The 288,358-nt window shown below is 38.8% G+C and overlaps 2 protein-coding genes across 2 annotated transcripts; one reads left to right on the top strand and one right to left on the bottom strand.

Moving 5' to 3' along the window:
- Positions 1-36,880: 36,880 nt before the first annotated feature.
- Positions 36,881-64,683, bottom strand: ATP6V1G3 (ATPase H+ transporting V1 subunit G3; the record flags this gene model as incomplete). The annotated part of the gene is made up of 3 exons (XM_082834807.1): positions 36,881-37,054; positions 44,680-44,780; positions 64,602-64,683. The coding sequence occupies 3 exons, from the start codon at positions 64,681-64,683 to the stop codon at positions 36,881-36,883; spliced, it is 357 nt and encodes a 118-aa protein (XP_082690933.1).
- Positions 64,684-142,585: 77,902 nt separating this feature from the next.
- Positions 142,586-265,679, top strand: PTPRC (protein tyrosine phosphatase receptor type C). The gene is made up of 32 exons (XM_082857633.1): positions 142,586-142,665; positions 142,747-142,862; positions 197,542-197,568; positions 200,913-201,110; positions 206,857-207,000; positions 207,783-207,830; positions 209,032-209,061; positions 210,742-210,945; positions 212,166-212,294; positions 213,415-213,558; positions 220,637-220,756; positions 225,304-225,462; positions 226,631-226,845; positions 231,699-231,759; positions 239,272-239,380; positions 239,989-240,023; positions 242,620-242,729; positions 243,286-243,376; positions 243,468-243,544; positions 248,061-248,097; positions 248,195-248,292; positions 249,016-249,141; positions 250,834-250,991; positions 251,205-251,340; positions 253,223-253,372; positions 256,431-256,521; positions 257,753-257,886; positions 258,924-259,058; positions 260,666-260,788; positions 261,012-261,187; positions 262,701-262,836; positions 264,590-265,679. The coding sequence occupies exons 2-32, from the start codon at positions 142,790-142,792 to the stop codon at positions 264,863-264,865; spliced, it is 3,750 nt and encodes a 1,249-aa protein (XP_082713759.1). The 5' UTR covers positions 142,586-142,665; positions 142,747-142,789; the 3' UTR covers positions 264,866-265,679.
- Positions 265,680-288,358: the final 22,679 nt, after the last annotated feature.

Here is a 288,358-nt window from a genome sequence, read left to right as displayed (position 1 = left end):
CATATATCCTTGATTTTAACCTACAGTCCTCTTCGTGCTCCAAGATCCCATCTGGGATGTCATGTAACACTTAGCTGTCACGTTTCCTTAGTGTCCTCTTGGCTGTGACAGTGCCCTTGTTTTGATGACCATGAAAATTTTAAGGACTCCTGGTCAGATCTTTTGAACAATGTTCTTCAATTTGGATTTATCTAATGTCACAGTTAGACTGGAATTTTGGGTTCTGGGGAGGAAGGTCATAGAGATGAAGTACCATCAACATGACTTAGACTGTTAACCTTGGTCACCCGGCTGGGGTGTGTTTGCAGGTTTTTCCGCGGTGCAATAAGTCTTCTTCCCCTCTTCCTATTCTGTGGTTTTTCTTTTTTTTGTGTGGTACGCGGGCCTCTCACTACAGGCTCGGGACGCGCAGGCTCAGCGGCCTTGGCTCACGGGCGCAGCCGCTCCGCGGCATGTGGGATCTTCCTGGACCGGGGCACGAACCCGTGTCCCCTGCATTGGCAGGCGGACTCTCAACCGCTGCGCCACCAGGGAAGCCCTATTCTGTGCTTTTTGGAAGAGGTCATGCCCAGCCCTCATTGAAGGGGTGGGGTGTTTTGTTCCACCTCCTTAAGGTGGGGAGTTTCTGTATAAATTACTTGGACAGGAGATTTATTTAATCTCCCTCACTTACCTATTTATTCAATTGTTTATTCCTACTGATGAGGACTCATGAATACTTTGAGTGTCACAGATTTTTTAGATTATGCGAAACTCGTCTGGACCCCGTCTTACCAGCTCAGCTACTATGATCCCTCACCCAAGACCCCAGATTCTAGGCACAGGAAACTCCTGTGTGTTCTCAAACATGTATCTCTCCCAAGCACCCTGCTTCTTCACCTGGATGCTCTTATCCACATTTTATAGTTGAATGCAGGTCAATCTTTAAGATGTAGCTCATATGATTGCCTGGAAGTTAGCTTCTCCCTTTGCTTCCTTGGTAGTTTATGTGTCCATTAGTGTGTTTGTCATATCGTCTAATAAATTTTTGCCTGTTTATGTCCCTAACGAGCTTGTAAAATCACGTTAGGCCGTTTCTTAGCCACTTCTCCATCCTTGGGCATCTGGCGTCCCACCTGTCACAGAGGAGGTTCTTAACAAGGTATTTGATTGGCTGAACAAGGAATGCCACTTGGCTAGTTGATTTTGGAGCTGATTTTGGAATCAACCTCTGAGTCCTTTCCAGAGAAAAATGGCATCGTAGATCTGCTGTTATTAGGATACACATTTTCTGTTGTTTTCACCTTCTTGTAATGATGTGTTTATTTTGACCATCTAGGTTTCTGAAAGTGGTCATTTTTAAGCTCAGTCATTGGTGAGATGGCTGGTCAGAGTAAGGGTCACAATTCCTGGCCAAGGAACAGCCCTAAACCCTGTAAAGAGGATACACCCTCCCCCAGGCAAGGATGGAAACGGGGTGACCTTTGTCTCATTAGCAGGTGGCCCTAACCATCCGAGCTAACCAGCCGGACTACAAAGGAAGCAGGCACGGAATCGAACAAACACAGAAGCTCACTTTGCAACCTAAAAACTGGGGCCCATCTTGACACACACAAACTGGCTTGACTGTTTTGACTGTCAAGTAGTCAAGAAAATATTTAAGTCAGTGAAAAAGCAGTCGAGTTAGTCAAAAAGCATGTCTGACTTTTTTTCCTCTGACTAGACTTTGAGTGCAGATTTGACTGATCTCTGTAGAAACAGTCACATTTTCCTTGCCAAAAGAGGAGGCTTTTCTTTTTTTTCACTGAAACTTAATGAAATAACTGTTACATCATATAAATTCATTTCCTCAAGAATATGTGTCAGACTATCAAATCAGTTAAGGAAAATTCTCATCTTTTTTTCTTTTTGAAATTATGGGTGGGACAGTTTGGTTCCAAATTAAGTGAGTTCATAGCGCCATCTAGTGCTTCAAAGCAGAATGTCAGCACAAAGGTGGAGAAATTTTAAATCCAGCGTTCGTTGGCTGCAAACGCAACATCCTCAAAATCACTTGTCTGATTCAGGCTAGCATTTTCTGGTTTTAAGATTATTACTCACAGTTGACTAGGTATTGACACTTTATCACACTTTATAGTGTGAGTGATCATTGATTAAAGTTCAGCTTGAAAAGAATCCCCCAAACAGAACCAGGAACATAGGTCCCTTTTCTTCTAAGAGTATTAAGGATGAGATGAACCCACACGTAAAACCCAACAGGACCGCGCAAGACAAATGATGAAAATCACAACCTTAAGTCTCCTCCCACCCAAGTAGGTGAATTAAAGTGGACGAATCTGGGGACAGATGTCATCTTATTCCATACACTTCTGAAAATATGTATTCTCTGAGTGTGTTTGGCACTAAAACACAGAAAGGAAGATGTTCACTGGAGAGAAAAAGCAACTTACTTTGCTCGACTTCAAGGAAACAGGCAAACCTCTATTTACCAAACAATTTCTGCCTCGATCGCCTTCCCCTCCTGTAGAAAATTGTATGAGTTTTGAAGCCACTCTTGATTTGGAACCATTTCTTTTTTTTTTCAATTAGTTTTTATTGGAGTATAGTTGTTTTACAAGGTTGTGTTAGTTTCTGCTGTACAGCATAGTGAATCTGCTATATGTACATATAATCCCCTCTTTTTTTGATTTCCTTCTCATTTAGGTCACCACAGAGCAATGAGTAGAGTTCCCTGTGCTATACAGTATGTTCTCATTAGTTATCTCTTTTATACATAGTATCAATAGTGTATATAGGTCAACCCCAATCTCCCAATTCATCCCACCACCACCCCGTCCTTGGTATCTATACTTTTGTTCTCTACATCTGTGTCTCTATTTCTCCTTTGCAAGTAAGATCATCTACACCATTTTTCTAGATTCCACATATATGCATTAATATACGATATTTGTTTTTCTCTTTCTGACTTACTTCACTCTGTATGACAGTCTCCAGGTCCATCCACGTCTCTGCAAATGACAAAATTTCTGGAACCATTTCTGATCAAGGTGGAAGTGTGACAAATTTACATTTTTTTCTTTGTCTTTGAAATCTAATACTATTTTATGTTTCTCTGCACATTAGAATTTTGGAAGCAACTGGATGTGTAACTCTGTCTCAAGCAGCCCTGGAAGCATGATCAGCCCCACTCTCCAGTGAACTGCCAAGCTGGTGTGCAAAGCCCGTCTCCTCCACTCCAGGGCACTCTCATAGCTGCACATGCTTTAGTCCCCTTCTCTTAGTGGGATTTTGAAAGCTTGGATGAAACAGTAAGAAAAGGGAGGAAGAATCAACAGCGTGGGACAAGGAGAGAGGGAGGCTTAGACTGGGGCAAGAGAAGCAGGCTGGGCAAGGTTTATGCACCACTGTATACAAGGCATTGTAACTCATAAAGTTATACTTTTTAAAGAATGGGAAAATAATTATGAATATTGTAAGCCATCCCATCGTAATGACATGTCCCCACGTAAAAGTTTAATAATGATCAAACACTGAATGAATATTGCTGATGTAAAGAATGGACAAAAATTCACTCGGGAGCTTGTTCAACATTGTGACTACCATCCTATCCATCCTAGTTACTCGCACACAACCAAAACAAATTTTTTGGGGTGGGGGGCTTTTTCTTATCCATTCCGATTCATTTCAGTTCATTCACTTTTGGGTTTTAATCTGGCTAGAGCAGCAAAGTCGTATTTTGTAAATAATTTGCAGTTAAAAAATACTTAAACAGTGTTAATTTTTTAAACGTGATAATAAAGCTTCGTTTTCAGTACTGCTTCGGGTTCATCATAGCAGATCAGCCATTGAAGGTACTCAATAAAAGGAGTTTTCTCAGTCTCAGGAATGTTCTAATCATTGCCCTTACCTCTCCTTAATTGCCCATCCTAGGAGAAAATCCTTCACCCCTGCAGGATTATGTCACTGTGGATGAAAAAGATGCTTACCTGTTAAAATATTTATGACTTCGTCTACCTGCATTATCAACTCATCAAGATTTATTGGTAAGCAATCGCTGTGCCTCTCGGCTAAAAGAGCAACGCCAGAAGCGGTAAGGATCACGCTGACAGCTGGACCTGGTCCACCGCTAGCGACTTCAGTGCTCCTCGCCCTTGGCAAAGAACTTAGCGAGAGAACAAGAAACATATTATTATAAACCACTCAAATGTACCCAGTTTGCCAGTTTGCATATTTCTCTGCAGGACCCATGATCCAGGTAGCTGTGGGCAGAGCTGCAAGCTCTGCTAGCCTCCCTGGCTTTGAACGAAAGTGTTTTTTTTTTTTTTTTTTGCGGTATGCGGGCCTCTCACTGTCGTGGCCTCTCCCTTTGCGGAGCACAGGCTCCAGACGGGCAGGTTCAGTGGCCACGGCTCACGGGCCTAGCCGCTCCATGGCATATGGGATCTTTCCAGACCGGGGCACGAACCCATGTCCCCTGCATCAGCAGGCGGACTCTCAACCACTGCGCCACCAGGGAAGCCCTGAACGAAAGTGTTTTGTTTCGTCCGTTCTCTCAAGTGGTTTCCTGTGGGTATGTTGAGGAAGAGTGTGAGGAAAGAGGTATTTTTTGTTTTGCCTTGTTTTTTTTTCTTTTCAACCACAAACAACAAACCATGAATTCATTTACTCCCCACAAAATGGAAACAAAGGGAAAAAGCCTTTGGGAATCACCTTTGAAAGGAGCTGGCAGCAAGGAGGAAGAAAACGTTCGCCACAGCCATTAGAAGCACACGTTTGTGGGGCTGGGTTGATTTTTGTCATCCTCCAAAAGCCTTCAGTTGACTTAGCTGCCGTGTCTGCTAAGTGGATGAAAAAGACGCTTACCTGCTAAAATATTTACGACGTCGTCTACCCGTCTTGAGGTCTGTCCGCGCCGGCCCTCCTGCCTGGAGGGTGGCCATGGCTGTCGCCTTGGCCCTGGTATAGACTCACCTCCACCATCTGTGTCTGCGGTGCCTTGGTTGTGCCAGCAGAAAAAGTGAGCTATCTCCAAGCAGTTCCAACCACACAAAATTAGGCAGAAAGAACCTGTCATTCAGAAACAGCTAATAAAGGAATAATTTCTGTATGCCTCTGGAGTTATTATTAAATTGTATATTCCTGCTTTCCTGAAAACATCAGCCTTCTGCCTTGTCTATGTTCTCACAGTGCTTTACCCGAAACCACCGTTGGCACTGAACACTTTAAATTGTATTATATTTCTGTCCTTCTGGCCTCTGTGGGTAGTTTCTGAAAATCATTCTTCTCTGCATCACCTGGAGGGTAGCACAGAGCCTTGCATGCTGTACCTACTGAAGAGTTATTTGTTGAATGAATGAATTTACAAAATACCCTAGCAATATAATGAAGAAACTTCTTGAAATGAAATGAAGGTGAAGGATCATGTTATACACCGATCAAATATATTTTTGAAGTGTCACAGTGTAGGTAAATATGTGATTTGTGTAAGTATTAACATGAGCACCCAACCAAGCTTTATTTCCTATACCTGTCAGGCAATCTGTTCTTCCTTAATCGTATTTTAGTTTTTCTATAAACCATCCAAAATGGCCAACCCTCTATGTTTTAAAAAGATAGTTTTGTATTGTTTCCTTTCTGTAGAATGAAAATCTATTTCTAAAAATAGAGAAAAGAATTTTTTTTCAGAGGAAATTGAAAATTAACATTGGTTCAGGTCTAACTATGTTCAAGAAATGTAATTTTGTGTGAGCTTGTGTTGCCTGTAAGTAAATTGTCATGCCGTGATTAAACAGCAAATTCAAGCAAATTAATACAGCCTTCTTTAATTATAGCTGCTGCAGGTATAAGAAACATTAAATGGTACAAAACAGGAAGTAATCTATTTTTCCCCTTCCTTACCTCCCACCCTCCCTCCTTCCTAATTTCTCTCTCTCTCTCTTTCTCGGTTTTGTACTAAGAGATTTATAGAGAGAGCATTAACCCAGAAGTTATTCTTTTCCTATCAAAATTCCTGGTTAAAATAGTAGTGTGTGAAGAAATAATTCCAAATGTTTGTTTGGAAGACTGGGCTGTATTTTCAGTTTTCCACAAATGCACAGATCTATACAGTAGTACATAGGAAAACAAAAATGAAAAGCTCAAGTTACGGAAATACCATAGTTGAAGAACATCATTGATTGCAGACTGAAAGATTGATAGCATTTTGTAATGAACACATCCAAGCGGACAAGGTGAAACAAGTCGTTTAGCATAAAACACGGAAGAACGGAACGCATGCATCATTGCACCCACATGGACACGCACACACACGGGAGATAAAAGAGGAACTGTGCAGAACAAAGACCAAAACATTTTGTTTAAATACGTCTGGCTAAAAAGTGCTTCACCTCGTTGAGGCAGGATTCGCATCTAAGACAAATACTACAATGTAGTTGAATCTGAACAGTTCATTAAAAAGTAATTACTTTTTAGTTGGCATATGAACATATACTTAAGCTACTGCTTAGTAAACATTTCATGGTGTGAATTAAGTTGTTCTAGACAAAACTGTTATACAATTTTCAAATTTAAGAGACAACCGAAACTAAATCCTAGATATATTGTTCAGAAAGGGTCCCCCATCCCAGTAACACCCAACTGATAACTTACCACAAAACTCTCGCCCTTGGAGCGGGAAAGCCAGTTAACCAGCGCCTGTTGGTGGCTCCACACGGGCACTTGCAATGTTGTGTTTGCCTTGATGCCCATCATTGGCATTTCTTGAATATTTCCCCTTCTCTCTGTTTCCAACCCTTCCACTGCTGTGGCTCTGGTCTTTCTCATCTTTCATTTGTTCTAATATGATGCAAATTACTATACGTTTGAAGAGCCGTGTTCTCTGGCATCCACTTTATACTTACTTTCCTTTATCTCATTCCCTCATAGCATCCTGTATTTAAAAAAAAATTTATCGAAGTATAGTTGATTTACAATGTTGTGTTAATTTCTTCTGTATAGCAAAGTGACTCTGTTATACATATATATATATATTCTTTTTCATATTCTTTACCATTATGTTTTATCACAGGATACTGAGTACAGTTCCCTGTGCTAGACTGTAGGACCTTGCTGTTTATCCATCCTGTATGTAATTGTTTGCCTCTGCTGACCCCAAACTCCCACTCCATCTCTCCCCAATCCTCCCCACTCCTGTCAACTACCAGTCTGTTCTCTATGTCTGTGATTCTGTTTCGTAGATAGGTTCATTTGTGTCATATTTTATTTTATTATTATTATTCTTTTGTGGTACACGGGCCTCTCACTGTTGCATCCTCTCCCGTTGCGGAGCACAGGCTCCGGAAGCGCAGGCTCAGCGGCCATGGCTCACGGGCCCAGCCACTCCGCGGCATGTGGAATCTTCCCGGACCGGGGCACGAACCTGTGTCCCCTGCATCGGCAGGCGGACTCTCAACCACTGCGCCACCAAGGAAGCCCATTTGTGTCATATTTTAGATTCCACAGATAAGTGATACTTTTGTGGAGTATCTCTTCTCTTTTATCACGCAGGGACCACTCTTAGTCATCTTATTATTTCTTCCACAGACTTTCAGTCCTCCCAGAAGAGGAAGGGACACCAGCTCTGATGGTAGAAAGACATGAGTTCGGAGGATAACTTATTCCTCACTAACTGTGAAGCTGTGATAAGTTTCCTCAGCTTTCTTATCTGTAATAAATCTGTAAAAAATAATACCTACCCTACAATCTATTGTCAAAATTCAATTAGGAAGTGGCTGATGTAGTGGTCAGGGACTGGTATCTGATAGAAAGTTCCAGGTAAAAACTAAGTTCCCATCTTGCAAAATCACCCCACGCCCAAGATATTGTGTTGGCTCTTTGAGCCAAAATAGTTGCATGAATCATATTCATTATTCCTTGTTGAAACCCAATAACTTGTAAGAGAGGAAAAAACCAGGAGTGTGGTTTGTCAACTTTGTGGGTGGTCATTCTCTGTTAGAAAAATACTCACTTTATGCTGTAGATCAACTGGGATGGGAGCATTTAGGGAATATTGCAGTTAGGGAAGGACTGGAGAATCCTTGTATATGGTGAATTTACCCTGGCTGTGAGAAGAATTGTAACCCAGCAAATAGAAGCAAGAAAGCATTAGTGAATATATATACATGTAATTGGTCTTCATCATGTTTCCAGCCCAGAGCTCCTAAAACCCTTAGAATTTCCTCAAGGATGAGGGTGATAGGGCTCTTCTTGCTGTGTTAATGAGGTTATTTTTGGAATGGCCCTAGATCACTAAGGATGGGGGCTGATCATCAAGGGAAGCAACCCATGTGATGAGAGGGCTGGAAACTTGAGTTCTCACCCCTTCACCCCTACCTCTGGGGAGGGGGAAGGAAGCTGGAGATTGAATCAATCACCAATGGTCAATGATTTAATCAATCATGCCTATAATGACGCCTCCATAACAGAACCCAAAGGACGGGTTCTGAGAGCTTCCTGGTTGATGACACATGGAGGTGTTGGAGGGTGGAGCATGGGGGATAGCACGGAAGCCCTGCACCCTGTCCCCACACCTTGCCCTGGGCATCTCTTCCTTCCAGCTCTTCCTGAGTTATATCCTTTTATAACAAACTGGGAGTCTAGTAAAGAAAACGCTTCTCTGAGTTCTATGAACTGCTCTAGCAAATTAATCAAACCCAAGGAGAGGGTCGTGGGACTCTCTAGTCTACAGTCTGTAGCTCAGAAGCACAGGTGACACCCTGGACTGGGGACTGGAGTCTGAAGTGGAGGGTGGGGGAGGGGGAGAGGGGGGAGAGTGAGGAGAAACACCTTCATTTGGTTGCAGAGGTCGATGTCATGCTCTTAGACGATACAGTCATCTCTAATTGATTTTGATTAAACAGATATTCTCAGTAGGAATTTGGAGACGTAAGAAATGTAATGCCTCTTATATCTGTGTGGCATTCAGTAGAACAGGATGACTAATGTGATTAGAAAATTTTTCCCTTTAAATATTAAAATGTATGTTGCTACCTTGTGAAATATTCAAAGGACCTAAATATTTCCAGTGAATGATTTGACCTATAGAAAAATCCTCCCAGAAATAAAACCCAAACCTACAGTGTAATTTGAGAATTACTTATAGCTCTCTCTGTCCCATATAGATCTTTCCCATATTTGCCAAGGAGCAGACTATTTCTACCATTAGTCTGAGTTTAACACAGGACTTTAATTGTACATAAGAGTTTGGATCAATTATTCATTAATTCATTCAACAAATATTTATTGAGGACATACTATGTGCCTGGCACTGTCCTGTACTCTAGGAGAAGCAGTAATAGCAGAGGGAACTGCAGGCAATGCCTGTGAACAGAGAAATAATTGACATGGCTTTAAATAATGAGATGACAAGGGTGATGGAGATAGGGACTCCTTTAGATGGATGGTCCAGAAAGATCTCCTTGACGTGGGGACTTAGGAAAGGGATAGTCTGTGCCGTTGAATAATGAGAAAAATAGGAGGAAAAATCCACATGTGTGTGGTAGAAGAATGGGCCACACATGGCAGTATGTTTCCCATAAGAAAAGGTCAGCATAGATTTCATGATTGAGTCTTAGTACATCTTTAACAAGAAAGAATAGCATTCCCCCAGATATAACAAACTGAGAAGTAGGCATGAATTTCCACATGAGATCACGTCCTATAAATGCTACACTTATTGTTAACAATATTCCAATGTCATATTTACTAAAAATTTGCAATAATGATGTTGGATCATGTATTCACGGCCAGTGGTACCATTCCTTAGGAATTTCCTGTGGTTTAAATTGTCTTTTACTATTGTAAGGTGAAGGGCAATAAAAGATAGAAAGCCAAAGCCACTGTGATACTAGCTGTAAATGATACAACCAGCGTACTGGATACAAGGCAGTCACCTTACTTTGTGTAAGTAGGAATCACTGAACTGGTACTGTAATATATAGAAATCCAAAGTCCACTACACAGCGGTCTGAGCAGGTAGATAACAAACTCACAATTTAGGAAACTGGAGGTGAATTTCACACACAAGGTGTAAAAATACTAAAACAGATTAATCTTATCAGGTTCATCAACATCCCCTATAAATCTGACCATTATAATTTAAAAATTGGATTGAACTCTTAACACTTTTTTTCTAGCAATTGTATCAAATTTAGTTCTGACACACTATAAAATTTCTTAATTAAATTAAGTAAGAACACTGGAAACTTCTATAGCTGTTTGTTTGTGTCCAGCATTTGGAACGTTGTACTCAGAAGGATACGGATCTGTTTTTCTTTTTATATAGCTCACTTTTTACCGAAGTATAGTTGATTTACACTGTGTCAGGTGTACAGCAAAGTGATTCAAATATATATGTGTGTGTGTGTGTATATATATATATATATATATGTTCTTCTTCAGATTCTTTTCCATTATAGGTTATTCCATGATATCGAATATAGGGAATACAGATTTTGAGAAAGACCAAAGAAAAGCCAACCACATTATAAGCTTTAGATGGACAGGGACCCTGTCTTCTATTTTATTTGAAATCCATACGCCTCATGATAAGCATGTCAAAGATACTTGCTAATATGTCAGGGAATTAGAAGATGTTTATTGGTCCTATTTACAGGCAAGGCACTATCCTACGACCTGGGGGTAGAAGTCTGACTTCAAAGACCTCACTATCTAGGGGGATTCCCTGGTGGTCCAGGGGTTAGAACACAGTGCTTTCACTGCCAAGAGTGCTGGTTCAATCCCTGGTTGGGGAACTAAAATTCCACAAGCCGCATGGCATGGCCAAAAAAAAAAAAAAGAGAGAGAGAGAGAGATCTCACAATCTAAGTGGGGGATTGAACACACGTGTTTGGACACACGCGCATATCTCGCAATTTAACAGTATATAATTTAATAAGGTACCAGCAATAACTCTAGAACATGTACAGATATGACACTTGATTTATACAGACATGGATTCATATTGACATGGATTCCTATGGTCAAAGCACCATTCTGATGGAGCATCCCTTTCCTGGTTTCCCTGTGGACTAAACTCTTGACTAAAATTGTAATGAGTGAGGCCCATCTATTTCAGCAATCAATCTTTAAATGGAGGATTTAATGTAAAGATAATCCAAGAGATTAGTTCAGAGTCCCATATTGTGATATCAAATTTATACAGTTTACCAAATAACTAACTTGGACAACAAATAAATGTATGAAATGGGATCTCCATGTTGACTGACACTATCTCCACGGTCAAAGACTGGTGCAGTCCATGGTCTAGGGCTACTTCCTCTGTCCCGATATGGGTGGAAACGCTTCCTTTTAGATTTCTGATTTGGATTCTCCTTCCACACTATTTCACCTCCTACGCCCTGTGGATCACAGTACAGTGTCGTGGTTTGGACCAGGGACGCTGGAACTAGGCAACCCGGCTTTGAATACGGCTCATCTTCACTTCAGAGCTGTGAGTCTGTGGGCAAGTTGCTAGCTGTCTTCAGGCTTCAGGATTGTTTTGCAGAGTGAAGATGCTTGTGTTACTGCTGTGGGGTAAATGGGGGTCTCCTAAAAGATAACTCCACATCCTACTCTCTGGAACCTGTGAATGTTCACTTATTTGGAAAACAGATCCTCGTGGACGTAATTCAATTAAGGATTGTGAGATGGGATGGTGGTGGATTGGGCCCTAAATCCAATGGCAAGTACTTTTAAGAAACAGAAGAGGGAAAAGTGACGTGAAGAACAAGACAGAAGGATAAGGAGGCCAGGGAGTGCTGGTAGCCCCAGAAGCCGCAAGAGGCCAGGAGGATTCTCTCCTAGTGCCTCCAGGCCGGCTGAAACCTTGACTTCAGACATCCGGGCTCTGGAACTGTGAGAGAATACATTTCCATTCGTGGAAGCCACCCAGTTTGTGGCCATTTTTTCACGCAGTCTCAGGAAACTAGTACAAGTGCCTGCATCTGAAATTTATGTTCAGGATGCAAATTCGTTGGTCCCACGTCTGACACGGAGTAAGTGCTCAGTCTAGTTGAGCTGTCATTGTTCTTTCAACGATGGCCTTCTTTGTGCTGTCTTTGTGCCCGACATTCACGCTTGTAACTTTTTAACATCACCTTGACCTTCCCTGAGGGAACGTCTGATTTTTAATCTTGAATGAATGATACATGGGCACAAAATGATTGATACCAATTCCTCTGGGTGTCCTAAAGGGACCGTTCCTTTTCTCCTGACATCAGGCCTTGAGATGCCCCATTTCTTGGCCTTTTATTCCAGTTGGTGGGCTGCATGGGAGCCTGTTTTCCTCTTAAGTTATACCTGTGTGCAGTATATAGGTAATCTCTGGAAAGTACTTAACCAGTTATCAGCACATGCTAACAGCTAAATAAAATAAGATCTATTAGTATTACTTCCAATCTTGCTCTCCAATTTTGAGTCTCGTTTTTGAATTTCTTGTTGGATATTTCGACTTGGTTGTTTTGAGATGATTCCACTCCCAGTATGTGTAAAATAAAACCCTTTATCTTCCTCAAAAGCTCTATTTTTAGATTCCCCTTTCTCTGAGAATTACATTATTTTCTTATTCAGGCTTCATTTGACTCATCTTTAACTTACTTCTTTTGTTTGTTTTCAGTGTTATTTGAGTACACTACTTCTCTTGTTATTAAGCCTTCCTTATATATTTCCTTGGCTTTCTCAGCATTAATACCTGTTGATGCCCATATGGTAATCTGCATATCTTTTTTTTAAATTGTTTTTTTAATTGAGGTATAGTTTTTGTTGTTGTTTTGTTTCCTTTTTTGTTTTTTGGCTGGGCCATGCGGCTTGCAGGATCTTAGTTCCCCGACCGGGGATTGAACCTGGGCTCTGGCAGTGAAAGCCCAGAGTCCTAACCACTGGATCACTAGGGAATTCCCCAAAGTTGAGGTATAATAGACTTACAATATTATATTGATTGCAGGTGATCTTTAACTTATTTCTATCTATCATGACTAATAACCTACTAAAGCTATGTAATATTATTCAGAACTCCTCAACAGTTTTTCTTTTTTTTCCCAATACTCAGCCTAGTTCCAACTCACAATTGTTCATACTGAGATTATTGACAAATATTAGCTGAATCTAAGATGTTTCTCCACCTCATATTTAGAATTCAGACTCCTGAAGATAAGTCTTTCTTAAATACAGTTTTTATTCATAATATTTTTCCACTAAAAATTATAATTCCACTTATCTAACAATAGAAAAACCCACAAAAGCACATGTAAAATAATTTGTCAAAATTATGGTACAAATTAGAAATAGTTTAAATTTTATGCAAGTCTTCAAAGTCCTTCTCCAGTGTTTTATTTAAGCCTTCATACTTCCTGCCAAATTCAAAGAAACTATTATTAAATGATAAATACTAGAAAGCTTTTCATGTTCAATTTCTGTTTTTTAATAGATAATCTTTTGAAAAGATTAACATATCAAAAATTACTATATTATCACCTATAATTGTCATAGAATAATATTGGTTTTGGGGCGTCACATTTACATCTGTGCAATTCACCACAATATCAAGAAACATTTGGGATGAGATAGAAAACCCAGGAATTTGTACTCTAAAATGAGCATATTGGAAAAGAAATTCTCTCTCAGAAATAATAAAGATTGCTTTTAACTGGACAAAGTTCAATTTCCATATTTTAACTTCTATGCTGTTGTCTTTCCTCTTTTTTTCTTTCAGTGTTAGGATGATACTAGAGACTCCATATTGATGAGTCATGATTCTTGGTTCAGATCTTTTTTATTTTCTGTGACAGCCAAGTCCTGAGGGATACAGGGTAACTGACAAAAAAAAAAAAAAAAAAGAAGGGATGCTGGAAGGTGTAGCATCCCTGCCAGGCAGAGTGTGGTTGAGACCAGAGGCCCCAGCAGGAAAGCAGGGTCTCCAAAGCAGGATGAAGCAATTCTCAGCGGATCTTATTCTGGACTGCAGAGACCATTTGGCCAGCAAGTTCCTCTTTTAGACTTAAAAAAACCCCAAGATTGATTAAATCCATTAACATATAGCTATTATCAGCTGTAACATAGGACTATGGATGGACATTTTGCAGCAGGAGTGCAAGTCTGAGAATATAGAAAATTTTATCACCACCTGGGGTACTTGGTGTGTTGGGAACCTGGGAGTGAAAGCATCCAGAGGAAGGAGGTCTTGAAAAAGAGGGGAAGGGGCAGGAATTCCCTGGCGGTCCAGTGGTTAGGACTCTGCGCTTTCACTGCTGAGGGCATGGGTTCAGTCCCTGGTCGGGGAACTAAGATCCTGCAAGATGCACAAAAAAAAAAAAAAGAAAGAAAAAGAAAAGAAAAGAAAAGAAAAAGAGAAAGTAGGGAAGGAGCAACAGCCCAGGGGAGGAATTGGGGCAGCCCCTAGTAGCTGATTATAGGTAACTTTCCAGGTAAGAAAAGGATGAGCTCTGCCTTGTATAGGGTGAGTGAGGGAGGTGATCATCCTTGGTTTGCTGTGCTGTCAGGGGTTCTTGGGTATAAGGGGAACAGGACATCATAGAGTCCCGGGTCAAAGTGACACTGCTTTTAACCTTTATGGTGAAGAAGGATGTATTTCCCCATAGCTTGTTATCCTAAAAGGGATTCAGAAACAGCTGTGCCTTCTTCAGGGTCTGGGATGAAAGGATAGAAAATACTGGAGCAAGTCCTATCCACCCACCTGAATGCACGGAGCTCCCGGGGCTGTGACGGGGGAAGAAAGCACAGGAAGAAGAAGCTTTGTGCGGTGAAGGAGGAAACTGGTATAGAATCTGGCTGGAGTGGGAAAGCAAAGAGAAGCAGACACAATAGCGGAGGGTAAATAAGAGGTTGCTCCCCGAGAGCAGCGAGGAAAAGAGGGATGGAGAGCCCTTCAGGAGATGGAGCTTTTTGTCTGAGGGCAGGACGCAAGCACAGGGGAGGCATCATTGTTGTAGGACTGAACTGAGAAGAGCCAAGCAAGTGGGAATAATAGGTCTGTAGATGGGACCTAGGCACGGGCAGAGAGCGAGGGAGTGGGTGCACCTCCCCTCAACCCGGGGAGAGCTTCATGCCTAAGAAGTGGAAAGGAAATGAGCCTTCAAAGAATTGGACCCAACATTTTATCAATATGGAGCTAGGAGAGCATAAAGTAGAAATATAATCTAATACTTCAGAAGATGGCAACCAGTGATACAGCCTCTGAAATTCTGGAAGCAGAAAATGTCATATCTTAATGTAATATCAATCCAAAGGCTGGATACGAGGAGTAAGATTTATTTTAAACTGAGGTCTTGATTTAGGATTTCTAAGTGGCCAAAATATAGGAGGTCCCTTCTGGTCAGGATTACCGGCTGAAGAAGGATTTTTCAGGCTCTGCGTGCAGAAGACATTTAAGGGCTGGCAGAGTGGACATCCTGGTGTCCAACACTGAATCCTCCCAGCTGTGGTAGCAGGAGGGAAGAGCCTCTAGTAGTTCCAGTTTCTTCTAAAGGAGAAAAGTGAAATTGCAAGGTCATGGAGCCGTGTTGGTGATGTTTTGCAGAATTACACACATTCAGGCTTGCATCCCAGTTACTGGCTCTGTGACTTTGAACAAACTGCTCAACCTCTCTGAGGTTTAGTTTTGTCACCTCTAAAATGGGGAGACTGGCACTTTCGAGCTATGTTTGTGACAAAGACTGAAAATACTGATGTGTAGAAAGAACCCGCTTCTGTGGCTGCAAATGCTCAGTGCTGCGTGGGAGGGTGACATTTCTGTTGCTGCTGCTTCATGTGTTGTTGAGAATGTGAGGTCAGTCCAGGACCGGAACCCGACTCCACTCCAGAGGGCTTCCTTCCACACCGGGCAGTTAAATATGAGAGTGGGACTGAAAATGCATTTATGAGTGTGACTTAGATGAGCGGACACAGGACTCTGGGATGTGGGACGTAGTGTTTGGAAAAGTGTGAGAAGGTTTTTCAACTGGACACAGGAGACAGTGATAGGAAGAGTCCAGAAGTAGTCAAAGGTGATCCGTGGATTTAAATATTTCCAAGGGTATGAAGCAGGGTTGGTCACTACTTATTTACACACAATCTGTTGCTGTAATTGTTCCAAATCATTCAGCCTATTTCATGTTTGTGTTTACTAAAACAAGCCAAGGTTTTGTGTGTGTGTGTGTGTGTCTGTATGTGTTGTGTGTCTCTGTGTGTGTTGGTGGGGACATTTGCAAAGTGCAACCTAATTGTTATAAATAGGCAATGCCGTTTTGCCCAAATTGTCAAAATTTTAAGAACAAAGTAAAACCCAACCACTATTTAAGATGTGAGCAGTTATGACAGGGTCGATGTAGATTTTTAACCTCTAAGCACCTCCGCATGTCAGGAAGTTAATAATTTTAATTTTGTTTTAACACTCGGAGTATTTGGAACCTCCAGCATTTTTCCAATTCATCTCAACCTTCTTCTGGACAAGCTTCACATTTTCAAAATGCGCCTTTTAATCCTGAATCTAAACATCCCTAATTCATCTTTTTAGTTATGTTTGTAGGAAGACCTAAAAGACAAGACAACCTCTGACATCTCTGTGTCCCAGATCATAGAAATCACAGTTGAACACTCAAAGCCAAACTTGTGATGCATCATGGGACTTCTCTGGTGGCCCAGTGGTAAAGAATTCACTTTCCAATTCAGGGGATGTGGGTTTTACCCCTGGTCGGGGAACTAAGATCCCACATACGGTGGGGCAAATAAGCCCGTGCGCCTCAACTAGAGAAGAGAAAATCCGCATGCCACAACAAGAGAGAAGCCCTCGCGCCCCAATGAAAAGCCCACACATCGGACCAAAAGATCCCGCATGTTTCAGCGAAGATCCCGTGTGTGGCAACTAAGACCCGAGTCAGCAAACAAAATACAAAAATAAATACTAAATATTAAAAAGAAAACAAACTTGTGATGCATCAGATGTACACAGCACCACCCATGTTATTAGTTTCATTGTGATTTACGAGAGACTTTAAGGGAATGTTTAGGTTAAACCATTGCACAAAAATGAAACCATATTTCAGGACATTTTGAATAAAATATTATTTTATTTTATTTTTTAACATCTTTATTGGAGTATAATTACTTTACAATGTGTGTTAGTTTCTGCTGTATAACAAAGTGAATCAGCTATACATATACATATATCCCCATATCTCTTCCCTCTTGTGTCTCCCTCCCACCCTCCCCATCCCACCCCTCTAGGGGGTCACAAAGCACCCAGCTGATCTCCCTGTGCTATGCAGCTGCTTCCCACTAGCTATCTATTTTACATTTGGTAGTGTATATATGTCCATGCCACTCTCTCACTTCATCCCAACTTACCCTTCCCCCTGCCCGGGTCCTCAAGTCCATTCTCTATTAAACCATTATTTTAAAGTGAAATGTTCAGATTAAAGGAAAACTTGACATGATGGCGTCCTGAAGAAATACTGACCATGAGTTTTACAAGGCCAGGCTATGACCGATTCTTCTTACCAAAGAGAAAAGGGGGCCGTTGAATGGGTAGACATGGTGACAATAGTGGAAGAGTCTTTCTCCCCTAAAATTAATGTTTCAAAAGCTTGAAACCCTGGCAGACGCCTATGGAAGATGAGCAAATCCTTGTTAAAAGGGGAAGACATCAAGAATAATCCAGAGATGAGAAGTCTTCCTAAGACACCAGAGAAGATTGGGGGGCGGGGCAGGGGGAGCGGGAAATACTATTCTGTAAAATAGGAAGCTAGAGAACATTCTAGAAAGGAGAGAGGTTGGAACATCACTGGTGGTCCGGTGGTTAAGATTCCACACTTCCAATGCAGGAAGCATGGGTTCAATCCCTGGTCAGGGAACTAATATCTCACATGCCAAGCGGCAAAAAAAAAAAAAAAAAAAAAGAGAGAGGAGGGAAGTTAATGATTAAAGAGCAAAATAAACACGAATAGCTGCTGAAGGGATTATAGGAGGCAGTCCATGTGTAACTTGAATCAAAGATAGCAAAATGCAATAAATGCTTGTAGGATAGAGTTAAGGTCACATATGGAGTTATAGAGTTCAAGCAGAGATTCAGACACAGCCTCCAGGCACCCGGGAGGATTTGTGGTGGTCAGTTTATGGGATTAAGACTGATAGACTAAGAAAGAGAAATTGTGGATAATGGAAAAGTTCTCTAGAGCCTTGTTCAGGAGCAAGAAAAAGGGGCTCAGACAGGAAAGAACGTGGCTTAACGCCTCATCGAAGCATTGAGAAGCAAACGAATGGACAAAAGGTCAGGACAGGGGGCTATGATGGAGATGGGGTGTTTGCTGGTCCCAAGTTCTCACTTTCAATTCTACACACTTTCGAGCACCAACAGGGGCAGCTTTTTTGGTTGAACTTTTCATGGAAGATAAACGGGGAAAGGTGAAGTTGATTGGCAGAAGTAATAGATCATGATATCTCTAAAAGGCAGGGTAGAGAACATAAAAATTGAATGTTCAAATGTCAATGAAATGACAAACTATTCTGTTGGATCTTGCTTATAAAAAAACAAAGAAGCGCTAACATGATAAAGAGACCTACCCTTTTTCGACATACCTTCCCTGCTCATAGCAGCAAATCCCTCCTTAATCTTTGAGGGCTGCTCCAACTTTCTCTGAGATGCCTTTCTTTCCTTGCTGGGGCCTCTCCCCACTGCACCACCGCAGCATTGTGCCCATGGTGCTGAAAACTCAGCCTCTGTGCACCGGTGCCGCATCAAATCTCAGAGACGGAGTTTTGGGTGAAGTAGAAAAGAGTAGCTTTATTGCTTTGCCAGGCAAAGGGGGACACAGCGGACTCACGCATCTCAAAACTGTGTGTCCAGACCCGCGAGGATTTGGTGAGGAGTTTTATAGCAATGGTTCAAGGGCGGGGTTGCTAATAAGATTGGGGTGTGTGCCTACAACGCTGAAGTTACATGACTTCACTCTTCTACTCAAATCTGGCAATGACTCAGCAGTTAATTCAGCATAAAGAGCTGGATTTCCTACAGTAGACTGTAGGGTCCTACATGATGTGCCCCCTTCTTGAACACTTCTACTAATCTCTCATTTGCTCACTGTGCTCCTACTTTTCTGCCCTCTTACTTCCTCAGAGGGACCAGGCATGCTCCAGGCTCAGGGTCTTTGCTTACGTTTTTTCTTCTTCCTGAAAGCCCTTTATTATGTATCAGTCAGCTCAAGAGAACACCAAAAATCAGTGGCATATAAAAACAAAGATTTATACTTTCTAATGTTCGATGTCCAGTGCTTACTCTGAGTTGTGTTATTCTCAGATCCAGTTGGAAAGATCACCCCTTATCTGAACGTTACTGATACTGTGACAAAGGAAAAGGAAATATGGGAAAAACATTCAAGAACATGGCTCCCAAGCCTTCTTCTTAGAAATGGGGACATAATTGCACTCACATTTCTTTAGTTCAAGAGAATCATGGCCACTCCTGATGTCAATTGGTCAGAGACGTATAATCTCAAAAAGAGAGGCAAGATGTATTCGGACAAGGATGCAATCTTATCTATCACTCTCCACATATCACCTTGACCGATTCCCTCACCTTCCTCAGGTTTTGCTTAAATCTTATCTTCACAATTAGGCTCATCATTTTAATAATACAGTCTGCTCTATCTTATTCTACTTGTTTATAGTCCTTACACCTTCTAGTTAAACCCATTCCAGCCACTTCTCAAAAGTATCAACAAGAAAAGTATCCTGATAATTTATAGGTCCATCCATGTTGAAAGAATGGCATTATTTCATTCTTTTTTATGGCTGAGTAATATTCTACTATATATATATATATATATATATATATATATATATATATATATATATATACCACACCTTCTTTATCCATTCATCTGTCAATGGACATTTAGGTTGTTTTCTTGTCTTGGCTATTGTGAATAGTGTTGCTATGAACATAGGGGTGCATGTATATTTTCAAATTATGGTTTTCTCAGGAGATATGCCCAGGAGTGGAATTGTAGGATCATATGGTAGATCTATTTTTAGTTTTCAAGGAACCTCCATACTGTTTTCCATAGTGGCTGTATCAATTTACATTCCCACCAACACGGCAGGAGGGTTCCCTTTTCTCCACACCCTGTGAAGTAAGACAGACAGAGAAAGACAAATATCATATGATATTGCTTATATGTGGAATATAAAAAAAAAAGGTACAAATGAACCTATTTCCAAAACAGAAAGAGACTCACAGACATAGAAAACAAACTTATGGTTACTAAAGAGGACAGGGGAGGAAGAGGGATAAATTAGGAGTTTGGAATTAACATATACACACTACTATATGTAAAACAGATAATCAACATGAACCTACTGTATAGCACAGGGAACTATACTTGATATTTTGTAATAACCTATAAAGGAAAAGAATCTGAAAAGAATCTGTATATATATATTTGTATATAACTGAATCACTGTGCTGTACACCTGAAACTAACATGGTATTGTAAATCAACTATACTTCAATTTAAAAAAATATATTGCTTTAAAAAAAAAAAGAAAAAGAAAAGTATCCTGGCTCTCAGACTGAACTCAGTAAATGAATGACCTCTAAGATAAGGTGAAGGGCACTCTTCCCTGTGCCACAGACCTTAGGAACTCTCCTGGGAGCAGCTTCCTCTTTCTTGCACCCCAGGCTTGCTGCAGGTGGAGCTCCATGTCTGAAGCTGTCTGCATCACGGGCACTGGGTTATGAAATCAATAGGTGTGCATTTAAATTCTTGCTCTGCAAATCGAACAGTTATGTAACCTTGTGGGCAATATTTAATCTTTTGGAGCCTCAATTTTTTCATCTGTAAAATAGAGAGACTAATAACTTCCTGAATAAAAGATGGCGCTTCTTCAGCAAAAATAGGGGATGAGGAACAAACATGTAAAGTTGTCAAGGGGAATACAAATTCAGGAAAAGTATAAAAAAGTGAAATGAATGATGACAAATGAAATATTATTAAAGTTATGCTTGGTTATTAAGGTTATCTATTACATTATTACAGCCATAAAAATGAGAAGAAATAGAAGTGTGATGCTATTAGATAAATCAGTAGAGGCTTTTAGTGAGACTGTTCAAATTAAGGAGGAATAAGATGCAAAAGGAAATTAGGACATTAACATAAGAGAAGAATATATTACTTTTGTAACAGAGATTTAAGAACAATATTGGATGAATACAGTAAAAAAAAGAAATAAAAAGGAAACAAGATGAACCAAGAACAGAGACTTTCATTTATCATAAGAAACTAAAATGAGTGTTCTTTATTTAAGAAACAAATTTCCCTGCACATTTCTTTGTAGCTGGCTTCTGCTGTTATTCCGTATTGTGTACTGACGGGGACATTTTGGTGGTCCAACAGGCACACGTGTGGCAGGGATGCTGAGAGTGACTAATATACAACTGCTTTATAGTGTAATGGGATTCATCTCTAAGAAAAGAGAGACTCCCAACAAACCAAGGTCAAGTTTTGCATTCCATTTCCTACGTAATCAGACGTTGGAAATAGAATAGTCTGCTCAGAAGAAAAGAAAGTTTTGAAAAGAAAAGGGCACTTGGCGACCCAAGAAAAGGACATGGCAAAGAAGATGGCAGAGTGGAGGATAGAAGTCAACAACTTGAAAAAGAAGACCTGGATTGCTACAGAGAATGATCAAGGAACTTGATACTGTAAAAATAAAATGTATGTAAGACTTGAAGATAAGGACATTTAGAAGAGATTTGAAAGGTTTGCAGAAATAGAACTCAGAGAATGCAGAGCTGTCATGTGGGACATTCTACATAAACTGCTGGTTAAAACCAGCAGAGCCCTGAGGTAGGAGAGGGGCTGCCCCCTTCTCCCACAACAGAAGGTGAGATCCAGGGGAGTCATCTCTCCTTGGAGCTTCTACTGTGAACCAGGTTCTGGAGGAGGATCTTTATTGCCTTTTCACTTTAATGTTTACAGCAAATTTGTGAGTTGGGCATCATGCGTTCTTAAGATGAGCACACTGAGTCTTGGAGAACTTGCAGAGGGTTAATCTGGTGGGACAAAGCTGGGTTTCAACTAAGAAGTGTCCAACTTAGTGTCTACTTTGCTGCCTGGTCCTTGGCCACGCCCTGTCAGAGACCACAGCAAAGGCTACTGGAGCCACTGGGAATGGAAAGAAAAACTATTGGCAAATATATCCCAAGGAAAGATGTAAAGGATCTGTGAAGGGGGAGAAAATGAGAAAGACTGAGAATATTAACAATAAAGTCATGGCAAAAAAAAAAAAATACACATACATCCTCACATACAAATGAATAACAGACCAAAGAATAAAAACTTACTGTGGAAGAAGAAGAGAAATCAAAAAGTAGGCAAGTCCTGTGAAAATTTTATTGGTTTTGTTTGGTGAGGAAAGAAACACATATTAATATATTTTATAATAAATCTTGGCAGGACATTTTTTAATAATAGAAAGAGTTCAAGCCCTAAAAAATCAACATGTGCTAGGTATTTTATAATTAATAATTCAGTACATTAATAAAGAATATACAACCAAGCATCATCTCAATTTCTTCCTTATTCAATTTTCCCTTCTCAATGTCCCACATTTAACACACTCACACCTGGACTGAATCGCATGTACTTTTTTTCTCTCTCTAAATCTACCGAAAGTATCATCCTTCACAAAAGTGTCTTAGGTTGTTGTTTTTTTATTGTGGTAAAAATACACATAACATGCAATCTATCCTCAGCAAAAATTTAAGTGTATAGTATTGTTACCTACATGCACATTGGTGTACAGCAAAGCTCTAGAACATTTTCAGCTTAATGACTGACACTCTACCCATTAAACAATAACACCCATTTACTTCCACCCCAGCTGCTGGCAGCCATGTTTCTACTTCCTGCTTTCAAGTTTGACTACTTCAGATGCCTCACATAAGCAAAATCACACAGTGTCTGTCCTTCTGTGACTGGCTTATTTCATTTAACATAGTTTTCTCAAGGTTCATCCATGTTGCAGCATATGACAGGATTTTCTTCTTTTTTAAGACTGAATAATATTTCGTTGTATGTATATATCACACTTTCTTTAACCATTTATCTATCTTTGGACATTTGGTTGTTTCTATGTCTTGGATATTGTGAATAATCCTGCAATGAACATGAGAGTGCAGATATCTCTTTGAGATACTGTTGAATACCTTAAGATAAATACCCAGAAGTTGTGTTGTGGGATCATGTGGTAGTTCATATTTTATTTTTTTGAGGAACCTCTATACTATTTTTCATATCAACTGCACCATTTTACATTCCTACTAACAATGTATAAAGCTTCCAATTTCTCCACATCCTTGCCGACACTGTTTTTCTTTCTTTTTTTTTCTTTCTTTTTTTTTTTTATTAATGGCCATCCTAGTAAGTGTGAGATAAAAACTCATTGTGGATTTGATTTTTATTTCCCTAATGATTGGTGATGTTGAACATCTTTTTCATATATTTGTTGACCATTTGTATATCTTCTTGGGAGAAGTATCTATTCAAGTTTTTTGCCCATTTTTGAATTGGGTTGTTTGTGTTTCTGTTGTTGAGTTTTAGAAATTTTCTATATATTTTGGATATTAATCCTTATCACATATATGATTTACAAATATTTTCTCCCATTCTGTGGATTGACTTTTTACTTCTTTGATAGTGTCTTTTGATGCACTAATTTTTCTAATTTTCATGAAGACCAATTAGTCTAATTTTTCTTTTGTTAATAGAGAAAGCCCATGTATTAGAGTCCATATATTCTATTGATCTAAAATGATACAGAATCTAAATATTCCATTGGTCTATATATCTGTCTTTATGCCAGTACCACACTGTTTTGATAACTGTAATTTGGTATTTAGTTTTGAGAGCAGAAATTGGGAGTCCTCTGATTTTATTCTTTTTCAGCATTGTTTTGGCTATTTGAGGTCCCTTGAGATCTCATATACATTTTAATATGGGTTTTTCTATTTCTGCAAAAACCATCATTGGGATTTTAATAAGAATTGAATTAAATTTGTAGATCTTTGGGTAGAATTGACATCTTAACAATAGTAAGTCTTCCTATTCATGCACATGAGATGTCTTTCCACTTATTTATATCTTTAATTTTTTTCATAAATGTTTGTTTCCATTGCACAAGCCTCTTTCACCTCATTGGTTAAGGCAATTCCTGAGTATTTTATTCTTTTTGATGTTATTGTAAATGAGACTGTTTCCTTAACTTCCTTTTTGGACTGTTCATTTTTAGCGTATAGAAAGACAATTTATTTTTGTATGTTGATTTCATGTCTTGCAACTTTACTGAATTTGCTTATTAGTTCCAAGTTTTTTTTCTGTGGGGTCTTTAGGGTTTGCTTACATATGAGACCATCTACAAACAGAGATAATTTTACTTCTTTCTTTCAGATTTGGATGACTTATATTCATTTTTCTTGCCTAATTTCTGTATCTAGGACTTCCAGTACTATGTTGAATAGAAGTGGTAAGGGTGGATATCTTTGCCTTGTTCCTGATCATAGAGAAAAGGCTTTCAGTTTTCAACATTAAGTATGGTTTAGCTGTTGGCTTGTTACATATGGCCTTTATTAAACTGAGGTAATTTCCTTCTATTCCTAGTTTATTGAGTGTTTTTATCATAAAAGGAAACTGAATTTGGTTGAATGATTTTTCTGTACAGTATCTGTTGAGATGATTATATGATTTCTGTTCTTCATTTTGTTAATGTGGTGTGTCACTTTTATTGATTTGCATATGTTGAACAATCCTTGCATTCCAGAGAAATCCCACTTGATCATGTTGTATGATCCTTTTTGTGTGCTATTGAATTCAGTTTGAAACTATATGGTGGAGAATTTTTGCATCTATATTCATCAGGGATATTAGCCTATATTTTTCTTGCAGTATCCTTGTCTGACTTCGGTATCAGGGTGATGCTGGCTTCATAAAATGAGTTTGGGAATGTTCCCTTCCTCTAATTTTTTGGAAACATTTGAGAAGGATTGGTATTAATTCTTCTTTAAATATTTGGTGGAATTCATGTGTGAAGCCATCTGGTCCTGGGATTTTTGCTGTTGTTGGCAGGATTTTGATTACTGGTTCAATCTCCTTATTAGCTATAGGTTAATTAATATTTTCTGTTTCTTCATGATTCAGTTGAGTAGGTTGTATGTTTCTAGGAATTTATCCATTTCTTCTATGTTGTCCAATTTGTTGGTATATAATTGTTTATAGTAGTCTCTTAGGATCCTTTGTATTTCTGTGGTATCAGTTGTAATGATTCCTCTTTCATTTATAATTTTATGTATTTGAGTCCTTTCTCTTTTTGTCTTGGTAAGTCTAGCTAAAGATTTGTCAATTTATTTGTCTTTTCAAAAAAAAGCTTTTAGTTCAATATCAAAAAATCAAACAACCCAATCTAAAAATGGGCAGAAGACCTAAATATACATTTCTCCAAAGAAGATATACAGATTGCCAACAAACACATGAAAGGATGCTCAACATCATTAATCATTATAGAAATGCAAATCAAAACTACAATGAGGTATCACCTCACACCAGTCAGAATGGCCATCATCAAAAAATCTACAAACAATAAATACTGGAGAGGGTGTGGAGAAAAGGGAACCCTCTTGTACTGTTGGTGGGAATGTAAATTGATAAAGCTACTATGGAGAACAGTAAGGATGTTCCTTAAAAAACCAAAAATAGAACTACCATACGACCCAGCAATCCCACTACTGGGCATAAACACAGAGAAAACCATAATTCAAAAAGAGTCATGTACCACAATGTTCATTGCAGCTCTATTTACAATAGCCAGGACATGGAAGCAACCTAAGTGTCCATTGACAGATGAAAGGGTAAAGAAGATGTGGCACATATATACAATGGAATATTACTCAGTCATAAAAAGAAACTAAATTGAGTTATTTTTAGTGAGGTGGATGGACCTAGAGTCTGTCATACAGAGTGAAGTAAGTCAGAAAGACGAAAACAAATACTGTATGCTAACACAAATATATGGAATCTAAAAAAAAAAGAAAAAAGGTTCTGCAGAACCTAGGGGCAGGACAGGAATAAAGATGCAGATGTAGAGAATGGACTTGAGGACATGGGGAAGGGGAAGTGTAAGCTGGGACGAAGTGAGAGAGTGGCATGGACATATATACACTACCAAATATAAAATCGATAGCTAGTGGGAAGCAGCCACATAGCACAGGGTGATCAGCTCAGTGCTTTGTGACCACCTAGAGCAGTGGGATAGGGAAGGTGGGAGGGAGACGTAGAGGGAGGAGATATAGGGAGATATACATATATATATATATATATATATGATTCAGTTTGTTATAAAGCAGAAACTAACACACCATTGTAAAGCAATTATACTTCAATAAAGATGTTAAAAAAGTAAACAAAATATAAAAAATTAATAAAGTTTGAAATAAAAATAAAGCAGATCTAATTTTAAAAAAAACAGCTTTTAGTTTTGTTGGTCTTTTCTGTTGTTTTTTATTCTCTATTTCATTTATTTCTGCTTTGATCTTTGTTATTTCCTTCCTTCTGCTAATTTTGGGCTTAGTTTGTTCTTTTTATAGTTCCTTGAGATGTAAAGTTAGGTTGTTTATTTGAAATCTTTCTCTTTTTTAAAAAATGTAAGCATTTATTTCTGTAAACTTCCCTCTTAAGACTCTTTTGCTGCATCTTATAAGTTTTGGTATCTTGTGTTTCCATTTTCATTTATTTCAAGGTATTTTTAAATTTCCCTTTTGATTTCTTCTTTGAACCATTGGATGTTCAGGAGTGTGTTGTTTAATTTCCACATATTTGTGAATTTTCCAGATTTTCTTCTGCTCTTGATTTCTAGTTTCATTCTGTTGCGGTCAGAAAGGATAGTTGGTATGATTTCAGTCTTACATAGTTTAGGGCTTGTTTTGTGACCTAACATGTGATCTATCCTAGAGAATGTTTTATGTGCACTTGAGAAGAATGAGCATTCTACTGCTATTGGGTGGAATGTTCTGTATATGTTAGGTCCATTTGATCTATAGTGTTGCTCAAGTTCTCTGTTTCCTTATTGATCTTCTTTTTGGATGTTCTGTGCATTATTGAAAATGGGGTATTGAAATTTCCTGTTAATTTTTGTTGCTGTCCATTTCCCCCTTCAATTCCATTAATGTTTGCTTCATATATTTGGGTGCTTTGATCATGGGTGCATATGTATTTATATTTGTTACATATTCCTGATGAATTTACTCTTTTATCATTATATAATGTTTTTCTTTGTTTCTTGTGATCATTTTTGACCTAAAGTCTATTTTGTCTGATATAAGTATGGCCACCTCTGCTCTCTTTTGGTTACTATTTGCATGGAATATGTTTTTTTCCTTACTTTTATTCTCAGCCTGTGTGTGTCCTTTTGTCTAAAGTGAATCTCTTGCAGACAGTGCAGCATCAGAATCACCAAGTGTGCCTGTTAAACAAGCAGATTCTTGGATTTCGTCCCAGACCTACTGAATTAAACTCTCTATGATGGTATTGTCATATTCACATTTTTAAGAAGATAAATTTAAAACCCAGTATTCCCATTTCTTCCTGGAATTTAAGATTAGCTGTGTCCACCAGAAGGAGTTTTGTGGATTATCTGGGAAATTGTGTACTGTAACTAATTTAAGATTGGAGTTTGTTATTTAAACTTTCCCATTGCCTTATTAGAGGTTGGATTCCGGTAGCTGGATGATTCTTTGTTTGCCAAGCAAAGTGACGGATGTGGGAATATCCATTTTGGAGATAGAAGCTGATGCTGGATTTAGTTATTCTTTTTTTCCCCCCAGGGGTTATATAAGGGAGTGTGCAGGGAAAGAGAGAAAGGAAGACAATGTAAGAAAGAAAACTTCACGAGGAAAGAGACTAGGTGGCTGGTTTCCATGTTTTTGAGGTTGGCGAAGCATGACTGCTTGAAAGAATGGCTGGAGAGACCTTGGGGGAGAGACAGGAGCAAAAGAAAATTTTCAAGTGAAATGCTACATGCTAGGGCATGAACAATCCCTTTGACCCCATCAATGTTCAGGAAAAGTATAAAACCCGTAATATGCTTGGAGAGATGAGCTTGGAGAGATGAGCTCTCTTGAGAAAGCCTATGATGGCATGAGATTGACTCCAGGTCCTCGCGACTCAGAATAGAGTGCACTTGCCTGCATGAACAGCTGTACATCCTGCACAATGATGAGTGTAGAGTAGCTCCTAGGATATTTCACACACCCACCAATCCTCCCAGATCTCCAGGCCATCTATATTGTTTTGTGTTGTTATTGGATGGGAGGAGAAGGAGGCAATGGTGGGGGATGGATGATATAAGGGGATTGAGATGGAGAGAGCTGGACAAAATCTGAGAGTCAAGATTCTGGTGGGGAGAATGGGTGTCAGGAGTGGCAGGTAGATGTAGAGAAATGTAGAACTCAACAGGATTTCAGGTATGTTATTTTGATTTAACCTTGGTTTCTGCATAGGATGACAACTGTGAGAATGAAAGAGGGAGCTCTCAGTAGTCTACCAGGAAAACAGGTATAAACTGAGTCTGTGTGTCTGGCAGGAACTAGCCAGGATATATGCTCAGTCTCCTTCTGCAGGACTGTTAACATCTGGGTCTCCCCTTTGTCCTCAGAGGACTGTTTCTTCTCAGTGTCCGCAGTCTTTTTTTCCCTTGAATTCTCCTTAAGTTTCTTTCTTTTCTTTTTTTTTTAAGAACTCTATCATGTTTTCTTTTCATATCCATTGAGTTCTCAGGTCAGTTCTACCTCTTTATTGTCTCTCTTTCTATCCTCTTGTCTCTTTTCCTGCTATAGATAAGGACCTACTTATCACCCACTTGGATTCCAACAATAGCCTCCAACAGATGCCTTGGTGTCCAGTCTGGTCCCCCTTTCTAATCCACTGGAGGAACTCTGATCAATATATGTGCAGTTCTCATTATTTCACTTTACTGCTTACAGCTGCTCAATGGCTCCTGATCCATTTCAGGTAAAGAACAAACTTCTTAGCATGGCCTCAAAGGCCCTTCCTAAGCCACCCTTCTAGCCTCTCCAACAGCAATTTAAGCCTTCTCCTAAATGCAATTCTCTAGCTTTCTACATCTCCTTGTCTTTGTGGGTACTCTTTTTCTAGCAGAAAAATAGATTCTAAGAAATAGTCTAAGTTCTAATTCTGTGAAATTCCTGTTGAAGTGTTCATGAGGATCTTTTATCATATCATAATAAGAACAATTGATTACTATGAACTTTAAATTTATTGATTAATCATTAACCAATCCAGGGCCAAACACTGAGTTAGGCCTTAGGAGATGAAGATTAGTAAGACATAGCTTTTGACCTGGAGGAATCACAGTTAGGGGATGGGGAGAGACCAATAGACTACGTCCTACAACATGGGAAGTGTTATGATAGAGCTTTAAAATCACCAATGTGGTAATGGCCACCTTTCCTAGGGGAGTTGAGTAAGACTTCACAAATGAAACAAACCTTTAAGCCTAGTGAAACCGAGCTGGACCCTGTGGAGCTCCTGGGCATGGAAGCCTTTCTGTACCCCATTTTCTTGTTTGTAGGGAACGGACTCCAGATTCCATGACCTTCCCTGAGTTCCAAAGGGCATATTCGAAGAGTTGCTAATCAGGGAAGGGAGGGGATGCAAAGACAAGGGAGTAGCAGCCAAGAAACCACCTGAGGCTACATTAAAGGAACCAGAGAAGACCATCAAGAAGATTACCTGAGACCAGATTAAAGGAATGCAGGCCCTGCATACACCTTAATCTTATCAGCAACCCCACCCTTGAATTATTGCTATAAAACTCCTCATCAAGTCCTCCCAGTTGGGACACATAGTTTTTCAGGGCAGGAGCCCACTGAGTCCCCCTTCACCTGGCAAAGCAATAAAGCTATTCTTTCTTACTTCACCCAAAACTCTGTCTCTGAGATTCTATTCGGCACAGGTGCACAGAGGCCAAGTTTTCAGCATCACTGCCTTGAAACACCAGTAGAATTTGCCAGATAGAGAAAGAAACTCTAGGCAAAGAGAATGGCAAGTTATTATAATAACTGGCCTTAATATTTTTCATTTGTTAATATTGCTGCTAAGACTGTTGTTTTGACTGTCTCACCATTGGCAAGGCCTTAACTTGAATGAAAGAGAGAGGTGTAGGTTACTATCGATGCAATTACTCATTTCACAGCTGGGGCGGTGAGTGGTATTGTGTTGGTGTATATATATTGCCTGAGGGTTTATCTTTCCCTTCTGTGTGATCACAGATGATTTTGAAACTTCTTTCACGAATGGTGGGCTAGCCAATGTTCAATCAGCAAAATCACAGCTCTTTCAAACTTTGCTGACTCTGAGAGGGTCAGTGTGGGAAACTTCTTGCCTCTTGTGTAGACTGAATGTACATCACATTCGGTGCTGGTGGTTTTATTTGGGGTGTTTGGGCATATTTACACGTTTGCTTAGGAAAGCATCTTTCTGAACTGTGACTACAAACTGTGAATTCACTAGGAAACAGGTCTGTAGAATATTGGCAAGGTTCTCATATTCACTGTAAGCTCTATTTAAATATCTCTGGGGTTGGTCTGTGGAACACATATGTTCTTATTAATTGATTACACATTAATAAAAATGATAACAAGTTAACACTTGTGGATGCTTTTTCAGTGGAAGTGCTAGCATGATAAAACAGGCTCCATTAAACTTCTGTTCTACTGGATTCTACAGTCACCGAAGATAAACAGCTTACTCTAAAAATGAGATAATTTCATAATAGTCTATTTAAGCTGGCTGCAGAAGTAAATTACAATGGTTTTCTGCCATTCCCCACCTCACCACCCCATACCACAATCATTCTGTCCTTAAATCAGTTGATTTGGCTTAGTTCTTTTTCTACTATAATAATAATAATAATGATTATTGTTATAAACTCTTATATATCACACATAATGTGTCAGGTAACGTGCGGAACATTTTCTGGGTATCTAGTTATTTAATATTTACAAGAACTCTCTGTGGTAACACCATTGCTCTTTTGTTCGAGGAATGAGGGAGCTAAAACACAGAGAGGTTAGTAACATGCTCAAGGTCACAGAGTCAGTAACTGATGGTGTTGGGATATGAGTCCACACAGTCTAGCTGCAGGCATGCTGCCCTTTAATACTGTGCTACACAATCTCTCTAGCCACAGTCATAGTCAATATGCTTCTCTTCACAGTGTCATAGCAGGAGTTTAATTGACTTGAGGATATAGGGAACCCCATGCCATCCAAGTACCCCCTCCTACACTGGAAGTGATCACTTGGGTGACTGGAGGTGGGAGGAGTAAGAACATGGACTTGTCAATTACCGTAATGGCCCTGGATATATTTCCCATCTCCAATGTGTGATTTAATGGATCAGTAACCTTGGTTGAATAAATGAATGAGGGGATGAATGATAACTATTGCACAGGATGTAAGATCTCCATTATGTCATTGGCAAGAACCTCCTTCAGGCACTCTGTGAAGTGAGTGAAGAAATTCCCTACACCAGTAACTCCCTGCAATGCCAGGATCCCACCGTCCTGGGAGGATGGAGATGGGAGAACGGGAAACAGGACAACCAGCTAGAAACAGCAGCAATTGTGTTCCCTCTCGCTGATAAAATAGAGACATAACATTTTCCATGACCTCTAGATTCCTGCCTTTAGGGAATTCCCAGGCCGTCCAGTGGTTAGGACTCGTCACTTTCACTGCCATGCCTCGGGTTCAATCCCTGGTGGGGGAACTAAGATCCCACAAGCCACATGGCGTGGCAGAAAAAAAAAAAGAATATATTCTTATCTTTATTTTTAGTGCTTTTCTTTCAGTGGTCTTGTTTTCTTTAGGTCTAGGGCTACAATAACCATTTTGAGAAGAATTTTCCCAGTGCAACTTTTGAGCTGAAGGAAGCAGGACAAGAGAGCTGATCTCAGGTCTTTGTTGATGAATCTAGAGGTGGAACGAGACCATCTGCCCACCCTCTGCCCACTCCTGAATCCCGCTATCACCAGAGAAAAGCACATGACTGACGTCATCTCATTCTAAAAGGATGGCAACGTACTATATCTCATTTTGACACTCAACGCTGTTGGCAATCCTATTACACTTCCCTAGCATAGCCATCTTCATACTTTCTAAAATGATCATTTCCCCCCTTGTTTTGTCTTGCTAAGTCTCCTAAAATTTCTCATTCAGCCAATCATTTTCCTCCTATTTATTAAAACAAACAACAGCAGCGGCAGTAAACCAGACAGGAACTTTCTCATCTTCCTAGCACTAAATCTACCCACCCATTTGTATGTCAGTCCCACTGCCATATTCCTGTTCATGCAAGAGTCCCTACTTTTATCTAAGACCAACTCTTCTGCTTTAATCAGAATCCTATGCTTCTTGCCCTCTCAGGGACTTGGCTTCTGCAATAGTTTTCTTCTATTCTGCATCACAATCTTTTCCTCTTCAGTGGAATTTCAGTCAGTGTATGAATATGCTCTAACGTGTCCTGTCCCAAACAAAGAACACATGTTTGATACACACTGAAACCAAGCAGGACCCTGTGGGGCTCCTGGGCATGGAAGCCTGTCTGTGTCCCCTGTTTCTTGTTTGTAGGAAATAGGCTTCAACCTCCATGACCTGCCCCAAACTCCAAAGGGCAGGTTCAAACAGTTGCTAATCAGGGAAGGGAGGGGATGCACAGACAGGTGTAGCAGCCGAAAAACATTAGTGCAGCCTTGGGGCAGGGTCCTGGTTCCACCTCAAGGGATATGCATAACAATATCTTTGAGCTCTTCTGCAAAACTAAAACCCCCAACAAATGGAAGATATTAACTACTTGATGAAGCATTCTTCATTCCAGAGAGAAGATCACAGTTTGATAACTTTGAGAACCACAGAAGCTCATCAAGAGACAGCCTGGGGCCAGATTAAAGAAATGTAGGCCCTACACACACCCTGAGCCTTATCAGCAGCCCCAACTTTGGACCATTGTTATAAAACCCCTCACCAAATCCCCCCAGGTTGGGACACACAGTTTTTGAGGGCACAAGCCTTCTGTGTGCCCCTTTTCCTGACAAAGCAATAAAGCTATTCTTTCCTGCTTTACCCAAAACTCTGTCTCCGAGATTTGATTAGGCACCAGTGCATAGATGTGAGTTTTCCGCATCAACATCTCCCTCAAGCTGCATTTCCATGTCTCTGGTGGTGTTTGCAGTCTTAGGGTTATCTGGAGCTGGTATCTCTCCCTTGCTCACCACACATTCTCCCCTTAAACTCCTCCTCCTCATGCCTGAATCTAACAGTCCCACCTCTGTATTATTTCACTGGAACTCCCAGCAGTGTTCAAGACAGGTGATTACCCTCTCCTTTTTAAAAGCAATACCGAACGGGTCTATCTGTTAGCTAGTGCTTCCCAAAGCATCACACCAAAACTCCATGGCTTAAAATAACAATTTACTGTTGCTCGTGAGTCTATGGGTCTTCTGGGCAGTTTATATGGTCTCTTCTTTTCTCACTCAAGTGTGATGGTCAGGTGCAGGTAATGTGGTTCTGCTGATCTAGGCTAGGTTCTTACATGCCTTGGGTTGGCTGGTTCTAGGATGGCCTCAGCTGCAAATTTCAACATTGGCAGCTTTGCATACTCTGGCCAGCTCTATTCTAGCTCAGTCCCTCTGTAAGGTGATAAGGCTGATTTACTGGTGGCAATTTTTGATTCTGTGTGTGTCTGTGTGCTAATATAGAGGAAAAGAACCTGAAATATTTTTATCCCTCTACATTTCTGTGAATGGCATGGTTTTGTTTTCAGATACAACGGAAATGAGTAAGAACTTAATGGAGTCATTTTTCATGCTGCAAAGGAGCAAAACAAAAATAAAGGAGGATTCAAAGCACCCTTAGGTTATTCCATTTCTGTGTGAAGACCTGTGGGAACAGAAAAAGCAGTTTAGGATAAGGGCATGTGCAAAAAGGTCAACTTTTTTTGTGACTGAGAAAGCTATCAGAGATAATCGAGTTATCTCTGAAATATGTAAAACCTTCTTCATATGTAAATAAAATAAACCCTGGTGGCTCCACCTTCTGTGAGAGTGTAAGAGTTCTTGAACAATGACTCATTCAGTTAGGCAAAGACATGAAACCATATTTGAATGTAAAACTATGTGAGTTACAGAGAATCTAGGAAGCTGGGTATCAGTACACACTACTGCCAATATAGCATGTAGGGTAGATATGGGGTCAAGGAAAAGTTAACAAATACTACAGAGGCAGATGAGAAAATGCCAAGTAGTGGGTACTGCTCTTTGAAATTGGTTTGATTTGATTGGTGGAATTAAATGGTGAAGGCCTATAGGGATCATTTAGTTCAACACCATTTTGTCTATTAAGCCATTAGAAAAGAATCTGAAGCCCAACAGGACATAGAGAGGACATAGACAGGACATAGAGAGCTTGGGGCACAGCCAGGACCAGACTCACCCAATCTTCATCCTTGTCTTCTGGCTGTGGGCGCTACTTAACTGCTGAGAAAACTCTTGTACTGATTTTAGTGTGTTTCCGTCGTGCTTAAGGCTTAAAAAATTATCCTATCTCCTCTGCAGGAATTTATTAACTTGGGTGTTCTGGACACTATATGAGCTTTTTACATCCAGAAAATTGACATCTTGATGGTTTTCATGGGACAGGGTATTTAAGATATTTTTCATGAGATTAGATATTCAAGGCAAATCACAAGTCTGTGTTTTTCAAAGTGATCTTTTCACATGAATGACTTTTCAAATACGCTGTTTTACTCATTGTTTTACATGTCTTGATCTGTAGGATAGAGTAATTGAATTCTCCAAATCTGTGTTGAGCTGGAACTCCTCCATGGCTACCCTCATTTTATGGAGGTAACTTTACTTGATGCCTTCACCTCCTCCTCCAATCTTCTCCTCCCCCTGAAAAAATGAGGGGCAGTGTCCTAGGAAAGGTTGATACCTTTCCTAAATAATTGGGGAATCAGTTGTCTTTCCGGTAAATGGAGAAATCTACCACATGAAACCAGTAAGCTAAACTGTTTGGTTTTCTTGGCCCCCCAATTTGGGAAAACAAATGGAATTCAAATTTTCTTCTATTAACCTAATGTGAATGTACGATTGAGTATTTCTGAGATCTAAAACTATGGTAAAATTTTAACTTTGTCTGTTAAAAGGAAACAGTGATGCTAGTAATCTAAAACAATGATCAGTTAGAATCATTACAGTTTGTAATTGGAATTGAGTATACAAATAATTTGGTAACAATGAAAATTTCCTAATTAAATTTTGTTTGCAGTGGAATTAAAATTTGTCTGTATATATTATTGGAAGATCAGAGTACCTAGGATTCTTAATGATATAAATGTAGAAACTTTTCAGAGAGGCAGCAGGGTCAGTACTGAAGCCTGGGGACATTGGAGTCATATTTCCAGATTGAAGCCCCAAATTGTCAGAGTTTCTCAAGCAACTCTAGGCAAGTTTCCTAATCTCTGTTTCCCATTTTGTAAAATGGGGATGCTAATACTACCCACCACAATGGGATCAAGATAATTTATACATTGCACTTGAAGTACCTGGTACTTAACAAGAAATTAGCTGTGACTCTCTAGGCAATTGGGCTAATGGCACACTGTTTTAGTCCATTCGAGTTGGTGGGGGGGCTCCTGTAACAAAGTAGCACAGACTGGGTGGCTTATAAATGACAGAAACTTGTTTTTCATAGTCCTGGAGGCTAGAAGTCTGAGATGAAGGTGCCAATGTGGTCAGGTTTTGATGCAGGTCCTCTTCCAAGCACGGGCAGAGGGCTTATTGGATCCTAACCTGGCAGAAAGAGGGTGAGCGCCCTCTGGCCTCCTTCAATAGGGCACTAATGAATCCCATTCACAAGGGTGCCACCCTCATGACTTAATTATCTCCCAAAGGCCCTACCTCCAAATGCCATGACATTGGGGATTAGATTTCAGCCTATGGATTTGGGGGCAATACAAACATTCAGGTTATAACACATACTAACCTACTATTTCTCCTGGGAGGTTTTGTTGTTGTTATTTTGGGTTTTTTTGTTTGTTTGTTTTTGGTTTTTTTAGCCTAAACATGTATGCTAGCAACTCATTTAATTGTCATTTAATTTTTTTTTAACATTTCTGCTAGAAAGAGAAGAATATTTGTTTTGTTCAGGTTAGGCAGAGAGGATGGTTATATAACCCAATACTCTTTAAGTACCTATGTATCTATCTGTCTATCTATCATCTCTCTTTCTATCTATGAAGTTCTTATTCTTCTTTGAACTAGTGATAACATCTTACTGGTTTCCTCATTGATTATTGAATTAAATAAAATCCTTAACATATATTCATTTTATATCTGGATCAGAGTCATGATTATATCTCCCTTAAAAATGATCTTTTAACAACTGCAACTAAGAACACATTTTCTATACTGATAAAAAGGAGAGGAAGTTAAAAAAAAAACACCTACACCCACTAAAAAATGGTCAAGTCCATTTTTTTCTTCAAGTGTCAAAAAATATGTTGCCCTGCATTCCTGACTTACTCCGAGTTAAAAGACAAGGTCATAGCTATTACCAGGAAAGCTGTAACAACTTTTTTGTTGGTTTGCTTTTAAATTCAGTATTCATGTATGAATTATGTCACATTATAATCTGTAGATGTCTAGTAAATTTAAGATGTACAATTCAAATCTCTTAATATAAACATGAAACCATAAGCAACCAGGGGGCATGCAGACACTGTTTATTGAACAATGGGGTGCACATTTAGTTGGCAATTCTGTAGTTTGCGTGGATTTCTGGTTTCACATCACAGATGATGCTCAAAAGCTGGTTGATCACACTTTCCATGGACTTGTTGTAGCTTCCGTTCAGTTCTTTTATCTTCTCTAGCGTTTGCGCTTCTATTTCTTCCGAGATATTACTCTGAGAGCCCATTATCTGACAAAATAAAACAGACAATTCACTACATTATACATCATATTAAAATTTAGTTGTTTTGTAAGAGTAGCATCGACATATATACACTACGGAATGTAAAATAGTTGGCTGGTGGGAAGGAGAAGCATAGCACAGGGAGATCAGCTTGGTGCTTTGTGACCACCTAGAGGGGTGGGATAGGGAGGGTGGGAGGGAGGATCAAGAGGGAGGGGATATGGGGACATATGTATGCATATGGCTGATTCACTATGGTGTACAACAGAAACTAACACAGTAGTGTGAAGCAATTATACTCCAATAAAGATCTATTAAAAAAATTTAATTGTTTTGTAAGTTAAATTCATTTTGGCTTGTTTGTCATTTACACTATGCATTATTTTTCCAGAATTTTTTCAGAGAATGGGTAAGATTACCAGTATTATGAGTGGGATGGATACACTTTTCTAAAAGAATATTATCTGCAAAAAAAAAGTCAAACCTGAATCACTATGCTGTGTACCTGAAACTATATTGTAAATCAACTATTAAAAAAAAAAGGAAGCTGGCCACAACAGGTGACTTCTACTTCTAAACTGACCTTCACACAGTACAAATTGAATGCAAGTTCACAGTCATTATACCATGCTCAGAAATTTTTTCATGTATTGATATTTATAATAGTTTCCATTGAATTTCTGTATCTTACCTATTGCTTGCCTTCTGTATTAAAAGTCTGGAAAATAAAGTTGAAAGACATCATTAAACCCATTTTGCTGGTCTTTAAAGAGCAAATACCTGGTTTGTCAATTTTTAAAATACATTATCTGAACTCATTAAATCTTTTTTTTTTTTTTTTTTTTTTTTGCGGTACACGGGCCTCTCACTGTTGTGGCCTCTCCCGCTGTGGAGCACAGGCTCCAGATGCACAGGCTCAGCGGCCATGGCTCACGGGCCCATCTGCTCCGCGGCATGTGGGATCTTCCCGGACCAGGGCACGAACCTGTGTCCCCTGCATCGGCAGGCGGGCTCTCAACCACTGCGCCACCAGGGAAGCCCTTTTTTTTTTTTTTTAGAAAGATACAGCCACAGTATGCTCAATAAGATACTTTCACATGCACAGGTTTACCTTTTTTTAGGTATTAGATATAATCTTGAAAATTTTGGTATAAATTGGGATATACAGACGTTTGGTCCCTAATTTTTATGGCTCGAGTTACAATTTTTTGATGGTGTGAAAGTGATACAAATTCAGTAGAAACTGTACTTTGAATTTTGATCTTTTCCTGGGCTAGTGATATTCTATACGATACTCTCTTGTGTTGCGGAGCAGTGAAGGCCACAGCTCCCAGTGGGCCCAGTGATCTCAACGGTCAACAACCCTTATACTCACACTCATTCTGTACCCAAACAACCATTTGGTTTTTCACTTTTGGTACTGTATTCAATCAATTACATGAGATATTCAACACTTTATTACAAGATCAGCTGTGTTAGATGACTTTGCCTAACTGTAGGCTAATGACAGTGTTCCAATCACGTTTAAGCTCACGTTTGGGCTAAGCTATGATATGGGTAGATTAGGTGTATTCAATGCATTTTCGACTTCAATAGTTTCAACCTACCATGGGTTTATCAGGAGGTAACCCCACCATAAGCTGAGGAAGATATGTACTTGTCCATCTAGTTCCATTGTAATTTTAGACTTCTGTTTAACTTATCTTTCTGATTGGTCTTTCATGGGCAGTGATTCCCAGTATTTCCCAGTACCTCCTCTATCTCTTAGCCTCTCTGTCAAGTAATGATATGACTGAAATATAATTTTACCAGAGGAGTTACCAGTTTAAAGGGATTCTGCAGAGAAACCCTTTGTAAGGTTATCCTTTGCTAAAGCAAACAGACAACTCCTAATTTTATCTCCTTTGTAAACTCAGCCTTTCTTGAACAGGACATTGTGAAGGCAACACAGCTGGTTTTTCTCTTCCATGAGTGTTTATGGAAAGTATGCATTTAATTTAGTCCAAGAGACCTCACTAATGGTTGATTTTTTTACTTCAAGGTAAAGAAGGCTATTCTAAATTCTAGAATCCACATGATCTTTCTGGGTCCCAAACTTGAAATCAAATGCAATTGAGGTGATCAGGTTCAAGTTCTTTTCTGTTTATAGTCCAGGCAATTGGGGCCTCCTAGTTCAAAGAAAGTCATTTTGGGGTGATATAGCTTCTAAGACATCAAATAACTTTTATAAAATAACATTTTGATAAGTGAGTATACAAGAAGCACAGACATGTGGACGAAATTTCCCTTGCTATGAAGATATTGAAAAATAGAAGAGAACTACTTACCAAAATTAGTTCTACCAGAATAAAATTTTTCCTCTAAATCCAATATTGGATTTTTTTTTGAGTTTGATAGAGTCCACCAAACTCAAAAAAAAAAAATTATTGTTTCTAAATTCAATGTCTTAAGTGGTGAAAAATTTAACAGACACACAGTTATGAAACTATTATCTACTTTTCTTTGGAGTAGTGTTAAAAATAGTTATTATTAGGCTAAGTTATTGCAACTGTCCTAAAGGACTTTGGAAAAGTTCACCTCAACCTTAGGCTCTTTATTTTTATTGGAGTGTATTTGCTTAACAATGATGTGTTAGTTTCCGCTGTACCACAAAATGAATCAGCTATAGGTATACATATATCCCCTCCCTCTTAAACCTCCCTCCCACCACCCCCATCCCAGCTATCTAGGTCATCACAGAGCCCCGAGTTGAGCTCCCTGTGCTATACAAGAGCTTCCCACTACCTATTTATTTTACACATGGTAGTGTATATATGTCAATGCTACTCTCTCAACCTTAGGCTCTTTATCTTTTAAATGGGGATAACATCACCCATTTGATGGGATCATTTTAAAAAGTCAGCCGGATTCATGAATGCAAAGTGGTGCTGTCCAACAGAAATGCAATAGCCCCAAAGTGAGCCATGTAAGTAATTTTAAATTTTCTAGAGTTGTATTTTAAAAATTGGTAAAATTAACTTGAATAATATTTTTATTTAACCCAATATAATCATACTACTCTTTTAATATACTGTGTAATATTATTGCATTATTGTTTGTCATACTAAGTCTTTGTAATCTGGTATGTATTTTACCTTTATAGAATGTTTTAATTTGGACTAGCTACATTTCAAGTGCTTGGTAGCTACATGAGAATTACCATCATTTTTGACAGTGCAGGTCTAGGGCGGCAGATGACAGCCACTAGTATTAGTTATATTCTTAAGGTGCTTTGTTAAGGTAACATGATAATTTTCTGAAGATATTTATTATGAAGACAGTGTTTAGCACAGAAGCTTAACACTGAGCAAGTAATCAGTAAATGTTAGTAATGATTATTATGATTTCTCACTGTGTTGCTTGTACTTTAAAATTTGTATAATCCATCTTAAACTTTCAGAAACATTGGAATACCCTTGTCAGCAACCCATACTCCTATGTCTCATCCTACATAATTATATGACATTATTTCTGAGTTTATTTGACCTGCAATAATTTGAGTTTCTGCACTGTTTCCTAGATGGTACGATAGCGTGACTCACCATACACCACTTTAAATTGTCTTCCTTGGGAAGAATTGCATTTGTATCTGAAGACAGTGCTACTTTAAGCCATGTAGGAGTTTAAATGAATGAATGTAAGCTCCACAAAGGGAGGGATAAGTGTCATCTCGTCCACTGATGAGTTATAACTGCCTCAAACATTGCCAGGCACATAGTAGATGCTCAATACATATTTGTTGAACAGAATAGAATGAGCAGATCACCAGGTGTTACAGAGAACTTATTACCTGTTCTACTGTTCTTCTTGGCCAAAGCCTGCTGCTTGAATATTTGGGACACTGTATAAATTAGAAGTTGATAATTAAGTGACAACTAGTGGTACATTTGGTCGAAGGGTACAATTTAAAGACTTCTCTATGTGTATTTTCAAACCTTCAGTGTTGAGACTGATGTGTATAGCTTTACAGCTTAATGACCGATGGTGTTCGTGAAATCTTTCAGCATTCAATAAGTTTCTTTTTAAGTTGTTTACATGTTCCAGTTTAAGGGCAATCAGAGGTTCAGGTCCCACACACAGTTTTGCGTTCTCAATTTGTGGTTGCTTCAAGGAAACAAAAATGTTTTCATGATATGAGTTTAGGAAGAAAGATTAAAGACAAAAATCTTCAATATGCCCAGGGCAACCATTTTCAGGTCTTTGGTTTACATGAATGGTGCATCTAACTTCTACTTGCATTAACAGTAGATTTCATTTTTCCACTGTAGTAGTCCAGATTTCTTTTTATCTTCTTCGGTAGAAGATGTTATTTTGTAGGACTTTTCCAAAGTTCTACAGGATGGTTGCAGTAACTCCATCACTATAGTTTTGTCTTTTTGAGAATATTGTATAAATGGAATCATACAGTATATACTTCGTATCCAATATAAATGAAATCAAACAGTATAAATGACGGCCTTCTCTCACTCAGCATAGCATCTTTTTTAGAGTCAACCAAGCTATTGCATATATTTTTAGTTTGGTCTTTTTCATTGCGGAGTGGTATGAAATTCTAGCAAGGGATAAAGTGAAACAAGGAATAAGTAAATAAGCAAGGGATCAGTAAATCTTTGTTCTAAAAATATTCGTCGATATACAGCCCACATTGGGATACTTGCTTCTATTGACAAGTCAGGGGAGTTGGAAAAACCCAGACATGAACAAGAGCTAAAAAGCAACCAAAAAAGTAGCATCAAGGAGCAACCCTCACAGCAGGCAGAAAACTGGTTTCTTGGGTCTCCTCCCAGACCTCCCACATGCCCTGGGTTAACGATGATGAGCTTTAACTGGAATAGCTCTGTGTCTGACATATGGAGGTCACGCCAGGAAAGAAGATCTGTGCTCATGGTTGACAATATGCTTGAGGTAGCAGAGGCTTAAACACGCTGAACTTTTTATGTAAGCTTTTGATCAACTAGCTGTAAGATTGGCTTAGAGCTCTAATTATGAGAGTAATGAGGAATTTTAATTATTCTCTGACACAGAGAACAAATATCCTGAACCAGTTTTACATTTTAGGAGATTCTTCTGGAGAAATAATATTTCAAGAGATTAAACCCAGCCACTTTCTAAAATGATGGTCAGTTTTGTAATTACTTAAAAATGCATATATTAGAAATATCCAACACAGGATCAAAAGAGCTGATTGGTGTGAAGAATGATTATTTTTTCAGGTCCTAATATGGCATGGTTATGACAGAACTCAGTAGGAAAGATAAAGGCATGGAAGAGATGTTTAGTTATTCATTCTTACTGGATACTTATTGGATACTTACTGTGGAGCAGACTCCATACCAATGTCAAGGAAAGCAACAGAGAACAAAACAAAGAAGGTGCATTTTGGTGCTTATAGTCCAGCAGGAAAGATAAACAATAAGCAAAATATGTAAATATATAATATATCCAGTAGTGATAAATGCTATGAGTACAATGGGTACTTACTTTCTTTTTTTATGAGAGACACAATTTTAGATAAGGTGATCAGGAAGAAGAGCTAACAACTAAACAGAGATCAAGGAGAGATGAATGTGTATAATAGAAGAAGATCCTTGGAATGGATAGAGCATAGGCAAAGGCCCTGTGGCAGCAGCCTGTTTAGTTCTTCTGGGGTAAAACAGGGAGACATATGGCGAGAACAGAACAAGTAGGGACAAAAGTAGTAAAAAAATGTTACAAATGACCAAAGTAGATATTGTTGTCTATTGCTGAAAAGTCTTCTGGTATTTCCTGATGATTTCCTTTTCAATTAGCTGGCTTCATTCCGTAAATCTTTCATGAAAATATAAAGCAATGCTGTTTCCTACCCTAACATTTCAAAAATATCTGCGGTTCAGAGTAAAAGGTAAGTGCATGACATTTTCAGAGCTGACAGTTTAGAGAGATAGCCAAGGGCCAATCATAGAGGGCATATATGCATGTGTGGACTTGGGACTTCATGATTCCTTTTTCCAAGTATCGATAAGAAGAATTTATTTTCGCTGAGTGGTCCACTTTGTTCTAGAAGTGGCTTTTTATTTTAAGAAACAGCCCATTGGAAAAGTTTTTCCTACCGTGTAATCCAATTTACCCGATCCCACCTGGGCTCCGCACCTACTGCCACTAAAATCAAAGCCGTAAACAGAAAGATTTACAAACTGCTTGTAGTTCATCTTGCAATGTCAGGCTTCTGCACAGAGCTTTATTTGTATTTTTGCTGAGGCAAAAAGAAAATGTATAGACTTTAATTATGGCACATGGAATTTAAGCCATATTGTAATCAGCTCTGAAAAATTCATGCGCTTTTATATATATATATATATACACACACATCTTTATTGGAGTATAATTGCTTTACAATGGTGTGTTAGTTTCTGCTTTATAACAAAGTGAATCAGTTATACATATACATATGTTCCCATATCTCTTCCCTCTTGCGTCTCTCTCCCTCCCACCCTCCCTATCCCACCCCTCCAGGCAATCACAAAGCACGGAGCTGATCTCCCTGTGCTCTGCGGCTGCTTCCCACTAGCTATCTACCTTACGTTTGGTAGTGTATATATGTCCATGCCTCTCTCTCACTGCTTATATATCTTTTTTACTGTAAACTGTAGATATTTTTTTAAGTGCTAGTGTAGGAAATAGCATTTCTTTATATTTTCCTAAAAGATTTGTTGAATGAAGCCAGCCTGTTGAAAAGGAAATCATAAGGAAATACCAGAAGACTTTTCAGCAATAGATAACAACATGTACTTGGGTCATTCCTAAATCTTGAATCCACCAAAGGAAATTTGGCCTAACAAGTTCATTGTAGAACATTGTACAACACTTTTTATTGATTCTATTAGTAAACGTTAACAGACAACAGCAACCAAAATGTTCTCTGATGTTTCTTTCTTTCTAAAATGTGTTAGTCAATAATCTGTTGTAGTTGTGGCTCGGGGGCTCTAGAGTGCAGGCTCAGTAGTTGTGGAGCACGGGCTTAGTTGCTCCGCAGCATGTGGGATCTTCCCAGAGCAGGACTCCAACCGGTGCCCCCTGCATTGGCAGACCACAACTACTGAAGCCCGCGTGCCTAGAGCCCATGCTCCGCAACAAGAGAAGCCACCACAATGTGAAACCTGCGCACCACAGTGAAGAGTAGCTCCTGCTCGCTGCAACTAGAGAAAGCCCACGTGCAGCAATGAAGACCCAATGCAGCCAAAAATAAATGAATAAATACATTAATTAATTAAAAGAAAGAATCTGTCGTAGGAATAGTACTTTAACCAATTCCATCCACTTGTATATTTGAGAATACGATTTTTAATCTACAATGTGTTAGACAATAACTATAGATTGACACTTTCTATGACAAATCAAAACGCCTTGGAAGTGAAAATGTAAAATCAGTAATTCTGTAACGTTTAAGATTTTGCTTGATATTCAACCTTGGTTGAACTATATTCGCTCCATCCAGGGTATTTTTCTCTCCTGGTAGTGTGTATGACACCTTATGAGGATTAATATCATTATTAATGAATATTCATACCTTATAGCCTATGGTGCAAAAAATCAGTGCTGACTTTCTTACTTACCTTAGCGTGTTTCTGTCGAAATTCCTGATCTCTCTGCATTCTGTACTGGTCAATTTCTGCCATTGCTTCCTCCTTGGCTTGACGCAAACGCTTGGCTTTTCCTGAAAATTAACAGTGGCATAGAAGGAGCACTATGTCTTTTCAACCCATCTGGAATTTACAACTTGATTTTTAAAAATATGGGTGAGGTCTTACATTATTACTATTATTATTATTTTTGCGGTACGCGGGCCTCTCACTGTTGTGGCCTCTCCCGTTGCGGAGCACAGGCTCCGGACGCGCAGGCCCAGCGGCCGTGGCTCACGGGCCCAGCTGCTCCGCGGCATGTGGGATCTTCCCCGACCGGGGCACGAACCCATGTCCCCTGCATCGGCAGGCGGACTCTCAACCACTGCGCCACCAGGGAAGCCCTCTTACATTATTTTTTGACGCTTTTTTTTTTTCTAGAATGACATCCTGCATTAAAACATGAGAGATATTGAAAAATTCCTGGTTTTTTCAGTTGGATTCTTTAGAACATGGAAATGACAACATTCTTTCACACCTCCATGTTTCAATAAAATATCTGCCCATTTACTCACAGCAGTACCAGCCAGAGAACAGATTTTAGCTGTCACTGAGTCAAAAAGACATTATTTGGTCAGACTTTCTGTCCTGATTTGCTGCCAGGAATCCTTCAGTCCATACCAACTGGATTCTATTGAATACTGGCAGATCTCCAAATGCACAAACATGCAGCTCAGACTCTATCAAACCAACTAACAATTTTTTCAAGCATTTTATTGGGTTTTTTCCTTGCCATTTGTTGACTCTAGAAAGTCTGATTAAGCCCCAGCAGCACATCAAAGTAGATACTTTTTGTGGTAGCTTTCTCTGAGGGGGACTTGAAAGTGATTGTAAAACCAACCGTTTTTAATGGTTATGAGATTTAGTTAAGTAGCTCTCTTTTCTTTTATTAAGAGCAAAGGTGTAAGCCTTAAGCCAGCAGACAGCAATGCACATGAAAGTTTCAGACAAACACAAAGCTGTGGAGATCATTAGGTGAGCACATGACTTTTTTTGACAACCAGAGTAAGTTTGGGGGGTTATAGAGTAATAGTCATCGCTGCTAGGCACTCACCACCCACCACCTTCAGATACTAATGCTTTGTGATCATTAAAACTTTAAAGAAATTCTCAACTGTATTGAAATTAATTTGTCTCAGAATCTATCGTCTCTTTATTTTAGTTAAATGCCTTTATTCTTTTGCCCATTTAACATAGTTTCTTCTCTCTGATAAGGTCTCAAGCTTTTGTTTTTAATCGTTGTCAAGGGTTTGTTATATGGTGTAGACTTTGAACTAAATAAGTGTATTTTCAGACATAGGAAACAAACTTATGGTTACCAAAGGGGAAAGGGGGGAAGAGGGATAAATTAGGAGTTTGAGATTAACATATACACAGTACTATATATAAATGTAAATTAGATAAAATAGATAACCAGCAAGGACTATATAGCATGGGAAACTATATTGAATATTTTGTAATAACCTGTAAGGGAAAATAATCTGAAAAAGAATATATATATATATATATATATATATATATATATATATATATATATACACACACACACAGATATATATATACACACAGATATATATATATATATACACAGATATATATATATATACACAGATATATATATATAAATAACAGAATCACTTTGCTGTACACCTGAAACTAACACAACATTGTAAATCAACTATACTTCAATAAAAATAATGAATGAATAAATAAATAAATAAATGTGTTCTCTTTAAGTAGCATTAAAAAAAATCTTAAACTTTTATCTATGTGTCAATCTAGATACAGGCTTTTACATGGTTTCATCTTTCTGTACCTTTGTTGTATTTGAGTGTAGATGGTGTCTAAATTTCTCTCCCTGCTGTGTATGAGTTGCTTTGCTAGTCACTGTATATAGATGGGATAAAGAGAGTCGCTGAGTTATAAACTGAGATGTGTCTCTTTGAATATGTATTACCCTTGAATGGGACTGAGCTGAGCTCATTCAGAACAGAATCTGTCTACACTCTCTGTAAAATCCAAGATCTCATATAAATTAATGGTCTTCTGATGCTTGAGGCTTAATGGAACATTCACAGCAATGCTTACCTTTTTCCTACTTAATTAATGCTCCTTACCATTTTGCATATACAGATTTCTTTATTCTCGATAGTTCTAACCATTTTGTGGCAACCAAACACATGCTATCCGCAGAACAATTAGATATGTTGGCAAGGAAAACTGTTGCTGGATCCCCAGCCTGCTTTCTTATCACGGCTTATCATTCACATTAGGACAAAAATATGTTTAAGATTTTTAACATTTTCTTAGTTATAATGGGTTCTAGGATACACAATGATGGGTTGTAGGATACGATTTTATCCAATCAACCACATAAAACATCTTGACTTTCCACCTTAATTGCAAATTATGTTAAATATACTGGTTTCAAAGTCTCGACTCTAGCACATAAAAATAATAATAGAAAGAAGAAAATCTCCATGTGCCCTGCCGCCGGGAAGAATCCAGTACTCCACTTAAGAGGCTGCATATTAGCTCCATCGTGCAGTGACAAGCTCAGAGTGTGTCTGAGCCCCTCCTCGTGGCACCAGTCACCCGCTGGTTCTCATTCAGTTAAAGAGGAGAGCCACAGGGAAGTCGCTGCTAGCACAGCAATTTTCTGGAAGGACTGGGCAGCTGCCGCCTGTGAGAGCTTGCATATCTTCCACCTGATTTCATCCAGGGCAAGAAACTAGAGCCTCACGCTGACTGTCTCGCTGGAGGTGAAGCAAAATGCATGCAACAAATCCACTTGTATTAACCTCTAGCTGGCTTCTCTGTCTCTGCGGGAGATTTCCAAAGTTTTAAATTACATCTCTTTCGGAAAGACAGATACCATTTGATATTGCTTATATGCGGAATCTAAAAAAAAAGGATGCAAATGAACTTATTTACAAAACAGAAACACAGTCTTAGAGAATGAACTTATGGTTACCAGGGGCAACATGTCGGGGTGTCGAGGGATAGATTGGGAGTTTGAGATTGGCATGTACACACTGCTATATTTTAAATAGATAACCAACAAGGACCTACTGTATAGCACAGGGCACTCTGCTCAATACTCTGTAATAACCTAAATGGGAAAAGAATTTGAAAAAGAATGGATATATGTATATGCATAACTCAATCACTCTGCTGTACACGTGTAACTAACACATCACTGTTAATCAACTATCCTCCAATATAAAATAAAAATTAAAAAAAACAGCATAAAAATTACACCTCTTTCTTCTTAAGCATTAAAAACATGGCTGCTGTGAACCAAAAGGGGTTCATTTTCTTATTTCTCAATACTTTCTCTATCAAACACAAGGGCGACCCTATGACAGATTTTAAATACAACAGTCAAATTTTTGTCCCAAATTTCCTCCAAGATCACACAGGCTCATTAGGCTGAATGCTCTAACTTTTGTTTTAGAGAATGTGGTAATCTCACATGTCACGATTTTAAATACTGCTAAATCAGGTGCTTCAGGGTGGTGCAGGAAAGGATGGTTTTCATTTATTCATCCATTATTCATTCAATATTTATTGAACACTTATTGCTACTTATTACTTATTACACTTATTACTACACTTAATACTACTTATTATGCACAGGGCTAGAGCCAGAAAAATATATGATATGGTCCTTGCCTCTAGCTAAGGTACGTATGGTGTATTTTTGTTTTTTTGGCTGCGATGCGAGGCATGCAGGGTCTTAGTTCCCTAACCAATCAGGGATCCAACCCTCACCCCTTGCATTGGGAGCACAGTCTTAACCATTGGATGGCCAGAGAAGTCCCAATATGGTGTATTTTGGAAACATGTACATGCTGCTTCAACGTCCAAGAGGAAAATTAGAAAATGCATAAAATTGTGAAGGATACACAAAATCAACTGTGAAAGCAATGAAACAGAAATCTTGGTTCTATTTGTTTTGTGACAGTTAAAGATGACAACATTTATGGAAACTTCTACTATGAAAATTCTAGAGCTTGTGCTTCCCCTTCATCCCAAGAGTCATGTTGCATCTTCTGGTAACAGAGGAAGTGAAAAATACAAACAGACCCACACATGTAGAGTAAGGGACTCAGAAAAGGCTGCTAGGGGAGGTCAGGGAAGCCTTCTGAGGAGGAAACGTTAAGCTGAATAGACTTAGCCAGGACAGAAATGGGAATGAATTGTCTACTTTTGAGATTAGAAAAAATACAAGACCATCTTTTCTGAGATATTTTTGGGCAAATTGGACTACCAGGGAATTCCCTTATTTTATTAAATTTATTTTATTGACGTATAGCTGATTTACAATGTTGTGTTAATTTCGGCTGTAGAACAAAATGATTCAGTTATACATATAGATACATTCCTTTTTTCATATTCTTTTTCATTATGGTTTATCACAGGATACTGAATACAGTTCCCCTTGCTATACAGTAGGACCTTGTGGTTTATCCGTCCTCTATATGATAGTTTGCATCTGCTAATCCCAAACTCCAAATCTATCCTTCCCCCAACCCTCCTCCCCCTTGGCAACCACAAGTCTGTTCTCCATCTCTGAAGTCACTCATTTTTAGACATTTGGTTTGTTACACAGAAATGTCCTACATTCAACAAGCCATTATTGGGATCTATCCTATAGGATGTTTTATGGGAGGAAAAGTAGGAGAGAAAGATGTTTGGATTGATTTTTAGGTGATTTGTGGGGAAAGGACTAAGAAATTGGGCAGGTTACACTTGAACTCTATGTGGGGACAGAGGGCAAGGCTCACAGCTGCATCCTGCCTGGTTTCTTGGCTAGAAGAGGCCAAGGGACTGTCCCAAGATGCTGATGGGTCCTTGAGACACTCTGTTGGTTGTATGGCTAAACTGGTTCTGGAACGTGTTCTGGTGGGAAGACAAGATGACATTGATCATTTCCGAAGGAAATCAGAATGATACAGTAGGCACTGATACAATAAGATGTTAGAAGCTTTGTAACCTTAAGCCAGTTATTTAGTTTCTGAACCTGAGTATTCTCATCTATAAAACAGATTTAGGAATCTACTGCAAAGAGTCATTGGAAGGATTTTTAAAATTGTATATGAAGTGATTGTAAGAATATGCAACAATTTCTAATCATTGTTAGGAAAACAGATTCCAATTCCTGGGACCCTTTTGCTAAGAAGGAAGGCAGCGAGTAAAGCATGAGCTGGAGGAAAGGTCCCTAGGATGTCACCAAAAAAGAAGCCTCTGTAGGCTTCCCTGAGGACACCTACGTGGGTATATCCAGAGGGTGGCTGGACAGACATCTTTGGAATTCAGGAGAAAGGTCTAAAATGGAGACAGAGATTTGCTTGTTAGTCATCTGAGTTTGTGCGTGTACTAGTCCTAGCAGCGGGTTTGCACTGAAATCAACGCCAGGGGACGGGGTGGGGGGGGGGTGTGGAATGAGAAGAAAAGAGGGCTAAGGTCTCAACCTAGGGATCACCAACATTGGGGGATGAGGAAAGGAAGAGGAACCTCAGGAGGATCTGAGAGTAGTCATCAGAGAAGGAGGGGAAACCAAGAGAGAGGACAGAACTGTGCAAGGAGGAGGTGGCCAACACACATTCCATGGAGTGGAAATAAGAGACATCTAACCAACCAATACTCCTGTCTATCTACTATGTCCCCCACTCTTCTAGGTCTGTTGATACAGCAGTGAAAACCACAACAGACAAAATTTCTGCTCTCGTGGAGCTCTGAATGTAAGAGGGGGAAGCAGAGATAGGAAACAGGTAGTAAGGATATAATACGGCAGGGATGATGAACACTGTGCAGGGGAATCAAGGCACCTAAGGGACAGAGAGACAGCAGTGGGTGCTGACACAGATAGGGCAAGCCTTTCAGAGGACGGGGTATATGAGCAGAGACTTCAAGGAATGAAACAACTAGCCATGCAAATGCCTGAAAGGGAAGAGCCTTCCAGGCAGAGGGAACAGCAGAGGCAAAGACCCTGAGGGGGAAGGGTATTTGACCAGTTCAAGGAACAGTAAAAGCATCCGCCTGGCTGGGTCACAGGTCAAAGAGAGCAGAATGGTTGAATGTTAGGAAATGATATCAGAGAGGCAGCAGTGGGACCAGATCACGGAGACCTCTTGGGGTTGATAAAAGACTGGGATCCCTGAGGTGCTAAAGCCATGAAAGGTTTTTAGCCACAATGTGGCATTATACTACTTCTGGTTTAAAAGGATTTCTTGGGACTTCCCTGGTGGTCCAATGGTTAAGACTCTAAGCTTCCAATGCAGGGGGCACAGATTCGATCCCTGGTCAGGGAACTAAGATCTCACATGCTGCGCATAGTGACCAGAAAAGAAAAAAGAAAAAAAATAATACAAGAAAGGATTTCTTTGGCTAGTGTGGTGAAAATAAATTGTAAGGGCTAGGGAGAAGCAGGAAGATCGATTTGAAATCTATTGCAATAGGTCAGACAAGTGTTAATGATGATTAGAAATAGTAAAGCAGCAGTGGAATTGACAAGAAGTTCTATATACTTTGAAGACAGAGTTGATGGAGACACAGAGATAGATGAGTCAATGCTGGCTCCATCATTTTATTTTGGGGCAGAGTCAAGAGAGCAGTTTAATTGAGATGGCCATTAAACATCTAGTGGTGTGGGGAGAAGGCTGATGTTTATACAAATTTGGAGATTAGGGAAGTAATTTGGGCTGGAAATATTAAGTTTGGGAATCATCAACCTAGAGCCAGGATTTAAAGTCATGGAATTAGATGTAATCACTTAGGAAGTATCTGTGGATACAGAAGAGAGCAAGTCCCACCTGGGCCCCCAACCGTAGAGATTGGGAAGATGAGAGAAAGCCAAGCATGAGAGCAGGGCTGCATAGTCCAGGGAGGGAAGAGTTTCAGAGATGAAAGAGGAATTCAGTTGGGACTGAGATAGTTAATTAATTGGATTTAGCAACTTTGATGGTCTTGACAAGGGGGGCTTTGGTGGAGTTGGAGGGACAAACGTCTGATTAGAATGGGTTCAGGAGAAAATGGAGTTTAAAACAATGTAGACACAGGCAATACAGGCAACTTCTTTGAGACGTTTTCACTAACAAAAACAGACTAAGAAGGTAAGGACTCAGGATAGCCAAGTGAATCTGACAATTAGAGGATGTTGGCTTGTGTCCTTCAAAATATGTTTACAATCTGGTACCTGTGAATGTGACCTTACTTGGAAAGAAGGTCTTCGCAGATGTAATCAAGTTAAAATGAGGTCATGCTAGGGCTTCCCTGGTGGCGCAGTGGTTGAGAGTCCGCCTGCCGATGCAGGGGACGCGGGTTTGTGCCCCGGTCCGGGAAGATCCCACATCCACGGAGCGGCTGGGCCCGTGAGCCATGGCCGCTGAGCCTGCGCGTCCGGAGCCTGTGCTCCACAACGGGAGAGGCCACAACAGTGAGAGGCCCGTGTACTGCAAAAAAACAAAACAAAACAAAACAAAAAAAATATGAGGTCATGCTGGATTGAGATGGGCCCTACGTCTGATGACTGGTGCCCTTCTAAGGAGAGGCAGATCTGGAGACAGAAGCGTAGGGGCACAGAGTAGACACACAGGGAAGAAGACCTTGTGATTACAGAGGCAGAGATTAGAAGGATGAAGCTCCAAGCCAAGGAAAGCCAAGGATTGCCGGTGGTCAGCAGAGGTCAGGAGAGAGGCACGGGACAGATTCTCCCCGAGGGTCTCCAGGAGGAAGCAACCCCGCCAGTGCCTTGTGTCTGGACTTCTGGCCACCAGAGCTGGAGGTTAATACATTTCTGATGTCGTAAGCCACCCTGTGTGTGGTGATTGGTTACAGTGGCCTTAGGAAGATAATATAGTGGCTTAGAGAATCAGAGCAACAATGTTAGTTGAGCTTTGGAAACCAAGTCAGATACTCGAGTGTGGTACAAAGAGTAGGTATACAAGTGAAAAAAAAAAGCATAAACGGAGCAGAGGTCACCTTGATTTGGTATAAACACAAAGTGCACTTGAGGAATGCTTGGAGATTTCTATCTGTTGCTGATAACATTTTTATTCTGCTCTACCACATAGAAAGAAAAAAAAGGAAAAAGCTTTCTTGGCTTTGGGGGGTTGTTAATATAATGATATAACCAACCTGGTTTAAAGAATGCTTTTATTTGGTTCACCTACTACAAACATTGGAAAAAGTGAATTTGCCAAGGAAGCAAAGAAGCTCCTCTCTTTTGGTGCCTATCCTCATCTCTCCTTTCATTACTCTACCTCCTTGTAATTACTTTGCTTTTTCTTTTACTTGTTCTTTCCTTGTTAAAATATATATATATATATATATATATATATATATATATCATAAGTAGTTTTGTGTAGATCCTGGATTGAATATAACCAAATGTTATTAAGAGATGAAAATGTCGTGTGGTTATTATTTTAACATGACCCACTCAAAGAAATGAAAGTCCAATATACCTACAAATACCCCATTAGTCTGTGGGCTATAAAGAAAAAGGAAGCATTTACAAGCCTACAAAACATACAAAACAGGGCCATGAATTTTTACTGTAACAATTTTTATTTTATTCGTTCAGTAGAAGGCGTATCTTCATGAATCAGAACACACACTTGCATAGTGAAAATTGATGAAATCAAGGTGCTTGTTTAAATAAACTTGGAATATCTGTACACTGGGAAACAAACAATTACAAATGCTGATTTACAAAACTATTGTTGGTAGACCTCCTAGAGAGCCAGACAGATCTGCACTATTGTATTCCCTGATGTGTTATCTAAGTGAGAAGTAGAAATATTTCAATAATTTATTTTGCACTAAAGTATAATTCAATGGGGACTTCATCAAAGACGCTGAGGAGGTCAGGGGAACTCAGCTGAACTCAGAATCCTCGTTAGTAAGTAGCGGAAGAATACTCAGAGCTAATTCTCGTGCAACCCCTTCTGGGTACCAACGGGTGTTTTAAGTCCTTTATAAGCATTCGCTCAGTTGATTATGACATCGACTCCACGAGGTAGATACTGTTCCTCCAATTTGAGGCTAAGGAGGTCAAGGCATCAGGATCCTAAGAGACGACCTGCCCAGTGCCACCCAGCCAGTTGGAGGCTCAGCCCACACTGTCTGGCTGCAACCCCTGCGGGTGTGTCCCTTTCCCAGATTGCAGTGGTATAAGTGAAATAAATACTGCTCTCATAAAAGGTCATAACTTAAAGTAAAAAATCATATTCCAAAGAAACACAAGTCCTTATTCCTCCTGTTGATAATGGTACCTTGAATTTCTATTCTAATTCTGATCAAAGATGCAGTTCAATTCCCCAAACCTGGGCTCCAGGATAGGTCCCAGTTCTGTTGCAAAAATGTATTTAGTTTGTCTTCGGCCAACACACCCACTTTGATGCTTTGATTGATGAACAACTTTTAGGCAAAAGGTATTAACTTCAAGTAAAATTATTTAAAATAGTGTCAACCTACTGTGATTCCAACTGAATTCAACCAAACAGTGTCTCAAATAAAAATTTAGGTGGAGGTCTTAACTAATAAATACAAAGGAATGCATAATCGGTGAATAGAGGCAAATATCTGAGTTCTTCAAATAAAAATGTAGGTAAGGATCTTAACTAAAAAATACAATGGAATCCATAATCAGTGAATAGAGGCAAACATCTAGAAGCAGACCCAGTCTCCCCCATTACAAGAAAAAATGACCCAGAAGCTGCAGCAGTTGTAAAAAAGAATGAAATTAGACTGTGTATTCTATTCTTCTATTTCATTCTTCTATTGTTATTACTTATAGTAATATACAATATATATAGTATAAGTTAAAAACAACAATAACTAGTTAGTTTGTACCCTGCTGCCTTAGGCATCATTTTCTGATCCTTAAAAATATTTGGGAGCAAGCAAGGGAACATGTTGTTCTCGCTTCCCCTGCTGCAGCAGGAGTCCCAATAAAGACTTGCCTGAATTTCTCACCTGGCCTCTGATCAATTTCTATTGGTTTAGGAGGTCAAGAACACTGATTGGTGACATACTCTGTGGCAACACCACGAAGGGACTATCACCCCCTTCCCAGGAGAGGATCTGGGCACCTCCAGGACCACTGAATGCTGCTTCCCAGTGTGTGACAAGTGGCCACCTGAACCTCTTGTTTCAGAGTCAGCAAGTTTGCCGTGTGGATGAAAAGCTTTTGGTGCTCCAGCCAGGAGGCAGGGCTCTGCCTCTGAGGTAGGAGAGCCAACTTCAGGACACTGATCAACAAGAGACCTCCCAGCTCCACATAATATCAAACGGCGAAAATCTCCCAGAGACCTCCATCTTAACACCAGCACCCAGCTTCACTCAACGACCAGCAAGCCACAGTGCTGGAAAACCTATGCCAAACAACTAGCAAAACAGGAACACAACCTCACCCATTAGCAGAGAGGCTGCCTAAAATCATAATAAGGCCACAGACACCCCCAAACACACCACCAGACATGGACCTGCCCACTAGAGAGACAAGATCCAGCCTCATCCACCACAACACAGGCATTAGTCCCCTCCACTAGGAAGCCTACACAACCCACTGAACCAACCTTAGCCACTGGAGACAGACATCAAAAACAGGAGGAACTACAAACCTGCAGCCTGCAAAAAGGAGACCCCAAACACAGTAAGATAAGCAAAATGAGAAGACAGAAAAACACACAGCAGATAAAGGAGCAAGATAAAAATGCACCAGACCTAACAAATGAAGAGGAAATAGGCAGTCTACCTGAAAGAGAATTCAGAATAATGATAGTAAGGTTGATCCGAAATCTTGGAGATAGAATGGACAATAGATTGGACAAAATGCAAGAATCAGTTAACAAGGACCTAGAAGAACTAAAGATGAAACAAGCAACGATGAACAACACAATAAATGAAATTAAAAGTACTCTAGATGGGATCAATAGCAGAATAACTGAGGCAGAAGAACGGATAAGTGACCTGGAAGATAAAATAGTGGAAATAACTACTGCAGAGCAGAATAAAGAAAAAAGAATGAACAGAACTGAGGACAGTCTCAGAGACCTCTGGGACAACATTAAACGCACCAACATTCGAATTATAGGGGTTCCAGAAGAAGAAGAGAAAAAGAAAGGGACTGAGAAAATATTTGAAGAGATTATAGTTGAAAACTTCCCTAACATGGGAAAGGAAATAGTTAATCAAGTCCAGGAAGCACAGAGATTCCCATACAAGATAAATACAAGGAGAAATACGCCAAGACACATATTAATCAAACTGTCAAAAATTAAATACAAAGAAAGCATATTAAAAGCAGCAAGGGAAAAACAACAAATAACACATAAGGGAATCCCCATAAGGTTAACAGCTGATCTCTCAGCAGAAACCCTACAAGCCAGAAGGGAGTGGCAGGACATACTGAAAGTGATGAAGGAGAAAAACATGCAGCCAAGACTACTCTACCCAGCAAGGATCTCATTCAGATTTGATGGAGAAATTAAAACCTTTACAGACAAGCAAAAGCTGAGAGAGTTCAGCACCACCAAACCAGCTTTACAACAAATGCTAAAGGATCTTTTCTAGGCAAGAAACACAAGAGAAGGAAAAGACCTATAATAACGAACCCAAAACAATTTAGAAAATGGGAATAGGAACATGCATATCGATAATTACCTTAAATGTAAATGGACTAAATGCTCCCACCAAAAGACACAGATTAGGTGAATGGATACAAAAACAAGACCCTTATATATGCTGTCTACAAGAGACCCACTTCAGACCTAGAGACACATACAGACTGAAAGTAAGGGGATGGAAAAAGATATTCCATGCAAATGGAAGCCAAAAGAAAGCTGGAGTAGCAATTCTCATATCAGACAAAATAGACTTTAAAATAAGGACTATTAAAAGAGACAAAGAAGGACACTACATAATGATCAAGGGATCGATCCAAGAAGAAGATATAACAATTGTAAATATTTATGCACCCAACATAGGAGCACCTCAATACATAAGGCAAATACTAACAGCCATAAAAGGGGAAATCGACAGTAACACATTCATAGTAGGGGACTTAAACACCCCACTTTCACCCATGGACAGATCATCCAAAATGAAAATAAATAAGGAAACACAAGCTTTAAATGATACATTAAACAAGATGGACTTAATTGATATTTATAGGACACTCCATCCAAAAACAACAGAATACACATTTTTCTCAAGTGCTCATGGAACATTCTCCAGGATAGATCATATCTTAGGTCACAAATCAAGCCTTGGTAAATTTAAGAAAATTGAAATTGTATCAAGTATCTTTTCTGACCACAACGCCATGAGACTAGATATCAATTACAGGAAAAGATCTGTAAAAAATACAAACACATGGAGGCTAAACAATACACTACTTAATAATGAAGATATCACTGAAGAAATCAAAGAGGAAATCAAAAAATACCTAGAAACAAATGACAATGGAGACACAACGACCCAAAACCTGTGGGATGCAGCAAAAGCAGTTCTAAGGGGGAAGTTTATAGCAATACAAGCCCACCTTAAGAAGCAGGAAACATCTCAAATAAACAACCTAACCTTGCACCTCAAGCAATTAGAGAAAGAAGAACAAAAAAACCCCAAAGCTAGCAGAAGGAAAGAAATCATAAAAATCAGATCAGAAATAAATGAAAAAGAAATGAAGGAAACAATAGCAAAGATCAATAAAACTAAAAGCTGGTTCTTTGAGAAGATAAACAAAATAGATAAACCACTAGCCAGACTCATCAAGAAAAAAAGGGAGAAGACTCAAATCAATAGAATTAGAAATGAAAAAGGAGAGGTAACAACTGACACTGCAGAGATAAAAGAGATCATGAGAGATTACTACAAGCAACTCTATGCCAATAAAATGGACAATCTGGAAGAAATGGACAAATTCTTAGAAATGCACAACCTGCCAAGACTGAATCAGGAAGAAATAGAAAATATGAACAGACCAATCACAAGCACTGAAATTGAAACTGTGATTAAAAACCTTCCAACAAAGAAAAGCCCAGGACCAGATGGCTTTACAGGCGAATTCTATCAAACATTTAGAGAAGAGCTAACACCTATCCTTCTCAAACTCTTCCAAAATATAGCAGAGGGAGGACCACTCCCAAACTCCTTCTACGAGGCCACCATCACCTTGATACCAAAACCAGACAAGGATGTCACAAAGAAAGAAAACTACAGGCCAATATCACTGATGAACATAGATGCAAAAATCCTCAACAAAATACTAGCAAACAGAATCCAACAGCACATTAAAAGGATCATACACCATGATCAAGTGGGGTTTATTCCAGGAATGCAAGGATTCTTCAATATACGCAAATCTATCAATGTGATAAACCATATTAACAAATTGAAGGAGAAAAACCATATGATCATCTCAATAGATGCAGAGAAAGCTTTTGACAAAATTCAACACCCATTTATGATAAAAACCCTGCAGAAAGTAGGCATAGAGGGAACTTTCCTCAACATAATAAAGGCCATATATGACAAGCCCACAGCAAACATCATCCTCAATGGTGAAAAACTGAAAGCATTTCCACTAAGATCAGGAACAAGACAAGGTTGCCCACTCTCACCACTATTATTCAACATTGTTTTGGAAGTTTTAGCCACAGCAATCAGAGAAGAAAAGGAAATAAAAGGAATCCAAATCGGAAAAGAAGAAGTAAAGCTGTCACTGTTTGCAGATGACATGATCCTATACATAGAGAACCCTAAAGATGCTACCAGAAAACTACTAGAGCTAATCAATGAATTTGGTAAAGTGGCAGGATACAAAATTAATACACAGAAATCTCTGGCATTCCTATATACTAATGATGAAAAATCTGAAAGTGAAATCAAGAAAACACTCCCATTTACCATTGCAACAAAAAGAATAAAATATCTAGGAATAAACCTACCTAAGGAGACAAAAGACCTGTATGCAGAAAATTATAAGACACTGATGAAAGAAATTAAAGATGATACAAATAGATGGAGAGATATACCATGTTCTTGGATTGGAAGAATCAACATTGTGAAAATGACTCTACTACCCAAAGCAATCTATAGATTCAATGCAATCCCTATCAAACTACCACTGGCATTTTTCACAGAACTAGAACAAAAAATTTCACAATTTGTATGGAAACACAAAAGACCCCGAATAGCCAAAGCAATCTTGAGAACGAAAGAAGGAACTGGAGGAATCAGGCTCCCTGACTTCAGACTATACTACAAAGCTACAGTTATCAAGACGGTATGGTACTGGCACAAAAACAGAAAGATAGATCAATGGAACAGGATAGAAAGCCCAGAGATAAACCCATGCACATATGGACACCTTATCTTTGATAAAGGTGGCAGTAATGTACAATGGAGAAAGGACAGCCTCTTCAATAAGTGGTGCTGGGAAAACTGGACAGGTACATGTAAAAGTATGAGATTAGATCACTCCCTAACACCATACACAAAAATAAGCTCAAAATGGATTAAAGACCTAAATGTCAGGCCAGAAACTATCAAACTCTTAGAGGAAAACATAGGCAGAACACTCTATGACATAAATCACAGCAAGATCCTTTCTGACCCACCTCCTAGAGTAATGGAAATAAAAACAAAAATAAACAAATGGGACCTAATGAAACTTCAAAGCTTTTGCACAGCAAAGGACACCATAAACAGGACCAAAAGACAACCCTCAGAATGGGAGAAAATATTTGCAAATGAAGCAACCGACAAAGGATTAATCTCCAAAATTTACAAGCAGCTCAGTAACAAGAAAACAAACAACCCAATCCAAAAATGGGCAGAAGACCTAAATAGACATTTCTCCAAAGAAGATATACAGACTGCCAACAAACACATGAAAGAATGCTCAACATCATTAATCATTAGAGCAATGCAAATCAAAACTACAATGAGATATCATCTCACACCAGTCAGAATGGCCATCATCAAAAAATCTAAAAACAATAAATGTTGGAGAGGGTGTGGAGAAAAGGGAACACTCTTGCACTGCTGGTGGGAATGTGAATTGGTTCAGCCACTATGGAGAACAGTATGGAGGTTCCTTAAAAAACTACAAATAGAACTACCATATGACCCAGCAATCCCACTACTGGGCATATACCCTGAGAAAACCAAAATTCAAAAAGAGTCATGTACCAAAATGTTCATTGCAGCTCTATTTACAATAGCCCGGAGATGGAAACAACCTAAGTGCCCATCATCGGATGAATGGATAAAGAAGATGTGGCACATATATACAATGGAATATTACTCAGCCATAAAAAGAAACGAAATTGAGCTATTTGTAATGAGGTGGATAGACCTAGAGTCTGTCATACAGAGTGAAGTAAGTCAGAAAGAAAAAGACAAATACCGTATGCTAACACATATATATGGAATTTAAGAAAACAAAATGTCATGAAGAACCTAGGGGTAAAGCAGGAATAAAGACGCAGACCTCCTAGAGAACGGACTTGAGGTTATGGGGAGGGGGAAGGGTGAGCTGTGACAGGGCGAGAGAGAGTCATGGGCATATACACACTAACAAACGTAGTAAGGTGGATAGCTAGTGGGAAGCAGCCGCATGGCACAGGGATATTGGCTTGGTGCTTTGTGACAGCCTGGAGGGGTGGGATAGGGAGGGTGGGAGGGAGGGAGACGCAACAGGGAAGACATATGGGAACATATGTTTATGTATGACTGATTCACTTTGTTATAAAGCAGAAACTAACACACCATTGTAAAGCAATTATACCCCAATAAAGATGTTAAAAAAAAAATATTTGGCCATATACGTATTAAATATTTATATAAAATATAATATTTATATTTAATATTATAAACATAATATATAATGTGAATATTATATATATAATTCTTATATATTTTTATATTTTAAAAAATATAAAAGATATTTATATATTTTAGAAAAGAAAAAATTGAAACTCAGAAATCCTCAATAACTTGCAAAAGAAACATAAGAAAAAGCCAATGTTTTTTCTATTTTGTTGCCTCACTTTTTAAGTCTGTTCACTCACCCCCAACTCCGCACTCCCGCTCCTTCAAAACAAAACAAAAAACAAACTCATCTGTCTCAGCAGCTGGTAAGTGGGGGCCTGTGATCCTTATACAACGGGGCCTCCAACCCCTAATCTGTACCCCTTTAGGCAAAACCTTTATTTTTTTAACATTTATTTATGCCATCTACTGGATTATGTAACAGCTTCACCGGGATCTGAGGCAGCCTTCTTAATGGAATAAATCAATATTTTTGCAACATAATATTAAACATGTCCACCTTATTAAGCTTATATTTTTCTAAAAGGATTAACATGTAAATTGCTGTGTTTTCTCTCTCTCTCCCTCCCTCTCTTTCTCCCGTTTAAAATGAATATTCCCAAGTCTCTTTCTAGCAGAGACTGTATGTGTAAGTTTCTGAGGGACTTTCCAATAAATGGATTTAAGAAAGAGATGGTGATTCTAGACCTTCTACAATGGTGTTCACTATTGTGATCTGTTGGTTCTCATTCTGAATCTCTACTCTGCCTTCGTTATGTCAGATTTTCAAATAAATCTCTTTATGGAAAAAGATAAAGTGAAACATATGGGTTTATAAAAATGATGGCTATCTGTACCTCTCATGTCATTTACATATTTACGTCACTGGGGACTTCTTTAAGGAAAGGTCTAGGTCTACTCATCAGCATATGTATTAGAGTGGCTTGGAAATGGTGGGTGCCCTATAAGTACTTATTGAGTTAAATAAATGAATGAAATAAAACATAGTGAAATATGAGAGAAGCTACAAAATACCAGGTAGCAAAGGTATTATTTTATTTTGCCTTAGCGTGCTTAAGAAGTGAGTATGATGCCCAGTTACAGCTGGGCAAGAAAACACCTTCTATCCAGTGAAAATGCTTCTCAAAGCTGTTTGAGGCAGAGGAGAGACATTCTCTGTAAAATTGAGTGCAGAGGTTATTGGTTGAAATAACATTTGGAAACATATTTTCCAAAATGTTTTTAAGGTCTGGGTATGTACTATTACTGATTGATATTTGCTTGAATATTTAAGAACAAAGACGAAGAAAAAGAAAAGTACACAAGTACTTCCAGTGACCGGCAAACAAAATGAACGTTTTGTATACGAATAATACAGTATGGATTTTCTAGTACTGACTTCTGAGGAAAGATTGCCCAAGGACAGCACACGTACTTGAGGAAAGGAAAAGAAGTTTGGCTTTTATCTTTATTATGAAATCGGAGCTTAGACTGTTCTGACTGGTTCCCACTTTCAAACAACTCGTATGATTTACAGTACTTCTCTAATGATGTTGAAAAAGGAGAAGTAGTTGGTAAAAATCATTTGGATCCTATAATAATAGTGATTCTTGTTTTTTCTTTTTTTGGTTTCTCATTTGTTGTTTACTTATTTTTTTTATTGAAGTATAGTTGATTTACAATGCTGTGTTAATTTCTGCTGTATAAGCAAAGTGATTCAGATATATATATATATACACACACACACATTCTTTTTTTAAATATTCTTTTCCATTATGGTTTATTATAGGATACTGAATAAAGTTCTCTGTGCTGTAGAGTAGGACCTTGCTGTTTATTGATAACATCGATCCTGTATGTGCTTTATCATTGTTTCACTTCTTCCATAATGGAAAATAAAGGTAACATAATGATCACATCTTAAAATAAGTTGGTTTTCTGTTCTGGATATTTTAAATGTGGTAAAGAAATATGAATAAAAAATAAGAGAATTTTCTACACTGTTTCAGCTGGCAGGTACTGGACTGCTTTGTTTCCTGTACAATTACGCTGCATTCATACCATTTTGCCATCCTTGGCATGGTTTCTTGTAGAAAAAGAAATGGAGAAATAAGTGAAGTTTTCTTTTTCATTATCTTTCGCCATCCTGTTCTCTTCTAGCTCCTCCACATGGGGTCTTTTTCTTTTTTGTTGTTGGTGCCCACCTTGCTGAGTGTTCAGGAAATCAATTTATCTTAAGAAAGGAAAATGATTTTGCCTGCGGTAGAAAACCCCAGGGGACAGAGCAGTGCCTCAGCCGGACTTCCTCTCTCACATTGTAATGTCCTGTGCCTTCATTTCATGCGATACACTGAAACTAGCTTCTGCCAGTATCACCCGATTCCTATCACTCCATGCATCTAACTACTTACATAAGCAACGATTTTAAGACATGATCCCTATCTCGCAGGGCTTTGAATCTAATTGCAGAGACAGGGCATGTGATTAGGGAGAAGGTAAATGACATACCTTCCTACGGATTAAGTCATCATGTGATAGGAAATGGGACAGTGGGAAGAACAGAGGTCTTGGCCCAGGGAACATGAATTTGGGTTGCAGATCTGCGATCTCAGTTTATTCATTATAAAAATCATGTACGTTTTGTACCATGCAGTTGTTAAGATCGTGGCGGGGTAATCAGACCCCATCCAAATCCAGTCTCTACCATTTACCCTCTGTGCGACCTTGGGAAAGGGGCAGAATTTCTCTAAGCATCACTTTCCCCTTTTTGCAAAATAGATTTGTGTGAGGGGTAAATAAGATAAGCTTTGAACATGGTGCTTGGATGATATTTTCTATTTTTAAAAAAATATTATGGCAAATTATGGACTCAGTTTCTAGATACGTGAAATGGAAATAATAGTAATACCTAATTCATGTGGTTGTTGTAAGTATCAAGGAGAACAGGAAGGGACTTGAGGTTTATTGAGAACATCTTACCTGTTAAGTCAGTAGATGCAGGGCTAAATAGCAAGAGTATTAGAAAATGAGAATAAAATGGAAATATTTTTAAAAATTAGAAATTAAAAGCTATCCAGAGAGGGAGGAGAATGAGCCATTAACTGTTATGATCACAATTTTATGGAAACAGAAACCGATGCTTACAGAGCTTAAGTCACTTGCTTATGGTCACTCCTTAGTAAGCAGATTCAATCTGGAAGTTGTCTATCTCTCTCTTTTTTTTTTTTTCTTGGCCACACTGCATGGCTTGTGGGATCTTAGTTCCCCAACCAGGGATTGAACCCAGCCCTGACAGTGAAAGCACCAAGTCCTAACCACTGGACAGCCAGGGAATTCCCAGTGGTCTGTCTCTGAACCATGTCACAATATTGAGACACTGCGGCTGGGCAATGTGAAGGAACTTGCAGAGGCAAAGCTTAAGCCTGTGTCTCCCTAACTTCAATGTCCATTATCATTTCACTTAGCAGGTAGCCTGTCCAAAAGATCTAAGCTGGCAAAATCCATCCCCACTACAGTGATGGGGGACAGACAACTGGGTAGTTTCTATGAACTGGCCAAGGTCTACCAGGGAGTGTGGTGGAACCAGGATTTTTTTTTTTTTAAAGAAGATGTTGGGGGTAGGAGTTTTATTAATTAATTAATTTATTTTTGCTGTGTTGGGTCTTCGTTTCTGTGCGCGGGCTTTCTCTAGTTGTGGCAAGCGGGGGCCGCTCTTCATCGCGGTGCGCGGGTCTCTCACTATCGTGGCCTCACTTGTTGTGGAGCACAGGCTCCAGACGCGCAGGCTCAGTAGTTGTGGCTCACGGGTCTAGTTGCTCCACGGCATGTGGGATCCTCCCAGAACCAGGGCTTGAACCCGTGCCCCTGCATTAGCAGGTAGATTCTCAACCACTGCGCCACCAGGGAAGCCCCACGGAACCAGGATTTAACCAGAGTCTGCCTGCCCCTGAGATCCGTGCTCATCCTACTGCACCCCCCCTCGTCCCTTTTTGTGACAAAACTCTCACAAATCAGACAGAATGGAGACTTACTCTTCTTAGCCTCCTCGAGCTTGTCCTTGGCCCTTTTCTCTGCCTGTAGGAGCTGGTGGATCCCTTGAGACTGGCTGGTCATGGCGGCGGCTCCAGCCAGGCGGCTTCTGTGACTCTGGGAAGTGATGGATCTATTTATCCTTAGAGAAATCACCACATAGCTCGAATTGTTGTGTCAACAGTGAGTTCTAAGCACAGCTGTTGGTTCCAAAATGGCCTGAGTGAGTAGGATAGCTGGACTCCAAGGAGAGCCCAAGGGTGGAATCCAGAAAAACAAGTTAAGTCAAGCAAGTTGAGAACTTATTTCTGCCAACTTTAGCTCTTTTCTGTGAAATGGGTGTTGGATCTACTTACAAAGAGTGAGTAAGAGGTCTTTAGGGAGATCAGTGAACCTACCCCTCCTAGGAATACTGACTTATTTACTGAATTTTTCTTTCAAGTTACAAGATCTTTCTTTGTTCTTTGTCCTGGTGGTTCTAGTTTTAGGTCTTTATTTGTTTCTAGTGATTCAATTATATCCTCAGGACAAATGTATTAACATTTTGGGAGGAAAGGGGATTTCCTGGGTTTATGATAGACGTCTATTCTGTTCTCTCCCTAGGCCTCAGGTGATAGGAAAGAAAAGGATTCTTCGGGGCTTTGTGTTGTTCCGTAGCAGCGCTGTTTGCTAGAGTTCGATCTTAGTACAGTGACTAAATCAGCATTAAGGGAAATATTACTGAAGCTTTTGAGTTTAAATTAAAATCGTCTAAACATGCATTTTATGTTAATTGCTTTGTGCTTGCATTGGGGGTTGTCCTAAGACAGTCCAATGAAATCCATCATATTTGATTTGATTCAATCCACTAGTGATTGGACAGATCGGAACGTTCATCACAGTAGAGGATCATAAAATATCATTCACACGTATCTAAGAGTTTTATCTGAAATGAAAAGTTAATCTTTTGACATATGGCCAAGGCTTTGTAATCAGCAGAGTGGAGTGTCATGTACTATTGCTTTCATAAACTACACCTCTGTTGCCTCACCTGTAAATATCAGGTCCCATTTCTTTCAATAGATGAATGAATTTAAAGACAAGTAGAATACATTCTGAGAGCTAAATCTTTTAAGATTTTAGTTTCCTCCTAACAGTTTAAAAATATCTCATCGTCCATACCTGTATCAAAGCACCAGGTGTACATCATGTGTACAAATCTTTCCAAAAAAAAAAAAGCTCTTTTTCACAAGGGCACTTTCTTTCTTTTTGCATTCATATTTAATCATTTTATAAAATTTAATTTTTATTGCATAATTACAATCCAACTGGGATAAACAGATATGTGAACAAACACAGCTCTTGCTAAACACAGATTTCAATTGTAAGAGCAGAAGACTGAAGGCGAACTACAAACTCGTTCATTGGCTTCATGTTTGGCCTGTCTTAGGCATCAGTTAGTACTTTTTTACTAACTGAGAGAATGGAGATCATCAGTGATTTCAGTGAATGGTTAGGTGGAGGTCATTGTAAGAAACTTGCTTTAATTTTATACCAACAGTGTTTATTGACTATCTCCTGAATGCATTGCACCAAATGAGGCCAGTTCAGGAGAATCAGATCTTGAATTACAGAGAAAGGGTGATTCCGGAGGGAGATTACAGGAGCGGAATTAGGTAAGAAAGATGATTTTTTTACACTAGCATAGAAAAATACTAAAAGCTTGAAGGGACAGGTATGACTTTGTCACCATTTGAACAAGGTACTTAGCTAGATTCTCACCAGCAAAGGCATCTCTGGTCCACAATAAACACCTTCCTGGCCTGATTCTAAGACGCCTTTCCTGGGTGTTTCATTTTTTTTTTCATTCAGATCAGTTTGCCTAAATAATATAATATTAATGTGTGTGTGTTTTAAATCAACTTGGAGAACATTTTACTTTCAGACACTTAATACAGAAAATATGTATTATGTGAAATACAAAAGGTGTTCAACACCACTTCCTGCCACTAACACAAAGTGATGCCCAACAGTGATTTACACTGGGACTAATTGTACAAACTCAAGCACTCAGAACTCAGCAATGCCCTGATTGAATATTGGTCTACAAAGTTCTCAAACACTTATCAGAATTCTGTATGTAAACTCTGATAGCAATAATGATAACTTCTTTTTAAAATTTTTATTGAAGTATAGTTGATTTACAATGTTGTGTTATTTTCTGCTGTACAGCAAAGTGATTCGGTTATACATATATATATATATATATATATATATATATATATATATATTCTTTTTCATATTCTTTTCCATTATGGTTTATCACGGGATATTGAATATAGTTCCCTGTGCTATACAGTAGGACTTTGCCTTTTATCCATCCCTTATATAATAGTTTGCATCTGCTAATCCCAACTCCAAACCCATCCCCCCATTCTTTGGCAACCACAAGTCTGTCCTCTATGTCTGTGATTCTGCTTCATAGAGAAGTTCATTTGTGTCATATTTTAGATTCCACGTATAGGTGAAATCATATGGTATTTGTCTTTTTCTTTCTGACTTACTTCACTTAGTGTGATCGTCTCCAAGTCCATCTACATTGCTGCAAATGGCATTACTTCATTCTTTATTATGGCTGAGTAATATTCCATTGTATATATGTACCACATCTTCTTTATCCATTCCTCTGTCTATAGACATTTATGTAGCTTCCATGTCTTGGCTATTATAAATAGTGCTGCTATAAACATAGGGATGGATGTATCTTTTGAATTATAGTTTTGTCTGGGTATGTGCCCAGGAGTGGGATTGCTGGATCATACGGCAACTCTATTTTGTAGTAATGACAAGTTTTGAATAACCTAGATGTTCAGTCAGAACAGAGGAATCACCCATTGTTAGATGCTACTAACACAATAATACTGTCAGGTACTTTCGAAATACCTGTAACTTACAGTGAACATATCCTTGGCAGAAAATTGTAATTATATTTCCTTTAAGATCTCACTCATAATTTTAAATTTTATGACAGAAGTTTTCCTTCTCTTCATTTAATTAATAGAGGAGTCTTTCTCGGGACCAGAAATACCAACAGAACATTGCACGATCCTTCTTGACAAAAAGATGCAAAGTGGAATATTGGAAGAGGTGTCCACTTACACAGGAGAAAAGGGCTTTGAGTGTAACTCAAAGTAGGGAGTTAGAATGATTCCATCTTGTCTTCCCCTGACTCTCAAAGGATCACAGTCCCACTTAGAAGGAGGGATAGAAAAATCTACCCATAAGCAGAGAAAGATCTCGTCTCAGCCTGGGCTCTGGGTAAAAAAAAAGTAACTACAGGCCTACACTTGTGTAGATTTGATGGTATATTAACAGGATCTTCTGTAGAAATAAAACCATGCTGGACAGGAGCTTACAATCTAAACTGCAGAACAACTGGGAAGGTAAAGTGCAGGGGAAGTGGGCAGAGTGGGGGTGGGTAGTGCCGGAAGCCTGGGAGGGGCATTTGAACTTCATCATAAAGGGAGGGGATTCGTTTTTATCATGCTGATGGGTTACTGTAACTGTGTTAGTCCCTTTTAAAATCAAAGCGAATTCCAGAGGTGACTTTTCATTTATAAAATTTAACATTTTGAGGATAATCATACTTTAAAAATTTTATCTGTTAATAACCCAGATTTGAGTTGTTCTTTAAATATTTTGTGTTGTTGAGGCATTAATGGACAAGCATTTCTTTTTCTGTTCACCCGCAAAATACCAACACAACTGCGTCTGAGACTTCACTATTCCAATGCATATTTCCTTACATTCACCTGTTTGATTCTCCCGGTTGTCCTGGAAATGGGTATTGTTGTCACATATCACATCGATTTAATCAGTAAAGAGACTGGGGCACCTATAAAATAAGCAAGACTAGTGTCAGGAAACTGTGGCTCAGAAAACCTGAAAAGCAGCCCCAAGGTCAGGGGCGCCTAAGTGGAAGGACTGAACTCATCTCAAGGTCAACTATCTCCCTCCCACCCCACCCCCCAATCCTCTCTCTTCCCAGGAACAATTTCCTTCCATATTTCTTTTTTCTTCATGAAAAAGATGAACAGAAAACAAGCCTATCAATTGGCATTTCCCTCTGTATAAAAACATGATCAAAATATGGATCAAACAAAATGCTAGGTGATCAAACATTTGAAAACAAAAATATCAAAACAAAGTGAGATTTGACTTAATTTAGATTTCCTTAATTAGTGAAAATTCCTCCTCAGAAATACTCGTTTTAGGCAACTAGAGTTCTTCCTATCCTATTTATTTGGGACCACTTGTTCTGGTCTTACTGTTTATTCTGTTCTATTTTATATTTCCTTTTATACCTAAAAATTAAACCAAATAATACAGTTTTCTTTAATTTGAGTGGTACGAATCATTTTTGGTTTCTGTGTTAATGTTGATTTCTATGTGTAACCATATAAGAAACACAATTTACTGATACTATTACTTATTATTATATATATTATTTATTATATATGATGTTATTTTATGCTTATTTATTATTATTTTCAATAATAAATTGAACATTTAAGTTATATATTTTTATACAAATTCCAAAAAGTAGAAGTGATTTGGTTTCTCAGATGAGGTAGAGAAATAAGGCATAGCCCTCCTAGTAACTTTGTAAAAAGGAAGTGTAAGAATTAGTATAGTGTAGATTTAGGTCTTTGTTCTTTGATTCTCTTTTCTAAATACTTTCATATTTCTTTTTTATTAGTGCAGAATGCAAAAAAAGAAGTTACAATAAATGACAAACTCTTAGAAACAAAACCTGTGCCCTTTGAAAATGTTTCACAGTTGAATGTTGGATTCCAGTGAAATACCTCTTAGTTTTGCTTGTACTTAGCTTGAAAAAAATGTAGCATTGAAAGTTTTGAATAGCTAACTTATACATTTAGTGAGCGTTCAGTCTATATTTTTTGGTTTCTCTCGTTTGAAGTTTCATTTCTGCTCAGACTTCCTCTCACCATCCATCCATCCCCTGCATATTTCAGCTAATCATATGATCCTTCCTCCTTTTGCCCACGTTGGTTTAGTCCCTGAGTCTGAATAATAGTGAAAAGTAGCTTAATTCCTGGTTTCCTGAAGGCCTGGAGCCTCTAGGTATTTCAAAACTGTAAGCTGCAAGTTTTTAGGCAAAGCACCAAGTCTTGGTCTGGAGGCTTCTAGAATCATATTCAGAATCATTATTCACATCACGTATTCATTATAGCTGAGCAGGGATACATAAAACAAATACCAATCCAATATGATCCTCTTCTCTTTATCTGTCACTCGATAGGGAGGCAGCCCTCCTGACTCCTGTCTCCCCTCCTCTGACCGTCTTCTTCCTCTAGCTCGTTCACCCTACTACTCATCCTCTCTCCCACCCCCAGAAACCTTCCTCCACGCCTTTATGCAGACTCTTCCTTCGCCTGGAATAGCCTTCTTGTATTGCCTGGAAAACAAAGCCTTCAAGGCCGATTTCCAATGTCAACTTGAAAGAACGAAACTTTCTGGATCCTCTCAGACGTCACCGATCCCTTCTCCACCTTGCAGGGCCTTGTGATGACCTGTCAGAGGGCATTTCTCAAGCTTCACTTGCCCTCACATATATACTTTCACTCCACATATATATATATTTTTATTACATTGACACTTTCCTTCATATGCAGTACAACAAATAACCCTATTTCCTGTGAGAAACTTACAATGCTGTCACTCAGGTCTTTCTATGTCTTTTGCGGTATTTAATGGCTTCCCCATCTCCTGTGAAGCTGATGTTGCTTCTTGGGATGGATTCTGTGAAAAATCTTGATGGTTCTAGTCTAAGGAAGTTATCCTGAGACAGTTGTGTAACTGTCTACCACCGCCTCTACCCCCTGTTCTGCCAACTGTTGTTACTGAAGTATCTGTTTATTCAAAAGGATGGAGGATACAGTCTTCAGTACACCATGTTGCTTTGAAGGGTAGGCATGGGCATCTCTGGCCATGACTCCTGGTTGAATCACTTGAAAGCCTCCTTCTACATACCTTGAAGGACACCAACAATCTTGCTCTTCCTTCCACCTCTCTGGCTGCTCCCTTTCTATTTCTCTGATTCCTTCCCATTTTCTTGTAAATTTTGGAGCTGCCCAGGATTTGATCTTTGGACCACTTCCCTTTTTATTTATATTCCCTCCCTGTGTGATCTCATCCTGTCTCACGGGTTTAAATGCCATCTACATGCTGGTGACTCATAAATGAAATCTCCACTTTGCACCTCTGCCCTGAATACCATCCTCATATTCACTCGGGTGTTTAAAAGTCATCTTGGATTTAACAAGTCCTAATCAGAGTTCCTGAAACCCAGCGAACTTGCTCCTCCTACATTTTCCCCCATTTAAGAAAATGGTCTTTCCCTTCACCATTTGATCAAAGCAGAGTCATTCTTTCTTTCCTTACCCATATCTAGTTCTTCAGCAAATCTGTTGACTCGCCTTTCAAAATAAATTCAGAATCTGACTGCTCACCTGCTTCTCATCATCATCTTGGGCAAAGCCGCCATCATCTCAGATAGATGATAGGCCTTAGTCTAGGAATCGTTCTTCTATTTCTGTCCTTGCTCCACTTAAATCTGTTTTCAGTACAGCAGTGAGAGTGATCCTATTAAAACAGCCAGAACAATGTCACTCCTCTGCTCAAGGCCTTATAGCGATTGCCCTTAGGGGAGAAATCAGATCCTTGGGACTTCCCTGGTGGTGCAGTGGGTAAGAGTCCGCCTGCCAACACGGGGGACAGGGGTTCGATCCTTGGTCCGGGAAGATCCCACATGCCGTGGAGCAACTAAACCTGTACTCCAGAGTCTGAGAGTCACAACTACTGAGCCCACACGTGCTGCAACTACTGAAGCCTGCGCACCTAGAGCATGTGCTCGGCAACAAGAGAAGCCACCACAATGAGAAGCCCGCGCAGCGCAACGAAGAGTAGCCCCTGATCGCCACAACCAGAGAAAGCCCGCGTGCAGCAACGAAGACCCAAAGCAGCCAAAAAATAAATAAATAATTGTTTTATAAAAGGACATACTTTGAAAAATAAAATATCAGATCCTTAACCAAGGTATCTGAAGGCTCCCACTCCGGGCACGCTGCTGCCTCAGAACCCGTGCCCTTGCCCTTTCCTCTGTCTGCAGTGCTTCCGCTAGTATCTGCTAGCTTGGGTCCTCCCACTTCCTGTCCTGGCTCACAGAGGGCTTCTCTGACCTCCCATCTGAATTTGCAGGCCCTGCTTCCTCCCTTTCCCATACACTCACTACTTTACTTCTCTGTTTATTTTACGCCATAGCTATTAGCACCATCTCACCTTTTGTTTTTCTATTTCTCTTATTATCCATCTCCTCCCTCTAGAATAATACATTCCATGAAGGCACAGATCTTACCTGTTTAATTCATTCCTTTACACTTAGCTTCTATAACAGTGCAGTAAGTCCCCTATATACGCACCTTCAAGTTGTGGACTTTCAAAGATGCGAATGTGCGTTTGCATGTCCAATCACGTAAGTTAGTTCATGGGTCTGGCGTATGTTGTCACGTGTGTGCATCCTCTACAAGTGGTTGTGCGTTTGTGTTCTTTACTGTACAGTACTGTATAGAGTGCAGTAGTACAGTATCTTTATTTCAAGCCCAGGATGTCCAGAAGCAAGTGTACAAGCAGCAGTGAAGTAGCTGATACTACTGTACTTTTCAAGGTACTGTACTGTAAGATTAAAAATGTTTACTTTTTGTGTTTGTCTTTTATGTATTATTTTTTTGAAAGTATTATAAACCTATTACAGCACAGTACTATATAGCTGATTGTGTTAGTTGGGTACCTAGGCTAACTTTGCTGGACTTATGAACAAATTGGACTTATGAATGCACTCTCGGAACAGAACTTATTTGTATGTAGAAGAATTACTGTACCTGCTAAACAGTATGTCCTCAAATATGGCTACAGGAGCAAAGGTATATGGGGCTTCCAGGGAGAGTATGTTGACTGCAACTGGTCTATCCCATAGTAAGTGTGAATGTTTCTATGTAAGAGGTCTGTTCATAAAGTACATTTACCACCACGTTACCTCTTTGCTCCCTGTCCTGTACATATTAATCAACCACAGACCTAAAGCATAATGAGGCAGAAAAGAGTGAGGGAAAGAGAGAAGGAAGAGAGAGAAAAGGAAAGAGAGAAGAGACATTCCTTTTAATAAACTAGGTAGATCAAGGTTTCTATTACCAGGAGAAAAAGTAATGTTTTAAAATTTTTCTGTACAATCTCTTCTTTGAGAGGACATTCAGCTAGATTTAACCTGTACTATAATATATTCCAAAATTGTTGATCAAGGCATTAAGTGACTATATCTTAGTTTCCACACCCTCACTGTCTAGTTAGGAATATGCATCACCACTAATAAAATAGCGTAAAGCTGGTTAAGAACAGGGACTTGGGAGCAGAGAGCTTAGTCTGGGTCCCAGCTCAGCTCTTCCTCTCGCTGTGCCTCAGTTTCTTCAACTGGAAAATGAGAGATAAAGCCAGTACCTACCTTACAGCGCTGTTGTGAAGATTAAACTAATCAATATTTATAAAGCACTTAGAATAGTATCTAGCACAAGTTACTGCTACATTTTAAAAAATTGAATAATTAAATAAAAAGTGTTCAAAACCTTATATTTAGTCCCTTTATCTCATCACCCTCACGGCTCACATCCTTATGATTTTTCTATCTGCCCACCAAGAGAACTCACTTCCCTACTCTGTCAGAACCTACTTTATTTATTTTTTAATCAAATTTATTATTTCAAGTAGAATCTTTGTTCTCAAGACAAACTTCTGTGGCTAAAAGGAATTGTCTATGGAATAATGATCTAGAAACAGTGCTTCATTTTGTGACTTATAACAGTAAAAACTCCTATCTTTTGGCCTAATTTTGCTGTGAGAACCTCTATCGATTTCTAATTATGAAAAACTATCCAAACTTAGCTTTGGATTAGCTAAAATACATTGCTAAACTCTGTTTTCAAGCAAGAATTCTCACTATCAGATAGACAATTCAGAGATAAGAGAAAAGGATTTAAATGGGAATCCAGGGAAGGGCTGAAAGAAAAGCAAGACACTTTTACTAAAGATATTTTCTAGTCCTCAACGTTTGAAATGTATCCCCACTAAAAGGGCAGATTTCAGTGGAGTTCTTCTTCAAAGATACGCTACACGCTTTTTGCTGCAGAATCCCTTGCTCCAAAGGCTGAACCCCCGGCAGCTGGCTTCTTAGGGTGTAAAGTGGCTCAGAAATGGCACCCAAAGCTCAAGATACTAGGGCCACACCCCTGTCACTGATAAGGGTGGTGATCTTGGGCAAGTTATTTAGCCTGATCCATGAAACGTTAGATAAATCAGTACCTGTGCCTTGAGTATATCTTGAAGATTAAATTGGATCAAGTGTGAGAAATGCCTGTCATGGAGAAAGCACTCCGTAAGTGTTGCTATTATCCGCAGCCATTGGATAAAGCAGAAATAATGTGTAACCTCCCTGACTTTTACACGGCATGGGTTATCACAGTGACTGTCTAGCAGACTTCTGAACTGTGCAGTCCTGTTCAGGTCATCATTTTTTTTTTTTTTTTTTTTTGCAGTACGGGGGCCTCTCACTCTTGTGGCCTCTCCCGTTGCGGAGCACCGGCTCCGGACGCGCAGGCTCAGCGGCCATGGCTCACGGGCCCAGCCGCTCCGCGGCATGTGGGATCTTCCCGGACCGGGGCACGAACCCATGTCCCCTGCATCGGCAGGCTGACTCTCAACCACTGCGCCACCAGGGAAGCCTGCTGCCTTACTCTTAAGAGGTTTAGGAATAAAGTATGCCTGGGTTTGCATGGAAGAAACTGGGTATTCTGCAGATAAACTGGATTGTTTTTATGTGGCATGAGGTGGTTGGAGGTGGGCATGGGGTCCAAAATTTTGTGGACGTCCATCATCGACAACCACTGGAGTTATCTTCTCCCTGTGCCTTTTGCCACCGTCAGCAAAGTGAAGAAAGCAGCAAGGAACAGGCTTCCCTGGTGGCGCAGTGGTTAAGAATCTACCTGCCAATGCGGAGGGCATGGGTTCGAGCCCTGGTCCGGGACGATCCCACATGACGTGGAGCATCTAAGCCTGTGCAGCACAGCTACTGAGCCTGCACTCTAGAGCCCGCGAGCCACAACTACTGAGCCTGTGTGCAACAACTACTGAAGCCCATGCGCCTAGAGCCCATGCTCTGCAACAAGATAAGCCACTGCAAGGAAGAATAGCCCCCTACTCACTGCAACTAGAGAAAGCCCACGTGCAGCACCAAAGACCCAACTCAGCCAAAAAAAAAAAAAAAAAACAGGAAAAGAAAACAGCAAGGAAGCTTGAGGTGGAATCTGAAGATGCAGAACCTTGAGGTAAAATGGGGTTGAGCCACCCCTGGGCTGGAACCATGGTAAAGAAATTGATGAGGCAGCCCTTGGGGACCCCATGGTCTTGGTCAAGGTAAAAATTGCCCCTGGGTGACTTAGGACATCACACGACTGGGGAGAAGAGGGTGTTTCCCAGCTTGTTTTATAGAGAACTGAGACTACACAGCATCATCTTCACATGACCTCCCCACCAGAAATTCCACAGGGAGGCAAAGAAGGGTGCGACCTCCCTCTTGCCTTTCACTCTCGCCCCAGGCTGCCCTTTTAAGGAGCTTTTTATCTTCTAGGACTGCCTAAATGCTCCTTTAACCTAGTTCCTGCTTTATGAGTATATGGGAGAGGGAAACAAGGAGCAACCACTGAGCTACACTTTGGTGACCCTGAAGAATGTTCAGGAAACCTCAGCAAAAGGGAGTAAGGTGTCAGAGAGAAAGTACCCAGGAGTAACCCTATTATAAATGGAATTATTACTAGAAGAATTATTACTGACAAAACCAAACTGGTATTTGATGTGAGCCCATAGGAGTTTAAGTAATCACATTAAAATAAAGGTTCCATATTGCTTGGTGGTCAATAATAATAATAATAATAATAATAATAATAATAATAATGCCTAGGAGCAGACCTAGAGAAAGGACTGCCTGGTGCAGCCTTTCCCCTGGAATAGGTGCTGTCCCCATGCACACAGTCTGGGTCCTGGGACACTCCCAGTTCTGCAACGTTGGCTCCCAGGACACCATGTTCCCTTGGCCAGCGAAGCACCCGACCATAGAGGATGGAAGAGAGCATCAGGAAGGAGAGTTCAAGATTAGGGAGCTCGAGAAGTTCTTCTGCATTGGGAACTCACACAAAGAAAGAAGGGTCGGTTGGAAGAAGAGCCCCAGGCAGAAGGAGCTGCACACCCATCACAAGGAAATGGGTAGCTGTGGGGGAAGGAGGGGGAGGGGGGTGCTGATGCGCAGGGGAACTGAAGCTTGTGGGGTGGATGGGAGCAGTGAGGGGAAGCCTGGGCTCATCTGCATGAAATAGGTTCCTATTCTTGTAAAAGGTAGGTGGTCCTTAACACTCAGCTATGCGCATCAGGCACCCTCTGAAGTCAAGACAGACATAAAGTACTTGGATTATTGTCTAGAACTGATGTTATGTACATGTAAGTTAAATCCACTAACCCAGTGGAAAGGTTCATCATTTTCAAAGGTTCATCATTTGACATTGATCAATGTCAAACATCAAAAGAAGAAAAAAAAAAAGCAAAAAAAGCCCAGACTCTACTCTAGAGCTGCTTTGTGCAAAATGGTAGCCATCTGCTGTACCCACCCATTGAGATCACATATGTGGCTGGCTAGTCCACAGGGAGATGCGCTATAAACGCAAATACCTACTGGACTTTGAGAATGTAGTATGCATAAGAGAATGTAAAAACACCTCTTTGTAAAATTAATTGCATGCTGAAATAATATTTTGGACGTCCTGGGTGAAATAAACTGCATGAGAATTAATTTAATCCATCTCTTTACTGTTTTTGATGTGACTACTAGAAAGTATAAAATTACATATGTGGCTCATATTATATTTGTATTGGACTGTGTTGCTCTTGAACCCAGTTCTGACATTCATTTGCTGTGTATCCTTGGGGAAGTAGGTTAACTTCTCTGTACCTGCAATTCCTCAACTATAAAGTAATTGAGTTGTGAAGATGAAATGATTTGATATACGAAAAACACTTAGAAAAATATTTGCAGTGTAGAAAATTTAGCTATTATCACAGTTTTCTTTCTTTCTTCCTTTCTTTCTTTCTTTCACTCTTTCCTGCTTCCTCCTTTCCTTCCTTGCTCCCTCCCTCCCTTCGTTCCTTGCTTCCTTTCTTTCATAAAAGAGTTTCAGTGAGCTACAGTTACAAATCAGAGATGAACCGTTAGAAAGGGGTTGAATTGGAATGCATTTCTGTATTTCCAGCCAACTGCTGTAGCTATGGAAAGCATCTAAAGTATATTGCTGATAATGGAATAATAATAATTCAATTAGCTCTCAAAAGAGTTTCACAATCTTTTAAAAATGTGAACTCCCATAGAGCCTTCTTGTTTTGTGACTGCAATGACAATAAACACACAAGGCAGGTCCAGCAGGTCCAGCATGCATTGTAGTATAAACAGACAAATGTTTCTGGTTGTTTACTGTAAATAAGAAAAAATTACACTGGAATTTGTGAGTTGTTTAATTAGAATCTGCAACTTATTTGTGTGTTTCCTTTTGCTAGTTTCTTCTCCTAAAGTACTTTTAATTTGCTTAGAAGTGAGCCTAAAACCTATAACATGTGGACACTTCTAAGGACAGAAAATCCGAAAGCTCTGGTTGGATTGGAGGAGGGTGATTAAAAGAAAAAGGGGAAATAGAAAAATCGCAGTTGCTGTAATTTAAGGGATGTGATAGGATACCAAGAATATGATATGTCGTTCAAGAATTGCTTGCACACGTAGGAATCTATCCACACACCCTGGGATATATAAACAGGAGTAGAATCATAGGAGAGTTTCTCTTTTATGTGATATGTATCATTGCTCCAATGCTTTTTAGGGGGGACTGATTTTAATTTTTGACTCCACAATTTGCAACGAATGTGATGGATTTAGAGAAAAACAGCAAAAATGATGAAAGGATTAGCCAATAAAATACCTGAAAACAAAGCATTTTAACACGAGTTTTTTAACCCTTAAAATGAAAACCCACAGAGTTTTTAAACTGGGAAAGGGCTGAGTGACAATTTACCAAAATTGGAAATGACAAATGAGACTGAGGCCATGAGTCTAACAAGTGAACATGGGCATTGTTACATGATTGTCTCAGGTGCATCCCTGCCACCACCTACGTGCTTTCAAGCTCATGCTTCTTATTTCTTCTCATGCATTTGACATTTTTGGAGGAAGGGGGGCACAGATCTCCTTCTTCCATGTGCCCTAATACCCTGTACCTCTCTCTAACATGATGCTCAACCCTCTGTATTGTGATTTTCCACTTTTGTGTGAGTCCCTCTAGATCTCCAAGGACAGGAACTCAAGCCTTCTTTTTCCATTTTCCCAGAACCTGGCAGTGTCCTCGTATGTTGCCTGAATGCATGAATAAGCAGAGGGACGTTAAATTTTCTGGAAAGGGTATTTTAGAATAATTTGAGATAATTAGTTTGCTGCCGTTAGGACCATTACAAATAGTTCCTTAATAATCCTTGATTTTAAGACTGAGGATGAGATGAGTTGATGGTGCAATGTTACAGGAGTTTTAGAATCAAACAGCTCTTTTTCTAGGTTGGACAAGTTGCTTAACCTTTCTGAGGCTTTTCTTCTTATCTGTAAAATTGGAACAGTCATACCTAATGCCCTGTAGGGTGAGTGTGAGCTTGTAATTAAAATGCAATTATGCACAAAAAGTAGTTAAGCTAAGTGTCTGTCATCATAATAAGCACTACATCATTCATTCATTCAGCAAGTATCTATTACTATGTGACAAGCACTAAGAATATAGCAGGTGTTAAGAATATAACAAGGTGATTATCATTACTATAAGATATGAAAGCTTCAGGTAAAATTACCTGTCCATGATGCTCTGTCTCCCATTGCCAAGAGGCCAATGCCAGGGTTGCTGTTACGGACCAGTAAACCCCATCTAAAGCAGAATATTGGGAATGCAGGTAACCCTGTCCACCGGTAATCTGCAATCTGAAGGATTCATGAGAACAGGCTGGTCTCGAGACTGACTCTCCCTGTTGGCCCAAAGCTTCCAGTGTTGAAAAGCCCATCAGACTCCAAAGACCTTCCAGACTACTCAGCCTGAGATTACTAGCATTAGATCTGGCAAAGAAACACTCAGAAAGATTTACCTTAGCCCTTCCTGGAATCTACTGTGGCTTTCTAGAATTTAGATTTATTAAGGAAAGTTAAATATTCACTGAAAGGAAAGCAGACTTCTTGACTGTGGCACATGCATTGAAGGTTTCGCTTTCACAGCCCTAGTTCCTTCGCAACCACTTGCTGGGTCTGTTGCCAGAATGGACCTCAATTTCTTTTTCCTCTTCCGTGTGTTTCCTGTGATCTCAGTAGGAACAAGGAGATAAACACATGATACCCCTCATCGCTCAATCTGGAAAATTCAGCGTGCTCCAATTCAAAAGCCAAGACCTAAAAGAAACTGGGACATCCTCTAAACCAGCAAGTTAGAAAATGCAGCAGATCCAAAGACAAGATGATTATACTCTTAGTTAATTTTGATATCCCTCCTTGATTTCTTATTCAGAAGAGTCTATCTGGAGGGCTATTTCCGAGAGTATCTCCTCTGGCAGAGGCTTTCTTTTCTTAATTTAGGGCAAAGAAGAGTTGAAGAGAGAAATGGGCACTGGTGGAGAAGAGAGAGAGGTTACACTAAAAAAAATATGATCAAAGGCAGATTCTGATTTTTTAGGTCAACTAGAAAAGTTGATCACTTTGGAAGACTATTGAAGTCTAAATGAAGTCGTAGAAATGATTTATTTTGTCGGAGAGACCTGTGTCTCTACAGGTTAATGGTTTCATTGGATGTGTAAGACAGGATTACAGGGGTCCAGGAGGTGAACAGTAACAGAGTGATTGTTTTTCTCTCTCCTCTAAGGAATCCAACTAATTCTGCTCTCTCTTTTCTCTTCTTCATTTCTCTGTCTCCCACCCCCTCTTCCCCTTAGAACCAATTGGATGTTTGAATCTGCCCTTGATTGTTCCCAAGAAGTTGTGGTTCTGCTGGAATGCTGGCCATTCTCGTTTGAATTCTTAGGCACGACAATATTTCTCTCTCAGAAACGTTTGGTCCTGGGGCATGTTCTTTTGAACTTAAGTTAAAGATGTGCTAATATTATGGCTGACGTCCGGCGGATGAAAAGACGATCAGTCCCCGATGGAAGGCAAGTAAATGTCTGTGCATCGTTGCCAGTCTCTGTGCTGGGAGCTGTGTGACCCATCATAAGCCCCTTAAAACTTCAGAATGACTGCATTAGATGATTAGAACCCCATTTTTAGTTGAGGAAACGAGTGTTCAAATACTTGATTTTCTAAAGGTTGTACAGCTAAAAGTGACTAGAAGAATTTGGACACAGTCTGAGTCAGTGCAGATCATTCCTGTTTATGCAGACACCTCCTCAGCTACCAGGACTCCCTGTACGCACTCCCTGTACACACCTTGGCTTCCTTTAAGGTCACAAGTGCTTCTTGAATTCATGTATCCTGCGTTTTCCAGAATGAATAATGCAGGTCAGCACAGAATGACAGCTGAAGGGTTTGAGAAAGAAAACCAACATTGTGTCAGGAAACTTCTGTGCCACAAACCCAAGATCCCATCTGGTTGAGGATAAGATACACCCTGCTCACATGAAATGGAAAATGGGACCTGCTCCTTCAACCAAGGAATTCTCCTTTCCAAGGACCAACGTGGGACTAAAGCAAAATCGTAGCCCTTGGATGAGGAGAAATAAACCAGCCCAAAAGGAATGGAATTCAAAGTGGAAGATTCGAAGAGGCAAAGGAGATACCAAAAAAGAGTTCATAAAGAAGATTGAGTTGATGTACACGTGGTTTGCATCTATTACTACTTGTGTGAGTTGAATTGAACGTAAAAATGTTTAAGTAGCCAATCTCACGTGCTGTACTGCAGTGGACATGGCCCTAGAATCACGGGTAGCAGGGATTGCCAGAGTGTAAGGGAAAAGTCCATGGATTTCACCAGGATGATCTTTTGGAAAGAAACCTCCAGTTGCCCAGATCGTGGCGCTGACAAATTACTCAGGGAAACAGGGAAGATGGGTGTGGAAAGATGGAGACAGGAGAGGGAAACAGCTTTACTTAATTTTCTTTACTTCAGTTTTCCCGACTTACATCAACCTTCCCCCTACATGAACCTGTCCCAAAGCCTACCATGTGACACCAGAGGGCACAGTCGAAACCATCCAGAGCTGCGCAGAGAAGTGCAGAGATGCTCTGGGCGTGGTCGCCTGAGTGAATGGTATTTCCGGCTTCCTGTCATCTTAAGAAAAAGGAAGTGCAGGAGTGAGTCTGTGTGTATGTGTGTGTGTGTGTGTGTGTGTGTGTGTGTGTGCGCGTGTGTGTGTGTGTGTGTGCGCGTGAGCGTAGGCTTGTGAGTTTCTCACTGTGCGTGTGAGATTTCGTGTGTGTTTCCGGGTGAGTGAGGTGAGGCTGGCTGCAGGGCAGAGACAGTCAATGTGGCACATCTGTCCGCCTTGGAGTCAGCCTGAGCGCCCAGTGACACTCTCCATTTCCTCTGGTCTGGGAATGATTTTTTTTTGATTACCTGTTTGGTTTTACTCCCATATTTCTGTGCTACTACATCTGCTTTTTATTTTCTCTCAATTACAAAAGCAATATAGACTCGATGAAGACAATTTGGAAAATAAAAAAGACAGGGAAAATCACACTGGCCCCGAATTCTGTCACCCTGCAGTAGCTATTCACATTTGGTCGTGCATCCTACCGAGCATTTAGTTTTACAAAAATGGGTTGATACCCTACACACAGTTAAGTCCCCTACACATCAACAAGTTCCATTCCCAGAGTGCATTCGTAAGTCCAATTTGTTCGTTAAGTTCAACAAAGTTAGCCTACGTACCCAACTAACACAATCGGCTAAGTAGTACTGTATTGTAATAGGTTTATAATACTTTTCACAAAAATAATACATAAAAAACAAACACAAAAAAATAAACATTTTTAATCTTACAGTATAGTACCTTGAAAAGTACAGCAGTACCAGCTACATCACGGCTGCTTTTACGCTTGCTTCCGGACATCCTGGGCTTGAAATAAAGATACTGTACTACTGCACTCTATACGGTTCTGTACAGTAAAGTACACAGAAGCACAACCACTTGTAGAGGATGCACACACGTGACAACATACGCCAGACCTGTGAGCTAACTTATGTGACTGGACATGTGAATGCATGTTCGCATCTTTGAAAGTTCGCGACCTGAAGGTTCATAGGTAGGGGACTTACCACGTTGCTTTGTAACCTGTGTTTCCCTCTTGACTTTGAGCTTTTTTTTTTTTTTTTTTTTTTTTTTGCGGTACGAGGGCCTCTCACTGTTGTGGCCTCTCCCGTTGCGGAGCACAGGCTCCGGACGCGCAGGCTCAGCGGCCATGGCTCACGGGCCCAGCCGCTCCGCGGCATGTGGGATCTTCCCGGACCGGGGCACGAACCCGTGTCCCCTGCATCGGCAGGCGGACTCTCAACCATTGCGCCACCAGGGAAGCCCTTAATTATCTTTTGTTTCCTTGGATTTTGATATCTGAAAACCGGATTCCTCTCTGGAGGAAGCACTGTACACACCGCCAAGTTGAAAGAGCATACAGAACTCCAAAAGTGTAGAATATAAAAAATCAAATCAGCAAGCCAAATATTTAAAATTTAATAAATCGATCTTTGGGTCTCTAACCCTTTATGCTTAGGATGGACACATGGGGTGATTCAAGATTTCAAGCAAGAGTTTCATATCAGAATTGTCCTCTCTAGACTCAAACAATATTCCAAGAGTTCTGACTTGGGGGAATCTTAAACGTATAGCTTTCTTTTAAAATGCTGATTGTTAGTTAGCAAGGTATACAAATACACAGACCCTGGGGAGGCAAAAAGCATTCACTCCCTCCCTCCCTGGCGTATCAGCTGTTTCCATCACTCCGCTCCGGTGGCTGCAAGCCAATCCCTGTGGTAAGGCATTTAAAAACAACCGTGTGGCTCCATGAAGTCTGGAGAATGATGCTGTTACCTGCCCGGCTTCAATGTATCTTTGTTTGCTTCCCACAGAAAAAACAATTTAATCACGGGCGGTTTACAGCCTTGATTAGAGTGGGAGGTTCAGTACTTGAAGCGCTGGCAAAACTCAGCCAACAGATTCATGGTTTTATTTATTTATATTTTATAAAGTCAGCTTTTAATGGCTCACGGGTGATTGAATCCAGAATTTCATAGTCTATACTACTGACCTCTGTTAGAGCTGGGGGCCCTTGATTTTGCCAAGAATCTCTGGCTGTGTATATAAGATACCAACAGAACCAAGATGGAAAAGGCAATAGACTAGCTATTTTGTCTGTATGACAATTCTGTTGCTAATTTTTTAAGCGATCCAACCAATATAACACAACTAGGGAGGGGACAGACATGCAGCATGCAAGTGGAATTTTGCCCCAGGAAACATGCCCTTGTAAGTCTTTTTATACAGATTTTACTGGGAAAAATTAGTTGTTTGTGTTAACTTGTAAGCTGTATAACAGAGTAGAGTATTCATCTCACTTACTTGAAATCCACGTATTAAATTTAGTTGGAATAAGCAGGTTTATTAATAATTAATGATTATTGTAATATAGGTCATGATGATTGAAAATAGTTTAAGACTGTCCTTGAGTATTAGGCTTTTCCTGCTGCCTTGGGTTCTTGTTATTTATGTTCGTATATTTCTATTACATTCAGGCTGTGGCTGACTGTCATTTTGTGAGGGTGATAATATGGAGAAGTGTTGGCTTAATTTTGGGGGGACTTCGCAAGAAATCAGTATCATCCATTTACTTTAATCCATTTTATTTCTTTAGTTTGATCATTTTTCATCCTAGTCAAAAGAGATAACTGCTACTTCTGACTCAGTGAAAAGCAAATAGTCTAATTTGTAGCAGGATTTGGGAGCATTTATGACACCATAATAGAAAATAAAATAGAAGCAAAACGTCAAACATAGGGACATTCAAAACCCGAATCCTCGGTCTGCAAGTGTTTCATTTCCCAGCCCTGCCCGCCTTTCTGCCTGCACCTCTGTGAATCACCCGGCTTGTCTTGCTTTCTGCCATGTTCTCGTTCTTTCTTTCACACGAGTAGCACCCACATGTTAACACGAGTCTCTGGTACTACTTACAGTTTTCTGTCTTTTAAATGCCTTTTCATATTAAAAAAAAAAAAAAAGGAAAAATAAAAGAAAAAAGGTTGAGAGAGATCGAATTATCTTCTGCCTTTTTCTCCCTTTCTCCCTCCTCCCCCTCCCAGGAAAAGACAGCTTCAGATGCTAGGGATCAATATGCTTTTTTAAAAATTAATTTCTTTTTTTAATGAATAAGTTGAATTTAAGGTGGGTTATTTTTAACTTCTATTTTTTAAATTAATTTTTATTGGAGTAGAGTTGATTTACAATGTTGTGTTAGTTACAGGTGTACTGCAAAGTGAATCAGTTATACATATATGTATAGCTGCACTTTTTTAGATTCTTCTCCCATATAGGTTATTACAGAGTACTGAGTAGTGTTCCCTGTGCTATATAATAAGTTCTTATTAGTTATCTATTTTATATATAGTAGTGTGTATATGTCAATCCCAATTTCCCAATTTATCCGCCCCCCCATAACCATAAGTTTGTTTTCTACATTTGTGACTTTATTTCTCTTTTGTAAATAGGTTCATTTGTACCATAATTTTAGATTCCACATATAAGCAATATCATATGGTATTTGTCTTTCTCTGTCTGACTTACTTCACTTAGTATGATAATCTCTAGGTCCATTCATGTTGCTACAAATGGCATGATTTTGTTCTTTTTATGGCTGAGTAATATTCCATTATATGTATGTACCACATCTTCTTTATCCATTCCTCTGTTGATGAACATTTAGGTTGCTTCCATGTACTGTCTATTGTAAATAGTTCTGCAATGAATATTGGGGTGCATGTATCTTTTTGAATTATGGTTTTCTCTGGATATATGCCCAGGAGTGGGATTGCTGGATCATATGGTAGCTCTATTTTTAGTTTTTTAAGGAACCTCCATACTGTTCTCCATAGTGGCTTTATCAGTGTACATTCCCACCAACAGTGTAGGAGGGTTCCCTTTCTCCACACACTCTCCAGCATTTATTGTTTGTAGATTTTTTGATGATGGCCATTCTGACTGGTGTGAGGTGATACCTCGTTATAGTTTTGTTTGTTTTTTTAAACATCTTTATTGGGGCTCGTTGTAGTTTTGATTGGCATTTCTCTATTAATTACTGATGTTGAGTATCTTTTCATGTGCTTTTTAACCATCTGTATGTATTCTTTGGAGAAATGTCTATTTAGATCTTCCACCCATTTTTTGATTGAGTTGTTTGTTCTTTTGATATTGAGCTGCATGTGCTGTTTGTACATTTGGGAGAAAAATCACTTGTCAGTTACTTCACTTGCAAATATTTTCTCCCATTCTGAGGGTTGTCTTTTCGTTTTGTTTATGGTTTCCTTTGCTGTGCAAAAGCTTTTAAATTGAATTTATTTTTTTAATGAAGTATAGTTGACTTACAATGTTGTTTTAGTTTCAGGTGTACAGCATAGTGATTCAGTTATATATATATATATATATATATTATATATAATATATATATATAATATATATATATATTCTTTTTCAGATTATTTCCCCTTATAGCTTATTTAAAAAATATTGAGTACTGTTCTCTGTTGTATACATTAGGTTCTTGTTGTTTATCTATTTTATGTATAGTAGTGTGTATATGTTAATCCCAAACTCCTAATTTATACCTCCCTCCTCCCTACTCTGTCTAAGTTAAACCCTTTACAATGTGTCCAGCTTTTCTACTTGGTCCCTGTGGGAGTTTTGCTCTATAACCACCTCTGTCTTATTATAGAAGCAAAATCATCATTGCATTTTCTTGATTACTAGGGCAGCTTTTCATTTTGGGGGACATTTGTCTTCTGTTCAGAAATTTTAAATTTTGACCTGGTCTGATTTAACAACTTTTTCTTTATAATTTGCATATTTCATGTGTCAGAAAACTATTTCCAATTTTGATATGCTAAAGATATTCTAACACAATTTATTTTTTAAAGCTTCTTTGCTAGTGAAAGAGCATACTAACCAAATAAGATACCAACACAACATACATAAATGAGGTTTGGTCTAAGCAACTGATAAACACTGTCACCCTACCCAAGACCAATATATATGTATTTATCTCTTACCTTACCTTATCTGTCCAAATTGAATCAGGGCCTCCTAAAAACAATAGCTAACATTTATTACTGATTACATGTTGGAACTATGTTAATTGCCTTACAGACATGTTTTATTTGATTCTCACACAAACCCTGCAAGATAACTATTATTATCATCCCTGGTTTACAAATGAGGGAAGTGTCTGGAGTCTGGTAAGCAACAGAACCAATACATGAATTCAGGAAGCCTCTGTCCTTAGTTACTGTGGAATGCTAAGGACATTTACTAGCACATACAGAATGCTAGTAATTGCTCCCTTTGCCTTTGGGATTTCTCTTGGTTCTGCTTCTTTTCTTCTTGTATCTAGCATTCGTTTCTTCCACTCCTTTGCTTTTGACTTAGATTCCTACTTTTTGCTTAGGCTCTTTGAATTGGAAGCTCTGTTTTAATGATCTGCCCAGCTTTGATTTAATACTAAATTTTATTGCTACCTACTACCTTTGGCTCCACTTCCAAACCTTTGAGCTTTCTTTCCATCCAGTGCTCAGGGCTGAGTCTGCTGATTGCCTAACAGGGAATATGTGCTATTCTCTTCCTGTAACTCTAATAGCAATTTATGATGCATCCAATACCTCCTTTACATACCATTTGTTCACTTATTTATCCATTCATTTAATCAATGGTTCCCTTCTTCCCTCCCTCCCTCCTTCCCTTTTCCTTTTTCTTTCTCTTTCTTTCTTTCTCTTTCTTTCTTTCTCTCTCTCTTTCTTTCTTTCTCTCTCCCTTTCTTTCTTTCTCTCTCTCTTTCTTTCTTCCTTTCTTTCTTTCTTTCTTTCTTCCTTCTTTTCTTTCTTCCTTCCTTCCTTCCTTCCTTCCTTCCTTCCTTCCTTCCTTTCTTTCTTTCTTTCTTTCTTTCTTTCTTTCTTTCTTTCTTTCTTTCTCTCTCTCTCTCTCTCTCTTCCTTCCTTCCTTTCTTTCTTTCTTTCTTTCTTTCTTTCTTTCTTTCTTTCTTTCTTTCTTTCTTTCTTTCTTTCTTTCTTTCTTTCTTTCTTTCTTTCTTTCTTTCTTTCTTTCTTTCTTTCTTTCTTTCTTTCTTTCTTCTTGAATTTGTCAGACATTTATCCACATCAATTTGGTCTATTCTAAGCATTGGGCATATGGAGCTGAATAAGCTGTGTGTAGAGCTCATATTCTAGGGGCTTAAATTAGAATGCTACATTGCCATATATTCCTTTAAAATTGAATGGAATTAGCCTAAAGGAAAGAGCTTTGATGATCCTGGAAGAGGGGTTTATGATCTCAGAAAGAGGACGCACATAGTATGTTTATTATGTTAAACTCTCCTTTGGGCCTTTACTTTCTTTATTCATTCCCTCCTTTATTTTTCATATCTCTCAGGGTGGTATTGGTAGCCACAAAGCTGGTGACGATACATTAGTAACTTGTATTTCAGATACTGTGTAGCGCACTGGAGAAGTTTGTGGTTTAGTGAAACCCTAAGTAGCCACAGGGACCCCCTCAATATCTGAGAGCATTCAGGTCCAGGGTGCATTTTACTTGCATAAAATGCTGTCAGGGTAGAATAACCCAAAGAGCCATTTAAAATGTTTCTTTATTCACTTTTTAGGAAATTTTCTTGATAAACTATCAAAGTAGTAGCAAGAATAGTTATTTTAGAAAACTCATTTGCTTCAGTCAGGTTGAAATAGTCAGTCCTTATGTTGTTTTTATATGTGGACATTATTTCTACTGTATATCTCTTACACAGAAAAACGGCATCCAACAATAAATTTAGACTCCTAAAATATTTTCCTTAATTATACTTAGTTTGCCTATAAAATATGGCCCAGCCAAAATATTGAGAATAGGTTTCATTTGTCATAAAGTTGTTAACCTACATCTTTCCTAAGTTAGAGAAGAATTTTAACTTTATATTATGGAGACTGAGCTGCCACTACTAAAAAGTTCACAATTATGCATATTACTAACCTCTCTCTAACTTCATGTGGTTTCTAGTCCAATTATTTCTGTTCAGCCCTCTAAAAATGATAGCAGTTTTGAGAAACCCTGTGTTATCCATTTTTTGCTCCATCTAATATTTTCTGATTTTGTTAGTTAACTCTTTATTCCCAAACACAAAATAAAATGATTGCTTTTTAAATTTAATTACTTTATAAATGCACTAATTTTTTTTAAGTAGGCACATTAACAAAAAAGAGAAAGACAAAAAGAATGGATAGCACTCTCTTTTACCAAATTAAAAGTGACAAAACTATTTTTTTAAAGAAAAGGACCTAGTAACCATTTTCAAGTTCAGAGTTGTAAGTAATTTTGGGGGGTGGTTATAATAAGAGGAAATAGGTTTAATCTGTAATAGAAATGATTAAATTAGATATTAAACAGCACTGCTGAACTATGTACTATAAGAAAAAATGCAGAATTACCCATGTTCCACTAAATTTTGAAGCACAATGCAATTTAAGAGTAGTTCTGGCCTGGGTCTCTAAATTAAACTTTTTTTGTTTCGCAAAACCAGAAGATTGCCTACCTCTCCAAAAGAAAGGGCAGCTTTACCAGGGATAAGAAAGAATTTTTAAAAATAATAAATTCAGAGCAGAAGAAAAAAACAACAAAACTTAGAGCTCATTTATAATAAATCCACAATCCAATTTTGGAATGTCTCCTAAATATCTCTGTTAGATAATTATGCAGGCTACTAATATATATATTTTAGTACACAACTTCAATAGAAATTTTTAAGCATTCACTTCTGATTTCTGAATATAATTTATTTATAAATTATACAAATTTTCAAATGTAGTCAAATATAATAAAATATTTATAACATTTAAAAAATAAAAGGATGAGATAAAGATAAAATGAATAATAATTTATAATACATTTTATTTTATTTATGAATGATTCAAAACATTTTAATTTCCCTGAAATCTTATTAATGTGTAAAGTGAAATATCAAAAAGCTGTTTTGATTTCACAAAGACGATGTATAAGAATATGTTCATAAATGATAAATATGGAAATGCTCCACAATTGTCAAAAAAAAATTTTTTTTTTTTTGGCCACGCTGCGCGGCTTGTGGAATCTTAGGTTCCCAACCAGGGATTGAATCCGTGGCCCTTGCAGTGCAAGCACAGAGTCCTAATCACTGGACCATCAGGGAATTCTCCCAAAATCTTATGATAAAGCAATTCTGATACTTGGTTATAATGGTTGTCATGACTGAAAAATATATACCATGTTGATGCCTAGATCCAAAAAATTATGTATGTAATCACTAAAATTGGCTAAGATGAAATTTTTATCTTTATTTGTTCTTTGTTATGAAATGTCAATTATCGAATATCCTGGCAAGCTAAGTCCTCAGGAGCTTTGTGGAATGAGAACAAAGGTAATAGAAAAAGTGAATTATGGACCTTGAAGATCCAAACCTCCTGTGTCACCAGAGGCAGAAGTACTAAGTGACGTTAAGTGAATTGATTAAGAGCACAAAACAACAGTGGTGAGCTGGACAGACAGGACGTGGTTCCGGACTCCTGGTCAGAGAAAGTCTTCTCCACTGCCCACACAATATTCTCCAAGCTTCCTAGTGGGTTAGTGGTCTAAGACAACCACAGTCCCCTTAAGGAAACAGCAGCCCTAGAACACAGCTTGCTGTCCGGGGCTTTGGCACTTGCATTCACTTTCAAAGCAGCTCCCCAAGTGCACTTGTCAACTTGACGCACTGGGAGAAACTCACCTTTAAAGGGCTTTCTCAGTCAGTCGTGGAAAATGCCCCCTGCCATTCTGCTATGTCTTAGCTGTGAGTTGGAGAGAAAAAAAAAAAAAAAAAGCTCTTATCAAGTGAAATCATCATTGAAGTACAGCTCTTTTTTCTATGTGACAGATTGGGAGACTGACAAAAGTGGGCTGTAGAGGCAATGTTAAAAAGTTAAGATGCTAATAAAGAAAGTTTCCTAGTTATCGGCATCAGCATGGCAAAGCGTTCTTGAAACCCACTGGTCAAAAGAAACAAAAAAGGCTCCGTTTTGTAAACGGAGCATGCTTCTGGAAGTCCAGCAGCTAACCTAGCCCTGCCAGCTGCCAGACTGGAGTCAGATTTAAGGCTCTCTGTCTTGAGGTGTCACTCGTCGTCCGGCACTTAGAACAGCTCCTTGGTTTAATGCTCTGGCGTATTGTTTGAGAAGCTTAACAGTTTTGAACAAGAAGTCCCACAGGTTCACTTAGTTTGCAGCGAGTCCCGGAAATTATGTAGCTGGTTATGGATGGAGGTGAGAGTTTTGGGCTGTGGTTTGTGGCCAGGGCGCAGAGGTGTCCTAAGCACTGTATTCTCTGCGGCGGTGGTTCTGTGCTCACAGGGTTCCCCCGCAGTCAGTGGTAGTAGCTGTCCCCCAAGCCAGATCCAAGCTTTGGACCTTCATCATCATGTCCTCACACATCCATTTGGTTACTAAGATCTGTGGTTTCCATCTCCTGCATCTATTTAGAATCGATTCCCTCCTCTCTGTTGCCTCTGCTAAGGGCTTCCTTTAAGTCTCAGCATCTCTTGCCGGCTCAGTTAGTCTAACCATCTCCCTGCAACATCTGATTCTGGTTTGGGTCTTATCTTCTCCAATTCCTCCTCTCTAGCAGGATCAAATTCCGCCGGCTACCACTGCCTGCCTCTGTGAATAAACTCTTTTTAGAACACAGTCACGCCCAACAGTGCACCTGCAGCGTATGGCCGCTTTTGTCCTATAGCAGCAGCGTGGGAAATACTCTCTTTGTCCTAATAACACCTACGGCTATAGCCTTCTTCTGTTTTTTTATTCATTTCTAAATTTCTTGAAAAGTTGTCTGAATTAATTGCCTACACTTCCTAAGCATTCATTCACAGCCCCCTACCATCTGCCTGCTTCCCCACTTCTCTGGTGGAATTACTCTATCAAAAGTCAACGTTAAGTAGACTTACTGTGATGATCATTTCACAGTACAGCAAATATCAAATCATTATGCTGTACACCTGAAACTAATATAACGTTCTGTGTCAATTATATCTCAAAAAAAAAAGTCAGCACAAACTCATTGTCAAAATCCAATGGATCTGTCTTATGTTTGAGCTTCTTTCACAAGGCTGCAGTATTTGATAACATTTTTTTCTCTTGAAAATATTTCCTCTTTTAGCTTCTGTGACCCTGCCTGTTCCTGCCTTCCTCTCACCTCTGTATTATTTCTCAATTATCTTGTCTGGTTCTTCCTCTTCCTCTTGTCTGTTGAGCTCAGATGTCCCTGCAAGGTTCTGTACTGTCTTTGAGGCTTTTCGTCCCCTTCCACAGTTTCAGTTATCAGAGGACTTGCTGCTGTTCTCAGTCATGGGCTCTTTCAGCATCTGACCAAAGCTATGAACCACCCTCCCAACCACTCACATTTTAACATAAAAATGTAACAGCTAACATTTATTGAGCACTTACTACGCGATCTAGTAAATCCTCCCAACAATTTCATGAGATTGGAGAAGGAAACTTGCCAAAGATCCACCCCAACTCAATTAACTCGGTTGGGATTCAAACCCCAGCAATTTGACTATAAATACACAGTAGCACTCAACTTCTGCACACATAGCTAGCAGAATCACTGAATTCCTTTTGAGAGAGTCCTGAACTACCACCATCAAGTTGATGGCTGTAACACCACTCTCTAGCTACGACCTGAATTCCCACTTTTCTTTCAAAAACAGATTTTATTGAGGTACAATTGCCATACAATAAACTGCACATATTCAAAGTGTATAATTTAATGTTTTGACTTATGTATAGACCTGTGAAACCATCACCATATTCAAGGTAATAAACAGATACATCACCTCCAAAAGTTTCCTGAGTGCCCTTTGTATCCCTCCATCCTGTCCCTCCCTCATCACTCTGCCCAGAGGCAACCACTGATCTGCCTTCTGTTACTCTAAAACAGTTTGCATCTTCTAGTTTTGCATTAATAGAATCATACAGTAGGTACTCCTTTTGGCCTGACTTTGTTCACCCAGTTTATTTATTCTGGGATTCATCTTGTTGTATGTAACAGAGTTTTTTTCCTATTTATTTCCAAGTAGTATTCCATCATATGGATACACTGATATTTTATTTATTTATTTATTTATTTATTTATTTATTTATTATCTATTTGGTTGCACTAGGTCTTAGTTGTGCTTCTGGGATTCAACTCCACTTGGATTCAATTTGCTAAAATTTTTTTTTTTTTTTGCGGTACGCGGGCCTCTCACTGTTGTGGCCTCTCCCGTTGCAGAGCACAGGCTCCGGACGCGCAGGCTCAGCAGCCACGGCTCACGGGCCCAGCCGCTCCGCGGCATGTGGGATCTTCCCGGACCAGGGCACGAACCCGTGTCCCCTGCATCGGCAGGTGGACTCTCAACCACTGCACCACCAGGGAAGCCCCAGTTTGCTAAAATTTTGTTTATTATTTTTGCATCTATGTTCATGAGGAACATTGGTCTGTAGTTCTTTTTGTGTAAAGTCTTTGCCTGGGTTTAGTATTAGGGTTTTGCTAACCTACTATAAAATGTTGAGAAGTAGTCCATCTTCAATTGTCTGGAATGGTTTTTGTAGAATTGGTATAATTTCTTCCTTAAATATTTGGTAGAATTCATCAGAAAAGGCATATGGACCTGGAATTTTGCTTTCTAGGAATTTTTTTTAACTTCAGATTTGATTTCTTTAATAAATATTGGGCTATTCTGATTATTTTTTCTTGAGTAAGTTGGTTACTTGTGTCTTTCAAGGAATTTGTCGATCTCCTCTAAGTTTCCAAATTTATTGGCATAAAACTCTTTGAACTATTTCCTTACTATACTCCTAACATCTATAAATTCTGTAGGAATGTCAACTCTTTCATTCCTGATACTGAAATTTTGTACTTTATTAATTTTATAGATTGTTTTCAAAGAATGAGTTCCTTGGTTTCACTGATTTTCTCTACTATTTTGTCTGTTTTCTATTTCAGTAATTTATATTCTGATCTTCATTAATTGCTTCTGCCTACTTTGAGTTTATGTTGTTGCTCTTTTTCAGTTTTCTTAAAATTTGGGCATTAAGACTTTAAAAATATATATAACTGTTTAGTGTTACAAATTCCCCTACATATTGCTTTTGAGGAATCCCCAAATTTTCAACTGTTATTCAAATGCATCATAATCCATTTTCATTTCAAAACACTTTCTAATTTTCTCCTGATTTCTTTTTTGAACTATAAATTATTCATAAGTGTATTACTTAGTTCCATATATATGGGGATTTCCCAAAGATATTTCTCTTATAGATTCCAATTTAATTTTATTATTGTCAGAAAACATATTTTATAAGTCTTGACTCTTTTAGGTTTGTTGAGAATTGTTTTATGGCTTGAAATATGGTTTATTTTGATAAGTGTCTCATGTGCACTTGAAAAATTTGTGTAATCTATTGTATGATTAGGATTGAGTATGAATTAGGTCAATTTAGTTGATTGTTTCATTGTCTAAGTATTTTATATACTTAACAATTTCTCTACTTGTTCTATCAGTTATTTACAGAGAAGTGTTGAAATCTTGAACTACAGTTGTAGATTTGTCTCTTTCTCATTGTAATTCTATCAGTTTTTGCTGTATGAATTTTGAAGCTCTGTAATCAAATGCATATTTAGGACTGTAATGTTCTCTTGAATAATTCACCCCTTCAGCATTGTAAAATGATCATCTTCATCTCCACTATTTCTTATTCTAAAATCAAGTTTGATCTTAACATAGCCAATCCAACTTTATTCAATTTGTATCATCATGACATATCTTTTTCCATTCCCTTATCTTAAAACTGTGTCCACTTAAACATCATTTCTTATAGGTGGTGCATAGTTAGGTCTTGTTTTTATATCCAGTATGACTGTCTGCCTTTTAAGTGGTTTGTTTAGACTATTTACATTTAATGTGGCTGTTAATATAGTTAGATTACAACCTATCATTTTGCTATTTGGTTTTGATTTGTCTCATTTGTTCTTTGTTCTCTTTTCTTCTTTTGTCTTTTTTTCTTTTGGATTGAGTTTTTCTGTTTTTGTTTTTGTGATGTTTCTGTAGACTTATTAGCTATCACACTTTTGTTAGTAATTGCTTAGGGTTATCAGTATACCTATTTAAATTATTAGTTTGCTTTCAAATGAGATGATATCACCTTATGTGTAGTATAAGAGCCTTTCAATAGTATATTTTCATTTACCCTCGCCTGCCCTTTGTGGTTTTGTTATATACATTTTACCTTTACATATGTCAAAAATCCCACATTACCTCATTATTTTTTGTTCAAATAGTCAATTATCTTCCAGAAAATTTTAAATAAATAATAGGGAAAATTTTATACATTCACTCATCTAGTTACTATTGTTGGTGATCTTCATTCTTTTGTGTAGATTAATATTTTCATTAGGTATGATTTTCTTTCTGCTCAAGTACCTTTTTAAACTTTTTTTTTGGTAATACAGATCTGCTGGTGATGAATTCATCAACTTTTGTATTTCTGAAAAGGTTTTTGCCTTTACTCTTGAAATATATGTTTCCTTTCTATAGAATTCTAGACAGTTTTCTTTTTTAAATTTCAGCATTTTTAAAATTTCAGGTGCTTTTTCTCACCTTGATTGGTTTCAGTGAGAAATCTGTTGTCATTCTTATCTTTGGTCTTCTCTATGTAAACATGCTTTTTTCTCTTGATGGTTTCAATATTTTCCTGTTATTATTGGTTTTGCGAGATTTGATTATGGTGTTTGCTATAGTTTTCTTCATGTTGTGTGCTTAGGTGTTTTATTTTTATATTTTTTGAAATTCTTATATGCATGTGGGCTTACAGTTTTCATCAAGCTTGAAAAGTTTTCATCCATTGTTTTCTTAAATTCTTTTTCTGTTCACCCCATTCTGTGGACTTCAATTAAATGCATATTAAAGAGTGATGTCACCAAAACGACAGAATAGAAGACCTCAGCCTCTGTTCCCCAACAAAAATCAACAATTAGACAGCTACTCATGAACAGAAATAGCTCTGGGAGATCTTAGAAGTCCACTTAAGAAACTTGGCAACACGGTGAAACAAAATGCCTGAGAATACACAAAAAGAGAAAGAAGAGCATCTTCATTTTGCTTGCATTGTCCCATCTCCCAGGCTGAAACTGCTCATTGCTAAGAGAGAACTCCCAGGCTCAAAAGAGTTCCCCTTGCCAGGAGAGAAGGGTGGCTGCTCAGCCTCCCCAGCCTTTTGTGGGTCACTGCACAAAGAAGGACCCACTTTGGATTCACCCCACCCAGAGGCCAGAAAAGTTGAGATGAATAGAAGACAACTTAGAACAGGAAAAGGGCAGTGGCAACCAGTACGAGCCACATGGTGGGAGTGACCACAGTTCCCAGGGGCATACTCTGCAGGGGATCCCAACAGCTTTTGCAGCTGAAGGAACCAAAGGTCAGCACAGCCATCATGGAGGCCCTGCAGATTTCACCACTGATGTTTTCTTCCTATAAGTCTCAGCTTTGCAGATGCCAACAGCTTGAATACCTCTCTCCTCCCTCCTCCCTACCCTCTAGCCTTCACTGGAGCCCAGGATCCACTGACCAGCCAGCCCTGACCTCTTTAGCTGCACAGGTACAAGACACCATCCTAGACCACTGCAGCTCACCGCCACTGCTCTGTGCACACTGTGAGCTAGAACCTCCAGCTGTGCACCTGCATGCCACTCGCCTGACTCCCATCACAGGCCTCCATGCCATATGTTTACCTGTGATGAGACCCTGTAGCCACAGTAGGGCACTCTGACAGCCAGGTCCCCCTCCCCCCAGGCTGCTTGTGGGCCCAGATCCAGCCCTCTCTCTCTTGACACTGGTATGCACTGTTGGGCTCACCTGCAGCTAACCCAACCATCTGTGCGTTTGCATGCCCCTGATCCTGCTTCTGTTACTGGTCTGCACTGTGTGTGCCAGTGGTAATGCCCAGCAGCCATGGGAGTGCATGTTGACAACAAGTGCCCCCACAACTGTTGTGCCTGTGCAGTTGACCACAGCCATTGCTGCTGGCCCTGGCCCTCAACACTGTATGTGTGTCTGCAACCAGCCCTTGTCACTACACAGGCACCTGCAGCCAGCCCTGCAGCTGAGTGTGTGTACATCATCATACAGGCCATGCCTGCTGCCTTTCCTGGTCCCTAACTGGTGGACTTGGAGGTGCTCCAAAACACCCCAACAGCCCTTGAAGCCTCTGCAGACCCCTTCTACAGTGCTCTCTAAGAACTAGGCAGTGTCGATGTCATGAATCCCAGCAGCCTGAGCAATCAAGACATCACAACCCCCAGACCCAGAGCCACCACATACTCTGGTGCTTAGTGCCCTGCAGTATTAGACCCAAGGTCACAGCACACTCTTCTGGACCCCACTCCACAGATGAAGGTCTTCCTAACTGAAGTCAGTCTATGGAGACTGGAAGAGGTGACTGCTTCTTTAAACGTGCAGACACCTACGCAAGGCTACAGGGATAACAAAGCATCAAGGGAAACACGACACCAACAAAGAAACACAGTAAACCTTCATAATCTGATCCCCCCTCAAATGGAGATACATTAATTGCCTGACAAAAAATTCAAAATAATTGTTCTAAAGATGCTCAGAGAGCAGCAAGCAAACACACGTAAACAATTCAAGAGAATCAGGAAAACAGCACAAGAACAAAATGAGAAATTAGCAAAGGGATAGGAACATGCAAATGAACTAAACAGAAATTTTGGTGCTGAAGGATACAGTGGCTGAACCAAAGAATTCAATAGATAGCTTCAACATCAGACTAGACCAAGCAGGAGAAAGACATGGTGAAACTGGAAGACAAATACTTGGAAATCCAGTCTGAGGAGCAAAAGGAGAAAAGGAAAGAAAAGGAAGAAAACTTATGGGATTTGTGGGGTATCATTAAAAGAAATAATCTATGCATGCTTGGAGTCTCAAAAGGAAAAGAGAGGGAGAAAGGAGCAGAGAGCTTATTAAAAGGAACAATGGCGGGACTTCCCTAGTTGCGCAGTGGTTAAGAATCTGCCTGCCAATGCAGGGGACACAGGTTTGACCCCTGGTCCGAGAAGATTCCATATGCTGCAGAGCAACTAAGCCCATGCGCCGCAACTATGGAGCCTGTGCTCTAGAGCCTGTGAGCCACAACTACTGAGCCCGTGCACCACAACTACTGAAGCCCTTGCATCTAGAGCCCATGCTCTGCCACAAGAGAAGCCCCCTCAATGAGAAGCCCGCGCACCACAACAAAGAGTAGCCCCCGCTCACCACAACTAGAGACAAGCCTGCGCACGGCAATGAAGACCCAACACAGCCAAAAATAAATAAATAAATAAGTATATTTTTTAAAAAAAGAAAAAAGAAACAATGGCTAAGAACGTTCAAAAGCAGGGAGAGATTTGGAACTCATATGTCCACAAATTCAACTCGAAGAGATCTTCTCCAAGACACATTATAATAAAACTGTCAGAAATCAAAGACTCTTGAAAGCAACAAAAGAAAAGAAGCTTGTCATTTAGAAGAAAAGCTCGTAAGTCTGTCGGTGAGTTTCTCGGCAGAAACCTTAAAGGACAGGAGAATGGAATGACATATTAAAAGTGCTGAAACAAAAAAAAGAAAACGGTCAACCAAGAGTACCTTATCTGGCAAACTTGACCATCAGAAATGAAGGAGAAATAAAGACTTGTCCAGAAAAATAAAAGCTGAGTCATCACCACTAGACCTGCCTTACAAGAAATACTGAAAGGAATTCTTAAAGCTAAAGTTAACAAATGCTAATTAGTAACATGAAAACATATAGAAATTAAAACACATTGGTAAGGTAGGTATATAGTCAAATTCAGAATACTTCAATACTGTAATATATTAGTGTGCTAATCACTTAACTCTAGTATAAAGGTTAAAGGACAGAAATATTAAAAATAGCTATAGCAACAATAATGTGTTAATGGGTACACAGTATAAAAAGATGTAAACCATGATATAGAAAACATAAAATACATGTAGGGGAGTAAAAGAACATATTTTTTATATGCAATTGAAGTTAAGATGTAATCAGTTTTAAATAGCCTGTTATGTCTATATAATGATTCATGTACAGGGCAACAGCAAAGCAAAAACCCACAGTAAATATATGAAAGAAAGCAAAGGGAATCAAAGTATAATATTATGGAAAATCATCAATTTATAAAGGAAAACAGCAAGAGAAGAAGAAAGGAACCTCAAAACTTCCAGAAAACAATTAACAAGATGTCCGTAGTAAGTACTTACCTACTAATTACATTACATATAAATAGATTAAATTCAACAACAAAAGAAGACACAGAGTGGCTGAATTGCTAACAAAACAAGACCCAACTATATGTTGCCTACAAAAGACTCACTTCAGCTTTAAGGACACACATAGGCTCAAAGTGAAGCAATAGAAAAAAATAGTCCATGCAAATGGAAAACAAAAGAGAGCAAGGTAAACTGTATTTATGTCAGGCAAAATAGACTTCAGGTAAAAAAAAAACTGTAATAAGAGACAAGAAAAATCATTACACAATGATAAAGGGTCAATTCATCAAGAGGATATAACAATTATAAAGATATATGTACCCAACATCAAAGCACCTAAATATATTATGCAAATACTAACAGCTTTGAAGAGAGAAATAGACAAAATGCAATAATAGTAGAGGACTTCAATACCCTGCTTTCAACAATGGATAGATCATCCAGACAGAAAATCAGTAAGGAAACATGTATACTTTAGACCAAATGGACATATACAGATATATACAGAACATTCCATCAAACAGCAGTAGGATAAACACTCTTCTCAAATGCATTCCTAGTTGTGTTCATCTCCCCAAACTCTTGGTTTCATCTCCTCAACACAGGGAATGTTCTGATCTTTCTTTCTGATCTATGAACTGGAGTCTCATTTAAGTCAGTAGGCTCAGGCAATTGTAGAGCTGACTTTGTTTGTCTTTTTCAGGAATTATTCTTCTTTGTTGCGTGATATCCAGTGTCTTGAAGATCATTGCTTCATGTATTTTTTTTTCCTGGTTTTTGGTGACTATGAAGAAAAAATAGAGCAAGGTAGGGGATGGAGATCAACATGGAATAGAGTATGGATTTGGATAGGCTGCTCAGGACCCTCTATGAGGGATTAATTTGAAGAAACCATGAAGTAACAGAAGGAGTGAGCTACGAGGCTATCTTGGGGAAGAATGTTTGAGGTGGAAAGGTAAGCAAATTTAAGAACAGGGGTGGGAAAATGACTGGCTCAGCAGAGAACACGTGGAGGTCAATGTAGCTTGAGTCAGTTAACGGGGCTGAGAAGATGAGAATGGAGAGAGCTAGGTGCTCAAATAATAGGAGACACATAGGAAGGAAGGACTTTGGGTTTCACTCTCAGTGCGATGGGAAGCAATTGTAAGATTTTTAGCAAGGGTGTATGTTTAGAAGCAAGAGATTTAACACTTTAAAAGATAACACTAGTTGCTATATAGAAAACTGATTGTAAGTGAATGCTTACTACCCTTGTCTATATTGGATTCCAAAGGGATCAAGAATAGAATCCAATTTACACAAGGGTAGTAGCATTGGAGGTGGTAATAAATGATTCAATTTTAGATTTGATAGATTGAATGTGAGGTATGAGACGAAGAAAGGAGTAAAGATGTATTCCCAAGCTTCCAGCCTAAATGGTGGTCTCTTTTCCCAACATGGATAGCAACAGAGAGAAGAGTGATGTTGGGGAGAATTAAATTATGTTAAGTTTGAGATGCAAGTGGCAATGTCAAGTTGGTAGTTGGATATTCAAGCCTGGAGTTCACAGAAGATGTTAAAGGGGCATCACTAGGAAGTGTGAGGCTTAAAGAATCCCAGGGACTGAATTGTGTTGCTTTCTAAACTTTAGAGGATGGAGAACTGAGGCTGAATCAGCAAGAGACCAAAAAGGAGCAGCCAGTGAAATGGGACAAAACACAGGAAAGCATGGAATCGTGAAAGCCTGGCATAGAAAGCATTTCAAGTGATAGGAAGGGATCAACCTCATCGAGTGTTACTGAGAGATCGAGAAAGATGAAAACTAAGAATTGATATTGGATTATTCAACATGCAGGTCTTCAGGGATAGTTCCTTTCTTATTATCTCACAAGCCTCAAATATTGGAGGCATTGCATTTATTAAATTAAATTCAGATGAGCATTACAATTCAAGGTGTGCCCACATTCTCCACTCCCGAGTTTGGAAGAAAATTTTGCTATTTGTCTGTGTTTAAATTGAGAAATATCCTGTGTTTTCCATTGTTCACTCACTAGGTTGTTGAAGGTCACTGTGGGATCGGTGCCCTACCATCTGAGGGATGATAGGACACCGTCCTAGAAGGGCTGCCTTGTGGAGCTCCTTCAAGCAACATGAGCAGTGACCTCGTGGTGGATGGGCTCGCCTTGTTCCCAGGGGAGAGGGATCGTCTCTTGACCAGGATCTAAAGGAAGAAGTCAGTATTCCATTAAGAGTTTATTTCTTTGTTTAATTTTGAATATTATCATATTCTATATGTACCCCCAAAGATACTAGGAATCCACGAGAACCCAAAGGTACGGCTTGATAAAGAAAACTCTCCTTTTCACTCCATTAAAAATATTACACTCCACCTGTGATTAAAAACAGTAAGACAGAAAGAGAAAAACAAATACTGTATGCTAACACATATATATGGAATCTAAAAAAAATAAAAAGGTTATGAAGAACCTAGGCGCAGGACAGGAATAAAGATGCAGACGTAGAGAATGGACTTGAGGACATAGGGAGGGGGAAAGGTAAGCTGGGATGAAGTGAGAGAGTGACATGGACATATATACACTACCGAATATAAAATAGATAGCTAGTGGGAAGCAGCTGCATAGCACAGGGAGATCAGCTCAGTGCTTTGTGACCTGAGGGGTGGGATAGGGAGGGTGGGAGGGAGATGCAAGAGGGAGGAGATATGGGGATATGCATATGTATAGCTGATTCACTTTGTTGTACAGCAGAAACTAACACACCATTGTAAAGCAATTATACTCCAATAAAGATGTTAAAACAAAACAAAACAGTAAGAAAAATAAATTCAAATAATTAACTATCAAACTTATTGTCCTGTTTGTGTTTTTAACGTTTGATTAATTTTAACTTAAACACTAAAAAGAAATTTCAAAAGAAATGTCTACTGAGAAGATCACGGATTTACACAATGTTTTATGTGCATGGTTCAACACATTGGTTTTAATTTTAGCCTTCCAAATGTAGTTGCCTCATTTAAGCTACTATATTCTTTGTATCTGAGTTGACTTTGCACAGCACATCTTTTTCTTGCATCATTATCTAGATGCCATTTAGGATGATTTAAATAATCCATAAGTGATATAGTTTCTAAATGAAGCAAACTTTATTTTTCAGATATGGTAGCTCTGGAGAAAAAGTACTGTGAAAGTTTTGAAGGGTTAGAGCAGAAGCGGGTGCGTGGTATAAATGTGCACTCCGCCTCCAGTGACATAGGCCCTGCCCGTGAAGTTCTTCTACGATGAGAGCAGCTCTTTACCCATCAGAGCTGCAAGGAGCTAGCAGGCCCACTTGAATGTCCTTCCTCCCAAACTTACAAAGGGAATACTCCAATTATCTGACTGGAAAGTAAATAAAAGAATAAAATGGGAAAAAAATCTGCTGCTTTTCCATCATAGGACTTCCTACGTTTGAAATCAATCATACTGAAGAGTGTGGTAGGAACCAGTGTTTTCAAGGACAGCTCTTAGCCCTTCTCGGATAAGATAAGTGAGTAAAGTCCAGTAAGAACTTCTCCTCTTCTTTGTTAGCACTCTGATTCTTAGCCTTGCTTTATGTTCCCCTCTGTGATGGTCAATTTTATGTGTCAACTTGACTGGTCTTGGGGCGGCCAGAGGGAACATGATTTCTGGGTGTGTCTGGGAGGGTGTTTCCAGCTGAGATTAGCATTTGAGCAGGTGGACTCAGCAAAGTAGATGCCTTTCCCCATTGTGGGTGGCAGGGCTCATCCAATCCTGAGGGCTGAATATGGACAGAGGAAGGGGGAATGCTCCCCTGTTGAACTGGGGTTGAATATGGACAGAGGAAGGGGGAATGCTCCCCTGTTGAACTGGGGCATCTCACCTCATCTTCTGTCCCCAGACTAGGATATACATCAGGGGCTTCCCTGGTTCCCAGGCCTTCAGATGCAGACTGAATTACACCATCCCTCTCCTGGGCCTCCAGCTTGCAGATGGCATGTCGTGGGACTTCTCAGACTCTATAATTGTGTGAACAAACTCCTTCCTCTCTCTCTCTCTCTCTCACTCTCTCTCTTGCTCCCACTCGCTCTGGTTTTCTCTCTCTCTCTCTTTCTCTCTGTTGGTTGTCTTTCTCTGGAGAATCCTAACTAATATACCCTCCCTTTGGTCCTTGAGTATAATAAATCAAATAAAGATTCTAAATCAGACCTCCAATCAGACCTTCAAAAACATCCTTTTTTAAAAAAAATTAATTTAATTTTTTTTAAAGGGGCTTCAAATGCTTGGCTATTTATTTATTTATTTATTTATGCCTGTGTTGGGTCTTCATTTCTGTGCGAGGGCTTCCTCTAGTTGTGGCAAGCGGGGGCCACTCTTCATCGTGGTGCGCGGGCCTCTCACTATGGCGGCCTCTCTTGTTACGGAGCACAGGCTCCAGACGCGCAGGCTCAGTAGTTGTGGCTCACGGGCCCAGGTGCTCCGCGGCCTGTGGGATCTTCCCAGACCGGGGCTCGAACCCGTGTCCCCTGCATCGGCAGGCGGACTCTCAACCACTGCGCCACCAGGGAAGCCCTTTAATTTAATTTAATTTATTTTTTTGTACAGCAGGTTCTTATTAGTTACCTGTTTTATATGTATTAGTGTATATCATTTTGAGTCAAGCAGGGGATCGTTAGTGAGCGCTCCCACGATGGACAGTCCTGATCTGGAGATCTGAATTCTTTAACTGAGGGGGGAGAGCCTTCTTTCATGAGGTTTCTGCATGGATAGCATAGGTTAGGCAGTGGGTACTAACAGCCTCAACCCCTCAGAGACTTAGAACCAAGTTTGTGTCTTGCTCATCCTATGTGGGTTGGCAGGGGGCCTTTCTCTCTCTACCCACTGCAGTCACTCAGAGATCAGCTATGGTCCTGCTTTCAGGATCACGTAGCAGGGAAAAGGAAACTGAGTGAATCCTACCCTAGATCTTCACGCCGCCACCCAGAAGTTGCGTGTTACTAGAACTCACATTTTATTGGGCCAAGCAAGCATGAGGGTGGAACGATTCAGGCTTCAGTAGAGAACAACTAAAACCACATAGTTAAACCAGATGGCGGTTCTCGAGGTTCATGGCTGGGTTACCCCACCGTGGTTAGAAACATAGCTGCCGATATCTGGGGCTATAACAGCTCCAGGTTTAATGATCCAAGGCCAGGAACACAAGTCAGGAAAGCATTCCCAAGAGGGAGAACCCAAGGTGAGACTTAGCTGGGTAAGTGCAAACTTCTGAGCCGTAATGAAACATTAAATAGGCAGACAGCCAAGCCTCTCCAAGTATCTAGAATGGATATCTAGAAGCTTTACTCTTCCATCTGACATTTATTCAAATGTTAATTCCAATGGACACAGAATGTCTAGTTCTTTATGGCCCCCTCATATTTAGATTCAATTCCTGACCTCAAAGAACTTCAAACTAGAGGCTTCCCTGGTGGCGCAGTGGTTGAGAGTCCACCTGCCGATGCATGGGACACGGGTTCGTGCCCCGGTCCGGGAGGATCCCACATGCCGCGGAGCGGCTGGGCCCGTGAGCCATGGCCGCTGAACCTGCGCGTCCGGAGCCTGTGCTCCGCAACGGGAGAGGCCGCGACAGTGAGAGGCCCGCGTACCGCAAAAAAAAAAAAAAAAAAAAAGAACTTCAAACTAAGAGATTCCAACACCTTCAAATTATTTCACCGTATTATAAAAATGGACACGTTTACTCTATACTTTATTTCCACCAGACATTTTGTATGAAAATGGTAATACCTAAGCATCTATTAATATTCCCATAATAAATTAGCCATGGTTATTGATCTAGAGGTGAAGTGCTAGATATTCATTGAGAACTTTCTCTCTGCTAGACATTTAACATGCTTTATACAATTTGATGCTCCTATCAAGCCTGTGAATTTGTTGTGAGATATTTGATGCCCAGAGCCTGTTTACCAACTGCTCACCACATTCCAGACCCTGACATTACATGTTTCACACGGATTATCTCAGTTAGTTCTCACAACAACCTTAGGTAACCACAAAAAGTTTAGGTAAATTGGCCAAGTCACAAAGCTAAAATACAGAGGAGTGGATTTTTGGATTAAGTTTGTCTGTTTGGCAGACTCTATTCCATTACAACAAGCTGTTGTTTATTGAAAAAAAATTCTAAACTAAGAATAACTAAAAAAAAAAAAATCTGCTTTATCCCATCACATGCTATCAATTAAGATTTCAGTTCAGTTGGACTCATACAATTATATCCGTGGCTTACCTGCCCTCCACTTATTTATTTATTTTTTTACCTAAATTGCCACTTGGATGTACTGCCCTCTGTCAGCAAGGATTCATTTATTACAGAAAACCCTTCCACCGTCGTTTCAAGAGTGAAGGTATTTATCGCTTTCTTAACAGGAAGTCTGGAGTTGCTTTATCAAAATCCTGGGTTGGTATTTTGTAACTCTGCGGGACTTCTTAATGCTGCCACCTCAAAAGGATGCCTCACATCCATCACATTTTATCATTCCAAGCAACAATAATGGCAGCTTGAGTAGAGACACCTTAACACATCACTAAACCAGATGGTGCCTGACTCTCACAACAGAGGGCATGGGTAGAAAGCAAAGGATCATTTAAGGAGGAATGAAGGAAAGAAGAGGGAAGGAGAGAAATCTCACCTGACTCTCTTCTATCAGGTAAGAACCATCTTTTCTAGAAGCCCATGCAGCAGGAGGATTGCTTCCACTCACCTCTCACGGGTGACAGCAAGTCCACATTGCAATCCCTATCTAGGAGGGAGGTTGAAAAAAGGAAGTATCTGTTTGTTTCAAAATATGTTGTGGGTGGTAATTTTCCAAAACTTGTTGTGGGTGTTGAACGAGGTAGAGAAGTTAGCTTAACCAACTATGACTACCACAGGCCTCCTAGCCACTGTCCAGCTATTCAGAAGCAGTTTATTTCTGTTCAGCCCTGGAATTCACCCTATTATCTGTTTTGATATCACAACTATCCTTTAAGTCAAAATTCAAAAAATTTTGTCATCCCATTTACCAACAAGTTCTTCCGGTTTTAATGTTTTCTTCTGGTTCCTGTATTAAAGTACCAAGAAGTGGACTTTTAATTTTCTGTACAAAGAGCCCTCCAGGTTTGAACATTTCTACCTTCACATCTCACCCCCATACCACCCCCATCACCAAATTTAAAGTGGTGACATCAAGTCCCGTCAACCCTACCTCAAAACTACATTTGCAGCCTGTCCATTTTCCTCAACCTCACTCTGACTCTCCTTATTTCCAGGCACCATCATTTCTCATGTTGCCCATGGCAACAGCAGCCAACTTGATATCTTCACTTCCATCCTAGATTCCCTATAAAACATGGTCTGCAGAGTAGTTCAAGGAGATTAAAAAAATGTAAATCAGATTATGTCGCTGTTTGCTTAAAACTCTTAATGACCTTCCCGTTGTGCGGCTCTCAGATCCCTTCTCATGGACCACACCCCTAAACTGAGAACTTCTTGAGGAAAGTGACGAACTTTGGTTCACATCCTACATTTAGCAAACAGGACAGTGCCTGTTATATATGCATGTGTTTGCGTGCAGATGTGTGTAGTAGATGAATGAATGAATGACAGAACTGTAGGTTATTGTTACCAGAATATATAAAAGATTCGTAGTAGAAACTCTTTGAACAAGTTCTTCGCTTTCATGGAAAAGATATTCCAAGGTCCCCTTTGCAATACCATGTGGATAATAGGATCATAGAGCAATGATCATATAGTCAATACAAAATAGTATTGACTGACTTAATTCACATTAATACTGAGATAATATTTGTGAACACATAACATATCTAACTAATAGTCTATTTTCAATTCTGTTGTTTTACATGATCTTCTACTTTAAGCATCAAAATTTTGTCTAAAAGTATCAGTTGGATCTACCAGTTTACCATCTTAAAATGATGCCTCCAAGCTATTCATTTAATATTCAGCTACATAAAGCTAATAAAATAGTTGGGCAGAAAGAAACCTCTACTATGAAATAACATGTCTAGTTTACTAAACAGTTTAACCTAACCATAAAGATATCTACTATCTACAAGTAATATAAAAGTTTAACAACAATGTTTTTCTGCATTAGTTTCCATTTAGTCTCACCTGATTATTATTGAGAATTGTAGTCAGAAGCAATTAATGCAGTTTTCTTGTTCCTGTCCCTTTTGGTGATTTTCTTCTTTTGACATTTCTCTGTCCACCTTTTGTGTCTTACTCTGATCTATATCCCATGCGAAGCTGAAACAATTCAGGTGGGTGGTAATTTACCTCGGAATTGACACACTAATTAGAGATGGTCCCTTGTCTCTCCACACTCACTCCAAAGTCAGTCTTTTAAAGTACAGAGTATTAGTTAACCTTGAACTCCACTGTTAGAGTTCTGCTGTTTGTGTTTGGCACGTCACAGATACAGGCAATAAAATTCCTCCAATTGCTGTTGCCAGTTACATAATGCCTGCAAGCAAGCATGTTTTCCTTTCTAAATCTGCACAGCAACACAGGTTTTGCAGAGACAAACATTCATTTCTGATGCCACCCTGAAGAATCTCTCCAACATTACACAGTATTGAGAAATTCATCTTACTTTATTTCACCTACTGCATGACAACGAAATTCACACTCTACACCCCACCCCAGCTCCTGGTAACAATAGCAATAATTAAAAACTATCTGCTTTTTGTCCACTGGGATCTTACCATTTAATTTTTTATACTCTATTGTGTAATAACAAAAGTGTCCTCTAAAATGCAAAACTATTAATGTAAAAATATCATTGTGCTTTTAAGAGTAACTCTTTTGATTCTTTAGTTGTCCATTTTTGTGATTATTCTACTTATTACACATAACCCCTCTCAGAGTTCTCCTTGTGGATTATAGCAAATGGCTCTTATTTAAAGTTTATGAGTCAAGGATAATGCTAAAGTGTGAAGTGCAATGGGCAAGCTCTATTTTAATTCCTCACTTGAATTAAATCAGAAAGTACTCAGTTGCATTGATATCTATAGTTTTTATAACATTAAAATGCACTTAGTTAAAAACATTTTTTTAAATGTGCCTTGTGTACTAGTGGTATAAAAACCACATGAATTGATTTAATTTTGAAGAGTTCTATGTGGTATCATTTGTCAGTTGTTGACTTGGCAATATTTCCTTACTAAAATCCTAAGTCACTTGGTTCCCTGTTATTCAATGATAACTGAATGATTGACAACGGGTTTACTTTATCTCCCAGCCCAGCTTCGCCCGAACACGTGGCAACACAGAGGTCGGGACCTGGTTGGGGAAGACTGGGAGGGTGTCATGCAGGGGGCATGTAACTGCCATAGAGAATCCTCACACTACTCTTGACTACGGAAAAATCCACGTATCCCTTAAACCACTCACAAAAAATGAAACACCCCAGCCTCCTACTGAACAGGTTTCTCTCCATTTCATCTCTATCAAGATATGCGGCAAAATTAGAAAAATTAAGTGTGTAAGAGTTTTCCTTTCCTAAGGAAAATGGAAAGTTGGCAAAATCTATGACACTTGTTCTTGAAATATTGATAATCAGTAAAATCTGAATCTATCAAAAAGAGGGAAGGTTTTCTTTTGGGAAAAAGCAAAACCATCTGATTTTGTGACCATTGTTTCTAGTAGTAAATGTATAGCAATCCTAAAATTCCAGTAAAATGGCAAATAGTTACTCTGTGTGACATTAAATCAGTGGTTCTAATCAGGGGTAATACTACACCCAGGGAACACTTGGCAACCGCAGGAGACGTTTTTTGGTTGTCACACTGGGCGTGAGGTTGCTACTGGCATCTAGTGGGTAAAGGTCAGGGGTCATGCAGAACAACCCTGCAGGGAAAACCCCACAGCAAAGAGTTAGCTCACCGAAATGTAAATAACGACGAGATCTGAGTCGGCTTGAGCACAGTCTACCCTGTTAAGTCATCCCCAACGTGAAATGTCCTGGGAAAAGTTTAATTCACAGAGTAAGTCTCTTCGTTTTCAGAGCTATCTAAAATTCCTGTAGTCAAAATCCAGATTAAAAGCTACTCAGAGCGACTCAGTCTGATAAATAGGAAATAATGTGGTAGAGGTGACAGGGTAGGGGGTATCTGGGGAGACTTTGCTAAGTACACAAACACAAAGCAGCCCTCTGAGCTGCCTTTTGAAGAAGGAAAAAACTTGTCTCTCAAGCCCTATGTTGGCCGCTCATTAGTTTCCCAACTGGACTCTGCTCTTTGCAAGAGAAACTTCCTCTGGGGTTGGGGGATGGGAGAGCAGGGGCTCCAGGGAGGGGAGGGGGCGGGCAGTTTGCAAGTCTGAGGAATACAAATCTTTGAGGTGACTAAATTAAAACCATGCTCTGAAGCTATAAACTCACTAGCGGATCTGTGGCCTCGGGTCAGAAGCCCTGCAGGGGAGCTCTTTCCTCAATGCCCGAGCTTGTTAACATCTTCTATAAGGAGCAGCCCAGGGCGAAGTCAGCTCTGAGCAGGGCCCCCAAGCCCACATCAAAAATGACCACAGGCGGGCCAGGGCGACAGGCCTGGCGGGCGGGTCACCCTGCGCGAGGTTCTGTCCCGCACACCCCGGGAGAGCAGCAAGGACGGATATAAATGTGCTGTTTCATTGAAAATCACTTTGGATTAGACAAAGACCATTCTTTTCCACTTGAAAAGCTACCAATTTTTGCATTCATACGCGTAAGAGATGCAGATTTTCCACGGGCGCCAGAACAGCCCGGTAACAATTTCTGTGCGTGTTTTATCCACACAGCGCGGACGGTGTGATGTAGCGGCCCTCCAGCCCCTCTGCCCTGGTCACACAGCACCCTCCTCAGGGCTCTTCGGGCCAGGCTTTCTAGCTGCGGAAACAGAAGAGAAAGCCCGCCATCATTAGCCTAGGTGAATTGAAGGTGGTTGGAAGCCAATGCGAGGTAAAAGAGAGTGCTCTGTTTCTACTGTATTTGATTTACTTTTTAAAATTCCTAATGCCCCATCCAAGGGTTTCAACTGGGGGCAAATTTACCTCCTCGCTTCTTCCACCCAGGACATTTTTGGTTGTTGCAACTGGGAAGTGTTACTGGCATCTAGTGGGAAGAGGCCAGGAATGGAGGCAGACATGGCACCGTGCTCAGGACAGCCCTTCACAGCAAAGAATTATCCAAGCACAGGGCCGATACTGACAAGGCTAAGAAATGCTGGCCTGATCCAATGTCAAGAACATAAGTGGAACCGAACGCTGGCCCTTTATTGAACTATGAATATGTCAAGTAAATAGTCCATCTACCTAAGGAAATTCGATGGTAATACTGAGAGTCAAAAAATTTTGCTTCAAACTTTCTGGGCCTTTCAAAGATAATTATGTTGTAGATCTTGAATAGGAAATTAGTCCAACTCACACCTACCCAGACACACCCCTTCAAGAATACCTTTTTGTACAAAATGGAAAATTAGTTTAATTATAATAAAGTTGAATAATAAAACCCTAGAATATCAATCTCAATATATAGAAAGAGTAATCACAGGAGCTTATAAATGAATGTTATCTTGTGTAAACCAGATATGGCAGTTTTAACTATAATGTCACATTTAGCAATGTCACATTTAAATCCCTTTACGTCATAAATATTGTGTTAGACTTAAAAGTCTCAAAGGCTTCAAATAAACCTAGACTATGATAACTTCAGGACACCTAGTTCAAACCTCAAAACCTCATTTATTAATTAATGCTTACTTATAAATATAAGTGAATATCACATGAGTTTGTTTTTGTTGTTTTCTAATTTTTTTTTTAATTATCTGCCTGCATTTTCATATTGCAAGATTGAGCGTAAAAAAGTGAAAGTCTTGAAATAAAAATTGCCTAGGAAACGACATATTCTAAATCATTTTGTGTTAAGTTTTGTGAAGTGTTTTCTTGGGCTAAATTGAGGGTCTTGATCCTATGAAATATAAAACTCAGGCTCCATGGCTGGATTCATTATGAATTATTATGTAAGTGCCCTATTTTGCTATCGTTTAGGCGGTCAGCATTAGCTATATGACACAGTGTTCAAAATATGTACTTTATGTAATTCATCATGCTTTTGGCATTTTCTTACTTTTAAGTGTTTATATTTTCTATTTGGAAGTGCGAAAATAAACGAGGTGCAATTTTTTGCCTAATTTAACAAGTTCCCAAATCACAGCTTCTTTTTCGCTCTGTAAGTAAAGTCTTTGTGCTAATGGGAGATGTATTTAGCAGGTTTCAGATTTCCACAAGTAGAAGTACATCACTTAACGCAATATTTGAAATCCTTTAGTCTGTCAGATCAATGCTGACCATGTCGTGTAAAATAGATGACAACACCTGTGTGAAAATTAAAGAGCTTTTTTTTTTTGCATTGTTTTTACTAATCAACTTTGTTATCAAAGCCTTTTAAGATGCATTGCTTTATTAAATGGATTCAGGAGCAGTCTATGAGCTGTGATAATCTGCTGTCTGCATTTATCTACCGGGTCAACCCTGTAAACACCTCCACACCAAGTGCTCTCATCCATGAAGAGACAAGGGCCATTCTAATTAAGTCAGATTAAATGAAAAAGAGAATTCTAAAATTTTTGTTTCAGGTAGTGCCTAGAAATGGCACTCCAGAAATGTGATTCAACTTCCAGATCTGACAATAATTAGCCATCAGCCATGAGTTTATTGGGGAGACCATGATTGGGCTCCAGTGGCCTCCTGTATAAAATGCAAAGAGCTAACTGTGAACTCATCTCCTCACACATATTCCTTAGGGAGTTTTATCCTTCAATAAAAACTTGCTCAAAGAAAATGAGTTGAGCATTTGCAAGAGTTATTTCAAATTTGATGGAGTTATTGCCATTCTTACTGTCATTATATATCCACGCACAGTTGATATCTAGCAGATAATCTCAACTTAAGACTCTTATAATTGTTAACTTAAAAAAATGTTACTATTTGAAGTTTTAGAGCCTCTGTTGTATTTTTAAGAGCTCCAGAAAACATATACACCGTGTAAACATTGCTTGTGCTCATTTCTAAAAGGGAAAATTGTATCTGTTACTCACAAAATGAAGAACAGACAACATTAAAGTTCCAGTCACCTTCAAATGTAAATTGGTGCAGCTACTATGGAGAACAGTATGGAAGTACCTCAAAAAACAAAAAATAGAGTTGCCATATGATTCAGCAATCCCACTCCTGGGCATATCTCCAGACAAAACCATAATTCAGAAAGATACATGCACCCCTATGTTCATAGCAGCACTATTCACAATAGCCAAGACATGGAAACAAGCTACATGTCCATCAACAGATGAATGAGTAAAGCAGATGTGGCACATATAATTTATTTCACACATTTAAATAGTGAATGGAATATTACTCAGCCATAAGAAAGAATGAAATAATGCCATTTGCAGCAACATAAATGCAACTAGAGATTATCATACTAAGTGAAGTAAGTCAGAAAGAGGGAGACCAATACCATATGATATCACCTATCTGTGGAATCTAAAATACGACACAAATGAACTTATCTTCGAAACAGAAACAGACTCACAGACATGGAGAACAGACTTGTGGTCGCCAAGAGGGAGGGGGGACAGGGGAGTGATGGACTGGGAGTTTGGGGTTAGCAGATGCAAACTGTTATATATTATATATAGAATAGAGAAACGACAAGGTCCTACTGTATAGTACAGGGAATTATATTCAATATCCTTAATAAACCATCTTGGAAAAGAAAAGAAAACAGTTCTAGCCACCTTCAACAACCCCAAGGGTCTCTAACAGTAAGTCTGAAGAGCTTGAGGCCTGCAGAGGGGGAGGGGGGGCCCAGGTCACCACTCCCCCGTTCATATCTGTGCACTGCCAAATCCATCCCTTTCTAGTCTCTTGAGTCCGAATTCTGCTCACTCTTCCACCTGCAGTAAAACCCCACCCAGCACAAAGGAGGAGACCACACGCTCGGGACCCTTTTTGATTCTAGAGGGTGGAGGATGTTCCTTTTCATGCTGGAGGTTTGTGTTTTACTGGCTGCTCTTTCTGTCTCTCCCCCAGCCCCTGACCCAGCTGGGGCTGTGCTCGATGAATGTTGCTCTTATTTTAATTCAGGGTCTTTTAGACATAAGGCTGTTTGGGGAAGGGTTGTCATGACCTCTGCCACACAGACTAACACATTTATAATAATATGAACAAATTGCCCCAAAATAGTGATTTGTGCATTTTAGATGAACTATTTTTAGTATATGAGAGCAAAAATATATATATATATATTCACCTGCACTTTCAAATTTAAAGTTCTAAATTCCTAAAATTTGCCATCTTCAGAAACATTCTGTTTTCGAAAGATTGTACTATTGTAATGACTGCGCTATTTTCCTTTTAGCTGGCACTATTTAAATGTGTGAAATAAATTATAGGTAAGAAAAGCAGATATATTGGGGAACTATTTTCTGACAGGATTTTCAGTTGGATGTCAAGAATTCAGGTCATTTGGCTCGCTGAATTTCCTATTACTTGGCAGGAATTAAAAAAATATTTTTTCCTAAGAAAATGTAGTTGCTATTTTTGGAAAGTGCCTACTTTCTTTTGAAAACCCTGTCTTGGGAACATACATAAATTCACTGTTACCCTTCCTCCTTTTCTTGCTCCTGTGCTATTTCTCTTTTTCTTCTCACAGCAGGAGCTTAAAGATTTCATGATTTGGTGGGTCCTCTTTATCAAAAGGAATACAGAAAGATCTTGCTTTTGCAAACTTTATAAACACATACGACCATGTAAACACCTTTTAGGTCCTTGAAAGGGGACTGTATAAGCCGGGGGCCTTGAAACTTCCACTTAGTAGCTTCAAGGTACTTTTACTTCTGCTTTATTTCTGAACTCTGCATCAGGGGACTTTAATACTTTCCTTTATTTCTTCCATGTGAGAGCGTGATCACATGTAGAACACTTACTCAGCTCCACAAAGTTACTGAGAGATAAAAGGATTCCAATGTAAGGAACTTGCTTCCTGGGGTCCAGGCTGTAGATTTGATTCTCTCCATCTGCTTTTCCCTCCTAGCACAATCCACATCTAGGCAGTGATCCACTCAGTTTCCTGGAAACAAACTGTGTGGGGAGTTTCTTTATCTTTGAATATGATAAAGATATCAATATCTTTGAATATTCCAAGATATCTTTATCTTGGAATATGCTTTCAAATCTCAGGTGGTTCAGTGCTAGGTTCAACCCTAATATGCATTTGGCAATTATAAATGAAAACAAAATCATCTTTGAACCCAGGAACTCTCGGCACAAAATTAGTAGAGAAAGAAAACACTTTGGGCTTCCCTGGTGGTGTAGTGGTTGAGAGTCCGCCTGCCGATGCAGGGGACGCGGGTTCGTGCCCCCGTCCGGGAAGATCCCACATGCTGCGGAGCGGCTGGGCCCGACGGGAGCCTGTGCTCCGCAACGGGAGAGGCCACAACAGTGAGAGGCCCGCGTACCGCAAAAAAAAAAAAGAAAACACTTTTATTCTTGAATAAGCAGTAATCCAGAATGTGGCATATATCACAGGCAATCTGCTAAGAGACTGCAAAAACAAAAAAAACTCATCTCCTGCTATAGCCAGGTAGATACAATCCATTACATACATGTTTTTCAGATTCTAAGTAAAGAATACCTAGTCCTTAATGAAGAGAACTTGACAGTCACACATAGTTCATCCTAACTTTACCATGGTAATTGGCGTCACCATTGATGTTAGCTGATTGGCTTTATCCAGAGGAGAAACAAATGCCTAATATCTTTATGACAGGCGGTAATTTTGAACTTGGAGCAAGGTAACCGCTGCTGTTGGGATTCTAGCTTCCCATGGAAACTGGGAGACAGGGGTGCTAGCTCCCTTGAAGTTACATTTCAAAGAGAAGGCTCACAGGTGCTTGGGAGAGAGAGCCCTGGTCATAAAGCTGACAAAACGTCTATCTTGTTTTCAAAATGATGTGAACACACATTGGAAGGAGAGGAGAAAGTACTTAAAATTACAAATTTTCTAAGGTAAATGCTTTAAGAAAAAGGAGCGGAGGGAAATCTTTCCCTTACTTTGAACAGGCAGAATTAAACCTCTTATTTTTAATTTGTGTTTTCCCTTATAATGTCATAGATGAAAACCCCAGGTCACTGAGGGGACTTTATCACAATTGTCTTATGAATCGTCTTTGTGTGAGGACTTCTCCTATTTTTTTTTGTTTTTAAACTACCTGCCAGGTAAATTTTTAAAATTTTTCTTTCTTTCTTTCTTCCTTCCTTCCTTCCTTCCTTCCTTCCTTCCTTCCACTACATTGGGTCTTCGTTGCTGCCCGTGGGCTTTCTCTAGTTGCAGCGAGCAGGGGCTACTCTTCCTTGCGGTGCGCAGGCTCTAGGTGTGCAGGCTTCGGTAGTTGTGGTGTGTGGGCTCAGTAGTTGTCACACACAGGCTTAGTTGCTCTGTGGCATGTGGGATCTTCCCAGACCAGGACTCGAGCTCACGTCCCCTGCGTTGGCAGGCAGATTCTTAACCACTGCACCACCAGGGAAAGGAGTTGTCCTATTGAACTTTGTCTTGTCTGGATAAAATGTTGTTTATCTCAGACTTTTTTTTAATATAAACTCTTTCCAGGTACTCTTTTGATGTTGCAAACCAAATTAATTAATTTACTTTTTTTGTTATTTGTGATGATCTGTCTTGATTGATCCCATCTTGTGTCTGTAGCTCTCTAGCTATGAAAAAGAGGACCCAGGAAACCAAGTGTCACTCTCAGGCTGACAAGGTCTGTAGTTCCTACCCCTGCTATGACTTTTCCCAGCTCTGCCAGGCTGTGCAAGATGTGTTTCTGCACAGAGAACCCCATCCACTTCAGAAATGCATAAAACCCATTGAATTTTAAAACTGTTGTCACTTGGCCCCCACCTTCAGTAATACAATGATTACTTGACTAAAAGTGCATTGCCTATTTCTTAAACTCTATATTTTTAACCTCTCTATAATATTTGATAGCACTGATCATCATTTCCTCTTTGAAACTCTGCTGTTAGAGTGGAAAGGAACCTTGGGAATGATTAGTCCATGCCTTTGTGTTACAGAGGAGAAACAGTAGCCACGAAAGTGGAAAGACTCGTACTTAGGAGGTAACTAGACACAACTCGTCTGGTTCTCGTCTCACTTCTCTGTCTCCTCCAGAAGCTGCTCTGTACTTAGCAAGACGTATGCATCAGTCAAGGTTCCTTTGTTTTACTTTTGCCTTTCTACGTTCTCTTTCTTCCACCTGATGGCTTATATAATCAACCCTATGTGAGAAGGAAGACCGTGGATTTAAGAGTAAAACAACCTGGATTTGAATCTTTGCTCATTTACCCCCTATCAACTTATAAACGTGTCAAACGAATCTTAGACAAGTTAAGGACCCTTTAAAGGAGTTGTAAGCACAAATGCTGTTAGAGAGGAAAGACGCGATATAAATGAGTAAAGCTTGTGGTATAAGATAATATTCTATGTTTAAAATCAAAGATCTAAGCCTCCATCTCAAGAAACTAGAAATGGAATGGCAAACCAAACCAAAGTATTGATAACATACAAGAAAGGAGCAAATATGTATAAAAGCAAAAATCAGATCAGTTAAATAGAAAATAAATATAGGTGAGAAAATTAACTAAACTTCCGAAATTGGCTCTCGGAAAAGATTAGTATACATCTAGCAAAACTCATCAAGAAAAAAGAGAAAAAAGATAAAATATTTACATCAGTAATTTCAAAAAAGATATCACTACAAATCTTATGAACATTAAATTTTTTTCCAGTTTTATTGACATATAGTTGACATATAACATTGTATTAGTTTAAGGTGTACAACATAAATATTTGAGATATACATATATACATATATAGTGAGATATATATGTGTGTGCATATATATATATATAGTGAAATGATTACTACAATGAATTTTGTTAACATACATCACCTCACATAGTTACACATTTTTTTCTTGTGATGAAATTTTTAAGATCTACCCTAGTACGTTTCAAATACACAATACAGTATTGTTAACTGCAGTCACCATGCTTTACGCTACATCGCAGGACTTATTTACTTTATGACTGGAAGTTTGTACCTTTTGACTACTTTAACCCATTCTCCCACCCTCCACTTCCCCACCTCTGGCATCCTCCAATCTGTTGTCTGTTTCTATGAATTCAGGATTTTTTTTCGATTCTGCATAGAAATGAGATCATCTTTATCTTTTTCTATCTGGCTTATTTCACTTAGCATAATACCTTCAAGTTTCATCCATGTTGTTGCAAATGGCAGGATTTCCTTCCTATTTATGGCTATATAGTATTCAATGTGATATGTATATATAGTATAATACATATCATATTATCTTATCCGTTTATCTACTGATGGATGCTTAGGTTTCCATGTCTTTGCTATTGTAAATAATGCTGCTTTGAACATGAAGGTACAGATATCTCTTAGGCATGGTGATTTTGTTTCCTTCAGATATAAAACCAGAAGTGGAATTGCTGGATCATATGATGGTTCTATTTTTAATTTTCTGAGGAACCTCCATGTTGTTTTTCATAGTGGCTGCACCAGTTAGATCTTATGAACTATAAAACGATAACAAAAGAATAGCAAGAGCAACTTTGTATCAAGAAAGTTGTCAATTTAGGCTAAATACACACATTTCTTGAAAACACACTTATCAAAACTTCCTCAACAAGAATTAGAAAAACTAAGTTTAGTTTACCTAAAAAACTGCTTCTATTATTAAAATCATTGCTCTCTTCTCCTCTAAACCCAGATAGTTTTTGTAAGAATTAACACCTGTCTTATATAAACTTTTCAAAAGAACAGAGAAAAGAAAATAGCTTCCATTTTATTCTTAAGATGGTAGCACAATCTTTTTATCAAAAGTTTATACTGGCATTACAAGAAAGAAAAAGTACAAAAGAAAGCAAAAATGCTAAATAAAATATTAGCACATAGGCACTGAAGAAATATATAAAGAATAATATACATCATGGCATTACTCCAAGAATGCAAGGAAGGTTAAGCATTCAAAGAACAATTCATGTATCTTACCATGTAATCGAGAGAGAAAGAGAGAGAGACAGAGACAGAGGCAGAGAGAAACAGAGCGACAGAGACAGAGAGACACAGAGAGAGAGAGACAGACAGAGAGAAATCCCATAATCAGCTGCTCAGATCCAGGAAGAAAAGAAATAAACTATGTCACAAAAAACTCAGTGAACTGGGAAGAGAGAGGTACTTCCTTAATCTAAGTAAAGAGCTTCTATTAAAGAAAAAAAAAATCCTACAGCAGATACCATAGGTAATTGTATAATATTGAAAGCTTTCCCCCTGAGTTTGGGGTTGAGAGATTGTTGCCTAGTATCATCACTGCTTTTCAACAGGGTACTGGAGGTACATCCTAGTACAGTAATGCCAGAAAAGAAATAAAAGGCATAAGGCTAAGAATGAAAGAAATATGGTCAAATGTATGGAAAATCCAAATGAATCTACAAATTACTAAAATTCACAAGTGAATTTAACAACACTGAAGCTACAGTTGCTGGATATGAAGTCATTATACAAAAACCAATTACATTTCTATGTATCAAGAGCAAACAAATAGAAAATGAAAGTAAAAACTGCAATTTACAGTAGTGTCAAATAACATCAAATTTTTAGAAATACATCTAATAAAATTGTGCAAGACACCTACGGTTAAGATAACAGAACATCCCTGAGGAAAACTAAGATTATCTAAATAAATGGAGATATATACCATATTCATGGTTTAGAAAACAAATAATGTGTATAGCACAGGGAACTCCACTTCACTGTACAGTAGAAACTAACACAACAGTGTAAAACAACTATACCCCAATAAAAAAAAATTTTTTAAGAAAACAAATAATGTAAAGGTATAGATTATCTCAAAATTGATCTATCGAATGTAATCTCAACCAAAATCTCAGAAGATATTTTCAGAATACTGCCACACCCTTTTGAAGATTTATGTGGAAATGCAAAGTACCAAGACTAGTCAAGGCAATCTTGTAGAACAAAGCTGAAGTGCTTACATTTTTATATATCACTTTTTGGTAAAAGTATGGTAATTAAGACAGTATAGTATTGATATAAGAATAAACTGCCCAGAGAACTCAGTAGAGTCCAGAAAAACTCCCAACCATTAATTGTATAACAATTTATGACAAAGGTGCCACTGTAGTTTACTACAGAAAGGGATTTTTTTTTCAATAAACGGTGCTGGGTCAGTTGTATACCTGTGTAGAAAAAAAATATTAAGACCCATACCTCAACACCATGGAGAAAGAACAATTTCAGATGGATTATAGAGCCGAATGTCAAAAGGTAATAATAAATATTCAAGAAGAAAACAGCAGAATATCTTCATGAACTTCAGATAGGCAGCAATTGTGTAAACAGGACACAAAAATTCATAGAAGGAAACATACAAAATAAATGACATGGATGAATGAATGAATGAATAAATGAATGAAATGAAAATTGAAAAAATGACAAATTGGATTACATTAAAAAGAAAAATTTTTGTTCACTAAAAAACACCATTAAGGGATAAAAAGTTAAACCACTTAGTGGAAGAAAAGGATTTGTAATACATATGTCTCACAAAGTCTCATATCTAGAACACATAAAGAATTTCTACAAATTAACTAGGAAGGGAAGGACAACTAAAAAAAAATGGGTAAAAGACTGGCATGCACTTTACAAAAGAGAATAGTAAATAGTCAACAGACTTATGAAAAGTACTTAATTTCATTCATCATGAGGGAAATGCAGATTAAAAGCATGACGTGATACTATTATACCCCCATCAGAATAACTAAAATAGGAGGAAAAAGAAGGAAGAGGGAAGATGAGAACTGGGTATAGTTAGAATACTCTTCCGATGGGGTTGTAAACTGGTACAGTCACTCTGGAAATATTTTTGACATTATATAACTAAGCTGAATATATATGTACCATATAACCCAGCAATTTTACTCCTCAGCTAATTCTCATAAGAAAATGCATGTATGTTCACCAAAAGATATACACCAGAATATTATAGCAGCATTATTTGAAATAGCCAAACACTAGAAAAAAACTGATGTCTCTCAGCAGTTGAATAGGTAAACAAAATTGATATATTTGTGAGTAGAATTCTGTACCACAACCAGAATGAACAGGCTACAAATAGACAGTACAATGTGAATGAATCTCAAAAATACGATGATGGGCGATAGAAGCCACACACACAAAATAAATTGTATATTATTTATGTAAAATTCAGAAACAAGCAAAAATAATCTACACGCTCGAGTCAAGATAGCAATGACCTTGCGGGGGGGTGGGGGACATTACTGGGAAAGGGCACGCGGGCTTTGGAAGTGTTGCCAGTGATCTGTTTCTTCATGTGAATGCATATTTGTGCAAATTAATTTCTTATTTGTGAAAATTCATCAAGCTGAACTTGAATTGTTTGCCTTTTTCTAAAAATTACATAAGTGGACAGTTGATGGCTCGTTTAGAGCTGGCATCCATCATGCAGCTTTATCATGTTATTGTTTGGTAAAAAGGTAGGCCCTGGTGTAGCACACAATCTCTTAGTTTTTCAAGAGAAATTAAAAATGTGAACTTGTAAGTAAATCCTTCTTATTTTTAAATGGTAGCAAAGAATGCAGATGAAAACAACCACAAAAGCAATAGGGGCCAAAAAAAAAAAAAAAGTCACAATCTTTTAAGCTGGCTTTGAAATCCACGTCCCAGCTGTGTAACAGAGATGATACCTCACTACTCAATATTGGTTTCAACACTTAAATGAAGAAATGTACACAGAAGTTTTCAAAAAATAAAAGCCTGGTGTACAGCAAGTGATTAATAAATGGTGGCTATTGATCTGTTCCTATTGTTTTTATTGTTGCTGTTTGGAATCATAACCTGTCTCTTAAAATTTATCTTATTCTTTATGTTGATGGACATTTCTACTGAATCTCACACCATTACTGTAATAGCATCACATCTAAACTAATATAGGGTGGATGTTCAATACGATTTTGTGGCTTAAATATATTTAATTTGGTGGGTTAATAACGACCTATATTTATGTACGCTAAAATTTCAGAATAGTTGACATTATTCAGTGGCATGGCCTATATCATGGAATATTGTATTAATGTTAAGATTCTGGAAAGCATGGAAAATGTAGGGCTTAATTATAGATGATTTAGGCTAGTTATAGAGGATTTGTAGGCAGCTGGAGTCAAGTAAGTGAATCATTAAAATACATGTAAAATGTGTTTCCTAGGCAGATGCTAAGAATAGGTTCTCAATATCCCTTCTGCCGTTTGTGAACTCTGTCTGGCCTTCTCCACATTCCTTTCCAATAGTCCTGAGCAACATCTATAGGTCAGGAGGGGGTAGTCTCACATGTGCTACCACTGGCTCATCCTCTTGTGCCACCCCTCAGCACCTTTAGTCTTTATTCTTTTCAGCTCTGGTGACATCTCTCCTTCTCTAGTCCTGGCTGAAAGGTGCTACTGGTCCCTGCTGCAGCTGAAATCCATAGTCATACCCACAAATACGCTGACGTGCACTGATGAAGATGTTAATGTCTGTGTCAAGGGCATCTTATCACAGCAGAAACAATCACCATTGTATCCTGCTGCTGGAGAAGAAGCGATGCCCTGACACCTTGTACCAAGGCACTTTCAGATTTCAGTTGCACATTTACTTGTAACCCTTTTACCATTTACAGGAATCCCAGGGAGTTGCACTGGAGCTAGGTCTAAGCACCAACACATGATACTATGCAGGGAATAGGGAAATGGCTGGAGAGAGATACGGAGGGAAAAACACAGGAGCCCCAGAGACAAAGAAAGAGGGGTTGACAAACCTCATTAGTTACAGGGAGAAAAAGTGGCTTCAAAAGGGAATTGATGTCGTTAATGTGCTGATTTCCACCAGGCTACATACCGCATCTGATGTAAACAAGCACAGACAAGAGATCATTGAGTTAGGTGCTCAGAACTCTTGTTTTGACCCTGATATGAGAGATCTGACAGTATCAGAGAAAACTGATGTAGCCACCGGGGCCATTGCAGCTCTAGAACCTGGTTGTGCTGACACTGTACTTCTGTTTCATGTTCGTCCCTCCAGGGGAGATTGGTTCTTCCATGGAGACAATGTTTTCCCGATTTTAACTTCAGCACATTAGATCCTTAGAGACCCCCCCAATCCAAATCATTTGTTCTCCCAGTTACAAAACTGACAGATCAGTTAAATAATTTGTAGAAATCACTCAGCTAATTAAGAGCAGAAATAAGTCTAGATTCTAGATCTTTGATGTTTAGTTGAATACTCCATCACTATATCACTATTAAGGATTTTTTCTGATCCTTACTTGAGAATGGATTTGTTCAGAAGGACGAATGAAATAAACCAGAAAGAAAAGCACTAGTAATTGTGTCACTTCACTATTTTTTTTTTCTGCATGAGCTACCCTGAGTACATTGGCATGAACAGCATTGAGCATGTTCTAATCCACTAAGGGAGAGGGTAAGAAAGTTAGCTCTGTTCTGTCCAAGCAAGAGCTCTTATCTTGTTCTGCTTGTTGCATGTTGCAAGTTTTTAAAATATTTAAATGAACCACTTTGTAAGTGGGGTCCAAGTCTAGCCATGGAGAACATCTAATAAATATGGCAGAAGATGTTAAAAATTAAGGATAAATGTCATCCTTGTAATAAACATGATGAGGAAAAGTATACACGATACAAATGTGACTTTGAGCTTATTCCACTTCATAATTATGTACACCAATATGAAAATGATGCATATGAGATTCATTTATAAGATATACCATGAGGTGAGAAATGTACAGACCTGCTTTGATGATGATTCTTTCAATGAGTAGAAAGAGACTCGTTGAAAATGTAACAGTCAGTTTGACTTATTTCTCTCATGGTTTAGCCTGCCTCGGTGTATGAATAATTCTTTCCTTAGGTACAGAGGAAAATACAGTGTTGGAGAACGTTACTTATTTAGCATTTCAAATTCTTTGAAATAAAAACCACATACTCAAATGCTATCCTAAGTGGAAAAGAAGAAGAAATATGAGTCTAAGTACAACATAAAAATAGCTCCATGCCTTTGCATTGTTCTTGAGAAAGTCAACTTCATACCTGTGTACTGTGTACATAGACTATGTTTCTGGTGAACATGTTCATGTATTTCTTAAATAGGACAGGATTAAAGCCAATGTGTTTTTCTGCTTTTTGATACTTTTGTGTTTTAAGATGATAGAACACTCATTTTAAAAAACCAAGCAAGACTAACACGTACAAAGAAGAGAATATCACCTGACCATGCAACACTCAGAGATAAGCCCTGTTTGTCTCCTGCCAAATAGTCATCTCTATGTATATATTCGTGTACACACACACACACACACACACACACACACACACACACTTTGATGTCAATAGAATCTTACAGAATGTGCTCTACAGCACCTCCCTTTATATCTGTCATTAAACACACACATTTTATAGGAAGATGGATAAGTTTGTCCAGGAATGTGTATTTGGAATCATCTTTTTAAACTGAGCTTCAGCTGTACATGCTTTTAACAGACTAGCAAAGTGAATACTACTTAGTAATGTGATACTGAATGGGAGTATTTTAGAGCGTGACTACCAAATAGCTATGATTAGATACTGTTAACTGGAAGGTAAATCTGCATGTGTGTTACATATATTCTTTTTCAAAATTTGTATTATGAAAATTTAAACAAAAATAAAGATAACTGTACAGTGATCACCCACATACCACGCCTAGACTCATCAGTTCTCAGCATTTTGCTGTATTTTTTTTGTCTGTCTGCCTATCTATCAATCTCTCAATTTAATCTCTTTGATGTTTTTTTTCCGCAGCATTACAAAAACAACAGGACACTTTGCTCCTAAAGACTTCAACCAGAGTGTACAAAAATTATGAACATTCTCCTACATTCACATTTGTATCATCATAATGCCATTACCACATACCTAATAAAATTACCATACAATCCCGAATATCATTTAATATTGAGAATTGACTTTTTCTAAAAGCCAACTTTCAAAAGCTAGAAAAAAATTTCTTGTTAATTACAGTTGGACACACAGCTGTGTACAGTTTTGCACACAATCTCCTTTGCACGTGATTTGTTGTGGACATCTAGTATCTACAGTGTGTTGACATTTGTGAGTTTCAAACCAAAACAGCTGTGTCTACCATTGTCATGGAAACACTGCCTATTTGTGGGATTCACCCCTTTATCCAGAAACCCAAAGTACATTTACATTCTCAGGCAGAGCATCGCTGTTTTCAAACACAGTACAACATGGACCTGGTTCTTGTCTTTCAAAGAAACAAAAATTAAAGTAAACAGCAAAAAAAAAGAAACAAAAAAGCTGGCTTGCAGGGATCTTTTTCCTTTGGATCTGTTGGGACCAGGAGGGTAAATCCTATAGAATGAATTGAGTTCCTTCATCAGTCTTTAATCAGGTGACTAGGGTCAGAATATACATTTTCCTTCACCATATACTTGAGACTATAAGTCATTTCGTCACTGGCATGGTCCTGTTCGATGTCCCCCCCCCCTTTTCTTTGCAATCATCACTTTTCCATTGAATGGACACTCAGTGCCATGGTAACAGGGGGGGCTCTCTCCCTCACTCGTTTATTTCTAGGCGTAGTAGGCATTTCAACCCACTCTAGATGTCCTCAAATCATACCTTCTTATTTAAATGAGGAAGGATCCTGTCCAGAGGTAGGATGTATGTGCCAGCTGGGGGCAGGGATGGGTGTGAGCCCTGGCTGTGTGTCAGGGAAGCTGCAGTCCCCACCGTGCATGAAACACACACGTGAGGGAGATCTATTGCCACGTGAAGGGCTGAGCATTTCTGCTTCCCGCCTCTGCCACGGCCTCAGGGTCTCTACCTGGCGCCGAACTCAGCTGCCCGGCTGTGATCTTGGTGCCGGGCCTCACCTGGGAAGCAGCCTGTGCTTCCTGCTCCAGCTCCGCCTCCACCGGCCCTGGAAAGCAGCCCACAGGTGGGCAGGGCAGGCCCAGCATGCAACCGGCCCCCGGTCCCACTCAGAGGCTTCACCAGGCAGCTAGAGAGGCCTGGCTGCGAGCCCGCAGGTATTGTGAACAAGCGAACCTGTGAGTATCTCACCTCTGATCTCAGCAGAGGGGCTGCCCCTTCTTCACAGAGGAAGTGCTCTCAGCGCCCTGGAGGTACTGCTCCAAGGAGCTCTGAGCTGTGGGTGAGGAAGGCATCCTGCAGGAAGACAAAGGGCCATATTCCCACTGGTCAGGTCCCCCGGGGCCTCTGTTCTCTCTGTTCCTAACTTAGAGCCAAAGTCATGGCTCTGTGGCTCCCAAGGTTCACAGCACACACTTTGCAGCTGCACCGCCCGGGGGTGGGGAAGCAGCAGAGCATTGCGGGCTGCGCTCACTTCCGCCCACATCAGAAGCAGCGAGGTTTGTGGGGAATTACACTTGAGCCCTCCATTAGCTGTTTTGCATCTTCTAAACCGAGATGCAACTTCCTACATCATGTGCTGGTGGGGGCCACGTGTCCACGATGTGGAGGGTCGGCTTCTGAAAGTGCTGAGGTTTTGAGGCGTCTTCCTTCCTCACCCTGGCTTCCCAGGGACCTTCTGCAGCGGAAAGGAATGCTGCTCCCCAATCCCTCCCGGAATCTTACGTCCCTAGACGCGTTCTGAGTGCTTGGAGGAAGAAACAAAAAAACAAAAACAAAAACGCACACAAAGAAAGACAAAGAAAGGAAGAGAGAAAGAGCACATATAAACCAAAGGTTTATTAGAAGATAAAAGAAGATAATTTTTTTTTTAAAAAGGGAAGTTACCAAATTGTACATTCTTGAGGGAAAATGGAAATGAGATGGTAGCAGAGAGGAAGAAAGCACGAAGCATTTATAAGATACAGAACAGGAGCAGCTGGAATGAAGAATAGGGAGATCTTTACTTTTGTCACCTTTTAAGTTTGAATAGTCTGAGAGTTTTTCATTTCTCCCACTCCTGGGGACAGTCTCAAATGTATTGATGAGGCGTCTTTAGCAGTTTTGGCTTCTGGTTTCTACCCTCAGCCTCCAGGCCTTTCCTTAGCCCGGGCTCTTATCATGGTGTCATGAGGAGTGTCCCTTTACCTAAGCTATTGGCAGATCGATTTACCTCTTCTGCCCCTACTTAGAATGCTTTGATGATCCTTCACTGCCCACAGGCTGAAATCCAAACCACTGGTGTCACATCCAAGGCCTCTCTTGACCTGAGAAGGGCCCATCTCTCCAAATTCCTCCTCTGCACGTGGCGATTCTGTGACTTGGAAATGCTTGCAGCTCTCCAGACAAAGAGCTTTGCTGAGAACCTGGGTGCAGAGCGTTTGTACCTGCCACCCCTCCCCCACCCAGCTTGCTGTCTCCTTTGGGCACCTTCTACTGTCAACTCAGCCATGGTGGATCACTTCCTCCTTCAGGCCACAGTCTTGTTCAACTGTTATCACACTGCATCTGAATTACTTGTTTATACGTCTGTTTTCACTACTAGATGGTGAGCTGCTGGTGGCAGTGGACTTTGTGCCTACTTGTCTTTGTGTTCTTATGTCCTATCACCACGCCTGGCATAGCCCTGATATAATTCCAAAAGTATTAGATAAAGAGTAAAGAAATGAATATTCCACTGCAAGGAAGGCTTTTTCCATGTGATGACTCAGGGCAATTTCTGTTGCAACTTTCACAAAATTGGACTTCATCTAATTGAAGCAAAGAGGTAATTTGGGGGCTAAGGTAAGATAAAACATTTGGGAATATTACTAGATTAGCTATAACTCAATGGAGCATACCAAAATGTGTGTTTCCACATCTCTTACTTCCCATCCCTACGGTTGCATTTAAGCTGTTTTTCTTTTTTTTTAAATTTTTACTGGAGTATGGTTGATGTACAATGTTGTGTTAGTTTCAGGTGTACAGCAAAGTAAATCTGTTATACATATACATATATCCCCTCTTTTTTGGATGCTTTTCCCATATAGGTCATTGCAGAGTATTGAGTAGAGTTCCCTGTGCTATATAGTAGGTTCTTATTAGTTATCTATTTTATGTATAGTAGTGTGTATATGTCAATCCCAATCTCCCAATTTCCCCTCCCCCCTCCCGCCCTGGTAACCATAAGTTTGTTTTCTACATCTGTGAGTCTATTTCTGTTTAGTAAATAAGTTCATTTGTACCATTTTTTTTAGATTCCACGTATAAGTGATATTGTTATACTTGTCTTTCTCCGTCTGACTTGCTTCACTTAGTGTGACAATCTCTAGGTCCATCCATGTTGCTGTAAATGACATTATTTCATTCTTTTTTATGGGTGAGTAATATTCCATTGTATATATGTACCACATCTTCTTTATCCACTCCTCTGTGTTTAGACTTGTAGGTTGCTTCCATGTCCTGTCTACTGTAAATAGTGCTGCAATGAACATTGGAGGTGAATGTATCTTTTCGAATGATGGCTTTCACCAGATATATGCCGAGGAACTTTAGGTTTAGAATGGGTATGTTAGCAAAAGAGGGTCCAAACTCCAGCCTCTTTTATTTTTATAATTTTCAGTCTAGAAGAAAAAAAAGAGTGAGAGTTCTTTCTCAGAAATACCAAAGTCGCTTGAACCAAATTGTCTCTGACTGGTATGTGTGGCAGTTGTGGAACCAATTTCTCTGGCCAGGAGGATGCTCTACTCAGATGGCCTCAGGCATGAGTTCTGTGCTATACCTGTCTGTCAGCTTCCCCAGAGCCCCGGGGGGCTGAGAGTGGAGAGATGGATACACTCAAAGCGTTACCAGAAGATGAAAGAATTAAAGCTGGGTGACAAAAACAATAGGTCCGTGACGATAGGGTAATAAAGGAAACACTTTGCTCTCTTAAACCTAGGTTTGAGAAGTTGAGAACTTCATCTGTTGCGTCACTGCTAATGGCAAAATCAGAAAACACACCTTCTATTGGATTTTCACATATTGCATACCTTTCAATGTGATTTTTAAATGGAAACTCCGCTCATTTTATTAATGGAGTTTTGTCTACGGCCCCAAGAAAATTATTTAGTTTGATCAGTACAGTCAAAATTGTTGATTCATGTGGCCCAAGGGAAAAGGGCATTTGTAAGGGATAAGACCAGTGAGATGGTCACCAAGTTTTCAAAAACATTAAATGTAGCTCTTCATTGTCGTCTTTGTTGTAAGGGCTATCCCAGTTAGATTATCTACCACTGCTTAACAAACTACGGCCAAGATTAGGGCTTAAAGCAAATTTTTATTATCATATCTCATGCTCTGGGAACCAAGAACTTGGATAGGGCACAGTGCAGATGACTCATCTTGCCCTGATAGCTGGGGTCTCAGCTGGGAAAGCAAATGTCAGAGGGCTGGAGCAATTGAGGGCTCATGAACATCTTTTTCTCTCTCTGTCAAAAGCATTCTGCAGCCTGTTGTACAGCCTGGGAGCTAAGAAAGGTTTTTTTTTTTCTTCTTTGCTTTTCAGAATGTCCCACAAAACAGCTGAATATACCTCTGTGGAGACAGAAGGCAACAATGCTAGCTCTGTGAATTGTCTCTTCTTCTCGTGCGAATCCTAAACTGTCACCGATCGACAGAAAGGAGCTCAATGAGAAGACAAGAAAGGTTTTAAAATTTATTAGTGTTTTTTTAAAAAAAAATGAAGAATAAAGCTCCATGAAGTCTGAAAGTTATATGAGATTCAAATTTGTATCCATACATAAAACTTTATTGGCACACAGTCACACACACTTGTTTAAATGTTGTCTACTTTCTGTCTACTCTCTTTAAATGTTGTCTATATCCTTCCAAACACTTACTATCTGACCCTTTACAGAAAATTTGCTGCCCTCTACTGTAAATGACCTCCACATGTGGCTGTCATAGTAGGCTCAAGGCTTCAAGGGTGAGTATTCAAGAGACAGGACGTGGAAGCCGCCATTTTCTTAAGGCCTCTCCTATTGTTCAAATCTTGTCAAAGAGAGTGTGACCATCTTTCATCTCTCTCACTTGACCCACAGCCTTTTTCCAAAAGTGGCGATTTTTGGAGGGCAGAGGGCCTTTGTTGAATTATTTTTCCCTAAGTCACTGAACATGTTCATGATTACAGTTCAGTTATTAAAGCGATAACATCTCTTTGCCTCGATGTCTAACTTGGGGAGAAAAAAAGCTAGTTCCATCTTACTTTCATCTTTAGTTTGGAAATGAGGATCCAGTGGAGAACTGGAGATTTTAGAATTCTAATTGCTCTCCGTGTTCTGACCTCCTTCTAATAAACTTGAAAACTTTGGTAAGTTTTCTATGGTAAGTTTCTGATCTTACCATAGGGCGTATTCATAATTCATCCAGATGTTTCCAAATGAGGGTAACTGATTCCTTTTTAATGAAGTTACTGATTATTAAATAGGTCCCCTTGACTTTCTACTTCATGCCAAATCACGATGAGATGGGGTTTCATTAGCTGGTCACCCTTTCATGTGTTCAGAGTGGAGGATGGAGTCTCAGTGTGATTCTAGAAAGTGGGAGGGTAGCTTCCTTTGACAGTCTTCCCAAAGCACAGTTCCTCTCCCAAAAGAAACAAAGGTCAAACCCCCTAGCAGTCCTTCTGAGCCAACTGATTACATATGACAGCAAACTCCATTAACCCAAACACAGGTGCTGCCCGTAGGCCTGGGGCAGATTCCTTCAGGTCTGTGATTCTCAAACACTTGTATGCAGTTATTAAATAGTTAACTAAGAGGTTGGAAAAGATGGGCTTGCAGACTTTTGAAAGCCATGTTTAAAAGTGGTTACAAATTACAGATTGACATATTTTGGAAATTGGACTAGAATATCATTTGGAAAAAGTTAGCATTTTAATTTTTGTTTTTCTTGCCACTATTAAGGTTCATTAAGAAACTACCTTAAACTTTTCCCAGATGAGACAATGATGGATTTAAGCCCCCAAATTAGGGCTTAAAGCAATTTATTATTATCCTATAACACTAGCTATAGAAGCTAATATGTGAGAGAGAATTTTATACGTAGAAAAAGTGGAGTATTTCCCTTAAGTAAGGAAATAAGAAAAAGACTGGCTAAGGGGTCAGAGAGCAAGTAAGTGGGAAACCCAAGTATAGAAATAAGTCCTTCTGGCTCCTGGATCAATGTCTAGATCACAGGCTGTGTTCTCTAAGAAACTAACATTTCATGTATAAGACATGGTACTAGATGCTTGACATTCACTTCATTTAGTTCAGGTTCATATTCAGTAAAGTAGTAGCTACCATTTTATATTGAGAAACTGTGCTAAGAAAAAGTGCCACTACATGTAGATAGCACAGTAACTTTTTTTTTTTTTTTTTTTTCGGTACGCGGGCCTCTCACTGTTGTGGCGTCTCCAGTTGCGGAGCACAGGCTCTGGACGTGCCACGGCTCACGGGCCCAGCCGCTCCGCAGCATGTGGGATCTTCCCAGATCGGGGCACGAACCCGTGTCCCCTGCATCCGCAGGCGGACTCTCAACCACTGCGCCACCAGGGAAGCCCCACAGTAGCTTTTTATAAGATCTCAAAACTTAGTGGCAGCAGTTAAATTTTCAGGAAGGAAAGCTGACTCAAAAGAGTAAGCTATCGGGTTTCCCTGGTGGCACAGTGGTTGAGAGTCCGCTTGCCGATGCAGCGGACACGGGTTCATGCCTCGGTCCGGGAAGATCCCATATGCCGCGGAGCGGCTGGGCCCGTGAGCCATGGCCGCTGAGCCTGCGCATCCGGAGCCTGTGCTCCGCAACTGGAGAGGCCACAACAGTGAGAGGCCCGCGTACGGCAAAAAAATAAAAAAAAAGAGTAAGCTGTCTATATATTATGCTATATCTCTATCTAGCAAATTTATTTATGTTAAAGTTTCTTCACATGAAAGAGAAATGCACCTCTTTCATTTATTCATTTATTCATCTTCTTGTTCTTGTGTACCATCATTCCTTCACTAACAGACATGTACTGGGCACCTTCCAGAAGACAGACACGGTTCCTGGCACCGGTGATTCAGTGATGGACAAAGCAAGCAGATCCCCTGCCCTTATGGAGCTTACATCCAAGTGGGGAAGATGGATGAAAGGTTAGTAGATAAATGGACAAATAAAAATATCATAATTATTGGAAGGTGTTACAAAGGGAAAGAGTAAGGGGGTGAAATAAAGGAACAAATCAGAGTTGGGGATCTTTCTTAGGAAGGATGGTCAGGGAAGGCCTTTCTGATAGTCAAGCCATGATGTGAAAAAGAGAAGGATTTGGTGATGGGAAGTAGGAGAGAAGGAACATAGTAAACAACACACGTCATGGCCAATGTCGGGCGAGGACAAACATGGGAGAAACATGGAGCGAAAAGTCCACAGGGGCAAACGTGAGATCCAGGCTGGAACTTACAGGGCTCTATGGGGTTTGGATTTTATTTGAATTGCAAACAGAACCTTTAAGCAGGTTTAAGGCAAGGACCTATCACGGGCTTATTTACATTTTAAGAAACTCTCTTGCTGCCTTGTGGAGGCTGGCTTTGAGCACAGCAGGAGTGGAAGCCAAGAGTCAGGTCAGGAGGCTGTGCCCGTCCTCCAGGAGAGAAGGGGTGTTGTAGAGACATGGCGGTGGTGCGGGTGGGAAGAAGTACATGAAATGGATACGCGTTTTAGACGCAGGACTGAGAAAACTTGCTTCTGGATTGGGCTCGGTGGCTTGCGATGATGCTGGAAAATGAGGATGACTTTCGGGTACCTGGCCTGAGTAGCTGGGTAGGTGGTGGTGCCCTGCACCAAGGCAAGAGCGTACTGGGGCAGGAGGGCGGGTTTAGGGGGGGTGAATCGAGAATTCAGGGTCCACGTGGTTGTCGGTGGAACACAACCTTGTCACTTTAGGCAAAAGGAAACAGGGGCACAGAGGTAAGGTTCAGCCCTCAGGTAGAAAATATGGATGAAGGTTTGAATCAATGGAAATCAACAGCGTTTTAATTCAAGGGAGTCCATGAGATTGTCTTGGGAGAGAGTGTGGAGAGAGAACAGGACCACTGACTGCAATGTTGAGAAGTTGGATAGAAGAGATTGGATATTAAACCCCTGAACAATTGCTTTTTATATTATAAGTGTTTGCACTGTTTATTACTTCTGAGAGACAGGAAGATAGGTTTGATTGAAAATGTTTCATGATTCTGTGTCATTTCTGTTTCCCTTTGAGTTGCATAGAGTTGCATGGATTTGCAAGTGAAAACTCCTTAGGGTAGAATTTTGGGGAGTTGGGTTGGGTTCAAGTTCTGAAACTCAGGACTTGGGTTCAAATTTAAGTTCTGTCTCTTACAGTATAAATGAGCTAGGGGAAGTTTCTTTACTAATCTGGGCCTGAAAACATGACGACATAATACTACCCAGCCTCATATTGGTGCTCTGATCCCACGAGAAAATTCAAATTAATGTGAGAACAGTGCTTGATGAATATATTACAACTGCTACTACTACTATTACTACTCTTATCAGTGTTTGAGAAAACATGACTAATTAAAGCCAACTCTTTCCTCTTGGTACTTTAAACATAATCTCATTCTATAGAATTGTTCAGGTACATGATATTTTTCCATTTTCATGCCGGATCATCCACTATTGTGGTGCCTTTGTGATCTTGCTTAGTTTACAAAGATTTTTTTTTTTACCATGAAAATTTACTACCTTACATATTAAATATACCCTCAATTCACAGAAAACTAAAGTGTCAAGGTTATTTGACAGGTAATAAGCGGTCTCAAATGCCATGCTTCTCCTGTAAAACAAGTTACATTTGCAGGGTAATATTCCTTTGGTACCCAGAAAACCCAGTGCTTGACAATCATCTCAAGAAAATGAAGATAATTCTTCAGATCTGAGCATATCCTAAAGGTTTGAAAATTCTTACATTCATCAAAAAATTGAACACATACATACGCCTATGTACATATCTTATGTTATAGTTAACTGTGCATTTGTCCTTTTCCTCCCTGGCCTGAACTCCTAGAGGGTGTGGATAATATCCCACTCGTTTTCCTTTGCACTGTACTCTGCACGTAGCAGTTTTTAACACTCTCTTTTTTCTACGTCCAAGTTCTCCTGGTTTTTTCTTATCCAAACCCAGGGTATTTTGGGCAAAAATGTCTAGCTGTCCTCCCAAACTTATACTTATTCTCCTTTTCCATAGTATAGAGTTGCTGCAGGCAGGTAGATTCCCACCTGGAGACGTTGTCCCAGTCTACATTTTCCCATTACCCCTCCCCCATTGTATCTGGATCTGATCATTGTCATTAGAATGGGTGGCGAAGTGCTATGTGCGCTTCCAGGCCAAGGCCTTAAGGACTGTGTGGGCCTTATGCATGCTTTCTTAGCCCTTCTCCCGCTAAGTGCGGACAACGCCGAGGCCAGGGGATTGTGAAGCCTCAAGATAGAAAGGACCTGGTGCCTGAATCACTGTGTGGAGAAGATCAGCTTCCAACCCTGGAACGCCACCTTGGACTGTCTTTTGAGGCAGAAATATGCTTTCACTGCGTTTGAGCCTTTATACATTTGAGAGTCTCTTTGATCCAGCAGGAAGTGTTAACCCTAACTAACGGAGTGCTTATTAGGAGGAAAGGGACTTCCATCAAAACAGAGCTACATCTTTGGAAGATGGTTTTGGTGTTACATGCTCTTTTGTTTCTTCCTGCATACGGTGCAGAAAATGAACTTGTCTTTGAAAACAGGAAGAATAAGGGTGTCCTCCTCAGCAAGTACGGATCTTCCTTCACTTATGATGGGGTTATGTCCCGATAAACTCATCGTAAGTTGAAAATATCATAAGTTAAAATGCATTTAATACATCAAACCTCTTGAACATGATAGCTTAGCCTAGCCTGCCTTTACTGTGCTCAGAACACTTACATTCTAGACTACAGTTGGACAAGATCATTTAACACAAAGCCCAGTTGAATATCTCATGTAATTGATTGAATGCTGTACTGAAAGTGAAAAACAGAAAGGTTGTCTGGATACAGAATGGTTGTGAGTGTATTGGTCGTTTCCCCTCCTGATCTCATGGCTGGAGCTGTGGCTACCCCCGGCCAGCATCAGGAGAGAGTGTCGTATAGCATATCACTAGCCAGGGAAAAGATCAAAATTCAAAATTTGAAGTATGATTTCTAATGAATGTGTATCATTTTTGCGCCATAGTAAAGTCAAAAAAAATCATTAAGTCAAACCATCGTAAGTTGGGGACTGTCTGTCTATATAGCAGATATGATTCTGTGACCTTAATTCAAGTGTCCCAAAATTGTCACAGTTCTTTATTTTCTGTAACTCAAACTAAATCTAACCTTCTACCCATTTTATACCAGGAAGGGTGGAAAATTTAATCGTCATCTCAGGGCTGCAAAAAAGTCCTGAGAGTCTTAGGCAGCCCAGGAGCATCAGGAAGGATGCAGCGGTTATTCATTCATTTAACAACTAATGAGAGTATACCTCTGCCTGCGGGCTGAGGTAGCAGACCTCATGGGACATATGGTTTGGTGGTAGAGAAAGAAATGAATCAAATAATCACCCAAACAATGTGACTGGCTCCATGAAGTAGATGAAATAAATACTGGGAGAGCAATGGGAGGTTATTTGGTCTAATCAGAGAAGTAAAGGAATACTTCCCAAGACAGGGATGATTGGTCCTACCTGTATGATTAAAAGAATGTTGCCAGATGGGGGAGAGTGTTTAAAGCAGAGAGGACACTATATATAAAATCTTTTACCTGGATAAAGCTACGGTAAACAGGAAGGTCTGAGCCAATGTCTGTATGACTAGGGTGAAAAATTGGGTTTGTAGAGGAGTAGAAATCTGGGCCATGCAAAGCCATTGAGGTTCTCTTAAGCATTTTTCTTTCAATCCTAAATTCTGTGGAAAAATATTGACAGAATCGGGGGCGGGTGCCCAAGGTACAATTTCATTTAGAAAAGACCTCTTGAATACAGAGTGGAGAATGAATTGGCAAGTGAGAAATAATGTTAGAGCAGATATAGGCAGAGCTGTTAGGAGGTCATTTTTATAAAATTAATTAATTAACTAATTAATTAATTTTTGGCTGTTTTGGGTCGTCTCTGCTGTGAGCGGGCCCTCTATAGTTGCAGCAAGCAGGGGCCACTCTTCGCTGTGGTGTGCAGGCCTCTCATTGCGGTGGCCTGTCCTGTTGCGGAGCATGGGCTCTAGGTGCAGAGGCTTCAGCAGTTGCAGCACACAGGCTCAGTAGTTGTGGCACGCGGGCTCCAGAGCGCAGGCCCAGCAGCCGTGGCACGTGGGCCTAGCCACTCCACGGCATGTGGGATCCTCCAGGACCAGGGATCGAAACCGCTTCCCCAGCACTGGCAGGCGAATTCCCAACCACTGCGCCACCAGGAAAGTCCCGGTATTTTAAATGTTTATTCAAGAGGTGGTAGTCCCTTGGCTGGTGGTGTAAATGGAGAAAAATTGAGAAATTTAAGATCTACTTAGGAAGTCATATGGAGAGAAGTTAGTGATGGACTGGAGGAAGTGAGTTTCGAGAATGACACCGAGGTTTCTATTTTCGCAACAGAATGGCTGGTGGTGCCACAAACTGAGGTAGGAAACTCTAGAACAAAATTGTATTTGGGGGAGAAAGATTATGAGTTGAACTTGCATCTTCTGTTTCCCACGGGTTATCGTGGATGTGTCCACTGGATCTATTTTCTAAGCCTGTCAGGTCCCTTGAATTCTAGCTATACTCCCAGAGTTCTAATTTTGCTAGGCTCCCTCAATGAGATCTTGTGACACAGCCTATTATAATGTCATGGGAGAGAGAAAAGGATACAAAAGTCAGGGTAAGAGAGAAACCAAAGGCCAGCCTGTAGGGAAAGCTGAGTGTGGGTCTCTTACACACGTGGCTCACAAAGTCACAGACCCCCGTATCTCTCCTTACTCCCCTGAGAAAGCTGGCTTCTCAGAAATCACATGTGCACTAGGAAGTACTTTGCACAACCCAGTGCCCCAAATGGCAGATCTTCTCACCCTTCTTATCTCGGAAGCAGCATCTCTGACGCTTCAAGGTAGGCGGTCTTGCAGCTAGCATAGCTTTTTGTTCTTCAGTTGGCAAGAAAGATGTGGAACTTGGATATCTATGGTATCGACTTAGTTCCTCCTGGGCAACGTACCCCAGAGGACATTTGGCGTGAAGCACTCCATGGACACAGGTGTTCCATGACTGTCCTACTGCAACAGGGGCTATAGGGGGAGGGGCTGGAAGACAAGATTCCTTGGAGGAGGTGGCCTCAGGTGTCTCCACCAGTGGGCCTTATTCAAGCAAACAAAATGCTTTATGAAAAGCATTTCTGTTTACCAAATTTTTCAAAATCATACTGGAGTCCACTGCCCTCACAGTAGCAGGTTGGGTCTTCCCTGGCCATCCAGTGGTTAAGACTCCACACATCCACTGCAGAGGGCATGGGTTTGATCCCTGGTCAGGGAACTAAGATCCCCTATGCCGTGTGGCCAAAAAAAAGAACAAAAATAGCATGTTATGTCTCACATTATCCGCCTAAAGACGTCTTCAAGATCATGTCCAAGTGAAACCCCCATAATCAGAGCTCACATGTTAAATTTAACCCAGTCAGAGTAGAGAATGAGTCTTTTTTAATGAATCAGTTTTAATTGAACTGTAGTTGACTTACATTGTTGTGTTAATTTCAGGTGTACAGTAAAGTAATTCAGTTATACACATGTATATCTATTCTTTTTCATATTCTTTTCCATTATAGGTATTACAAGATATTGAATACAGTTTCCTGTGCTCTACAGTAGGACCTTGTTGTCGTCTTCTTTAATGTGTTTTACTAACTGGCCAAAGTGACGTGCAATGACTTTAAGATGCCAAGAGGCTGACTGTTGAGATTTGCAACAGATTGAATTTCTAGGAGGACATTACATCAAATCTACACATTTTCTCACGTGCTTGGCCCTTGTTTTATTTAATTTAGTTTTGTGGGGTTCAGTCCATATCTCCTCTGACACTATTTCCTTTATGACTTCATGGGACAAACTTGAAATATCTGCATGTCCATATTCTTTGACATTTTGAAATTGGCTGTGAGCTTTTTGAAAGAACTTTCTTTTTCATTGTTTATCATCCATTATTTATTTGGATTAATTTCAAGCTGGATTCAGAAATTTTAACTTCGACTCAGGTGAACAGCAAAGTGATTCAGTTATACCCATACAGGTATCCATGCTTTTTCAAATTCTTTTCCCATTTAGGTTATTACTGAATATTGAGTTGAGTTCCTTGTGCTATATAGTGGGTCCTTGTTGGTTCTCTATTTTAAATATAGTACAGACTTTTAGAAATTTTTTTATGGAAATATAAGTGAAACGCAGACTACTATTTAACAATATTTTCAAATAATAAGAGCTAGCAAGAAAGAAACCATTGCTTTTATACTAAGTTGATGTTGAAGAGTTTGAGCCTTGTAGGACATGGGATGGGAAACAGCACACAAAAGTAAACACGTGCATGCAGGTGGGCAGGATACCAGCTGCATGGACATGATATGAAGGAAGCATCAGTGACAGCTCAGATAGAGCCAGCATCTGATAGTGTGCAGCATCTTCTGTTTTTTATTTTCTCTCTTGTTGAAAAAGCCATAACACTTGGTGTTGTGAAAACTAAATGAATCAATTGAGCACTCGCCCAGTGCATGGCTTGGAGTGAACATGTTAGGTTATAGTTAAGGCATATACAATGGACCATATGTAGAGTCCCTATTTTACACTATCATAGTTTCCAAAATTATATCTCGTCATAGCATTTGGAGGCTGATTCATCTCCTGTGCTCTACTTGCTACGTGTTATATTGTGCATCCAGGTAGGTGATTGGAATAGCCCACAAAGGGAAGTCATCCATTGCTGGGAGTCAGTGCAGTAAGAGAGAGAGAGAGAGAGAGAGAGAGAGAGAGAGAGAGAGAGAGAGAGAGAAGGATCCTGCAGGCTTCAAAGGAACCAACCAATGTTAAACGTAGCTTGTCATCAGTCATGTTACTGAAGTAAAGCACACACACCTCGGTTCACACCTTATGGAACAAAAATAAAGTGGAATCCACAGACGACCCGGACAGAGTGGAATATTCTTTTAGTTTACGAAAAGCTACAAGACTTTCTTATTGAGGCAGATTTGGAAACTGGTATCAGAACTCACTGCCCGTCTTGTAGTTTTTTACATACATGACTGGTTTATTAAACAGTCTGAGCTCATTAAAATAATTGTATATTTCCCCTGCCACAGGTCAGCTATTTCAATGTATTTCATTGATTCTGAGGCACATATTTTATAAAACATTTCGACATTGCTGAAATCAGCATGAGTCTTGCCATCCACAGTGTCTTTAAGCCAATTAAAGAAAACAGCATATTGAATTTGCCTTTTCCATCTCTTAACAGTATATAGGGAAGGTCCCCCAACTTCCTAATTACACTGGGGTAAAAAAAGAGGTTCATTCAGCTGAGTTGAGCACAGTCGGTGTCACTCTTTCACCTCCTCTCCTGCTGTGTCCACAGGACGTTGCCTGGGTGAGGTGCAGAATGTTCTGGTGAGGTCAGGTCCTCGGGGTCCTCCCCCCTCCCTCCTTTGGGTCTCTCCTCCTCTGTTTGTTGGGGCTGGAAGGAAGGGCGGGATGTATGTTCCACTGTGTACGCTTTTAATTGTAACCTAGTGTATTGACACCATTAACTGAAAGCTTGTTGAATTAATTTACTTCTCACAGCCACACTAAGGTAGTGTTACTAGCTCCACCTTAGAGAGATTCAGTCATTGCCAGGATTAGGATTTAACCCTGTTTCTTGGCCACTAGGCAGAATCTTTTTTTTCCTTTTGCACATCAGTATGGAATTTTTTACATCAGTTGACAGTGATGTGTGGGGATCCATGGACGAGGGTTACAGAGAATCGCCAGGAGAGTTAAGGTTCCCATGCTCAGGAAGAGTGAAGCAGGGCCAAACCTGAGCTGGTCATGTGTCACAGAACTTAGCAGTCAGGTAGAAGAAGGGCCCACATGGCAGCCGCTGAGGATAAGCCAGTGAGGGTCAGGGAAAATCAGTAGATAATGGTGTTTTGGAAGTTGACCAAAGGCAAGGGTTGGAGGAGGGGCTGACAGTACTTAGTGCTGCTGTGTCACATAAGATGAGCACAGAGAAGTGAGTGAAGGTATCAGATCTGGTGATGCAGGTGTCATTGGCAAGGAGACTTGGGAACAATGCTTCACATGCCTCAATACCTCCTGTATCTTTCAGGATAAAGGATAAAGAGATCAGTGTCCTAGAACCTACAAGGCCTGGCAGGGTTTGACTATCACCTCCCTCTGAGGCCAGATCTTTTTTTTTTGTTTTTCATGTCTGACTTTTTTTTTTTTTTTTGGCGGTACGCGGGCCTCTCACTGCTGTGGCCTCTCCCGTTGCAGAGCACAGGCTCCGGATGCGCAGGCTCAGCGGCCATGGCTCACGGGCCCAGCCTCTCTGCGGCACGTGGGATCTTCCCGGACCGGGGCATGAACCCGTGTCCTCTGCATCAGCAGGTGGACTCTCAACCACTGCGCCACCAGGGAAGCCCCTGACTTTGTTTTTTATTCAGGTAGAATTGATATATAACATTGTATAAGTTTAAGGTGTACCACGTGATGACTGTATATATTCATGTATTGTGATATAATATATATAATATATGTAAATATAAGGCTCTGCTTCTCTCTGTGGCAGGCTCGTATGCCTCTTTCTGTTCCTTGAACACACTCTCCTCCTTTAAATATAAAATTATTTCTGCCTGGAATACTCTTTCTTTCTCCCCATGTTCATTTAACTTTTTTTTTTTTTTTCAGGCCTAGCTTCATTGCTTTTTATTTCACGCAAACTTCCTTGACCTCACGACCAGACCAAATACCTTATTATGTACTTAAATCATAACATCAAGTATTTCCTGTGTGCTAATTAATTATTGTCTCTTCCACTAAAGTATATTCCATCAGGGCAGGGAGCACGTCTTTTTTTGCTCACCATTTTTTCTTCATCATGGTAAAAATGACTGTCTTATATTGGGAGGTGACTATATATTTGTGGATGAATAAATGGATACTATCTGCTTCTGCAGTTCATCTCATGTAACCACTTTCTATCTTTTTTTTTAACATCTTTATTGGAGTATAATTCTTTTACATCAGTTTCTATCTTGATGTAACTTTTACTTTATATAACAAAAAGTCTGGGAAATGATGATTAATTTAAAGAAAATATTTAAAATTAAAAAATACTATATCTTTAAAAAATCTAGTATAAGTCAATCAACTATGATTTTTTTGGCATTTATTGATCAAACTTTGAGATTGTTTTGGAGTGTTTCAACCACTCAGGAAGGACCCAGCTATTTACTCTTTTACATATAAATTCTGACATCACTTCCTGGTCCTTTCCCAGTGTCAGTGGTTCTTAAAAATGCCATTCATCAGCCTTCTGCCCAGTCCCTGTTTCTCAGAATCAGTGGATCATACCAGTGTCACAAATGCTCCTTCTGTTTCTATGAGAGTCTGTGGCTGCTACTGCTTGCCTAGGGCTGTGCTGGGCCTACATGTGATAAAGCAGAGATTTCCTCGGGTGCCCTGTGGAGAGGCCAGCTGCTTACCAGGCTCCCACCTCTATGTCCAGTTGTCCACCACCAAAGGGGAGCTGTGCTCTGTCCCCCAACAAGCTGTGAGGGCCTTCCTTCTTGCTTTAGCTCCTGGGTGCCTTTGCCTCCATTCTGAGAGCACTTGAATTGTGTACCTATTCACCCAGTGCTGTCTCTACATCAGGCCCTATTTCTTTGTACATTTGGAGTATCCCGTAAGCATTCTGCTACCTCAAGGTCTAATATTTCTGGTTGACACTAAACTCAATTTTAACACCTTAAAGCGCATAATCCAACTCATTTGTTGTTAGTTAATCTCAGTATTCCTTGGGTAGAATCTCTCTACCCGCCTGCCTGAAATGAAGTTGAATCTCCTAATTTCTTATTATTTCTTCAAAGCTGTGATATGCAAGCCCTTTTGAAAATGTCTCTTTCAGGTGTCTGACCCCCTCTCCTCAGCTTGTTCAAAAGTATGTTTTCTTAACTTCACTTCCTTTTAAAAGATGGTGTGTCACGCAGTTTTTTCCTGGCCTCCAGTTTTACCAAATACCCTGCCACAGTAGCAAGCTAACAGAACACAAGTATTCACTTAAACATACTCTAAGCTAACCCCCAAATAGATTTCCATTGCAAATGCATTTTAAGAAATAGGCTGGGGAGCCAAGAAGTAAAATCTGTGGCCTCTGATGCATACGTTTCCTTAGACCTACCTCCTAAACAGTAGTGCAGACATGCCCAGCTGTTTTATTTGTTCTCTATTGCAAAAAGAGAACAAGATCATTTTTATGACATCAAGTTCTATCTTTCTGAGATTAAGAATCATAAAAGTACAAAGTAAAAAAGATTGGAGAAAGAGGTGAGAAAAATGAAAGAAGGTAGGAAGGTAAATAAGGTAAATAAGGAAAGCAAGATGAAACTTGGGGATGGTTTCAAAACATAGCTTGTTAACTTCGTAGCTGTGAGACCTTGGACAAATCACCTAACCTCTCTGAACTTCATAGATAACATGAGGAATTATCTGTCTCATTATCTACCCCAAGGGTTGTTGTACAAATTGGATTAGGCAATTAAAGGGTTAAGCATATTCCTGGACATGGTAAGAGCCCAATAAGTTAGCTACTATAATAATAATCGTATAAAATCAGAATCCTAATAAGAATCTCATTATAGTGTTACTATGCAGAAATTAAGATGTGGGCTTACTTTCATTTGCACCAAGGGTGGTTGCAAATGTGGCTCTGTACTTCCTAGCAGCCTAAGTAAGTATAAAACAAGTCAGGTTGCAAACATCAAAAGATGTATATACTTAAACGCAAAAGTCCTGCAACACCACTTCCTAACCAGCTTGCTGCAAGGGCTCTGTCTCTCTCAAAGTCCCCTCAACATTATCTGTAGTTCAAATAATAATGCCTGGTATGTCTGTGCACGAGGATTTTTAAATGCATTCAGAGATTGTGACCATGATACCAATTCACTTAACTGTATTGCTGATTCACTGAGGCTTTCTGCCAGCATGAGTTTTCCTAATTAATGGACTTACTAAGAACACCATCAAGAATCAAGAAGAACACCATCAAGAATCAAGAAGAACACTGTGTATTTGTTGTCTTTTAATCAGAAAGGTCGAGAGAGTATTACTGAGGGAGAAAAAATGGTTAACTTTTGTAAAAGACAGCTCTCGATTTAATGGCTCATCTTTTCTTCATCAACAGCACCAAGAATATCACAGAAGTATTACTTTTTTGAAGCAGGACTTGCTGCAGTAGAAGTGAGTGTCCAATTCCATGGCTGGCTCCACAAGGATATCTATGAAAGATTTGGGGCAAACCTGTGAAGCTCCCTGAGAGTGCTTTGCATAGGAAATGGCTAGATGCTAAAACGGTCGTATTGCTGGGTTTTGAATGCCCTGATGGTAAATGATGCTGGTTGTCGAAAATAACCAGATAGGTAGTAGTTTTTTCATTCATTTGGTCCTTTTAAAACCCATACAGGTATTTTTTACTAATTCAATTAGTGTATCATCTTGCCAACCCCCATTTTGCTGTAGCCATGCTGACTATGTTTCCTCATCTTTTAGGTAAAAATGTTACGGATTTTTCAGGGGGGGTTATATTCGTTTTTGGTTGTAATGGATACTGTTTGGGAGCGTTATTTGGATACTAAAAACACATCTTCCTTGCAGGGAACATCTTTTGAAAGGCCTGCTAACTCAGTCTAATCACTTGGGTTAAGGAAGTAAGACGCCTTTGCAGTGACTTGGAACAACTTTCTTGACTTCCTGCAATGAGGACGCTTTACAGCATTTTTGGAGAAGTTAGTAAAACCGAATCTGACATCACTACCTAGCAGCAAGTGGTTTGTTCTCAGCAAAGGAGGAAATTGCTCCCTGTCCGATAAGACACCAGTGAAGAGTATGCATTCATTTCTTTTCTTTTTGATTCAGTTTTACAGAGAAACATTTTTGCGGAAATAACCATTATTTTGCCTTTCAGAAGGACGCATGCTATTTCACAGGAATACGACTGATTTCCAGATATGACCATGTATTTGTGGCTTAAACTCTTGGCATTTGGCTTTGCCTTTCTGGACACTGTAGTGTTGGTTACAGGTAAGTACGAGGAAATTCATATTTCCTTAGTTAGTGTGTGTGTGTGTGTGTGTGTGTGTGTGTGTGTGTGTGTAAGGTCATTGGTTTGAAATAGACATAAAAATAAATTAAGCATTGGTGACTGGAGGTGAGGAAGCCAACTGTAAAACAGTCAAGGTTATTGTACCTCAGAGGGACATGGCTTGCTATGTGACAGAATACATTGTTTCTGTTTAAAAAGGCATACATGTTTGGCCAAAAAAAAAATCACGATTTAAAAGGCAAACATTGTCTCTCTGTATCTTGGTTTACAAACATTGTCTCTCTGTATCTTGGTTTACAAACTGTTCAAACTTGGATATTACAAAAGCTATTACTTAACCCTCAAAATATACAAACACAAGTTTATGAATGTCTAAGGAAATTTTAATGACAAAAGAAGTAAATTTTTATCTTTGCAACAAAAAATGCATTTTTAAAAATCATAATATGTCTTTGCTTGCATGCAAGCCACTCCCTTTTTTCAGACCAGTAGTTTGCTTCCTCAAATTTTGATTATGACTGAAATATTTTATTGAATACTTAGTTGTATGGTAGTTTAAAGTAATACAATTGGGTATTTAATTAAATATTAACTTTCTGCAAATTCTTATCACAGAATGTATTTTAAATCAAGGGTTTGGTCCCTTACAGTCGTTTTAATGCTTATTTGCTTTGAAAATTCTTATGGGGCCGCCGCCCTTCCTGGGTGATGGGTAAATAGTAGCGCCTTGACGAGATAAAAATACTTGAACTCTTAAGAATCATGCAAATGCTGTATTCTATAGGAAACTATAACTAATAGGACCTCTGGTACCTATTCACGTTTGAGATCTTTGTACACTTATGGTCCATTTAATGTACATTTCTTGAACGGTTTCAGTTTGGGTCATGAGTACATTTTTGGTTGATATGCAATATTACTCCTTATGGTGTAGAATCTAAAAGCAATGTTTTATTATTGAAAAGATATTTAAATGGTATTTTTGTAGATTTCCAAATAAGTAAAAAAAAAAAAGAAAAGAAAACAGGAAAAAGTATTTTTAAAAATCTTGCTGATTGTAATTCACTTTGAAATCTTTTTTTGACTTTCTACTGCTCTCCTTTTCTCTAAAGGGCAGGGCAGTAGCTACCTTCTGAGCACGCTACATTGTTAATTTACATTTTGTGTAACCAAGGACAGTAGAAAGCAGCGTGGGTAGTGGTTTTTTTGTCTGTTTTCTTTAACTGCAAAAACGGATTAAACATTTTTTATATAGGTACAGCATTTTGTCTTAGTACAGAAAATGTTTACCAAGTTACCATTCCTATAAAGTTGGTTATAATAATAAAAGCCAAATTATAAAGAATAATAATTTTAATAAGGTAATAATATGTGTATTATCATAAGTCAGAGTAAATTTCCATTAAAAATTCCCACTCAGGAACTGTTGGAAAACATTTCTGAATGAGCATCAAGAAATTCTCAAATATTTTATAGGCCACAGAGCAAACCACCATAAAAATTTCAACACAGTCTATTAAGGATTTTTACCATAAGAAACTTCTTTAAATTTATCATCAAAATAAGAGTATAAAATGATCTAGCAACCTTTAAACCAATTGGGCTGAATAGTTTATACTATAAATAAATGTATCGATATACATAGATTTATTTTGAAAACCAAGTTTCACTTCAACTGCTCACATAAATATGGAGAGCAAACATACTCATTTTTAGAAAAAATATATAGATATAATTATCTAGGTGTGCAAATCTTGTTTATCATACTTTGAAGTCCCCAGAGAGATTTTGGGATTCACTGTATAATTTTGGAAATTATTAATTCTTTAAATGATATATTTTTCTATATTAGCAACCTATGAGTTGCATTATATGTTTTACTTTAATGTGTTCAGTTGAGTTTCGTGTTTATAGGAAATATTAGACCTCAAATTTATACTGTGAACTCTAAAGGCATAAAGAAATAGAGCCAAATGGAGAGTGACTTCAGTGGATAAATTGTTGCACAACTCAGATGTGTTATTTAATCTCTAAAATATGGGCAAAGTTACACTTTGCCAGCGCAGAGTAACATCGCTGGCTGAGTTTTACATAAATGTCTGATCTATTTGCTCTGTGCCTCTTTGCCGTGTTAACCGGAAACCAACACTTTGTTTAAAATTTCTAAATAATTCTGGGGGACAGTGATGGTTTCAAGCATGCAGGTAGGAGTGAGTGATCTCTGGCTCTAACAAAGTAGTGCCAGAAGCTACGGCTTCACACCATAACAGCCGTGAATACATGAGTTATGTGAGTTATGAGTCATAACAGTTAAGAGTCATTTCCTGGACATAAGTTTTCATTTTTCCATCTAAGTAAAAAAGAAAGAGCTCTTAGTTCCAAGCATGTACCTTGCCTTGCCCATTGAAGGTATTCAAAACTAGTTATGAATTGAATTTGATCAGCAATCCTCTTAAGTTCTAAATACAATGTAGAGTTTGGGGGTGGTGAGTATGATTATATATTGATCTTTTGGAAAACATTTTCCTAATACAAATCTGCCTGGGTTTGTTACCATCGCTAGACTCTGAAATGCCTTTGGTTAGAGGGAAGGTGAGGTGAGGTTAGGGGTCTGGTTTCCTTTTCCTCCCTTTCTCTACGTGACTGAGCACAGGGTCAGAGCCCTCAGCTTTGAGCTGGGTCTTTGCTCTGTTCTGGGCTACTTGGTATCCTTCTACCAGTGACAATTAAGTACTGTAAGAACATAGATATTTCTACACTGTTTGTATGCATATACAGACACACACACATAAATAGATGAGTTTTATATACATATATATATATATGTGTGTGTGTGAGTTATATAATACACAAACATTATATATTTATGTATGTATATTGGTCTGTTTGTCTATCATCTCTCTACTGGTTCTCTACATTTGTCTACTTTTAAATATTGGAGTTCTATGGGCCTCAATCTTCGGCCTGTTTTTTTGTTTTTTTTTTTTTTGCGATACGCGGGCCTCTCACTGTTGTGGCCCCTCCCGTTGCGGAGCACAGGCTCCGGACGTGCAGGCTCAGCGGCCATGGCTCACGGGCCCAGCCGCTCTGTGGCATGTGGGATCTTCCCGGACCGGGGCACAAACCCGCGTCCCCTGCATCGGCAGGCGGACTCTCAACCACTGAGCCACCAGGGAAGCCCCTTCGGCCTGTTTTATTCTTATTTCCTAAACTCAGAGTTCCTTATCATCACCTACTATGTACTGATGATCCTGATTCTCCATGTCCAGACTCACCCCTCAGAAGGTGGAACCTACCTCCTTTCCTTTGTTTTTGTTAGATTTTTGTGCTTAATATTTATTTAACACAACATTTTCCAACTAAATCATGAAACCCAGATATATTGTTTCATTCCTAACTTTCTCAGTCAAACAGACGGTGATGTAGAGCTATTCTAGAACTCTAACAGTATTGAGGCAAAGTCTCTAAGCAAAATTATTTTAGCCTGTGTGCTGAGGGCTTATGGCTTTTTACTTTTTCTAATTTTACTTTATTTATTTATTTGTATACAGCACGATCTTAGTAGTTCTCTATTTTATATATATTAGTGTATATATGTCGATCCCAATCTCCCAATTCATCCCACCACCACCACCCCACCACCACCACCCCACCACCTCCTTTCCTAAATTTAATCTTGTTTTACTGTGTTGTGTTTTTGCAAAAGAGAAAAAAAGAGAGGGAGAGAGGGAGAAAGAAAATCTGAAATATATATTTAAATGCTCCCCAAGTCCTATCATTTTACTTTGTAATGATCTCTAAAATCTTCGCCCCCCCCCACCTCTATTGACATCCCTTTAATTCACAACTTTATCCCTTTTCACCTGCAGTGTTGTAGTAGTATCCTAATCTGTCCATTTCTTTTCACACCCTACAGCTTAAAAATATAAAATCAAAGAGGAAAAAACCCTCCGACATCTTTTCGTTGCCTTGGTTTCTATTCTAAACTTTTGCCAGAAGAACTGAGTCCACCGATGAGCTAGGAGCATGGCAGGAGCTGGGCAGGGATCTTTTTTTCTTTTTCTTTTATGATTGACTAAAATAGAACAAGCAGCAGGTAGTTTCAACACCCTGCCGCTCTACACTTCCTCAAGACCTCCAAGGCACTGCGCCAATCCTACTTCCCCTCTAAAATTCTCTTTCATCACTCTTGCCACAAAACATCTCCACTGAATTTGGATACTTTTTAACACCTTTCCTTGTCATTTTTCACATACTATTTCAGTTTGCTGTTGCTGGCATTACTGTTTACCAATCAGAGCATTACGGCCATTGTAACCTGCATGATAGCAGAAACCGTCTTATGCCTTTTTTGTATCATTTGTGCTTGATTTCTTCCCAGACACTGAAAAAGCAATGGGCATTTTTTGATGAAACTGCAGATTATAATAATAGAGGAGAAGGAGGAGGGTAAGACAATTTTCAGAAAGAAAGGACAGAGAGGGGAAAAACATGAAATGAAAAAACTAGTCAGAGGCGAAGTGGAAGGTGGAGGCCATTGGACAATTTTATCAAGATTAAGTAGAATCATTTTAGATCTAGATCTTTACAGGCTTTGCCCTTCCCCCCAACCCCACCCCATTTCCTTCTTTCATCTCCTTATTTTACCTTTTCTCTGGAAAGAGCCTCCTGATTTCTTAAAAATCCATAGTTCATGCATATGTTGTTTCTAAATTTTCCTCGACCTACTCTTTGGACATTCTCGCTAGTGGCATTTCATTTGATGAGTCTGTTTTGTTCTTCAGATCCAGACGTCCACAGGAGGAAAAGTAAGGAATAGGGAGGGAGGGACTCATGTAGCAGGGGAATGAGACACCAGAGTCAGGTCCAGCCCTGGCACATACTGGTGTGGGTAGCACTTGACCTGGGACTGTTGCGAAAGGCAGATGGAAAACGGCTCACCCTGCCAGTTGCATTTTGTGTGCACAGAAAGCCTGTAGGAGTCTGAGCATAATTTCTTACTAGATAATGTGATAAAGAATTTCAATCTGAGCAGGTGAAGGGCAGAGATCTGTAGTCAGGTTGATTGACTTTGTTGATGAAGGTGCATGCAGCATTCATGTTGCAGGGTTTTGTTTACAGACCATGTGTATATGAGAGTTACTGGTGCAGAGAAAGAAATTCGTCATCACTGCAGATCTTTGATCTTTTTCAGTCATCTTATAAGTCTATAGGAATTGTTAGACAGGAGAAAAGAATGGAAATTTCACTTAACCTCAGTTTAAACTTAATTTCAATCTTGTGTAAGTAGTTTTGTCAGTACGAGACACCCAACCACATACTAGTTGCTGATCACCAAAGAGTTATTGCTATGACTTTTGCATGCATAAAAATAGTAGCCTTATAAACAACAAGGTCCTACTATACAGCACAGGGAACTACATTCAATATCTTGTAATAACTTACAATGGAAAAGAATCTAAAAAATATATATATGTGTACAACTGAGTCACTTTGCTGTACACCTGAAACTAACACAATAATGAAGTCAACTATACTTCAATTAAAAAAAAGGATAGTCTTATGGAAGGATAAAGAAAAAAATACAATATCGCAGGCTATTCATTTAACAATACCATGTGATATCTATTTCTACACAATTCTGCAATATACAGAAGTAAAATTTACAGTAATTCATAGATTTTGTGTACATGGCTGTAATCAATATTTAGATAAGAAAATATTTAATTATTGCCTAAAATCTTTAATGTGCATTCCTTTTATATGTCAATATGTTATTCCAATTTCAGTCTCTCAAGAGTCTAGGGAATGGCTATTGTAAGCAGAGTATTATGTGTTCAGGAAAACAACAGAAACAAGCAAAAATAAAGAAAGAAATGAAAACCTTCCTTCTCTTTCAGCTGGGGCAAGCATAAATATATATAAAATGAGTGTTAGGGAAATAGTCAAGAATCTTTCACGTTCGTTCACTTTATCTTCAATTGATTCCCTTCTGAAAAGATACTCAACAAGATTATCAATGCTTTTTCTTAGGTTCTGTACTGAAGACCCAAACTCGAACACACTTTAACATCTTTTACGGTGCACACTTACACAGTGTTGAAAGATTAAACATTCATTTCCTGTTAAAAATGAGACACAGGTATCTGAAGTGAAAAAAGTGGCTTTACTAAAACTTCAATTTCTCCTATAAATATATCGCAAGTGTGATAAAGTTGTAACCCCATGTGATGATATCTAAATGAAAATGATTGCCATTCATATATTCAAAAATTTGCTTCCAACAACCAAAATGTGAGCAACTGGAGGAAATTCATCAACCATCTGAAAAAGTGATCTGCTGGAGAGCAGAACTTGAGTCGAGGACAACTCAGCATCATACTCAGAGGTAGTGTTAGGAAATTAAAGTGAACTTAACAAAAATCACTGGTAGATAAGAAGAAACTCTTTGCTTTGTAAATTAAAACAAAATGTCCTGATAGTCATGAAAATAGATTAGAGACACCTATACAAATAACAATGATGTATCGATAAAAGAGGTTATCAAAGGGACAAAATCAAGAAATAAAGTGTGGTCACCATATTTTAAATATTTCCACTTAAAGAAAAAGACCATAATTTGTTTACTGATAAAAGAAATACTAAGCATCATAGGAAATGAGTCAGGAGCCATCCAGGTTGGAGAAAACCATGGCAGGTGGAACGAGAAATATTTTGGAAAGCAAATTCTATGAATAGTGTGATCTGGGTCCAAATCATTTTCCTTCTCTGATACACCATTTCCTCATCTACAAAGTGTTGTCAGCATTAAACGTGATAATATTTGTGACACGGCTTTGAAAACGGTGAGGTACTCTGCAAAGTTGTAAATTTCATTTACGTAATCCCTCGAAATCACAGCACACAGCTCTTTCCCGTTGAAACGTGATCCCAAATCACATCTCTTCCTTTGAGAGATTCTGAGAAGATAAGGTTTAAGGCTGTGTGGAAGAGGAATAAACTCTTACAGATCTTTGAATGTTTTTAACTTTGTATCGCCTAGTTTAGGGATTTTCAGACTCCTCTGGATTCTACCTCTTAAATAGTTTATAGATACATTCCATATCACAGCTCTGCTACAGCGTCTTAACATTAATAGCCTGGAACCTTGTCTCCCTTCAGCTGTTACCAAGATAATCTTTGTAGAAGGCAAAACTCACCTTTGTACATTCCTCCTTCAATGGCTCCCAGTTGGGATAGAGAATATACTGATCCCATGATTTTGGTCTCAAGGTGTTTTGACTCAACATTTATGAATATAAACATTTAATTAGAATATACTAACATTTATAAATTTTTCATGAAAATATATTTCACAGAAAAATTCCCCTCCATTAAGCTAGTTTAATTCCTTGAGTATTTTTTATATAACCTGATTAAATCATTACCAATTTTTCCATTTTTATTTTACTGAACTAACGTTCAACAGCATCTATTTTCATTTAATTTTTACAATCGCTATTAAATTCATGAATTGATTTTTATCCACGGCACATTTTACTGATTATAGTTTATGCCTGTGGGAATTTTCCTTTATGGTTATTATTTTTCTTTTCTTTTCTTTTCTTTTTTTGCGGTGCGCGGGCCTCTCACTGTTGTGGCCTCTCCCGCTGCGGAGCACAGGCTCCGGACGTGCAGGCTCGGCGGCCATGTCTCACGGGCCCAGCCGCTCCGCGGCATGTGGGATCTTCCTGGACCGGGGCACGAACCCATGTCCCCTGCATCGGCAGGCGGACTCTCAACCACTGCACCACCATGGAAGCCTGGTTATTAATTTTCTAAGTGCAATTTTTCTTGTCAAACCACACAGATCTAAATTGCCCAAAAAGGCTTTAATTTTTCTATTTAGCCAGAAATAACACTTCATGTGTGCAGTTTTAGCCACTGTTGGTTTCTTTCTTTTTTTTTTTTTTGCATTTCAATGTCACATAAAATACGTCATGTAATATAATTTTTCACTTTTGTCAAAGTTTAGATTGGGCAGCACTGGCTATACTCAAATCTATTTTGTGTTGATATTTCTATTAGTAACATCCATTTTGTGATTGAGAGCTCCTTCAGCAAGATTCCTTTTTGAGATTTTGAGAGTTTTGGGTTATTTCTCAGGTAGCCAATGGAAACATTAGTATCACTTATTAGACTGCTGTATAGTCTAGCATTGGTGTATTTTAATTCTCATTCATTTGTACCAACTTCTTACTAACTGGTGGAAAAAAAGCAAATAGAAGAATCAACACAAGTTTAAAATGTTCTCAAGGCACAATGGTGGATGAGGTCAAAATAAGGTGTCAAATCATCCTCCTTTGGTCTCTGTGCACTTAGGAAAAATGAAAGCAAACAGCATGGCACACACGGTTCTAATTTAATCCCTCCAGATTTCTCCAGCTTTATCTGGGGCCACTTTGTGACATGTACTATGTACTCCTGTAACTTGCATTTTCCTAAAAATATAATGTTTTCCTGTCTCCAAATTGTTGCTCACCCCTCCATGTTTTCTTCCCTCCATAATTTTTTTAAACTGGGCAAATTATAATTGCCCTTCAAAATTTAGTTCAGAGGTCACTTCCTCTGGGCAGCCCTCCACATCCTCTGCTCTTTCACCCCTTTCGCACCTGCACAGGTCCTCTTCTGACCTTCTGGGGATCTCTTTACCTGGCTGTTTCTCACAGTAGCTGGTGAGCTCGTGTAGGTTTTCACTGGGTCTCTTTTTTTTTTTTTTTTTTTGCGGTACGCGGGCCTCTCACTGTTGTGGCCTCTCCCGTTGCGGAGCACAGGCTCCGGACGCGCAGGCTCAGTGGCCATGGCTCACGGGCCCAGCCGCTCCGCGGCATGTGGGATTCTCCCGGACCGAGGCACGACCCCGCGTCCCCTGCATTGGCAGGCGGATTCTCAACCACTGCGCCACCAGGGAAGCCTGGGTCTCTTCTTATTTACCAGTGAGTTGAATGAATGGATGGTGTGTCAGTGCAGCCCACCCCTGTACGTAGAAAATACTTAACAACTCAGGCAAACAATTTTAATTGTCCTTTTGTTGTTTCTTAAGTGAACTATTCATGGCAAAATTTCTACATGATAGAAAATTTCAGGAAGTAGAAGAAAGAAAAAAATTGCTTTAAAATCTTTGCCAACATTTTTTCTTTCTCTTTCCCGATCTTCCCCTCTTTCGATCACATGCTGTGTATAAAATTGCATATCCTATTTTTTCCCTAAGTAAACCATGATTATTCTAGGCAACTTGAGAAATACAGAGATGAATACATAGGAAAATAAAAATCAGATTACCAATACCATCACCTAAACACTTCATGAGTATTTCATTTTACCAGGCTAGCTAAACCTATTTATTTATTCATTTATTCATTTCATGAACAAATATTTTATAAGTGTTTTCATTGTTCCATGAATTGGGCATACCATATCCCATTCCTCTCCTTGTGAAGTCTGTAATCTCAGTGAGGCAGTGGCTGCTTAGAGATGGGGTTTTAAATCTCCCAAATTCTTCAAAATCTTTCTCCTCAAAGGAATAGTCTACCTCACAACAGATAATTATTTGTGTTCTCAATGTTCTATAAATTATAACTTATTCCTTTAAAATCTGCATATAGTACACTATTTAAGTAAAAACTCTATTCTTGCCAGACTACATTTAGGCCTCCATTCCAACCAGATTCCTTTGGAAGGCTTTTGGTGATAGAAGTTTGGGAGCTGCAGAACTAGGCAATAGCCTCAATTTGTTTTTGGTTTGTTTTATGATTTAAACTGAAAATCAAAGATTTATTTGGAGAGAAATTTTAAACATACACATATACACGCCACACAAACAAAACCTCAACTGTTTTTGGTGATCTTCCACAGTAATTTTCCAAGGTTACCAGTTCATAAGGAGTAAGACTTGGGGAGGTGAGGGTTGAGATTTCATGCTGAGTCTATCTGATTCTAGGTCTATTTTTTTCAGCCTTCTGAAAGGTCAGCTTAATAACCAGGTAATTGAGGACATGATGATGGTGGGCAAATCACAGCAAGACTGAAGGGTAGTTGGTAGTTGCTTAGAGGTCATTTGTGTGAAACATGCATTAATCCCCATGCACCTGATTTAGCTGCATGAGTGAACCATTGTATACTGAGCCACTTCTATATCCCTAGCGAGATCTAAAACTATAAAAAGCAAAGAGGCATCTTTACTTAATTTGTCTGTACTATGAATGCTGATGCCATGTTAATAATGCAAAAGTGATGTTATCATCATTGTCTTGAAAGGTGGTTAACAAGGCATAGCACCCAGTCTGTCTCAAGGTGAGTGATAGGATGGAAGTAATGGATCTTCCCCGTCCCTAAATTGTTTTTGATATTACATAGAATGAAAGCCATTGAATAATGTACCAAAGTATCTAGATTTTTTTGTTGCTGTTTTTGAAGTGCAAGGGAAGTAACTTGACATTTGTCAAATACTTTGATCATGGAAAACACATGAGGTTTTCATATTATTCCAGGAAGTGTAGGCACTAGACAATCTTTTCATACTCATCCAAGAGGCATATTAGATGAATCAGGTAGAGCTCTCTTACAGTTTGCTACTCCAGGAATAAGTTGGCTATAACTTAAGGGAAAGTGAAGAAAAAAGTATGTGTATTATTTGGTTACTCTGATGAATGTGGGCTGCCAACCGGATAATTCAGGCCAAATATTGTACTTTGACTTCTTAAACTTGAGTTTCCAAATCCCCATTTTGGTTTCTAAACTAAGATTTTAACTTATGCCTAATAAACCCTGTCTTTTTACTTTTCGGTTGTTTTATTTTCTTAATTTACTTACTGATGCTTCAGGTATGATCAAGATATATAATATCTAAGAAAACATAAATGAAGTGGAAGACATCAGTTCAGAGTTTTGACTGTAAGAGGAAGTGATGACATGAAGGGGACAGATGATGGAAAGAAGAGAGTCAGGGAGCTGATGGAAGTAATTTAAAGAGATAATTATAGAAATGTTGGATTGAGGCATGCTCTATTTTTTTTTAAAGGTGTTGTTTCTTTTTTTTTTAATTAATTATTTTATTTATTTATTTATTTTTGGCTGCGTTGGGTCTTTGTTGCTGTGCGCGGGCTTTCTCTAGTTGCGGCGAGCGGGGGCCACTCTTCATCACGGTGCGGGGGCCTCTCACTATCGCGGCCTCTCCCGTTGTGGAGTACAGGCTCTAGATACGCAGGCTCAGTAGTTGTGGCTCACGGGCCCAGTCACTCCGCGGCATGTGGGATCTTCCCAGACCAGGGCTCTGAACCCATGTCCCCTGCATCGGCAGGTGGACTCTCAACCACTGCGCCACCAGGGAAGCCCCAGACATGCTCTACTTTTAAAGTGCTTAAGAAATTAGTCTTTGACATCTTGTCTGGAGTCCGTTCTGAGCTTTCTAATTATGAAATGTAAGAAAATTACCTTTTAAATTCTCAGCTTCATTATCTGTACAATGGGAATAATGGCAGTAGCTCTTACATGAGACGATTTACTCCTTGAGTCAGTTGATTTTAGAGCCCCCTACTATGTGCCAAAGTGCTGACACAGTGGTACCTACAACAGAAATAAAAATCGTAGTAAATAAAAATAGTGGTAAATAAAACTTTCATGAAGCTTATATCTTAGCAAGAGAGATAACAAAAAGCCAAAAAAGTATAAGAGAAATTTCAGATATTGATGAGTGTTGGGAAATGAAACAGTGTGATATGACAGAGACTGGCCAGACTTGGGGATGAATGGCCCTTTAGACAGAGTGATCAAGGAAGGCTTCTTTGAGGAAGTGTCGTGAAGCTACTTGTTGGCTGATGAGAATGTAAAGATTCAGGTGAGAGGAACTGGCAGGTGCGAGGCCCTTTGGAAAAAGCAAACAATTGGTGGGTCCAAGCCACAGAAAGGAGGCCGGGTGCTTGCAGGGTGGCGAGTAAAGGCTGAGTGGTGTGTGGTGAAGAGGGAGAGAGAAACAGAAGGAAAGAATTTATATTCACCCTAAGTGTAATGAGAAGAAGCCATTTGGAATTTTTAAGCAGGGAATGGTCAAATCTCTTTTCCATATTAAGAAACCACCCTGGTTGCCATGTGGAGAGCAGGCTGGAGGTGAGACAAAGCCTGGGGATTAGTTAGAGCCCGCTGAGTTGGTGGAAGGGAGAAGGGTTGGGGACCTGGACCAAGTGTTGACAGTAAAAGAAAAGGACAGATCCACATGGGATCTGGAGAAGTTGCTGTGCAGAAGGGGAGTAGGAAGTTGTTCAGAATGACTTTTTTTTCTTTTTTCCATGAGCAACTAAGATGGGAAACATCCCAGTTGGGGGTAGACAATCCAGTGTCTGCTTTGTCCATGTGAATGCTTGAATTCTCATCAGGCATCCAACTACAGATGCCAAGAAGTCAGCTGGAGTTAAGAGTGAGGGGCTGATCAGGTCTTGATCGGAGCCATAGCTTTGGGAGTCGTAGTGCAGATGGGATTTAGAGCTGAGGGATCCACTATGAGAGAGTCAGAAGAATGTTCAGACGGAGACGTGCCGACGCTCCGACTCTGAGCCCTGGGACACTGCATGTCTGAAGGGGTTGGAAGGAGGGGTTAGGAGAGGAGAGTCAGAGGGGGCAGTCAGTGAGGAAAGGAGAAGAATGTTTTGCTTGGGATGTTGAAAGAAAGGAGTGATGATTGTGAAAGGCTTATCATGTTTGCTGGCATATAATAAGAATCCAGTAAATTCCACTGAAAATCCAAATTCATGTCTCCTCTTGAAAGGTTACGGAACAGTGATTGTGAACATACTAACTATTGTCAAATATCCCCTTTTAACTTTAATATTATCACAAAAGTAAGTATGAAGGAAGTTATAACAATATTTGGAAGAATCGAATATCTTCAATGTATGTATTATACATGTCTCTATATATGTTTACATGTATCCTTTGTTAGCTTAGCTATTAAAAAAAGGTACAGCTTAAAATAATCTGTTTTAATAAAAACTATATAAAATGTATTGAGAGACTAATGAATTAGGAATTTAACTGAGAATGTCTCGAAAAGACAATGCTCTGTTGAGTCCATTTTGGGGACCTTGTTTTGATGCATATTGATAAAAATATCTTTAAATATTATTTAAGCCAATATTAGGACAGGTTGGGGGTTTGTTGAGAGTTAATTTGTTACATAAAAGGCTTATTTCTTTTTTTATTGAAATATAGTTGATTTACAATATTGTGCTAGTTTCAGATGTACAGCAAAGTGATTCAGTTTATCTATCTAGCTATATTAGATTATTTTCCATTATAAGTTATTACAAGATATTGAATATTGTTTCCTGTGTTATATAGTAAACCCTTGTTGCTTCTCTATTTTATGTATAGTAATGTGTATCTGTTAATCCTATACTCCTAATTTATCCTTCCCCCCTCCCTTTCCCCTTTGGTAACCATAAGTTTGTTTTCTATGTCTGCGAGTCTGTTTCTGTTTTGTATATAGATTCATTTGTATTACTTTTTAGATTCCACATATAGGTACTATCATATAATATTTGTCTTTTGCTGTAAGAGGATTATTTCTAAATCAAATTTTAAATCTTTCATTTCTTTGAGAAAATTGAAAACAATTGGTTATCACATAGGCTTATACTAGGTAGAACCTAATAGCCTTGATAATTGTACAGGATACAAATAAGGATTTGTCTTTATGAGATCATACATAAATAAGATTTTAATATCAGACTTGGCAGGTTTGCTTAGAGAAGATCTTTAGGGCAATGTATTTTTTGTAGTCACTGGTAGCTAGCTAGCAAGAAAAGTAGTGCTTACCAGGTACTCCTCTGAACGTTTTATAAATGTGATCTCGTTTAACTTAAGTACACAAACCATTATCAAGTCTAGCTTATACTTGTCTTTGTTAATTTGTTTCCCAATATAGATCATAAAATGTACTGATTTTCGTGTCCTAAGAGGAAAGAGCTAAATTTCATTTTCCTTGTTCTAATTGTAAGTACTAAGATTGACCAAGAAGGAAAGGGAAGCAGCCCAGGGCCCCTCCTGTGTGCCTGGCCCTCTGAACGATGCTTTGCGGGCACCATGCTGGTCTCACCTCTTTCTACATTTTCTGTATTCAGAATTCTTCAGAGTATCAAATAAATGTTCCAACAATTCTTGTTCTCTAGTCTTAATAGCAGAGAGCAGAATTAAGGTTAAACCAAAAAAGTAAGTAATCTAAATATTACTGATACTTATTTTTGTATGATGGTGTTTTGCTTACGTTGAAAAATGGGCACATTGAATGTTTTAGCAGTTTACTGTGATCTCTATTATGAAATCGTATTGAAAAGGCTCAGCACAGGAGAAAGTTGTACAGCTTTCTCTTCCGGCCCTGCTGCATTTTCATACGGATGTAAAGCTTCATTTAGGCACATCTGCTTCATCACACGTGCACACAAGGTGGAAGAAGGCGGAAGAGGGGATGAGAGAAATAGGACCAATTTACTGCAGGCAGTATCTTAGTGCAGGGGAGATAGATAATCATGCATGTGACTGTAGCATCACTGAATCAGAAAGCCTAGCGGCTGTAATGCAGAAAATCTGCCTGTGTGTAAGTAGTAGGGAGATAAAAGCCTGGTAAACCTAAGTAATCCATTTTCAGATGTGTGAGCTCAATTATGGAGCAAATATGAATTTAGTTGCCCATTGCTTCAAGGATAAAAGTTTGAATGAAGGAAATGACTTTCCATCTAAATAATAGAGGACTCAGCGTCCTTTCGATGTGAACCCCTATGATGCTGCCTTGCTACCTGGTAACTTTAGAACAATGGAGCCCATGAGTCCATCTACAGGTTCAAGAAAGAGAGGTTCTTACAGGGAGGAAGAACATTTGCAGGATGACCTACAACAGAAACTCACCAAAGCCTTTGAAACCCAAGATTATCCCTCTTCTAAGAATAGAAGGTGGTGCTGTGTTGAGGGCAGCTAGAAGGCATGGATGAAAGAACCATTGGGATGACCAGTGAGAGACCAAAGGCAAGTAGAACCTCAAAAATCTGGACGTGGAACAAGTTAGATACAATATAAGGAGAACTTCAAAGATGGGGAAATAAGAATAATAAAAATACCTTTAGTTGTCAGATGTAAAATTCGTCCAGTTTTGTCACTATTTTTCAGGAGCATTGTAAAACTAAAGATATTTTCTATTAACATCAATTTAGCTGTACGTGTTTTTCTCATCTATCTTCATTGGTCAATTTTCAAAACAACAAAAAAAGTATATTATGTTCAAAGAATCCAAAATGACTTTTTTTGTTATTCTTAATAAAATGCCTTCTTTTAAACTAAATTTTAAAATTTACATTTCTAACTAGGGGGTGGTTACAGAAAATCGATGAGAAAGCACTTCATAAGTATAATGAAATGAAATCATAAGCGATTCTTACTTTATCTAAGCATTTGGAAAACTATGGAGTACCAATTTCTGTTATTACTGTTTTTATTTTTATAAATTTATTTACTTATCTGTTTGGTGGGTTTTTTTTTGGCTGTGTTGGGTCTTCGTCACTGCATGTGGGCTCTCTCTCTATTTGTGGCGAGCGGGAGCCACTCCCCGCTGCGGTGTGCAGGCCTCTCATTGCGGTGGCCTTGCAGAGCACGGGCTCCAGGCACATGGGCCTCAGTAGTTGTGGCATGCGGGCTCAGTAGATGTGACTCGCAGGCTCTAGAATGCAGGCTCAGTAGTTGTGGCTCACGGGCCCAGCCGCTCCAGGGTATGTGGGATCCTCCTGGACCAGGGCTTGAACCTGTGTCCCCTGCATTGGCAGGTGGACTCCCAACCGCTGCGCCACCAGGGAAGTCCCTGTTATTACTATTATCACTAGCTTCTCTTTTGTTTTTTCACTTTAAGAATTGAAATAAAAGTTGAAATCTTTATTTAAAAAACAAGAAATGTTTGCATATTAATCTATAAATCAAAACACAGAAACATGGAATGTTCAGCCACTATCAATGCGGACTCCTATTTTGTAATTAAACTATTTTACAAACATCTGTATTTGCTAAAGAGCAATGGACTAACAAAAGAAAAAATCAATGCAACCCACAAAACCATGGTTCTGTGGAATCTTTGCTCTGGTATCTGTTTTGTCAATTTATGAAAGAAAATGCTTATCGTGGTTCTATTTTTTGCTAAAAGAGTAACGTTTATATTTTAAATCGAATGTTAATCAAGTATTTACATAATGTTCTTTCTGAAAAAAAATTCATGTGCCTTTTATTTTAATTCACTCTTTATTCCATTCCATATTGAATGTAGAAAATATTACTACAATTCTTTTAAAACAAAAGTAAAACATAATTCATTTAAAGATCTATTTTGGGGCTTTCCTGGTGGCGCAGTGGTTGAGAGTCCGCCTGCCGATGCAGGGGACACGGGTTCATGCCCTGGACTGGGAAGATCCCACATGCTGCGGAGTGGCTGGGTCCTTGAGCCATGGCCGCTGAGCCTGTGCATCCGGAGCCTGTGCTCCACAATGGGAGAGGCCACAACAGTGAAAGGCCCGCGTACCGCAAAAAAAAAAAAAAAAAAAAAAAAAATCTATTTTGGCTTTCCTTGACCATGAATCTTCTCAGAAGTAACACTTCTTAAGGATATCAGATACCATAACCTGCCTTTCTTTCTAAGTCTCCATTTTATGGGCTGAACATCTGGATTTGATGGGCAGGAAAATATTTCCTTCTGCTGACTTTTCTAATAATCCTTTCTTATACATACACATGCTTCATGTTTGTTAATAAAATTGACATGATTTTCATATCTACTGTTTTTAACACACAGTGAATTATGGAAGTTTCAGTGGCTTTTTAAAAATTAAATACATTCTAAATTCCTTATAAAAACAATATTAAGAACCTCTCTAAAAAGTATTAGGGCCACAGATGTTTTCCTTTATAGTGTTAATTGATTTAAGATCCATCAGAATGTTGTTAAAACATCCAGAGGTTAATGTGCTATAATGATGGCACATGGGTCAGATTAAAATTCTTTTCATGGAAAAAAAAAAAGAAAAAAAGAAAAGAAATGATAGCTTATTTTCTTCTGATTAAAAAAAAATTAGCTAGTGAAATGAAACAGCAATCTGACATGTAAAATGTCTTTTGCTTTTTTTTATAATGAAAAGGGGTTTAAAATTAGGACTTAGGGGTTACGTGGTACCCCCCAAATTTATACATACAGGTTACAGGTACTAGTTTTGTTTTTAGTGAAGAGATGAGAACTATACATATTTTCATTTTTTTTTCCCATGTCCTCTTTTACAATTTTAGCGATTAATCTACTGAACTTTTTAGTCTTCAAAATATAGTACATAACAAGTGACTTTGGTCCCTCTTTTGCACTAAACGTATGAGTATGAAAATTAAAATTTAAAGCACTGATTAATTTTTCTTGTCTACAATATTAAAATTACTGAGAACGAATTACAGATCCGTGAAGACTTTGGGGAACTTTTTTTTTTTTTTTTTGCGGTACGCGGGCCTCTCACTGTTGTGGCCTCTCCCGTTGCGGAGCACAGGCTCCGGATGCGAAGGCGCAGCCGCCATGGCTCACGGGCCCAGCCGCTCCATGGCATGTGGGATCTTCCCTGACCGGGGCACGAATCCGTGTCCCCTGTATCGGCAGGCGGACTCTCAACCACTGCGCCACCAGGGAAGCCCTGGGGAACTTTTATCTCAGGAAATATATCAATGGATTATATTTGTCAAACAAATTCCATTAATTCAGTAACAACATCTTGCTGCTTACATGGCTGCTTTTCTTTTCTTTTTATAAAAGTTTTTATGTGGCATGTATACAGTCAAAGTAAGTTAATATGTACACAGGATATAAAAGGACCAGAAAAACTTGTCTTCCTATTAAAATCATAGACAATGTGGATACGTTTTATTCCTGAATTTTATTGTACACTTCACTATTTACTGAGAGCCGAATATTGGTCAAGGCACTGTTTTGTTCTGTTTAAATCAGCAGCAATATTTCCTGCTTCTTTCTGGGTTAGGATTCCTAGAGAAGTTTAAAAAGAAAGAGAAAGGGAATCTGGAGACTATTATAATGTAAGGTGTTATTATTTATACAATAATAGAATTTTAGAGGAATAAAAAGACTTTAGAAATCATCTATTTTAACTCATCTATTTTTTAAAATAATTTTATTTATTTATTTGTTTTTATTTTTGGCTGTGCTGGGTCTTCGTTGCTGCATGCGGGCTTTCTCTAGTTGCAGCAAGCCGGGGCTACTCTTTGTTGTGGTGCGCGGGCTTCTCATTGCAGTGGCTTCTCTTGTTGTGGAGCGTGGGCTCTAGGTGTGCGGGCTTCAGTAGTTGTGGCACGTGGGCTCAGTAGTTATGGCTCATGGGCTCTAGGTGTGTGGGGTTCAGTAGTTGTGGCGTATGGGCTTAGCTGCTCCACAACATGTGGGCTCTTCCTGGACCAGGGCTCAAACCCGTGTCCCATGCATTGGCAGAAGGGTTCTTAACCACTGCACCACCAGGAAAGCCCATTAACTCATCTATTTTACGAGACAAAAAGCTGAAAGTCAAGAGTGTTCAGTGGCTTATCCTGTGTCACACCCAAAATGAGGGACCTTGGTCCAGAATTTGTCCTGTACACCACCAGGTACTTAGCCATTTGCCTGACAGAATGAAATGAGTATCAGATTAGATGTTTAGGGACAAGTTTTGAATCTTGACTCTGTCACCAATTCCTGTTGCCTAGACTCAGACTCTGATGTGTGGTGTTGGGTCAGTCACTTGATGTCCTCAGACCTCAGTTCCTTTTTTGGTGAAATGCACTTCTCCAGTCCCTCAGCCTGAGTATGATTGACATTCTGGGCTAGATAACTGGGCTGTCTTGTGCATTGTACCATGTTTAGCAGCATCCCTCGTCTTTACAAATCAGATGCAGTAGCACCCCTGACCCCCTTCTTCCCTTCCCCACAGTCATGACAACCAAAATGTCTTTAGGCATTGCCAAATGTCCCTCAAGGGCAAAATGGCCAGCCCTCACCACTTTCCTTGGGAACTAGTGGTTTAGTTGCAATCATTTCTTTAGGACTCCCCCAGCAGTACCACTGTACAATTCTGGACTACAGGGTTGACCCTTAGATGCTTCCAGGAAGGACCCACGAAGCAGGAAGTTTGTTGGATACTGTTTACAGTGACCAAAAGGGACATAGATTTTTTAGAAACTTAGAAGATCAGAAATATTCACAGGTGAGAATTTTCTCACACCCATGAGACAGTAAATATTAGAAAGGTTTAAGAAGGCTTAACAAAACAATATAAAAATGTATTCACTGTAAGTGGCATCTTTTTTTTTTTTTCCATGTAAGAATGATCTCTGTATTTACCAGTTGTCCCAAAGGTACAGCAACAATTCAGTCTTTATTTCATAGATTAATAGGGACCCGCTGCAAATCTTTGGTGTCCACAATGCATGTTCCTCTCTAAGACCATTTCAACTGTGTCGGACAATTGTTTCTGATAAGATGTGCTAGAACAAACATTAAGTGTTTCATAGTGAAAAGGGTCACAGACATATTTGCATCCTTTGCACGTGGAAGAAATAGATAGCCATTATCCTCAGTTTTTAAACTAAAAGATATTGTTGCTTTCCTTTCTCTCTCTCTCCTCCATCCTCAATTCTTTTTCCCACTGAATCCAGATACCTGCCAGTAGAATAGGAGAGCCTCATTCAGAGCAGAGCTACAGAAGGACCTCGGAAACTTGTTTAGCAATTGATGCAGCTCTGCTGCATGCCACAGAGTTACTGTGTTTGTCATGTGTTGCTACTAGTTCCCTGAGGAAGTTTACTGACGTAAGATTTTACAAGAAATGCACATCATGGAGGTGTGGAGGGCGGAGGTCAAGCTTGCAGGGAAAGTTTAGTTGCTATAGAGTGGGAGCTGAGAGCTCAAATACGTTGGTTATGCTCTACCAGATGGAGACAAAAACGGAGGCATGTGAGATGAATTGGGAGATTGAGATTGACATGTATACACTGATGTGTATAAAATGGATGACTAATAAGAACCTGCTGTATAAAAAAAATTAAATTAAATTAAAAAATTAAAAAAAAAATGGAGGCATGCATCCTGTGAGTAAATTATTAAAGTATGCAGACTTCTACCAGGGAGTAATAGCAGAGTGCACTAAACAAGGGGATTCAATTAGAGAGGGAAAGCAAATTTTGTTTCAATTAGATCCATTTCTTGTGTTTATAGAACATTTAAAATGCAGCATAGAATGGAATTAAGATCATCTTACACCAATAGGTGTAAATAGTATACAATTGTATATACAGTAATCTATATGTATATGAATATCTGGAATAAAGATTTTGATTTATCTTTTTCCAGTCAAGTAAAGTTTGGGCTGATATCCAAAACTTTTGGTTATTAGAGCAGAGAAAATTACCTGGGTCTTTTCCCTAATCATAGTGTTGATAACTCTTGGAGAAAAGAAGCTTTTCTGATACTGAATACTCTCACCAGATTACTGGTGCTGTAGTATTTTTTTTTTTCATTAAAGAAATTCAACTTTTATAAGTCATTCTGTTTCCTGTTTTTACTGGAGTCAAACAAGGAAGACTCTTTCTCCCCAAGCTAAGATAAAGAATGTCAAGAATAAACTACTTTTCATTTTAAATAAAAATAGATTTATTATAGATAGTCACGTAAAATCCCAAACGTACCTGAATGAGGTAGACTCAGTTTTATGGGTAAAAATCAATTGTCATTTACAAAAGAATAAACAGTGTTTTCATTTTTAACTCTCTTGCTGTCTCTGCGTTCTGACCGCTGAGTCCAGAAGCAGAAGTTGCAAAACATTGTGAGAAAAATTTTGCTCTATTTTTTTTCAATCTCCACCCAGATGGAAATACCAGAAGTCCATTTGGTACTTCTGGAGGAAAGTCCATTCTTACTAAATGCTCATTTCTGGGCTGCACCTTCACAGCAGGGCTTGGTCACCCCCTACCCATTCAAAATTGCTGCTCATGTATTAACATCCCACTCTCATCCTGAATGAATTCTTGCAGGTTTCTTGTTGCCACTGGCTTCTTCCATGCCCCCTAAAAATACACATTGGTTAGCATCTCTTCCATAGTTATATAGAAGTAGTCTAATTATGTTTAGAAATACTCAGTGAATGTGTTAAAGTAAACTGTATCCAAGTAACAAGCTCTGTGGCATAGCCCGTTTTTTTTTTCACTTTTGTAGGGAAGAGGTTGGGTACATGTAGATTGCAGCCCTCTCACATCCCCACAGGGACATCCTCTGATCCCTGTGTCATGGGAATGCCCTTCCTTATTTACTTTTAGTTTCTCCCTACAATACTATAAACCCCTCTCAGGAGGGACTTTTCCTTGTTTGCTTTGCATCCTCAGACGCAAATGCTTTTGCATTAGAGAGCAGCCTTTCAACACATCCTTGTTGAATTCACAGGAAACAAATGAATGAATGAACCCTTAGAACTCTTTGAGCTACCTTGTTATCATGGGAATATTTTAGACTGTTTTGTATAGAGACACTGATACTGATCGCTGATATTCTGAGAGAAAAATGGCAAACCACTGAATTTGAGTCATACCTTATTGTGTTACTTCCTTATATCAGGAGGGGATGAAACAAGCCAGCATGCACTGTGAATAACTGTACTCATGAAAGAAACATGATACATAAATGCTTTACGTCCTCGAGACAGAATGACAGGGATAGCCTAGAATGTTCACCATGACTTACCAGTCTCTAGTATATGAGAAAAGTGTTTATTCCACGTGAAGTGGTATGTGTTGTAGAGCCTTTTGCTTGGTCTTTTACAGATGAAGGTAATGAGTTTTCTGTGCCTCTCACCCCCCAAAAGGTGGTTAACACTTTGGTATTTATGACCCGGGACTACTAAATGAAACACATCTGTCACACACACACACACACACACACACACACACGACAAGATGATGAAATGGCTCTTCTGTTCTGATGCTAGTTCCTGAAAAAATCATGATAATTCAGGTCCCCCACAAAGACTTCAGAGAAAGTGACACTGCTGTCTGGAAGCTTTTCATGATAATCAGAGAAGAAACCCAGTTCTCCCTTCCCTCTGGAGTAAAAGTCTCCAGAAGAAAAGGCATTTTTTAATGAGACTTGGGAATGTCAAGTTGAATAATTGACATGGTCCTACCTTACAGAACCTTACAGGATGTGGCAAACACCTGCTCCAGCAAGCAACGTTCTGCCTTTGCAGTGGTAAATGAGAAACACCATTTTCCTCTCAGACAAGATTTTACAAAATAACATTTCTTAAAAGTCTTAATGGTGAACTTAAAATTAAAGACCAAGTTATTTCTGGTGAACTTAAAAATTAAGGACCAAGTGATTTCAAGTAAAATAAACACTTTTGGAGAATTGAGATTATATTTCCTTATGGTTGGAAACTGCAGATGGACCCGTGGAAGCACCTGGTCCTAAGGTGGTGTCCACACAAGTCCTGGGTCTCTGAGGAACAGGTACCAGCAACCTCACACTTTGATGTCTGCCTCGTTCTCTTGCCTGTGTTCACTAGACACATACTATGTCACAGAAATCATTTGCTTATTTCCTACAAAGACTCAACAAAGGTACTTATCACTCAGTGCCAGGGGACAGAGGACACAGCAGTGGTGGGAGGTGGCCTCTTCCCCACGTGGAACTTCTGTGTGTCCCCCCTGGAGATGCGGAAGTGACCGATGCTTACTCTGAGGCCACAGCACGTGCGGTCTGTCTCAGGAAAGGGACAGTGTGCGTTTAATGACCAAACCAATTTGGTCCTCAAGGATATTTGACTTACTTTTTCTGTGGAACTAGTTTATTAGTTTGCAGTCAAAGAAGAATGTTTTGGCAGTTTTTCTTTAAAATGCATATCATTATGCAGAAACCCTTGTCCTTAGATGTATGACCATTTCTTTAAGACAGAGTCCTTGACCTGGAATTTCTCTTTCAAAAACCAGGAATGGTTTAAGTCTCTCCATGTATATGAACACATGGCTTTTCAGAAAGATTTTCTTGTGGAGGCTCTTCCTGGCAACGTATGTGAGTTTCCTGTCTTATATATTTGCCAGGGTTTACTTGCATCATTTTCAAACGTTTAATTGTAAAGGTGCAACTGGTGCTCCTTAAGATTTCTATTTTGCATTTAATTTGATTTTTACTGCGGTTTTCTTTTTGCATTTGCTTATCATCATTTGCATTTCCTCTGTGAACTGCATTCTCCTGTTTTGCACACTTATCTTTGGTGCAGCTGTGTTTACATTTTGATATCGAGTTGTACGGAGGAGGAGAGAACTATATATACATTCCCAGTTGATACAAATGTTAGAACCAGGACAGTGAGTTGAGATTGCCAGGTTATCAGCTGTGACATATCCTAGAAGAGGAATCATACGTGCTTCGATCAATTTTCATCTTTGAAGGACTCTTGACGATTAGTTTCTGGAATGTTCAGGGGAGACTTGTGAGGCCATCAGGGAAACCAGCCTTTATCCTCCCAGGAGGAGGTCCCCTAGGAAATGTCGGTGACTTGGGTGGTGAGCCCAGAGCCTCATGACCCTCCTCTCAGAGAACCTATCAGGGGCACAGCAATTCAAAGTGCACTGTTCCTTGCCCGGAGGGACTCTTCACTTTTTGCTTCACCCCAAACTTCCACCCATAACCACATGCCTATCTGCCCACTCTCCCAGCAGCTTCATGAGAACAATATCTGAGTAAACTCCCTTTTGTTTCCTTTTGCAAGGGAATTGCACAATCTGAGTTGAAAGAAATCTTAGAGGCCATTAATGTCAATGCCTGTATCTCTTTTAGCACATACCCTCCATGTGTGAATAGTTTCTAAAGACTGTTACTGTGAAAGAAAAGCTTAGTTTAGTGGTGAAATTGGTGGTTTCAGAGCCTCTCCATGATGACTGAAGCTCATGGACCTCAAACATTTTAGTCCCAATATGCCTTCTTCAACGTTCTTTAAAACAAACTCCTTTCTTCAGCACCATTATGGATCCTGAAAAGAGTTTTTCTTTATGTGGGTCATATCTCTATTTACCATAGTGAAAATTAAAACTGAGACTTTAAAATGTTTATTTATTATTAATTTAATAATAAGAATAAACCCAATATGTGTTAATATAAATAGCATTTTTTTCATGAAAAAATAGCCACATATTACAAAACAAAGATTGAGTAAGAACAGTGCACTGTTTTACATTTTTACAAATTTCTTGAATGTCTGTCTTAGTAGAAATACTTGGATTTTCATATCTGCTTTTACGTTTTAATAGCTGCAGTATCATATGCTATGTAGCCTCTGGAAATATCTATTTTCTACTAATGATAGAGAAAAAAAGGCAAAAAATAGCTTAGTATCATTGTGACAATAGTTTTGACCTTGAAGACACTTGGAAAGATTCTTGGTGACCCCTTGAGGTTCTAGAATACACTTGGAGAACCACTGACTAAACCAACAGGATACAATTCTTTTTCTTATATCAGCATAGAATAGGACGATACCTTCTTCCAGATAATAGTATTTCAAGTATTTGAATGTATTTCTTGTAGCCTCACCGACACTATTTAACCTTAGAAAAAAATATCCTACATTTTCTTAAGTTTTCTATATTTGGCATGCTATATTTCACCCCCCCATCACCACACCATCGGGTTAATCTCTTCTGAATATTTCAGGATTTCAATTCCATTCTCTATGTGTGGTATCCTGGGCTGGACCCAGCTCTTCAGGGACCTAGTACCTTGACTCAGCAAACATATGTCTTAAAAAGGATGGGTATTGAGAAGCGACCACGTCCAGCGGATAGACCAATTTTTCATATTAAACACCGGTAATCTCAGAGCCCACCTAACTGGGTTCAGGTGATACATTTCTTCCACGCTGTATTGGTTATTTGAATAATCCTGTCAATAGGAATAATCCTTAAAATTACTGACAGTATTCAGCACTTGAAATGTGCTGGGTGCTATGTTTAATGCATATATTCATTCACTCACCTAATTCTTAGGACAATCCTATGGTGTACATACACTTCTTATCCTCATTTTATAGATAAAGAATGTGAGGCACAGAGAAACCGGGTAAGTTGTTTGAGGTTACATGGCTAATAGGAAGCAGAGCTAAGATGTGATCCCAAATCGTTTGATTCCAGGCTCATTTTGACTTGGAATTTTCTGGGAGCTGTGTGTTTCAATAAATATATAAAAATGTAAACATAAGCCTGTATTTGTATAAGCGTACATATCAATATATATTTTAGACTGAAATGTCACAGGTAGGAGTGGCTTATTTGGTAGCAATGAGTGAAATGCAAAAGGACGGAGAGAGAGAGAGAGAGAGAGAGAAGAAAGAAAAAAGTAATTATGAAGATTAAAGAATCTAAAGAATCGTCCTCTCCTTGTTCTGGAAACTCCTGCTTTAAATCCACTCAGTGACTTTCCACCACACTGACAAATGTCACTCTTTCCTTTTCTAGGACAGCCTTACAGAGGCTACAGATATTCAGCGCCTTGACAGTTACATTTCTTTTAACATGCCTGCCTGTGTTTTCATAGGAATTATGAAAATTACTGTTTCTCCTTTAGCTCAGAGGACTTCATTTCAAGCCCTTGTTCGGGACTAAGCGTCCCCTTTATGCAGTTGCTGTAACAATGCCATATGCATTCCCTGCCCAGATGTGGGAGGGAGGGGCTGAACTGCCAGGGTCCCCAGCCAGGGCGTGAACCACCTGCGACGGGAGAAAGCGAGCAGCTGTGTCCTACTTCCCAGGTCTCTGCGCGGGGAAGGCCCCAGCCTCCTGAGTCTGTGACCACACTGCTGGGGAACAGAGACACTCTCCCAGCACAACTGCCCCACAGGCAGGATGCCCCGATCATGACTCCTTCCATGTAATTCTGCGTTCCTCAGACCTGAGCCCTGCTGGGTACTCCTACTCCCCTCGACACCTTGCTGAATTTCATTCTTTTCAGTCCATTTACGGAGCCAAACCAAGCTGGTAGTGTTCACAATTTGAATAATAATGGTCTTGAACTTTTTATCTTTCTTTAAAAAAAAAAAAAAAAAAAAAAGCATTCCGAAGAGTGCCTAAAGCTATATGGTTCCTTTATCTAATTAAATAAGCTGAAACCCCTGGTAAAGTGTAAAAGGGCCCAGGTGGGTTTGTAGAAGTAGAAGGAAAAAATCCTGAGTCTTAATAAGTGGAGACAGTGGCGAGCTTCTGGAAGCAGTTAAAAGAGGCTTCAGTTAGAAGTTGGTCCAACGGATGATGCCCTGACCAGGCCACTGCAGACCTGCAACCTCCCTCTGCATCCAGCGCTGACCTGGTGGCCTTGAAAAATACTGTCAGTTACAAGGTAGCTTTGAGGTTGGTTAAGATTGAGGACTTGAATAACATAGACTTCTTGGATTTAAATCGCAGCCCTTTCATGTACTGAATTTTCTTTGGGAAAGTTGCTTAACTTCTCTGTGCCTCGGTTTCCTCATCTGTAAATGGTGAGATTTTGAGCATCTACCTCCCAGATACTAAAGAGTAAATGACTGGCACAGAGAAATCATTGAATATATGTTAGTATTCATTATTATCATTGCTATGCTATTATTTGTATTATTATTCCTTTATGCCTGACATCACGTTACCTGCCTATGAGCAGAGTAGAACACAAACAGAAAAGCTTTTCTCTATTAATAATAGCAACAAACACTTTCAATGCTTCAGAACTATACATTTTTCTCCCATATGCCTTTAGGTCATCTAAGGAGTAGTACATCAAATAGCAAGAATATACGGGGGTGAATAGGAAGGGAAATAATATTATTTAAGGCGGTGTTACTCTAATTACTATATATCCATATAAGCTTATGTGTTCTAAGAAAATTGGTCTGTGGATAATTGAGGTGAGAGTGGATTTTCATTGTTTCCTTCAGTGTCTGTGGCTGGCTGTGAGAAATAAGGAACAGACCATCTTCCCACATCTGAAAGGGAACTGTACAAAAATGGGAAAATATTTGCTCAGAATGGTTTTTGCTGTGAATTCTGCTGTAAGTGTGAAGGGCTTTAGTGACAAATTAAACTATTTGGTTGGCAAGAAGAAATCTAAAGATGCTCTGTGCATAGGAAAACCAAGTCCTGACCTATCTTTCTGAGAACAGGTTTCAAAGGACAGGATATTTTCCATACCCTTCGGACTATCTCCTTGGGGCCCAATGTAGAAACTGTTTCCCTGTAGAAAACTAGAAGACAGGGGTTTTTTTTTTGGTCAACTCGTAATTTTTAATAGTCATGTTACTTGATGACAAGGTCAAGTAGAGGGACCCTTAATCATATTTAGTGAATGCTTTTTGGAAATTTGGAAAATTCCAATTTAAATATGCTAAGCGCTGCTCTGATGTTTATTTCCACTCATGTGTATGAAGCTGGCTGGAAAAGAAGACAAAATCTCCCTGAGGCTACTTAGGACCCTGGGAAGCACCAGGTTGCAAGTTGAGGACTTGGTTTTCCACTGCCCTGGGCCGCCTCCTTTTAATCTCTATAGATTCTAACACCGGAAGAAGTGCTTGGACAGCTATTTTCTTTCGACTTTGTGATACTCAGTATCAACAGTGGTCAAAGGTTAGAAGAGAAAGAAAAATGCTATTTTTATCCTTTGAAGGCTGATGTTCTGGGGGTCTCTGAAGAAAAATTCAGGTCTTCCAATTTGGAGATTGTCTTGAATCTGAATGGGTTTGGAGCCAGTACAAGGGGAGCAATTTTGGAAGCTTCCTGCAGCCTTTTCTAACAGTTTAATGGATCATTTCAATATCAGAGTTTGTAAGGGAGTACATTTTATTATTTTTTACAATTTTGATGGGCGTGTTTTGACATCAAAATGGGCCCAAGAAATCAAGTTAGGCACAAGGGCAGTGGAGTAAGCTGGAAGCAAAGCCAGTGAAGCAGCAGATGGGTCAGCCCCCAGGGCATGTGATGCTCTCATCCCGCTCTCTCGACACACTTATGTGTTCCTCTTTCTTGGTTCTTTACCATCTGACTGGTAAACACAACAGAAACATTCAAGTATGTTCCATATGGTGCACGGCAAGAAATACCGCAGGGCAGACCAAGGAGCCTCTTTGGTAGAGTGTTGAAGTGTTGGCAAAAATATTCTGATTGGCGCATTCAGAATAAAGAGAGAATATGGAGAAATATGAGCGAATCTCTTCCTGGTCCTGGAAAGACAGCCCAGTGCATGCGTGATTCATACTGTCATTAGTGTATCTTGACCTACAAAGGCAGCTCACTGTCTTTTAATTCATTCAGATATTCACATTTACAGATGTAGGGAGAGTTGTGGACATCTACTCACAGAGTTTGAACGGTAGAAGTGGGCAAACGTGTGTCTCGAATAGTGTGTTTTTTTCACACTATTTTCACTTCGCTCATGGAAGAGGGAGAGATGGGAACGAGGGTGAGATTCCTTTGGTGATCATAGTGGCCCCTAAACAGATTCTTTGGATTTAATAGATTTTTTTTTTTCTGGGCCAAAAAGTTTTAGAAACCATTGGTGAGACTGATCTGTCTTAGAAAGAAAAAGGAATAATTAAAGCATTTACTAACCATGACTAGATGCTGAAGTAAATGTAAAACTGAAAGTTCTGATACGTATCGGTCAGCTTTGTATTCATCTAGGAAACAAAATAATTCCTGATGGTTCAAATACAGAAGAGCTATACAACTAGAGACCTAGAGTCATTTAATCCATGACCAGCACAGAGGCATCGGGATGGCTTAAGCAACTAACCTCTTGTGTCTAGTCTACCATTCTATTTTGTAGGCTTTTGTCCTCATGCTTTGCCATCTCACATCTCCTGACGGCTGCGCTGTATCCACACTTTTCATCTGCATTCCAGACAGTAAGAAAGGGAAGGACAAAGTGGCAGGAGGTTTTGGGTAGTGAGCTTTGGCCTTTTGTTTCAGAGATGGAAACCTTTCCCAGAGACTTTGTCTGCGCTTCTTGGCCAGAAAAACATCTCATGGCATCCATTGCAATATGGGATGGGGAGAGGGCACCCAGAAATAAGATATTTTTGCTTTCCAGCCTCTATTGTAGCCTTACACCAGGAAGAATGGGGGTAGGAAGAGCTTCTGAGGACGTATTGTGTCTGCTTGTTGCCAGAGCTGGTCCTCATTTCCTATGACTGAATCTATCAAATAAGGCCATTTTATCTGACAAGCTTCCCCATGTGCAAAGATCAAAGAAAAATAGTGAGCTGGTCCTCGGATGGGAATAATAATTCCCAGATGAATCTGGGAAGCCAAGATTTTAGCTTAGTTGCTTTACTGATGGGCACCGAAGGGCGCTCATCCAGGTGTGGGTCACTTGGGTCATTCTAGGTGTGGTATCGAGTCCTTATTATTGACAGAGCAATGGGCTCAACACTGGGCAGAACCCAGAAGAGAAAAAGGCGTGATCTTTGCCTCCAAAACATGTTTCCTCTATTGGTGGGACAGGACGCACACCGGCAGTTCACAAGGTGCCACAGAAATATGCAAACCAGATATGGCTACAAGCTAGGATGTCCGCAGAAATACTCGAGTAGTTGATAGAATTTAAATCCTAAGATATGGACAAGTAGTCGCTGTGTCACAGGCATTCTGGGCAGTACACAGCGTGGGAAAATAAGGTCATAAAAGTAAACACAGGCAGAGTGAGGGAGTGTTAGAAAATTACTCAGGGATTTAACAGGTAGCTAACCCCAAATGCAGAAGTCAAAATTAAAATGTGCAGTCGTACAGTGGAACAGTGGCTGTAGGAGGGGTCAGTGTGGCCTCACAGAAAGAGACGTAACATGGAGAGCAGAAATGGTGAGAATTAGCCATAGGTCTGGGTGGGGGAAGCACATTCCACATACTCAAATCAAAGGTGAGGATACGGTGTGACACGTTTTACGTAAACAGAGGCACAGGGTGACATGGTAGCAACAAGTAATGTTAGCTAAGGTAGGGTTTTAAAGACCGGATGGGAGTCAGGGGAGGGCACGGCACACAAAGAAATGGGCACATTCAGACATCAGAGGTACGAACCTGCATACAAACGGAGGGCTTTAATTTTGCCAAGCACCTTCCATACAGCTACTAAGAATGGACAGTGTTAGGAGAAGGAAGCAAGACTCTTCCTTGCATTTGGCAAGTAAATGCCAAATGAGCATAATTATTCCAATTGCATGGTTTGGAGGAAAGACCACTGATCAAGGTTAAGGTTAAGGTGAGAATGGGTGATAAGTCATTAGTAGGTTCTGTATCAGGAAAGATGATTTAAAAGAGAAGAGGGAAATATGGCAGTAGCTAAAATGTGTCCCAGGAAAAATCAAAGATCTTTTCAGATTAGGTGAAAAACGCACATGAGAGCAAAGATAAAGGAGCAGAGAAGACTGAGTGTACATTCTAGAGATAAACATGGGGTCACAGAGATTTCAGACTCCGAAACGTGTAGGGAGATGTTTTAGCCTTTCAGAATTGAGGAATCCACTTCTCCCTATGGAAGAATTAGAGCCTTTGGTGAACAGATATATATTTAAGGGAGATTAAGAGAGTGTAACAAAGCCCTGCCATCCATCCCTGTAGCAAGACCACTGAGGGCTATGATACTTTTAGCTAGAAGGTATTTTCATATGCACAGTAGGTGACATGGGACATATAGACTGAAACACGGAATTGAGGCTCTTTGGTCCCTGTTGGCCTACAGAAGAAACCATTTTATGTGATTCAGCCTCATGGCAATCTCTTCAAAGGTGTGACTTTTGTACAAATAACATGGTTGAAATGGTACCCACAGCTAACACATTGGGTCAGAATTACAAAGAAGTAGCTACGTTGTTGCGTAGTAACCACAACAAATGAACACATTTTCAGAATTCAAATCGTGGTCAATGTGAGAGTGTGTTTGGAAATGACTAATTCTTAGCGTTCTTTTCTCCTGCACACGCTTTTCCGGGACTCGCAGCCCCCTACCCAGTCACCCAACATTCTCCTTGGATGCCCTCTGGCCTCCCTGCTCACGCTGTGCAGGCCTCCCTCCTGCTTCATCCACAAAACAAGATCTATTTATTTTATTATTTTTTTTTTTGCCAAACCACTCGGCTTGTGGGGTCTTAGTTCCCTGACCAAGGATTGAACCCTGGCCCCTGGCAGTTAAAGCCCCAAGTCCTGCCCACTGGACCGCCAGGGAATTCCCACAGGATTTTTTTTAAACCTTGAGAATCCTCATTCTTTACCTCCACTGGTCTTTAATATTACATTTAGCCACTTGTTAATGAATGGCTGTGTGTAGCAGATGAGGATTATGTTTGCTTGTGGGTTTGTGTGTGTTTATGGAGAAAAGGATAGCATATTTGTGTCTGACACTAACTAGAAGCTATTCTATGCTTAGAAAAAATATTAACTCGTTTGTTTCACTAAGAAAGCATCTGATGGCTTAGAAAGTCTACCAATAAGCTTCATTTGTGCAGGGAGTTGAAAGATAATTGATTTATTTGATCAAGAGTTTTTCAAATTATAAAGCCTGAGATGTAAGTTGACTTGTTTCTTTGGAAAGAGATGATAGAATTAGATTTAAAAGTTAAATATTTCTTTTAAAATATTTTCCCTTATTTTTCAAGTTTTCACATTATTTCCGTGCCATGTTTTAACCTTTGCTAAGCATCCCATTGCTGAATCCTTCAGATACGGATTACTTGGCTTGTGTATTCTGTTAGAAGCAGAGCCAGGGTGTAATCCAGAACCTGTGCCACTCACACTAGCATCCCTCCCCTTCCCCCCAAGAAAATGTAAAACCTGTTTCTCCTACAAAGAAACAACTGGGAAAGTTTTACAAATCAGGTTTTATTTTAACTGAATTAATAGGCTGGTCTTTGAGCTGTTAAGTCTAGTGAATGATAGAGTCATTTTTTCCAAACTACACACTCTTCTTCTCCACTTTTCTTCACACCCTCATCCTCCTGAAAATTGCATTTGTAAAGGAATGGATTTGATGGGCTATTTCTTTGGCATCGCTCAAAGGACCTAAGTGAAGAAAAGCTAATATATGATCCCCTTTTATTTTTTCTATTGTGAGCATCTTAATTCAGAACTGTAAGGACACATGCTATTTTTTTTTCATGTTAAATGAAACCTAAAAGTATTATTAGCTTCTGCTTTGAATTCATTTTTATACTTATCTCAGGAGTTTTGTTAGTGATCTAGACATTTTGTAAATTAGGTCACAAGTGAAATACATCCCTGGCATAGCTTGGCGAGGGTCCATATGACAGATTTAGCCTTAAATACTGAATATAAATGTTACTATTGTTGATTTGCCTTAGCATTTTTAAGGAAAGACACTGAAAGCCAAAATTCATGATAACTTTGTTATAATAACTGATTAATGTTATACAACCCTATTAAGTATAAAAATTATATTCAGGGCTTCCCTGATGGCGCAGTGGTTGAGAGTCCGCCTGCCGATGCAGGGGACACGGGTTCGTGCCCCGGTCTGGGAAGATCCCACATGCCGCGGAGTGGCTGGGCCCGTGAGCCATGGCCGCTGAACCTGCGCGTCCGGAGCCTGTGCTCTGCAATGGGAGAGGCCACAACAGTGAGAGGCCCGCGTACCACACACACACACACACACACACACACACACACACAAATATATATATATATATATTCAACTTCCTAAATATGAAAACTGCTCAGTTTGGGGTTTAAAGACTGGTAATAAAAGGAAACACCATTGAAGAAATACACAGAAAAAAGAACACGAGATAGCTTTGGACACATTCACTACTTAAATTTATAAACAAAAGTTTAAAAGCTTAAAAAACTTCCTAATGGATTTAGTGCATAATATAATCCCAGAAATATTTACATTTTAAAAATCTTTCTTTGATAGGCTGCAAAACAATTTGCAACTGTGCTCATCAAAACACAATTTTGGGAGAAGCGCTGTAATTGTGATGTCAGTGCAATTAACAAATAAATACCCTCTCTCCACTCTGCATCGCTAAGTCATTCTTCTTCAGCTCTGTCTTCTCTTTCACAGACTTTGTAAAGATTTTTTCCAGCCTCACAGTTTACACCCTCACTTCCCATTCACCGACCCGCCTACGACTTTTTGGTTGCTTCTCCACCGATGCCCCTGAAACTACTCGTATTCACACACCAGCATCACCGCCCATGTCCCAGTTTCTAAGAAATTAAATCCCATGGACCAAGCTTGAGGATTTATTTTACTCCACCTCTCCCAGACGTTTGACTTTACTGACAACCTTCTTTTTGAAACTCTTTCCTCTCCTAGTTTCCATGGACCATGAAACCACCTTCTCTAGGCTTTCCTATCTGTCTCAGTCCTCTGGCTTCTCTTTCTCTGCTGGCTCCTTAGATGCTGGTGTTGGTATCTTTCTGGGAGCGACCACTCACTCCCATGGCTTAGTTTGTGCTCTGTAAGGTGGCGGGTTCTACGTCTGTATCTGCAGCTTTGCTGTCGTCTCTGCTTTAAAGACCCGCTTGTCCAACTCTGCACCAGATGCTTCCAACCCGTATCCCAGGCGTCTCAGACACAGCCTTACTGAAACTCAACTCAAAATCTTCCATTAACCTACTCTGCTCTTGTATTCCCTATACCAGTGAATTCTATCAGCTTTCACACAGTTTGTGTCTAGGGCAGAAACTTAGAACCTATTCTGAATTTCTCCATTTCCCTTACTCGGCATTCAGTTATAAAATATTCCTAAGTCTACAGTCTTTATATCTCTTGGAATATTCACTCCTGTCCACTTCCGTTGCCACAGCTTTGATGCAGCCTACAGTAGAACCACCCGAGACTGTAATCGCCTATACCTCTGTGTTTTTCTTGCAAATGAGAGCTTCCTTTTTGAAAAGAAATTGATTTTGTATTTATTTAATTATTCAGCTATTTATGCCTTTCCACGAGACTTAAAGTTCAGTTAGACCTTGCTGATTCCACGTGACCTAAACTTAGGGCCTGATTGGTCAGGGTGAATGATGGTGACCATTTTCCCTTTGACAGGGGTGCAATTTAGACCAATGAAACATAAAAAGGGTTTGGGAATACTTTGTCCTCAGTCTTAAAAAGAAACAAAGGGAAGACAAGGCCCCTTTCCTGTCTCTGGTTGATATTTTATGAGAAGGTGACACAGTCATTTTGAGAACTTGAGGGCAGTGAGGCCCAGACCCTGTGAATGTCAGAGAAAAAATATGGAAGGAACCTGGGCTCTGATACCATTGCTAAACCACTGAATTAACCCTTTTCTGGAAAAAAATAAATTCCTTAGTGTTTATTCTGTTTGAGGGTTTTTGTTGTTGTTAGTTGCAGCTGAAAGTATTTTCACAGCATTTTAAAGCATTTCGCAGGCTCCTAACCTGTGTCCTCATTTTTCATCCCTAAACTCTACTCTGAATGCCACACGGGGATCACTCACCAGCTGAAAGCTTGACAGTGGTTATTGTTGCCTGGAGATAAGAGTATATAATAGGAGGTCCTTCCACCAGCAGAGCAGTTTCCCTTCCAGAAACATTTCTAGCCCTTTCTACCTTACCTCTTGTTTTCACTTTCTGAAATGTACTAGGTTCTCCACTCGGGGCCACACTGTTCTGTTCTCTGAAAGACTTGTCTTCCCTTCCTGCACAACTCCAACGTGTCCTTCTCAACTCAGACATTGCTTTCTCCTGGGCATCTTCCATGATTACCCCAAGATTGGCTTAAGCACTCTCTGTTTTCATGGTCACTGTGCTTGGTTCCACTAAGGTACTCAGCACGTTGCCATGTGGTTATAGCCCAATGTTTAAAAGAATTGACTTTGAGCCCTGACGTCTGCATCCAAATCCTGTAGTCCTGGTCAAGTTATTTAATGTACCTTATTGTGGTTTCTTTATCTCTAAAATCAGGATAATAATTATACACACCCCATATGATTACAATGATCGAGGAAGCTAATGTATATGGTACATTTTACACAGATATTGGAGATAGTCTATTATAGTGCTGGATACATGATAAGGGCTGTGCACATGTTAGTGTTATCAGGACTGTATTATTATGACTGCATCTCTGTCAGGCTGGAAGTTGCTTGAGGTCAAGGACCGTATATCCTTAGCATCAGACATGGCCTCTTATACACCATAGGGATTTGAAAATATTTATTGAGTGAATAAAGAGTGAAGTGTTTGTTTTTAATAAACAAAAAGACACCATTTGGGCTGTTTCCTTTACAGAGGCAAAGTCCCACTCTGTCACCCTCAGTTTGTTATTTTGAAAAATGAAAGAGTTAACTTTTATCATTACTCCAGTGATATTAAGGAATACAGTCTCTTGTGGAAAATTAACAAAGTATGATGAAAGACTACAGAAGAATATACTCTAAGAGTGAAATAGAATTTCTCCAGGAATAAGCCTTTTGTTTGTTATATATATATATGTATATATATATATATACACACACACACACACACACACACACACACACACACACATACACATATATGTATGTATTTATATGTTACTTTGCTTGTAGTTTTTAAAAAGGAAAGCCAAATTTAAGAATTTTACAGTCAGGAGATGTTCATAATGTATTTTTCTCCAAATTTTGCTTTAATTAAATGATTAAAATCATTTAACTAAATTTCATACTATGGATGAATTATATAAACATATGGGGGCTAAAAACCCTAAAAAATAATCTTCTTTCATTGATTAGTAGACTTTTGTCTATTCATTTGGTATACTGTAAAGTAGCAATCAAAAACTTTTATGAAAAAAATTATATTTACACATTTTCAAATAAATTCCGATTTATCTCCTTAAACCAAAGACATGTATTTCCCTGCATTTGCTTATTCCTTACATGCAGTAGAAATGACACTAACTCTTCGGCCTAAAGACCATATCCTCTTTTTATGGGCGTCTGAAGCAGTAGCTAAAACTCAGCATCACTTCCATTAGGTGATGGATGCTGTGTCTACATCTATAAAAAGTTATGTTTTCAGTAAAGACGTTTAAGAATAAACTCACAAGTAGTGAGTAGGGGTTTTATATATCAGTTTCTTGTGGGCTTCCCTGGTGGTGCAGTGGCTGAGAGTCTGCCTGCCGATGCGGGGGACACGGGTTCGTGCCCCGGTCCGGGAGGATCCCACATACCGCGGAGTGGCTGGGCACGTGAGCCGTGGCCACTGAGCCTGCGCGTCTGGAGCCTGTGCTTCGCAACGGGAGAGACCACAACAGTGAGAGGCCCGCGTACCGGGAAAAAAAAAAAAAAAAAAAAGTTTCATGTATTAAGTAGATGATTAGGTAAGCTTTACTGTATCTTTCAATCCTGAAATTTTATGATTCTTTAAACAGAGCACAGTGTCCAACGTGGTCTTTTTACTAGTGGCTGTTTACAGCATCTGTATTATAACTGCATGAAGACTGGGGCCATGACGGCAAACATTTACCAGGTGTGCTAGGAAAGCGCCTCCAATTTCAAAATAATTCTATTCCAGAGTGAAAAAAAAGCTGCTTCATCTTTCTCAGAAGTATAAAAATAAAACTTAAAAAAAATAACCTTTAATTGGGGAATAGTTTTAGATTCACAGAAAAGTTGCAAAGAGAGTTCCCATTTACTTTTCACTCAGCTTCCTCTAATTTTAGCATGTTACATAACCACGGTCCATTTGTCAAAACTGAGAAATAGTCATTTGGATTTCACCGATTTTTCCACCAATGTCCTTTTTCTGCTGCAGTGTCTAATCCAGAATACCACACTGATTACGCGTTATGCCTCTTTAGTCTCCTTGGATCTGGGACAGTTCTTAAATCTTTCCTTGTGTTTCATGATCTGGAAATTTTTGAAGAGTTACTGGTCAGATGTTTTGTAGAACGGCTTTGAATCGGGGTTTGTCTGATGGACCAGTTGAGTTGGGATGCTCTTTCTTGAACAGAGATGCTAATCATAAGTAATTTTCAAGAGAATTTTACTATTAAAACTAACTTCATTTAGGACTAATTTACAATAGTATCACTCAGCGTATGCGATTTCATTCTCACAGTGGTGCTGAAGCCTGGGGTTCTGTGACTCCCAATGACATATTTTCCACTCTGCAGCTAGACTGTTAACACAGGGCTCTGTCCTCATCTATGTGGCATTGGCCTCTCCTCTGCAGAATTCATGCCGTACCTACATCACAGATCCACGTACACAAATATTAATGAATACAGATTTCCTTATAGAAACTTCCAACCAGTATTCGCTGTAGCCTTTCTGTAGCTGGTTGTTTCCTGCCTCAAATTTGCATCCCTGGCAATGAAAACAGCTACCTATTATTTGGAATGTTTACTATGAATCTGAGGCTTTACACAACCCTCATCTTCACCACACCACTGCCAGATAAGTCTTACCCACCCAGTTTTTAGATAAGAAGGCAAAGCTTACTCCCAGGACCTAAATCAAGGGGTGCGAGGCAGAGCCTCTGAGTCCCCTGCCCTGTTACCCTGGACCGCAGGAGGCCGCATTTTGTCTACGTGGCCATCCGGTCCACGATAATTCTATTATGCCTCCTGCCTAGCCCCCCACAGGACATATATTAAAGAAATAGTGATCTTGAAGAGATACTGCTTGGGAGAGAACTAGTGGAGCAGCGAGAGAAGGAAATGATCCATGTCAGCTAGAGACTGAGTAGAGAGTGTCAGGATGCTACATAAAGGGAGGACTAGGTAACTAAGCACCTCAGGGCCAGACTAGCAGGGTGAGGGCTTAATTGACATTAACTACTGTCGTCATCATCACTATTATTATCCCTGCTGCCTTTTCTACCCTTGGAGGGAAGCTCCAAGTGATTTCCAGTATTTTCTCATTTTCCTAATGCTTCATTTTATATTCTTCATTTTTAAAAGATGTGGCTGTGTGTTCTAAGATACTCAATGGGTCCACTGTACTGATTTATTATAAATATATCAGCACATTATTTAAGCATCCACAAGTTTAGGGTGTTGTATAATGTGATCCTTACCTTCTGAAAACATAGCTGCTGTGTTCCTTTTTATATTTTTTTCAACCTTTGTCTCAAAACCAATTAGCAGAAAATATAGAGATTAAATGTAGTTTTAAATAAATTTCTCTCAGACACACACGATTAATATTACTTTTCTAATTACAAATAGAATGGATTCATGATAACAATATAGACACAGAAATGTGTGAGTTAGATGGATAATAATGTAAATAGTTGATAATACTTAATAGTTGACATAACGAGGCATACGCTTCTAGACTCCTTTCCCCATGCATATACCAAAGTGATTGTATTTAATTTACCCCAAATTTTAATTGTACCATGTGCTGCAAAACCACACTATCAGAATTCCCACTCCATTTCTGGAGACTCTGCAGTGCCCCATTAGTTTGCATAATTCTATAAAATAATGTATTAACAGTCATATAGCATGTGAATTTCACCTAACTGTTTCTCTAATCTGAATGCCTGATTTCAGTTATAACAATTTTTTTCCAGTCATCCTTGGAAAACTTTAAATATTTCTCAATTCTACTCACTTTAAGGACAGTCGTTTTTGACATGGAATTAACTTTTGTGAGAAACAGATGTCTAAGTTTTAAAGAAAATGTAATTTTGTTGAGGTAGGCGAGAGGCTGTGAAAGATTTATTATAGGGGAAAAAAAAGCCCAGCACTTTCTCACTAAATGTGCCTCAAATTTACCTTTATCTCATTCACATTTAACTTGCATTCTTTAAAAAGGTATATGACATTGATAATAACTCATTAACCATAAGAATCTACCTAATTTTGGCTTCACCTTCCTTCTCACTAGGATCAACTGGAATAGATTCTCATAAAGAGACAAAATGATGTAAAAAAAAAATGGCAATAACTCTATGAGCTTCTCATGAGATTTCCCATAAGAATGATCTCAGCCCAAGTATGCTGTTGGTTCTATGATATTAACTGATATATTGGGCCAAGATCTGGATTTCCTTTGTCATAGATCAGGCATAAAAATTATTTTTCTATCTCTATAAATTAGGTATGTCATGAAAATATGTTAATGAATTGATAATTCAAAACTCACGTGGTCTGTTTTCCCTGGACAGATTTATCACTACAAAAGGAAGGCAGGCATCCCTATCCTATTTTATTTTATTTTATTTTATATATATATATATATATATATATACATATACATATATGTATTTATACATGTATTTTTTTGGCCGTGCAGCTTGCGGGATCTTAGTTCCCTGACCAGGGATCGAACCCGTGCCCCGTGCAGTGGAAGTGTGGAGTGTTAACCACTGGACCACCAGGGAAGTCCCCAGGCATCCCGACCCTTAATGCCCCCCCAGTGGCTACATTCCTGGTTCTAAAATGGGTGGGTTAATTTCTGTTGTTACTGCTGAATTCACTTAAAAGCGTCACTAAAGCATATGAGAAGCATGATTCCAGAACTTTGCCACTGACGAGAATATCATTCCTGCTTCAAAACTGAGGACTACACCTCAAACTTGAGGTTATGGATGCTCTGTGAGATTAAAATTGCACCTCAGTGTGAAAAGTAAGTAAGACATGGTTACAACGAGAAACAGACCAGTAACAAGTCATTTTATTTAGGCCACTGCACATCCACCCTCCAATGTTGTAATCGTTGTTGCTGTGTTTTCTAACAACTTGATTCAGTCCAACCGGTTTCAGTTCAATACATGGAGAGTTGACGTGCTGTCTGGGCACCCAGGCTGGCACTGCACATGTCAAAGACTCAGGCCTAAGGAAGCCATGCCCTGAGGTTTTAAAAGGGTGACAATTTTAGCATAGCTTGAACCTAAGCCTACGGTGTTCTTTTGACTTTGGGGAATGCCTCAGCCCATCGGTAAGGAGAAACAGTGAGCTGAATGTGAGTCTGGAAAGAGGCCATGCCTGTCCATTCTTTTGTACAATTGTCAAACTTAAGATCTGTGTCAGTGAGTGAGGGGTTCTGGAGTCGTGTTCTGGGTGATGGCCAGGAAGCTGGGTCCCAGATAGCATGGCACTGGTGTCTGAGCGCCTTTGGGAAGGGGCACCTGGGATTCAGAACCCATGGGACCCAGCCGTTTCCACTGCTTGCCCCGAGATGGAAATCGCAGATGATCGGTCATTGGGAAACCACGTGTTTTTGAGGTCTGGTATCTTCATGGTCACTCATAAGCCTTGCTTTGATAAAAATTTTTTCAAAGCCCTCCAAGGGATGGGGGGCATGCAAAAGGAATATAGAAAATGCAGCGCTGGATATGAAAAGCACAGCCAAGCTAAGGGAACACGGAATGCTAATATTCTGGGTGTGGAACTCAGATTCTTTCCTTTCTTGCCCAGTACAAGTTGCATTAACCATAGAAAAAGTCTGCAAACATTCATAATTCAAGACAGTAGGCACATATAGATTCTTACCCGACCCATGATGAAAACTAAAATGAGATTTTGTGTGCCAATTAAATAAACAGATGGTTCAGCCCTGAGAGCCTCTTAAAATGGTAGTTTTAACTACCACTGGATTCCTGACTCTCATCTGAAAATGATGACCACTGATGGCCACTGAGTGTAAAAGGCAGAGGGGTGGATGGGTGTTGCTGTGCTGAACATTTATTCAACATCACCTGTGTGCTTGCTGTCCATTTTGGGAAGCCCTCTGCAAGTATTACTCCATCTAATCTCCTATGTACCTGTACATACATTAGGTGTGGTGGTTCTGTCTCTACATACAAGGAGAGCAAAGCTCACAAATACTATTTAGCCTGTACAAGGTCCTAACTGGCTGAGCTAGGATTCAAAACCAGGTCAGTGTGAATACAATGCAAAGCCCAGTTCGTTATGGGTATAGTTTTACATCCTGTTCTTCAATGCATGACATAAATAGAGATGTACGTGAAAATTCAAAAGCACATGAAAATGACAAGAGGAACCACAGTACCATTTCATCTTATGAAATGAGAAATGACACATACCATATATTACAATGAGTTTCAAAATTATATTGCTCAAGGTTGTCTTACCAAGTACAAAATATACTAAGACTAAAACCCAAGATATTTATTATTTACCTTCCATAAATTATCCACTGTGTAAAATGCAAGGGATGACGATTCACCAGCACCTTTAAGAAACAAATAGAGTTAACAAGTCAAATGCCCAAAGGTGATAATCATGGTGATGATGACAAAAACAGTGATTAGTATCATTTTTTGAGTTCCTAAGTGAGGAAGGGCTCAATGACTACTTAAGGGTCCAGTGCACTTAAGGGCTTCACAGACATTGTCTTACCTAATAGCCATACAGCCCTATGAGCAGATATTATAGATTAATGGGAGAAGAACTGAGGTTCAGAGAGGGTATGTCACTTTTCCAAGGTCACACAGCTAGAGAGTGGCAATGGAGAGATTCAAACCCTCCTGTGCTGGTTCCAAACATCTATGATCTTAACTGGAACATTCCATGTAAAGAGATAACTAACTAGATAAGTCGATTTATGATATGCATCCCCAAGAGTGCTACACATTATTATTATTCTAAATGTTAGAAGACTTTGGTGGCCTGAGGGGACCAGGAAAATTGTCATGAAGTTGGATTTTGAATCAAGTCTTGGGGAAGGCTATGAATCAGGGTCATTAAAAGAAGGAAAGATATCCCAGGCTAGGGTAAAATTAAACTGAAAGGGAGAGAGGCGGCGTGTGCTGAAATCCTACTGGGTGACAATAAATTGCGTTTGAACTGAATTTGAAATGAAACAAGTGATTTCATTAAAGAATATTGATAATGTTATTGAAAAGGCAACTTGGAGATAGAGTGGGAAGGACTTTCAATAATAATAGTAAAGATTCTGGAATCTTCTACTAAAATATTTTAGCAAGAATGAAGCATATCACTACATGGTAAAAGTGGACTCGAGGCACTACCTAAGATGCACGGGGGGTGGGGGGGACTTCCCTGGTGGTCCGGTGGTTAAGACTCCACGCTCCCAGTGCAGGGGGCACAGTTTTGATCCTTGGTCCGGGAACTAAGATCCCACGTGCCACATGGTGTGGCCAAAAAAATAAAATACATGGGGAAAGGGGGAGTCACGGTTTAGAGCTGAGTATAAAGGTTGGTGAAATAGGATAGGATAAGTAGTCAGACTAGGGGAAAGCACAGGGAAAAGGAAAGAAGCCCAGACCCCAGATACTAGATATTCACGCACTATGTACCAAAGTTCGAGAATAAAGTGAAATGGTTACCCTGTATCCTGCAGTCCCAGGAGGTGGCCTTATGTGGTTAATAAAAACATGCAAGAGCTTTGGTGTCTGGTAGGCCTGGGCTTGAGTTTCTGCACTGTTACTTATCACTCTATGTATTCATTGAACTCAATTTATACAAACTGTCAGCCGCCTTATTTCTAAAACAAGCGTAATAACACCACCCAGAGATATTCTGAGGAGAGTAGGTATTCCAAAAACATTCCTCTTTTTACTCAAGAGAGAGAAGGTTCCTGACATAAAAAGCCACGAGAAACCGACCCAATATGAATCTTTCTGAAAATGTTCAATACAAATGATCTCATGACCTTTTCCAGGGTAGTTAATTTATGGATGTTCATATATTATTTTAATATTTTCTATATCATAAGCTGATTATCTTTAGCTAAGACCTAAGACCGTTGGTACAAATACTCAGCATGGAAAATGGTTACCGAACAGGGCTGAAGTGTGTCGGTTAACATGGCAAAGGTAGCAAAGCTCACCTGTACGTTTCTGTGTTCTCAGGCGTGAACTTTCAGGAGACTTCAAGTGTGATATTAAGGAAGTTACTTAACTTATTTAGCTCAGAACATTTGCTTGCAAAGGGTGGTATGTGGTATGTCATAGTGGGAGAGTAACATCTGTAAGTGATGATAAAGAGCTGTGTGCTTTGTGAAATATCCTCACCTCCACTCTGGTCATTTCATAATCTTGAGGTTAAAGGAGTGTGAATTCTATTTACAAATAAGCACGTTTGTCTTACTTTTCTCTTTGGAACCTGTTTTTTCCAAGTTGCATTATGTAATGAATGAATCCAGTTTCACTGCGAGCCCAAGAGAGGGTGACTTTTTATGTTACTGAAGAGACGATTGGATTTAACTTTTTTTTTTCTCACTAAAATATGATTTGCGGGCTTCCCTGGTGGCGCAGTGGTTGAGAGTCCACCTGCCGATGCAGGGGACACGGGTTCGTGCCCCGGTCCGGGAAGATCCCACATGCCGCGGAGCGGCTGGGCCCGTGAGCCATGGCCGCTGAGCCTGCGCGTCGGGAGCCTGTGCTCCACAACGGGAGAGGCCACAACAGTGAGAGGTCCGCGTACCGCAAAACAAACAAACAAACAACAACAAAAAAAGAAAAAAACATATGATTTGCAAATGCCTTTCAAAACGAAGTGCTTCCAAGCGAAACACATCATCGTCCTAATCCTCAATCTTCTCTTTGAAACACCTTTTCATTGAAACAAAAACAAATCACCCTGAACTTCAGTTTTGCTGCAGGAGCTCATTGTCTTATCAGCCGGCTTCACCATAAACTATAAACTAGAGAAGTTGTGGTTTAACTCCGAGATGGGGCTGCTGCGGCCGTTGCCATGGCAACCCGCTGCACCATTTGCAAAGGCTTGTGCGCTTAACCGCACCAGCTACACCTCTTCCTTTCCTATAAAGACTCAGAAAAAGAAAAACAGAAGTACCCCGAGGAGGAGAAACCACAAGAGCAGAAAAGCCACCGGTGTGCTCTTCACTGTGCAAACAGCCGTCTGGCGAGGAGAGCGTGTTGAAAACCTATTCTATCTGAAAGGGGAGCTTTTCCCGTTAGGCGCGGTTCCTTTAATGATTTTGAAAGTCAGTCGAGTGTTTCTCTTCGGAGTTTTCAGCAAGGGGAAATGAGAAGAAGTTAGTAGCGCGTGTATCAGACTTTGCTTTTATTTCCCTTCCCTTCTGGGCAGCCTCGGCCGACCCTGGATTGCTGTTTGCAACTCTACTCCAATAAAAATTCATTTAAAATAAATAAATAAATAAACCAACGGAAGACCAGTTGGTTAGGCGGAGTCCCTACAGTCTAGCGTGGATCTTCTGTTTAGCTCTTGTTATCTTGTACTTAGTTCACCAAAAAAAAGAGTATGATTTAGATTTCACTCCTGATTCGTCTAAAACAATCTGCGATGGTGTTGCCAGTCGCTGGCCTTGACGCAGAACTGAGTCAACGCGCAGCCCCGCCCCCAGCTTTCAATGACCCGCCAACCGGGAACCTGCCCACCGTGTCTCTCCCTCTCCCCACTTGTTTTAGGAAACGTAGGTTTGATCAGCACAGTCTTTTTTGTTTGTTTGTTTAGTTTTAAAGCATGCCCGTAATAACAGTAAACCATTTTCAGGCGTGTTCTATTTTTCCTTCCTTGAGGATTTGGGTAAAAATACTGAAGGATAAGGTCCCAGCTTGGTTTTAGTTTGTCTGAGGTCTGTTCACATCCCCTCCCCGCCTTCCCAGCTTCTCCACCCTCCAACTTTTCTCTAAATAAGAATCTACCTCTTTTAATTTGCACTTTTTAAAAACACATTTCAATGTGGGACTTAACTCTGAATCCCATTTTGATGGTCCACACGTGATATTTTACTCATTTGGGGTCTGTTTAGAGTAACTGCTGGATTTAGCGTTAAATATCTTTCCCTTATGGCAGTGTGTAGTTGAACAAGTGTGACGCTCTTTAAAGTCAGATCTGCATTTAAAACCAAACTCCTCTTGCAATGAGCTCTTTAGCCTTGCATAGATTTATTTATTGAGCCTTCCTCTGTAAAAAGAGGACAATGCTATCTACTTTGTGGGGTGTCTGATTAAATGAAGTAATACATACATTTATTTATCATAGTGCCATTCACACAGGAGCCGGTTATTAAATAGTAAAAACTATTAATAGTACTAAAAACACTAGTAAAATAATTTCACGACTTGTGCAAACATCCTTCGATGACTCTTTGAATTTCTTTGACTACGATCTTACCCTATCCTAGAGAAAGCAAAGAGCTACAAAAGCATGCTTACTAAGAGATTAATACAATTAAAAAGTTTTTGCTATCTGGAGTATATTTTATAAATGTGGTGTTTATCCCTGGATTTCAATAAAGGAAAACAGACTTTTTCATAAGAAATAAAAAGACATTTAATACATAAATAAACCTATTCTGAGAAATGTTTTTATAGAGTCAATGTGTGAGGAAGTATTTTCACCAATGATTCTTAACCCTGGTTCCCCACCATCATCAGAGCTTTAAGAAAATACCAGCCCACAGATCCCTGCACACGTGGAAAAAAATGGGTTTTTGTCAAATGCTTTTGAGAGATTCTGGGTTAAACAGCTGCATAAATTTTCTCTTTGCCTTTACTATATTAACACACTTTATATATCTCTCCAGGGGACATGTAGCATGAAGTACTTCTGAAAAAAAAATTGACTCTGGGCCATTTTAAGACATTCAAGTCTGAATCAAAGACTCCAGGTTGGCCATCAATACCCAAGAAGTGATAATCTCGTTTTCTTTTCCCCCATGACTTATAGATACATATTTTAAGATAGAAAGTAAGGCAAAATAACCAATCTTTTATAGATGGTCATCTTGCATTTATTATTATTTTTTCTTATTTGTTAGTTAATTACAATGGTTAAAATTGATAGCATGTTTTAAGCCAAATATAAAAGACATGTAAATGCACGCCTAGTTTTAGAGGTGGATGTGTGTGTACTCACACGTGCTCACGTGTGAACAAGAATATTTGTGATGTGGCACATGACAGTTGTTTGGGAGACAGCCAGATATGATTGGTTTATTTATTTATTTATTTTAAATTAATTTTTATTGGAGTAGAGTTGATGTACAATGTTGTGTTAGTTTCTGCTGTACAGCAAAGTGGATCAGTTATGCATACAAATATATCCACTCTTTTTAAGATTCTTTTCCCATATAGGTCATTACAGAGTATTGAGCAAAGTTCCCTGTGCTATACAGTAGGTCCTTATTAGTTATCTATTTTATATATAGTAGCATGTATGTGTCAATCCCCATCTCCCAATTTATCCCTCCCCCACCCCGTTTCCCCCTTGGTAACCGTAAGTTTGTTTTCTACATCTGTGACTCTATTTCTGTTTTGTAAATAAGTTCATTTGTACCACTTTTTAGGATTCCACGTATAAGCGATATCATATGATATTTGTCTTTCTCTGTCTGACTTACTTCACTAAGTATGACAACCTCTAGATAGCTAGATATGATTGCTGTATTTAAAAAATTAAGAATTTTAAAATTTTATTCCACTCAAAGGCCAAGTGCATTTGCCTTATTTATCCTTAACTGAATTTTACAAATTGATACCTTTCTTTCTTATTTGTGTTTTTTTTCAAGTGTGTGTGTGTGTGTGTGTGTGTGTGTGTGTGTGTGTGTGGAGAGTTTACACAGGACTGTAAGTTCTATAGTAAAAGACAATCCTTTGCCCCCATCCCACCCCTCATCCTCCATCTTTCCAGAAGCAAACGCAAAGATATTTCACCATTTCTAAATGGTGTTGTCTGTTGTTCTGCAGTTTCTTTTTCTTTTTTCCAAAGATTTTAGCCAGTATCCATTGACTTCCTTTCTTCTTCTTGGAATGTTGCTTTTTAATACCCCTTGTTTTGTTCACGCATGCAACGTTGTCTCATTTCTGAGAAGATGAATTATAGTTGGTTTTAGCGGTTTGTGTTCTCCTTGAACTGTCTTGTTCCTCCCAGGTCTGTCTTCTGTTTATCTTGATCTCAGTCCTTCTTCTTAGAGGCTTCACTCTAAGTTTCTTGGAAGTCCACTGTATTTCAGAGTGAGGTTCCCCAATAGGTATGTTGAAATTCTGTCATAATTGATGGCGCTTATAAGTCATGGGTCTTACTAAATTGCATGAAATCAGAAAGGCATTTAAACTCAATGAGACTTAGTTTCCTTATCTATCAAAGGAGCTACATGTCAATAGATATTAAAATCCTATGTTTCTATACCAGTTGAAATGTCTAAAATTATTTTCTGGTGGTCAGCAGCAACTATTTTATCTGCAGGACTCCAGGCACTTATAACAATATAAGCAATGTTTTAACACAAATCCTGCATGAAGCATAAGAAAACTAGTATTGGATAGACTCCTTCACACCTACCACTTCCTAGGTGTGTGACTGATGAAGCTCCTTGAAGTATCAGTTTTGTTCCCTATAAAATAGGAAAACTAATTGCTAACTCATTGACTTGCTGGGATGATTAAGGGCAAAAACATGTAAAGAGGTTTGCATAGTGTCTGATACATAACATTTCAGAAAACTCTTGCTATAATTATTGTATTTACTGGTGGAGGGAAGGAAAGGCTACTTCCTATGATTCTCTGAAATCCAGCTAACGCTTTGTTTGTCATTTGCACAAAGGACTTACTCCACAGGTACTTAGTAATTTCATGCATTTATTGGATTTGCTGTTTGTGGACCATATATCACATTTACAGAATAAGTAAAGGTAGAATCCTTTTTTTTTCTTTATCTGCTTTATTATTATCCTGCCTTAGTAAGCAAGGAAAACCATACATATCTGTTTTAGTTGACCTGTGTTTTTTGTCTTGATTTGTTTTTTCCATTTTTGTATTGCCTTTATGTTTATGGAGGTCAGGTGTGCATTCTCAACCTTCAAAACATGCGACCATTCATTTTAGGCTGGATGCTGAAAATCAACATTTATTTCATCTCTTCTGTTTCACCCTTCTGTCCTTGTACTTTTCTCAGATTTGCTGAACTAGACAGATTTAATTCTCTTTGGAAATGGTGTTCCATTCCTTCTGAGGAAGTGGGGGGTCAGGGTGGTGGGCGGTGATGGGAACAGTTGGTATTCAAAGCCCAAGCATGTCTTTTGAAATGTCATTTTCACTCAATTGATTCCTAGTTTTTGCTGAAATCTCTGATGGGGGACTTAGGGGTGCAACTTCAAGGTAGCTTTGATTTGCAATCACTTGAACATTTTGAGTTGTAAAAGAAACATATTGGGAAAGGTAAATTCAATAACAAGACACGTGTTAGAATAACACAGCTCTGAAGATCAAGTGGTCTGTTAACTACATTTTCATTTGTTTAATGTACCTAGTCAATTCCATGGGTGATTCACAACAGCAGGATTATAACGCTGGGAAATGGTTTGCAGATTTTTGGTGCTATGGTGCCACCTACTGGAAGATTTATAAATAGTCCTTTGTCTAAACAATGAAAACAGGCACTTAACGTATGTTAAAAAATGGTGTAGAAAATATTATCCCCAGAGGAGTAAAAGTCAAAGGATAATATATAGAAACACAAGGTATATAACAGTGCTCTCTTTTATTATATTTATTGGATGTGATGTGTGTGTAGAATCTAAGAGACCATTCAATGCAGTTCACACTTTGAGAAATCCTGACACCTTCTCTTTACTGTCACACCCTAAGCCTGTGACCTCCTATTTCCTGCCGCTATTTCACATATTTTTCTTTACCTGTTTTCCACACCCTCACAGCATTGTTCGCATATAATGTCTACACATATTGTAATGCTATTTATATTAATACAATCTCCTAATTTTAAATAGGTATTTATTGTACATAGTTATTAAGTGCTTTAGGTAGATGTTTTATTTGCTTTTCCAGGTCTATTTGACTCCACTATCAGTAGATGATTGCTTTCTAGTCATACATAAACTTGGGTATAAAGACAGCAGGGCTGTCCACCTACATCAGGCAACAGACGTAACCACATTAACTCTGCTGGCCGAGCAGATCCCTCTGTGACCAAACCCAGCAGCCAAGTGGGTAGATCGTGATATAGTTAAATACCTCATACAACCCGTCTCATCAGGTCTTCCTGTTTGGTGATGAGAATTCAGCACAGTCCCCTCTGTCTATGATTTTGCTAATGTTCTGATAATGTCTGAAATGCAACGGACACTTGAAGAATTACAAAACGTGATGAGACATTGACAAATTATGCAGACATATGGTAATATTGTCTCCTCTAAATATTTAAGTAACTTCACCCATCCTCTACTTTATCATGTTTTTGTTTGTTTGTTTTTGTTTATTTTTCGCCAGACCTCGGGGCTTGTGGGATCTTAGTTCCCTGATCAGGGATTGAACCTGGGTCCTCGGCAGTGAGGCGGGGAGTCCTAACCGTTGGACCACCAGGGAATTCCCATCTGCTACTTTATCTTGTGTGGAGAGACAGTCTCTGCAGAAGTATTTGTCAGTGCACATTAATATAAAAGTCAGCACATTATTTGGGGGTTGGATATGTCCTTTAGATATTACTTAGATTTATAACTAGTCTATTTCATGTAGATTGTCTTTATATGTGTTCCTACTTTCCGAATTGTAGTTAATTTTTTGATGTTTTAGAAACTAATTGAAATATTTTTTAAAAATGTATGTAGTCTAGTGGATATAGCTTATTGAAATGAAAGTGTCATTTCCAGTTACATTGCTGTAGTGCCTGAATATTTTCTTAAAAATGTTGGCTTAAATTTGGGAATGGCTTACATTTGTAAAATTTTATTTTCAAGTGCTTCTATCCTATATTTTGAGTGCTTAAATAATTTTCACATGATTTATCATGTTGACTAAAATTGTTATATTTTGAGTGCTTAAATAATTTTCACATGATTTATCATGTTGACTAAAATTGTTATATTTTGAGTGCTTAAATAATTTTCACATGATTTATCATGTTGACTAAAATTGTTACAGGGACTGCAAATATGCTTATAGGGATTTTATGACCATGAGAACAAGCGGTTTTAGTCTTACACTGAGTATAAACTGTGTTGCCGAGGGCTTGGAATTTTCTTTCAAAAAGATAGAAGGCTCTGTGTGTGTGTGTGTGTGTAATACTCTATAAAAAAATGAAATAAAACATAAGCATCTGTGTTTTAATACACTAAAAATCACTGAGTGGACAAATTTAGAATCAGCTTCTGAGATAAATGGATAGAAAAGAAAATGCATATTCAATTTGAGAAGCTTTTATGGGAAGTAAACAGGAACAGAGAAGAAAGGAAGTGTGATCAATGTTTAGATATTATGTTGTGTTCCATGGACGCTGAATTTTGTTGCATTGAAGGTTAAAGGATTTGGGGAAATGTTAGATATGAGACCATGATTAGACCAGAAATATGTAGATATAGGTACAGATAGATAACTTATAGATATATAGATATACAGATATGTTATTATTCTCTTCCCAAGCTCCAGAAGCCTCTTCACAGCTAAACAAGAGATGTGTGAGTTGTAATTCTTTTGATGTTACTGTTGTTTGGTTGCCTTTCCTGTCAAAATAATATCCTGTAGTAAGTTAAATTGACACACCACTGAATTTTCTGTTATTGGTCTGTACCATACAGAGAGCATTCACTTAGCAAACTATAATTTAGTCTGAACGTCTATATTTAGGGTCAAGTTTATTTTAGCCTTCGTAACACTATGAGTCATTTACTCTGAGGTCCGATCCTGATTAAGATGCTTTTTTACTCAGCCTCTGAGCTTTTCATAAACACTGACCTCTATGGAACCTAAAACACTGGCTAAAAGAATTTCCTGGCTGAAAGGTCAAATGGAGAGAAAGGCTAGAGGGCCAAGTTGATGGGGAAAGCAGGATGCCGGAGGGTGGAGAGATGGCCTGCGGAGTCAGACGGGCTCAGGGTCAAGCCCTGGCTAGCCTGGACCAGCCCTGAGAGCTTGGTCAAGGCATCCATCTTCACTGAGCTCCTGAGGGTTGCTTTGATGCTTCAGAAAGAAAATACAAGCAAAAGCCTTAGCGTACTGCCTGGTACCCAGTAAACAATACACATTAGTAATTAGTAATAAAATATTATTTCTGAAATGTTCTTTAAAAAAGACAAATCTCTAGTAACTGTCTTCTTCATTTTGGTGACTTAGCTTGCTCTCATTTTCCAAACTTAGACTAAAATACTGATCATCATCTATTTCCTTTAAAGAAATGCATTGCTTTCAAACCAGTTGGAATTAAATGAGTATCTCTGGGGCATTTGACACAAATGTGGTCTGATAAGTGGTCTACTGGTTGGAAACATTTCTAGCAGATTTATTCTAGTCTTCATAGTTCTTAGGTGAAAAAGAAATAGCTTCCTTGTTGTGCCATCATTTCTTTTCTCATGTCCACAATAAATATGTGATAAATTATAATTCCTTGTTATAAAATGCTCTATGTCATTTGTGTTACGTATTTTAGTGGCAAAAAATTAATAGATCAGAACAATAGATTAGAGTGGTCTGTGGAATTAGTGATGGAGCTAGTATGGGTACCATTAAGATTTCTCTTTTCTCTGTCATCAAATCTACTATTTGATTTTTCCTCTATGTTAATTGATTCCATCACTCAGGACAACATTCAGTCTCCTCACCTAGTCTCTAATGCTCACTCTTGGCTTTTGTCCCAAAGCTGCTGTTTTCAGGTCTGATTTCTCCCTTGCATTTACTCATGCTCAGAATCATTCAGTAATGACTTGTGGACCACATACTATGCGCAAGACTCTTTGCTATGTAGCCAAAGCTTCTTCTCTTCTTCAGTATCCTCATCTTGTGGGATTCTTGCTGACCTCAGGTGGACAGGATTTTATTTATTAGTCATAATAAAGTACATCTATGACTGAAATGTCTGTGCAGACCACTGAAGATTAAATCTCTATCTCTATCTCTATGTCTTATGGGTTACGAGCTTTTCCAGGGAAAAGGACCATAGCTTCATCATGTTCAAAAGCAGCCACTAATAGCATGCCAGCAAAACGATACATCTTTCTGGGACCTGACTGAATCAAGTGAACTTGTCTGAAGTTCCAAGGATTTGAGTGTTTATACCGAGATGCGGCACATCAGAATAGCTTTAGATACTTAAAACCTTATAGATTTCTCAGATGAAGAAGAGGGGTGTCTTCTATGAAATGTGTTCATACACTTAAACTAACTTGAATATTTTGAATGTGGCAATATGCTAAATTCTTTATGAACAATTACCACGAGGGCTATTTTTTCTTCACTTAAAACAAGACGTTAGTTACTGATAGGCTGATATTTTATTTCTCTTATTACTTTTTCTTTTTTTTATAAATCAACACAATTCTAAGAACTTTATTTAGAAGGAAATAAGAATAAACGAGAGGAAAGGGAAGACTATTAACAGGAAGATAAAAACTTTAAAAAAAATTTTTTTAAGTCATTTTATATTATGGGATAGAAAGATAAAAGCTGACTAAAGAGGAGGGACAAAAATGCAAATAATATAAATTTAAAGCAATATTAAGTATGAATGGTTAAGAAAAAGTAGAATCAACTATACTTAAAATAAATTTAAAGAAAAGGAAGAAAACATAGAGAACTATAATAAGAAAATAAGAAAGTATTTTATATAAGAAAGTATTTTATATATTTTAAATATATATTTTTAAAAATATATTTATATATATTTATATATAAATATATTTTAATTACACATATTTATATAATATATATTTTACATATACATATATATAAAATACAAAATACATTTTATTTTGAGGAATAAGCCAGGAAATGTGATTGACGAATACTGGGTCATATACCTCTGATGGTGCTTCTGAGGGGAGAGAGTTTTTTCAGATCAGTTTATTCTCAGAAAATAAAATCTCAAGGCAGGAAGTACCTTAAATACTCACGCACCCATACTTCCATCTGCTGCTTGCCGCCCTTTCACAAGGTGAGTTGACTGTCATTTGGGGGAGAACTTTATGATCTCTTTATTTAATTGTCTCTTACTAAGATGGTGGATGGATCCACGTCTTACTCGATGTGGATGGAATCCAGTTCCCATCACGCCAATAAAGCCGGTTTTCCCAACATTCCCACAGACCCTAGTGATCAATCCAGTGACCCATGTTAGTACTCGTCTTAGTTCAATCATTTCCTTCTTGAAACAACCCTCGCTCTGAAGTCTTGTTGACTTCGGTCTCTCCACTGCATGGAATGTTAGGTCGCCTTTGCTGGGCTCTCCTTCAACATTAACCTTTAGGGTTCTATCCTGGATGCTCCTCTTTTATATGACTTGGAATCGTCACCTCCACAGCTGTAATATCTGTCCATATGCTGATCTGCAGCCTCAGCCCAGATGTATAGCCTGAGCTGCTCACCTCCACAGATAGCGCTGCTAAGCGTTTTCACGCAGAAGTCTCAGGCGTATCAGATGCTCCCCTCCCACCTGCTTTCCTTTCTTCTTTCACTCAATGAAAGCATCCACAGTCTCCCTACTGCAGTTCACTAAGGTGTTCAGTTACCAACTTGAGTGTCTTTCCAATTATTCCTCCTCCTCCTTGCATTCAAAGCTTTACAAAACCTTGATGACTACTTCCTAAGTGTTTCATGAATCCCATTTTTTTTTTTGAGTTGTGGGTACCATTTTCCTCACGTAGGACATCATCCTTCTCATATGCTTTTCTTTAAGTCTCCTCATTTTCCTGTTCTCAGCTTTGCCTTCTGATAATCTATCTTCCATTTCATAACAGACGGATCGAAAATTGAAATGCTTCTCCATTAGACCTCCCCTTAACACCTCTTGCCGATGGCTAAAGCCTACAAGATAAATCCCAACTTCTTCTTATTCTAGGACTAAGGTAGCTGTCCATAATCCTTTAGGTCACAGACTAAATGTACCCATGAAACCCTCTCTAACACCTCCTCCACCAGCCAGCCACCAACCCTGGGAGTCTGAATTAGGTGATCCTCATACTTGTTTCTGTATCACATTTCTTCTCATCTGTCATCACACTGTATGGCTTTCTTTCTTTTCTTTTCTTTCTTTCTTTCTTTCCTTCCTTCTTTCTCTTTTTGTCTCTCTTCCTTCCTTCCTCCTTCCTTCCTTCTTTCTTTCTTTCTTTTTTCTTTCTTTCTTTCTTTCTTCTTTCTCTTCCTTCCTTCCTTCCTCCTTCCTTCCTTCTTTCTCTCTTTTCTTTGTTTTGTTCTATATCTCACATTGAACTAAGCTCACTGGGGGCAGAGAATTTCTATAACTCGATCATATTTTATCCTAGAATGTGGTATAATGTCTAGAATATAGTAAGTACCCAATCAATAATCATCATCTCAGTAGAGGAATGCATTTGGGAAAATTTTTCCAGAAGTCTTTTCAAAGTCTTTTGCAGACTAGAAATTAATTCCAAAGCTCTCCTTTTTTTCTATTATTTTTATTTTACCTGAGAAGTCAAAAACTAATAGCATAGTTTTGACATACTTGGGCTTTGTAAGCATGATATTAAGAGAAGGACTATGGTTTCACCGGGGTAAAATGTACTGAAAATTGTCACTTTGTGAATGTGAATTAACATAGGGATGCTGTTTGTATATACATATATATATATATATATATATATATATACACATAAATCTAACTTATATTTACATATGTATGTATGAAGTTTGAAACTTTCTAAGAGATGTTTGTTTTCCTTTTTGCAGAACAACAAGCCTTTTCTTCCACTCGAGGTATTTACATTTTACTTATTCTTGCCAAGTTTATATATTTAACATTGATAGAATTTTCTATTATTTTCTTGGGAAATCGTTTTGTAAGGACAACTTTATAATCATGAATAGTCCTTGACATTCTCTTGTTCTTAACATTCCTGCTTGTAAGATATAAAGTTTGATAACTACCTGAACATATTTTTATTTGTAGACATATTATTGTGTATAAATTATAGCTTTTCTTACACCTGACAGTAAATCACATAGCAGGTTTCCAATCTCTTTTTAAATTTTGCCACTATAAATAAATCAATTTATTTTAGTTAGATTGCAAAACTTCATAGTTAAGGAACTATATGAGAAATTAGAATTCTAAACGTAACTTTATATATCTATATAAATTCCTGCAAGAGAAAAGTTTTGACAATATTGAGATATTTTGTAATAATCATTTCTAAATTCGATTGTACAACTGAATTGTCTTAACAAGTGTCCTAATCCTGAGATAAATTTAAGCAATGAAGATGCTGACAATAAATTCATATATATGAAGTGTCAAAGAAGAAAGAAAAATTAGATCTGGTTAAAAATAAATTACACCACTTAAATGATATTGTTATTGAAATTATATTATTGATGTCCTGATTAATCATATGGTTGACATTATGCACTAAGAAGATAAGTAAAGCCCTTAAGATAACCCTGATTTAACAATTATAATGCACAGTTCTAATGAGGCACATTTAAAATATTCTGAGAAGTGGATTATTAAAGAAACTCTACCATGGCAGAGAGGTTTTATAAATATGTTAAAGTCATTGATGCATAGCAGATTGTGATTGGTTTATGCCACCTAAAGACATGCAACTCAGCATCTCCACCTTTTACAGAAGAGTAAATTCATCTCCACCATAGAAACAGGTTACTTTTGCAGAAGGGGAATGGGAGGGAGTAGAAAGGGGACTGAAGGTTTAAAACAGTAGGTGACCCTTACCTTACTGAGAGTGTCCTGATCTCTGCCCAGACTCGATCACAACAAGCCCCCAAATGGTGAAACCAGGTAAGTTAAAATAGTGGCCCCCAATGCAAATCAGAACGTTCTCTCCCAAATACTGCCTAGGAGAATGTGGTCAGTGGAAACCAGTATCTCTGCAAAACGGGAGCACAGGGGCAATGTGGAATTGGCAACTGACGCATGCTTTCTCATCCTAAATTCAGTTCTTATTTATGAAGTGAGGGAATGTGCATGGAGCTTTAGAATGTCTGCAAGGATGTTAAGGCTTCTAGGCGGAGGGTGGTTCTCCAAACACCCTTTCTTCATACACCATGAATTGAATTTGCTCTTGACTAGAAGTAATCCTTAGGAATGCTACTCTTCAAAACAGTAAAGCACTGTTATATGAGATATTTGCAGTGATTTTCCCTCTTTGGTATTCAAATCTAGCAAAGGCATGGAGGGGGTGATAAAGGGAAAAAGTTGCAACAGTTTCCTCAAAGCAAATGGGATCATTGGAACTTTGCTGACACTAAAATTAGTTTAACCTGAAAACAATAAACGAATAATTGGTCGTCTATAATGTTGAATGTGAATGAATGTTATTGGACAGAATTTTAAACTCCTCCCACCCTTCCATCTTCTCTCTCTCCCCATCCCTGTCTCCCTCCAGTCTCTCCCCCACCAACCCACCTCCCCTCCTTTTATTCAGTATATATTGTAACGATGAGAGAAAACACTAAAGTGAGATTTAGGATTTGACACTGAAGACAGGAAGGCACCATTTGCTTGTTACTTAGTTGAACATGTTGACATGTAATTATGGGTAGAAGTTTGTTAATAAAAACATTTATTTGTGAGTTATTAGGCTGTGAAATTTTAGGGATTGGAATTTTTCTTTGGAAGAGAACACATATAACAGCTGTCCTATCTCTTTGGATTTCTGTAATCATAGAATAGTTCTGTGATCTTTCGTGTACACTGACGTCGAGGCAATTCCATGCAGCTCAGATGGGTTTTATGGGTACTTAGTAAAAATGGATTTCACATCACCTTCAACATTAATGAATAAAGCTGGGACTTCTTTGTGTCGTTTCTGTTTCCATTTCTTAATTCTCTACTCAGTGATCTTCCATTTCCGTTCTTAGTTCTGCCCTTCTTAGCACTTCTGCTCCTTTTCTGATTCGCCCCCCCATTCTCTCCCTTTTCCCATATTTGTGCTATTCTCGCTTGTCCAATCTTATTGAACTGAGTTAATTAAAATGCTCGTGTGATATAACTCAATTTTTTATTAATTAGATATTGCAAAACAAAATTTGCTATTCATAGAAGTAAACACGTTAAACAGAAAATTCAGAAAAAAATGCACCTCTATAATCCTAATATTCAGAGAGCACAACATGTTTCTTTTTTTAAACTGGTGTACTTCAGCATTCTTCGAGATAAAGAAATCCACTTTCTGAATAAGAGAGCACACAAATGTAAAGGCCTTTAGTACACGGTGCTCATTTGCTCTGCAGGCACGTTTTTCCATTTGTGTGCTCATCTCAGCTGTGCACAGACCTACTTCACCACGCCCTCGCTACAGTTTTCTTTTCTCTTGCCACAGTTTTCTTTTTCCTGAAGTCAACTGAAACTGGGGAAAAAGTTATATCAGTATCTCAAATTGTGTTTCTTTGGTTATCATGAAAAAAACACTTTTGTAGACTTGGGTCATCTGTATACTTGTTTGTGAATTTTGTTTTCCAGTCTTTTGCTTGGTCTTTGCTTTGTTTGAATTTGATTGATTAAGGAAAAAAAAACAGTGTGTGCGTCTAGAACTCTTGTCTTTCATTTTCTTCTCCTGGAATGCCTAACCCTCCTAATAATCCCCTTCCAACTTTATCTTTCTTTATTCTTTTCTTCGTTGATCAGGCTTCCACAATTTCTTTTAATCCTCTTTACGCCTGGTGTTTCATCCTTCTGAACCCAATTGCTTTGGACAGTTGAGAATCCACCAGTGAAGTGAGAAGAGTGCAGGGAATAGCTGCTTTCACCTCATTTCCCCATTTTCACCTTTAGCCCCTGTTCGGCAGCTTGCTTTCTGTCTAAGTCTATATATTCCATCTGTCCCTCTGGATGCATCTATATTTGTACATATGCATGTGCATACATGTGTACGCATTGTCAAATATACACACACCCCATATACACACACACACCATAACTCATATCTGTATGGTGTGTGTGTGTATATACACACGTATAGGTAAGTATATTTATGTACATGCGGTAATGGGCTGGGGAGTTAGCCGGCTCAGATGATATGATTCAGGGTGTGACTCACATGTTTATTTTCTCCCCCCTCCATCTCCCATGAATGTGACAGGAATGAACACAACAGAAGAGCCCTCTACTCTGCCTGCAGGTGATCCCTTACCTGCTCACACCACTGCATTCTCACTCGCAAGCATCTCTGAACGAGGAAATGACTCCTCAGAGACCACGCCTCCTCCTAGCCCAGAAAGTACCACCACGGAAGCATCCCTGAACTCTTGGGATAATGATAGTTCTCTTGCTGTGACAGGTTGGCAGCGACCTTAACTGAGACGGGATTAGGGAAAAACTTGTCTCTCTTTGTTTTTACTTTTTAAATTTTAAAGTTATCAGAACAGTTTAAATTATGTTCAGTTTCTACGTGTGAGATTTTACTAAAGTGTGTAAAACATAGAACATTTAGGTGTTCATGAAATATTGGCCGGCATAAGTAATGAAGCCTGTTGTTAGGGAGACGGGGAGGGAGGGAAGTCCCCCTAAGTAAAATCAGGGTGTGTTGACGGGGGACAGAGGCGGTTCTCGGTGTCCTCTGATCCCCACGTGCTGCATCCTTTTCCTGGTTCCTGCTCACCTAAGTTTTCTGTAGCCCCGGGGAGGTCAGAATGTCCTCTCTCAGGTCTTTGTTTGTCTCACACTCCCCGGCTCTTACCCCAAAGTAGAAATTTTCTTGGTTCAATCCCAGATCCTCAATAGCAGAAAATGATTGGAGACAGACAATTTATTATTTTTTTTAAAAAAACACACTGAGGATTAATAATTCAGCTTTGCTATTTGGATTTCTTCCAGGGATATTTGCACTGTTTTTTTTTTTAAAAAGTATTTAATTAGGGTTGTGAGTCCCAGTGGTAGAATTTAAGATGACGTGGTCCTGTTCGTAGCAAAATATCGGAGTGACAAGGGAGGTATTTCTGCTGGGGAAAACCTCTGATGCTCCTAGAATCCAGGGACACCATTGATCCACTCGTTCTCTGTTTAATGTTAGGTCCACAAGTGTATCTGGTACATAAACTGACCATCCTGAGATTGGTTCCTGCCTTTTCCTAAATAATGTGCTGTGTGCCACTTTCTGAGGCAAACTGGTTAATAGACATGTTCTGTTTAAAAAGACTAAGATATTTGTTCAATAAGGTCATCAATCTTAGCTTGAAACACAAGCACGGGTAACACCATCACATTCCTGGGTGATGGGTACACGCAGTGTTTTGAGTACCATCCGGATGAAGTTTATTGGCTGTGGTAAGTGGTTGAATAAATGTTCAGTGCCTTTTATATCAATTACAGTAATGTATATTTAATCTTTATCCCATTTTCCCTCCTACCATAGGGCAGCGGAGGTGGCTGGGACCTATCTAAACATTGCAAGTGCTGGAATTCCTTTTAACAAAAGGAATGTGAGGATGAGGGAACTGATGGCTACATAGAACTTTTCATGCTAAACTTTTTTATTGACTGAATAACATCACACAGAGTTTTCTATTTCAGAGCTTCCACATTTCACCTCACATGCACAAATACACACATACAACGTTCCTACCTTTTTATTTCCCAAATTTTTTCCCCTGAAAACGTTAAAGCCAGAGATTTACATATGAAGCAAAGTGCGAGAAAAAAAGGTTTAAAATGAAATAGATTGGACATATGGATGAATTATTTAAAAATACTAACTTGCTCTGGCTCAGTAATACTAGTGATAAAATTAGCTTGGAAAATTTCTTATGCTTTCAAACAATACAACACGTTTTCTTTTCTGGAAAATAATCTTGGTGATATTTCAATTCTCTACTGAGCTAAAACCTATAGGTGTTATTTATTTTATGTTTATGATTGATTTGTACTGTGGAATAGAATGTAATCAAATTTTTCTTGCTTACTAATATATGAAGGGGAAAACTATGCCTTACTCTATTTTTGTAACAGTATAATATACACCATTTCAAAAATTAAAAAATTATTACAATAAGCATTCACATGCATAACACTAAATTTAATTTTGTAATATTATCTCTATAAAATTAATGTATGCATGTTGCAAAACAGCATTATAGAAGCATTACACACACACACACACACACACACACACACACACACACACACACGTACAATGAAAATACACTCTCCCCAAACACTGTTCCTTAAAAAGTTGTCTATCTTCCAGACTCTCAGCATATAATTCTGTGAGTGTGTTTCCTCATATCACTTCTGATACTAGCTATTATCAATCTTTTAAAACTCTGTCAGTATGATAAACATTTTTCATTTTGATTTATGCTTTGATTTACATTAAACTTTTTTTCATAATAATGAGCATCCTTGCAGATACTATTTGGCCATTGTCTCTCACATCTCTCACACATTTTTCTGGTCTTTTCCTCGTGTAAGAGATTCTTCTATATTGGGGGATTCTTTGCTTATTCTGCCTACAAAGAAATGTCCTCACTTTCAGTTGTGGAGTTGATGGAGAATTCCAAAAGCTCATAGTGACCCAAAAGTCACAAAAGCCACCTGGAAACATGAGCCACCTATGGCTGCATCAACCCAAACAGGCTCCGAGATGTGTAAACGAGCACGCGGGTGCTTCTGGCAGGTGAACTTAAAGACGAGCAGACTTGCACTTGAACAGGCTGGGCCATTTCACAGTTTGGTAAACTATAATAACAGTTTGCTCCTTATAACTTCCTGGTATTTAAAATGTTCGCCTGCCATGGGGAGATATTGATACAATGATCTCGCTTTCCTACCTTAGAGTTTAACCAGCCCAGACGCCTCACCTGCCGTCTCCCGCAGACCCGCGGGTGCCTCTCTGCACTCACCCCAGCTCTAGGCAGGAATGTCAAGTCCAGTTTGTGGCTCCTTCAGACTTGTGCCAATACAAAGAGCACATGAACACCGTCTAAGTACGGAGTGAGGGACTCCAACCACTGTTCCACGTGTAGCATTTGCTGGTTGATGGATTTGGAATTTCAAACTTTCATAGTCACCCCTGTTCCAAGAGGGCACCTAACAAAAGTCCTTGTAATGGTGATGAATTGATAAAGAATGAGAATTATGAGAATACAGGAAAGACCCGTTCAGGGGGTTAGTCAGGGCTTTATATGTTTGTTTATATTTTAGGCAAGTATAATTCTGCAGTGAAAACTTCTTGCTAGTAATAAAGAATATATGCACAGATTCTTTCCTTAAAGACCTCCTACCTAAACAAAACAGGGAAGAGTAGATGGTGTACATTATCAATAAAGGGCACTGAGAAGTTATAACCACAAACACATTGGTTTTAAAAGAATGAAAAAAAAAAGGATGCTCATATTTTCCATTCAAACATCAAGATTCTTTCAGTTCAGCATCTCTATTTATAAAAACTGCAAAATATCCTCTCCCTGATCTTTCCAAAACTCGTGTCTAAGCAGTTCACGGTGCCCCTTTTTATCCTAAAAAACAAGCATGTTTCTCAGGTTGCAAATGCACACAGCCACATGTATACACTTAGTGACCTGAGTGCCTGAAAATTAAAGATATGAATGGGGAGCCTGGCAGGGAAGTGGCCTTGCTTTAAGTATGGCTCCAACGAGGAAGCCAAGTGTATCAGATAGGATAATTATTATTTTGAAGTATTAAAACTGCTCCTTCGGCATCAAAATCATGACAGGCAATCCAAGAAGCATAAACAGCTGGGGAAAGAGCTGCCCTTGTCTCCCTGCCCCATTTCACTCACTCTGGCTGCCATGGGAACAGCAGTAAAAAGATCTGGAGCTTTTAGCAAATCCACAGAAGTTGTGGATGGGAAGGATGTGGGAAAAAGCTAAGGAGGGTTGACCTGGGAGGCTGGTCGTCACACAATTTAGTCTGCTTTGCCCCATCAAGGACTTCTTCCTCTCCCAGTGGTTAATTCCACTAATTAAACATCTATTAGGATTAATTAACCTCATTCAAATTGTAATTGCCATTCCTAAGCCATCGCTGAGATAACTAAACCAGGGAACGTAGTTTTCCTATGAAGAGGGAAGGTCAGGGATGTGCAGAGGGTGAGGGTGGGAGACCTCAGAATGGCATGAGGACCAGGGACCTTGGGGAGGGGCAGAGAGAATGAGCTAGTGAAGCGAGGAGTAGAAAAAGGTGTGGAGGAAGGCTAAAGCCAAGCCTAGCTGATTTCAAAATTTGCAGAGGGCCAGTTGTGTGCCTACCATTTTTTTTCAAAGGATTAAAAAAATGCATCTTCTCCTCTTCTCCTGGTTCTGTGGGAGGCTTCCGCTGAGGATCCCAACCTGAAGAACTGATGTTTAAGCTATTCGTCCTGTTCCGCGGTTTAGCTAAATTTGGGGTTCAGTGGTATTTGAAGACTGAGCTGAGAACCCAAACTGAAAATTTAGCAGATGCATGTTCGGTCCTAGTGGCATGGATGTGTGTGACTGGAGGGTGCCTGAGGGCTCGCGTTAGAGCCATCTGGGGGATGCGCATGCGTGTGTCACTCGGCTGAAACACTGAGCATCTGACTGCAGATGCAGGACCCACTTCATACCCTTGAACCGGTGACCCCAGGGATCGTGACAGTGAAATAACCACACAAAGCTCAACTAGGAGCTAGCCCTATTTCTTTTGCTTCTGCCAGGACCACTAGCATAGTGCTAGGCGTCTAGTTGGCACCCAGTGAATACACGTTGCTCCCTTGTGCTGTGATTCTGGGTGTGGTGTCTGTGCGTGGGAGGAAAGATGTGACATGCGGTGGGTGCTTTGAACCTTGACCATGAAAAGTCCTAACCGAATACAGTGTGGGCTTTTATCGGCGACAACCCTTGGTTCTATACCCACTAGCTCATCTGTAATTGGAAACGAAGGGGATGCTGTCAATATAATGGGAAATCCCTGGGCTCTGAACCAGTTTGCTTTTTCCTGGCAAGGGGAGCCTCCATAGTGAAGGTAGTATGGTGACCTTCAGCTGGAAGGAAAACAATCCCCCCAGTTCAGCAACTGCACAGGCGGGATACCCTTCAGCTCTATTTTCAGAAAATCGGAAGGAAGCACCTGCACCCAGGGATCCCTCCCCAGAGAGGTGCACCTCACCCACGGCACTTGGCAGGGGCGGGCGGCAGTTCCTCTTGTGGTAACCTCACCGCAGCAGCCTTTTGCCCTCAGAGCTCACGTCCATCTCTGTGGTCCCTGCGCCAGCCAGCGGCACCCACTCTGTGCATTTTCAGTATTGCTTAAGGCAGCCCCCCGCCAGGAGGCTTGGCCTCCCTGGGCAGTCCAGGCTTTCTCCCGAGGTCCCAGATACTTTTAAAATGTGTGCTGTGATGCCAAAGCTGCATAGGTTCTGAGGTGTCTACCTTTAAACTCATCTCTCCCATAAGCCGTGTTATTTTTCATCCCATTTTGTAGACGCGTAGGTTATGAGGTAGCAGGAGTGCTTGAGTGTTTACTGCCCGGCCTTAGCTTCTAAAGTGATTTTTTTTAAATTTATTTTTGGCTACCTTGGGTCTTCGTTGCTGAGCGCGGGCTTTCTCTAGTTGCTAGCGAACGGGGGGCTACACTTCGTTGCGGTGCGTGGGCTTCTCATTGCAGTGGCTTCTCCTGTTGCGGAGCTCAGGCTCTAGGTGCGTGGGCTTCAGTAGTTGTGGCACGTGGGCTCAGTAGTTGTGGCACGTGGGCTCAGTTGTTGTGGCATGTGGCCTCAGTAGTTGTGGCTCACGGGCTCTAGAGCACAGGCTCAGTAGTTGTGGTGCATGGGCTTCAGTAGTTGTGGCATGTGGGCTCAGTAGTTGTAGCTCATGGGCTCTAGAGTGCAGGCTCAGTAGTTGTGGTGCATGGGCTTCGTTGCTCCGTGGCATGTGGGATCTTCCTGGACCAGGGTTCAAACCCGTGCCCCCTGCCTTGGCAGGCAGGTTCTTAACCCCTGCACCACTAGGGAAGCCCTGGCCTTAGCCTCTATTAATAAACATGCCTCTGTGGGCTGTGTGGCCTCTGCCCTTGCAGGGCAGGAAGGCTGATGGCCTTTGTGATTACAGGGGCTCCAGGAGAGAGGACTGCACCGAGCAGCTTGCCTGCAGACACAACTTTCCCACCAGTAACCACTGTCAGCCCTGCACACAGCAGTCCCGCTGCCTCACCTGCACACATCTCCAACTCGACCACCCAAGACAATGCCTCAGGTTTGACCGTGATGCTCTAGGTGTTTTAGGTTCTGGATGATGAAATGGAAACTTGAAAACTGTCATGCGGCTCTTTTATTTCACACCAGATATGACTGTGGGTTTGCTGTTTTACAAATTTTCACACAGTGATACTAAATTAGGAGAAAAAAAAAAAACCTTACCAGTAAGCTTTCTATGGGCATATTTAATTTTATTATTTATATTATAAAAGTTCATGGTGAAGAAGAAAGATAACAAACTTTAATGTCCTATAGCCCTGAGATCAAATACAGCCTCTTCAACTTTCTAGTTGACTTTAGGACAAGTTACTTAGAGTTTCTGTGTGTCAATTTTTCTTTCTGTAAAAATGGGTATAATAATACTCATTTCATAGGATTGATAGGAAGACGGAATATGTAAAAAGTCTGGTATGAACTGAATAGTACAAAAGGGTAACGGGTATCCTTGTTAGTAATTAAAATAAGGATAGCTGTAACAGGATGAGAGGTAGTTTGAGGGAGACTGCACACGTCAGAATTATACTAAGGAATGAATAGTTTCTTCTCAACGTATACAATGTCTAGTTCCAATTGTTTGCACTCTTAGTCATCTTAAACGGCCACGTGTAGACAAATCTTTGACTCACTTTCTTATTTTAAAAACAAGCAAGTGTCAATTCAAACGAGGAGGAAGCCTCTAGCAAAGATTCAGTTAAGAAATCATCTTTGCTAAAGAGTTTTCCCCTCGACCCTCGATATGACAAACTCATTAATCGTGACCCTCTGTTCATTTCCTTGCAGATAAGTTCAATGCGTCCACTACACCATCCTCTCCGACCTCTGCAAAAGGTATTATCTCTACAACTGATCTCACAACAACAGGTGACATCCTGACCCCCAGTCATGCAGTCACACCACCACCATGTGCTTTGGACATGCTCATTGAAGGGTCTTCCGTTGACTCCACCCTGGGCTCTTTCTTCGAGAAGTTCAATTGAGTGTTCTAATCCTGAGGGCTGTGGAAGGGCAGTTGGTCCAAAACACAGATCAGTTTCTGCAGTGCAACAGCCGATGAGATCAGGGCCGGTGTTACTGTGATAACCTCTAACATCATTGTCGTAGCATCCCCCAAGAGTTGTGTACTCTATGAAAACTCATAGAAATGACCAGCTATACTAGGACTTCTAAGAGTGGGTTTCGGTGTTGGTATGAAAAAGAACAATTCTCTCAGTGGAGCTCTCTGTTCCAAGAGGTCAGTGGCAGAGGAGTGATCGCAGAGCCCCAGACACACACGTGGGATGTGGAGATGGAGGTGGGGGGCTCCATGCAGGGAACGAACGTCCAGGAAGTGGTAGAGTCTGCAATGGGTCAGCCATTCAGAGCCCGCCAGGACACTATTCTCCCTGCAAGTTCTCCATCTCAAAGACCAGATTAGCAGAGATCTATTAGCTTCCACAAACCCCATTTCCATCCAATTCTTCAGTTAAATACATATGCTCACACAAGATAGTTCTCAGTTGGTGGACGGAACGATGTGTTACCCTGGATTTAGTATATGGGCAAAGAGCTTACAAAAGTTAAACCAGACAATGAAGCAGCCCTTGCCTATTTTCTGATTTTTTTTTAATAAACAAAGGAGTAAACTGAACTTTCTAGGGATTATAATTATATAAACCTATTTTGAGATTAATCAAGGGGAGGAAGACTTTTAAAATATTTCTGGCTGCGTAAATAGTCAACCACATCACCATTACATAATCAGATGTGTGCCCCAAAGTCTTAATATTGTACTATCACAGTTGTGTTTATTGGGTGAATTTATGAAAACGTTTTATAGAACTAGCTTGTTGGTTTACAACCTTTGAAGTTTTGAGATCCAAACATGGGAACAGGCACTGCAAACTCTGCATTATCTGTTAAACCTAACTCGGTAGATTCTATAATTTATGAAGACGAAACATTGTAAACCACCCTTCCTCAGAATGACTAGAGCAGAGATATTCTAAAATGCAATTTTAATAATTTGCATTTTCTTTCTTTTCTATTACAGATCCTAATACTACACATAAGCCATCATGTGGTAAGTTTGTCTACCTAGAGGCAACATATATCACTTTAATGATTTCCTTCTTTGTTACAAGCTTTCAAGACCCCCCAGCAGGCTAAACTCACTGGCTCTAATTTCTCACCAACGATTAGCGCCAACTATTAAGAGCCAGGGTCCTTCAGGGCAAGAAGCTTTGATGTCACAGTCAGACCTAGTTTTGAGGATTACGATTGATAATTACTAGCAAAACATCCTTGGTGGTGCCACTTAAACTCAATTTGCGTATTTGTAAAGTGGGATGATAGCAAGGTTGTTTAGCAGTTGGGAGAGGATTCTGTGTAATGATAAATATGAAATGTGAATAATACCTTCAAGGCTCACCAAGAAGAAAAAGTCTCTCTGTCTCGCCAGGGTTAGGCTCAAAGCAGATGCTTGAGAACAGTTTGTATCCATCCTTTTCCCATTTTCTTCCTCTGTTCTCAGTGGAAGCAGAGTCCTTCTTCGTGGCCAGGGCTCATCCCTCCACGTGTTTCTAAATCTCACCGCTGGAATCCCGACCTTCAGTGGCTCTCCGTATATTTAGTGCAGACATCAGCCTTTGTATGTTTGATTAATGAATATAATCTGGATGACCAGGTTCTTCTTGCACTGTTGCCTCCTTACACTTTTCACTTAAGTAACGTGGAAGTGCTCAGTTTCTTAAAACATGTTTCTTCCTGCCCCTGTGTTCACCCCTGTTCTTCTTCCTCTACACTTGGAATGCATCCTCATCCGCCACCTCCCTCCCCCAACAATTTTTCTATGTCCCGCTCATATTTTAAATGCAAACTGACTCACCTCTCTGGAGGACCCCTCCTGGTCCTGCAATCTGAACAGACTTCTCTGCCTCTTTACCCCTGTATTATTTTGTGCATCATCTTATTTTGGTGTTTTCTGTAGTTCATGCCTGTGCCTGTCTGCACGTTAGATTCTATAGTTCCAAAAGTGGATCATTTGTATTCCTAGTGCTTGGGACAGTGTCTTAAGCAAAATAAAGCCTTCATAATTTTTTGGTACTAAAAATGAGTGAATAAGTGAATGTGTGTTGAAAAGATATTTGTACAAGTCAATGGAGTCTGTTTACATAAAGGGAAGAGTGTGAGATGACACTCAGAGAAAGTGCTTAGGAGGAGTTGTTATCAATAATTTTACACAAGTAGAGGAATAACGAGGCCTCTGCTCCCTAAGTAATTAATGTTCCCCGTATCGAGAGAAAGAGATAATCAAATACTACACTTTGGAAAGCAAGGGAAATGATAGAGCAAGAAGAAGAAATTTGTCAGATGCGTTGTTCATTTCTGTGTAATTCAACCATTTCTGAGCCCTTTCTGATGACAGATTTTACACAAGGATCTGGATTTATGGCGATGGTCAAAATTGATGGGATTTTTCTCTCATGGAATTTACAGTCCCGTTAGGAAGACAGACATTAATCCAATTATCATCCAAATACAAACTCACCAGCTGAGGTCTTTGATGCGACAGTGATGAAAAGGGAATCACGAAAGAATAACTTGGAGGCACTGATCTGTCCCTTCTCTTTTTTATGTTCCTGGGGTTATTTTGTTGGAGATTGGATATTTTTAAAACTATACATTAAGGAGTTTGTATTTAATAGAGGTTTATTCATTCTGAAAAATAAAAGATAAGCTTCACTATTTTATTTTCTTTCAGAAGACAAATATGCAGTTATCTCTGTGCACTACGTTTATAACAATGAGAGTGAAACATATAATGCAACACTTAGTGAAGAGAACGGTAACCCTTTTATGTCTGAAGGGCAGCTCCATGGCCTAAAGGAATGTGAAAAGAAGAATATCAATATAACACATCCTTCATGTTACCCTCCATTTAAATATTTATTAGAGGTACCACCAGGTAAATATCCGTTGATTTCTGTTCGTGCATTTACAGCAACACTGCAGTTTTGTGTGTGATGTGTCCTACTGGTCACAGGAGTTAGTAGGCAGGGGAACAGGGCTGAGGGAAAGATGGCGGCAGGAGGCCAGTGTGTGGACTTCTGCTCTCCAGACCCAGTGAAAATGGTAACCTCAGAGAAGCCTTACCTGCCTCCTTACACCTCTTTTACAGAGTGCTTCATGTCGATTGGATCTAATTTATCCCACTGAGTGGTTATTCACAAGCCTTCTTTTTTCTCTGCTACTGAATTCAAGTCATTATATATGTGTGTGTGTGTGTGTGTGTATATATATATATATATATATATATATATATATATATATATATATATATATATATAAATCCTTTTAAATACAAGTGTGTCTAGAATATCTTGGGGGAATAACACAAAGTCAAAGGTTTGATGTTTGTGGAAAGAACTAAAGTACTTTCACCAAAAAAAAAAAAAAAAAAAAGGGGAGCGTTATAGTCATGTTAAGGTGATCAAGATGGTTTTAGTACCTAAGCTACTGCTGGGAAAGAGGAGACTAAGGTACCAAGCTGACTTCAGAGAAGCTACCTTCACAAAATGCATTTTCTAAAAGGGATTCAGGGACTATGTAAGTTTGTTGAATCTCTCACATCTTTTAATAATTCAAGATCATTGATTGACTTATTAACATTTAAATAGGTTAAATAGCTGATGTTTTTGAAAAATGCCATTTAACTTATTCATTTTTCTCTAAATGTTACTGGAATAAATGATGAATTAAAAACAGAAAATGACAATTTAAAACAATACATTGCCCAGAGTGAAGCCCCCATGCTCTGTGTAATGATCATGCAATGAAAAAAATCAAAGAGTAAACGAAAAATTGAAGATACAAATAAGAAAACAAAATGGAGTATCTTTTAAAATGTGCAAAAAATGCAATTTTATCTAGATGTTTCCTTGGGTTCCATTTTTTTAAAGTAGCATAAATTCTAAGTGAAATGCTACCAATATGTGTGATGTTAAAAAAAGAATAAACTAAAGAATCAAGAAATTCAACACCCTGAGAGTTATTAGACTTTTTTCAAAAGTAATCTAAATTCTTGCCAGATTCTGTATCATGAATATAATTTCAATGACTGTAATTGAGCATAAGGCACACATTATGAAATATTAATCATCTATTTTTGTATCTTTTTCTTAACAGATCGTAAACATTTTCAGCTGAATGAGTGTGTAGAACCTGAAAAGGCAAATACTTCTCTTTGTTTACGTTGGGAAATCAGTAAAAATTTTACTTGTGATAAAAAGAATATAACATATAAATTTAAATGTGGTAAGAATTTAACATTGATCAGAGGAGTTTTTTTCCTATAGTGGGATGTTTTTCTAGATATTCTCTAATCCTTCCTTCCTTTCTTCTTCCTTCCTTCCTTCTTCCATTCTCTCTTTTTCACTCTCTCTCTTTCTCTCTCTCTCTCACACACACACGCATAGTCCATGATATGTTTGGAATCAAATCATTGTATTCTCTATACAACTCAAATTCACAAAATAGACAAACACTCCACCTGAAAAATAATGTTTGAAATAGCAATATCAGTTAATTCATAAGAATTTTCATGGCAACTGCTATACACGAGGTATTGTTGAAAATATTATCAGAGAAGAGAGTTATGAAAAATTATGGTACACATACTGTTAGAATGAAAGGGAAAACAACCATAATTTCACATGATTCCAAGAGTTTTCTTTGTCAGCCCTCCATCAACAACATTTATAAACAACTACAAGAAGACTTAGATAAAATGAAAGTAGAGAAAGAATAGTAAGTGCTTCTAGGAATATGAATTTGAGTTCAGGGAAGGGGGAATAATTGAGATAGCATTTCTTTTTAATGATTTAATAACTTTTAATTTATTTTCATTTGAATTTATTGGGATGAAATCTCCCCCCTTGGCATAAAGCTATCTGCTAGGCCATATTTGGCAAGACAGACAAACAAAGACACACAGACTCTCACACGAAGGATGGAGTATGATACTGCTTATAATCATCATGTTACGGGGAAGGTGCTCAGCTCGGACACGAGCAGGGTGAGGAAAGCAAGGACAAACATATGACAGACTGATGATTAAACAAGATATCTTTGAGGTAAAGGCTATGTCAAGTGCAATCTCAATTTCTGAACAGAGAACAATGAACTAAGGCCTCATTTTATCAGCTAAATTAGAGACACTCTCAAATTCAGTTCTACGTCTTAATGTTTTCTTTAAAATTGAGTGTAGCAAAATCATGCAGCATTATAGCTGATAGCAGGTCCTTTTACTTATTGTTTTGACCATTTGCATAGGTTTTCAATCTAATAGATATTAATTATAGATATAAAACTGAAATGAAATTTAAGTGTGATATATTGTATTCATATACTCATATGCAATACTCATTTCTTTTAGATGGCCTTTCTCCATATAATGAAAGTGGCAGATTTGAAAAGTTCAACCTTCAGCCCCAAAGTAATTATACTTGTAGTTCAGAAGTATCTTATAATAACAAGATTCTTACTAGCCAAAAAACAACTATTAAAACAGATTTTGGAGGTGAGTATATCACTTACATTTATATGTTAAATTTCTTTCCTTTTTATATTCTTATGATTCGTTGAGAATCACAGAAAAAGATGTTATGGATTTGGAGAAAGGGTTTCAGAAAATGGCTTTGTGTCCGTTTTAAAGTAAGAATTTAGAAATAAATGACAGCGACTCCAAACCTTCATCAAGTTGTTTGCAAACTGTAGGCTGTTGTGAGGTCGGGGTGGAAACAAAACTGTGAGGTAAGTGAAATGCTTGTTCACGTGTTTTCCATTTTATTTCCCCTTTCTTCCTGTAGCAGCATTCTCTTCTTGGTGTGTCCTGCATCTTTTGCCCCCTCTATCAAATCCTGCCGCTGATAGGAGTAAAATGAGCACAGAAGCTCACTTTAAGAAGCTAATAAAACGCAATGGTAAAGCTAAGTGTTGATGGCAAAATAACAATTGTTATTACTAAAATGTCAGCAATATAAATAATAACCAGACTATCATAACTAATAACAACTGGAAAGTAATAGCATTTGGAAGATGGAGGGGAGAAGGAAGTGAAAAGTGCTAACATTTCAGTTGTATTTAGTGGAACAGGGGTCCCCAACCCCCGGGTACTGGTCCTCGGCCTGTTAGGAACCAGGCTGCACAGCAGGAGGTGAGCATCCGGTGAGCAAGTGAAGCTGCATCTGCCTCTCCCCATTGCTCCCATCACTGCCTGAACCAACCCCCCAACCCCAGTCCGTGGAAAAATTGTCTCCCACGAAACTTGTCTCTGGTTCCAAAAGGCTGGGGACCGCTGTAGTAGAAGTAAAGACATTCCAGTTAAATTTAGAATCTGCTAGGAAACTATGTTAATTGTGCATAAGACAACTTCTGAGTAACCACTAAAACGTGAAAGACAGATAAATAGATGGCTTTTCCTATCAGCAGTAGAAGAAAGTTATGGAATAAAAAAAAAATTCTTCATGTTAAAGGAGGAAAAGGAGAAAGAAGGGAAAAGAAGGAGGAAGAAGAGGGAGAGAGATTGTGAGAGAGAGAGAGGGAGAGAGGGAGAAGGAGAAGAAGAAGAAAGGGGGGAGGGGGAAGGGAAGGAAGAAGAAAAACGTGGCAGGAAGGGAGGGAGAGAGAGACTACTAAGTAGGAAACAATAGGTAAAATAGCAGAAACATGTCAAAGTATCAAAAGTCACTAAATATAGATGGCTTAAATTTACCTTTGGGAACAAAGATATTCAGACTTGAGTAAAGTAAAGACATATTTGCGGGGAGGAATTTGTAGCCTTAAGTAAGATCAAGTGACATTTTACGGAAACTTTTTTTTTTTTTTTTTTGTGGTACGCGGGCCTCTCACTGCTGTGGCCTCTCGCATTGCGGAGCAACAGGCTCCGGACGCGCAGGCTCAGCGGCCATGGCTCACGGTCCCAGCCGCTCCGTGACATGTGGTATCTTCCCGGACCGGGGCACGAACCCGTGTCACCTGCATCGGCAGGCGGACTCTCAACCACTGCGCCACCAGGGAAGCCCTATGGGAACTTTTATCACTTTGCTCTCTATTGAATGAAAATCATTGGAGAGTGCTTGGAAAAGAACCAGAAAACAAAAGCAGAGAAAGCAGAAAATAACAAAGTTTAGAGTACAGATTATTGAAAGAAGGAACAAACAAAAATTTCAGGAATTTACTAACCAATTTAAAGGCTTGGTTTTGAAAAGAATAATACAATAGTTAGACCTCTAGCAAAACAACCTTCCCCCATGCATTATAAAAAGGAAATTAAAAATACAGTAGAAATTTTACAGATTATAAAGAAACTTGCATCCAATATGAAAAGTTAGATAAAATGGATAATTTTCTAGAACATAGGAATTATGGACATTTGCCTAGGAAGAATTAGAAAATTGGAGTTGTATATAAAATAATAGTCTAATACCTCTCTAATCTCTTCACACTCGTTGTCTGCTTACCTCACCTGCCCTTTAAAAAAGAAAAACCAGAAAGGTAAGTTTACAGTTAGTTCCTATCCTATTCAAAGTGTTCCACAGTGTAGAAATCATGGAAATCTATCTACTAATTTTGATTATTGTTAGGGTGGGGGATAAACTAGGGTTACTGTTATGTGGATACCAAACTTGGGCAGAGCTGAGGCAACTATAGGCCAGTCTCTCCTATGAACATAGATAGTAAATAGTAAATGAACTGTTAGCAAAGTGGATCCTTTAGTACATTATAAAATATGTAATTACAGAAGAAGTTCTATGGATGGCAAATAAGCCTATGAGAAGATGCTCCACGTCACATGTAATTGGGGAAATTAAAATAACAATGAGATATCACTGCACGCCTTTAGAATGGGCAGAATCTAGAACACTGACAATACCAAATGTCGGCAAGGATGGGGGGCAACAGGAATTCTTATTCATTGATGGTAGGAATGCAAAATGGTACAGTCACTTTGGAAGAGATTTTGAGGGTTTCTATAAAACTAAACATCATCTTACAATGCAATCCAACCATCACACTCCTTGGTATTTACTCAAAGGAGATGAAAACTCATGACCACATAAAAACCTGCACATGGATGTTTATAGCAGCTTTATTCATCATTGCCCAAACTTGGAAGCAACCAAGATGTACTTCAGGAGGTGAATGGTAAATAAACTGTGGTCCATCCAGACAATGGAATATTATTTAGCACTAAAAAGAAATGAGCTATAAAGACATAGAGGAACCTTAAATGCACATCACTAAGTGAACAAAGCCAGTCTGAAAAGGCTACATACCATATGGTTTCACTATATGATATTCTGGAAAAGGCAAAACTGTGGAGACAATAAAGAGATCAGTGGTTGCCAAGAGTTGTAAGGGAGGGAGGGAAGGATAAATAGGCAGAACACAGAGGATTTTAGGTCAGTGAAAGTACTCTGTATGATACCATAATAATGGATACATGTCATGTAATATATTAGTCCAAATCCATCGAATGTACAACATCGAGTGAACCCTAATGTAAACTATGGACTCAGGTGATAATGATGTGTCAGTGTAGGTTCATAAATTGTAACATAAGTACCACTCAAGTGGAGGATGTTGGTAAGAGGGGATGCTGTGCATATCTCTGTGCCTTCTCCTCAATTTTGCTGTGAATTCAAAAATGTTGTAAAAAAGTAAGGTCTTAAAAAAACCCACCATTATTGAGTTTGTTCCAGTAATGCAGGAATCCTGCAGCCTTTGAAAATAGCAATTTAACCATTTTACATGTCATTTTATTCAGGCAACAGGGGAAATTTTTCAAGACTATTGCCAAAGAAGCCACATTCTTAAAAAAAAACAAACCCACAAACTTTTGTTCGTTCACCTACTGTATGATTCACCCATGTAAAGTATAGAAGTCAGTGGTTTTTAATATATTTAGAGTTGTAAATCATCATCTGAATCAACTTTAAAACATTTTCTTCACACCAAAAAAAATAAAATAAAATAAAACCTACAAAAAAACAAGCAACAGCAAAAAGCTGGTATATTTTAACAGTCACTCCCCATTTCCCTCCGGCTCCCATATCTAGGCAATTATCAATTTACTTTCTGCTTTGATGGATTTGCCTAATCTGGACATTTCATAAAATATGTTGTCTTTTGTGTCTGGCTTCTTTCACTTGGTGTACTGTTTTCAGGGTGCATCCATGTTGTAACGTATCAATACTTCCGTTTTTTTATTGTCTAATAATATTCCGTTTTATGAATGTACCTTGTTTTGTTTGTCCCTTTATCAGTTGAGTGACATTGAAGCTGTTTCCACTTTTTGACTATTATGGATAATGCTGCTATGAACATTTGTGTACAAGTTTTGTGTAGATATATGTCTTCGTTTCTCTTGTGTTTATACCTAGGATTGGAATTTGGGGGTTATATGGCAACTTTATGTTTTACATTTTGAAGAACTGCCAATCAGTTTTCCAAAGTAGCTGCATCATTTTACATTCCCACCAACAACGTATGTGTTCTTATTTCTTCACATCTTCACCAACACTTATTGTCTTTTTTATTTTAGCCATTCCAGTGGGTGTGAAGTGGTATCTCATTGTGATTTGAATTAATGACTAATGATCTTGAGCATAGCTTCAGCTGTTTATTTGCCATTTGTATATCTTTTATCACGATTTGCCCATTCTTAAAAGTTGGGTGATTTTTCACTGAGTTGTAACAGTTCTTTATATATTCTAGACACAATTCAGATATATGACTTGCAAATATCTTCTCCAGTTCTCTGGGTTGTCATTTTAATTTGTTGATAGCTTTTGAAGCTTATAAGTTTTTAATTTTGATGAGGTCCAATTTATTAAATTTTACCTTTGTTACTCATGTTCTTGATGTCACAACTAAAATTTCATTGCCAAATCCAAGGTTATGCAGAGTTATGCCTATGTTTTCTTCTAAGAATATTTTAGTTTTAAGTCTAAAAATTAGCTCTATTAATCCACTTGAGTTAATATTCATTTATGATTTGAGGTAAGGGTCCAATTTCATTATTTTGATGTCCTAGCACAATTTAGTGAAAAAACTATTCTTTTCCCATTGAATGTTCTTTACATCCTTGCCAAAATTAATTAACAATAGTGATGGGCTTATTTCTGGACTCTTCCATTCCATTAATCTATACATCTAATGCCAGTACCACACTGTTGGTTAGTATTGCTTTGTGTAAGTTTTGAAATCAGAAAGTGTGAGTCCTTCAACTTTGTTCTTCTTCAAGATTGTTTGGGATATTTGAGGTCCCTTGAAATTCCATATGAATTTTGAGATCAACTTGTCAATTTCTACAAAGAAGCCAGCCAGGATTCTGACAGAGGTTGAGTTAAATCTGTAGATCTATTTGAAGTGTTGCCATCCTAACAATGTTAGTTTTCTGGTCCATGAATATGGAGTGTCTTTCCATTAATTTAGGTATTCTTTAATTTTCTTGGAGAATGTTTTGTAGTTCTCAGTGTGCAAGTCTTATAGTTCTTTTGTTAAATTCACTCCTAGGTTTAAATTTATTCCTGCTTATAATGGTGGTGTTTTCTTAATTCCATTTTCAGATTGTTCATTGTCAGTGTGTGGACATACAATGGGCTTTTCTGTATTGATCCTGAAATCTGTCTCATTGCTGAAGTTGTTTATTAATTATAATATTACAGGACTTTTGACAGAACATACTAAAGTGATTCTGAATTTCATGTGGAAGGGATAGCTAGCTGAGAGTAAGGCAGCTTCCTAAATCCATGTCTCCAGTAGCCCCCCAAACAACTCAAAGCCATTAGAAAATAAATGAACCTACAGAAATACTATGTCTTCATGTAACTAGCAAAAATTTAATGTTTTTTGGATACAAATACTAAAATTAGTACAGTCTTTATAAATCACTGTGACAAAATAGAAATCCCAGGAAAAATAATATTTTATTGTTTATAAAAGTGCAAAGGCAATTCAGTGGAGGGAAGGATTTTTTTTTGGTTATTTATTTATTTGGATATTTATTTCATTGTTAGATTTTTTTTTAGTTATCCCTATAGAAAAAATAAATACATCAGCCTTTATCTCTCAACAAACACAAAGATTAACTCAAAATGGATTGCAGAGCTAAACACTAAATCTAAAACTATAAAATGTCTAGACAAAGACATTAGAAAAATCTTTGCTAGTTTAGCTTAAGCAATGGTTCCTTAGATGGACACAAAAAGCAAGAATCATAAAAGAAAAACATTTAGAAATCAAACTTCATAAAAATTAAACATTCTTGCTCTTTGAATAAAGTCACTAAGGAAATAAAATTTTTTCACAATTCATACATTGTGAAAAAATATCCACAATTAATTTTTTCAACAGAGAGTTTTGGGAGAATATATAGAGAATTCTTCCAAATACAAAATAAGACATCAAGTAACCCAATTAAAAATGGACAAGAATTTTGATCATATGCTTCACAGGAAAAGATACACAAATGGTCAATAAGCACATAAAAATTTTCCCAATATCATTAGTCAACTGGGAAATGCAACTTAAAACAACAAACAGATGTTGATGCCATCACACACCAACTAAAATGGCTAAAATGAAAAAGGCTGACAATACTATTGGTGAGAAGGTAAAGTAATAACTCAGCACTTTCACTCCAGGTATTTACCAAAGAAGAAAGGACATGTCCTTTCCACAGAAAGGCTTCTGCACAAATATCCATAGTAGATTCACTCATAGTAGCCAAAAGCCTGGAAACAACCCAGATGTCCATCAACAGTTGAATGAATAGATGAAATGTGGTCTATCCTTAGAATGGAATACTACTCACAAATAAAAAGGACTAACTACTGACACATACAGTGTGAATGAATGAATATGAATGAATCTCCAGAACATTCTGTTAAGTGCAATATGCTGGACGTAAAAATGTACCCACCGTTTGATTTTATCTATATGAAATGAAAGAAAAGATTAATTTAATCTATAGTAATAGAAGGCAGTACAGAGGGTGTTTGGGGGTGGGCAAGGGAACTGGGTGGACTGGGAGGGGGCACAGAAGAACTTCCAAGGTTGGATAGAAATGTTTTATATCTGATTGCGATGGTGGTTATATCGATGCATATATTTGTCAAAACCCATCCAACTATACCCCAAACGGGCAGGTTTTCATATAAATTATACCTTGTAGTTTTGATTTAAGCATTTATTACATTCTTCACCTCAAGTTCTGATGACTAGTTACTGGAAGTGATGACAAGTGTTACTCCAGTACTGACTGTTAATTTTATCAGCCCCACCAGTGAGAGATTTCCAGCATAGGGAAATCTAGACATCCCAAGATAGCTGGACAATAATATAAATGAGAGGAAGAGGGGTTTTCAGATCTCGTCAAGTCAGTGGAACATTTAGGCTCCAGAATGTCACCCTGGAGTGACACTCTGTTACATGACCATATCAAATTTAACAAGACCAGATATCTTTCTTTTACTTTCATCATCAATTCATAATTAATCAAAATATGGCTATTAATAATGCATGCTGATAATATGAAGAACGTTTTCTCCATGTCTTGTTTCTTACATTTTATATTCTTATTCTTTCAACAGTTCCAGGAATCCCTCAGAATATGACTTGTTCTAACTTCAGTGCACATAAAGGATGGGTTACCTGGGAACCACCGAAAAAATTTTTTCATACGTTCACTCTTTGTTATCGGAATCCTTCAGGTAACTTTTATAGAATTTAATTCCATATCAGGAAAGATAAATCAAAAATTGGAAAGCGCACTCCACATATGGATGGAGCTAGTGAGCCACGGAGCTCTCTACATTACAACCGTGATGAGCATCCTGTACGCCTTGGTTTTAGAACTACCTCCACTCACTACAGGCTCCCTAGCCTCTGAAATGACTAAATCTCAGAGTATCCCCCAATACTCATTTCTCGTTCTTGATCTTCTTAGTTCTAACTGTTACACTCCAAAGCTTAGAGAAAGAAAATCTCTGGAAGATAATACTCATATCTGTCTTCCAAAAATTCATCATTCTGGACTACAAACAACAACTTCCAAAATGTGCCCCAGCTGATACACACAAAAAATTGGGTGAACAAAAATGAACATATGCCCACTTAGCTACAGAGTTTGATGGCAGGTGGAATCTTGGAACATAGTTCTAGTTAGCATTAGCTAACTTCTGCAGAACTTGTGCAGAAATAAAGACAGCCCAAAAAATGTGCTATGACTAGTTCAACCATTGGCCTAGTCCCTCCAAATGAGACACTATTTAAGAGACCAGACATCTCCTGGATGATGTGAAGTATCTAAAATACTTGTAGAAAACAGTGGGGACTGTGGACCACCTCAGAACAGATTCAGCACACGGAATAGCCCACTTGTCAATCCTTTACCTGCAGCTTAAAGTAGTATTGAGTTGGACATCTCACAGAATTCCATCTCTTTGTTTGGTGCGTAGGAACCAGACATAAATTTTCAAATTTTGAAAAGTAGAAAGCCACTTATCTCCAGTGTGTTATTTTATATTTTGATAGCATATTGTTTTTGCTTGTTGTTTGAATCTTAATAATCAAACTACTACAGCAAAGTTCAATACACATGTAGTTTTCAAATTAGCATAAGAGGACTCAAATTCTATGGAGAAGAAATAAAGGCAATGTATTTGAGGTTATGGTAATTCGAAAAGTTATGTCTATGAGAAAGGAAAAATGGAACTTACAGGAAGATGAAAAATGGAAATTACAGGAAGACAATCTGTAATCTGACATATTACAGGAGTACAGTCTGCCTCGCTGGACACCTCTCCTACAAACTTTCTTTGCTTGGTTTCTGTGTGAGCACATTGTTTTGTTTTCTCTTTTTTCTGAAATTTCTTCTCACTCTCTCTTTCTGTATTCCTTACTTTCTATATTCTCTCTCTACTATGGAGTATTTTGTATGCCAGAATATATGGTGGAAATTTATGGAGCAATATTTATTGCTTCTTTGTATTCTATACTATTTAAAAAACCTGTATTTGAATAATTAGGCTTAGAAGGATGTAATGTGTTAGTTATTGCAGTCAGATGAGTTTTTGTTTGATTTTTGCAATGAGTACAGCTCCTTCTTATTCAGTGCTACCCAAATTTATGACTCTCCAAATATAACACTTGAACAGAATGGGTGGGGAGGGAAGGGGCAGGTAGGCAACATCTGGCTCTGTGTGTCCTCTCCAAAAGTTGGTTGGTAACTAACTGAACCCAGTCTCCACTGTGGCTCATGCACTGACTCTGCTCAAAGGGCCCTTTGGAAACAGCTCATCCCCAGTTCTCTGTCTCTTGTTGCTATCATACTCCACTGCTGGGAAGAGGAGCATGCTCTGTCTTGTCTTCTGGTTCATCAGGAGCACGGGACATGAGATCCTCTTCTGTATTATCTAAGTCAAAGAGAGATGATCGGAGTATAGCATTGTTAGAACAATTCTTTTAACTACTCTCATTATTTCAAATAAAACCACTATTAAAAATCCACGGGAAGAAAGTCAGTGAACTCCTATGGCAATTTATATTACTTTTAATTAGGTATTAAATTCCTTTTGTTATTTCCTCATTTAATCATCGCAGCAACTCTGAAAGCTGTAGACTGAAAGAGGTAGAAAAATGTAACTGACATTTATTTAGTTTTATCTGCTTGTGGGGTGTTTTTATAGCTTTTTAAGATTTTGTTAAATGTTTCAACAATGACTCTGAGAGGAGAGATACATGGATATGTTCAGAGTTCATACAATTCCCTGAGGATCACAGAACTTAAAATCAATGCTCAAATTCAACAGCTTGGACTGTGCTTTTTTCACTACTGTAAGTTCATGTTTGAGCATCAGACACCTTGTGCATCTGTAGTATTATGTATTAACTTAAAGTGCCAAGTGACAATGAAGTTTCCTCGGTAATAGGGAAGAGACCCTGAGTCATTGTTGCATTCAAAGGACTATTTCTCAAAAGTTATTGAAACCAGTGTGCACCCTTCCACATCACAGCGCTGTTATTGGAAATGATTTTGTTTATTGCCTTTTTGCTTAAACAACATAAGAGAAAAATTACCTCTTATTTTGGGAGGTAGCAGTGCAAAACGCTTTGGGGATCAACGAGTTTATACTACTTTGCATGGTGTTCAAGAAGATACTTTAGAGCAGTTTAAACTGGGAAGTTGTTAATGGATTTCCTGAGGTATTTGCTAAAAAGCAAAGAGGTGACAAGTGATGAAGCCAGTATCTATCTAGCCATTTCCAGTGCAACAGGCATGACTTGAAACTAGATGTATCCCTGTCGCCCTAAGGAAAACTAAATTTCATCACTAAGTCTAATAAAGTCTTTACCTGTGCCATTCGACTAGTGCTTCTGACCTCAGGGTCCTGAGGAAAGGTATCCCACATGGAGGCAGAGAGGCTCGTGTAAAATATGTTGACCTTTCAACCAAAGCTTGAAACCCTTGGCAACTGGAAATGAACATTCCAAACCATCTTTCTAAGCACTGAACACTTTGATTCCCCAAACAGCAATGTCTTTTGGAAAAAAATGTGTTGTTCAAAATTAAATCAACAATTTGATTTTATCAAGCTGGCTAAGATGAAAGCATCACAGAACAACATAAATGAACTCATTTTGATGCAGAATGGTTGTGAGATTACATCTACAATCATACAAAATTAGGTCACTGAATGGAAGCCAGATGGACCTTGAGAACGACATCCTGACATTTGGATTGTAGCTGAGTTAGAAGCTGATACTTGTCCCGACAGCCAGACAGCATATAAGGGGGTGCCACTTGCCCCTCTCTAGAACTCACACCTTTCCTGTCCTCAAAGATAATTCTCACTGGGGACAGGGTAGCTGAGCTGGCGGGTATTAAATCAACTAACTCAGATTTAGGGATTTCTGAGAAAATAGACATTTAACCAGGCTAGAACAGACACTTTATCTCACTTACTGTTTAGCATCCCATGGTGAGGTAGAGATATTACTGTAATCTCCATGTCATGGATAAGTAACTGAGACAAGAAATTAGCACATGCTAAATCTTCCCTTACACTGTTTCTGCAAGTCCATTGGCATGTCCACCTAGACCAGAGAATTAAAGTGTCCAAGAGGAGGAAAAAGCTTGGCCCCATTGCAGACCCTTGTCCCCCTCTTCTACCCCAGAAAATATGCACGGCAGTGAAGGGTAAAGCATGGCCTCTGGGACCTCAGTGTCTGGGTTTCATCCTGACTCTGTTGTTCCTTTCCTGTGAGATCATGGACAGATTGCTAATATCTCTGTGGCTTAGTTTTCTCATCTGTAAAATCAGATGACATCAACAGTGCCAACCTATAGGGTTGTGGTGATGGTGAATTAATTCACATAGACCACTTCAAGACATGCTTGGAACACAGCATCGTCTGTTCATTGTTTTTATAACTACCGGTATTATTATTATTATCACTGTAACATGCTTCCTCTCTAACCTTCTTTTAACCTGTCTTTCTTGGTGGCATTTGGCTACTCAGAAATAGTTAGTGGTTAGTGATTTTTCAACTTAACAAGTGCTAACTCATCTCTGTAAGCAAGGTCCCACCTCCCACGTTCCCACCCAGCCAGAGTCTGCTATCCTAGTCGGGTTTGTGCCTAAACTAAAAATGCTCCTTCTTTCCTTTGTAAAATTTTATTTCCTCCCTTACACCTACCCAGCCTCACTCATCTTTCAATGATAAGCTCAGGTTCTACTGCCAATGTGAAGCTGTCCTTCACTGTTTCAGCTCCCATGAATTACTGTAGTGCTCAGATGAATAGGGCAGAGGATACTTAGTTACTGGTGATCAAATGGATTTTGTATCTGAAGTCTATAACAGTGGCTCATACCAAAGTTCAAAGTTTGGAGGTTAAGTATCAGAAAAGGGGTTGCCAATGTATTGGAAAGAAGACTTTCATAATATCCACCATGAGCTGTGTTTTCTCAGAAAGAAAAGAGATCATAGGTAAACAATATGCTTGAACTTATTAAATATGTTATGTACCAAATTAATTATATGAAACCATCATTTTTGAATATTTGAGTTTATAGTAATCACAGTTGTTCAATGCATTTGCTGATAATTGTATGTATTTCTGAGCACCAAGGATTTTTCATTTCTCAATCACTCAGTTTGGAGTCAGCTTGGAATGATTTACTGTAGACACTAAATTAAATATGTGCTAATCTTAAATTTTGATGACTTACTAAAAGTTTCCATTTTTTCCCCTGAGAAGAAAGATGCCACACTCTGAATAAAACCACAAATACAATTAATTTGGAATATTTGAAACCTTTTACAAGGTATGAGATAACATTACATGCCTCTGTCAATGGAAGAGTGAAACGGAATGGAACTGATGTGAAATGTGTAGCTGAAACAAAAGCAACATGTAAGTTATAAGCTTTAACGCTTTTTTCTATGAACAGCAAAGTCTAAACCGTTAAAACAACATGTCCACCTTAATGCTTCATTCGAGAAACACACTGACCTGGCACATTTGTTAACATCTAGGGTTTATAATAATTTAAAACACAACAATTTATAAACTCTCATCCTGGGTTTTCTCTGTATCCTTCAGGTATAATCATAGAATTGTAAGAATGAAGCCTAAGGGCATATGAACAGGTACAATTTATAAGATTTCAGGCAATTAAGTATCTAACCAACTTAGATAAAAATGCGTTATCTATTGTTTTCTTTATTCTCTAGAAATATCGACTGCCATCAGACACCCAAGAACGCCTCACTCACAAAGCATCCACTGCTTGCATGACCTCATGAAACAATATTTTGTCAGCATTTTCTTCTCCATTACAATGAACTACATACTATTTTATTTTATGTCACATTTTACATTCATTTGGCTCTTGCCCCCCCGTGGGATGGCTCCATAGATTCCAGGTCCAAAGCTAGATCTGTCTCTGGGGTGAATGTGAACTCCATGAGGTCAGGGCAGAAGAAATACCCCTGTGTAAGGCAACAGCTATGGCTCCAGAAACCCTACCTGGCACCAGGCTCACACAAAAAAATTGTCCTCTTCAGGGCCGGATGTAAAATGCTCTTAATGTCATTTAAGTTTTGGTTTCAAAAGTCCAGGTCCTCAAGCGTTATGCTTTTGTTATTTTCCTGAAAGTCTGTGCTATCACAGAAACAAAGATGATTCATTGCTGCTGAAGAATCCAGCCAGGTATCACCAGGGTCATGTAAGCATTTCCAAAAGGAGGACCTGGACTGTTCGTAGGCCTTCGGGGTTTCCCCTCCCTGCCCCTCCACTCCTTTGTTCTCTATTTTCTATTTCTACACACTCTCTTTGGGGGAATTGCAAAAAAATCTCATAGTTTCAAGTACAACTTACATGCTAATATTCATCAAATGAATGTGTAATTTATTTTCAGATGTTTTGTTATAGCTTTTTATGTATGTTCTATCCTAACTTCCCCATCTGTAACACCCAAATAAGCACTTAAAACAGTTTATACTGTACACATATATTGTCCAGTAATTTAAATACGCGTTTACCAAATGATTAAAAATAAAATATTTCTTCATTTTGGTAGATCCAAGCAAGGTCAAGGACTTACGTGTTTCAAGGAAGACAGATAATAGTATGAATGTGAACTGTAAACCTCCTGACGACTTTAATGGCCCCAAGACAGGGACGTACCATTTGATAGTCAGTATTGGAAATCACTCGACTGTAAAAGAATCACAACAAGAAAAGTGCACATTCTTGGTAGAAGGTCTTCAATATTCAACAGAATATACATTTCAGGTAAGATTACAATTTCCATAATCATACATTACTGATATACATTATAGTGATTATTCTGCAGTATTTAAATAATACTAACACCAGTGCTCACAAAGCTCTGATGTCTAACGGAATCACACTTTAAAAGTGTAAAAGTTTGACTCCAAACTTTTCATCTCTAGTACATAATACAGTTGTTTACAACACATATTTTGTTGGATTATTTTTGACCTTTAACGTGATTTACTTATAGCTAAATTATTGCTCCCGTGTCAAGAAGCACAACGTTTCATGCACAGTAGATTATTCCTTTGCCACAACTTTTATTCATCTAGGCTATTTATCTTTACTACTGTGACTTTTAAAAAAATTTTAATACTTTATTTTTTATTTATTTTATTTTTGGATGCATTGGGTCTTCGTTGCTGTGCACGGGCTTTCTCTAGTTGCGGCAAGCAGCGGCTACTCTTCGCTGTGGTGCACGGGCTTCTCATTGCGGTGGCTTCTCTTGTTGTGGAGCACGGGTTCTGGGCACATGGGCTTCAGTAGTTGTGGCACACGGGCTCAGTTGTTGTGGCGCACGGGCCTAGCTGCTCCGTGGCATGTGGGATCTTCCCGGACCAGGGCTCAAACCCGTGTCCCTGGAAGGTGGACTCTTTCTCACTGCACCACCAGGGAAGCCCACTAATGTGACTTTTTAAATTACAAACATTTTTTCAGGTACATTGAGATTAAAAAATAGCAGAAATAAATGTAAGGAAATAGCAGTGTACACAGAGAGTTAAAAAGCTCACCCATAAGCTCGCTGTCTACTGATCATATTCTGTGTGTATACTTCTAAAATGGGAAAACTCAGTCTTTTCCTCCTGCTGTAGGGAAAAACCTCAGTTCATTCTATCTCCTGTGTGTTCTTCACTATAAGAAACACAGGGAAGCATTTCCAAAGAAAACTGGACACCTGAAACACTTCACTTCTGACACTTCTGGTCACCAAATGTGTGAACGTTTTTCCCCGCATCAAGCAAGTATCTGTGACACCAGCTGGGTATCCATTCAATTTCGACACCATGTACCCAGAGGTAGCATCAGATTCCACAGGTGAGGGGCTCAGTCCCACGAGATTGGTCCCACCCTATGTCAGAAGACAATGACAAGTAGGAAGTCCCCACCACTTTGTAGCGCGATTTGTCTGCAAATCAGGGGTTCCCATGACCCACGTCCTTTGGTTTGATTAATTCACTAAAGCAGCTCACAGGACTCAGGCAAACACTTACATCATTTACCAGTTTATTAAAGGTTTTGAGAAAGGATACAGGTGAACAGCCAGATGAAGAGATACGTAGGGTGGGGTCTGGGAGGGTCCCAAGTGCAGGAGCCTCTGTCCCCGTGGAGTTGGGAGTGTATCACCCTCTAGGTGTGAGTGTGTTCCCCAGCCTGGAAGTTCTCTGACCCCAGTACTTCTGGGATTTTATGGAGGCTTCATCACATAGGCATGATAAATCATTAACTCCATTTTCAGCCCTTCTCCTTCTCAAGAGACTGGGGGAGGGGAGGGGCTGAAACTTCCGAGACTAATCATGGCTTGGTCTTTCCAGTGACCAGCCCTCGTGTGGGAGCCATCCAGGAACCCACCCAGAATCAGCTCAATAGAGTAAAAGACTGTCGCCCTGGAAGTTACAAGGTTTTCTGCAGCTCTGTGTCAGGAATCAGGGTCAAAGACCAAAGACAAAAATGTTCCTAGCGCTCTTATCAGTTAGGAGACACAAGGGTTTTGGGAGCTCTGTGCCAGGAACTAGAGGGAGAGACAGAGGTAGATTTTCCATGATCTCACAAATTCCTTAATATGAGCACACCGTTTGATAAACCGCATGTTTCATAAGTCACTGTATCGCGAACGTTTTTCCATGTTAAATATTCCGCTACTAGTTTTTCATGTTTGCGTAAGATTCTATCTTACGGCTTTATCACCTTCTACTAACTATGCCTGTTTTGACAACAGTCAGCAAACACTCTTACTGGGAAATAACAACATCTTTGAATATGTCTTTTATCATTTCTGTCTGAATAAATTCCCGGAAATGAATGTATTGGGTCAAAAGGAATTGACATGTATTTTGAGATTTTTTATGATACTTTTTCTTTTCCCTGTGGAAGTTACCAAATTGCTGTTCCCATGGCAGTGTGTGAAATAACTGCTCTGGAGAATCTCACCAACACTGCGTATCCCCTTTTCCTTTGATATTTAGTGGGTGGAATACTGTACTGGCATCTCTTTTTGTTTTTATGGATTTTCTTTACTTACTGTTGAGGAGAAATATCATTTTGTTATTTGTCTTGTAGTAACATCCTTCCTGCTCCTTTGTCTAGTTTTCTTTGGGAATGCTTCTTGGCTATTAATAGTATTAAACTCTTCGTCCTATGACTTGCAAATTTGTTTTCAGTGTATAGTTTGCCTTTTAATTTTCTTTATAGCACTTTAACTCATACACAATTTCCCCTTTTATTTTTATTCAGTCAAATCTCTCACTTTTATTTTTGGTTTAATGGGAATTTCCACAGTTGACTGCTTAATGTCATGTTGACAATCTGCTTCACATTCTTATCACTTAAAGAAGTGTTTAGGTATATATAAGCTTTCTTGTTTTGTTTTTAACCAGAAACGTAGGTTTGGCTTTATCAAATGTGTTTTATGGTACTATGTTGGGTCTGCCATGGTTGTGATGCTATGGTGTGATTGGTGTATATGCTGAATTATAGTGATAGGTTTTCTAATGTTGAACCAGTGTCACATTCCAAGATAAAAACCCTGCTCTGTCATTGTGTATTATTCCTTTAAAGTATTATTGAGCTCAACAGCTTAATATTTTATTAAGCTTTTATGAATAGGCATTCATAAATGAGGTCATTTAATAAGTGGGTAAAGGCGACGCTGGCATAGGTGGGGACACGCATCATTCTTTTCACATTTTTGTATGAAGGTTATGCTAACCTGATAAAACAGGTTGGAGACATTTTCCTGTTCTGTGTTTTATAACTTTAAATAATACAGGAATTATTTGTTCACCAAAAAATGTGTTTTAGTCCCTTTAACACAGAGGGATTCTTTGAGAATCATTTACGTTATCTTTCGATATTACTGTTCTTTTCAAGTAGTTATCCTTTTTGAGTGAGTGTGCCACTTATATTTTCCCAAAGAAGAGTCGGAATAAAAGAAATACTTTGTTATTACCTATTATCGTACATTTCACTTCACCTCCCTCAGTACCCAGGAAGCTCCAGGCACACTGGCTTCCTTTTCTTTTCTCCAAACGCTCAGGTTTTACTCTCTTTTAGGCACTTTACTGAACATTCCTCTCTTTCTAGAATTTTCTTCTCCTATTTGTCAATGATGATAAGCTATTCTGGAAAAATATAGGTAAACGTATTAAAATGCAATCTCAAAATTCAAATTAGGAGACAATTATTATCCTTTCTCTTCCTCACTCTTCAAAAGGCTGCCTCTTGTTTTCTTCACTGAAGTTCCCATAACTTGTTTTTATGTTTATTTCAGAATCCACTGCTACATTTATACCTTCATGAGGGAGCAATCATTTTAGATTTATTCATCATTGTAATCTCTGGTTAATAAATTAATACAGTTGTTTTTATAATTGTTAATGTATTACTTTCTTTTATTGTAGGTTTATTTTGATATTCTGGTAGTTTGGGCATTGAAAGTGATTTTTGACCATTTATTTCTTTCTCCTTTTCCTTTTTATTAGCTAAAAATAAATAAATAAATAAAGCTACGGATTGTTCTTTGGAAAAATTTTGACTCTATCCCATGTCTATATTACTTATTACTAATTTCTCAATGACTGACATAAAATTTAATGAGTGGATTTTTAAAGTAGACTGTTCTTATTGATAATTTCTAAAGAGTATATAATTGTAATTTGGAAGAATTTTTAATTTACCTTTTTTTTTTAAAGAGACTTTTCTACATTTATGGTTCCTGAATTTTTTATTGCAATTAATTATTAGTTTAAAAGGATAATTGTCCTTTACAATTTCTGCCCTTTGGAATCTACAGTAATTTTTACAGCTCAGTGTGTGATAAATATTTATGAATACTCTGTGAGTACTGAGGATATTATATACCCTCCATGGGGTAAAAGCTTAGATATATATTTTTCAGATTTATTATTAATCTCTTCTATTAATACTCTTTAGATCTATTTTTGCTTCAGCTGTTTTTTTGCTGAAGATTCTTAATGCTTTCCTGCTCCATGCTGTTTCCTTGTATATCTAAATTGTTTTGCTTTATTGTGTTCAATATTTTGAACTACTTATGTCTACACTGTAAAGTTTACCCTGTATCATCAATCTTGATCATTTTAACCCTTCTGAACTAAATATCACTTGAATATAAATACTGTGATTCTTACATTATATTGTTTCCACTTAGCCTTAAAAACTTTTTTGTACGTTTTATGTATAACTCTTCTAAAGAGTATACAGCAGAATTTCCTTTTGAAAGAAATGTGAAGATGTTAGCCTATTAATAGGGAATCAACTTTAAATGATGAACATTTTGATGTGTTGGATTTTATTCCTTCATTTTCACTTATTCTTGCTGATTATAACTATTAGTATTATTATTATTGCTAAATGGGCTAAGATTTCTTTATATCTTTTTCACTGGTAAATATGTTCTTTAAAACATTTTGATAATAAAGTATTGACATAATCTTGAAGTTTCAACTTTAAATTAAAGTTAACCAGTATATTTTTTATGAAAATAAACAACAATGTATGACAAATATGTATGTGTTATATTGTGATTCATAAATTTACACTAGAAAACTATTTTCTCTTTTATTACTGAAATTCAGGTTTTTTATCACAATGGGAAATATGCTGGTCATCCAATAATTGTTTCACAATCAACATCTTGTAAGTCATCACTTAGCTATTTATTATATTTATATTAAATATATAGTAGCACTTAGCTTTATTATTTTACATTCCTACTCATGTTTAATTATTAAATGTTTATATTATATATTTTCCAAAAAACATTATATTTTAAGTTGTGTGTGCAAACAGATGTACAGGTGTGTATTAAAATATAATATCTTAAATTCAAATTAAGATATTAAATTATTAAAAGAGTTCATAAAATAATTCATAAAGTATTTACCTGCACAGACTAATATTATGATTATGCTTATGGCATTTCTTCATGTTAGTAACAAGCATGTTTGTTTTGTGTATGTGTTAGAAATTGTCACCTTATTTTATTCTGTCCCTCAAGCATTTGCTTAGCAGAAGCAGTCGTTACATACATATCTGTGCTGATTTACCCAACTGAGCTAGGATACACATTCCCTAATAACAGTATGGCTTTTTAATGTTTTGTCACTAATATTTTAAAATATTTTAATCAAAATAAAGGTCACTCTAGAAAAAAATCACTGAAATGAAGAAAGCCATGTGTCACCTTCCCTCACCGGTTGTTCTGCTCTCCAAAATGACCACTTTTCACCATTTCTGTCTTCAATTTTATAGTTTCCTCCATATATAAAAGGGATATTGTCTGCTGCTCTTTCTAGAGTTTTAATGTTGCTTATTGATCTGAGCCTGCGGAGGAAGAAGACTTCGCACACTGCTTTAAGTTTTCTCTACTTGTTAGCTTTCTAAATTCAATTCAATTCAATTCAATTCAAAGCTCCCGGTGCAGTGTTACAAAACACAGGCTGTTTCTGATGTCACCTTGTCACTTCTCCGTCTTTGTCAACTACCCGCACGTGCACAATCATTAATGCTTCATTTTCCCAAGTCTTTCCAAAGAGGGAAGATATAAAAACAGCTTATTTTCCAAACTGCTTTACTAAGTCCCATACAAAATTTTAGTTCTGTCTGCTCAGATTTATAAAATAAAAGCTCCTGATGTGAAATACCCAACAAATTCAGCCAAGTATCTTTGACTTTATTTCCATATACTTTTCTTTTATAAGCCCTTACTATAACAACAGCTTCATTGAGTTTTTCTGATTATGTAAATAATTTATAGTGGCAGCATTTATTCTTGGGGTCGTAGACTCCACTGGACATTTCATACTCCTATCTTAATAAGCCAGGCCTGGCACCATTTCCCTCAGAGAAACACAGAGTGGCAAACACAGCCAGCAAGGGGGTCTGGCCAAGAAAATCCTGCTAGCATTGCCCACTGCAGTCCAGGGACTATGAACTCTTTGACCCTCTAGAGGCAACTGAGCTATAAGACTGAGGCCATATGTGTGGGAGCGACCCTGGCTTAGAAGCCCCATGTATCTCTTATAATAGTGCCACAGTTATAGCTACCAGATGTGCCAACAGGGATGCGCCCAGTAACAAGATGTGCCAGGGGTTAGTGCATTCAGGGAAATCAAGGCCAGGGCTTCCCACCAGGACACCATCATTCATACATAACCCTCCTGTCCAGATGCTGTTTGGAAATCAGGGATTGCGTTTACATTAGCAATGTTGCCTGGTGACACAGCTACTATTCCATCTTCATCAGATTTCTCCTTCAGTGGAGCTAGAGGGTTATCCTATGCTCCTTTTTGCCCATAAAGCAGAAAAAGTATTAACTCTTGGCTAACAACAGCATTTTCATAAGAGATAAATAATGTCTTCACATTTTAATACTGACATCTACTCCAGGGGAGGGCTTGGGTTTTGAATTGCAAAAGCACAGCTGCTAGAAATGTATTACTGAGTTTTTCTGGTATCACATTCCATCATCTGCATTTTGACAACATTCCCAATTGAATTCCTGGGGTCCTTTTCTTGTGGAACTCTCTGAGGGTACCATCATAAAATTTTCCTTTATCAGTTTCCCATTTTAAAATTGCTATATTTGAATCTCATGGTTTTTTGTTGTTGTTGTTGTTTTTACTGGTTTATATCTTCTAGTGTAAGAAGAAAATATTCTAATTTCTGCAAGCATGAAAATATCTGTATTCTATTCTAACACAATCAATATTTTGCTCTGGCATAGATTTTAAGTTTAAAACTATAGAATTTAAAGTATTTCAGTTTTGTTCCCCTACATCCAGTATTACTTTCTAATGCCATCCTGCTTCTCATTCTTTTCGTATGTTCCCTCATTTTATTTTCTCTCTAGAACGTTTAGGCTTTCCTCTTTAGTCTTGGTCTGACATGGGTCTTTTTCACTTATTTTCCTGGATGCTATTGGCTTTCGTGACCTGGAGACTTGTATCTCTGGGAAGTTTTCTTTGTTCCACTTTCTTTTTGCAGTCTTTTTGGAGCTCATCTTAGTCACATTTTGGAATCATTAGTCGATGTATTATTTTGGCATCTGCCTTTTGTGTTGAGGGTTTCTTTGAGAGTTCCGTTCTCATGGGCAGTCTGACCAGAGTTACAGTGACACAGGGGAGAAGGTGATTAGAAGTTCTGTGGTCCTTAAGGGGCCGTATTGACTGAGGAGATTCTCTGTGTTGTTACTGATTTATTTTCTCCGGCATCATTCATAATCTCCAGAAATGAGTCCACAACTAGTCCTTGCGGTAGAGTGGAGGGTGCGGGATGGTTCCTTCAGGGGAGGGCACAGGGCCAGTGTCCAACCATTCCACATGCAGACACTTGCTTCTCCTGCTTCACTTCCGTGCTGGGCCTCCTCCCTTCTCTACTTGGAGCCTGATTTTACCTCTAGACTCTTACCTCTTCCATTCAATTTTTCCAAAGAGTAGGCTTGTGTTTCCTCCTCCCTGGTGTGTCTTTCAAGAGATGCCTGGGTTTTCTGTAAATAGACCCTCAATTGTGCCATTTTGGTCTTTTGATTGGTTTCCACTGTCCATGGCGCCTGGGAGCTTGAGGCCCAGGTGTTCTTGGGAAGGTGTGTGTCCCTCGTCACCACATGCTTCTCTGGTTGTGGCTTCCTCTCCTTTGCTTCCTACCTTCCAAAACTTGTCGAAATCTCTCAACCTCTGGCTCCCCGTCTCCCATCCTGTCTGCCATCATGGATCTTCGCCTCGGTCAGTGTTACAGGGGCTCCTAGAGAGAAGAGAGAAGAGCAAGCCTTAGGCCACAGGACGTATCTGAAGCCTTGGTTGTTCTATTATTAATATGTTTATGGAGGCACATCTGATGCTATGTCATGTTTCTATAGAACCAACAGCCCTAATTAATTGCCATGGATTGCAATGCTCACTCAACACCATTTGGTGTGTTTTTTGCAAAATGTCTTGTATGTGCTGCTGGCCTTCTCTTTCCCACTTGATAGATATATATACATATAGACATAAATATAGATATAGACACACACATGACACGTATATAGGCATCCTCACAACACCTTTCTAAAGAAGATCAAATCATTCCCATTTTATAGATGAGAAAATTTAAACTCGGACAATTTAATCATTTTGCCCCATGTTAAGAGTCAAAGAAATGCCAGAGCCAGGATGCAGACTCAGCTCTGACATCTGACAATCTCCATCTGAAATTAATTTTCTATGTTCCTGTTTTTATGAATCTCCAGTTAGAGACATCTGGAGCATTAGACACGCTGTTTGGGCAGCCGTTGGCCTGGCTGAGTCACTCCATCTTTCTGGTTGTAGGAGAAATGTCTCATGCTCAGGAAGTCTTCCATGGACCATACAGAAAATAGGTTCCCCTTACTTTCTTACCACTCTATTTTTTTCCTTTAAATATAAGGAAAATATATAAATATTTTATTTACCTGTCTAGCCTTTCTTTTCCCCCAAAGGTAAGGAAAATTCCCTCAGAACTGGTACCTTTTTATTTCTATTTTCTGTCATATCCCCAGAGACCATCACAGTTTTAGGACACGTAGCATTTGCTCAGTCAGTATGGGATGAAGAGGGGTACCAATCAGTTAAGGCAACGATGGATGCTATAACAGTTAAGCCCCCAAATCCCAGTGAAGTAACAAAACAGACATTTATTTCTTATTCCACACCAATTGGGGATGTTTGTGGGCATGTAGAGGGTGGGGTTCTGCTCCACACACCATTCAAAACTCCAGGCTGACACAGGGGCTGACCTCTCCCACATGTGGCTTCTGAATTTGTGAGGACAGCCAGCATCCAGCCAGCAGTTTGGAGAAGAGACGAGGTGAAGTGTCTCTCCAGAGGGGGGGTAAACACCAGACCCAGAAGAGGCTTATATGCCTTCTACCCTTATCTCAGTTACCTGGACACACTTAACAGCAAGGAAAGCTGGTCTGGAAGGAAGAGAAAAGAGGTATGCTTAAGAGTCAGTCAGTGTCAGCCACAGGCAGGAAGGAAGGAAGCAAGGGAGGGGAGGAGGCTGTGGCTTCAGCCACGCTGAACTATACGGACTGTCTCCAGGCAAAAATCACAGGGAGGTAATGCTTTGTATTAGTTTTCTCTTGCTGTCCAACAAATTACTGCATGCTCAGTGGCTTTACACCACACCTGTTCATTAGCTCATAATTCTGTAGGTCACAATTCCGGCTCCATGTGACCAGGTCTTCCGCTCAAAGCTGAAATCTAGATGTTGGCCAGAATGAGTTTTTATCTGGAGAATATGCAGAAAAAGTGCTTCTGAGGTCATTCCAGGTTTATGGAGTCCTGTTTCTTGCTGTTGTGGGACCGATGACCCAATTTCCTTGGGGGCTGCAGGCCAGGGCTTGCACACAGCTCCCAGAGGCCCCTCACGTTCTTTCCACCTGGCCTCCTCCATCTTCAGGCCAGAGCAGTGTGTGGGATCCTGGTGCTTCTGACTTCTGCTTTTAAAGAACTCATGATTAGTTTGGGCTCACCCAGAACAATTTCCATATCTTCCAGTCCCAACTGACTTGACGCTTGAATTCTCTCTGCACAATCACTTTGCAGCAGTACCTAGATTAGTATTTTCTGAAGTAACCAGGACCTGGAAATCTTGGGCGGCGTATCTTGGAATTCTGCTCACCATATATTTCCTTCAAAACACCCAGTCTTCTCAGCCTACCCCTGCCTAAAACATACAATTTCTGTATTGCCTTAGAAACATGACTGAAGAGGGTTGAATTTGTTTCCTCATTGAAAATAGTAAGAGCACTTAGTCTCTCCCTATCTCCGTGAACCATAGCCATGGTAGTGAACCCTGATGGACAGCCCCTCATCCCCTTGGGTCCTCCACTCCCTCTGTGCACAATGTTAATTCATAATCCATCGTTATGGATTAACCATTAATCCATAATCCATAGCCGCTCTCTTGCAATTACTCTTGAATCCCTTGATCCTGTCAACCAAAACCCCTGATGTAACAGTTTTCTTCTTTCTCTCCTGCATCATGATTTCCCCTCTGTGCTGGATGGGTCTCATCAAGATGCAGTTGTTAAAAACCAACAAAAAACAGCAATGACCACAATATTTCTTTTGACCCTATTTCCTCTTTGGCTGCCACCCTATTTCTTTACCCCCTGCAACTCCCAACAGTAAAGCTCATTTCTTCCTATTTCACTTGTGAGTCCCTTTGCAGGTTCCATCTTTCTCCTCCAACCTTTGAATACTGGAGTGTTTCAGGACTCAGTCTTGGGGTTTCTTTCCTTTCTATCCAATTTTAATTTCCTGGTGAATTAGTCAATCTCATATCTTTAAGTAACAGATCTGTGTTGAAGACTCTCAAATTAATGTCCAGTCTCAGCCCCTTTCTCGTGAGATTTATGGTACGAGAGCCTCAGATCTGCATATCCAGTTTCCTACTTGGTGCCTCCACTTGGGCATCTAATTGTTCTTTCAGACTGTCAAATCCAAAACTGGGTTTCTGTTCCCCTCAGAAGGCTGTTCTGCCCACAGCCTTCCTGATCTCCGTTCACTGTAGCACTGGATGACTACTTCACCTAACTCCAGAGCCGTCTACCTCATCTGAACCACTGTCATATTTTGCCTGGGTTATGGCATTTTCAATAAGAGGTCCTAAGGATCTGTATAATGCACACATTAGAGTTAATTACTCCTCTACTCAAAATCCTGCAAGTGCTACACATTTAACTCCAAAACCTGTGTAACTGGGAATTCCCTGGTGGTCCAGTGGTGAAGACTCTGCGCTATCACTGCAGTGGGCCTGGGTTCGAACCCTGGTTGGGGAACTAAGATCCTACAAGATAAGCAGTGAAGCAAAACAAAACAAAACAAAAAACAACAATAACAAAACAATGTAACCTTAAAATGATTTACAAGGCCCTCCAACCTGACCCTTGCACTCTGCCAACTCCTGACCATATTCTCAAACGGCATCTCCTGCTGCCCATCTCTCTCTCCCTCCACTTCATCCTCTCCGGATTCTGGATTCTTGCTGCTCCTTGGACACGGGGCATGTTCCTGCCTCCAGGCTCTCACCTAACTACACCTGTGCCTAGAACAAGCATCCGCCAGTACCTCCTTAGCTAACTCCTTACCTTCCCAGTCTTTATCATCTTCCAACCTACTTTACCATTCACTTACTTAATGTGTATATTCTTAACTGTCTGTCTTACGTCCCAGAACATCAGTCCCATGAGGACAGGGGTCTTTGTCTGTTTTGTTCTCTGAGACATCTTAAGTACCTAAATCAGTGTTTGACACACACTAAAGACTCAAAATACTTTGTGTGAATTGTGAATAATTAGTACTGACGATGCTCCAGGCATGGTGCTAAACGTTTACAGTGAATCAAACTTGTTTAGCCTCATTTTAGGAATTAGGGATGGAGACACAAAGGTAATAAGGATTTGGGCCAAGGTCCCAACTAGGAAGTGGTGGAGCTAAGTCTGGCTCCCTAATGCCTCTGTGGTACTTTACTGCACTTTCACTGCAGACAAATAGTATGACCTACTTATTCAAGGCAAAGGATATTTCCAACACACTCTCTTTTCTCTGCCCTTCCTCCAAGAAAGGGTGTGATTTCACATTAAACCTTAGTGAAAATACAGGTCAGAGTAAGACTAATCCCAACTGTAGAATGAAATAATTTTGTCCCTTGGATAACTGATTGTATACCTCAATGAGCAGGTTTATCTCTGTGGGGCAGAGACCTTTCTGATCCCCTTAAGAGGCTACCTACTTCTGCATATAAAGTTAAACTATAGGAGGTTCTCTCTGAGAATTGTAACTAGATTCCCTCTTCGATCCCTTCAAAATGGAGTGACTGAAAGAAAGAGAATTAAATATAAATGATACTATCTCATAAAAGGACATTATTTGATAGGAAGGAAGAGAATTGCTCTTCTATGCTCTATCGCTCTTAAAATATGAAATGTTTTACTGGTTCTGAACCATATAGGCAAGATTTACAAAATCAGGAATGTATTGTCTTTGATCTCATTCTAAAAATTGTACTTTTTGAAAACTTCAAAAGAAATGAAAACGTTAAACTGTAAGATGATCTTTTCAAAGAATCCAGCAAAATATTTGGCATAATAAGCTCTCTTTATGTGTTCTTTTTCATTTCTAGATAATTCTAATGCAGTGATCATATTTCTGGTATTTCTGATTATTGTGACATCAATAGCCCTGCTTGTTGTTCTCTATAAAATCTATGATCTGCAAAAGAAAAGATCCAGGTAAGAGTTGATTTTAAGATGAAAAAATAATAATAGTAGTAATAATGACGAAAACCCATTTATGAGGCCAGTTTGGAACCAATTAAGTGAAAAATGTGAATTCAGAGACGACAGGACTAAGTCCAGGACATCACTGACCTTTTGATCAAAGACTTTCACATGGTCTTATTGGTTTATATTAAATATTAATATTTTCTACGTTCACTAATAACTGGATGGATTCCCTTTAATAATAACCAATGAAAAGAATGTGTCTTTTCTTTTAGCACAAAGTGGTCAGAGAGATCTAGAAATGACAAAGGAGAGAAGTATCTAGGGAAGGATACACATTCCTCTGTCCAGGAACAACTACATTTTACGAAAACCAAGAGGTTCCAAATAAAATAATGTGGTCAGTTATCCGAGTTTGGTTGACCACCCGTGATTGGTTTCTTCCTCCCCACTTTTTCTCCCCCCCATCATCCCCTCCCATCCTCTGCCCTTTTCCTTTTTGTCTTCCCCATCTCCACTCCCTCCTTCCTTCAAGACATTCATTAAATATAAATTGATTGCCAACTAATTTCTATGTTTCTTAAGAGTATGCAAACTTACATTTCTTATTTTCACAGCAATTTAGATGAACAGCAGGAACTTGTTGAAAGGGGTAAGTATGCACATTTTTTACTGGTGATTATCCCCCTCCCATTTGAATCTACTCATTTGAAATAAGAATTCAATATTTTAAAAAATCTAACCTGGACTTCCTCTGTGAATACAATGATGAAATTTAAGTTATGTATTTATTCAACCAGCAAGGATCTATGCATTTCCCAGAGTAGGCCAAATATTGTGCCAGCACTGAAAATACATCAGTGACAGGCCACAGACTCTGCTTTTAAAGGTTTAGAATCTAACAGAGGAAGAGAGACATGTGGACAAATATGACAGATTTGATAGATACCATCGTCGTGGACTGTGTGTGGTGCTATAGAAAGATGGAAGATGGAAAGCTGATTGTGGAGAAGGAAGGAATCTGGGTCTTCTAAGATTGTGGGGAAACATTGAGGAAGGAGCAGATGGAAAGCCACACAAATGAGGAGTGCAAGTGTATTCACGTCCCTGCCAGGGTGGGACACTGGCTGTTCCCACTAAAGGCACATTGATGGACATGACAAAAGATGGCAATTTGACTTAGGAAATGAAAACGTATTCCGTTTTTTCTCTCTTCTTAAAAACGTTTACAGTACTTCTTTCATTTCTCTTTAAAAATGTGATTTTTGATCCATTTAAAGGGCAGGACATAAAGAAGTTGAAAACATGTTTATAATATAGGAAATGGTTTGTTTTTTTCATCCTCAAGACAGGAAACATTTCAGAACTCCTCTATCTGGTTTTAACTTGTCTCAGAAGGGTTTCCCTCTGCCAGGGCAGGTCCCAAATCCATAAGCAGAAGCTTTTGGGCAGGTTCCTTGGAGCTCCCCAATAGGCTTTATTTTCCATTGCAGAGTCTTGCTGACACTGTATTTTATATTCCGCTTGTTTGTTAATCTTCCTCCCTTGTCTAGAATGTGGGCTCTGGGACGGCAGGGAGGCTTTCCTTTCCCATTTAGTGCTTTATCCCCAGTACCTGGGTGGGCATGTAGATTCAATACGTGTCAATGAATAAATTAAAGTGGGAGATAAAGTGTCCCGAGGGTTAGTTTTTATAGGTGGGCTGAGGGATGGATGAAGATCACAAGAGTGACAGGCACCTAAGACAGGAGGGGCACCATTGCCAGGGGTCAAGGAGCATTTATCTCAAAGTTGACACTGATCGCTCCTTGGAGTGATTAGAACTTACCCAAACTCCATAAAACCCCAAAGATGGCCCTAGGTCAGAATTAATGAATGCCAAAAATCTCCAAACACCCAAAAAAGCAACCATACATGGACAGTTTGATAGTTATGATTGGATAGAAAATTTCCATGGACAAAAAAATAAATGTACAACCCTAATGGGCATCTTCTTTCTTCAACTAAAAAATAGGGGAAATTAACATGAATACTGAAAAAATACTGTCAGATATACCTGGGATAGTAAGAGTTGTTTCAGTATTCATATACATTTACAGCTATTTACATTAATATGTATTTTGTTCTTTAGTAAGTTATTTCACAAGCCTAGCATATAATGAGTTTCACTCTGGTGGCATAAAATATTAACACAATCTGTTCACAGTCAACTATAGAGATTATCACATTAAGATGAGTCCTGGGTATAGAGTATTCATCATATTCTCTTATTTATATGTTTACAGTATTTCACAAGTTAAAATAGATACAATAAAAAGAAAAAATTACAATATAGATGAGTATTGTTATTGCCATAAAATGCTTTTAATCCAACAAAAAATGTATATATCCTCACAGTGGTGATATTTGGTCTGGAATCTGTTTGTAGATAGAAAATGAGGAAGGACATTCTATGTAGAGAGAACAGTGTGTGCAGAAACATGAGGACAAGAAAGTGTGTGATGCACTTGGAGAACACTCACGCCTAAGATGTAAAGCAAGTGTAGGAAACTGTGGTTGAGATGGGTCAGGTGAGATGATAAAAAGGGATCATATATCACATTAGACATTGAAACTTTAGCCTATAGGCTATGGAGCACAAACAATAGTGTGAGTTTTTTTCAACAAGCAGAGCTGCAGGCTTGTATTTGTATTACAGAAGATTAATTTGTGGCAGTTTAAAAGATAAATCAGGGTGGGGACAGGCTGGAGTCAGGGAGAGGAGTCTGGAAGATGTCCTTACGTGGATGAAGAAGAGTCCTGAGCGTGACCTCAGGCAGAAAGGATGGAAAGTACACGGTGACCTGTTGGATACAGGGAAAGAGGGAGAAATCGTGGATCACCTGGAAATTTCCGTCTTGAATGACTTTGTGAATGGTGGTCCTATTTGCCAAGATTTGAGATGCTAGAATAAAGGGAAAATTACTTTGAACATCTTGACTTTGAGGTCCCTATGGAATAACTGGGTGGAAAATCTGAGAATAAGAGGGAAAGATTAATACAAAGGCCAGAAGGGGGCTGGAGCCCAAGATTTAGACGTCATAGGTTTACAGGTGAATCTTTATGTGTGAGTGAGATTTCCCAGGTGGAATGTGTATGAAAAGGAAAAACACTAAGGACTGAATCCAAGGTATATATTTAATGAAATTTGCATGAACAAGGGAAAGAGAGACATTAACACTAGTCGTGAATCTTTACTATGTTTAAAGATGATGAGAAGCAACTGATGAATGTGGAGCCCATCCATGCAGATGTTTTGTTGGAAACTTACAAGAGAAAGATCGCTGATGAAGGGAGACTCTTCCTGGCTGAATTCCAGGTGTGTGCTCTTCTCGATACGTGATGAGAAAATTTACTCTGTTATCAACGTAATTCACCTTAAATGTATTGTATAACCATTTGCCTTGATAGTTTATCCCACATAATAGTGCAACGGAGTCAAAGCAGCTATTTATTAGCAGATATTTGCAGACCAGAAGATCATCGTCATAAAACTAGTCAACATTTCAAGATAATGCTGCTTCATTGTATGAATACTAGTTATGAAGCTGTATCTCGAAATGCATTTGGCTGATTTTGTCCTTTTGCTCTAGGTAATCATCCAAGTGTGTTTTTCAGTGAATTTTAAGTGGCAGAGCAATAACTGCTAAATTTGCTCTCCTTCATGGGATTTATTTTCCAAGTAGCCTATCATTCATTTTTCTTAAAGAGTGTTTTTTGCATAATTCCTAATAATGTTCATTTATTACCATATGCAACTTGTTCATCGGTGTAAAGGAAATACGTTCCAGGAGGTGTCATTAGTTCAAAAGGATAAGTGGCAAGGGGAAATGGTTTTTCTTGAACATGACCCAAAGGATCTTTGTGTCTTTCAGAGCATTCCAAGGGTATTTGGCAAGTTTTCTATCAAGGATGCTCGAAAACCCTTTAACCAGAATAAAAACCGCTACGTTGACATCCTTCCTTGTAAGTGCTCATCGAGAACTGGATTTCCATACATTTGGGCTACTTGATTATTCATGATTTCACTTATTTAATATTTCTTTTCTTTGAACAGATGATTATAACCGTGTTGAACTCTCTGACATAAATGGAGACGCAGGGTCCAACTATATCAATGCCAGCTATATTGATGTGAGTAAAAAAATGCATAACAGCCAGATGGTTTTATATCTTCATCATTTTGTCTCTGACTATTTTCATTCTTCTGGTATCTATGCATTCCGTTCAGCTCCTTCTTTGCTATGGCAAATTTTTATTTGTTTAAATTTTTTATTTTTAAAAAATTTTATTGGAGTATAGTTGATTTACACTTTGTGTTAGTTTCAGGTGTACAGCAAAGTGAATCAGTTATACATATACATATATCCTCTCATGGAAAATTTTTAGAAATATTATTTGAAATGATTTGAAGGAAGCTCATAAATGCCATTGATATAAACAACAAAATCACTAATATTTGCAAGAATAGTTATTTATTATTTGTTATTGGTGCTAGGTAATATAGGATTTTTCTTTCCAAACAGAATGATAACTAAGAATTAAAATACTCTTGTACCTGTTATACGCTGGATATTATCTAAATTATCTATGTGTGTATTTCTCATAAGAGCCCCGTCTTTGCCCCTCACCATAGAGGATAGGACTGAGAGGCTCTGATTAATTTGGTACTTTTGCCCTTTTCTTATTTATTTATTTTTGTTTTTAGTAAATTTATTTATTTATTATTTTTGGCTGTGTTGGGTCTTCGTTGCTGCACGCGGGTTTTCTCTAGTTGCGGCGAGCGGGGGCTACTCTTCGTTGCGGTGTGCAGGCTTCTCACTGCGGTGGCTTCTCTTGTTGTGGAGCACGGGCTCTAGGCACGTGGGCTTCAGTAGTTGTGGCTCACGGGCTCAGTAGTTGTGGCTCACAGGTTCTAGAGCACAGGCTCAGTAGTTGTGGCTCACGGGCTTATTTGCTCCGTGGCATGTGGGATCTTCCCGGACCAGGGCTCGAACCCATGTCCCATGCACTGGCAGGCGGATTCTTAACCACTGTGCCACCAGGGAAGTCCCTGCCCTTTTTCAATTAGTAACAGTATGAGGATATAGTGCATGGTTAATTTATCTAAAATGTTTAAAAATGTAATTTATTAAACAATTGTTCAGTAAGTAATGCATCACACGAATTTAAAAAAAAAAGCAGTATAAAAACACAGAGAGACTTAAAAACAATTCCTCCCACCCAATCCACCATTTACCCAGTGCCTCCATCTACCTTAAAAGGTAACCTCTATGTTGTTTCCTATTTATCCAGTGGGAGTTTTTTAATACACAAACAAGAAAACACCAACATTTGTTACCCCCTCCTTTATCCAAAAATGTTAACGTAATATTCACGCTGTTCTGTATAATGCTTCATTTACTTAAAACATATATCTTGGATACATAAAATATCACTGTAAAAAGCAGGGACTGGCAAGCTTTCTCTGTAAGGGACCAGATAACAAATATTTGGGGTTTTGCCGGACATACAATCTCTGCCACAGCTACTCAGCTCTGAAGCCCAGTGACTACACTTCTATAAACAATACATAATGTGGCTGTTCCGAAAAACAAATTGCATTTACAAAATCAGGCCATGCTGATTTGACCCACAGGCTGTAGGTTGCTGGCTCTGAACACCGAACATTTCTACATCTTTCTTTAATGTTTTTAGAGTAATTCTTGGCATGGCTGCATTATGAGGTATTTAATCAGTTCCTATAGTAACAAGCGTTAAATGTGGTTTCGAATCGACTATTACAAACAATGGTTTAATGAATAATCTTGACTCGTATTACTTCTCAATGAGTTTTAGCATATCTGTAGGATAAATTCCTCAAAGAAGAACTGCCGGCTCAAAGGGAATATGCATTTGTAATTTTAAAAGACATTTCCAAATAGTCCTCCACTGGGGTTGTACCCAGATATGTTCCACCAGCAAAGTAGGAGTGTTTATTTCCACACAGACTGCCAAAACAGTGACTATCAAAAATTGTTTTTGACAATCAAACAGTTGACACACTGTCTCATACTATCATCCATGCTGGTTTATAAGGTAATTTCAAATTTTTCTCAAAGAAAAAACAATTGAAATTGAGGTTTGGTTTGTTTGTTCTGATCCACATGATTATATAAGCTTTCACCAACTTTCAGTGAAGAAAGTAAAATGTTCAAATGCTATCTATCTATTCATTTATTTATTTAGACAGTGTATTAATTCCCCCGAGTGGACATAACAAAACATCACAAACTGAGTGACTTAAAATAACAAAGATGTGTTATCTCACAGTTCTGGAGGCTGGAGGTCTGAAATTAAGGTGTGAGCAGAGACATGCTTCCTCTGAAGGGTCTGGGGAAAAATCCTTCCTTGCCTCTTCCAGCTTATAGTGGTTCCTGGCCATCCTTGGTGTTTCTTGGCTGGTAGCCTTATCACCCTGTTCTGTGCCTCTGTCAACACATGGCCTTCTTCCCTGTGTGTCTGTGTCACTGTGTGTCCTTTCTCTTATAAAAGACACCAGTCGCTGGATTTAGAGTCCATCTTCACCCAGTATGACCCCATCTTCCACATAGACCCTATTTCCAAATAAGGTGACATTCTGAGATTCTGAGTGGACATGAGTTTTTTGGGGAACATTATTATCCACTACACACAATTTATGTAAAATTATAGAATAATGAAAATAACTTTTTACTTGAATCGTTCATGAAACAAGCATCTGCAACTTCTGTGTCCTTTTGTGAGATAGCTGATGATTTTCCAGAGCAAAATTCTTGACATTAATGATTATGATGACTGTATAATAATAATAATACAATTTATTATACATTTGCTATTTATCAGTCATGAATTTAAGTGCTTTACATATATTGATTCAATGAACTCTCACAACAACTCTGAGGTGTTCCCAATTTTGCTAGTAGAAGCAAAGCTAGGATGTTTTTTCTCAAGCATTCTGTCTGGAGACAGCCCTCTAACCTGTACAATGTCCTACTTCCCATCAACTTTGTTTGATGCATAAGAGTTTTTGTAGGGAGATTGGGATTGACATATATACACTAGTATGTATAAAATAGATAACTAATAAGAACCTGCTGTATTAAAAAAAAAAAAAGAACACACCCTCTCACCATACACAAAAATAAACTCAAATTGGCTTAAAGACTTAAACATAAGACATGACATCAAAAACTCCTTTAAGGGAGCATAGGCAAAATATTCTCTGACATAAATCATACCAATGTTTTCTTAGGTCAGTCTCCCAAGGCAGTAGAAATAAAAACAAATAAACAAAAAAACAACAAAAAAAGAGTTTTTATATTTTTGTTTCATGTTGTCCCTGTAAATTCTATCCCAAGCAACACATACCTCTTGCCCTGACATGTGCTCTTGGTATCCACAATGCAATTTCTTGCTCTTATGATATTCAAAAGGCTTGTTTACAGTGGCAACTAACACTTTCAAATGTGAGGTCATAGTCCAAAAATAATTACTAAGACTGTGTCATAATTTTGGCCTCTATTTTAACTTATTCTGTAGGTGACCACTGCAGGCCTTCACAATTAACATTGAACAACTTTATTTGTGTATAGTGTCTTTTCCAAACAATAACTTGTTCTTCAAAGTAAAGTCATTGAGAGCAGATTTTATAAGGATTTAGACAGTCTCTAGGAAAAAAACCTTATATTTTCTGTTCAAATAAATATGGTAATTATAGTATCGAGTTACACTTACTTTTCTCCAGCAGACCTGGGAGCTCATGGAAAAAATATGTCTCCAGATTTTAGATAGGTACTTGACAGACTGTAGCCACTCAATGAATACTTGTTGAATAAATGAATGTATGAATAATACTATATCATGAGATAGAAGTTTCAAGAAGTTACTAAAATTAATCATGGATTATTGTGGCCCACGTGACTGAATTTCATCTAAGGGCAAAGGTTATCTCTCTGAAGGGCTTTTCTGATCACTGAGGTAAGTCTGAGGAGTAGGAGATAATTTGAAAGAAACTAGCACAGTGTCTCACCTGTCTCTATTCCTTCTTTGCCTTGGTAACCAGAGTGGAGAAAGCAGACATTGTAGGTAATAAAATGAAAGTTATTGTATCTCTTATCTAGAGTGGCAGAAAAGGATTCTAGGGAATCAGCGGTATATCCCAGCACTCGTTAAGAGGTAGAAGTATGGGGCTAACCTCAGGATGATTTATTGAAAGAAATTGAGTAAAACTCCCCAAAGTATCTCTATGGCTGGTAAGGAGGTTTGAATTCTGGCAGATGGTGCTATAAAGGTTGGCAGGATCTAAAATATAGGAGTGCCTGTATTATGCTTATAAATTGCTGCACCTTCCCACATGAAGATAAAGTCTATCTAGCTTTAAAAATTGTTTAAGGTATATAGCAAAGACCCATGAAGGTCATGAACATTGTTTGTAAATGTTGACTAACATATTTGACACAGTTAACTGCCACTGAGTTAATAAAACCCCCCTTTTAATTTGAAACTTCCCAGGGAAATACACAACCAAGAAATGGCAGATCTAAGGCAACTTCCCTATCTCACACTTTTGCATGTAAATATATGACTGAGCGCTCAGTAAATGATATACCTCTGTGTGTGTTTTGAACAGGGTTTCAAAGAACCCAGGAAATACATTGCTGCACAAGGTAATTTCTCTGAGAGTCCAATATTCTTTTTGAAAAATTGTTTTATTGCACATTTAAGGAGATATTTCTTACCAGTTTTTATTTGTTTACCCCCTAGGTCCCAGGGATGAAACTGTTGATGATTTCTGGAGGATGATCTGGGAACAGAAAGCCACGGTTATTGTCATGGTCACTCGATGTGAAGAAGGGAACAAGGTAAGGACCCAGAAGGTTCATAGGGTGAAGGTCCAGGACTCACAGGGTAGAGGCTGGATGTTAGGAAAAGACAGTGTTGAATTGCATTTTGAAAAGTCACGTATGTATGTGCTTGATGACAAAACAGATCATTCTCTGTCTGAATCAGTATAACACTTGATTTAAAATTTCATACTTGTAGAAAAATTAAATATGCACATATATAAATATTTGTATATAAGTATAACATTTAAATGTTTCTGCTTCATTGCTGGACTCCTATGTGATTCCTAGTTTGTTGCAGTATTATTTTAAGTTCAGTACACTTCTGTGGGCTGATTTCACAAGTACTTGTTAATACTTGAAACACACAGACCTTGGGCAGATAGATGAAAATTCATGTAACATGACCTTAGGAAGCGTGAAAGCCTCCCCATCCCCCAGCCTGAAATTAACCACACGCAACCACACCATTTCTGCTGACCACCAAGCACGTCCCCATTTAATATGCAGCTAAGCCTGGGAAGATCATCCTTCTTCCGCTGGGTCGTATGAAGGAAATACTTCAGGGCACTTAATGGGAAATGGAATACTTTCCAAGCATCACAGTTTACAGGAGACTCTAAAAATGTCTTGAGACTTTCAAAGAATACATTTTTGTTTCTTTTGTTTTACAAAGAATGCTTAATAAACAAATCCATTTACATGAAAAACTGGAGTCATTAATGATTTTTTAAAATATAGAACAAGTGTGCATTATACTGGCCATTGATGGAAGAGGGCAGCCGGGTTTTTGGAGATGTGATTGTAGAGATCAATGAGCACAAAAGATGCCCGGATTACATCATTCAGAAGTTGACCATTGCAAATGTGAGTTTGCTTTATGACATAATTTTAATTTTCATACTGTTTGTCTAAAAATATAATTATGGAATATTAAATGTGAGACATTGAAATATATCTGGAAAATTATTTTTTAATGAACTGCAGGAGGAAGAGTTGGGTTAGAACAATAATACAAGCCAACAGGGTCAAGTTAAGTCACTAGTGATAATAGTGTTTGTCCACATCATATCAAAAGTGTTTATAATGCTGTGACCCTTGAAATATAAAGAGCTCATCAATTGTGTTAAATGAATGATTGCATTATTGAATTAATGATAAAATGGTCCCTCGTCTCAATGGGTTTATTACCATTATGGAAAATATATACAAATGGCACAGAGACTATTATAAGAAGTCTAAAGTTCTAACTCTGTAGGTGAGATAAAATGTTTAGTTCTGAAAAGAAAATTGTCAGTGTGGCCTTAAATAATAGTTAAAATGGTGGTCTTCTCACATATTATATGATTCTGCTCATATGAAAAGTCTACAATAGTCAAATTTATAGAGACAGAAAGTTGGTTAGTGATTGCTTGGGACTGAGGTGGGTGGAGCAGGAATAGAGGTGACTGCTAATCTGTATGGGTTTCTTTTGGGGAGGTCATGAAAATGCCCTATAATTAGACAGTGGTGATGATATAATGAAAACATTTACACTTTAAAGAAATGTGAAAATACCTTAATAAAGATGTCAAAAAATGGAAGTCTTTATAGATAAGGTTGAAATTTTCTCTGAATTCCATTTATGGGAGGTTTTCTCAGTAATCTAAATTGTATTTCCATATGATCCACATACATTTGTGAAAGAAAAAAATATCAGTTGCCTATTTCTCCCAAGGCCTCCTAAGGCCCTGTGGCATCACTAACAACTATGCCCTTGGAAGGCTGTGGAACAATCCCACCAGTTGTTCATGGCCAAAGACATGATGCACTAAAGCCAAGAATGTAGAAGCCAATACCATTCTGGTTATGTTGATTAGTCTGCCATTACTATTCTTCATTAAGTCAGTTATTTCCTATCTGAAAATTAAAACCAACCAAGTTTGTTTGTTTGTTTGTTTGTTTCTTCTATTATCTAAATGTAGGTAGTTCTTCTTCATACTTGGTCAGAGAATTATGAATTATGTATCTTCTAGTGCTTACCTTGAAACTGGGAGAAACATGAGCTGTAATCTGGAGCTGACTCTCCTGAGTTCTCTCTCTACAGTCGAGCTGACACTTCTAATATGAGGAATATAGCATTAATCAAATAATTAATCAGCTTTCTTCATATGACAATAATCCTGTTTGTCTTCCTACCAAGCAGAAGTATTTCAAACTGTGAGAATGGCTTTTACTTTGTATCTTTTCACACCCACCCACCAATCCCCTTGTTTTGTGTTTTATTGTTTTTATTTTGTTTGTTTTTGGCTTGGCAGCATGAAAGTTCCTAGTGGTTTCAGCTACACTTAACCATATGTTACTTACCTTCCTGGTAAGTAATTGCTTACTGGTTGGTGCATGCCAGTCCTGTGTGATGTCTCAATTCCTAGTTATGCATTGGAAAGGAAAATGTAATCATGAATGAAAAATAACTTGCACAAGGAGTTTTTTGTACTTTTCCTCCCTTCCACTTACTTATGTTCCATAGTTTGCTCTGAGAAAAAAATCATCTAAAAAAAAATATTATCCCCTGGCTAGAGAAAAGAAAAAGCAGCTGGGAGAGCAGTGACCCACATTCAGTTCACCAGCTGGCCAGACCATGGGGTCCCCGAAGACCCTCACCTGCTCCTCAAGCTGCGCAGGAGAGTGAACGCTTTCAGCAACTTCTTCAGTGGCCCTGTCGTGGTGCACTGCAGGTAAATAAAGACCTCCACCAAAAACACAAGGGCTATTCAAATTTTCACTCCTTGGGGTGTTAGGGCCACCCTCCCCTTTGGCAATTGCTACTTTGAGAAACAATCTATGAGGAGAAACTGACATTGTTTTCCCTGCTTCACCCTTGCTGGTTTTTCCATTCATTTTCCTGCCGTGATCGATCATACCTTCAACCTTTTCATTTGTTTTGTCAGTGCTGGTGTTGGACGCACAGGCACCTATATTGGAATTGATGCCATGTTAGAAGGCCTGGAGGCAGAGAGCAAGGTGGATGTCTATGGCTATGTCGTCAAGCTAAGGCGACAGAGGTGCCTGATGGTTCAGGTGGAGGTATGTTCCAGGCCACAGTCACTATCCTCACTTATGCCTTTTGGCTTAAATCTTTTTGTGGTGGGAGTAGAGATCTTAAAGGAAATCCAAATTCTTCTCAACCTCAAACAGTGGATGAAAATTGTTTTCTTTTAATTTCCTGAAAAATAAAGCACCAATTGCAGTTAGAAGCATTTTGCATTAGTGGCTGAGAGTACTGTGGAAGGAGGATGACTATAAAATGTATTTAAAAAAAATAATGAGGGGCTTCCCTGGTGGCGCAGTGGTTGAGAGTCCGCCTGCCGATGTAGGGGACATGGGTTGATGCCCTGGTCCAGGAGAATCCCACATGCCGCGGAGCGGCTGGGCCCGTGAGCCATGGCCACTGAGCCACCGCATCAGGAGCCTGTGCTTCACAATGGGAGAGGCCACAACAGTGAGAGGCTCGCGTATCGCAAAAAAATAAAAAATAAAAAAATAATAATAATGAAATAGCACTTACACATATCAGATTGGGAAAAATTTTTAAATGCCAAAACCCAGTTTGGCAGCATCTCATAAAATTAAAACTGGGGAGACAAGAATAGGACGGTACAGTGGTTAAGTGGGAACTAGATGTAGTAATTTCAAATCGTGCTTGTTGTTCTTAATACTGTGCACCATTTTACCAGTGTTTAATGTCCCTGTGCCTCAGTTAAGTCATATGTAAAATGGAGATAATGATAGTATTTACCTTACAGAGTTAAGACACAAAGGGTAACCCAAGTAAGCACTTAGACAAGCCCCTGGAAGATGCATGTAGTCAGTAATTGTAAGCAATGGTTATTATCAAAATTGTCTGCATTTGACCCAGCAATTCTACATGTATGTGTATAACCGAGAGAAGCATTTGCAAATGTGTGCAACTAGAAACATGTTCAAGAATGTTCATTGTGTTCAGCATTGTTAGAATAACAAAAACATAGAAAACCTTAAATATATATCAATATGGGAATGAGCAAACAGAATGTGGACATATGGACCCTTTGTAAACACATGCTCTGCTGCGATTGACAGGAATAATCTAGGTCTGTAGCTCTCTGTGTAGGTAGATGCTCAGATGAAAACAATGAGTGAATATAGTCACCAGATGAAACGTATACAATTCAATTTATGTCATTGTTAAGAAAGGACACAAAAATGTACAATGTTATAAATACATAGATATTAGTGTAGAAGTATAAAAACAGATTGTACACGAGAAAAAAAAAAGCAATTATTTCCTGTGGAAAAACACAATAGAGTGGAAGGATGCTACAGCCAAACTCAGGGGACTAGAGGTGGTGTTAAAGAGGCTTGAATTTTATCAGAAATTTGTCATTTATTTAAAAATGGTGGATTCAAATATGATAAAAGGTTAGGAGTGTTAAATATGGGTTTGGCCTATTGTGCTTTATAGAATAATTTTCTCTATTAAAAGCTTCTAGGAAACTCTTTTAAAAAATATGTTCTATGGAATATCAACCTGCTTTTTTCTTTCTCAGATATAGTGTGAAACTTATTATAGTTTTATATATTAGTAATTTAACTTACTGACTCAATACTAGTCACAGAAGGAAGTAACAGATAATGTTTTTTAACTGTTAGGAATGAGATATAAGTTATGCCCTACCTTGTAGATGCCTCATCTATTTACCAAGCTATTTTTTTTTTCTGGAAAAAAAAATCTGAGATGGAATTTGCTTATATCCCATAGAACCATGAGAGCTAACTTCCAGATTATTTAAATGTTACAGATATCAGTTTTCTTCTCCATACATTGTCTCCATATGAGCAAAATTATGGAATGTAGAATTTATTTAAATGTGATTGATAGGACTTTAAGTTATCAATTAATTATCTATATTCTTCCCTGAAATTGTAGGCACAGTACATCTTGATCCATCAGGCCTTGGTGGAATACAATCAGTTTGGGGAAACAGAAGTGAGCTTGTCTGAGTTACATCCATATCTGTCTAACATGAAGAAAAGAGATCCACCCAGTGAGCCTTCCCCACTGGAGGCTGAATTCCAGGTAACAATAGTGAGAACAAGAGCACCATTACAGATAACTTGAACCTCTGTCTCTTTTCCAGTGCTGTCCTATGTACTTGACATAGTTCTTGTATTTGGGCTTTGCCATGAAATGGAGCACAGATGAGAGAACAAAGACATGCAGAGTTTAAGAGAAATGCCTGAAAGCACACAGCTATTCCGTAGGAAACTTGTTTAAACCAAGAAATCTGATTCTACAGCCAACATTTTAACCATTTTTCATTAAGCTGGTATAAAATAAAGTGTCAGAATAATAGCATATGGCCACAAAATTGTCTGGCCAAAGGCAATGTAGCATCTCACCTTTAAAAACTACATCTGGTTTTGGTTTGTAAAGGAAATAGTTAGAGGAGTTTATGACTACTTAGGAACATGAACTGGCTGGAGCTGGTAGACAGAAACTAAAGGATAAATATATGTGTCCTAACCTATTTATCAGGCAGTTACTCTGAAAACTAACCTAGGATGTAGCTCACTGTGATTTCAGAGAGTTGGCATAGCTATCTCCAAATTGCTCAGTTGTCAAAAAAATGTTTTGTAACTTGTCCCTTTCACCTATGATTTTCAGTTTATTGAATCTTTCCGTAAACTACCAAACTGGTCAATTCAGAGAGTTTCACAGCAAGACCAGGAATGTGCTTTTAATCAGATGCAGAATCGTTGAATGTTTTGGATCAGAGTGGGGCTGGGGTGGGAGTGGGGCTTGAGATAATCACCGTGGTGGAACAGCTAGTAGGCTACCGGCATGGTCTTCGATAGAGGGGTGTTTTCTTATTGTTGCCCTTTTAGCTGATAAATTGACCATCTTTGATACATTAACCCCACTATACTGCATATAGACAGACACTGTTTCAAACACTTATACATTTAATGTAAACATTCATATGTAAAGTCACTTTAAAAAAAGGGTAAATTATTTGGCTGAACAAATATGATTGAGTCTGTGCTCTGTACTGAGTACAATTCTAGGCACAAGAATCAAAGTGATTTGTATGTGGACATGGGGAGTGGGTGTGATCCAGACAGGTGGTGACCACAGCTCTCACAGAAACAGTGAAATTATTCCATCTAAGCAGAAAGGGAGACAGAAAATGAGAGTACAGATGGAGGTTGGTTGGTAGATGAGTGACGGGAAGTTGAGGCAGTTCTTGTCTAATTGCCTTATTTTTCTCAAGAGAATATGAAGTAAGATCATTGGTTGGGAGTTTAGGGGGACAGAAGTGAGTAGGGCAAAGAAGGGCTTATGCTTGAGAAAGAGAAAAGCATATGAAATAGTTCTATCAAAGTAGGACAGCAATCTCCCAGGCAAAGGTGGTAGGGGTGCCAGAATTATCGGATCATTTGAAATTTATGGTCATGAAATTAAAGAGGGCCAGTCGGTTTTTTGTTTTGTTTTGTTTTTGTTTCCTACAGTAACATTGGGGTTAGAGCTGCATATAGTTGGGTTAAACCCATCTAGAATTTTTTAAAGTGAATAATTGAAAGTTGGGAGGCAAAGGCACTAAGGGTGTTTGCAAATGAATGATACAGTGTGGATAATAAAGAGCATATTGGCCACAGAAAGACATGAGGGAAAAAAAGAAAGGAGTAAAAACAATATGATAAAGGTTTTGATAGGATTGCAGATTGCTGGATTGGAGGTACTAAAATAAATGACTAGGAAGAATAGAGGTAATTTTCCATAGGAAGGATGGTTGAAGTCATAACTTTTAAAGTGATGCAATCTTTGGAATGAAACCTACCTACAAAAGTGGAGTGGGGAATGTGGATGGCTGAAGAAAGGAGGAATATTATAGGAGGTGAAGAGGTTAAGAAATGAAGAGGCTGGAGTGTGATTTGAAACAAGGTTCCATATTTAGTTTGAAAGAAGGCACCATAGTTTTCGAAACATTTATAAATAATACATATTCACACATAACTATATATACACAAACATATATGTGTATAATGTGTGTGTATAATCTTCCTGAACTTTGTATGATGAGCTCTCTCAGTTTAGGTTATTCATCCACTTGACAAATATTTATTTAAGTTATTTATTGGGAAGAAAAGTCTGCAGGCAGGGAGATCTTCCGGTAGAGATTGACCTGTAAACAGATACCTAAAGGCTGAGTAGAGGTTAGCAGAGTGAGAAAAAGGGACAAGGATAGTCCAGGTAGAAAACACACCTGAGAATCTGCTAAGAGTTAAAGGACAGCTTAGCCCCTTCCAAGACTGGGGGAAGTAGGTTTGGCTGCAGTGCAGGGGGTCCCAGCAGGAGGTGAGGCTACAGAGACAGTCAAGGGCATCTCCTGACAGGCTTTCTGTGCTGTACAGATGCTGAATCCTTCCTAACAAAGATGGGAAGCTGCCAAAAACCTGAGGGGGGACATGCTCTGTTTTGTGTTTTAGAAGGATTAGAGCAAGTGAGATTGAAGATAAAGAGGCCAGTGAAAAAACTGCTGATGTTTTCAAGTAAGAAGTGAAAGCAGATTGGACTAAGTAGGAAGAGAGAAAAGCGGAAGGATTTGAGAGCTCCACCCGGAGAAATGATAGGTCTTGCCGACTGATTGATTAGCTATCGCGAGGGAGAGGGAAAGAGTCTGGAGGGCTTAAAGAAATGAGGTATTGATTATTTGAAGCGTGAGCCTAGTCTTCGGCAAATGCTTCATCTGGAGAATTTACTTTGGATCATTTAAAATAATTTACCATTGCTTGTGCAATATGGAGAATAATCAACATCTATGCGGTGCTTTCAATTTATACAAGAATAAACCATACTATTTTGCTATCCAGCACCTCTTAACCGGGAAACATATTCTGTTATATAACTGTATATGTTCAAATTCGCCATGTCAAAGTACTTAATACCTGAGCCATTATAAAGAAAAATTCAGAGGCAAACTTAAAAATTGTGCCCTTAGGGAACGTATGCAAATTTCACAAAACCTGGTGAAATTCTTTTCTTAGGGAGCATCTTACGCTACAATAATAAACTAAGCCAATACATAAATTTTTAAAGGAGTTTCCGTTCTGTTTTTTTTTTTTTTTTCCCTCAGAGACTTCCTTCATATAGGAGCTGGAGGACACAGCACATTGGGAATCAAGAAGAAAATAAGAGTAAAAACAGGAATTCTAACGTCATTCCATGTATGCAGCTTATTTTATTTTTTGTATCAGATAAAGTGACGCTCTCTTTTGAATTTGTTTAATGTGAGACACACACACAAACCTTTTGGAAGCAAGTTTTCAACATTTGCTTGACAGTAGAGAATAGTTATAGGCTATTTGAATTTTAGTTGTAGCAAATACATTGAACCCCAAACATTTACAATGGACTTTGGAAGACAGACAATATTTCATGTTTTCTATGTACCAATTAGTTCAGAAATGGATTTTCAGAAAGATGTAACCTCTGAAGGTGGGGCAAAAAAGCCAAGTCCTCTTTACCAGTTTTCTCTCATCTTCAGTTTATTGCAGTTATTTACTCCAGGGTAATAGCCAAATAGCAAAATTACATCCTTTTGTTCCCTTTATGTTTTCTGTTTATCCCTTCCTTACACCAAGGAGGTTAAAAGTAGATGGGAAATATACTATAAATCATCAAATTTAACAGATCAAAATAAGCATCATTTTCAAGACTTGAATTTTGCTACTTAAGTATATTGATAGGACCACACCTGGCACAACTATAATTTTATTCAGTTGCCTATACTAAAACTAGCACGGAGAAAATATAACCCAAGGTAATAAGCTGGACAACCAAATAAATCGGATCAATGCATGGCTGACCTAGTTAATTACTGAAGAGGTCCTTATGAATATAGTTTAAAATATGGAATTGATGGTGCTGTAGCTAATCAGATCATTTGATCAGGTTATTATAAATGAAAGAAATTGAGAAACAGTGAGAAATTATGGACTAAATACTTTTCTTGTTGAAAAAATTATCTGAGATACCCATTGAATTAAGATTGTTAATTGAATGTTAATATAATATAATTGAGAAATCACGTTTTTACTTAAGCTATGTATTTTATTAACATATATGTATTTTTAAAACTTTTATCCATCAGCATGATGATATTCCATGGAAAACTAAAGTATATATATCAAAGATTGTATAATCGTATGGAACATTATGACATAGAGTTATGGTCTATATTTTTTCCTGGAACTTTCTTGGGATATTCTTTCTATTAGACTTTTAAAAAATAATTTGTTAATCAATAAAAATGGAGCAGGATCTCATTCCTTGTAAATCAATACATGTACATCATGTAATCTGTCACTTCTAAGTGACTTTTTAATTTCCACATGATGATCAAGCAGAGATTAGGGGCCTTTAAAGGAAGACTGACTGCTACTTTGTTTTGCGTAGATGACTTTAACAGAGTGACACTTAAACATGAACTGGAGATGAGCAAGGAGAGTGAGCATGACTCAGATGAGTCCTCTGACGATGACAGTGACTCGGAAGAGATGAGCAGATACATCAATGCCTCCTTTGTAATGGTAGGTCCTTATGCTTCCCAAACCCAAGGTCCAACTCTAAAAAATATATGTATGTTATTATGGCCATGCATTAAGTGATTCTATAAAAGAATGATGAGCTTGACCATAACTATGTATCGATTGACATGAGAGTTTCCACTTTTAATGCTATATCTTAACTTATTGCAACACTCAGATGTTAAAACCTAATGAGTCAATACAGAACAAAACAATGCTATTAGTTACAGTTTATGACAAACATGACTATAATATAATTTGAAAAATAATGACATTTCAGCAAAAGCAAGTATTTGAAAATGTTTTTACTTACTCATATACCCAAATTGTAAGCAAACCTAAATTTGCATATTTTTATAGTTAAAGGCTTTTCATTCCGATTTTCTGAATATTTAAATGAGTCTGTGTCACATACCTTTTTTTGGGATACACTGAGAATTCAAACAAGGAACTTTTAGTAATTCAGTAAATATTTTTTGTATGTACACTAAGTTGAATTTATTTCTTTTCCCAGTTTTCTTAAAATATTGATATGTATTCATAGAATATTAATTATAAGATACAGAATATATAAACATAAATTAGAGACATGATGAAGATAACTTGAAATGCTTATGCTTTTTTTTCTTTTTACCATCACATTAAGCTTTCCAGTAGAAAAAATGGTATTTTGGGAAGGAAAAATTGTTAGTTTCCTAAAATAATATCTTCTAAACTTGATTTCACACTATTAGTCAGGTATTATCATTAACTAAGTAAATATCTTATATATATATATATCACATTGTTTTTTGGACCTAAGAATCTTTTTTTTTCACTTTTTAAAAATTAAAGTATAGTTGCTTTACCATGTCATGTTAATTTCTGCTGTACAGCAAAGTGATTCAGATATATATATAATCTTTTTTATATGCTTTTCCACTATGGTTTATCACAGGATTGGACCTAAGCATCTTAATATTAGGTAACAGCATTGATATCAAATTAAGTGACTGTACTTTCAAATGGTTATTTAAGTCTCACCTTTAATTTTTTTAAAGAGTTATTGGAAACCTGAAGTGATGATTGCAGCTCAGGGACCACTGAAAGAGACCATTGGTGACTTTTGGCAAATGATATTCCAAAGAAAAGTCAAGGTGATTGTTATGCTGACAGAGCTAAAGAATGGAGACCAGGTTTGTACTTTTAAGAAGCTTTTAAGTCTTTCTGTCCTAAAATCTGATTCTTCACTCTTGGATTACTTACTTGATTGCTATACCTGAGTCCTTTTGATCCCTCTGTCACACAATTCCATTTGTTCATTCTCCCCGTTTTCCATCCGAGCGCTGGCCTCCAAAGTTTTGCATTCGGGTTCTGACCCTCTCTCCTGTTTGCCCCTCACCAGCCCTACCTACTGCTCACAGATCATATAAGGCACAGCAATCCCAGTGCCACCCTCTGCTAGAAACAACCAACGGTCACATTTTCCTTTTTTTTTTATCAGGATAGAAACCAAACTCCTCAGTCTGATATTTATGACCCTCAATAATCGAGCCCTATGTATCTTTCCATTTTCCTCATATGTTTATGTTTTCCATACTTTCCACCTTGGGCAAGTAGATTTACTGACTGAATCTTAACACATCCTTTGTGTTCTCATCATTGACTTGATTTTCTGACATTCCATGTATCTAAATGTGCCTTCTCTTCCCATTTTGATCCCATTCTTCTAGAACGATAAAACTCTGGAAAATGTTTCTAAATCCTGTCTTCTTTATATCCATGTAGTATTTATTGTCATACAATTCTATAGTTGGAGGTGAACCTGAGATCTAATTTGATCTTCTGCCTAATGCCTGTTACATGTATTTGAGCCTTTCCGAATACCTCAAGTTATCAAAATTTACCTGGCAGTACATCTTAGTTTTAGCACCTAACACATTATCTGACATATGTTAAAGCTTATTTAATAAATATTTTCATAAGTACGCATTATACTATATGCCTTCTTTTTCTCTCTCTCTTTTCCCTATGTACCCTTGTACATAGAAAATTGTTTTTTTTAATCTTTCTGTTTTTTCTTTTTTAAAAAAGAAATCTATGTTCAGATTTTCAATGTGGAATTCTAGCAATCTTTTCCTTCATCTAAATTGGGAAAGTCAGGAAATGGAACGGGAGCGTGGGCAGGAATACCTATCATGGTCAGCAACTGTGGGACTGTAGTTGGTGGGAAACCATTTGAGGAAGGAGGAAATACCTTTGTGATCTACCTGTTCTTCAGTCTGACCCTTTCCTTGGATGTTCAATCAACTGATATAGACAAGATAGAGACAAAGCTCCTAGAGGTGTAACCTCCTTCCCCAAGGACCCCTGGAGGAACAGAGAGACTTAAGTTATTGCAGGGGTCATGAACAACGTCAGGTCAATCCATTCATTTTGAAAAGGTGATGGTGAGGGCATGGAAGGAAGGGAAAAACAAATCTGAGATCTACACCAGGGATGGCAGAGCCGTTCCTGTGGTGTCCTGGCCACCTCGGCTATCCCTAGGTTCCCTTGATTTGCACAAGGCAACACCATGTATTTGTTGAATGGATGTCCAACATACTTCCAATAGATTTTAGATCTTTATGATTAAGATTCAATTTTAGAGCACAAGTTGTAATTTCAAATTTAATAGAACAGAGGGAAGAAAAGAGAAAGAGGACAGGGATAGAGCAAAGACAGAGAGAGGTACTCTGAGTGCATTTAAAAACAAACAGAACCCTTGGGCAGATGATGTTGAATCATGTTCTTTCTTCTCTAGGAAGCCTGTTCTCAGTACTGGGAGGAAGGAAAGCAAACATATGGAGACATAGAAGTTCATATGAAGGACACCAATAAATCTTCAGCCTATACCATCCGTGCATTTGAACTGAGACATTCCAAGGTATACAAACAATTTCAGGAGTATGTATCTTTGGGGTAATTGATCTGGTTGAAAAACTAATATAAACCATTCTATGAACACAAAGCAACTCTCTCTATAATGTTCTCAGAATAAAAATTTTAAATGATTTAAATGAAAGTAATTGTGAGGAAAACATGACTATCAACTTCACAGATGGGCTGAGCTTCACTCGAGTTTATGTTCCCTTCCCTTCTGGTTTTAGAGGAAAGATCCACGAACTGTGTTCCAGTACCAATTCAATAACTGGAATGGGGAAGAGCTGCCCGCGGAGCCCAAAGACTTAATCTTAATGATTCAGAATCTCAAACAGAAACTTCCCAAGAATTCCACTGAAGGGAATAAGTTTCACAGGAACGTGCCTCTCCTCATTCACTGCAGGTGGGTGGGATTTGATGGGATGTGCTCTAAAAATCAGCATCCTTCTTGACCTCTTGGTTTGCACCTTCTGTTAAATTCTATTTCTCCTAACAGATAAAAATGCATGACTGCAGTGGAAGCCTCTTAGGGAGTCGGGCACTCTCTCCCATGTGCTCCCACAGCATAACTATTATAGAAATACAGTAGAAATAATTATATTTTAGTGCAATGTTGTTAGGCTGTGAACCTGAAATGTCACATGTCCTGAATGAATGGAAGGATGCAAGGACAGACGGATGGATGGATGTTGCATTTTATTTCTGCCTAAGTGCATTGAGCCACGCTATTAGGTGTCAGTAAAATCCAGAAGACTGAATGCTTTGCCTCCAATAAACATATCTTAAGCTATTTATTAAACTGAAATCTCAATGTTTAGCAGCTTCGATTTGAAACCCATCACCTGACTCTCTAAATGGACCCCAAAGGCAAAGATTTTAATAATATCCATAATAATACTTGATTTGATTAACTTCTGTTATGCAGACCCTTAGTTTCATCTGTGATAGATATCCACCTTAAATAAGAGATATTGAAAGAAGGGTGTGTGATATAAAATGTTTGCATAAAAAATGGTAAAGTAAATTAGAAATGAAAAATAGTAAAGTAAAATGAGAAATGTAAATCTAGCAAAGGACTTTTAGAATTTTTGAGAACCTTCATTATTATTATTAGAATTGTATATGCTATAATCAGGACCTTAGACAGATATTACTTTTTGGCATTTATTTGAGTTTTCAAAGGTAAAACTTACATGGAAACAAAAATAAGACGGGAAGTTTAGACTTTAAAACTGTATGTGTTTCTTAGGGAATGGCTGAATACCTACTATATGTTCCTTGTTATGTACAATAAATAAAGTTCTGCTATTAACATATTCTTTAAATTGAATTTTTATTATAATCTAACATACCTCTCACAGTTTGGTAAGTAATCTTGTTGCCCTATTTTTAATAAATAACTTCACTAGGTATCATTTTTCTATTGGTGCAGAAGTGTTAACATTTGTAAAAAGCACTGGAGAGGCAGAAGAGAGGAGAAAAAGCATGTGGTTTAGTAATTTACAAAATATCAGGTCCAGTATTTCTGGTTTCATCAGTCTCTAGCCATGACTTTATCTTCCCTAAATCTCAGTATCCTCATCTGTCTGGCGGATATTATGATATTTGTCTTAACAACTTCAGATGTAAATTAAAGTGCATTATAATCGGTAAAGTACTAATAGAAGAAAGTATATGTTTAAAGCTTACGACAAATATTTTTTAAACTAAATGACTATTATATTCCCAAATTGAAAAAGTTTGCATAAAACATGCACTTAGCAGAAAAGCTTTGCTCTTCAGATATTGGAATAAAATAATTACAGTAAACATGAAGTGGAAGCATGTATTCTTGTCTCTCTCTTTCAATTTTTATTCCAATGTCACTTTCTCCATATAATGTAGAATTTTTTTTAATCTATTTCTTTCTATTTTAGAGATGGATCTCAGCAAACAGGAATATTTTGTGCTTTGTTAAATCTCTTGGAAAGTGCAGAAACAGAAGAAGTGATAGATGTTTTTCAAGCAGTAAAATCTTTACGCAAAGCCAGGCCGGGAATGGTTCCCACATTTGTAAGTATACCTCATCATTGCTTTTTTTTTTTTTTTTTTTTTTTTTGCTGTACGCGGGCCTCTCACTGTTGTGGCCTTTCCCGTTGTGGAGCACAGGCTCCGGACGCACAGTCTCAGCGGCCATGGCTCACGGGCCCAGCCGCTCCGCGGCATGTGGGATCTTCCCGGAGCGGGGCGATCTTCCCGGACCGGGGCGCGAACCCGTGTCTCCTGCATCGGCAGGCGGACTCTCAACCACTGCGCCACCAGGGAAGCCCTGTCATCATTGCTTTTAACATGTTTTGCATTTTTATTTTGACGATTTCTTCTCTCTCCTTCCCTCCCCTCCCCTCCCCCTCTTCTGATCCTCTCCTTTCCATTACTTCTTTTCTATTTACTTTTCTAGTCTTCTCTTTTAAATTCCATTTTACATGATAATTCACATTGAATTATTATTAGTATAAATAAGAGACCTAATTGGAGTTTGCCAACACTTTGTGGTGGTGGTTCTTGAAGAACATGTTTTTAAAAGCTCATGGATTCCCTCAGTTTCCCCACCTTTAATCCTGTATCCATTTGTGTTGCTGTGTAGCAAACCACCCCAAAATTTAGAAACTGAAAAAAAAATAACGTTTATTATAATTCAATAATATGTTTGATCAGCTGAAGATTTCTGCTGATCACATTAGGCTTAGCCAACCTGGACCAGGCTCACGGATATGTGTGCTGTCGCTGATGTGTCCACGGCAATTTGACTTTGTCCAAAAGGACCTTGACTGCCACTAGGCTGGCAGTTGGCTGGCATTTAGCTGTGGCGATAAGGATGAGTGGATCCCCTGTCTCTCCTCATCCAGAAGCCTAGCCCGACACATTCCCATAAAGGCAGCAGGGTTCATAGGGGCAGAGTGAGACCCCTTGGATCCCAGGCTTGGGACTGAAACATGCCTTCCTCTGCATTTTATTATCTGAACAAGTCACAAGGCCAGCTCAGGTGTAGGGCATGGGGTCATAGACCCAACCTTTGTCCAAAGGGCCTGCAAAGTCACCTTGCAAAGAGGTGTGGATACAGAGAGGATAATGAGTGAGCATTGTCATAACCAATCTAAGCTGTGTCCTCTGTAAGTGGTAGTGACCACAGATGATGGTCTGGGAATTAGTAACAAAGTAAACTTAACTACTCACTCAAATATAGGCAGCTTTTACTTATGTATGACCTTGAGCTTACATGTATTGATGTTAAAAGTATATTGAGTGCCTGCTACGTGTTTTGCCATTAAGAGACTCATAGTTTAGTGTGAGGAAAAGGCAGACATTTATTAAACAATGTAGTAAGTGAAATGACAGAGAAATTATTAGAGAATATGAATGAGGGCACTGAATTTAACCCAAGGGGATCAGATTGGCTTCCTGAAGCAGGTGACCCCTGATCTGATGCTAAATGATATGTAGGCATGAACCAAGAGGGTGGGCACCAAAAATGGCTTCCTTTGCAAAAGCTTAGGAATGAGACACCCCACACGGCCTGCAAGGGGGCCGAACACCAGTCTGGTGTGGCTACAAGGCAAATTCTGAAGATTGCCCTGCAGTCAGTCCTTTAGAACTGTAAGGAGGGTGAACCATTTAAAATGTTCTTTTTTATGAAAACACATGAGAATTGTTTTCTGATACCCAGGTCTTCCCCAAGTAAATGATTAAGTCTTGCTAATTTTCATCTGATGTAAAAATAATGACATAAACCTCTTTTATGTAATTCCTTCCTTCTTCCCTTTATTAGGAGCAATATCAATTCCTGTATGACGTCATTGCTAGCATCTACCCTGCCCAGAATGGGCAGGTGAAGAAAAACAACCAACAAGAAGATAAAATTGAATTTGATAATGAAGTGGACAAAGCGAAGCAGGATGCTAACTGTGTGAGTCCACCTGGTGCCCTGGATAAGACTCCTGAAGGAAATAAAGAGGATGAAAGTTCTAAACCCACAAGTGGCCTTGAGGGGCCAGAACATTCTGCCAATGGTCCAGCGAGTCCAGTTTTAACTCAAAGTACATAGGAAAAGGCAAACATGGGGCAACCCAAAACCTCACATGAAATGTTATTTCTATTTTTCTAGAACTAGAAAGGCAAAATAGATATACAATAGATTAATGAAGGGCATGGACAAATATTTGTGGGAAGTTTCTATTTTACAACTGTAGAAAACTATTTAAGACAGTTTAGCTGAAGCATTTTGTACAGTCTTATACTTATTTTAAATTTTATCCATCATTCAGCAAAAAACAACTTCTTTGTAGTCTGTGTGTGTGTGTGTGTGTGTGTGTGTGCGTGTGCGTGTGTGTGAGAGGCAGACAGACAGACAGAAACAAAGAGGCAGAGAAAGAGAGAGAGAGAGAGAGAGAGAGGATGATTTCAAGTAAATCTAAATGCTCTTGAGAAACTTTGCTTTTTTGGTTTTTTATTTTTTTTTAAGAAACAACATTTTATACGGAAAATATTAACTTTGCTCAAAGGTTGTATTTTTTTAAATCATAAATTGTGTGTGAGCTCTGTGTAAGAATAACATGTACATTTCTAGAATGACCTCAAGATGGCCTCCTTGTTCTACTGAAATATATCTTATAATTTACTATGTTACTTCTAGAAATAGACATAAAATAGTAGGTGTGTATAGTTACTATAAGAAAGTTAACTAAATTAACATTTGGAAATCTTATATTCCATATGCTAGCATTTAGTACAATATCTCAAGCTTATTTAATCTAATTTAAAATTTCAGGAAAACCTATCTTGTTATCTTCATATGGTGTTTACGATTTTGCAACATGGATTGTTCTCTGTATAATATATGAAATTCATTGCTTGATACTTTTGACCCAAAATTATATGTTTGTTACAATTGAACTTAAATAAACATCTTTAAACAAATGCAATCTGCATTCAATCCTTAGGACAAAAATGGAGTCATGCAAATGTAGTTGTTCTAAATATTTACATACAAAGCCTAACATAGCTATTTTTATGGAATAAGACATTGATATGAGATATATAATATTGCATATGAATATTTTTCATGGTAAAATTTGTCCTTGCCTTTCACTGAGGTGCATTTACTTTGAATTTCTCAAATGTTTATACTGCTTTTATCAGGAATTGATAACAACAACAATGAAGTTCAATCATTATCTTTTCTTGTACATAAGTGTTCACATGTTCATATATGAATTATGTAAGCAGATATTGAAATATAGACTTATGCAATTAACATTTGTAGAATAACTCTATAGGTTTTATTTTTTAAAGATATATAGTCTAATAATTGCTGGGATCCAGAAAAAATTCAAGAAAAGGTAATAAACAAAACTTTTATTGAATTTGCATCAGTTTATTACATTAGTCACAAACTGCCTCTAAGTTGGCTTGGTTCTCTATATCTTCACTCTCCTGATTGAGTTTAAATATCTCAACAATACATCATCAATTGTTTTCCATTCAACTCACATTCGTCTTGTGTTCATTCTTCTAATTCTTATATTATACACACAAAATTAGCAATAAGTCTTTACATTATTATATAGTACCTTGCCATTAACATATTAAAAGAAGTGAATTTTAGAATGAAGCAATAGTTTCTAACTTACATTGTTTACTTATATCTCTTTACTTACTAATGAAAAAAAGGGGGATTAGGAATCATGAGCTACGAGCTCCAGAAAGAAAGAAAACTTGCTTTCATTTCTCTCATTACTCATTCAAACAATGTGCATCAGTTTCTCCAACGGAAACTTGATCAGTCGCCATTTACTAGACAATGTAGTTAAAATTTAGAGTTCTCAAATTCAGTAGACTAGCGTCATATATGTCTATTTTTTCTGTGAACTGCTTCAAAATGCAAACAGCAAAAGTTCTAAAGTTTAAAAAAATTTTTATTTAAATATAATGGATTTACAATGTTGTGTTAGTTTCAGGTGTGTACAGCAAATATATATATATATATATATATATATATATATATATATATATATCTTTTTCAGATTCTTTTCCCTTATAGGTTATTACAAGATATTGAGTATAGTTCCCTGTGCTATACAGTAGGTCCTTGTTTATCTATTTTATATAGAGTAGTGTGTATATGTTAATCCCAAACTCCTAATTTATCCCTCTCCCCACCTTTAAAAGTTCTAAATTTTAAATAATCTACAAGTAAAGTTTTTATTTAGAGGTTTCAGCTGCAAATGACATCTTCAAATGTGGATGTTGTGTGTTTTAAATGTTTGTTTGCCACTGGAGTTTATCCTTTTGAGAAGACACAAAATAAATACTTAGATAATAGAGCAATGGTAATTTCTATCAGTTTAACAGGAGCAAGCTAGAAACATTTTCTTCTTCTGTACGTGAGAAGTTGTAATAAAGGAAGTGCTGGAGGCCAGTCAGAAGGTCCATTACTCTGTGAGAATATGTATCACTCAGAAGTTGGGGTCCATTGTGTTAGAAAGTAGAATCATATGTCTATGATTTTTATCTTAAAAAATAAAATAATATGTGAATTATAGACCCATGTCTATGACTACAGTTTGCATTCCTAGGGAATCTGTCATGTTATATAAAAAATTCAATTTATAAAGCTTGGCACTGCCATTACTAATGCCAAGACCTAGTCATAAAAATTAAGCAAAAAGTTCCAACTTAATAAAGGCTGGTCCATTTTAGGGAGAAAGCTTGGATTCCATTATATATTTATTAGACAGAAAGAGACTATGTTATGTTTCTTTTAGAGTTTGTTTATTTTATTTCTGGTACCAGAATTTATTGGGAGTAAAAGATATAAATACTCAGTATTCTCAAAATTCAGCTCCCAAGACATTAATATTTTACATATGACAAATGAATATTTGCAGAAAAAAATATACATTTTAATCTCTCTGCAATGGTAAAACTGTATGAAGTGATTAGCAAAATGTCTTTGCAATGATAACTTTTAAAATGTAAGCTTTTAGCTTTTACTCAGAACTCTAATACTTATACAGTGATATTTCCATATCTATTTTTGCTCTTTTCCTGCTAAAACACTGAATATGAAGTTTATTAGTTCTTATAACTAACTAGGACTGATCTTAATTTTTAATTTACACTGGAGATTTGTTATAAAATGTTCTCATAGCACTATATTAAGTTTAAGTAAGTGAGTGGTAATTGCCCTGGCTAATTGCAACATGTTTCTTGTTATGAAGACCTTCGAAATGCACAACTTAAAAGAATATCTGTTCAAATGAATAGAAAAGGCTGTGCTTTCGTCCTCTTATACAGATTTTACAGTTGGAAGGATCTGAAGTTTCCTCAAAGAGACAAGTTCAAAATTGGGACTTTTTCATTTCCTATTTCGGGTGAAAAGATTTATTCTGCTAAAGGTCCATTTTCTGTAATCGTTCTTTTGTAAACCTCTTTACATTTCTCTTTACATTTTCTCGGATCAATACTAATCCAATCAAAGGGTATACAACCTGTATCATTTCTTTCTTTTCTTTTTTTTCTTTAATGAATTTATTTATTTATGTTTGGCTGCCTTGGGTCTTCGTTGTTACGCGGGGGCTTTCTCTAGTTGCAGCGAGCGGGGGCTACTCTTTGTTGCAGTGCGCGGGCTTCTAACTGCGGTGGCTTCTTCTGTTGTGGAGCACGGGCTCTAGGCATGTGGGCTTCGGGAGTTGTGGCTTGTGGGCTCTAGAGCGCAGGCTCAGTAGTTGTGGCGCACGGGCTTAGTTGCTCCGCGGCATGTGGGATCTTCCTGGACCGGGGCTCAAACCCGTGTCAGCAGATTCTTAACCACTTGAGCCACCAGGGAAGTCCCTGTATCATTTCTTAATAAATAAAAATACTGTTACTATAATAACTAACAACTATTGAGGCATAATTCATGCCAGGCATTTTATTTATTTTATCTGCATTTGTTTCTCAAGACAAATTTTGTACTCTTATATCTCTATTTTATAGATGAGGAAGTGATTCTTGGAAAAGTTTGGTGCCTGGCATCTTCCAACACATCTGGTAAGTGACAGACTCAGGATTTGCACCAGCTCTTCCTGGCACCATAGGCTGTGTTTATAACCTTCTGCTCTTCTGCCTTCCTGAGTATCAACTTTGTTCATGTGTTTTGAAAAATTAGTGGAAAAAATAGTTTAAACTTATTTTCTGTCTTTTCTTTATCCTGTGATTAAAAACAAAAACAAAACCACGTGTAATATAGGCTCTCAACAATGCTGTATGATGTAGTAAGCTTAGCTGAACTCACAACATTGAAGTTATTTTACAAAAATAAACACACTCTTAAACATCCCTGGGGAAGGATTTTTCCCATAATGTATATAAACGAAGATCACCTCATCACTAGAGTGTCAGGAAATAAAACCCAACAATAAATCACAAATGTCATTGTTCCATTGTCTCTCAGTTTGGTAATCAGAACATGTTCTTACTGTTTAGATCACGTTTCAGTATGTTTGTCAGAGCACACATCTATCAGATTTTGAAACACGTTAACAGGGCACCATAAAATGCAAACCACATTTGTGGAGCGTATGAGTCCTTCTCTCTCTCTAGTGAGTGAGTCCAAGGGAGCTCAGTTCTTCTGATGTAGCTGTCCCCAAACTTAGGATGCCAGGGACCTGGAAGTGGACTATCTATGTAAAAGAACACAGGCATTTCTCTCTAGAAAAAGCAGGGCTTTCTTGACTCATATGCACCTTTTTACCTTAGTAAAAGTGGGACCTCTGGGATATTATATTTAATTTTCCAGGAAAGGAGAACTTGTTGGACTCAATGGTAACTCTTAGGTATAACAGGCAAATCCCACCAGTAGAGGCTGATGACCTGTCAAAGAATAAAAATATGCTCTTGAATTTTTATGCATTGTGCAATCTTACCATGGACACTCTGTGAGCTGGGGATGAAAGTTGTCAATACTTGGGATGAAAGATGGGATGGAGTTGAGTTACCCACAGAACTTGTCCACCATTGGTTAACACAGGCTCGATGAAGGGGTTTCCTCAAGATGTTAGATAACTGCACACTGAGAATTTTTCCTGGTAATCCATAATTGAGATTTTTCCTTAGTTCAGACTAAATTATCCCTCATGAATTACACTGCATGACTTTTGTCATATGTTATGTTATAGAATACAAAGGGGAGAATTGAATTATTACATTTATAAGAAATTGACATGTAGTAAATCCCTTTATAAAGGGGTTTCCATTTATATTTAATAATTATTTGCTTTCATTGCATTGACAACTTAACCTAAAGACGGGGATGGTAAACAAAGAATTTGCAGAAGATTTAAAAGTTTGGATGATTTCATCATAATTAACAGAAATAAAAGCTAAAGTTGCTCATTGGCCATCTAGTATCTGCTTTGAGTTACTTTGAATTGACTTGGGGGATAAATCTCCCATCGTTTCTCACACATTGCAGTGGGTCTTCATAGATAATAGCAAAGAACAGTTAGCTACCTATTTAAGGTAACGCTCTGTGGAACATTTTAGCAATGGTTATTTTTACATCATCTTTTAAAAACATGTGTTTTTATCTCCCTTACACTATTCTTTTCCAGCGGACACACTCTGATTAGGTTACAAGTCTTAATAATCCATCAGATCTTTGTCCTAGGACCTAGAATCTTCATCTTGACGTTTCTCCCACACTATCTTGCAATGTCTAATAATCCTAAAGAACTCTGCATCCATCTTGGAGGACACAAGTACACCATAAGGGATCACAGTTAGTTCAACATCCAAGGAGCACTTTTTTTCAATAGCTAGAGTCATGTGAATTGTGAGAGAAAATACATATCAGTGATATAAATGCAGTATACTTTAGTCTGGATTTTTCAGTGTGTGTGCAAGTATGTGGGTTTCCAGTCTAATGTTTCTCATTTGAGCTCACAGTCAGTTTTACTTTATAAAATGACTTCTTAAACAAAACAAGTCATTTTTGTAAATAAAACAGGCTTTGGCAGTTTTCTCTTTGTTTAAAGTCGCATTAAATCATGGAAGTCAAATTTCTCTTTGACGAGAGTCAGTGGTAAATAAATTCTATTTGTTCTTGCAAGAGGTAGCAAAATATTTATTCACAATTTAAATGCAGGAAGTTAAAAAAAGTCAAAATCAGTCAAATCAATGACAAGTTTAGTCAAATTACTAAAATTCACTGTTTCTCCCTACAGATTTTATAGTATGTTTTAATTCAATGTCCTGAAGTCTTTCAGAGAACATGTGAATTTGAGAAATAAAATCAACCCTACATTTATACAATGTTAAAGGAAGAGATTAATTTTATTTATCATTGCAAGATGATGCACTTTGTAGGCAATTCATTATTTAAAGTAATTCTAAATTTACATATTCACATGTGGAGATTTACATATAAGATATCTTTCTGGGAATATAATCTGAGATTTGTGTTTTATGTAGCAGCTGAAATTATTACAAGTGAAAGACATGCTTTGATATGAATTTTTACAAAAGGAAACAAAAAGAAAAGATAACTGGGTATGGTCTGGAATTTCTGGTTACCCCATGGAGAACTCTAGTCCTCCTTCCTGTCTTGATCCTTTTCTCCTTTTTGTGCACTCACTTCACATACTTGTCAGTAGCATCCCCAGTTCCTGCCACCACCTTGGTCACCAGCCCTCCTGCCCTACCGACAATTAAGTCTGCATTGGTCAGATTTCTCCTATCTCTGTTCCCACTTCCACACCTGTAACTTCTCTGCTTGGAACTAATATTATTTTTAAAAACTTACCACCCACAGCCTAGGAGCGTTCCTTTTTCTCCACATCCTCTCCAGTATTTATTATTTGTAGACTTTGTGATCATGGCTATTCTGACCTGTGTGAGGTAGTATCTCATTGTAGTTCTGATTTGCATTTCTCTAATGATTAGTGATGCAAATTGGTACAGCCACTATGGAGAGCGGTATGGATGTTTCTTAAAAAGTTAAAAATAGAGTTACCATATGATCCTGCAATCTCACTCCTGGGCATGTCCAGAGAAAACCGTAATCCGAAAAGATACATACACCCCAATGTTCATTGCAGCACTATTTACAATAGCCAAGACATGGAAGCAACAACCTAAATGTCCATTGACATAGGAATGGATGAAGAAGATGTGGTACATATATACAATGGAATATTACTCAGCCATAAAAAGAGTGAAATAATGCCATTTGCAGTAACATGGATGGATCTAGAGATTATCATACTAAGTGAAGTAAGCCAGACAGAGAAAGACAAATACATATATCACTTAAATGTGGAATATAAAAAATGATACAAATGAACTTACATACAAAACAGAAATAGACCCATAGACATAGAAAACAAACACGGTTACCAAAGGGGAAAGGAGCAAGGGTGATAAATTAGGAGTTTGGGATTAACATATACACATTAATATATATCAAATAGATAACCAACAAGGACCTACTGTATAGCACATGGAACTATACTCAATATTTTGTAATAACCTATAATGGAAAAGAATCTGAAAAGGAATATATATATATATATATATATATATATATATATATCTCACTGAATCACTTTGCTGTGCACCTGAAACTAACAAAACATTGTAAATCAACTATACTTCAATTAAAAAAAAAAACTTACCTATTGGCATCATTAAATATCTGTGATTCCAAACTTGATTCAGGACCACAATATGATGAGTGGATTATTTCCTTTACCAGCCTCCTTGGTGCTCTTCCCGACTTGGACATCTCCATAGCTGCTACTTCCATCAAATGCCATTGATTCATTTAGTAAAAAAAGAAACAAAAATAAAAGCCACTCACCTAAATTTCTTCTTATGCATTTAAAAATATATTTCTATCCTTACCTTACTCATTCTCCTGCTCCTATCCTATCTCAGAAAGGGTTTTTCTACACTTTACCAAGCCAAACTCTTCCTCTGTGGTCTTATACTTTTTTACAGTAAGTTTTGTCTTATAAAATTGACACATTCTTACTATATAAAAGCAAGCAATACAGAAAAGCACCAATAAAAATAAACATCACCTCAAATCCAATTGAAAATTGGTCAAAGGAGAATGAGAGTTCACAGAACAAGAACTACGAAAGGCCTAAACACAGGAGATGCACAGTCTCACTCGTATGAGAAAGATGCACATCAAGACAACATTGACATAACTGTTCTTAATGGGAGATACACAGGAGGTCTGGGGACTGAGGACCCTCACGATTTCACCATCCCTACTGTGGGCAACGTGGCAACATCTACCAAATTTACAGATGCATTTCCATTTCTGCCTAGAAACCCCACATCTCCAGATTTCCTTCCAGAAATAGCTATACAGTTACAAGGTGTCACGTGTACAAATTATTGCATTTTCCTATGAAACTGGAAATTATTAGAAGCAACCCAAGTGTCCATCTATAGGCTTCTGGAATAACCTAAGGTGCTCCCTTTCAATGGAATATTATGTACTTACCTGTTGGGGCTGGTGGGGGAATGGTAACACGGGTAGGATCTTGTATGTCTTAGCATAACTGTTTGAATTTTAAACTGTGAATCTGTTACCTAGTTGAAAAACAGTTAAATTTTTAAAAGTCTCTAAAAGTATTTTCAAAGTGAACATTATATTTTGGTGAATATTATGCTAGCCATTTCTCCATATATATAGAAGTTACCAAGAGAGGGAAGGAGAAAGCGAAGGAGGGAAGGAGGGAAGGAGGCCAAAATAAATAAGGATTTTCTTTACATTAGAAAAAATGTAGAACAATTTAGAAAAACATAAAGATTTGAAAATACAAATCAAAATATAGATTTTTAATTTTTTAAACAAAGGATTATGTTTAATCCAGTTAAATTTACTGAAAAAATGGAATTTTAATGAGTTGAAAAAAATTTTAACCTATACCTAAATTATCTTTTTTTTTTTACTGTATATATTAATTTAAATGACTTCATGTTAACTTAAGGCAAAGAAGGATCATAAAACCTTCAAAATGTTTTAACACCACTTACTGTTCTTTGTCTTCCTGCTTTTCAAGATAATGAGTTCTCATATCCACACTTCCTTCAACTTTGTCTCTCTCCACCTCTCAGTGTTTTTCCTATTTGTATTGCTAATTTCACAATATCAAGCCTGCAAGAACTGCATTAGATCTGCATCTAAATTGAGTAAGGGTCTAGAGTCCTTTTGAAGGCTTTCCTACTCCTGAATTTCTTACTTTGATTAATCTTTAACTGGCTTGATTTCATTGTCAAGTGGGTCTTATCAGATATTCTTTATGATGCTGTTTCCCTCTGACCTGATCCTTGAGACTGTCCAAAGTTAGCTGTATACTAGAAAGACAGCAAGCAGGAGGCAGAAAATTTAGGAGTCACATTTTTGATCCCAAATAATTTTATAGACTCTGCTTCACTGAATTCTGCCATTGATTGTTGCTGTGGAATGTTGGAGCCAACCGGAACCTATTTTTTCTTTTTAGCATCCAATTGTATTTTCTTCCTGGATGATTTCACGATTCTATCTTGAACTTTGAAATTCAAAAACTCATCCCACCTAATCATGGTGTTAATCTTTCTATATGAAGTCTTCCTGGGACACAGTGTGTACCGTTTTCTTTTTTTTTTAATTAAGAAATAAGTGTCATATAGCAATATGCTAGTCTCAGGAGTACAATATAATCTTTTTTCTTGTGATGAGAACTTTTAAGTTCTACTCTCTAAGCAACTTTCAAATACAATACAGTATTGTTAACTATAGTCACTATGCTGTACATTACATCCCAGGACTTATTTACCTTATAGCTGGAAGTTTGTGCTTTTTGATCCCCTTCACCCACTTCACCCTTCTCACCCTCAACCACCTCTAGAAACTACCAATCTGTTCTCTGTATCTATGACTTAGGGTTTTGTTTTGTGTTGTTGTTGCTTGTTTGTTTCAGATTCCACATATGAGATCATATGGTATTTATCTTTCTCCATTTGGCTTATTTCACTTAGCATAATATCCTATAGAACAATCCATGTTGTCATAGTGGCAGAATTCCTTTTTTATGGCTGAATAATATCCCCTTGTATCCATATACCACATTTTCTTTATCCATTCATCCACTGGAGGACACTTAGGTTGTTTCCATATCTTGGCTGTTGTAATTAATGCTGCAATAAACATAGGGGTGCATATATCTTTTTGAGTTAGTTTTTATTTCCTTTGTATAAATATCTAGAAGTGGAATTGCTAGGTCATATTTTAGCTCTATTTTTAATTTTATGAGGAACCTGTATACTGTTTCCCATAGTGGCTACACTAGTTTGCTTTACTACCAGCAATGCATGAGGGTTCCCTCTTCTTCACATCCTCGCCAACAGTCAGTATTTCTGGGTTTTTTTGATAATAGCCATTATAATAGGTATGAGGTCATATCTCATTGTGGGTTTGATTTGCATTTCCCTGATGGTTAGTGATGTTGAGCATCTCTTCATGTACCTGTTGGCCATCTGTATGTCTTCTTTGGAAAATGTTTATTCAGGTTCTCTGCCCATTCTTCAGTCTGACTGATATTTTGCTATTGAGTTGCATGAGTTTTTTATATATTTTGGATATTACCATCTTATCATATATATGATTTGCACATATTTTCCCTTTTTAAGTAGGTTGCCTTTTCATTTTGTTGATGGTTTCCTTTGCTGTGCAGAAGCTTTTAGTTTGGTGCAGTCTCACTTGTTTATTTTTGCTTTTGTTGCCTTTGCTTTTTGTGTCAAATTAAAAAAAAAAATCATCGCTAAGACAGATCAGACATCAAGGAACTTACCCCTTTAGTTTTCTGTTGGAGTTTTACGGTTTCGGGTCTTTTGTTCAAGTCTCTAATCCATTTTGAGTTAATTTTTGTGTATGGCATATAACAGCAGTTTCACTCTTTTGCATGTGGCTGTCCGGTTCTCCCAACACCATTTATTGAAGGGATGGTTCTTTCCCTATTGCATATTCTTGGTTCCTTTGTCATATATTAATTGACCATATATGTGTGGGCTTATTTCTGGGCTCTCTGCACTTTCAACTTGTATATTTAGATTTTACTTTTTCATGATGTTTTTCATTTACTCTGTCTTTGAATTTCTCTTCCATATATTTGGTTTCTTTTAGGGATGCTCGTTCGAACTTCTACATCCATTAGATTCCTTCAGATTTTTAAAGGCATCGCCCTTTTTTTCCCCAGCATTGGCTGTTGCTTCTGAGAAGTCTGATGCCACTTGGTTCCTGATAACCTGGTTTCAGAGGTTTCTTGTTTTCCTTCCTGAGATATTTTAGGATCTATTATTCACAATAAGGTGCCATGATGTGGGCAGGTTTTATTTTGTTTGTTTGCTTTTTAATGTCACTGTTTTAGTCACTTGAGAGGCCCATTCATATGGAAACTAATAGTTTTCTGTCTGGGGACATTTCCCTAAATTATGTCTTCGTTGACTTCCTCCCTTCCTCCTTTTCATTCTCTCTTTAATTCTCAGTTTCCCTCTGTCTCTCTCTTCCCCATCCTCCCTCATCTTATTCTTCTTTGTGGAGGGCGGGGGGAAGGCAGGGGTGACAATTACCTTCTTTTTGTGTTGAATTTACAAATTCTCTAATTTTCTTTTATTTACTTTGTTATTAAAAAAAAATCTCATTGTCTTTTTTTTTTAGGTTAGTTAACAGTTCTTTTTTGTTTGTTTGTTTGTTTGTTTTTGCGGTACACGGGCCTCTCACTGTTGTGGCCTCTCCCGTTGCGGAGCACAGACTCCGGATGCGCAGGCTCAGCGGCCATGGCTCACGGGCTCAGCCGCTCTGCGGCACGTGGGATCTTCCCGGACCGGGGCACGTCCTCTGTATCGGCAGGCGGACTCTCAACCACTGCGCCACCAGGGAAGCCCAAGTTAACAGTTTTATATCAGTGTTAGTTTCCTGGTTGCAATCAATTTACTATATTATACTATGTAAGACGTTAACATTAGGGGAAAGTGAGTGAAAGTTACACGGGGATTCTACTATTTTGCAATCTTTGTATTACTAAAATTATTTTTTAAATAAAAAGTTCAAAAAAAATAGTTCATGCAGTTTTCACTGCGTTGTTCTTTCATAGGTGAGCAATCCAGAGCCCTGCTGAATTGAAGAATTCAGAATAATTTTTTAACACCTAATAGCTAATGTTTAAAATCAGTAGTTTTGTTTTCCTCAGTTGGTGTAATCTGACTCTGGGTTTTTTTCTTAATTATCTGAAAGAAGCAGATCTGTTGTTCATTTGACAAAAGAAACTGCCCTTAGCCCTTATCTTTTTTTTTTTTTTTTAAATCTCATTGTCTTTTTGGTCTCTTCTCTGAGAGTCTTCATTTTCTATCTTACATTGATTATTCCCTCTAAAATATCATTTTATTAACAAGAATTTTATTAATTAATTTATTCTCAGGATCTTCATTTTTAATCACCTCATGTTGATACTTTATGATGGGAAAAGTTATCCGAGCATATTAATTACCATTTTGTCATATTCCTAATATCGTCTGTTTTTATCTATGTTTCCTTTGCCCAACTCTAGACTTTTGTCCTTTCTTGGTGACCTAATAAGTTCTTTTCACTGATTGGTGAACTTCTATGCCTTTAAGACACATCCTAAATATCACTAAATCTGTAAGTATCTTCTTATTACTTCAACTAGAGTTTATCACCCCCTCATCTTACTCTCACTGCACAGTTTTTATGTGTCATATCCCATCATAACTTTTATACAAGTGTCTCTTTCAGGAAACCTAACTCCTCGAAAAGAAGAACTGTGTCTGAATCTATTTACATAAATAGATTTTCTATTTATTTCTGTAGAAATTCTATTTTCTGTAGAAACCTTATCTGTAGAAACTTGCAGTAGCGAGAACATTGGAGTGGTCACTAAGTGCTTTAAATGCTGTCAGTCATCTTTTACTTTTCTTATGTACAGATGTACTTTGTTTTATTGTGCTTTGCTTTATTACACTTTGCAAATACCGCATTGCTTACAAATGGAAAGTTTGTGGCAACACTGGGTTGTCAGATGATAGCATTTTTTATCAATAACGTATTTTTAAATTAAGAAATGTACATGTTTTCAGACATAATGCTGTTGCACCCTTAATAGACTACAGTATAGTGTAAACAAATTTTATATGCACTGGGAAACCAAAAACATGCATGTGACTCCCTTTATTGGCATATTTGCTTTATGGCAGTGGTTTGGAACTGAAGCCACAATATCTCAGAGGTCTGCCTGTATAAATTTATATCAACCTCAAGTAAAATATTGACTTGGTGGTGAAATAGATAATCCTCAACTTCATTACCATGTTTTCTCATCCAAGTCACCCATCTCGAAGAACAAAAGTTGTGCTATTCTCCCCCATGGATGATGTCCGGCCACCCCCTCCATGGTGTCCTTTCACCCCTGTGTGTTGCTTTCATCAGAGCTCACCTTGACAGAGCTCATGCCCCAGTGAGCCTGTCTCTTGTATTTCAAGCGCCTGACACATGGTAGTCTCTGGGGACGTTTTAATGCAAGTGTTATTAACTGGAAGGAAGCAAATTTGTGGCGGGGGGGGGTCTCTGTGGTCTGCCACAAACCGAGGCAGAGAGCAGAGCTAGCTGCTCATGCGGCACTGAGCCTGCAGCCTGGGGAGGCCTTCCCGCCATTGGACAGGAAGGGGAGGGGTCAGTGAGGGGAATTCAGAGACGAACTCGGAGGAAGGACTGCAGGAATCTAAACATACTCAGCATGGCCCTTTCAGGGGCTTCTCGGTTGGACATTGTTGTATTGGAGGGAAACATCCGGTTCTAGGCCCTCTCTCCCTGGTTTTCTTACTTCACCTAAAATTAATTTCACACTGTACCTACCAAGTTTTAAGATAAGAGATGGGGATTCCTTTGAAACAGCTAATGAAAAAAATGCCCCAGAAGTCATAACTGGAGGTTTTTGGATTTTTTTTTTCCACCAGACATGTGCAAAAATAAACATGTGATTAACTTTCACTTTCACTGGGGTGCATGTTTAGCAATTCCACTTTAACAAAACAGCTATTATCCTTGCAGTGCAATATATAGTACAGATAATGCAGTGTGTCATACATTTTACAGGGTCTCGGTGAAGTGGTTTTACTACTGAATAGGCATTTAAAACATTGGTGAATTTTTTTCATGAGAATCTGCATTTTTAATAAATGAAGCATTTATACACATGAATGTGTATAAATTATACAGATGCAAATAACCTCCCAAATAACTAAGTTTTACCAATGGAAAGTATATATTTTTTGTAGTATTAAACAAGCTTTTACATTTTTTTTCCATCGTGTGTAGCTCTTCATCACTGGGCCTATTACAGAGAGCTAAGTAAATATTCCATTCCAGTTTCAGTAAAATAGTCATATTTCAATTATCAAAATAGTCTATTTCAATAGTAATTCTTAACAGATCACTGACTCAAAAAGTAATACTAATTCATTAATTTAGAAATAAAAGTGGTATTTAATCCTTTAAAAATCATACCATCATTAAAGAAAATGTAAAGATCACCAAAGACATACGGCTATGGGTTCATAATAAATGGAATATGGAAATTCTCTGCTTTGTTTATATATTCTCTTGATAAAAACTTTCTTCAAAAACTATAAAAAAAATCTTAATGAAGATTTAAAATTCTTAGACTTAAACAGTTCTGACCCCAATAACTTATAATCTAAAGTCTCAGAGGAAATAAGTCCCTAAATGCTCCCTGGAAAATAAATCTTCTTTGAGCTGGTAGCCCGATCTGTATCTCAGTCAAATCAGCCCTTCTAGCCCTTGCTTTATGAGAACTAGAAAATGTTTTGATAAAGCTTATTTAAAATAGATAACCAACAAGGGAATTCTGCTCAATACTCTGTAACAACCTAACTGGGAAATAGTTTGAAAAACAATAGATACATGAATGTGTATAACTGAATCACTTTGCTGTACACCTGAAACGAACACAACATTGTTAACTATGCTCCAATATAAAATGAAAATTAAAAAAAATCAATATACAAAATTTTGCCAGATCAACATGTAAAAATAAAGACATCATGTAATGTGCCAAAAAAAAAATAACTTATAAACATATACAGTATAAATGAATTCAGTGGGCTTTCTGTGCTAGGGTGAGAAAACCAGGCCAATAAGTTATACAATTACTTTATACTTTTTTTAATCGCTCTAAGAGGAATGTTTATTTATTAGTGAAACAAAATATCAATATTCAGTGTTTAAATTTGGACTTCCTAAGACATTCTCTCTATTAAAAAATTCATTAACTTATTTTTAAACTGCAAATTCTTATTTTTTTGATGAAGACCAAATTATTAACTTTAAAATTATTTTTTAAAATTAATTCTATGGAAATAACTCTCTGAGTAAAAGGAAAAAAAAAAAAAGTCTGTGAAGAATCCATTTTCAATTCAGGACACTTTTTCATCCAAAATGTATATTCCCTTTCGGAATGAGTGCTGAATAAAAACAAATTTGAGAAATTGTATGTTTTATTTTACTGATGCAGACTCATATTTTATTATCAGGTAATGCCAAACAGTAAATTTCATGGGAATGATTTGTATTTTCTCTGGGATAATTTTTGTCACACTGAAGTGTTTTTACATGGATGTACTTGAATTATTTTCCTCATCTCATCTTACACCGTAGAATGACCACCAGGTTGTGCTAAAACCTTTGCAATGGTTTCATTCTGCTCGAGGCTGGGGTGGAGAGGGGTGGATGGCTTCTAAATGCTAAAATTTATATGCCTGTTATGTCAGTAAACTCGATGGTGCATTCAGACACGCCTGCTTTACAGGTTTCTGTGTGTGCTGATACCTTACATCATTGAGTTCACCCACATTTACTTAAGAATGGCACTACTAGGTAAATCAATCATATTCTTTCTGTGGAGAATGATTTTTTTTCTAGACTGTCTTCCATACAATCTCCCCAAAGTGGTCCAGCCTGACATCTCCACTCACCCATTACAGAAATCCACTCCTATCTCACTGCTCTGACAGCAGGAACCCCTGGGAATGGAGTTCTCTTTGGGGGTCAGAGCTTCCAGTGGTAGATCCCAAGCCTTTAATCTTTCCAATCTTACCCTTTCATCTATCCCACATTAACACCAGCTCCTTCTAGGCAAAAAGCAGAAAAGGAGCTCCAGGTTGGTCATATTTTTCTTTGCCCCAAATCAGAACAGTGTTGCAAAAGGCTTAGCATCTCACAGATACAGAAACATGTGCACGGAAGCCCTTCTGTGCAATGCATTTTGGCTACTTGGAAGACTCAGTCAAGGGTCTTTTCTGCCTACTTTGGCTATGACTTTGTTAGACCTTTATCAGGTGGTAGGTTAAGTTCATGTAAGTTAGGTACTTCAACTTGAACATCCTCTTTGGACACCTTTTGAAACAAAAGAATTTGTCATTGAGGAGAACAGAATAACATGGTAAACGCGCAACATGTCCAATAAAGATAATTTAGAAAGTATAGTTTTTAGAAAATACGTATGCATAAATCTGTGTGTGTTTCAATCCTAAAAAATTTGAAACTGTATGGTGGCTCTTAGTAACACTATTTCTTTCCCAGGACTTGTTTCTGTCTCCATGCTAGCTAGTTGTGGTCTTGATTTTGTACATTCCTTCCCTTGGGCCCAAGCTTATCTCCGCTGGGCTGATCATCTTAGGAGGTTATGCCTCTAAAAATGCCCAAGAGCTGGAGTTTGCAAACTCTAATACCTTCAGAGGTTAGGAAAATAACAAGAGGGAATGAAAACGGTTGATAAAATATTAAGGGTGGCAGTTTCAAAAACATGGAAAATGCATACCCCTAAAAGCACTCAAATTTAATTATTTTTAAAACATGGCTCTGGCCTGAGAAAACACCCCAGGAGCCTGAGCTTTACACCATCTCTGTGCTACGGTTACCGGTTCTGCTTCTGTCCCAGGAAACTGTTGCTGCTCGTCTGCTAGGTGGCTCTTTGCTTCATCTGCCTCTGTTTCTTTACATTTATACACTGTAACTTCCACCACTGAATAGGATGAGGGGGAGGGGGGTAGGGAGAGTGGGGGAGGGGGAGAGGAAGGTCTTTGTACTCTACTCAAGGGAGAGGAAGGTCTTTGTACTACTCAGGGAAACAATGACTTCTTTCCCTCTGTTATACTTTTCACTTGAAACATCACCTTACTCTGTGCTGGTCTCAGTCTCTATACAGTAGTTTCCAGGGCTTTTTACTTAATTTTGACATTTGTTTAGATCCATTGCTTTCACTGTGTGGTCATCTGCCTCTGAGGGTAATTATCTCAGGAGATCTCAAACCATCCCCTAAGGCAGAGCTCCCCAACCAGGTGAGGTGAACACCTTGGCATGCCTTGACATTGACCCCCACTGTCCTCACAGGGTCCTGAGGCCACAGAACTTCGAGACTGGTCACCCGCAGGGATAGGAAGCCTGTGCAGACTACAGCTTCTTCGGTTTACTATTCATCACAGTTGCCTTTTAATACTTTGATTCACTCTGAGCTCATGAGATGAACACGCTGGGAAGCTCGACCTGAGCAGAGACGGGGCTCCTTGGCCACGTGGTCACTTGTCACGTGGATCAAGTGTCAGTGGTCTGCAGAGCAGGATCCATCCATCTGTCCTAATGACCTGTATTGACTTCAGACTCACTGTTGCCTATCTGTGGCCTCTGATTTATAGATCCCAACGATGCAGATCCTCTGTTTTGGAGCCTCTGGCTTCTCCACTCTGTGCGCTGAGGACTGTTTATTTCGCCCAGGACTGGTGGAGAGGAGGTCGCCACCAGGAAAAACATGCCCGAGAGAGGGAGACGGTTGTCTTGAACGGTCTCTTTTCTTCTTTCTTTTTTTCTTTCACAAGCATTCTCCCTTTTTCCGCAGCTTTGTGCCAAGAGGCAAAATGACCTTGCTTTTTATACAGATGCATTTTCTCTTCTTTAAACTGCTGCTGTCCCAGGAGAAGGGGATTCGTTTTATCAGCTGTAAGTACTGTAAGTTTCCTTGATACATTATTCCTGACTGGCACTTGGGACCTACTGGTTTCACAGCTTGGATTTTGGACTTTCATTGCTTCTGTGTTTATAACTTTTCTGCTGCTTAATTTAGGGTTTTATTTGCCCTCCTGAATCTTTCCTGCTTTCCACTCAGATAACCGTCCACTGCTTTTGTCTTGACTACATACACTAACATCTCACTCTTTAGATATCCAACTGTCTACTTCTTTTGTGTTTGCTTCTTTCTTTAAATTTTAACTGTTGCCTTGTCTTCTTGGGGCGTCTCCTTTTGGTCTAGCTGACCCTTCCTTACAGGATGATCTCTTACTACTTTCTGGTTTTCCAGAAAATCTCAACATCTGCCTTGAACTCGATCCAGGTTCTTCCAAAAATTATTCCAGGAGCATTTCAATAAACGTGTAGAGAGGAGGTCTGCTCTCTCTCTCTGGTGTGCATTGTATTCTGCGAAAAGAAATTTTGCATAAAGATAAGGTGTCAAACCCTGCTCTCCTCTACTTCCCGGCCAACTCTCCCCTATCTCAGCTGTGAGGAACCAGGGCTGGCCTGACTCCTGCCCATCCTCTTATCTTTAAGGGGGCACTTTGCAGGGCGAGAAGTGTCAGCCTGCTTAGTGCGAGTCATTTATATTAATGCACCTTGTCGTGGGGCATCAGTCAACTGGCATGAAATTCATTGTCATGTAAAACATAAGAGGATTCTACCTTATTATATGAATATATTTTAAAAGAGGGTAAAACGATTCAGTTTCCTTCTGGAAGTATTGTAGAGACACAATAGACTTTTTTTTTTAAGATGGAGGCAAAGCATTTTACATGTTTCATTATAGTTTTTAACTGTATTGACTTTTTCCTCTTACATGCTCAAGTCTTCCTTTCTATCCATACTACTGCTGGGCATAGCCACTGATCATAGAGAAATTGTTGACTTTACTTCTCACCTTTGGGTAAAAATATAAATAAAGAGTTGCTTAACTCTTCAGAGAGATTTTTCTTTTATCCTCAGTAATGTATTGACTCGCTTCTTTGCCCAAAAGAAACCCACAAAGAGAATCAGAAGTGGGAAGAAAAAAAGCCCACCGTTTTCCTCTGCTTTTAGATCCCAAACTAATTAATTAGATGAAATCAAGTTCTACATATTAATCTAACAAACGAAATATACTGCGTACAGAATGGGTTTAGACATCTTCCCTCCACCAAGTTTATTTAAGGTTCTTGGCAGGAGCTTCCACTGGAATAGGCAGCTTCTTGGATGCTTTCTACTTGCAACTAGACACCTAATGGTTTTTCTCTTGGCTGAGAAACTCCATAAACAGAAGTGAGCGAGAGACCATGTGGCTCCAGCAGTCCCTGGAAAGGAGGGGCAGGCAGGGCGGTGGGATGGAGGCTGCTCTTGGCTGCCGTTTTAAGATGCATCCAACAACGAAAACATCCTCTCTGAGAAGCATGAGGCCATGTCCTTAAGAGCCGGGGTATCCTCTTGACCTCTGAGAGCTGGGTGAACCTTCCAGTCCATCCTGGGTGAGCAGGTTGCTTTCAAACAGCCCTTTTGGTGCCAAGGCAGATGCAGGGGTAGAAAATCCTTTAGAGCTGAAAGTCTGAGCCTAGTTGTACCAGCACGGTGTACGATTTGGGGAGAGTTACTATGCCATTCTTAGCTTCAATTTTTTCATCTCTAAAATTGGGATAATATTTAAAAATTACCATTTATTCAAGGCAATAACCCAGGCACTATGCTAGCATGTTAGGTTTTCTCATTTAATCCTAAATGGAAAAGCAACCCAGAAGTAGAGTTTGAAGGTGGGTCCATTTTCTGACCTCTTCAAGCCCCAGTTTTCTCATCTGTAACCCGGAAATCACGAAAGTTCTTACCTCCCAAGGGTTGTTGGGAAGATTACCCAAATAATATACAAAAAATAGTTACAAGAGTGACTGACACGTAATCGGAACTCAGTCGATGATGGCTATTAACAGTCCTCAACAGGTAGCTATTATACCCTTTAAGGATGTGGAAATTGGTACCAATAAACTAGCAGACCTGGTATTCACGCTTAGGTCCATTGGCCTTTAAAACTTAGCTCAAACCACCAGGCTAATAAAAATTGCTGTTGCCAGAATCCTCTCCTTGCCTTTGCCTCACTCCCACCCACCCTGCCTTCGCTGGGCCCACTGATGTCTATGAATCATCCCAACACTCAGCGTTATTATTGTAGTTCCCAGACCAATCCTGACTTAAGGGAGGAAGTTCCAAACCAGACTCAGCCTCTCCATCCTTTGAGGCTGGAGACTGAGTCACTCTTCCTGTTACTGTGAATTCAGGACAAAGATTTCCAGCACTAACCACAGGGTCCTGTCTGTTCACTAAGGAAACCCCCGCAGTGGTCTCACAAAGGAGAGGAAAGCCTTGCGATGATGCTGACCATGGTCTCTGAATCCCACCCCCTCCCTCACTAGCTTCTCCACCTTCCACATCCAGTCCTTCCCCCTCTGCAGCTCCCCAAACCAGGCTCAGCTTGCTGTTGGCGATAACAATGACACTGTGATGGGCACTTTATACACCGCCCCTCTAGTCGGCATCATATTCCTCAAGGCAGCTATCTGTCTTTCAAAATTAAATTGAGGAAACACACTTCAAATGATTATATGATGTACCCAAGGTCACACAATCATTAACATTTATAAAAATCACAATCTTTTGCATTTATTCTTTACTGATTTAACTGAATCACCTAGAACAAGGTTTCTTCACCTCAATACTAGTCTAGGTATATTCTCGTGGGAAGTGGAAAGGGAGAAAGGGTTTGCCATGGCCCTTATTTTTAATTAACTTTTGTTGGAGTGTAGCTGCTTTACTGCCATTGCCTTTCAATGGCATAACATAGAAGTAGCACACATTGTCTGCCTACATTTTATTACCTCCCCTCTCATCCCATTGGCCAGAACTTAGCTATCTATAGTGGCAAGGAAGCCTGGGATGTTTGGCCTTTCTTTTGTATCTGTATAAAAATCAGGGATTGTGTTGGTTCATTGTGTCAACTTGACTAGGTTAAGGGATACCAGATAGCCAATAAAACATTATTTCTGGGGATGCCTGTGAGGGTGTTTCTGGAAGAGATCAGCATTTGATTCAGTAGACTGAGTAAAGAGATCTTCCCTCACCAGTGTGGTTGGCTCTGCCCAGTATATGGAGGGCCCAGATGGAACAAAAAGGAAGGGAAGGGTGAATTCTTTCCCTCTCTCTTCTTGAGCTGGGAGGTCCATCTTTTCCTGCCCAACCCCTGGTTCTCAGGCCTTCGGACTTGGACCGAATTACACCAGCAGCTCTCCTGGGTCTCCAGCCCGCAGACAGCAGACCGTGGGGCGTCTTGGTCTCCATAACCTTGTGAAGCAATTCCTATAATAAATCTCTTCTTGTATGTTTTTTTTTTTCTATATCCGTTGGGTTCTGTTTCTCTGGAGGACCCTGACTAATTAATACAGGAATTCTACTGTTGTAGAAAAAAGAAAATAGACTTTGGGAACCACTAGCAAGTTCCACCACATCACTTTACAGTATTGTCATGAGTCTCCAGGGCTTTGTAAATGTGAGAGTGCTTTGTGAGCCCTAAGGAACCCCCCCCCCCAAACCAACAACAACACTGAACTAACCCTAGCTGCAGACTTCTTCTAAAGAAACTCTTACACCACAAGTCCTGAGATTTTTTACCAACTCATAAAAGTAAGAAAGATGGAGCAACAACCACATAAAGTTTCCCCAAGATTAGGGTGAAGGTTAGGGATAGAGTTAAGGTTAGGATAGCTTCGTTCCAGCTGGGAGTTGCAGCTGAGGCCTGGGTGAAGGGCTCAACGATGACACGGATTCTGAATGTACAGGGGTTTACCATTAGCTGGGCTACAAGTCATCTGATTTTCACGTATGTCATTTTTTCTAGAGCCGGGCTCGAAGAACCCCTCCCGTCCTCACGTGGCCGACCACACAAAGAAGGCTGCTGATGGGCACAGTTTACGGCAAAGTGCCTTGGACTTGGGAATTGAGTCTGTCTCGAGTTGCACGGGTCTGCTTTGATGATGACAAGCTACAGGTCTCATCTTGATTTTTCTTATCTGCAAAATGAAGGGAAAGGACTCCAGGATCTCCAAATTCTATCGTGCAACATCATCCTCTAAATCTGGGTTTCCGCGGCCACTACGTAAGACGGATGGGGGACAGGGGCCGTGCCAGGGGCTCCCTTTGGTGGTCTGAATAATCCAGTGTGGCCCCCACCACAATCATTGCCTGGCTGGCTCTCTCGGTTCAGTCGAGGTCCAGGCATAACAGGCCCGCCCTGCTGCCTCTGACCGAGGTATATTTAGGGAGACGCATGTGGCTGTTTACACAGGCCTGGGAGCTGGGGCCTGGCTCACCCTGGCCCGAGCCTCTCACTTTCTCTGAGAACTGGAATTCCCCAAATTTTCCCCCAAATTAAAAGAACTAACAAACTGTATTACAAAAACAAACAGAGTTTGTTTTTCTTTTAACAAATAAAAACTAATTTATGCTCAAGCTTTGTTGCCTCGAATCAACCCGACCGCACGATTTCACTGCCAACACTTTTCTGTATTAACTTCTCAAGTTCGTCAAGCTTAGCCCTTGCTGGAAAAAGTATAGGGTTTGCAAGCCACTAATTGGCCTAAAATGCTCCTCTATTTTATATAAACACACAGCATAGTATCAAAAATAGAGTTGCATTCATTAGCTTAAAAATCCAGCTTCCCATGTGAAACCTTTTTTTATACCCCTTAAGATTTAGGTCTGCGTCTGGAGTTAAAGGAAAACTTGTTTTTTAAACATGTACTCTGTAATTTCACATAAAAAAAAAAAGATGGCTTTGATTTCTATCTTTGCCTATTAATGTATTTTATAAGCAGTGAGGCCGAAAACGAAAATCTTTCCCTCAGCTATTCAGTGCTAATATTATTAGGAAAGTAAATCTGAAACTATGCAAAACCAAAGCAATAACAGGACAACAACAACGACAGGAAGAAAAGAGACATAAGCAGGTTCTTGTGGGTTCTGCCACAGGTGGGTGATTAAATCTCCGTCACATTTTGCAAACTATTGTTTGCCATCCTCCGTGATTCTCAGTGGTCCAGCCCACTCCACCCCTCACTATTTCTGCAGATGACTCTTCCTCTGTTTCACTGAGAGAAAGATAATTCCATGTGTCTCCTTGGCCAGCTTCTCCCGAACTCGGGGTCCACCTGTGTCTTCCTCCTTCAGGCCTCCTTCCTCCGCTGGGTCTCCTTCTCCCCCCTCCTTGGTTACACGAGGCCCCACCTGTGTTCTTGGTTCCACAGCCTCACACCCCCTCCTCAACTTTACCAGCCTCTGCTTCAAATTCGTTTCGTCTACTGATCATCTGACCTACAAACACGTTTCCCCCCGTTCTCAAAACGATGATCTATA

The sequence above is a fragment of the Leucopleurus acutus genome, assembly GCF_964270905.1.
Source record: "Leucopleurus acutus genome assembly, chromosome: 2".
NCBI lineage: Eukaryota > Metazoa > Chordata > Mammalia > Artiodactyla > Delphinidae > Leucopleurus > Leucopleurus acutus.
The sequence above is the reverse complement of the archived record's forward strand: the minus strand, read 5'-3'. Positions and strand labels throughout refer to the sequence as shown.

What these genes read in the sequence shown, in the direction of transcription:
- PTPRC (XM_082857633.1), top strand. Translation starts at nt 142,790, where the DNA reads ATGACCATGTATTTGTGGCTTAAACTCTTGGCATTTGGCTTTGCCTTT. An exon ending in GCAGGAACTTGTTGAAAGGG is followed by an intron (nt 240,024 to 242,619) that starts GTAAGTATGCAC and finishes CTATGTTTAAAG; the next exon opens with ATGATGAGAAGCAACTGATG. An exon ending in GAATTCTAACGTCATTCCAT is followed by an intron (nt 256,522 to 257,752) that starts GTATGCAGCTTA and finishes TGTTTTGCGTAG; the next exon opens with ATGACTTTAACAGAGTGACA.